This window comes from Miniopterus schreibersii, assembly GCF_964146895.1.
Source record: "Miniopterus schreibersii genome assembly, chromosome: 19".
NCBI classification, from domain to species: Eukaryota; Metazoa; Chordata; class Mammalia; order Chiroptera; family Miniopteridae; genus Miniopterus; species Miniopterus schreibersii.
In genome coordinates, this window is record NC_138119.1 from 22338043 (window position 1) to 22559389 (window position 221347).

General features: G+C 43.6%; 2 protein-coding genes and 1 long non-coding RNA gene across 3 annotated transcripts; 2 read left to right on the forward strand and 1 right to left on the reverse strand.

Annotated features, from left to right (window-relative positions):
* Positions 1 to 6092: 6092 nt before the first annotated feature.
* COLGALT2 (collagen beta(1-O)galactosyltransferase 2) lies at positions 6093 to 81707 on the reverse strand. The gene is made up of 12 exons (XM_081121007.1): positions 81379 to 81707; positions 40886 to 40996; positions 38028 to 38145; positions 35953 to 36087; positions 32340 to 32544; positions 28782 to 28901; positions 20937 to 21013; positions 17246 to 17352; positions 16927 to 17059; positions 15683 to 15810; positions 12240 to 12446; positions 6093 to 8965 (listed from the first exon to the last, which is right to left on the reverse strand). Exons 1-12 carry the CDS (start codon positions 81639 to 81641, stop codon positions 8689 to 8691), a joined length of 1881 nt encoding a protein of 626 aa, XP_080977133.1. The 5' UTR covers positions 81642 to 81707; the 3' UTR covers positions 6093 to 8688.
* A 7068-nt stretch (positions 81708 to 88775) lies between these two features.
* Positions 88776 to 103083, forward strand: TSEN15 (tRNA splicing endonuclease subunit 15). The gene is made up of 5 exons (XM_081120789.1): positions 88776 to 88981; positions 91429 to 91510; positions 91831 to 91966; positions 99774 to 99915; positions 100437 to 103083. The coding sequence occupies exons 1-5, from the start codon at positions 88832 to 88834 to the stop codon at positions 100455 to 100457; spliced, it is 531 nt and encodes a 176-aa protein (XP_080976915.1). The 5' UTR covers positions 88776 to 88831; the 3' UTR covers positions 100458 to 103083.
* A 3050-nt stretch (positions 103084 to 106133) lies between these two features.
* LOC308548745 lies at positions 106134 to 209167 on the forward strand. The gene is made up of 7 exons (XR_013997660.1): positions 106134 to 106238; positions 111025 to 111288; positions 159697 to 159847; positions 178350 to 178433; positions 206353 to 206408; positions 206494 to 206603; positions 207441 to 209167. It is a non-coding gene; the product is annotated as an uncharacterized lncRNA (long non-coding RNA).
* The last annotated feature ends 12180 nt before the right edge of the window (positions 209168 to 221347 follow it).

Sequence of the window (221347 nt, forward strand, 5' to 3'; positions counted from 1 at the left end):
GGGAGCAGAGGGAACAGCAGCAGCAGAGTGAGGAGGGGACCCTCTGCACTGGCAAGTGTCCCAAACCTCGCAAGAAAGAATGACGTCCCCAGTAAATAGCCATCAGGTGGGATGCTTTGCTGCTCGCTTGCTCCTGTTAGGAGGCATGCAGTGGGGGCACTTTATAACACGGAACTTCAGGCTAGGCTCCCAGGCAGTACGTGGCCTACTTCCTGACAGCTGTCCCCCCATCTGCACTTGTGACCCCGAGTAATTCTCGGAACCTGGGGCCTCGAGGGGAAGGTCTTCCCGAAAGGCAGTTGCATCAAGCGAGGCCCCCTTCACTCGCCAGCTGCACGTTATTGCCATCCCATCATACTATTTCCAGGATGTTCCAGAACCATTTTCCAGTGGATTCCTAAATGGCTCCAAGTCATCCAGTTTTCTGGGTCCTTGTGATATTTTGGAGAGAGCCATCCAGGTGTTTTAATCATTGATAATACTGGTGGGGCAGGAAGGAAAAGGGGTGTCTGTTTCTGGCACTAGGGGACTACTTTTTTAAGATCATTCTAGAAAACAGGTTCCCTTGTTTTGCCTCTATCTAGAAACTGGACATGGTGACTTTCTGCCTAAAGGAATCATGTCTCAAATGCCATCCTTTGGAGCCTTTTCAAGTTTGCCGTGCAGCACGGGACCACCCGGAGGCACGCGCTTTGCTCCGTGCCGGGGCCTCCGTGGTGTCGGGAGGGCCTCCTGATGCCGGTTCTCTTTCTGCAGATGCTGCCGTAACCGCTGGCTACAACCTGCACCACAGTTCCACCGGGAGAAGGTGTTTCTGTTGTGGTTAGTATTGCTGGTTTCCCTAGAAACTCTCCTTGAACACTCTGAAGGGAGGTAATAAGCTAGGTTGAAGTACGAGTCCACGGCATCGCAGTGATTTACAACAGTTTTACTTCCCCCCGTCACAGTGTCATGCCAGCCAGGCAGGTCTCCTTAGTCACTTTCCTCTAATGGTTGGTGGTCAAGGATCCAGGCAGCTTCCTTCCTGAAATTCTGCCAGCTCAGGTCTCAGTGACGGCAGAGAGAACTCAGAACTGTCCCCAACTGCCTCAGACCACAGTGACAATGTCACTTCCATCCACAGGGTCAGTCCGCAGTGCGGGGGAGGCGGGGAGATGCAGGAGCACCCAGAGGGTAGTCGGTGAGCATCACTGTCCCCAAGGAGGTACGTCTTCTGAGTCGGGTGCGCGAGCTTCTCTCCCCACAGTCATCAAGAGTGTTTGGAGGAGCTGGCAGTGAGGACTTGAGAGGGGGGCTGCACAGAGCCAAGGGAGGGCTGAAAAAAGACAAGTGCTCAAAGGAGGGGGAAATGCCAGAAAGAGGAATTCAGTCTACAATTAGCCTTACAGTATTTATTATTTTTTAGCATGGAGTCACCACCAGTTCTCATGCTTGTAATGCGGCTCCTACTTTGACTAAACTAGGAGCTACTTGCAGATGTAGTTGTTGGAAACAAACCTGGGAAATTGAAAGTGTTTACACATAACCCGAGAGAACAGATAGAAGCCAGGCAGATGTAATCATTTAGGCTCAGAATCTGAAAAACCCTGCTGGGTGTGGTTTCTCAGCATCTCTACCCAGAAAGCTGCGTGGAAGCAGTTCACCTCACGGCTGGAGAAGCCCAGTGTGGTAACATTTGGTGAAGGCAGAAGGCATCTCACAGGTGACGAAGTGCCCGCTTCATGTTACGAAGATGGACTGAGGCCCAGAGCAGCGAAGTCAGTTGCCTAAGGTTAGGGGCAGAGCTCTGGGTTACCGGCCCCACTTCACGCGCGTCCTATGGGGCTGGGCCCCGGCCCCAGGAGGCCTTCCTGATGGATACTCTGCCTTCACCTGGTGGAGCAGGAGAGCATGCCCCGGTTCTCTCCATCCCCAGCCCTCCAGCCACGTGAATTCACAGCATCCGGGTTAGATGGGCACCTGGTTGGCTCTTTAATGTCTCCAAGGAACATGGAGCTGCTGGTCAGAGCACTGCTACCTGTTGTCCTGAGCATGATCCCATCTCACAGGTGAAACAGGGCTATAAAAATCGGGATCACGCTGTGAGTGAGCTCCCCAGCTAAGATTTGAATCCATTTCTGATCCCTGCACCCACGGGGGTGGGGTGGGTGCAGCGGGAGGGTCTCCCGTGACAGGCACCAACTGCAGGAGGAGTTGAAGGAGGAGTGGATATGACTGGGGCGGGGCTGCTCGGCCTCTCTGTGAGCCAGTTACCGGCCGCCGAGTACTTGATCACAGGTTCCTCTGAAGAAATCTTATCCCCGCCACTGGTTCATCCCAAACCAACATTTTGTGTATAGTTCCAATTTCTTACATAAGGGGAACCAGAAAAACACACACACACGTGTAAAAAGTGGGAGTGAATGATTTAAACTGTTTCTGGATTGCTCCAGGCATAAAAAATATAAGTCAAGGCACCAGTTTCAAAATGGGAGGAGCTTTCTCAGTGAGGCTTAGCTCCCCCCAGACATCGATTTCTGATCCTTGTCTATACATACGACAGCTGGCATCCGAGCCTCCAGAAGTCAGAGAACAAGTCATCACTGACTAGTCAATATATGAGATGTCACAGGTGGGAAGTAGACAGAGGGGTTGGGGGTGCTCTTTTATATGTCAGACTCTCTCCCCCCCCCCCCGGGTGTGTGTGTGACATGTTCAGAGAGAGAGAGAGAGAGAGATGGAAACATCAGATGTTAGTGAGAAATAAGTGAGACAGACCACACCAGAAGCCGCATGGATGGTTTGGTGTGGCTGGGATGGACTCCCAGGCCACTCACTACCTTAGCTAAGTCACTCAGCTCATTGCCTCACCCGAAAAGCAGGGGTTGACAATAGTTCCCACCTGTGGAGGTTCACGCGGGATTGAATGACGCAGCCCACGTGAGTGAAGAAAGGGCTTGGGCGCACGCAGTAAGAGTCGGCTGCTGCGACCACGGGAGGCCTGGCCTGGGGGAGCCGCGTCTTCCCTGAAGCCCTCCGGCCCCTTCCCTGGCCGAGAGGTGGGACTTCGGCTGTGTGCACGGCGCCCTGGGAGAGCGAAGGCTGCTGCAGCTTCGGGAAAGACTGACTCGGGGTTGGGAGGGCAGCCAGGGCTGCTCCAGCCTGTTCCACAGCCGCAGGCCAGAGGCTCCCGGAGAGGGGCCCGGGGCCCCCGGGGCCCTGAGCACAAGCCGGGCGGGCTGCAGGCTGCAGTGTGGACGCACGCTGGCCGGGCTGTGACAGCCCACTGAGCGGGCGTGTCCCTCCCAAAGCCAGAGCGTCGTCACCACATGGAGTCAGCAGTGGTCCCCATGAGGCTCCCACCTTCTTGAATTTCCTCTGTAGTCAGGGAGGGACAATTGTGTTACCAGAAGGCACCCTCCCCTCTCTCGGGTCCTCCCTCCTGTGTCTCTCCCTGCTCAGGGACCATTCAGGTGCATGACCATGAGTCGCTGCAGGTCCACAAGCCCTGGGGTGGGGGGCCCTAGGTGTCCCCCGCATTCCTCTGCAGGTGTCCTGCTGAACCACACGGGGCCTCTCCCACTGTTGCAGGTTCGAAGGGACAAAGCAGCCACTTTAGGGTCCAGGTGTTGCCACTGCCGCCTAAGCCTCCCCAGGTCTGCTGTTCCCCTCTGGCCCTCCCTTCTTTTCTGGCCTCACTCTCTCCGCTGAGGGGCCTGAATCTGTCTCTTCTCTGTCGTCGCATTTCTGTCCCAGGCTCTGTGTTCTGTGCCCTGGAAGCCACTTCCTTCCTCTCTGCGCCTCTCCTCTGTCCCCTGGCACTCAGCACAGGTCCCTCCCTGTGCCATGGGAACAATCACAGCCCCATCAAATCTCCACAATTCGTGCCGCCAGTTTTCAGAGCAGCTAAAACCCTTCAGCCCTGACCATCACCACGTGAGCATCAGCTCCCATCTGGGGTCTTCTCCAAACTGCAGGTTCTCTTTCAGAAAAGGACACTTGTCACATTATTTTCTAAGCTTCTCTGAAGGAGGAGACAGAGGGCCGTCTGCTACATGCTGAAGGTTCCCTCATGAGCAAGAACTCAGCTGTCTGTCCAGCCTCCTGTAGACCTGGAAACACCAAGGGGAGCCCCCCTGGACCCACGGGGGGCTGGGAAGCTTGCGCTCTGCGAGCCCTGGAATTGCTCAGACGTGGAGATTTTATTAAAACGCCCATTCTAGAGGCAGCCAAGCTGAAGAAACCGCAGGGAGGAGCATACAAATAAACTGAGTAAATTAAACATAAAGGGAAACCAATGCTCAGAGGCAATTCTTCATTCTTTCCACCCCTTTCCGGGCAGATGGGAGGATGGCTTTGGGCTGGGAGCAGCCCAGCTGGTGTCACAGGAGCGGCCAGAGCAAGATCATCTCAATATTAACACATCCCGGGGTGGAAGGAAACACACAGGCCGTTTTAGGTCAACTCTCAGAGCAGGAGGAGCCCTGTCCTGCAACAGCACATTCTCACGGAGCCACCGCACCACCTGCCCGGACGCCCATTCAGTGCTGAACACGCCTGGGAAGAAACTTCCTGAAGCTCCCCCAGCCTCTCCGTGCTCTGAGTCAGGCCACATCCTCTTGCTCCGTTCCTGAGGAGGTGCCACTGCCCGCCATCTGTGCACCAGAACCCGCCACCATCTCTCTCTTTTCCAAGCAGGCAGAAAGGACACACGGGCCACCGTGGGCCCGACTCCTCATTCTTGTCTCAGCAGCCCTGCGTGGACTTAGGGCCGCCACCTGCTGTCACAGGGAGGCCACCTCACATGCCACTGCTCTCTCTGCCTGACCCTCCTCCCTCAGCCACATTTAATTAGAACATCCTAGGGAGGAAGGTTCTCTCTGAAATAATAAACATCACCACGAAACATAAAGTCTGGTGCGATGATTTCCAGGGCTGCCTGCTCTTAGGGTTCTGTTACCCAGGCCATGCTCTTATCACATGCCCAGCCTCATTTTAACTCCTCAGTGAATTAATTCCTCCTGGGTCATTCCTCTTCCCGTCTGTTCACCTGGAGAGAACGTCTCAAAAGCACCGGGTAGACCCCTCACCTGTATGTGACAGTTCCTTGTTAGAGAGATTTAATCCTACCATAAGTGAAAAGATTCCCAAGGGTGCAGGTGGCTGGGAACATTCCTTGTTTCAGACACCAGCATTTTACTGGAAATTTCTGCACTGTCATCAGGACGAAACCTAAAATTCACCCAGGAACAATGGCATTCATGACGAGGCAACCTGAAGAGGGAGGGTAGCCGACTTACCTCGCTACCATGATCCAGTCTCAATATTGCTTCTTGTCATCAACCCCAACACGTATCTGACTCTTCTGTCCTACCCAGCTCCCCGTCTCTGCCACAGCCCCACGCCTTCGCAGTGCCCAGTAAGCACCCCCACGCACCTTGCCCAACCCTCCTGCCTCGTTTAGACTCCCATTCGTGCCCCCCAGGCCAACACAACTGTCACCTTCCCCACAAAGCTGCCTCAACAGTCCTCCCCAGCGGAACCAGGTCCTCTGGGGTCCTACGGCCCACTTTGTTCCAGCCTCTGAGATAAAGCCACCTGCTCACATGGCTGCTCCACTCAACCACAGCAGTGGGGACCTTTCCTAGTCCTCTGAGCATCTTAGTGCCCAGCACAGGGCCTAAATAGAGCGGTGCTCAGACCTTGTTTTTGAAGTTTTTAGGCAGCATGATCTGAAACTCGAGTTACTAAGGTGAACATGGATTCAACTTTATTTGCCCAGGATAAAGCTCTTTGACTTTGGAAAAGCATCATAGTACCTTTTGATGGACAGGCTGACCTATAGCACAAAAATGCACATGGACTCTTCCTCAGCACCCTCCCACCGGGGACTCCTGCCTTTCTGTGGCCTAGAATCCTTTTCAGCTGACCCACCTCTACCCAGCCATCTAAAACAACCCCCACCCACAGGAAGGCCACCCTCTCTCATTTGCCAGGGGGATCACGCAGCTGTGATGGTTATCTCTGCCTTCCACACCTTTGTTCCAGAGCAGACCTGGAATCCCAATATTGGCCATTGATCATGTTGGAGGAACCAATGAACAATCATAGCGTTGAGCCCAAAAATTTTTTTTTTAATTTTTCAGAGAGAGCTCTAGAAGGCAAATAGTAGTTTCTCACTTCCTCTCGGGAAATGACACAGCATGACAGACGGGGTAGGGTGCTGGGATGCTGGCTCGCTCTTGCTGTCCAGAGTCCCTGCAGTGGCCCCATGAACCCAAAGCAAGGCCCACATGGTGTGTCCTCTGCCAGCTGTGGACACTCCACCCACACTCAGCAGCACCAGCACTGCTGACATCACGGTTGTCTGTCCAGGAGATTCCACCTCAGATCCCAAGATCCAGATAGGGATCCAGATGGGGAATCCAGGTGGGGGTTTGACTTCCAAAGGCAGAGAACAGGTGCCACGGCTGGAGGCAGAGCCTCTGATGCAGCGAAGGTCAGACGTCTTCACTTGAGACTAGAGGGGAGGCAGGAAGGACAATGAGGTCAAGGAACCCCTGGGCTGCTGGAGAGGCGACTTTGTAAAGGAATGCTGGTGGGCAGCTTGCAGTGCTCACAGCAAGGGGACACTGCTTGGGATTCCAGACCTGAGCAGGGAGAAGCAACGGCTGGGCTAAGAGAGCCAGAACTTTCTTCACAGTAGAACAGCCCTAATCTAAAAAAATTCTAGAATTTAAAACCAATGTCTTTTAAGAATGGGAATTCATAAACCCACCAGACCAGCTGATGGGGGAGAGAAAATGTTCTCTATTAAACAAAACCACACAAAAAAACCTCAGTACCCCTCCACTCCCAACACCCCAGCCACCTCCCGCCCCATTAAAAAAAATACCATGAAGGTCACGCACACTCGCACACACTGAAATACGCAAAGTACGAGATACCCAAGGAAACCTTAGGAATTGCCTAAGGGTTTTTCACGAGCTCTTCCGGTGCTCTTCCTGTTTTTTTTTTCCCTAGAAAAAAAGAGTCAAGCTCTGACTGCTTTGTCTAAGCGGTAAAAATTAAGAGTCAGCCGAGATCCCTCGCCTCAGTTTCCTGGCCTTACTAGTCAACGCAGAGGAATATCAGCGGTAATTCCAGAAGAAAGGCCAAGGCTGGTGTTCTGCGGAAGGCGAGCTGCCTTGTTCTGCAGCCGGGGGCCCTCACCAAGGGAGCACTAAACTGTCACATGCGGCAGCCTCGCCCAAGGCCTCTGCTCCAACACGGGGACACCGAGGGAGGAGCGTGCGGACAGGATGCTGGGAAGGCTACTTCCAGAGGTGAAGCTTTAGTTCCTGAGGGCAGGAGAACGTAAACCTGAAGCATGACGGCCGGTGATGTCAGACGGTGGAGCTGGAAGAGGTGATGTAGCCAAGTCTGCCTTTTACAGGAAATCAACCTACGGAGAAGCACAGAGGTGGCCTGCCCAGGATCCTGACTCCGAGAGCTTCCTGGCGGTTGGCCTCAATCAGTTGATCAGTCCACTGTTTTGGACCAAGGCCTCTCACCTGAAACGGAGAACCATCTGCTTCCAGGTGGTTAGAATCTCCCACTCACCAAGAGTCCTCTCGGGAAATGCAGGAGAACAGATCGCGGAACTGATGTGTCTACACTGACCGCTCACCCCCCAGGGTGCCCTTGTGTTTAGTCTGTAAGCACGATAAAGCCTGAAACATCTGTTTCTCTGCCTTATCGTACAGATATCTCCCCCACGTTTTGTAAAATAAATAATTCCAACGAGAATGAAAACCTCGGGCAAGGGCAGCTGCTGCCTCCTAACAGTGACTCGTGAAACTCACGCCTGCAATTCATTCCCAGGCCGGGGGTGGAGGGGAGCGTCCGACATGCAGATCCCCTGGGACAGAAGTTAGACGCCAACCCTCACCCCTTATATATTAAATTTATCTTCATAAATAGAGCATCCTAACTCAAGTGACCACAGTCAGAAAGGCCAACATTTCAACTCCTTTTCCCTCAAATATCTACACGAACCCCCAAATATCTACTAAACTATACCCACGTGGCAAGCGGGAGCCTCACTCTGAGAGCTTCAGCTGCCACGATAGTCGAAGGCCACGTCGCAGACAGACCCAATACCCACCCCTGTTGGGTAACGAGGACTACGATGGAAAACTCACTTTGTAATGAGGCTCATGACAGAATTCCTTTAAACAAAAAGCCCAATTTGATTTTAAACGATTTGATTCCCTCCCCCCAAACTTGTTACCTACCCTTAGTTTTCAAGGTCACATCTATGATATAAAATGAGCCCTCTAGACCAATAGATGTGACCCAGTTGGCGTGGTTACGTTGCCCACCCGGTCACTGATGTGGCAGTGAAGTGATCGCCTTTCTTTTGGACAAGTCTCTGAGCCACATTTTCAACCTCAATGTGAGAACCAGTCTCAATGGGTGATGAACTAGAGGACTAGGTGTCTACACTAAAGTTTACCTTAATGGGCACCTTAAAGCCTATCTTCTAGCCATTTAGGAAAATTTGAGCTTAATTTTCTTATTTCTCCTTCCTTGTCAGAAACATATTAATTTTGGTCAATTACATTCGACCACTTCGGTTAGATGACTGTGGCCACAAGAAGAAACCAGAGCGAACAGATGAATAGCCCATCAGAGAAACCAGAGGGTGGCGAACCCCAGGGGGGGCCTTCAGAGCTCATCCCTCGAAGGAACAGTGTCCAGGGAGGCTGGCGGGGGCAGGGCCTCGGTGTTCTTGGCATTGCGGTGGATGTGACCTTGCTTCTGGGACTTCCAGGAATGGGTCCTGTCCCAGTCAGTGGCCACTGTCTCGTTGTCCCAGATGGTAGAGGTCTCCGTGTCACTCAGGTACCCCGGCTGGCCCGTGTAGTGTGTGGGGTAGATGAGTAAGGGCTCGGCAGAGAAGGCTTTCAAGTCCCTGGACTTGTAATGCTCCTTGTACTCAGCTCTGAAAACAAGAGGTGCACACGCGTGTGAGGGGGCAGAGCGCTCACGGAGCAGGGGAAAAGAGAGGGGGGCCTTGCCTGTCCCTTCAACGGTCAGGGATTCATCTAATTATCTTTTAAATTGTGTCCTTTGTGGGGAACGTTAGTCTATAAATGCAATCGAGTTTCTTTAGAAGCTTTCAGATGATCTAAGAAAATACGCACAGAAAAAATCAGGATGCTTCTGTTGCATTTGGATAGACTAGTTTAAAATGAATTTCAGCTCTTACTCTGAAAGTTAAGAATTAAGCGCTGTGGAACCATAATAATAAATAAATGTGATCGCTCTGTAGAAAATGCCCCGTTGCTGGATTAATGAATTAGCAGCAGGACCTGGAAGGCGGTGAAGGGGCAGGTGAACTGGCACAGGCTTGGAGGCATGCCAACGTGGCTTTGCATTCCAGCTGCCTGTGAGCGTAAAGTCCAGGGATGACTTGACTTCCCTCCCAGGGCGCAGATTACACGAGGTGACATCTACTCGGCTCCTAGGTCAGTGAGTGCCCCGTAGGTGTTCATTTCCCTTCTGTTAAGGGGTTGATGGCTCACTTCCATGTTTCTCCCAGATACAGAGATAAAGTGAGTCTCTAACAAGTTATATCAAAGAGAGCAGGGAGCTCGACCTCTACTGAGGACAGGAGACAAAATCAGCAAGGTGGGGGGCAGGAGCTCTTAACCACGGAAATGAAGACCATCCGGGTGAGGAGGGAACCCGGCAACCGAGAGAAGGAGCCAAGGTCAGAACCTGCCTCCTGCTCCATTAATGAGTTTATAGGAATCTCTGATAGAGCAGCTCTTATCTGTAGAGCTTGGCCTAGGCTCTAAGGACACAGAGATGGAAGACTCTGCCTACCTCAGGGACTCACAGGTTATCGGGGAGACTGAAAAGTAAACCATCAATGACCAAACCCTCGGAGACGTGCTGGTCAGAGTGAACTCCTGGGCTACAGAAGCCCTGGGCGTCCACTGCCTGCTTCCGTGGGCACCCTCCCCAGAGGCCACCTCCCTTTCCCTGAGCCTCCAGCCCCCACCCATGACCGCAGCCATCACGGTGTACCATCATGGCTGTTCACGGGCCTGGGCTCTCCGCGAGGCCGCCAGCCACTGCCCGGCCAGCAGGACACGCACCGAGAAATCATTTGAAAAATCTGAGGTGCTTAGGAAGCTGACCTTCGCCTTGAGGTGCACGGATTATGGAAGTAAGACGACCAAAGACGAGGAGGGGACTGAGCAGATTATGTCCATTCAAACTACGCGCTGGGTATTAAGGCGGGACCCCTATGCCAGACTCACCGTTTCTGCCTCATCTCCCCATCTGTGACGGGGATAACCACTCGAGTCAACCTCTCTGGGTCATGATTACGGAAAGGTCGTTTAGAAAGTACCAAGTGCTGCCCAGAAACCGAGCAGGGAAGCTCATGACTGCAGTGTGGGCAGGGACAGGCAGGGCACTCAGGGGCGGGCAGGGCGCTCGGGGACAGGGAGGGCGCTTGGGGACAGGGAGGGCGCTCGGGGACAGGCAGGGCGCTCGGGGACAGGGAGGGCGCTCGGGGACAGGCAGGGCGCTCGGGGACAGGCAGGGCGCTCGGGGACAGGGAGGGCGCTCGGGGACAGGGAGGGCGCTCGGGGACACGCAGGGCGCTCGGGGACACGCAGGGCGCTCGGGGACAGGGAGGGCGCTCGGGGACAGGCAGGGCGCTCGGGGACAGGCAGGGCGCTCGGGGACAGGGAGGGCGCTCGGGGACAGGGAGGGCGCTTGGGGACAGGGAGGGCGCTCGGGGACACGCAGGGCGCTCGGGGACAGGGAGGGCGCTCGGGGACACGCAGGGCGCTCGGGGACAGGGAGGGCGCTCGGGGACACGCAGGGCACTCGGGGACAGGGAGGGCGCTCGGGGACACGCAGGGCGCTCGGGGACAGGCAGGGCGCTCGGGGACAGGCAGGGCGCTCGGGGACACGCAGGGCGCTCGGGGACAGGCAGGGCGCTCGGGGACAGGCAGGGCGCTCGGGGACAGGCAGGGCGCTCGGGGACACGCAGGGCGCTCGGGGACAGGGAGGGCGCTCGGGGACAGGGAGGGCGCTCGGGGACAGGCAGGGCGCTCGGGGACACGCAGGGCGCTCGGGGACACGCAGGGCGCTCGGGGACACGCAGGGCGCTTGGGGACAGGGAGGGCGCTCGGGGACAGGCAGGGCGCTCGGGGACACGCAGGGCGCTCGGGGACAGGCAGGGCGCTCGGGGACAGGGAGGGCGCTCGGGGACAGGCAGGGCGCTCGGGGACAGGGAGGGCGCTCGGGGACACGCAGGGCGCTCGGGGACAGGCAGGGCGCTCGGGGACAGGCAGGGCGCTCGGGGACACGCAGGGCGCTCGGGGACAGGCAGGGCGCTCGGGGACAGGCAGGGCGCTCGGGGACAGGGAGGGCGCTCGGGGACAGGGAGGGCGCTCGGGGACACGCAGGGCGCTCGGGGACAGGCAGGGCGCTCGGGGACAGGGAGGGCGCTCGGGGACAGGGAGGGCGCTCGGGGACAGGGAGGGCGCTCGGGGACAGGGAGGGCGCTTGGGGACAGGGAGGGCGCTCGGGGACACGCAGGGCGCTCGGGGACAGGCAGGGCGCTCGGGGACACGCAGGGCGCTCGGGGACACGCAGGGCGCTCAGGGGCGGGCAGGGCGCTCGGGGACAGGCAGGGCGCTCAGGGGCGGGCAGGGCGCTCGGGGACACGCAGGGCGCTCGGGGACAGGGAGGGCGCTCGGGGACACGCAGGGCGCTCGGGGACAGGCAGGGCGCTCGGGGACAGGCAGGGCGCTCGGGGACACGCAGGGCGCTCGGGGACAGGCAGGGCGCTCGGGGACAGGGAGGGCGCTCGGGGACAGGCAGGGCGCTCGGGGACAGGGAGGGCGCTCGGGGACACGCAGGGCGCTCGGGGACAGGCAGGGCGCTCGGGGACAGGGAGGGCGCTCGGGGACAGGCAGGGCGCTCGGGGACAGGGAGGGCGCTCGGGGACAGGGAGGAGGGACAGGCAGGGCGCTCGGGGACAGGCAGGGCGCTCGGGGACACGCAGGGCGCTCGGGGACAGGGAGGGCGCTCGGGGACACGCAGGGCGCTCGGGGACAGGCAGGGCGCTCGGGGACAGGCAGGGCGCTCGGGGACAGGCAGGGCGCTCGGGGACAGGGAGGAGGGACAGGCAGGGCGCTCGGGGACACGCAGGGCGCTCGGGGACACGCAGGGCGCTCGGGGCGACTCACACGGGATGCTTGTTGTACATAATCGGCAGGAACTCGTCCACGGGCAGCATCTTCCCAAAAGGGTCGGCGCCCACCAGCTTGCGCGCGCCCGGCAGGGAGATGGCGTAGCCCAGCGTCCAGTAGGAGTAGTCGGCCTCCACCAGGTTGGCCACCAGGGGCACCGCCCTCTCCGGCTGCTCCACCTGCAGCCGCTTCCTGCCGATGTAGCTGGAAGGGAGCGCAGAGGGCGAGGCCCAGTTTCAACCCCCGCCGGCCGCGAGGACGACGCCGGCGTTGCGGGCGCTGCTGAAAGCTCCCGCCGACCGTGTCCCTGTGTGAAACGCATCGCGCCCCCGGCTCATCGCGCCCGTCACCACCTGCGACTGTCACCTGCCGGCAGTGGGGCCACTTCCCCGGCTCCATTCATCAACATCCACGCTCGCCTGGCAGCCAGTGTTTAAACCAGAAAGTCAAGCCGTAAAGCGAGGAAAGATCTTGCGGATCATTTCCCAAAGGTGGTGTGGGGTTTCCAGCTGTGTTTACAGAGGTCGGCAGGGGACAAAAGGGGCCAGATGTGAGAATCCTGGGCTTGTTACTTTCGGGTCCCCAGAGTCTCAGCCTGCTGTGGTTTCTGCACGGCTCTCCCAATGCCGGTGGCAGACACAGGACGGAGCGGGCTGTGGGAATGAAGCCGTCTGCAGGAAAAGACCCAGGGACCCCGGGTGGCCCCAAGGGGGCTCCTCCCGGTGAGAACGACCCTCACCTAGCTCGGCCCACGCTCCCCCCGGGTGCTCTGCTCTGAGCTCTGAGAAAGGCCCCGGGCCTGCGCTGTTCTGCACGAGCACCTTCCACGCCGGCCTCCCCGCAGGCCTCCCACGGGTCTGCCATCCGTTGCTTTCGTCTGGAGCCCGTCAGCTTTCCACTTCCCTGAGCAAGTGGAGGTGCCTGCCTGGAGGAGGTGCCTGCCTCCCGCCTGCTAAGGAAAGCTGACTTCCTCTGTTTTGCCCTAAAACTCTCTGTTTCAACATCCAAGGGAATATAGTCAATAATATTGTAATAACCATGTCTGGTGCCAGGTGGGGACTGGATGTATCAGGAGGGAGGACACTTTGGAAAGTGTATGATTGTCTAACCACTTCGCTGTACACCTGAAACTAACACAAAATAATACTGAATATAAACTGTAGTTGAAAAAAGAAGTCAAGGAGTTTCCCTTGTCAAAACCTCCCAGGATTTCCAGAATGAGTCTAGGTCCACATTCAGTTCTTTGAGGACATCAAAGGCGTATCCCCTCAGCCATGTGTCTTCAGACTAAAGAGCCTGAGTTTCCCTCCCGCGGTATCATCAAATGGAAAAGAGACTCCTGCTGAGCCCGTGAGATGCGCTCAAGCCACCGAGGCACTGAGTTTGTACTCAGTTTTTTCACTTTACTTAATTTAAATTTTAAAATTGAAGATGTGTAAAATATTTTACACAATAAACACGTCACATTTGTTACCCAAAACTTATTTTAAAGAGAACAATTATTATTATTAAACAAAATGTCTTGTTTGGGTAGGATGACAGTTACTTCAGCAGTCGAAAGCTTAGCGTCGGGATCGAGGTGTGCTGTGGACGTAAAACACTGGATTTTGAAGACGGTATGAAAAAAGGATGTAGGCTATCTCATCAGTAGTTTTCAAATATTGATTATATGTTAAAACAATCTCTGCGTACGCTGGGTTAGGTCAAATGTATGTTAAAGTGAAACGCACCTCATTTGTTTTTACCTTTTCAATGTGATGACTAGGAAATTTAAATGACTTAGGTGGCTGATGCTATGTTCCTGTTGGCACTGCCCCGGATCCCCATGGTCTGTCCTAGTCTTCTCATTGACTAGGTCCTCTGTCTGGAAGAGCTGTAAACCGGCAGCCATGGCCAGCCATGGCCAGCTCGTCAGCTTTAAGTAACGTTTGTTTCTTACTCATTTTAGGAAGCAGAGGTGAAAAATCTGAAACCACTGTGACACTTTCGGATTATAAATAGATTTCAATGGAATATTTTGACTTCAGCAAAATTTGTGAAATTTAGAAAACATCTTGTTTTTTTCCTACGTTCTTACCAGGACAATCATTTTTATCTGTTGGTACTTTGTCCCAAGAAATGCACCAACTAAACTCGGAGTGAGCAGGGGCGTCTGCCAGTTCTGAGGCGCAGGCCCCCCGAGTCCAGCCTCTGTGATCCCCGGCTTAAGTGAAGGCTGTCTGTCCACAGGTCCGTGAGCATGAACTAGCTTCCAGGCTCGCGCCTGTGGGGCCTCCACCGCAGGCCACGGAGCCACAGAGCCACAGACTCGGGAAGGCTGAGGTGTGGTGGCTGCTGCAGGATTATAGGAACGGCAGGGACCTCAAGGGACAGGGCTGGATCTAACCAGGTGACTGCTGTCTGACAGGGGGCCAGCCTCTCTACCACACTGTACTGATTGCTGGGTGTATTTCCCACGGGTCAGCTGAGCCATTACTAGGCTGCTTTTCAGCTCAGAATGGTGTGTTTCCTGAGAAAGAATATTCCGCCTGGGCCCACAGCTGAGCTCCTCTCCAAGGATGGGAGGAGTGGGGACTTGTCTGAAGCAGCTGCTCCAAAGGGACAGGCTGATTTAATGAAATTGCCTTTGACACGCAGCTGGGGAGAGAACGTAGTGCTTGGAAACGTTCTGCCTCATTGGAGAGAAGTAAAAATGTCACATTTTGGTTTAAAAAGTGAGAGAGGAAGGGAAGGGGGGAGAGAGAGAAGGAGGGAGGGAGGGAGGGAGGGAGGGAGGGAGGGAGGGAGGGAGGGAGGGAGGGAGGGAGGGAGGGAGGGAAAGAGAGAATTCAATTCTCAAAAGTGGCAGACAATGGGCATTAACTCATTGTTAACTCATAAATGTCAGTTCAGAGCCACCACTCACTCGGTGAGCCTGGTTTTCCTGCAACAGCCTCTGACCCTCCGTGAAACCCCACTGTCAGTGTTCTCCCCCCGACCCCCATCTGCATAGCTTCCCTTCCCAACAGAGGAGCCCTCCCCATGCTCAGCCTCCCACACTGGCAACGGCTACAGAGGGAACCTGCTCTACTGGGAGCTGAGGCTCCGGTGTGACACAGGACTCTGGCCCTGGAATGAATGCCTCCTCCTCTGTCTTCACACCCCCTCCAAGGCTCAAGGTGCTTCGAGGGCGGGATTTCTGCTGTGCTCCTACGTGAGTGCTCAGTCTGAGGGCCCCTGATCTGCAGGCAGACTCCAGGTCACATAAACAATCTCCCGCAGTTTCTTTCTCACCCTGCAGAGTGCATACATGCAGAAACCAGTGGCTATCCTCTGCTCACTTCTCGTTTCTGGCAATGTTTATGGAGAGAAAACCAGGCAAGTGAAGCTTGAGCTGTTTCTCCTACCACCTGGACCCAATGCCTCTTGGAGCTCCCTGGTAAGTTTGTCTTGTCACTCACATCAGTTCCCAATCCAGCTGAGCCTGTTCAATGTCATCCATCAGCTTCATCAGCTTCTTCTTAAACTGGTGTTCAAAACGCACGTCATCCTCAATAACAAGAGTCTTCTCCAGCTCTCGGTCAATCACCTGCGAAGGTCATCAGTGGGAAGATACCCTATGAAAAGTTTAGGACTTACTTTTTTATTAGACAAATAAATATTAAAACGTCAAGAGTTTAGTAATATGATATGTAAAAGCTCATAACTGGATTCTAAGCCAATGCCCATCAACAGCTGAATGAATCAATAAACTGTAGTATATTAAACTGTGGCAATGAGAATATAAGATCTATAATCAAATACCATGTTCTAGATGAAGCTCACAAAAGTAATGTTGAGAGATTGGACATACCATATGGTTCCATGCATATTTTAAAAAGTACAAAAGAAGCCAAAACTATTCTTGCTGTTGTTAAAAGTCAGGATGGTGATTACCCTTGGGGACAGGTGACTAGAAGGAAACACCGGGGAGTGCATCTGTAGTGCTGGCAGCCTCTTTCTTGATCTGGGTGCTGGTTCACTTGGATGCACTGTTCAGTTTGTGAAATTTCATTGGCCCATAATTTACAATCTACATAGTTTTATACACATCTCTTACATTTCATTTAAAGGTTAAAGAAAAAAAAAGATAGGCCTAGACTGGATCATTCAGAGAGAGAAGGCATTCAAGGGGCCCTTCCTTAGAGCGTTTTCCTTTTGTTGAGAGAACTGAACCTTAATCAAGAACCCCACACTCCAATACCACCCCCATCAATGTCTGATCTGTAAGATCTGGGTTCCAGTCCTGGCTCTGCCACTTCTCACCTGGACAACATATTTATTTCCTCTTGGGTAAAATGAGCCCATCCCTCCCAAGCCAGCTCATACAACTTCTGTGGGACCTTCTTGTGTAAAATCACTTAATAAGTGATGACACGCTAGATACATACAAGGCGCTCCTACCGAGGCCGAGAATGCCTCAACAGGAGTGTGGCCCCAAGAACATGGGTATCTTCCCCTGTCACTGTCTCACGTGGCACTGAGGTTGCCCCTCCTGTCTGTGGCTGGCCTTGTGTCAGAGGGAGACACAAGGCCACAGAAACTTTCAAGCATACCTCCAGGAGAGAGATGGGTTCCCCTCGCACCCAGGCCTCATTTACCCACAAAGTCCCACTCTCCTTCCCCCTCATTACAACACTGCACATCTGAATAAAGCATCACTTACCTCTTTCCAGACAGAGTAGTGGCTAAGAAAGCAGCCGATTTCACCCCTGGTCAGAGGCCTGGAGGAGTAGGGATCTCGATACCCGGGAAGCATTTCAATGTTCAGGGCCTTCAGCTGGCTGGTGTTGAGTGCCCTGTGTGATGGAGAACAGGTCTGAACACTGACAGGTGAGATGTCCCCACCACAGAAGCCAGAGAGTGGCTATAAAAACGTATCTGTATTCCAATGACCACATATTCCCCCCCACCCAGAACTACTCCATCAGATAGGGCATATCCCCGCTCCAACCCCATCAAGGGTGCAAGGAAACTCAACTCACTTCCCATCCACAGCCTCCACGATCTTGACCTCAATCTCCTGCTCATACAGGGTGCGGAGCATCCGGTCCCGCCGGTCCTTCCTGCGTTTGAGATTTATCATGAAAATCTAATCCAGGGAGAAGAAGAGAAGGAAACATGGGTGACTCAAGTCTTCTTTTAGGTTGTTTGAGAGTTTAAATAAATGTAGCACCGATGTTTTCAAGTTTCAGTGAGAACAGGGAGTGGAAACCGGTGAAGATTTGTTTATGTTTCATATCAGGTCAAATGACATGAATCCAAATGGAATTACTTTCAAAACTGGGCCATTTGCAGTGACTTAACCCTCCCTGTTTCTCTGGTGCTCACGGATGAATGCATCTGCCTTGCTTTTGAGACAGGAAAGATGAAAAAGTTGCTCTTCGGGAGGCTAACAGTGACTTAAACCCAAACACAGGCACTAGGGGTAGGAGGCAGCTTGGCAAGTGGTTACAGTTATCAGCAGACCTGAGTCCCCAGCCTGATTGTTATTTACTAGTATTTGCCTTGACCAGTTCCTCTGCCTCAGTTTCCTCACCTGTAAAACTGGAATAATAATAATAATACCTATCTCATGGGTACTAAATATCAGCTATTCTTAGAATGTATATCCTCTAAATTTAAAGTCAATGAATAAGAAATATCTAGTCTTAACACATTCCTTTTATTTCCAAAGGTCCCAAACTGAATGATTAAAAATCTCAATTTTAGTAGCTTTTATGTAAAAATTCAATTCCCTTAGAGACGAGGGAATTTTTCTGAAAGAGTAAAGGGAAGGAGCCGTGGCCTCCGGGGTAGCCCTTTGAGGAAGGGAGAAGGGAAAAATGGAAAGGCTTAAGCGAAGACTTAAATGAAACCCTAAATTTCCAAGTGGATCTGTAGGATCTGAGAGACACGAACTGGTCCCAATGAAGGTACATTCAGATCACCCCCCATGAGGGCTGGGTCCACCTATGCACCCACTTTAGTCCCTACATTCCTGATGGTTGCACTGAACACATATGTATTATGACACCATGACAGGAAGTTACAAATAACAAGGCAGCCCTAACTGTTCCCAGGTTTAAGGGCTACAGAGGGACCTAAAGCCTCATGAATGCTATTACAGGTAAATTAGTATTTTAATAAGGTCTCTTTGCTACAAGCAGTAATAAACTTTGAACTTTAAACTAGTCCTCCAAGTGAGGACTTCAGCTGCCAGCAAAAAATGACGACGCATAGCATTGAAAAGAAGAAACCTACAGGAATAAGTCAGAGGATGCCGGCTGCCTCCTGACTAATCATTGAGATGACATTTCATGTTATAGGGTCCAGACCCTTGTTTGTAAAAAGAGGGAGTTGAACAAGCTCATCTCTCAAGTTCAGGGCAGATGAAAACTTCTATGACCCATGTTTCATAATAGAATTACTTTATGCTATGTCCAGAATAAAGAAACTATATCTTATAACCAGCCTGCATTTCCAACTATATAGAGTAAAACTTTGTTTCACATGGTCATTCTGAGTGTGCTTATCAATATGATTTACTAGAATAAGAAGCTACACTAACTAAAATGTCCGCTCTTCCTTAAAAATATTCTTACCTCCATCCATTTATAAAGGTCTGGCCAAAAAAACTGATGGGGGAGCAAGATGTCCTCTTTAAAAAATCATCCACTTTATTTAGGGCAAAATGAGTCAGGCATGTCGTGATTTCATCTAACTAGGTAATTAGCTGTTTATCTAACCGGGTAATTATTTTTAAAAAAACATAATTTCCATGGTGACCATTTGCCTTGTTACTTGAAATTTTACAACTTTATATGAGTGGTGTTTTTTTATATTTCATTTTCTTCCTGTGTAGAATCACACTCCATCCCCCAATTTTACAGATACGGAAAGGATATTGCTCCTGGGTACACAAGGAGCTACCTGGGGTCACTCCAGGAGAGCAAACCACAAAACAAAAAATGAACAGAAATACAACAAAAAAGTTCCCTCAAACCAGAGACCTCTAGCCTGGGATGACTTTAGGAAATAACAATCCTGTCCCAGTTTCTACCAGGACAAGTGCAATAAAAACTGTAGCCACGAAGGAAAAACACAGACAGCTCGCTCATACTTGGAAAACGGTAAACAGAGAAAGAGCCACACAGCCAAATGCAACCCTGACACCCCCACCAAGGTCATGGAGTACTGGGAGGGTTGGGAAGGCCCAGAAAATCTTTTTTTCCACCATCCTATATCTGTTCAGGACAGAGAAATGATTACTCCGGGCTCAGGAAAGTAGAGTCCCTGAGCCTGTGTCACTTCCTAGAGTGGGCATTTTTCAGAAGGCTTCTATGAGCGATCCGGTCGTCACACCCACATCCAAATGTAAGACCAGAGCTAGAAGATCCTGGTTTCGTCCCATTTATTTGCTTTGGTTTGATCCTCATAGGAATGTGTTTATAGAAGGAAAATGAATGTATATGAAGACACAGGTTCTTTAACCTGGAGAACCAGGAGCTTCAGGGAAGGAAAGCTACAGTAACACACAGAAGCCCATCCAGTGCATGGTGGGGACCAACATTTTCTGCAGCCCTGATGGTTTTTAAAAGCTGTTTATACTTTAATTCCTCTATCCCACATATAAAATCATCTCTTCTCATTCTGCCCCCCGTGGAAATTGCTTAGTAACTACTAACTCTTTTCCACTTCATATTCATGTAGAATGATTTGAACTTCCCGGAATGATCTGAATATTCCCATCCTGGAAGTTCAGCCCCCAAATCAATTTTATAGACAGAATCCCATTTCCCAGTGCTGGTAGCTCTTTAAGATGGCTGTACTTTGGGAAAATGCATTATATGATACAGGGTGATAAATAAGGAATTTTCTTTCAATGGAACAGTGGCAATGAGCAGAGAGCACAAAGCTTGGCCTATAACATAGCCTTATGCTGTGAGAAAACTTCCAGTTTGTGGGTTCCTGATGCACTGCCCCCACTTCTAGACCATCAGGTTCCTGAATATTGTCAGCAGCTACATGACATGAGGAGCCATGAAGGAGTCAGGGACTTGGGAGTCCCGTTTCTGGCCCTGCCAAGTATCATATATGTTGGGCATATTACCAAGAGAGGCATCTTTTTATATTCCTGCTTCATTCTTTATACAACTGAAACTTAATGATAAACATGGCCCTCAGAAAGCCATTATGAAGTTCTTGCCTGAGGAAAGGCAGAATTTTAGAACAGTTTCTTTGTGTTTTTTTTCTTTGTCTTCTCAACCCTGCCCTCCAACCTTTTTCCATGGAGAGAGTGATCCAGCAGTTTCCACCCACTCAGAACCAAGTTCAAGTCCTCCAACACCTAAAACATATATCTTCTTTACCTTGAATCTTGATAAAAAGGTTGATAAAATATGGCAATATTTTAGAAAAAAATATCAAATTCGCTTTCCTTGCTAAACAGTAACTTCTTTCTGACTTGATGATTAATTCACTTTTACCACGACACTCCTTTTTTAAGATACGAAAACTGAGGCACAACAAAAACCGAGTAATTTTTCCCAAGACCTTGGTGTCTTTCCAGCAGCCAAGCCATTCCTGCTGGCTCTCAGACACATGCTCAGGCTGTGCTTCGATATAAACATACAAACATGCTACACACTTGCACACACATGCACACACACACACACACACACACACCTTTCCTACCTCATCAAATCCCATCTTGTCTGGATATTTAGGGACAACTGAGACAAACTGGGAGGGTTCCATTGGTGGACGGTCAACTGGAAGACAAGAAACACGCAGAGGGCTTTGTTAGTGCAAGTCAGAGGACAGAACTGCATCCACACACCTGATCTCCAGGAACACAACTTGCATGTCCAGGGCAGGGTCAGATGCTCAGCACCTGTCCAGGACTGAGCGGCTACAGGAGAACCCTGCCTGCTAGGGCACTCTTGAGAGCACTTGTTTCTATGCAGATTGCAATAATTGTTCCATTGCCTTAAGACTTATTGTCAGAGCATTTTGGAGGCAGTTTAGGGTAGTGGTTAAGGGTGAGGGCTCTGCAGTCAGATGACCTAGGTGAGACTTGGGTCTGTGAAAGTCTGGAACAGTTAGGTGACTTCTCTAAACCCTTTCTTCGTGTGTAAAATTGGGATAATAAAAGTGTATCTTTCAGGATGTTATGAAATTTAAATGATACCGGCATGTCAAGCACACACCACAGTAAATTAACATAATAAATATTCAATATCTCTTAGCCCAAGATAACTCACTGTGATCCATGATGAAAGACTCATATATAGGCCGGACTTTCTCTGAATAACGTTTTTTCTATACAGTTAAAATGGCCAAAGCCTAGGACTATTTTTATCCTAGCCAGGCAGGTTTAGCTACAGGTACACAAAAGTTCCTTTATTTCAATACAAACTCAGCTCTGAGGGCCAGCCCACATGCCAGAACTTGGAACAGGGCTAACAAGGAAGTTTCCAGATGGAAGGGACATCACACCTTGAGTCACAAAAGTTTTATTTGAAACTCCAAAACAAACTATCTTTACAAACTATATATTTTAAAGGTTGATAGCCATGTTGATTGAAAAACCTGAGAAGGTTTTGAAGATTTTTGGCATTGCATAAATTCAAAGTACTCATTTGGTTTTTCTTAAGGAGATAACACAAAGAAAATTTACAATGAAATCTAGTAGGTGGGTTGTTTGAAGAACTATGGGTGATGGTCATTCCCAGTATTCACCAACATCCATTCCCCTCTGTTCCAGGGATATGAGAGGAATACAGTTCCTCATCCTTGAAGTTAGTCAGGACCACGTGAATTCCCACCACTTCAGTGATCACAGTAGCATGTTGATATGGAGAAGCCACAAACTGAAGCAGCCCAGAACGATGTACCAACCTATGGAGGGCAACTGCCCAGGGAAGACATCAGACCATGGCAGACTTTGCACAGCCAGAAATAAGCCATTGCTGTATTGAGCCAAGGAGATTTGGGCACCGTTGGATATACCAGCATAACTTGCCTCATCCTGACTGAGATACTGTCCAAAGGGCATTATTTAACTAACTTACCCTTCACTGGGATGTTAAAGAGGAAGCAAGACACCCAGTTTCACTTATGATCAAATAATATGAAGTTCTAGAAGACAGTGAGACACGTTTCCTAAGCAAACATAAGAGTTGGGCCTCATTACATCAACCCCGAGCCTTACAGTCCCATTTCTGTGTGTACGCAGAGCAATGTTTCTGTTTCCGTTAGCAACCCAGAATGTTTTGGTCCTTTCTGCTCCACCCCACTCCTCACTAGTTGCTTTTAAAATCAACAAATATTTATTGAGGGCCCACCACGTACAGAGTTAGATTTTAAGAGAAAGAAACTTAAGATACAATCTCCTTCTTGTTTATACTATTGTTTGAGGAGCTGTCTAGCTCTCCCTTCTGGGCCTTAGACTTGGGAGGGGGTTATATTTTGAGTTACCCTTTCCACGCTCTCGGTCTCTGTTTGGCACTCACATGGCCTGTGTGGCTTTAACATGTCAGCCAAACAGACTGCTTTTAGCCTCTTTGCTTCCATCAAACATGGGCAGTCATTGCATTCATAGGAGAAGTCTCTCAAAAAAGCTCAAAGTGGCTGGCTCCTGAAAACCACCATTGAGCAAAAATATGAGAAATACACCTGGGTTTTGCCACTGAAGGCAGAGAGCTAAGCCATAGGGAAAAACAGGAAATGATGTGAGTTAGATCTAAGAAACTTCCTTGAAGGTTAGGTATATCCCAGCTTCTGACTCCATCATTCATAATTGATCCAGTCCCCCACTGAATCCCTCCCGATACATATCCCCTCCCTGTACCAACATTTGGTGCAACGTGTTTCACTGGCTCCTGGATAGTTTCAAGATTTAGGAATAATAATAGCTATCATTACAGAGTTCTTATTACGGAACTCTGGGCTACACTCTTGACATATGTAATCACATTTATATAATCTTCACAACATGTACCATGGGACAGATATGAGTGTCCCTATTTTATAGATAAGAAAACAAAGGCTTAAATAACTTGCCCAATGTCACAGTGCTGATAGAACTGATATTTGAACCTAAGCCTGACTCCTGCACCCCCAAGCTCTACTCTGCCACCAAAGCTAGTCCTTGATAGTCACTGGGGTCAAACTGGCCTTAGGCAACTGGTCTGGGTTCACAGTAGCTCTGTTAGCTAAGTCCTTGCTTCTGGAGCACCCACCACCCTGCATACAACGTACCAGCCCAGTCATGCTTGGAAAAGTATTCGAGAAATTATGCTTGGGCCAAATCCTAACCCTTGTCTACAGCTTCCCCTGAACTTCCATTGCTCTAGACACCATCCTTCTCAGGTCTTTACTCACTGTGCTTGGGGTGTTTTAATATTTTTAAACACTCATGTGCTCTTAATCTTGCCTCATTCAAACTCATTGTGCACACTGTTGTCAAAATAATTTTCTTCCACAAAAACAGCTCTGTTCTTGATCATGATGCTCAAGTGCTTTACAATTTAAGTGCTTTCATATTCACGTCATTTTATAGCTTCACTTTTATTGTTGTTTTTTTTGTAGAGATGAAGAAATTGAGACCAACCCAGATGTAGACTTGCCCAAGGTCAAGTAGTGAGTGATGGATGGGTGGAGCTGGAACTCGGTTTTAGACCTTATGACTTCAGATCCAATATTCTTTTTTATATTTTTTTAAGATTTAAAAAATTTATTTTTAAAGAGAGAGGAAGGGAGAGGGAAAGAGGGAAAGAAACATCAATGTGAGAGCAAAACATCGATCGGCTGCCTCCTAGACCGCCCTGTTGGGGATCAAGCCCGCAACCCAGGCACGTGCCCTGACTGGTTGTCAAACAGGCACAGGTTGATGCCCAACCAACTGAGCCACCCCAGCCAGGGCAGATCCAATATTCTTCATAATTTACATGAGATTCTGTTGCCTCAAAATGTCATTGCTGAGAACGGGCACCTAAGGCTTCCATCGTCTCATACTCTGATTTGCAAGAGCAAATTCCTCATGCCTCATACCATTTACTTCTATCACTTTTTATAAGATCTAGCTTCTTGCAATTCATCCCCAAATTTTCTGTACAGGAAGCACATCCACAAATTTCTGTGCAGCTCCTAATGCACCAAATGAGTAAGTACATGTAGAGTGATGGGCACAGTGCAGTTCATAAGCGTTACCCGCTGTTCTTATACCCCATCTCCCACCCACCCACACTCTTCCACTCTGACCTCTGAAACTCCAGTCTGCAGTTCAGAAACTCTCGGATGTGTTCAGCCCCTTCACCATTTCGGAAGGTCTCTTCACTGTTTCATTTTAATTAAAACTTGGCTTTGTTTTGAAGACACTGCCTCCCGTTCAGCTGTCAGAGTGGAAGGTGATTTTCCTCACATCCCGCCACTGGCTCCACACTGTTTCTCCTTCATCCTTCAGAACTCCCAGCCTCTTTGATGCATATTTCTGTACCATCTATATTTGTGTACCATCTATCTCCTCAGGCCCATCAGCCACTGGTGACTATGGCTTCTGGCTCACGGACTCACTGTCATCATTCTTAGAAACCTCAGCATCCACATGGTGACCCATCCAGCAGCCTGTTGGCTTGTAGGTCCTAGGCCTTAGCACCAACAAGCAATCTTTCAGTGACCCACTACCGTGCCTGCGCCCATCACACCGGTCAGGCCCTCGCTTCCATCAGCACCCATCCCAGACCTCACGGTCTAGCACTCTAACCGTTTCTTGTAAACACTCTTGAATTTCTTCCACTGGTCTTGTTTGGTAAAACCCCAATCCTGGTTAAACTCAATTGTCCACTTAATCAGCACCAAGAAAAATACCGCAAGGGAAATTCACAGAGTTGTTTTGACTGAGTCATTTCAAAACTACAACCACAGATGTGAAATTGGCACTCAACACAGCCAAATAGGCAACTATATACTTCCATAGTAAATTTACTTTCTATTGTCTGAGAGAGATATTTTACGCCTTTTTCTCTCTCCTGAAATCTCCAACATCTCTCTAGGGCTGATGATTAGACTACTCATGTCATAGAGAAAATATTCAAGTCAAATTCGACCTGCCTTTTCCTTTGACCTCAAATTTACAAACTCAGATGCATCTGTACCCACACATTCTGACTTCTATACATTGGCTAGAGTGGGGGAGCATCCCTGTTCCTACCTAGGACAACCTCTCCAATGTTGCCCTGGGTCATAATGCCTTCTTTTTTTTTAAGGACTTCAGCCTTAACAATCATCTTCTCTTCTCCATCATCAAGTTCTTCTTATATGTTGGATCCTTCTCAGTAGCACACAAATATGCTAAAATCCTATCTTAAAAAATAATACAAAAACCAAAATGACCTCTGCCTTGATCTCTCACTGTCTTCCAGCCACCATCCTATTCCTCTATTCTCTGTCCCAACAAGATACCAATTTCTCGTCTCCCCATTGTCCTCTCTTCAGCCCACTCCAAAGGGCTCGTGTCCCCATCATTGCACTGAAGTGGCTCTTATCAAGGTCATCACAGATCTCAATCTTGACAGAACAAATGATCAGTTATCTATCCTCAGTTTACTTGACTTCTCAGCAGCATCTGGCTCCTTCTTGAACATTTCTCATTTTTTCCTTCCAGCTTTCTGGCTGTTCACCTCCCCTGGGATGTGTCCTCCCTCTCCTCTTCTCTTTCAATGTTCTGTTACTAAACAAGTTCACTCTGTTCCATGGCTTCAAATATCCTTTTAATACGAATGACCTCAAATGTCTGTCTCCAGCTGGAGTCTCTCCCTGAACTCCAGACTCACAGAGCCAAGTATCTCCTAATCTTTCCATTCAGATGTTCAATAAATATCTTAAACTTACGTCACCAAAACTTCTCTCCCCAAATCTTTTCCCACGAAGCCTTTCCCACTTCATTAAACTACATACCGGGCCAAAATCCTGGAGTCACCTTGGTTCCTTTCTTTCCTCGTGGGCTGCCTCCAGGTCTCTGTAAGTCCTGTTGGCTCTGTCACCAAAACATATCATAAATCTACCTGCTTCTCACATCCCCCCTGCTACAGCTTACGTCCCAAACACCATCAATGCTCACCAAGAGAGATATACTGGACCCCTACACTCTAGTGTCCATACCACAGTCTGAGTGATCTTTCCAAATGCATAAATCACATCACGCCACTCCCCCTCTCCCACTCTGAAGGCAATCCCATTGCTCTTAGATTAAAATCCAAATTCCTCACTGCGGCCACAAGACTCTGCATGACCCCCACACCACTTCCTTATGGCCTCATCTTCTGCTCCACTCCTCACTCTGTATACTCCAACCACACTGGCCTTATGTTCCTGGAGCACCTCAGGCTTTTTCTTAACAGCCTCTGCATGTGCTGTTCTGCTTAAAACGCTCTTCCCCCAAATATTCATGTGGCTGATTCCTGGAAATGTGGTCTATCTCTCTGCGTTGGAATATAAATTCCTTGATGGCAGAGCTTCTGCCGGTTTTGTTCACTGCTGCATCCCCAGCCTCCTGAAGAACCCATGGAACACGGGAAGTGTTTAATAAATTCTTATAGCCCGATTCTCCCTTCTAAAACCTTCCTTGGCTCCTTACTGCTTTTAGGAGAACCATTCTCATTTAGCTGAGCATTCAAGGACCATGAGAGTGGAGCCATCCCAACCCTCAAACTTCATTTTCTTCTATTGTTTAAAGGCTACTCTCTTCCAGGTTGAGAATGCTTTTTTATCAATGTCTTTGCTCAGTTTGCATGCTCTGCCTGCAGTGCCCTTAGCATATCACTCCTTTTGTTTAAACTCCATGCTGCTGTTAAGGCTCAGTTTAAGACCCACCAGGACTTGACATGCTCCTACATCATCCCAGCCCCCAGAAATCTCTCCCTACGCCAAATTATTTTGCTCTTATATCTGTCCCTTTCACAAAGCACTATGCTGTATCACTGGAGTCTTTTTATGTCTGTCTGTCTCCCCAGTTAAACATAAACGCCTGAAACAGAGCACTGGTTAAAAAATGTTCTAACCCGCCAGTGCCTCACAGAGTGGCTCATGCACTGTCAGCAGATACTCAGTGTTGGCACATGAACATAATGCTTATTACGTGCTTCACTTGCTCCAGTCTATTAGCAGCTGTTTGTTTACTGCCCACTGGGTTCCAGAGGTTGTGCAAAGTGCTTTTAACATCGAGTTCATCTTTCCCGAGGAGACCCGACAGGTATGCCTCCATCGTCGGCATGCTTCTATTAATCTGCCATGCACCTCCAGCCTATATTTCTGCCTTTCTACCCTCAAAGGTTTGTTTTCCAATTATTTTCTTATTCTAATTATGTTCTTATCTTTTAAAGTTCAGAATCTGAAATTTTAACAAAACTACAACTAGAAAGAGTAAATACAAGAATTCCATCAAATGCCATGTTTAAAGGGCCTGAAACCAGCCTTCATTGTCCCACCCTGCTCCTGTCATACATACTTCTCTGACCTCGAGAGTGACTGTCCGAAATCCAGATTTCAACCTGACATTTTTCTGCTAACATCCCCTTAAATTCTCCCTTCCCTTCAAGACAAGTCCAAACGCCTTCTTATACAGTAGAGGTCGTTCCGCCTGGGCTCACGTCCCGCCCACTGCCCACCGCCCGCATACACACATCCTATGCTCTAGTGATGGAGAACTGAATTTCTTAGATCCTGCGTGAAAATTCAGCACAAATATCTCCTCCTCTGGGAAGCCATTTCCAGCATCCTTCCCTAGGCGGGGTGGACCTGCAGCTTTCTCCTTAGACACCTGTACATTACACATGATAATTAGTGTAGCTACTGATTACTGAGCACCGACCAATCCTGACATCGTGTAGACCTGGAGGCAAAAACAACACAGTGGGTAAGGACAAGAGTTCTGGAGACAGCAAGGTTGGTTCCAACCCCAATCTGTCATTTGTTTAGTGGAATGATCTGGGGCAAGCTACTTAAACTATGCCTCAATTTCTTCATCTTTACTATGGGAATAATAAAGCCCCTTTCACCGATTTGTTGTAATTAATAAGACAATACATAAAAATTGCTTAGTGTGGTATCTGATACATCACAAGCTATTATTAAGATGAAGTCATAATTATTATTGTTGTTAGACTTTTTATATAGATCATAGAGAATCTTCCCCCAAACTCTACAAGCTTTCATCATCTCCGCTGTACAACCAGAGAGGTTAGATTACTTGCCCAAAGTCATATAATTAGAAAGCAGCAAAGTTAGAGTTGAACTCCTGCCACAAAGCACCGTGACAGCCCTTAGGACATCGTGTGACACGAGTTTACTGTGTACCGAGCTCTCCACCTGGACGGGATGCTCCGAGGGCAAAAGCTTGGCCATATTCATACTTCACATTAGGAAAAGTTAAAGAATAAATGAACAAAAGAATATCCATGTTCCAGTCCTGGGGGAGGGGGATGTGTCTGGTGTCGTGGCAGGGGAACGAGAGCCACCGCAGGCTCCTGGGTCACTCACTCATGGCTTCGATCTGCACATGGACAAGGCTCTCGACATCGTCCTGCAGCGTCTGATGGGGCTTCAGGGGGATGGGCAGGTAGCCGTAGTGCTCCCTGTTGCAGAGGTACATCTGGACGCCTGAGGGGGACAAAGCCGGCCAATCAGAGAACAACACTGGTTAGCTCTAGAGTGACAACTATGGGAGGAGACAGGACTGTGGCTAATGCTGGGTTTGGCACTGAAACTGAACAAGTAACTGTTTCAGGCACTGTCTGCAGACCTCAAAAATGCTCCTTTATTAAGAAAGTATAACAGAGCATTGAGGTCTAATAAAAAAAGCCCGGGCCATTCTTCAACTCAGAGGAAATTGATTTTTTCTCTTTAAAGAAAAAGCATAGTTGTGGTCTGAAATGAACACTAAAGGCATGAAGGGATCAAAAGGGAGGCAAGGACAGAAGGGAACACTGTAATCTACCTTCAGGAAATAAAGAGAATGAAGAATAAAATCCATATTTGATATGAAAGCAAATAGAAAATCCTGTAAGGCTGACAGATTATTAGAACTAAATCTAGGCATACATAGAACCGAAAATAAAAAACAAGAACATTTAAATTCTCTATAACTCTCTCTGGTTTTCTTTTTTTTTTTTTTTTCCTAAATCTTTATTGACTTCAGAGAGAGGAAGGGAGAGGGAGAGAGAGATAGAAACATCAATAATGAGAGAGTCATTGATCGGCTGCCTCCTGTATGCCCTCGACTGGGGATCGAGCCCGCAACCCAGGCATGTGCCCTGACCGGGAATCGAACTGCGATCTCCTGGATCCTAGGTCAATGCTCAACCATTGAGCCACTCCAGCTGGGCTGGTTTTATTTCTTCTCTTAGCAAGCATGGATTTGGAGTCAACCAATGGACATGAAACTTCTATAACAGATTCATAAAGGAACAAAAGAAAATCTGCATCTCAAGTCCTGTTAAGAAGGTGCCAGAAATACACCACAGCCCTCTCGTATTCAGCACTGGTCTTTACAGCCCCTTCTGGCTAATTCCGAGAGTGATATTACACAGCATCTGTGTTCAACCAGATACCTAGGAATGTAGGAATCTAGATGGTCACATAGAGACCCAGCAACAGACACAGTTTTGACTAGTGAGAAGATTGCTTAATTAAAAGAATGAGTCTGCTAGGCTCTGGTCCATGTGTCCAGGCTTCTGACTTGTTAATTGCTAGAACCATCTATCCTTTCCAGAGAGAGAATTACCTGCACAGAGCCTTCTCTATTTTGTGCGGATGCGATTTCCCCCAGTCCGCCGTATCTCCTGCCAAATCAGCTGTCTCAGGGCATTAACAGAGAAGAGCAGGGAAGAAAAGAGCTTCTATCCTCTGCTTTGCTGACTCTGGCTGAAGCAGGGCTGGCCCACCGATCACTGTCGCTTCTCTTGCCTTCACCAAATGAAGTCACTAGCTCTGCTCTTTGCCTCCATGAAGGCTTCTGGGAACCTTCAAACCAAAAACTACCCTCTTGCAAGTCATGATGAATTCAGGAAGGAGAAGGAAAGTGGTTTCATATTTAGGTTGCCTCCATACCCTAATTAGGTCCGTCGTTTTACCATTCAACTTTCCAAAGCTTCCATAAAAAGAGAAGATGAGACCCAGCTGAGTTCACCATCAAGTGAGGGGACAAGAGAGGCATGTTCAGACGTGCAAGGTCATGAATATTTACTTTCCATCATCCTGTCTCATCCAGCGACTGGGTGATGTGGGAGAGGAAGGTGAAGGAAGAGGAGTGGGGCCTTTGCACTCGCTTTCAGACCCTTGGGAAGTCTGACCAATAAGGAACGAAGGCTGAGTAAGGACAAGCAAAGGGCAAAGCTGGAAATTCATTCCCAGCCTGTGTCACTCTCCTAGCCACAAATCCAGTTCTTGGTTTAAAGAATTTATCATAATAATTTAGTGCATGGGTCAGCATAATGCATTGAGCAACGGCAGTAAGGGGGGACTCTGATGGGCAAGGATCATTACTGTAATTGCTCATAGTTCACTTTCTTGGAACAGCCTTACTTGGCGTGCTGGAGCAAATCACCTGGCACAAATCGAAGGACTGAGAAGGCCCTGCGTCTGTTTCTCATCCTGGCGAGGTCAGAGCCAATCATAGCCCAAGCAGAAAGCAGCAGTTTCCATGAACACTGACATAGAACCTTCAGGGAAACTTCCAACCCACAGGGGAACAAGAACCTTGCTTTTGCCCTGACACGGGCCTGAAAATGCCTACACCTGGCCAGAGGGTCTCAATGGCCCTGGCAGCCAAGGGGGAAAATCAGCCTTCCCCACTTCCACCAAATATCCGCATTCCTACCAAGTCTACAACTGATGAGTGGGACACCCCTGGCTTCAAGGATGGCCTGGTGAATGAGTTGTAGCTTAAATTTGTGTTACCAGTCTCACCTGCCAGTAACCTGCCTCAGCTCACTAGGGTCTTGGGGTGATCCCATCCACCCTAATTTATGTGGCCACAGTGAGTTCATTCACCATCTGCCTGGTTTCTAAACTCACTTCTGCTAGTGGTTAAGCGGCACATTTCTGGCTCATTGATAATGGGACCTGGCTTCCGTCCTGAGAATAAAGCTTTGCTTTAGGAATGTTGTGTATCTTCCTACTGAACTGCTTTGGTGAATTACGTACTCCCTGATAGCACATGCAGGTGACACGAGAGAAATAACTTACATTCCTAACTGACTTGTCTTTAAGAAACACACTTGCCACTGGAAATGCTTTCTTAGTAGTTCATGAAAGACTTGTCTGGCTTTGCCTGACCTTCCAGAGGGACCGTGGCAGACACTGCTGGTTGACTCCCCAAATCTACCCTCACCTTCTCCTAGAGCGAGAGAACTAGGGCTCTAGATGACATAGATAAACTTCGGAGCCTCTGTAGGTGTTGTCCTGTGACTAAGTTCTGGCTAATGGGATATGCATAAAAGTGATGTGCTCAAGGTCCCGAGTGTACCCTTCAAAGGGAAGACAGTGCCGTCCGTCTCTGGTTTTCAGTCGATGGCTGGAATGCATCCCTACTAATGAGACATCTTGGATCATACAATTAAGGATGATGCCTGATGGAGGGTGGAGAAGCAATAAAGAAGAAGCCTGGGTCCCTGAAAATTTGTGCATTAGAGCCACTATACCAGTTCAGGCTTTTTTGAAAAGGAATATGAGTCTGGGTTTTTTGCCAGTGTTGTTTTGGGTCTCTGTCACAGTTTCTGATTAATAAAAGGACTCCTATAATGAACAGAGCAATGCAGTAGCACCATAGAGAACCCATGGCTCCCACCACTACCCTCCTCCCACTGCTCAATAAAAAGAGTGGAGTATGGGTAAGGGCTCTTGGTCACTGGTGCTCACAGGGACAGCAATACCGAGGGTGCTGGTGTGGGCACTGCAGGCAATCAATTGCCTCTAACATTACCTGCAGAGGAAGCCCATTTCCATAGATAGCAGTGTTCTTAATAACATGCACAAAACAGAGAGGCTGGTTATTTGCAGTGTTTCCATGGGGGCGGTGCCACCGAATCCCCACAGTACCTGCTTGCCGGCTGGAGAAGGCGAAGACGATGATGTCATCGAAGGTCCAGGCGTAGTCCTGGTGCGGGGGGTAGAACGTCAGCTTGTCCGAGGCTTCCTTCCTGAGGTCAATCAGGAATGTGGAGTGGACCATGGGGACAGGAAAGCAGCCCATTCTCTTCCATTCTCGAATCTGAACGTAGTCTGGGGTCCGTTTATAGAAGCCCTGTAAAAGAGCAAGCAGGCGGGCTATGTTCTCTGATCTGAGCACCGCACTTTTCCCAGTCATCTGCTAGCTGATTCCTTCCAAGGCATCACCAGTTAAGGAGAAGTCCCCAAGAAAAGTCACCTTAACTCTTTATCTTGGTCAAAGAATTTCCAATTCAGCTCAAGAATTGCTATTTACATATTTAACAATACTAAAAAGGCCCTGTTGTCAGAAATAATGTTGGTTTCAGCATATCTCTTGATTTAATAATTTCATGAAAGTATATTTTATGTTGACTTATGATTTAAGCGTGAGCATTTAGAGGTGGTAAAGCCGAGCAATGAAGAGCACAATTTCTGGTGTCTGCCTGCCTGAGTTCAAATCCCCCCTCAGTTACTTATTGTCTGTAGGTATTGGTCAGATTACTCAACCTAGTTCCTTATCAGTAAAACAGAAACGGTGGCCCTGTCCACTCCATGGGGATGCCTTAAACATTCAAAGTGCTTAGAATAGTGTAGCACCAAGAAAGCATCAATCAATACTGGCTCGTGTTAAAATTACTACATTACATTGGTTAATATTTTTAACTCAACATGCAGTACTCAGACATGGAAATAGGGTCTTCTTTCAGTAAAGTTATTTATTCAATAGTCTGCTCCACATTTTGGGGGGATTCCTCTTTTGAAAGCTCTTTTGGACAAGCACACAGGACAACCAACTCCCTTACTTTGTGGTCACATTTTCTGTTGCGATGTCAGTGCCCACACATTAGGCAGTGCAGCCTCTTTCAGGTCTCTGACAATCTCTTTAGTGTCTAGACGAGTGTTCCAGCTGAGCGAACCCTAACCTGGACCACGTGGCAAGGTCGAAGCAGTGAGAATTAAGACTTAGAAGACGCGAGGCTCGGAGTCATTTTAACCGTCTTCTAGCTGTTGGACCTTAGCCCGTGCTTGATCTCTTTGAGCCCGAGTGTCTTCTCACAGGGCTGTAGAATGGATCACATGTAATAAGGTCTATGAAGATACTTTGAAAACTGTGATCCATTATATGATATTATTGGTATAATTTTTATTAGCCTTTAAAGTAAGGATCATTTGATATCCTTAAGTCAGGAGAACATGGGTTCTCTTAACACTTTAACTTGGGAACATTCTTCCAAGGGATTAAGGGAACGCTGGTCTTTAAAGGACAGCCTAAGAACACATACGAAATATAAAGTTCTGGACAACATAACAACAATATTCTCAGAAAGAGAAGCTTGGAAAATTCATGATGATGCTGAATCACTGAATATCCTGGGGGCAGGGAGGAAAGGAGCAGAGAAAGAGAGTTAGCATGCCTCCTGCAGACAGGCAGAGGTGAACATTTTGTCTTTTTTCCCCACATAAATTGAATGTTGTTGGTAATAATTCTTGTTCGCTGGCCAGACACCACCACCAGAGTCATTTTGTTTGGGATTTGTTTAAAGGCTCTGGAGACCAGGGCCTGCCTTAAGCTCATGAAGTCATTGGCCCTAGCAGAAGCCTGACTGGGGATGGCAGACAGCCAAGAACAAAGGGAGAAAAATTAGAGTTGCCCCTAAATTCCTCAGATTTTTACTTTTTTTTTTTTAAATTCTCACCCAAAGATATAGTTATTGATTTTAAAGAGGGAGGGAGAGAGAGATTAACATCAATGTGAGAAACATCGATTAGTTGCCTCCCACATGCACTCTGACCAGGGGATTGAACCTGTAGCCTAGGTGTGTGCCCTGGCTCGGAATCAAGCCCACAACTAGTTTGGCGTATGGGGCGATGCTCTAACCGAGCCATCCCAGCCGGGGCCAGATTTTTACTCTTACTGTGCAAACTAAATGAGCACATTTCTCCTGTTTGCTTTTAATGATGAACACAAATAAGAAGATAATTGAAACCTGGAGGCTGCAGTCACTAGAATAATCCATCCTTGTTGCTGATGTCAAAGCATAACTCATTAAAAACAACCCTCGGGTGATTCTGCCATGCGAAACACTGCAGGTGGTTAACTAAGAACCTAATGTAATGTTTTCACACCGAGAACTGAATGACTTGTACAAATATGAACTTGATGCTTCCCTAAAAGAGATTTGGATAACATGCATTCAAAACCTCTTGGGACTGCGAGAAATACTGTAATGAAGGAGCAATGGCTTGTCCAGTTAGGGTGCTAGAGCCACAGATTGTTACGTTTTCAGGAATTGTGCAAGCCCACTGACAGGTTGGTAGCTATAAAAATAAAAATCAAGTTAATTACCACCATCTAAGAGAACCACAGATGTCAGCTATGCATATTTTTAATAATTATCTCATCAAGTAGCTAGACTGCAATTAACTTAACCTTTCCCTGAGCTTAAACAACATTTAAGTTGTCTGCATGGTGGGAGTACTTACATCATGAAAACTGGCAAATGCTACCAATCAGGATTTTTGCCCCCACAGAGAGCCAGTTATTAAAAATTTATCATTTGGCCCAAAGCCAAACCAAATATAAAAGAGGGACTCACAATTTTAGCCTTTTGGGTGTGAGACTACATTTAACATATATATTTTTTCCTTAAGCACATGATCAGCTTATCTTTTGAATTCATTAACGACAGGATAAAAATATAACCAGCCATAAGCAGTCACTGTAACAGATCTCTAGACTTGAAAGACTTTCCAGTGGAAAAGAGAGGTGATGGAAATAAAAGAATTCTGTTTTTAACATGAATTTTGGGGGGAAAAAGCTACCATAGCAGTTCTAATTATTGGATCTCTTTGAAATGAATTTGGCAACATATATCAAAGGTCATCAAAATATTTATACTCTTTGACTTAGTAATTCCACTTCTAAGAAGCTATCCTAAAGAAATAATATTAAATACAGAAAAAATTATATTAATCATGATGGTCCTTATAATAGTTAAAAGTTGCAAACAACTTAAATGTTTTTAAACTAAGAGAAAGATTAAGTACATTGCATTATAGCCACTTGATATAGTTATTAAAACATGCAAACTGTTATTTACGGTGTTAGAGTGGTGGGGATTAACATTTTTTTTTACTATTTTTCATTTAAAATTTTTTCTATGGTGTTCTTATGATAGTTTTAATGAAAAAAAAAAAAACCTTACATTTTTTAAAAATCTCTGAATCAAAGATAAAAAATAGCACAAATTCCAGCAAGCTTTATCGGTTAATTAAAAGCTTCTAATGCTAAACTCATTTGAATATTTTCTTCATAATTCATTAATACAGAAGAGCTACTGGGTTATGGCATTGGACCTGGATTCACCTCCTTTCCTGGAAATGCTTGCTCTAAAATGACATGCATCTTTCAAGGGAGGAAATGAGAAAAAGGTTAAAGGGCTACTGTTGACACATGGCCGCCTTGTTAAACTCATAGCTAATTCATTAGCCAAAGACTTGCCTGAGGTGTGATTCCGCACCAGAAATTAGAGTACAGGCCCCGAGACTCCAGCATGGGGGCCACAATGGTTTTGTTTTCTGCAATCATTAGATTGAGGGTCTGTGGATTAGTCAGGAAGTTGTCAACATCTATAAACTAGGGAAAGAGAAAGAGAAAGTCAGGTGAGAAGGTACTTGTCCGTAACAGGTTCAAGGGTAACCCAACACTTATGGAGCATCTAGGGAGGCTTGCTCATGATATGGAACCAGTCATCTATGCTCTCCTTCTGGAAACCCATTCCAAATGGATGGCTCTCATTCAAACTAAATACATTTAGTCTAACTTTTCCATGTTCAGCTCTGCAAAAGGCACCAAGTAATGAATTGGTGTTACCACACTCGGCACACACTCAACCAGTACCCAACCTAAAGATGTTCATGGCTCCCAAGCCTTTAAAGTTTTATTCAAAAACACTTATCGAGTGCCTACTCCAGATACAAATGGACAGACCTGTTTAGGTTGTCTATAATAATGCCAAAATGGCCCAAAAAACAGATCCGCCAATGTTATTTTAATGTTACAAGCAGAATTTTTGTTTAAAATACATTATGTCAACCCATGTTAACCAACAAAGCCATGTCCCATTCTTAGCAGAAGTCCATGTTCACACCAATTCATTTACAGGGACAGTAATAACATGTTCTATCATATAAAATAAATAACCACACTGAACTATCCACTTAAAAATTATTAAAGTGACAGATTTTATGTTATGTCTATTTTACAACACACACAAAGTAAATAACCAGAAGCTTTCATTCTTATGATAGTTAACCTGTTTACCAAAAATTTTGTGGTTCAACATTTGTACACTTCTAACGGTATTTAAATAGCTATACAATGTTAAGTATCATCAGGACAAGTTGAAACTTCTATGAAATTATTTGTAGAAGGTGTGTGTGTGTGATCAATCATTGGGCTGATTTTTGTTGCGGTTGAGGGGCTGGGAATGGACACAGATCCAAGGAATTCCCTTTGGGAATTAGTCTAGTGACAGAGAGATGTCAATACATTTGATGAAACAATATTGGCTTTGCTTTATTGGTGTTATTTCCAGTGTTGTGCTGGAAAACGTTTACCCAAAGATATAAATGGTTTTGGGGGGAGGCACCGATGAAGAATCTGGTTCCCATAAACTTGTGGGGGAGAAAAGCCTCTGTCAATATTCAAAAGGGAAATGGGAACTGTAGCTCCTGAGGAAGCGTCCTTTCCAGTTGAGACAGGTTCATGGAAGACAAGGATGGCACATAACACTGGTTCCTGCTCCTCAAGTCCAGCCCACTCTGGGCCACCTCGAAGTGCTAACGGAAGTGATGGAACATCTTCATGGAGAGAAATTCTCCACGAGCGCCCAGCACAACTCGGAGCAAACCGGGAAGCCAAGAAACAGAGACCACTCTCCAGATCACTCGGGAGCAAAAGGGAATGGAGATTCAAAGCCGTCAACTTGAATCTCTTTTTATATAATTAACTTAATTCTTCTAAAAAGTTATTAAGACTATTTATATTGTTTTACCTCCAGCATTCCCCCTGAAACTACAAAGATTCAGGTTTTCACACCTGTTCTGAGAAAGAGATTGACTAAGTCAAGCGCTTATTTGCTTACTGAAAATGCATGTCAGAGGTGGGTCTGAGATGAACCCAGGGGTCCCAGTATGAAGTTCCCAACATTTCCCCCTGTGCCTTTATTAAAAAGTGGGGAAGGCAGAGCCTAAACAAAGATTGTTTGTTTATTTGTTTTAATATATCTTCATTGATTTCAGAGAGAGGAAGGGGGAGGGGAAGAGAGAGGTGAAACATCAATGATAAGAGAGTCGTCATTGATCAGGTGGGTATTGAACCCGCCACCCAGGCATGTGCCCTGACTGGGAATCGGACCACGATCTCCCGGACCCCAGGTCGATGCTCAACCGCTGAGCCATGCCCGGCCGGGCAACAAAGACTGTTTTGATTGATCCCACAGGCCTAGTTTTTGGACAATTGATCTGGACATATTCTAGATAACAGCTGTCAAGAAATCAAACATGTGATTTTACCAGAATGTAGTCTGACCATTTTTCCCTCGCAGTTCGAAGGGCTGCCTGTCGTAGTTTCATCACATGGGCAAACCGGGAGGCAGGCCAGTGCTTTGGACCAATTTCATCAGGATAAGACCTAAAATAATAATAAATAATAATAACAGTAGTCGCTTAAAATTATTGAGCGCTTATATATTCCAGGCACTGTGTAGAAACTCACTTAATCTTCCAATAACCCTAGCTTGAAGCAGACACTATTTTTGTTAGTATCATCCCCATTATACGTAAGGAAACTAGAGCGAGGAGAGATCAAGTAACCTGCTGCTTACTGTACACAAGAATCTTTATATGAAATATTTCACCGAGTCCCTACTAGGTACGTAGAATAGTCCTTCAGTAGCCAAGGGGATTGGTTCCAGGACCCCGGTGGATACTAAAATCTGAGGATGCTCAAGTCCCTTATATAAAATGGTGTAGTATTTCCATACAACCTACACATATCCTCCCATATATTTTTAAATTATCCCTAGATTGCTTTCAATACCTAATACAATATTAATGCTATATAAATAGTTACCCTGTACTGTTTAGGGAATAAAAAGTCTGTACATGTTCAGTATAGATGTAAGCCTAGCCACACAGTATATGCCAGCAAAAAGTAACAGTTTTTCCCCAAATACTTTCGATCCACAGTTGGCTGAATCCCCATTTCACAGATGGGGAAGGGTAGAGCAGTTTAAGTCATTTGCTTAATGCTATGTAGTTATTAAAGGGCACAGTTTGGGTTTGAACCCAGGCATAACCCAAAGCTCTTGTTCCTAGATACTTTATTTTGCCATCAGATACATTCGGAAATTTTGCAGCATAAAAATATGAGTTTCCTAGGAAAAACAAAGGTTTAATTTATTTGGCAAATCTCAGTCAAGGATTCCACAGAACCGAACACATGGATGTATCCCAGGTAAAGGGAGGTCATGGAGCGGATGCACAGTCCCTGGGGTCTCCATCGGCATCCTCAGAAAAGCCAGCCAGGCCTCTCACACGGTCACACAGGCAGACGACTGGTGTACCCTCAAGAACCTTCTGAAAACTCCTAATTGGTAGGGGCACTGGTGCTGTCAGAGTGGCCCAAACTGGCCACCGCTTCAAGTTTTTCTAGCTGTGCTGGTAGCATAGGAGCCTCGGTGAATGAAAAACCACAAAAACTACACAAATAACATGAGTAAAACTATGTACTGCACGGGAATTCTCTGAGATGTCTTCCCCTATTATTGCTTCAATGAAATGCAGTACAATTCCTGTTTCTTTGAATTTATTGCCCCCAAAATGCCTCCCCTAATATTTTTCACACTGACCTTGGCATACAATATATTAAGCCGAAAACTGGCTACAGAGAAAATTACCAGGATGCGAGGCAGGTACAAAAACTCTTTCTGGTCCATTCTAATTAGGCCACATTCCATTATAAGGAACTTCAAATGAGTGTTCAAAATTTTTAATACAGCTCAAATTTTATAGTTAAATTTTGCTTGACATATGGATCACAAGCTAGGATTTGAGATATATATGTGTATATATAATAAAAGAATTATATACAGAGAGACTAGAAGAAGAAAAATTTGCCCTGGAATGGCACTTGCTTTTACAATACAATCTGGCTTTCAATAAATGACTTATCCTGGGCAAAAAAATCAGGCAAATCAATTTGTTTTACTATACAATTCCTTAAGCTGGAACTGTAACAGCCTTGGAAACATTTACAATAGTAATACATTTACTCATGTTCTCATCTGCTCATTTGTTTATCCAACAAGTATTAATTTAGTGCCTGCCAAAAACTGCACTGGGGAAAATATGATTTGTATACTTTAGCCCCTACCAAAAAAACTCAAAAACTTGAAAAAAAAAAGCATAAATTATATAGTTTCTATTCATTAAGTATATTGTTGTCAGAAAGGCTGATGTAGGAAATTAGCAACACAAGTGTTGAGAGGTAGAGCTCTAACTGGAATGGCTAGCAACAGCTTTCGGTGGTAGGTGGGATGTGGGAGAAGAGCTGGTTACAAAGAAAGAAGGAGTCTTCCAGGAGAGCAAACCTGCATGGACAAAAGCTTGGGGTTGAAAGTAAAAGGAACATTCTAGATAAAGCAGGCATTCTTTTGGGAAGAATCGGGAAATATGGATGCATAGATATGGGTGCTAAGTTTACGGAATCTTTTAAAAATATAAGCCTGGGGTACTTGAACTTTGTTCTGTAGGTACTGGAGAGTCACTGGAGTTCTTTTAACAGAAAAATTAAACCACATCATTAGCACTTTAGGTAGATTAACTTGACAATACGTTATGTAGAATGACTTGAAGATGGAAGCAACTAAGAAACTGTTATGGTTAAGATTGGAAGTCACCTACATGTCCATCAGTAAGAGACTGATTATATAATTATGGTATATCCATACAACGGGTGCTCTGCAGTCATAAAAATAATGAAGCAGCTACTTATCTATAGAATGATTACCCAGGTATGGTAAATAAAAAAGCAAGGTGTATGTATATAAAAAGTATGCAAACTTTTCATTATGATCCCTCAAGTAGAAAAGTGGTACACACAAAATATGAATAAACAATATCACTATTTTAAAATATAGGCCGCTGTGGTAATTTCTTTGTAAACTAATGAGAACCTGAACTTGGCTGGTACCTGCGGGAGTAAAGAGGAAGAGAGAAAGATGAAGATCTGTCAAAGGAAGAAACTTATGCAGATGAAAGACAAGGAAAGGCCACATGTGCCTCCAAGACTGGAAGCCTGAATGGCTGGAAAACTGGCTAAGGGAGGAAAGGTCAGTAATGAGCTCGCAGAATGTTCTCCTGCTACTCACTCAGGCACATCCATGGGCCTCCACTCCACGTAGTGATAGAGTCTCTGCACATTTTTCAGCCACTCCCTGAGTATTTCTGTTGTGTTATCCACATTGTGATCGGTGGCTGCCCTGCGTGAGAGAAAGCACAACAGGCCTCAGTCACGTCATCCAAAGGAAGAGGGAGAAATCCAAAAGGCCCCAGATTAAGTGAAAGGAGAGTGACCAGTTCTAAAAACTGTACATGTGAAAACGATCCTCTTGCGGTCCAAACTGAACAATTAAGTGGAGATACTGCTTCCAGTAAGCCTGTGTCATTAGGTCCTTAAAAAAGGCTCGGCCAACAGTAGTATAAGTGGTTATACTTAAACAGTACAGGCATAAAATGAATTTAAACTAGAGTGAGCTCATCAATCTTCTTGGAAATATTCCTATTTCCTTTAATTTTTAGTTATGTAAGATATAAATCCTGCCTTTCAACTTCACTAACAATTACCCTTAATTTCAGCAGTAACTCGGTTGCATTTTCATTTCAAGTTCATTTGCAGGGTCACAATAAAATTTTTAGCCAGTGCTGCTTTAACCACCTGCAGCAGAGCGGAAAGCCACAGCAACAGTTCCCAGTATAAAACTCAAAATCTAAGGGATCTTCACGCATCTATTATGGATTAACTTTCCCATCCCTTATACGGAAAAAAAGTACCATCGAAAGCCTCCAATAAGGTATACAAAACATATTTCTGTTCTACCTTGAAAGTATAACAAAATGATCCACTTATAAAGGAGCTTAACTCACTTATTCACACAAAAATATTTCCGTATTGTATCACAAAGCAAACTCATGCTGTGTATCAGATACACATCTAAAGCCAAGTCAGGACAGGTGAAAACGAAGAGATGCCAGGGAACTGGGAAAGAAAGAAGGAAAGCAGGGGTTATAATCTCGGCATCTAATGAGGTAGAATTCAGGCCAAAAAAATATTAAGCATGAGAAAGAGGTTTTATAAATATAATTCTAAAGGGTGTAATTCAAGTCAAAGATATACTAAATGTGAATATGTCTGTACCTTCATAGAGTACAGGGGTTGGCAAACGTTTTTCTTTACGAGCCACACAGTCAACATTGAGGCTCGCAGGCCATACACCCTGTCCCAGCTGCTTCCCCTGGCATCGCAGCAGCAGAGCAGTTGTGAATGATACATAAAGGAATAAACATTCTCAAATGCGGATAAAACTATTTACAAAAGCAGGCAGCAAGTAGTCTGTGAATCCCTGATATGGTGGGCAGGATAGAAACTGCAAGGAAAAACAGGAACTCCAATAATAAGAGATGCTAACATACTCTCTCCTTGGAAGTCGGTGCAAATGGAGATAAAGTAGACAGACAGAGAGAACCTACAGGACACATTACAGGCACTATATTTTCTTCTCAAGTACACACAGAACGGTCACAAAACTTGGCCAACAATTACATGACAAAGAAAGACTATAATATTGAAATAATATCAACAGCATTCTCTGATCACAATGCAATAAAACTAGAAATTAGCGATAAACTAAAAAACAAAAATATTGCATTAAAAAATTCCCTATTAAACAGCTTTGAGTAAAAGAGGAAATACACATCAACTTCAGAACTGATAAGCATGAATAAGAAAAACGCTATATATCAGAACTTTGAGGTACAATTATAGCAGTGATCAGAGAAAGATGCAGCTTTATGGCCTCAAATCAATCTAGACAGAGAGCTGAATTCCTACTCAAAAGGCTAGAGAAAGAGCATAAAGAAATGAATAAAGATGAAGGTAGAAAGGCATGAGGTAGAAAACAGAAAAAGAGTAGAATAAAAATGCTGAAAAAAATTTTTTGGGGAAAAAAATTAACAAAAGACAACCACTAGTTAACCTAATCAAGACAAAAAAATATAAAAATGAGAAATGACAAAGGTAACGACTGTGATTGATGTGGAAGAAATTTTTTAAATTATAAGCAATTACTTTGTATACACCGATGAAAAATAAATTTAAAAACTAGATGTGATGGGAGATTTCCTGGGAAGATGGACGTAAGCAAAACTGACTCCAGTGGAAATATAAAACTTGAACAGAACAATTTCCATGGAAGAAACAAAGAGAAAAAAACAACACCATGAGGGCCAAATGGTTTCACAAGGGAATTTTACCAGATATCTTAAGAGACGAGGTATTTCCAGTGCTATGTGGCCTGTCCTCCAGAGCACAGGTATAAAAAGCCAAGTTCTTTTCGTAAGTCAGGAACTATTGGTATCTAAACCTAATGAAGACACCCCCCCCCACAAGACCAATATATTTTAATGTCTATGCTGCAAAAATCCTAAATAGTTACAGACTTCAGTATCCTATTAAGAAAATATTATATACATGTCCTAAGATTGTTCAATATAAGAAAAATCCATTAATGTAATTCACTTTATCAACAGACCTGATGAAAAATCATACGACTATCTCTGTAAATGCTAGAAAGATCTTTAACAAAACTGAACACCTATTCCTACTTTTTAAAATCCATACTATACAATTTTTTGAGCAATGTCACCCAATAAATTCAATTAAAAAACACACCATGCTAAATACAATTTAAAATGAAAAAGGGGGAGGGAGGGCAAACAGAAAAGAGTCATGGGAAGAAAGAGATGTCTGAGATCATAAAAGGGACTACAAGTGCTTAGATTTTATTAGCAGTTCAGCAGGTCCTTCTGGGAGAGAAAGTCATGGGCATTAGCAGCAGCAGTGGTTCCCTGCGAGCATGGCCTTGATAAGAGCAAAGGAGGAGCTATGAACAGTGTTTACTGCTTCCATATATGGCAATTCCAGGAAATAGGATTTTGTTAAACCCAATCCATAATGGATTTTGTTCTTTCTACTTGAGCTTTTGGAGATCACTGCAGCTCCAAAAGTAACAAACACAAATCTTTAATAGAGAGAATATTCAGGAATGTTCAAGAGAAAAAAAAATTGTTAAGCAAAGCATAGTGGAACTCAGTGCTCCACAGGAAATACATGTCTGTAAAATACCAAGTAACTTGAAACTATTTCAAGTCACACTTAAGTCATAAAGTATAGACAAATGGGACAGAGGTGTGCAACTATATTTGAAAAATCTTATTTTGTAAGATGGATATTTGAACTAAAACTAGCCTTAATAAAAACCAAGGCTAACTTATCTACTTTCAATTCTCTTCTGGAAATCAGATTAGAACCGGCTCCTCTTTTCAGAACAAGGTCTAGGAGGGTGGGAGACCCACAGGCCCACCTGGACATTCATTCCACCAGCTGGATGGGGGGAGAGGTGATGTGTGCAGCTGAGGGACACCAAGTGAGCATCTTGGACAAAGATCGGGTAATCTGAGGAGGTGGGAAAGTGGGAGAGAAAACTGCGTGGGAGAGGGCCACGGGCTCCAGGTAGCTTTCGACAATGCTGAGAAGTGCATGTCAGCAAGAATCACATCCACCGTGACACGTGGCCACAAGCTACTGATGTCCAGCGAAATAGCATGAAGGGCACTGAGAGAGTTGGGCCACTCGCCCCACAGGATGAAGTCTGCCCAGAGCAATCCTGAAACTGGGAGTTGGCTCCAATACATGCTATCCTTCACTCCAAATATCATGAGTGAGTTAAAACAAAACAGAACCAAAAATATCTTGACTAAAGGGTCAGCCAAAAGTTAGGAGAATTCTATATTATTCCAAAACTGCTATATAAATAGCGTAGGAGAATTTATACAGCATCTACTTCTTTACTTGATTATGGTTTTTCCATTACTCAGGACTTAAATTCTCTTTGCCCTCCCTACACATTGATGCATTTCCTAATCATCTGAACCAAGCTGGCCTTATTGTATGAAATTTATTTTCCCGGTATACAGACTGAACAACTTCAAACTCTAAGTATCCACTACTGACAAACCTCCTTAGATATTAGTTGCTTGGATGTGTCTAATTAAAAACAGAAGCACAGATTTTAAATACTTTTTATTGAGTTGAAAATTTTTCCTATATGGTCACTTCCCCGAATTGTTAAGATTCCCTTTGTTCTCAGGCTTCCGAGGAAAAGAAGAATTAGTCCAGCTGTGGTTGGAGGTCCATCCACACCAGTTTTGGATGTGCAGGGCCAATCACTGTCCCCTGGGAAGGGCAGTGTTGCCCCATACCAGCCCACCGAGGAAGGCTGGCCCACCCCTCAGCACTCACTGCCCTTCCCCTCCACTCCCCCAGCGAAGGCAAATCAACAGAAATCCAGGCAGGCCCTTCTAACTGCTGCCTTTTAATTACCCTGACACAATGTGTTTCTGTTCAAATACATAATCAGGAAAGCACGCAGGCGCTGGTCCATTCAGAGAACTGGAGAGAGAGATAGCAAGACCCAGAGGCAAGCTCCCGGGGGGAAACATGAGGCTCGAGTTAAGGGCTCTATTTGCAGAGCCCGTGGCAGATGCAACAGTGCGGAGCCTGTCCCGCTGTGAGGCTTCACAGGCGCTGGACATAAGAAACTGTGCGGCTGAGATGGATTTTTCCACCAAGCCAGGAAGCTGAGGACACGGAATGTGTGAACCGCTCAGGAGAAGCCCAGGCGCCTCTTCCAACCTGAAAGCTCCTTCCAGTCCCGTAGAAAATGAGGGCTGTCTGGGGTCAGCCACCCTTCTCCCAATCAGACCAGGAAAGGCACCCAGAAAGGGAACAGACATGGCTAAAGGATTCCTTGAAGAAGACAAATGATGTGAAGAGACATCTGCAAAGGTGATCTGCAAGTGATTTCCAATCCTAGTCAAACCGGAAACCCACTGTTTGAGGACATGAGCATGTGCTGGCTGGAAGGCCATGTTCCTGGGAGGCCAAGGCCGGTCAATCTCTACTTCAATTCTGCCAACCCAAGTGGAGTCACACTTAAATCAATAACTACCCTCCCTCTCTCTTCCCTGGGTGTCTCTGGCTCAGGATAAGACAGCAAGGAGAGCTCAGCTCTTGAGTCATGACAGACCTCACATAATTCATTTTCTTGGAAGGCCATGCTGGGACAGTGACTTCCCTCGATCTCTAAGGAACACCAGGACCTGCCACCACTAAAAGGTCTCTCTCCTCTACATCTAAGAGAGCTGTGGCCCCGATACGGCTGTGGTGCTTGCATTCAGTCCCTTCTCTGTGCATCAGTCTTGCTGGCTTCCTTTGGAGCTAGTACCTAAAATGGAAGAGCTGGTAGAAACAGATGCAAAATCCACTTGGCCTCAGAGGGAAGTCTAGGCCATTTCTCATCATAATGCTGCACATCCGCTTTCTCTCTGATTCTGATTCTAGTTTCTGTTTCTGCTTCCTCTTCGTATTCTCTAGCTCTGCATGTCAGCAAAAGTCCGTGAGTCTCAGATTCAAAGTCATATTAGGACAAAGGTAAACACACACCACACGTGCCATCAATAGCATGCGCAGGGATCTCCTTGGCTCATGGAGTTCCTGGGCCAGCAGGTGCATTGTCACTGTTACAGGGAAAAGTGAGAGCCCACAAAGTGGACCAGTGAACAAACACATCTGCAGGGTGAGAGAGCTTTCCTACTTTGGCTGTGCCCACCACCCCAAAAAAGAATAGAGATTTCTCTGGCAATGTCTAAACACGCTGACATTTCTCCCTGTTCCAGGTCAGTTGTCATTCCTCAGTCCTGGCTCTTAAACTAATAGCCAACTTGAAATAATCAGCACTGACTCATTTATTTTTACAAGTCCTACTGAGTTTGTGAGGGCTAACCTCACATTGGTAATTGTGGGACCACAGAAGCCATATAAACATGCAGACCAGGTCTCCCAGCAGGTGGAACACAGATATTGAGGAAACACTACTCTTAATCACATCCATCTGCACTGACCCTCAGGGAATATTCTCAGCTCTCTGCCACTCCAGAAAGTCTAGATTTCTGACACCAGAGCAACAGGACTGCCATCGGTTGGGCAGGATGGAGGCAACACTATGTAGCAGTTGACGTTTACTGTCTTAGAAGCATCAAAATACATCTCCCAGAGGCTCAAGGGAAGAGTGATGGGATGAACAACAAAATTAGTCACCACCTGGACAATTCATACCATGACTAGTGAGTTGGCAAAAATGAATTTTCCAGCTCAAGACTTCAAAGACTGTCCTCTTAACTCTCTTGTTTTCCTTCAGTAAGGAAGGCTCATTGGTGTAGCAAATCAAGAGCTCCACCTTCAAATAAAATTCCAGGAAGCAACTAGTAAAATCCATTTTCAAGAAAGGTCATGTCATCAAGTCCCACCACGTCTGTTTCTGTTCTCAGGGACAGCCTCACCAGCAGCTGTTTGCCAACCGGAAGAGATATGCTTGGCCACTCGACAAAATATGATGATGGATTCTTGCTTCTTGGTACTGGTGTAGAGTTGTTTAAAATCTAGAATCCATCTGCTGGGTGGAAGCTTGATTATGGATATAGTTAAGGATACAGATATGGATTGTGGAGGCTGGAAATTTCTCCCCCAAAAAGCCTTTCCCTAAGTCCTACCAAGTCCCTTGCTAGCAATTCTTCCTAATGAACGAAGAAATCTGAAAAAGCTCGCTTCTCATGAAACCCTCTTCACCAATAAAATAAGTGTTGCTACCCCTTCAACATCCCTCCTCGGTATGTCCTGCTTAATCCCAGAAACAATCACAGGCATTACACACCTGGAGGCTGGGTAACAGTGATGTAAAAAGAAATGATTCTGAAAATGCAATTAAACAACAAATCAATTTTATCCTAAGGGCCAGGAAGAAGAATGGTAAGATCTTCAGATTGATCATGAATAGTTAATTCAACACTGAGATGAACTTTAATTAAACATATTACAAATGAGCTTTTTCTCGATACCTTTGATTCTGAGCTATAGTTTTCCTCTCTTGGTGTTAAGAACCCCTCACCCATATATTATGCATTATCCTATTTTAAGCCTAAGTTAGGCATTATTTTTATCTCCCCATTTTATAGAAGAGAAGGCTGGGGATGGGACGTTATGACTTGTACAAGTCATGCAAATGGTGGGTATTAGAGCTTGGACTTTTCTTTCAGGCCTTTGCTGTTCCATCGCAACCTTATCTCCAACTCCCCCACCACACTCACCCACAAAGAGTGAATGCCCACCTGTCATATTGGAAGAAGTTCTCTGCCTTGCCAAGGACATTAATCAACATGACCAATATGAAAATATCAGAATGAAAGGATGGAAATGTCCCAGTGGAAATAAAAACAAGAAAAACGGGAAGCTTCATCTGTTCACTATAAGCTTTGTTAAGGTTCAATTCAGCCTAATTTTCCTTGGAGTCAAAACCCTTGAAATGAGATCTAAGTATCAGCAGCAGGACAAGGTAAACATGTTTCTCGTTTAAGTCCGCATTTCCGGTTTTTCTTCTCCTTTGTCCTTTATTTTCCTTCCCACTCTTTTTCACCTTCTCTTCATTCCCCGCTTTCTCTTCCTTGCTAGATTTCCAGATTCTATTAAACTCTTTATTTTGTGGATGTGCCTGAAGTAATGGAGTTACTAATAAAACGTTCCTGCATGGTCAACAATGAAAGCATTGATAACTAAAGAGAGGACACACAGGATCCAGGGCCACATTCTGCAGGAGCCCTGAACCCCTCCAGCCCCGGACACCCCAGGCTGGATTGGATGCCCCATATCTGCAATGACACAGTGATTTCCTGCCATACTCCCAGCATTGCACAGTATTATAATTAACTGGTTCTAGGTCTTTCTCCATTACCAGACTCTCTTCTCTGAGGATAGTAGCTAACAGAATTTACTGTGTGAAACACGGACTTACCGTGGGCTTAATGAATGAATGAATGAATGAATGAATGAACAATTTCAGGGGGACCTTTTCCAATCCAACCCAAATGCCTACAAAGGCTGAGCAGAGATAACAAATGTGCTGTGTATGAGCTAACAGTGGGAGAATAATGTTTTCAAGGTTCATCCACGTTGCAGTATGTATCGGGACTTCATTCCTTTTTGTGGCTGCATACTATTCCACTGTATGGATAGACCACATTTGTTTATCCACCCTCCCCCACCTACCCCTCCCTTGGCCTTTACTAAATTATTGTACATGTCCATAGAGTATGCATATATCATGTGTCCAAATTTCTCACTCAAAAACTTTGCCTGGTGTATAGTAAACATTTAGCACATGCTTGTTGAATGACTGAGTAAATGAATGCTGGCATAAATGGATGACAAAATAAAAATATACTCTCCAGATTTACTAAGGGCCTACCGTGTAAGCAAAAGCGGCAAAAATAACAGAATAATGCTAACCCTTCATAAAACATTTTGATTTAAGAAGCCATCAAACTCCTTCCTGCTATACCCCTACTTTCCCCATTGAAAAAGGTGGGCTAGACACATGAGCAAAGAGAGGAGGTATCCAATTTGCAAACTGAATTCAAGGCTGTTTTCCCACAAAGTCACCTACAATGAGAACTTGGCTCCTGCGGACGAAACATTTCAGTCCTGTCCACTGCTGTTGCTCAAACCTGTTGTCTTGGTTCCAGTAATAACAGGCCTGGCCAGCTCAGGAGGGAGACAGAAAATGTTTGCCTTGAATTTACCTGCTTTAAAAGTTTTAAGTCTGGCCTTCCCACATCACTTCATTTGAGATTTTTTCACTTGGGGGCAGCGGGGGGATAGTGTTTGGCAGATGTCGGCTCCATGTTCATAGTCTACGATCACACTCAGATTGCAGAATACTGAGACGTATTTGTGCAGAGGTTCGAATTATTTATTCTTGTTCGTGGTGTCAGGCTATTCTGATGGTATTTTTCCCCATCTCTACCATGGAAAACTACTGTCAGACCGAAGGAGCAGTCTGTGCGCCTAACATTTCCAGGTGCTGCTGGGGAGGGAGCCATGCACAAGTGCACAGCACGGAGATGTTTTCCTCCTCCATCTGTCACCACACCTCTGCAGAGAGGGAAGCAGCAGGCACCGAACTAGAACCCTTGACTCGTAGCCTTTCATTTCATCTTCACAACAACCCCATGATGTGGATTCTCATTAATCCCATTATAAAGATGAGGAAAAGCAGGTCCAGAGAGGTGACACCTCAAGTTCAAACCTCAGAAGCAGTAAGAGCCAGACAGCAGGGCTCAGATGACCTGTGAGTCTTATTTTGAAATTGTACTTTGGAGTGAAGTTTAAAACAGAAAGAAATGTTTTAAAGGAGGTAGAGAGTAAATTGTAGTTTTGTTTTCAAAGTGCTAGATCTATCAAGGGCTTTACGTTCTTAGTAAAATTGCCACAGTCACAGGAAATTTATTTTTGAGCCCCCAAGGGTTGCTGGCCCTCTTCATGCCTCAGGAACAAACATACCCAACCAAGCCCTCATAATTTTGAATAATGCCTTGATCAGCAAATGGCATTTATCAGTAACTGATTGATTTCACTTTGCTGTTTCCCAAACCTTCCACTATCTTGATTATCTCTTCTCCAACAGATGGGTTTATCTATGTCCTTGCTGTGAAAGGAAAAATAGGTTTAGGGAAAAAATGACTGAGACAATAACTTCTCAAAAGCCTGCCACGAATGTCACTGGTGACTTTGGGAGGTAGGACAAGGATCTCGGATCCTAGACTTCCAAGGTGCTGCAGCCTCCCCCAACCCCCTCACGTGGGTCAAATCCCATGGTGATCAGTTCTTTTGGTCCTTTCACAGTTGCAAGCTGATCTTTATTTCTACGGTCTTGCACAATCTACTTCTCCCTCTGGTCTATAAGCTTTGTGAAGGCAGGGATATCGTTGTCTTTGCTCATCCTTGAAGTTTCAAGCCCAGGACAGTGCCCAGCCTGGGCACTGAGTAAAGTGTTGCTGAATGAATAATTGAGTACAAGGTTGGTGTCCTCACCCTTCTCTATAAGCACTAAGTATTTAAAATGTAGACACCATACCAGTAAAAAGAAAACACACAATTAGACAAGTTTGGGGAAATATCTTTTGGCGCACTTCCATTCTGTTTCATAATCCATATCCAAAAAGTGTGAGTCTAAGCAGGCCCTGGAAACAAGCACGGGGTCAGATACTGTTTGGTATCGAGCTGTTGGAAGGCTCTGGTGGAGCCGAATAATCTGTCCGGGAGGAGGTGGGGAACTTGACCAGTTGCTTTGAAGGCAGCATCCAGAAGACATCTGGCCAGGGCAGAGTTCAAGCCAATGCAGTTGTGGTCAGTGGTAAATATGGCAACAGGTGAGTCATTCTTCCCGGCTTTCATTAGGGTGTGTCCTTTGAGCCAAATTAGAAATCCAGCAACTGGGCTTGGCACTCATCATTATAAACAGAGTCTAGGTCCAGCCAACAAAGGGAGAAAGCTGCAACTCCCTTTTCAGACCTAAAATAGGGTGCAATGGCTCCCCAGGACCTAGCAGGATGAAGGCAGCTCTTCCTGCTCTTCCTGCCCCAGTGTCAGGTCAGGCCACGCCTAAGGCATGTTTTAGTGTTTAGCTGCGGCCATGTTCTTCTAGAGGCACCATGGGACAAAGCCAACGCCGTCCAACGTTTCAAGTTCACTTCCCCAGAATCTCCCGACCAATTTTTCAGTTCAAGTTTTTTGTAAAGGTTATCATGGCATGTCACTGGTGAAATTCTCATTCTCACTCCCGCAGAGCTGATGTTTAGAGAGGGCACTGGGCATCACCAGAGCCAGACCAAAGCTCGCCAACCCAAGTCTCTTCAGCAGAGGATCAGAGTGTAGCCTCAGATGAACAGTTTTCATCAGAACAACAGTTTGCAGGAAGACCTGACAGAGCCCTTCGGTACAATGCAGTTAGGACTCAAGATTGAGGATTTGCTCAAATACAATGCCAGGCCCATAAGAGACATTCGATCCCTTTGGGTTAACGGAAGAAAACCTCTATGAGGAAGGGAATGCAGAGAGTTGGAGTAGATAATGTTTAGAACTCACTGGAAGCTAGATAAGTCTGTCTAATGATAAGGTGATATAAAGGTATAGATAGTGATTGGGTTTCAATGCTCAATAAAGAGACCCCAAATCAGGGTGAATGAGATGAGACACATGGAGAGAAAACTCTATGGAGATACAATGAGGAGACCTAGCCCAAAATATTGGACTCTAGAGCTCTGGGAAGGAAAGGATATTTCCTGCCAAGTTATCTTTCGACCAAAATAAATGTTTTGACATTCCTGCAGGCTCAGTGAATTCTCTGCCTTGAGAACAAAGCCTGCCTGCCTAGAGGTGAGGACCTTCGACTGACTTATAACTGTGGAACACTCACATTAGCCTACGGTTGGGCGAAATCATCTCACACAATCGGTACACTGTAGAGTGTGAGTTGTTCACCCTCATGATCAGTGGCTGACCAGGAGCTGGGCTCACTGCTGCTGTCCAGCATCACAAGAGAGTGTTGTACCACATACCACTAGACCAGAAAAACACCCCAAATCAAGATTTGAAGTATGCTTCTACTGAACGTGTATTGCTTTTGCACCATCAAGTAAAAGGAATCACAAGTCGAACCATCATAAGTGGGGGGCCAACTGTACTGTACAGGTAAGAGATGACGTATTAAAAGTAAGGTGTAAGAGTAAATACTCTAAATTTTTGTTCGTCTGAAATGTCTTCATTGACCCTCCTTGTTTAAAGAAGAGTTTTTCTAGGTATAGAATTCCAGGATGTCAGTTTTATTTCAACACTTAAAAGATGTAATTCTGGCTCTTATTTTGCTCTTGAAAAGTCAGCATTAGGATGTTCTCTGTTAGTAATCTATCCCTCCCTTTCTCTATGCCGTTTTTAAGGTTTGATCTTTTTTAGAAATATATTTTGCAGTTTAACTATGATGTATCAAGTTGTGGGTTTCTTTTTATTTATCCTGGTTGGGATTCACTGGAATCTGGATCTGAAGATTGGTGTCTTTTATAGGTTCTGGAAAATTCTCAGCCATATTTCTGTCCAGATACTGACTCTCCCCTATTCTCTTTAAAATTGACTTCTGGAATTCCAACAAGCACATATTAAATCTTATCCTCCTTTCCTCCACATGTCTAAACCTCTCTTTGATATTTTCTATCTCTTTGACTTTCTATATTGAATTCAGGATAATTCTTCAGCTCTATTTTCCAGTTTATTAATTCACTCTTATATTGTACTTAGTCTGCATTTATAACTTAAAGCATTATATTGTTTTCTTTTCTAGGAATGACTGATATATTCCCTACTTCACATTTTCATATATGTAGAGAATCACTTTTCCAAAGTACTTTCATTACAGGCCAATTCAATTTTTTTAAAGTATTATTTACCTTAAACATATGGGTATTTTTGTTATTAGAAAAGGCAGCTGGAATCACATAAAAATATTCTGCCTCATTTATAAAACCCCTTAAAATGCCCTGCTCCGGTGCCTTCTTACCCATAAATCTCAAAGTCACCAACAACCTTTTTAGGTCAAGTCAGAAGTCCAAACCCTTAGAGTTAAGAATATTCCATGGGTCTGCAGGTTTGGGCCTTATGCTTCTGTGGCACAAAATTTCATTTCTTTATAAGACTCTTCCAGTGAGAGATTTTGAATGACAAAATATAAGCCCTCAAGCTATGCTAACCCATGCTTCTTTTTTCTCCTCTCACTCTGTTTTGAAGATGAAGATTTTCCCATCTCACTGCTGCAGAAAGCAAACACCAGTTTCCAGGGAGTTTGTGATGGAAGCCCAGTTCTCACTGTGTGCTGGTCTAGGCTTCACAGGTGGCGCTCCCGAGAGCCTGGGCCGGTCACCAAACAGGGTCCACTCTGCCTGGAGTGGACGGCGGTCGGGTGACTGCTGCCCCAGGCTGAGAGAAGAAACCTGGGTTGGACTCCAGGCCTGCAAATAAACTCGTGGCCATCTACATTCCCTTTCATGACTCAGCCGTTCTTTATGAAAGGATTCACTGTGTGAGGAGCAGGAGGCTAGCAGATCTGAAAGAAGAAACAACAGGGGAAAGCTGCGGAGACGATTAAGTCACTGAAATCAAGGTGCAAAAGCAGCTGTTCTGGGCTGTTGCTGCTTTGTTGTGGCAGGAAGAGAATTTCCACTTAAAGAAGAATCATCTCCGGAAAGTTAATCTTTATGTACACGATGCAAACAGCACAGAAGCAAAACAGGATCAGGTCACCATACTGGGATCTCAGAGAAAAGCCAGATTTCAGGTCAGGTTGCATAGAGGCTGAGTTTGTAACCTCAAGACCTATTCCGGTGTGTGTGGTAGAAAAAGGCCTTAGGTCTGAATTCCTGTTCCACATTTTCTATCTTCGGGACCATGGTCAAGCTTCTTACCATTTCCGAGCTTCAGTTTTCTTATCTGAAAAATGAGGGTGACAGCTACGCCTTTGACAAAATCGAGATGACACATATAAAGAAATGATACAGAAATTTCTGGTTATCTACTGATACCCATTTCCCCTTTCTTTCATGCTAATAACAACTATGATTTTGCCTGGGCACATTGCCACTCAGATAAAAGAATTTACTCCCTAAAATCACATATCTATGTATGTAAAAGTTGGGACTAATGATACATTAAAAAATATTGCACAGATATCCATTAAGTTTAAAGTTTTTTTTTTTCCCCCACACTCAATCCAACTTAATTCTGATGCAAAGAACTAGGCTTAATATCTATCAAAATTTAAATTTCACATTTTTTGGACCCAACAATCCCACTTCTAAAAAGCCTACCTACAGGGATATATGCATAAAAGATACAATAAAAATGTATTGCATCATTGTTTGTGGGAAACACAGAAGATTGGAAAGAAATTAAATGTTCAACAACAGGTGGCTGGTTAAATAAATAATTTGTACTCAAGCAGTAAATTAATATGCAGCTTTTAGCCTCAGAGAGCTACATGGAAGAATCTCCAAGTGGATTAAATTCCCATGGGGGGGATTATATATGCATTTTCCAAAGATAGCTGCAATAAAGATAGGGGCCAGGTCTCTTCCTCTTGAATCTGAGTGGCAGAAGTGACACTGTGTGACTTTCAAGCCTAAGTCTGAAAGGAGAGTCAGCAACTTCTTGCTGATCAAGCCGGAGTCCAACATCACCAAGAGTTGCCACGCTATGAGGAAGCCACACCACGTGGAGAGGCCAAGTGTCAGTGCTCTACTCAGCAGTCTCAGTCTCAAGTGCACCCACTCCAGGGACCAGACATGGGAGTGGATGAACCTTCGAATGATTCCAGCCCTCAGCTTTCAAGTTTTTTGAGTTGAGGATCCAGGTCTTACGGAGCAGAGAACAGTTACCCTGCTATGCCCTTTATGAATCTCTGAATCACAGAATTGATGAGCATAGTAAAATGGTTGTATTTTTCTTTCATGAAGTTTGGGGTGGCTTGTTGCATGGTAATAGCATGTTTTTATATACATACAAAATCTCAATAAGATTATATAATAAAGCCATTAACCTTGATTGTTTATGGACAGTGAGTCCGGAGATGTAGAGAGAGTGTGGAAAAGAGTTTTCACTGTATGCTTTTTCATACAATTTCAATTTTTCTTTTTCCACATACACGTATTATTGCATTTTCAAAGCATGTAAAGAGAAGTACATTTGTTAAGAAGATGTGCGATACCAGAGACAAGCACGTCTGCCAGCTCTCACCAGCAACGTGACTCTAAAAGCCCAAATGCCCAGTGAGCACATGTACCAAAAAGTCCAAAGAAGATGAACAGAATATTCCAGGCTTCCCAGTTTTTAAAATCAGATAAAATGTTACCAACTTTAGCAACGATAGTAGTTCAAACATGACACACCTTCCTCAGTATTTTTTCCCCCAAAATAAGTTATTATTTTAAAAAGAAAATTATCATCCTCTAGCTCGGTGTCCAGGATCTAAAAGAGCATTATTTTAATCATAGATTAAGGTGTATGTTGAACACCACTTTCGATTTACATCTTCTAAACAGCGAGGCAGCCACAGTCTTAAACCCCTGTCCAGTGTAACCAAGGGAGGCACTGGGTGGTCACATGAGAACGGAATTATCTCAAAGTTTGTCAGTCAGTCTCCCCCACCCACTGTGGGAAAGCGTGCATCCTGGGAATTCACAGTGTCCTGAGACCTGGTAATGACAGAAGAAAGATAACCTTGCCTGTCCACCTTGCCAAATTGTAAAGGTAACGAGAAAACAGGATGTAACTAGTAAATCAGGGGATTTATTCCAAACAATACCAGGAAATAAAAACAGAAATTATAAAGCAAAGTCATTTAAGTTCTTAACTGTGTTCTACAACAGCTTTCTTAAGCATTTTAATCTGTTTCCATTTCCTTAATTTACAAAGCCCTTTTAGGAGTAGCTGTAGCAAGAGACAGCCAGTTCTCTATAAAAATCACTTGGTGATTAAATAGCACGTATGATACAGAATTGTCTATTTCCATAACTTTTAAATAGGCACAGTGGGTGATTCACAAACATTCGGAGGGGTAGACTGGCCCTTTCTGGACATTAGAGAGAACACGAGTGTCCTGGGAATTTTTGTAGAAAATGGTTCTACTTTGCTATATTGCCAGTCTCACTACAAAGCAACAGGCAGCCTTCGGGGGGTGGGCATGGGGAGTGGGGGTCATTTCCTGTGTTTGGGATCAGTGGTTGGTCACTGAATATCATTAAAAATTTACACTCAAAGGAAGTTGTTTTCTTTACTAACAAGAAAATAATTTGCACACTGAAGGCAGGAGGCACCTGAAGACAGAAGGCCCAGTGGAGTGCTGGACCCAAGGCCCCGCAGGTGCTCAGCAGTCCCCTCTGCCCTTGGCCGTCCAATAACACGATGAACTGTAGCTCAGAGTGGGGGTTCCAGAACCGTCTGCTGCATGAATGAATAAATAATAAGGAAGCCCCGACTTCTCCAGGAAGTCATGAGCAGAGAGGGATTTGTCGGCATTAAACGTGATTTGTTAAGTGTGAATTAAGAGCAACATAAATTGCCTTCTGTTTTGGCATTCCTAACACTGCATTGTATTAAGAGATTGACATTTTCATCTTCAACGTAATTCCCTCAACTCCTCTTTGGAAATTATGAGGTACAATAAATTAACAGATGTATAATTCTTACCTTGGTCTCTTTCTCATTGCATTTGGCCAGTTATCCCAGAAACTTCATAATGCTGGACTTATGACAACTCTTCAAATCACATCTACTTGTTTTACACTCTGCCCTCCATATGAATCCCCCTTCCTTCCTCTAAACATTAGTCTTTGTGCTTCTTTCAGATTTTAAATGGAGAGTTACGAGTAGATCATCTTGAAGATTATATTCATATTGTTAGCCGAAGATGACACTTTTTTCAAATCACTGAACCACCAGAACACTGGTAGTGACAGCCCAAGAAGTCAACAGAGACAGAGCTAAAAAACAAAAACGATGTTGACTTACACTTAAAATCTGTTATTGACTTACATTTAAAATGACGTTATTTTAAAATATCACTTCTCTCCCTACTTTTTGAACATAACCTGTATTCATTCCAGGCTTGCTCATGTTCTGTAGTCCATAAGAACAGTGGCTATTGTTAGGACAGGAAGGAAAATGACAGAGCAGCTGAAAATCTGAGCCTGGAGTTGCTGACGCCCTGCTTTTGACCGACGCCCGGGGGCAAGAACTTCAAGACTCCTTTGGACTCGGGCTAGTCTTTGCTCCCAAGGTACCTGCTACCTGTCACAGCCGCGCTAACAGAACTCCTGGCCAGGCTCTAGGCAACTGAAACAAATGATCATCAGCTCCCAGGAGACAAATCCCAGCCACTGAGCAAGGAGCCAATGGTGCCCTCCAGCCAAAGGAAGCAGATACAGCAGGCTCATGGGGAGGAAGGTCTGCTTTTAATTTTCGGTGGCACCACATGCAGACTCAGTGAAGAGCTGTGTGTTGGGAGAAGGCCATTACTTGACATATAATCACCAGGAGCAGCAACCTACCAAGGAAGCTAATGAAGACCCAAGGACTGGTGCAGCCTTTTCAAGAAGCAATTTAAAACCCTGTAAAAACAATAACGTCTACAATTCATCTCCCTCCTTAGTGCATCTCCCTCCTCTGTGAACGCTTCTAAGTGGATGTTAGCTATGCAAGTGCCGGCCACATGGTTTGTTTCAGGAGCCTATTTAATGAAAGCTGGAATCTGGACCAGTAAAGCTTTCACTTCAACCCCCCTTCTTCCGCCACCTAGTTCTCTGACAACTTAACTGGGGGAGAGAAACTATTCAGAAAGAGGCGGCAGGCTAGAGAATATTCGGCTATTCACAATCTCCCATCTCTGCCCAACTCCAGGATCATTCCAACCTCGAGTTACCTTCAAAGCTGTGTCTGCGGAAACCCTTTCCCCCTTGTCTGCTGCTGGCTGCTACACAGAAACCCAGGCAGCCTCCACCTTTCCCACCAACCCTTATATCAGGTGCAGCCAGTATGTGCAAAACCAACTTCTTGGTTGCAAACAGCTGTCCTGCTACTTGATGTAAGGTCAAGGGCCATTCTCTCAGCAACCCAAGGTGTCACAGCCTGTGGAGCTACGATCATTATGCAGTTTGTTCCATTGTCTGACTTGTCTCATTTTCAGAGGGTGTAATCTCTACATGGAAAATCTCTATGTGAGGCGCAGGTGGGCAGCAGTCTGACTTATATTGATCAATATGCTCCCAGACTGTTACATGAACCAATAATAAATGGGATCTGACCAGCATGGTTTGGCAGGAAATGTAAATTTTACAAATATTCTGCATTTACACTAGCTCTTGTCATAAAATACTCTACTATAATTTGGAATATTATCATCTCCAAGAAGAATATACAAAAAGGAAAAAAGGCAGCAAAAGGACATTTCTTCGTCCTTCCTGCCTGCTGCAAATATATTTCTCAGACCTGTCTTCCCCCCAAAGAGAGAAAAACAGTAATGATGAAAGGAGAGTAGAGACTCCCCAAGATCTCTCCTGAATCCAGCCCATCACGTGTCCACAGCCCTATGGCATTTCTACTGCCCCCTTCTTTAGGATGTTGAGTGTAAACGATTTTTTTAAATCCAACTATCCTTACCAGCCTTTTTGTGCCAACGTCTTTATAAGTGTTTAAAACCATTGTAAAATATTATCCACTAATACAAACATAGAAAAGAAACTACTTTGAGATTTTGGTAGTCACGGAATTTACATCCAAGTGCGTGTGGGTGGTGTGTGGGGACCCTACAGCGTCTGGGTTACCGAGGAGAAAGCGATTTCCTACCAAACCAAATGAAAACATGATGCTGGGTCACATTTCGAAATCCCTTTTCTTAAGGGAGAGGAAAAAAAAGATTGAATCTAATTTTCATAATGAGTGTGGATCCCCCTTTGAAACAATCACAGTTTGTTTTTATTGAACTTAGCATCATGATAAAGAAACTATATATTTTCAGTGTGGATATGGGATTCTAATAAACATGAAATTCATCCTCACAGTGCACTTCAAAATGTACTTTATTCCATCATCAAACAAGCAAAATAAGAGAAAGGATCCAACAAAAGAGAATTCCAACTCCCCTGCTTCTGGTCCTAACTTTGCAACCGGACAGGTCCCTGAGGAACTGGGAGGAAACCACTAGTTGTCTTTGGGGACCTCAGTTTTATCATAAAAGGTAAATACAGTGGATATTGATGTGGAAAATCTATTGAAATAATTTATTTGCCTTTTCCCAAATATTTATTGAGCCCCTTCCTGCTGGGTGCCTCAGTGCCAGAACCTGGGGTTACAATAAGACAGGCCCTGATCCCAAGGGAAATCTTATGTAGATATAAGGTAAATACGCATCTAATCCTATCACTTTTCTGTTTGACCCTGACAGTGGAGCCATCGGCGATTTTTCCAACCTTGGCAACTTGTTCCTGAACCCAGATCCTTCTGTGATGCTGGGCTTCCAGAGGAGAGAGAGAGAGGCCGTATTTTAGGCACTCTCTCAGAGCCCAATCCTACCACTAGAAAGACTCTTGGTATCTTTGGTGAGAGAATAAATAAAAGAATATCCCTATGCATCTGCATAACTTCCAACTTGGTGAAACAGACTATTTTGCTCACCTTCCCTGCACAGCTACACAGGGAACATCCTTAGTTCTGAGATCCAAACGGCAGATCCTTGGTCCTGGGCCATGAAGCCATTATATTGAAAGTGAGGAAAGAAACGCAGGGGGATGGAACCGTGTGGCTGACATGAAGAACGGATGTTCAGTGGCTGATCACAAGCTGTAGGGTTCGCAGGGCACCCCCTGAGCAGCGTGGAGGGTTCTGTCAATTAAATAAAAGGCCATGCATGTGAAACTAGGGACAGATCTTACTTAAGTGCCAGCTGTGGATTTCACAGATGTGTGTGACATTCAAACACACTGGAAATTCTAACTCATTATGATGTCTTGACAGTCAACATCAACTTTGGTGTCACAGGTGATGTTACGAAAATGAATTCTTACTCCAAGCTTCAAAGTGTCATGGGTGGCTTTATTTATAGGCACGGGGTGGTTTTTGAGGCCATAGGCACTTAATAAAATGTGACAGCATGAGTGTTTTGTGGACTAAAGGACACTCAATTATTAAATTTGTTTCAGAGTCAAAATGATTTAAAATTTTCCACTGTGATAATAAAGTATCTGTCACTGAAATTTTCATCGGTCACTGAATTACACCAACGATCCAGGAGGGAACATACAGCAGGCCTGGAGTGGGGCGCGCTGAGCTGAGAATTGCCCTTCGGAGTGGCAAGGCAGCCACGCAGCATGTTCTCAAAGTGTTTCATTGTGGGAAATGAGTGTGGGTGTTAACATACTATTTCTAAACACAAATTTGAGGATGCTTTTCCCCCCCGTAGTGAGATTTCATTGTGTTAAGTAAGGATAAATGTCATTAGTTCAGAAAGTGCTAACATGGAACCTTAATGGAAAGAACAGCTGGTTTGTGAGACAATCAAAAGTTAAAAACAAGGCTTTAAAAGGGCGGTTTGTGCCGCTCAAGTGCAGAGGATCGCAGAAGGGCAGGAACTGGGTTTGACAGCTAAGAAGGTGGGCAGGATCGAATCAAGGTTTTATGGGGGCTAGAAGCTTATATAACAGGAGAACCCATTCTAAAAAAAACGAAAGACCCCAAATGTAAAATGAGATATGAAAGTGGATATTTATTTAGAATAAGAAAACAGCTATATAAATAGTTATAACCAATTAATAAATTTGTTTTAGAATGAAGTAATTATGAAATAATTATAATAAGTTTTCGAAAGCTGAGAGATGCCACAAACATCCAAAACCCAAGAAAGTATTTTATTAATTTACCACCGGACATACTTCAATAAATTTACTTTCTAGATTTTTGCTTACATACTCCCTGATCACCTCTTCATACGATAATTACTTTACAATGTCTCTCTGTATAGAGAAAATAGAAATATAATTGTCTCTCCTCAACCAAGGTTGACTGAAACTTGTTATTATTAATAGTTTAGAGGGTTTCTGCCATCTCGCTGAGTCGGTACCAGTGCTGTGTGCCACTTCAAGTAGACTGCTAGGCTTTCTCAGGCCCAGAGCCCTTAGATCTGCTAGAACACAAGCTGAGGTGCTGCAAAGCAGAAAGCAGGTATGTGCTCAGACATACAGACCTGCTTTGTGCTCTTCTGACACAGTAATCTGATAAATTCTATCCCATGGGATTCCCACAGAAAAAAGAAAGGCGTCCAATAGGTTTATAATTATATTCAACTGTGTTTACTGCATTATGAAGTATGTTTTGGTGGAAGAGAAGCTTGGCTTTGACCAGGAGTTCATGAGAACTAAATTATTCAGTTAAAATTGTGCACATCAAATGGCTGGAGGTAGTTTCCAGAGACAAGTTGCGACCACGGTTTCTCTTCTATCTCACTTACTTCTGACACCAGCTGCACAACAGGGCCGCTGGTCCTTCACCTGTGTGGCAAGTGGACCGTAAGAGTAATAAGCTACACACAGAAGTGACTATGGACCACGTTACTCAGCTAACCCCAAACTAAATGCATTCCCCAAGTCAGCTTCCCCTGAACCAGGTCCCATATACACCCACGGCCATTCTGCTGCCCAAAATAAGAGGAAATGTGATGAAGGGGGATGGCTAAGTGGTCATTTTCCTTTTGCACATTTCGTCAAAGTAGCTGTGAATACACAGCCATGGGCCCCTAGCAGGGGGACTGAAGCTCAAGCTTCATTAACTTCACAATCAAGCCCCCTCTGGGCCTGGGTCAGGTCACTGCTCTGCCACTAAGCACGTGGCTCTGGAAAAACCTTAATTTGCCTGAACGTCAGTTTCTGCTTTGTCAGATGAGGCTGCTAATAACAATCCGTGTTTCATGGGGTTGTGGTGAGCTCTGAACAAGTTGATTCATAGAAAGTGTTATCGCAATGCTTGGCACCCAGTAAGTGTGCAATGAACATTAGTGTTCATTATTAAGGGAAAGTGTTATGCTGCAGAACACTCGGTAAATAATTCATATACCGACAGTAAAGACATTAAGCAGGACCCAACTGTATATATTAATTAAAATGATTCTCTAAGGATAGCAGTGGCATTGCCTTAAATTATCAGATGTATTTAAAAACAAGAAAACGACTTTTTAAAAGAATACTTGAGATTTAACTCGTACAAACTGAATAACCCCTTCTTCACGTCTCACTACGTTGGAGCTGGGGGATAGGAGGTTTGTTCTACTATAGTGTCACAGAGGAAAGAAGACTGTTTCTCTTCTAGTACTAATTATTCTAAACCCGGTGTGTTATGTTTCCTTTCCTGGGAAGCATATAAAGAATTCCATTCCCAGAAATCGAGGTTTCAAAACATCTTCAGATGCAAAGTAAACAAAGTGGAAAACAAATCCTAACAATGATTTCATTCAGAGGAAACTTTTCATTGCTAATGAAAGCAAGGGCCAGTAGAAACCTTTTTCAGAGACACATTCACACACACCTTCACTGTATCCAGATATTTCATGAGATATACGTAGAATTACTGCACAGGATATCTACGGGAAAGGGCATGAGTTATTTTAGAGCCAACTCTGACACTGAGGCCCCCACAAAGATGAACATGTGATCTTCCTAAGTCATAAATTCATAAGCTGAGAGATGCTCCCGACAGCGGAATCACAATCAACTAAGAAGGAAGAAATATGTTCTGCCAGTAGCGAGCAGTAAGAATGCCAAACGTCAGGGAGTGGGGGAGGCTTTAAATAAATAGAGATCATGGTGGCACCATGCATCTGCTTCAAGCAAATCAGATTACAATTATTATTTTATTAGAGATTCGGTTTCGAAAGGTCTCAAATGTGAGCGCTTGAATTTGAATGGCTGGGGTCCCTTTTCAGTCTCTATAAATATGCCTCTCCTGTCTGAAATAAATGAGTCATTGGGCTCTACTCTGATTTTTCACTTCTCAGTATTAACTCACCTCTTCGTAGCACCACACATGGAAGGCAGAGGAAAAGTTATTGACCTAAGGAACCTAAATCATAACGGGTGAAAAGCAGCTCTTGTGAGGGCTCAGGCAAGAGACAGAAAAGTCCTGGCAGTTCTCTTACTTTTCATGAAGAAACCAGAGCTGAGCTGTGCCAAGCAGACAGCTATGAGCTCACTGGTCTGAAAGAATTACTCATTGAGGCTTTTCCCCAGGACAGAACCATTGGGTTTATGCAAGAAACATAACGCGAATATTGATTTACAAGATTTGTCTTTTTAAATCAATAATCAGTACCCTCTGCCAGAGCTTGGGCCTGACACAGTTCCTGGTTACATTCCCTGACAGAGTAGGAGATTAAAAAGAAAATAAATACTCCACCCAAGCAGTGTTTTTAATTCACATTCGTTATGTTTGGTGGCCTCCTTCCTGTTTCAGGAGATAAAGAAATGAAAGCCTCAAGCAACTGAAAATGATAGAAGAGTTTTTACAGGATATAATGCTCCACAGTTGAAACTCAGAAATTAAGCACAAAGTAAAGCAAGCCAAAAACAATGTGAGCCCAGAGCCAATGCGAAAAATATGCTTTTTAATCAAGAGAGTACAAGTTGTGATGTAAACCGAGAAATGGGGATATCAAAAGTGGACTGTGTTGAAATGGTTTCCGTGGGAAGATGCAGAGCAGGATCTAAAACACTGATATATGTTTTTGCAAATTTTGCTTCATGGCGAAAGAAAACAAAGTAAAGTACAGCAAACAATTCACCTAAAACTCAGTGATTTTTAGCTGCAGGTCCTTTCAATACTGCCAACCTGTGCTTTAAGGGAGAAATATATGCTGCTATGATGTCCAGCACTCGCTCGATTTTTTAGATTCTTTGGATGGATGTGTAGAATGTCTTCTTTACTGTTGGGGCTGTACGTTTTGTCCAGTTTTATTTTGTTATTTTCAACTAAAGCACTTTAATTTATTTATGAGTACTGTCCCCCTGAATCCTGCCAGTGCTGGCATTGCCACTAACGACAATAGAGAAAGAAGTATTTTGAGAACATCCCACTATGAAGTCAGGATGCAGAGGATGCTAATATGGGAAATTTACCTGACATTTCAATTTATTGACCTTCGACAATACTCAAAGGTTACTGGCACAAATAGTATTTATTTCCACTCACTGGTGGGCATTCAGTTATATAGTTACACAGACTGATAAGAATTAAAATATAAATATATCAGCCAGCGTTTTAGCCAGAGTGGTCTAATTGGATAGGACTGCCACTTGTGACTGTTCTGATACTGGAGGAAATGACTTTCCTCTCCCAAGGATAGCTCTGCTGTGTAGGCCCACACCTTCCCCAGAACAAGGGCACATGCCTTCAGTCTTCCTCCACGCTCCAGAGCCATTGGTACACATGCTTTATTGAAGCTAAACACATAATACATAGAATGAGATTGAGAGAACACAGGAGTGGGCATCGTGATCAGACCCCAGTTCCCTGGCTGGTGGAGGCAGCCTCAGGGGGTCAGAAGAAGGCTGGGCACACCCAGCCCAGTGAAGCCAACCCACTGAGGGCATCTCACTCATGATCTCGAGATACAACGCCAAACTTCCTTTGGATTTCTTCAACTGTTAAACAGGTGGCTGAGTGGTCAAAAATTTTTGAAATATTATACTGTGATTGATGTTATTGAAAACTGAGCTTCTTTCCCCAAAGAGGAAGACCAAAGAAGAATGGAGAGCCATTCAGAAGGCAAATCTGACATAAGTCCCGGTGGACTAAGCACACTGGCCTTCTTTGCTTTCTTCCCCCAAGGGAAGCCTTTCCCTGACTCAGGAACCTGACTGGCTCCCTTCTCTCCTCTGTTCCCTCCCTCTCACCACCATGCTGACAAGGCAGCTCCTTCTCATCACTCAGGGCTTGTTCAAGTACCACCTCCCCAAAGAGTGCTTCTCAGACCACCTTATATATTATGAGCTCTCCAGCAAAGCTCTCCCCACCATCCTGCTTTGTTTTCTCCTTGGCACATATCTTTTAAAATCATCTTGTTTATTTATTTACTTGTTTCTAATCGCTCTCTCCTAGAACTGTACAGCATGAGCTCCATGAGAGTCTATGACAACCTCACTTAGAGTCTCTCAGGTTGTACCGAGATGTCATCTGAAAGCCTGACTAGGCTGGAAGACCCACTTCCTAGGGGCCTCACTCCCAGGGCGGCAAGTTGGTGCTGGCTATTGGGTGCAACCTTAGTTCCTCCCCATGTGGGCCTTTCCTTTGGACAGATTCAATGACCCTATGGCATAGGGGTCTCCCAAGGCAGGCAATCCAGGAGGCCATGGCAGAAAATGCAATGCCTTCTATGACCTGGCCTGGGAGGTCACACACTCTCCATTTCATCTGTTCTGCTGTTCATGAGTCAGCAGGGGAGGAGACTAGGGGAGGAGTGAACTCGAGGAGGCTGGCTCGTTGCGGGCCATCGTGGTTATTGGTTACCTCACTGTGGTTACAGTTCACTATTTAAAAAGCAGGCCTTTGAGATGAGAAAATATCCATGCAACCTCATATTTTTACGCATTAGTTCAATACTTATAAACTTTTTAAAGAAATAACGTGTTCTACTCTTCTATGGAGACTGGAAAAAGTATGCATTTCTTCTTAGTGACAGAATTAAATGAAAAGAATCATAAAATGACTACTGTTCTCACTTTCATTTTTTGTTGAACGACAGTTTTACTCTATACTTAATTGGACATGTGCAGCACTCAAGTGCTTTGAAATGTAAAAGTGAGATCAAGGCCAAGGTCAAACTAAGCTGGGAGGACTTTAACAAGTACTTGGAAGCAGGCCCCTAGACAGACTCTGCAGCCCAGGTCTCTTTTGAGACAATGACATATGCAATTCTTCTACCAAAAATGACCTCACTTGTTAACAGCTGATTTTTCAGGGGGTCTGGAAACCATAGTGTATTATTTTGCCACCCAGGATGAAACTGACTACAGACTGAAGCCATGTGTGACCTTGGTCTTCTCGGGAATCAAAGGCCTTGGAAAGCAAATATTTTTGTTAGGGGATTGAAAATAAGAATTACCTATCTGGATTTTTATAAGTCATAATCATTTTTTATAAGGTGATGTGCCAAACAGTTTTTCCTAATTATTTTGGATAAGACACCTGAGTTTCTAGTACTCCCAATCCTATTGGTAATAAAGAGACCAATCCATCAATAAATGAACCAAAAATCTACCTAGAAAAATTCCTCTGAAAAAATAAAAAGGCAAGAGAATGTGGGCCAAATCCATGATGTTAATAAAAGTAGTGAAAGTTTATTAGAATACGAACTCAGAAAAAACTACTAAGGAGCAACGATTTCAGAGAGGAAAACACAGACCGTGGTTTATTTGTCCTCTGCTCCTTTGACATTGAAAGATAAAGTGTTCCATTTAGGGAGACTATTTGCTTTCTAACTCAAAGGAGCAGAGTGCCAGCACAGTTCATTATCTAAAACTCGACAGCTGAGTACAGACCAGGGAGAGCAACAGCAAATCTCAGATACCTTGTTAGAGAGAAGAGAGGAGGCGCTTCAAAGCCCACTTTACTTCATGGCAAAACGGTTTGACCCCGGTCCCTTAAATCACATTTACTGTTATATTCAGAAGAAAAACTCACTGGGGCATTTTACACTCTCATGCATGAGCCCCTGTGTCGCTAAGGCATCCTACGAGAATCTTAGTTCAGAAACTCAGAGCAGTTGGCGCAAGATCCTAGGGTCGTAAGGGAAGGAAGCAGCTGGCTTACAGCTTGAGAGTATCACCTGAGTAGCAAGATCAGAGAGGGAGGCAAAGGGCAGCGAGTTCTCAAGGTAATTCCGATCCAGTGGAAGGGTTTGCTTTTTTATTTACTGGTTACAGCTCAAAAAAGGAAGAGTTCGATTTAAGAGACTGAACCCCAAGAAGGTAAGTCGGAGAGTCACCAGTGGGAACACTCTTTGAAAAAGAAAATTGTTGTCTTCTTAATTTTAGTTTTCTCTGGCCTATAAATTCAAAATCTGGAGACAAGTGATTCTGTCTCCATTTCTCCACCCCCACCCCTGACTTTTCCAGCACAGCTTCATGTTACAGGGACCTTTCGCAGGGATTCATGCTCCTGGCCTCTGAAGGTCAGCACAGACCAAACTTGAGCATCTCTAAGAGATAATGATACCACTGTGAAGTCAAGCCTCTGGGGGGTGTGGAACTATCAGTTGGGTGCAATAATCCATTAGCCTGGTAAAACTTGACCTCTAACTGCCAGGTTCTCCTAACCCCCAAAGTGCGCATGCAAGCTAGTTTCCTCACTCAGTGGACTGAGCAAAATACACGGGCCTGCTAATGGCCAGCAGCTTTTGCAAAGAATAAACATATATTGTTTCCCATTACAACAGCAAGTGTCAAGCTCCTATTGTTGCCTTTTCAAAAAGAGGGGGACCCTCTAGGGAATACTGGCACTTAGTTACTTTGCATGCATGAGAAAAGACCTGCACTATGTATACTCATGCAGCAAAGATTCCTCCCCAGGGGTCAACAGCAATGGTGTCTCCAGTTTTCAGATCTGGAACTCTCTCTCCTGTCATAATTCTCTGAGTTCCTTTTCTTCTCATCACAGCCCTTCTTTCGGTTGCTGTTGTTCATGAAAAAGATGGTCTTTTATTTCATGTTGGAGGTTATATTAATTAGGGTTCGCAAGAGAAATAGAACCAAGAGGATGGAGATATATAAATATATATATGGCTATATAGAGAGGTAATACATAATAATATATCTCTCTATAACATATATATTTACTTCACAGACTAATACAGAGAGAGAGTTTAAGAAACTGGCTCATGCAATTATGGAAGTTGGCAAGTTCGAAGTTTATAGAGTGGGCCAGCAGGCTGGAGACTCAGGGAAGAGGCGATATTGTAGTTCAAGTGCAAAGGCAGTCTGGTGGCACAATTCCTTCTTGCTGAAGGAGGTCAGTCTTTTGTTCTATTCAGCCCTTCAGCTGAGTAGATGAGGCCCATCCACATTATAGATGACAATCAGCTTTACCCAAAGTCCACTGATTTAAATATAAACCTCATCTAAAAACACTTCATAGAAACATCCAGAATAATGTTTAGACACACATCCAGGCACCATGCCCAGCCAAGTTGGCACATAAAATCAGCCATCACAGAGGGCAAAAATTTTTTATTTTATAATTGTATATAGACATGAACCATCAGTCTATTTAGCAAAGGTATGAGACATAGAGAAGTCAATAGTACCAAAGAAGTTAGATCTACATACAAATAGAGACATCAAGGCCCAAATGCCATCTTAAATAGTTCGGCAACAGAGTAGGTTGTTTCACTTTTCATGGTATCAGTGGTGGAACTGCAAATACATAGCATACTGTGGATTAAAGAAAAGTCTTTCAAGATCAGCCTGTCCAGCACTCACTGTGCAGATGGGGAGACCAAGGCAAGGCAGAGACTCAAGGAAATCTGAAAACATGGTGGTACATGGCACAGATAATGCAAAAGAGCAAACAGCTACAAAGCCAAATGTCACTGGCTCCAGAAAGCCCTGTGCGGAATGCTGCTGAGTACCTTCCGGCTTGTTATCTGAGCTGAGATAAAAATTACTCTCCGTTATCTAAACACACAACTATTGGGCAACATAGAGAGAGACACAGCTCACAGCTGTGCTGGATGACTGGACCAAACGGACTGATCAAAAACTGGCATTTCTATACCAAAAATACAGACAACCCAGCTGTGGATAACTGAGAGTTCAATTCCTGCCTTTATTTTGATAAGATACTTGGGGAAAGGAGGGTGTGGCCCCCACCATGCCAGCATCCGCACACACTGACCAATGAGCCTGGGGCTCCCATGCTTCCCAGAGGGACCTTTGGTAATCTCTCTCCTGGGGCAGGGATAGTCCGGTAAGAGCGGGTTACTGTCCTTTCCTCTTCAGAAAAACGCCAGCAGTGCCCATTTCATTCACTGGCATTTGCACAGGCCTTAGAAAAAGCTATTAAGATTCAGGACCATTATGGAAGGGGACATGGCAGAATCTAATCTTTGGGAGACAGAAAACTGGCCCAGAAGTGGAGCTGTAACCTCCAGTCACCTGCTGGCCTCGCTGCAATCTGATGCTTAAGGAATGAGGATCCAGTGTGTCTTTGATGCCCAGTCCAGGCTTTGAAGCCCTGTCGAGACCACAGGACAAAGGCAGCACTGTTTATGCAAATCCAGAAACAAAAGACGCTAACATCCGAAGCCATTAAAAGTAACATCAGAAATGCAATACCCAGAGATGATTAGAGGCCCTGCACCAGTTAGGAAACAGATGCCGAAAAGCAAAACTGGGCAACACACCAAAACACACACCGCAGAAAGGAGTCCTGGGCGCCAGGGCCTGGCTGGATGATGCCCTTAGAAGGCTCGATACACACAGCTCGAGCCCTTAGCCGAGGGGCAGCAGCTGTGCGCTGCAGGAAGCAAGCCTGCGCTCCCACTGCCTCTGCGTCTGGTGCACTGGGCCCCTTCGTGAAGAGCTCCAAAGGCGCCTCTGCAAGGCCAGCCCTCCGGGGGTCACACTGCTTGGCAGTTCAGTCATCACGCACGCGCTTAGGCAAGACCCAACACTCTGAGGACACCCTGAGCACAGTCTATCTACAACGAGCTTCGAGAATACTTAGATTTTATTTTTAGGCCATTCCAAAAAGATCTAAAGTTGGCTTGTGAGTCCAGAAAATGTTAGTCATGCAGAGTTATGATTCATGAAAATTCTTCCGATATGGTCACATCCATGAAGGGGGCACTAATGTCCGATCGGGTAGGGACCCCAGAGTGTCTGATCCAGAGGTTCTCAAGCCTGGCTGTGCATTACCACTGCCTCAGAAGTTTTCAAATGATGTCACTTGCCCTGGCCCTACCCCAGAGATTCAGACTGAAATGGTCTGTGGGTGGGGCCCAGCACTGGCATTTTTTTAAAACCTCATCCAATGATTTTAAACAGCAGCCACACTGAGAAACCGCAACTCTGGCACATCTCTCTTATGTTACAGGAGAGGAAACTGAGGCCCAGAACAAATAAGGGGCTTGTTGGAAGTGACACGGCTCGAACAATGCCTCTCAGTCTTTCACAAGACAACATAAATGGCAAAACGGTGATATCTGCACACCGGGGCCAAGGCTGCTTTTGGCTAGAAGCAGCTGTGCTGGAAACTCCGGCTGCACCAGGCAGGCTTCACCTTCCTCCCCAGATGACTATTAGCTTCTTGATGGGGATGCATTAAGCTATAGGTTGCAGCTTCCTTTTTTTTTTAGAAGAAAAAAGACTAAAGCAGAAAATGGACACAAACTTGGGAAACTTGACTGTGGGGTTTTGGACAGACCTGTCACCAAAAGGACACAACATAACTAGTGTACAAGAACAGTACAAGATTTAGCAACTGATTTGTGATCTGCCCCAGAAAAGGCTGCCTGTAGGTGAGGTGGTAATAATGCTACTCTATCAACTCAGGACATACCTTTGCACAGCAGTGACACATTCAGAACAATCCTTCATGTAGCCGACCAGAAGAGAGAATTTCCAAAAGGTTGTATTTTTATTTCATAACTAGTGAAGACACCAGACATAGGGACTTTGTAATATATAATTAGGGCTGAAAAGCCAACTACTAAATGCAGGCTAATTTAATAGACTGTTTTTTCACAAAAGAGGGGAGGGGCTTTTAATGGCACACCAAAGAGAAAATCAAAAGTAGGCAAGTGAAATACAAGCAGCAAAGGGACCAGATTAGGAAAGATGAAGACCAAAGTGGTTCGAATGACTACTACGTATTTGAAGGAAATGCACGGGTTTGATTTCCCTTCGCTCTATTAAGAGATGTTTATCAATAGCTATCTTTTCTTCTCTAGAACTAAATGCTTAATGAGCTCATGATGTGAGATACACTGAGCAAAGGAAACGGTTTGAGGGAGTGTCATTTTATACCGAGTACTTCATCCAGTGGGCAGTTTGGAGCACTGTCAAAAAATGTATTTTTTAAACAGCCACTGTTGGAAGCAAGAACACATGTGCTTGACTCAGCAAGAAACATAAATGATGCCCACCTGGCACAGCCTCTCCTTTGCAATCCTGTACCTTCCTACTTCACCTGAGAAAACCCTTCTGCTTTGGTTGCTTCAGACCCTGAACCTGGAGTTTAGAAGAGTCCACACTCTGCGAACTTTCCAAGCTCTGAAAATCCCAGGGCCTGTATTTTAGATGCATACGTAGCCTTCGGTCCTCCCATGAGGGTCCCTTGTTCCTCAGGGGGCCTTCTGGGAGCCCATCTCTTGCAGTTACCAAACCCCGAGGTACATCCAAATCATTTGTGTCCACGTTTAAGACCAGCTTCCCAGGCTTCTCCCACAGGCCATCTAATTGGACGTGGCTGAGTCAGGGCCCAGAAATCTATGTAACTAATAAACGTCTTAGGTGTTGTGATACAGATGGCCCCTGAACCAGCATTTAGGAACCACGAGTTGAAGCCCAGTAGTCTTATCCCAAAAGGTGGGCAGAACAGCGATGAGAGCATGCCCATTCATGGCCAATGAACTTGACCAATGGGGGTGAGTGAGTCACTTGTAGGCCACCCTCACAACCAGTTTCAACACGATGACCTGGATTCATTCACAGAGACAATCCGCAGTGGCCAAATGAACAAAGGAATGCGCATAACATTTTTTAGTCCATTGCTTTAAAAATTCATGGTTTATGGTGAGAAAGAGAATTTTCTAGGATAGAAATCAATGTGCCCAGTAAATCATAAAGCTTAACAAGATTGAGGAAAGCCAAAGAGGAGGTATGTAATTTTCTAAAATATTTTAGTATGCTGGCTGTTCCAACAAAACCCATTGGAAACACAAGACACGATCTAAATGCTCTTCGGCCCCAATCTGCTTCCAGCAGATGGAATGCAGCGGTGTGTAAGCTTCATGTACACTTACTGTGCAATGGTGTGGCCATGACATGAAAAACCCTGATTCCACTTGGCAGCAACTTCCCACTATCTTGGCGGGTCTCAACCATAATTGCTGTGGTGTGTGGAGCCTGGACAGATTATGGGGCTGGCTGGAAACCAAGAAACTAAAAAGCAGTCCAGCGGTCCAGCAAGAAACTCCGTGTTGGAAATGCCACGGCCCAATTGTCCACAACCGCATTTCTCACAGATGGCCCAAGAATTCAAGTTCTCCCTTTAGTCTCCAGAAAATTCTACCTTTCTCAAGATCCTGAGAAGCAGCAAGTAGTCATTTGACATGACATTTATGGAGAAAGTCAATGTATCTCCAGGCATTCCCCTTACTCAGAATCATCTCGTCCTGTGAGAATAGGAAGCTAGCTGTAACCCACTGCCCCCTACCCCCCTCCAAAACATATACGATCACTCTGGGAAAAGAAAAGAAAGAGTCCTACTTCCCTATTGTCTCAAACGCAGGCACTTTTAGCTACCTTCATGGTTTTCTTGAGCTTGACAGCTGCCTTAATCTGTTGGGCTGCTAGAACAAACAGCACAGGCTGGGTGGCTTCAAACAACAAAAATTTGTTTCTCACAGTTCCGGACACTGTAATTCCCAGAGCAGGGAGCCAGCATGGCCAGGTCTAGTGAAGGCCCTCTTTGGGCTGCGGAATCCTCACTGTGTCTGCCTCACCTGGTGGAAGGGATGAGGGATCTCTCTGGAGCCTCTTTAAAACATTTATTCCATTCATGAGGGTGGAACCTCCCAGAGACCCCATTTTTGGGGGTGCAGATTTCAACACATTCAGACCACAGCAACAGCCAAAATGTGGGAGATCCATTTAACTCCGCTCTCCAGCCTGACACATCTCTCGATTGACTTTGAAGTGATTCAGCCTAGAAGGTAAAAAACTGTTCCAATACAGCCAAATTATCACTGAAGCCCAGTACGCACGAGAATGCTTCCACAGCAGTGTCCTGGCCCCACCTCAGTCTTCTGCCCTACTCTTAGGAGCACACAGCCCAGGATCATTGCTTATTTATCGTTAATGTTTTGGAAATGCACATCTTCTAAGGGGTCTTGAAACATTAATCAGAAAACACTGGGGGAGGGGGTTTATTTTGCATTATATTTGCAGTGGAACAAAATCTCATCAGCTAAACCATCAAGTCAGGGACAGGCCTCAGCTTGCCAAATTTGATAAAACAACTAAAATAACAATAACAACCTCAATGAAGTGAAACGTGTTACAAAGTCGTAAGTTGGCAGGATGTCTCGAAGCTACTATTGGGAGTCCAAGTCTGAAATGACTTCTGTACGGTGCTCCTGGAGAGGAAAAGAAATGCCCTCCAGCCAAATCTAAGGTTTAATTCATGCAAGAGACTTGGCTCAGGCCACCGACCACAAACACTGTGTTTTCATGGATCTGAATGGCGGCAAGTTCCAGTGAATTAATTACAGCCACTCTGTTTATACTTTGCATGACTTTCCAATTATGACCTATAACGAGATTCCTTTTTACTTTTACGAACATTAACACACAGCTTTCCTACCAGAGAAATGGAGAGCTGAGGGGAAGGAAATAAGATCCTAGTCCCTTCACCTCTAGATCTCGCTGGCCGTGGGCCAAGCCTGCTGGTTGTAGACCAGTTACCACGTGAGCCTTAGGGCTGCACAGGAGCTCAAGGAAGATGCAAGGTTCACCACCCCAATGCCAACAGAGGCCAGATGAGCCACATCAAAGAATCTGTGCACATAGGGTGGTCCCTATGGGGACGTGACTGTCTAGAAACAGTGCAGGGGACTGCAGCTACTTGGCCCCAACAGTCACTGCTGTGTACAAACACAGGCCCGGCGAGGCAGGTGCTGGTCACACGGACATGTTCAGTTTGTGAAAAGTTATCCAGCTATGTATTAATAATATCTGTACTTTTCCAATGCATATTACACTTCATAAAAAAGGTTTTTTTAAATGAGCCTAGGGCCAGGTTTTCTGGGGGCCAGAGACACAGGACAAAAGAGAAGGACAGGTATAATTTAGAATCAGTACCTAGAACAGGTACAAGTGTAGGGGGGCTGGTGGAGTTTAAGAACCTGGGATACAGAGGTTGATTGTTTTTAGATCACTTATGCAGGACAAGCTACATAAAATACTCACATTTGGGCTGACATTTAAAGGATACATGTACATGCACAGAAAGTTTCTAGAAGAATTCACAAGAAACTGATAACACTGGTTGCCTCTGGCAGGTGGTATGAAGTAGAAGAGAGGTTTACTTTCTATCATAGTTCCATTCGTACTATTTGAATATTTATTGTGGGACTATGTTACTGTTTCAATAAAAAAAAAGTCAGGAGAAAAAAATTCTTAAAATACTTAAATTACTATTAAATAAATAAATCTACAAGGACTCTAAGAGATTTAATACTTTTCAAATCAGTACTATGTGGTATTCCAACAACATAAGTTCAATGAAATGAGCAAGCAGTCCTTTGAGAACAGGAACGTCAAGGCATATACAGTATACGTGTTTGTAATTCCTGATAATAACTATGATTTAAACACATGTAGCGAAAGCTCTTCATGATATGACACCTGGAGAATGCAACTAACAACCATACTACAGGATGATCACTTTCTGTGAGACTTTAACTTTACTGTATATTGTTATTTGAAGAAACGTGCAGAAACAAGCCTTATAATAGTCCTACTATAGTCCCTATATGAGCCTTATAATGTCCTACTATACTGTGCCGTTGACTGGAAGACAGTGCTGCACAGTGACAGGACCCATGTGTGCATTTAAGTGCTGGAAAATGGACCGAGGCACAATCAGCAGCCCTTCTGGTTACAGAGCCTTCTTTGTTCATTCCTATGACCACCAGATACAGTCGAGGGAGAGGGCCACAAGAAGCGTGCTTATGTACCTGGGGTCACAAAGAAACTCGGTGGTGGAGTCACCTGGAGAAAGAGCTGAAGACAAGTCTGTAAAACTGAACCCAGCTTGGAATAACTGACATGCTCCTTTAAGCTGAGAGCAACATGTTATAATATAATCAACACTAAAACAGCCACACAGGGTTTAAAATCTAGAGCTCTGGTCTCTCATCCAGATGCTCATTCACTGTACAATAGGTGAGGGTGAAATCCTTTAACTGTGCTTTACTTTCCCCATCCATGGAAGGTAATTAAAGAAGGGAACCTGGACAATTTAGGCATCTTTTCTAACCCTGCAGGCAATCTGTCATAGCTAGAACAAGAGGATTGGTGACATGCATTAGTCACTTCAGTTTCTACCCAAAGGAAATCTATAATTCTGAGAGCCAGTTGTGTTTTGAAATTGGAGGGTGGGGAACGATTGATAATTTTCTGCAATCATTTGAAAGAAAGTTGAATTTAGGGGGTAACCAAATCTAAGACTACTAATTTAAAAGGCTGAAAAACTGGTATTTTCAGTTTTGCCAATATGAACCCAAAATGTTATAGCCACTCATGTGTATGAATAGTGCTGCTTGATTCATTTGCCACTAACAATACTTGGTACATTTCTTTCTATTTCTATGTAGCCGTGATCACAGCAAATGACCTGCATATGTGTATTTATGTACAACCCACATATTTAGCCTCATTCTGTTCCTGTGAAATCTACCATAGAAAGAGGTCAGTAACTAGAAAATGTCTAAGCTAAGTGACAAAATTATCCAGACAGCGGAAACAAACCACTGAGTCGTTTATGTCATTCAGTAGAAGGGGCCATTCTTGTTTGAAAGAAACACTGACACTCTTTATCTTCCTAAATTGGGCCACCTGACAGAAGCAAAAACTAGAACTAATTGGTCCTTTCTTGATCTTAAACAGACCATCTGTACTCAGTCTGTGACATTAGCTGCCTGGGTCACATCCTGGCTCCAACACGTACTAGCCTTGCAACCTAAGGAAAGTCATTTAAATTCTCTGTGCCTCAGTTTCCCCCAGTGTAAAGTGAGGAGAGTGATGGCACCTCTCACCCAGGGCTGTTGTCAGAAGTAAATCTGTTATCAAATGAAAAGTTTACAACAACACCTCCATAAATGTTAGTTTTCTTTTTTTAAAAATATATCTTTATTGATTTCAGAGAGAGGAAGGGAGAGGGAGAGAGAGAGATAGAAACATCAATGATGAGAGTCATTGATCAGCTGCCTCCTGCACACCCCCTACTGGGGATAAAGCCCACAACCCCGGCATGTGCCCTGACAGGGAATCGAACCATGATCTCCAGGACCCTAGGTCGATGCTCAACCGCTGAGCCACGCCTGGCTGGGCAATTTTCTTTTTTTATGTTAGTTTTCATTATGCTGATCATTTGTTGTTGGAAGGAAAAAAAACAGTTCCTTTTGATCATATATTTTTTAAAATCTTCATTTGAGAAGATAAAGGTAAATCTTTGTGGTAGGTGTTATTACTAGTCATTTCCAGATGGGGAAGCTGTGCTCAGAGGTTTGGGGATGAGCCCAGAATCAGACGGGAGACCGGAACCCTAGTCTGTCTGACTCTAAGCTCGCACACTCCAACCTCAGTGCTAAACCACCGGCTGTGAATCATGAAGGTGAGGAAAACAGACTAATGGGGAGAAGGTGACTAAAGTATCATCTACTTTTTCGGCTTTGAGCTGAAACTTCTCTCCATGAGAGTAATGTAAGCATTTAATGTCAAGATGGTAATGATGAAATGTGACATCATTCTCACTGCTGGGGCTGAAAATGATCATGAAAAGTAGTTTTGGAACATTTTATAAATACACGAATATTAGTAAATCTAGTTAAATATTCACCAAAATGCTACTGGTTGAGCATTAAAATGTGGAGATCAATCCAAGATAATCACCAAACACTGCACAGGGTAGGTAGTGTGCAAAATACTGCGATCAGTACCCAGACCAAGTACAGCTCACCGCTGTTTATGTTCACGTCAATAGAAATTCATCTCTTTATTTAGGAAGCGATACAACGGTCCCCAATGGAGTCCATTACTTTACAAACTCTACCAAGTGAAATGCCCAAATTGTTCTGTAATTACAAGGCAGTTACTGCCTTGTGATTGCACAGACTCTGAGAACCCCAACTGTTTCCCACAGGCAATAGCAGGCTCTCCAAGAGACAAACTTAATGTATCTTTTGGGTCAAATGTTTTTCCTTGTGCCCAGCTCCATTTTTCATTATCATGGTACTTGGCACTGCCCCCCTTAATCAGAGGTTTGGAAGGGGGATGAGATCAGCCTTCCCTCCATGGCTAAGGATGCTGTTCATGGCCCCACTGAATTAAAGAGAAGCCACTGAAGTCCACTGCCCGCCGCATGTCCCAGTGCCTCCAGCTCCCTTCATCTCAGCACAGCAATGACCCCCAGGAACTCAGTGCAAGACTGAATTGGAACACAAGGAATACTTAGTTCCATATCACAAACCTGTGCTATTTGAAGGAAAACTAGTTTGGTGGGGTTTTCAGATCAGATAGGTACATGGGCAAATTTTCCTCTTTGCTGGCACAAAGTATCTCTAAAATATAAATGTTCCTTAATTCAACCTAATCTGAATAAACCCGATGCTGAGATAGCTACACTCATCTCTGACAGCAAAAATTTTCAGGTCAACTTGTTGACCCTCACTCCACCCGTGTGTGCAGAGCAGACCTGGTCCAGAACATAGGTGGGGGAAAAATCAGATTGCCGGGAAGTCTGAACGTGGTCAGTGAGCCAGGCCTCTCAATTACCCATACAGGAAATAAGTCTCATCAGGCGCTCCCCCAGCCATGGTTAGAGGTAAACAAATGAACGAGAAGACCGAGTCTTTCAAAGTTATTGAAATAGGATTAACTGGAAGCTGGCGCCAAGACTCCATACTCAACAGGGTTCAGTTTTATAAGGTGCTGGGTAGCTCACAGCCATTTTTGACACTATTTTTGACAGCAGCAGGTGCTGGCTCTGCAAAGTGAATACTAACCAGCTGGCATCTCGGAATGTTGAGTGGAGCTTGGGACAGAGAGACTAGAGGTAATCAATTGGCAGGAGCCCCTCAAAGCTGTAGCACCCTAGACTGAGGTACCACCTTCTCCTAGAGGGTTATATCCCATAACCTTCCCAGCCAGACTGCTACCTTCCCTGAGGGCCAGTTGCAAAGATAGTAGCTCTGGTGGTACAATGCATTGAGTTAGGAGGTTTGCAGTGAGTAGAACTGCCACTCATATGATCTCCCCTGACAGGAAACTCTGGTTAATGTCCCAATGCCGTGTGTGTGTGTGTGTGTGTGTGTTGCTGTTCCCTTTTTGTGAAACCCTCCTTCCCCACTCCAGATTTTAGTAGATTCCTATTTGTACTTCAAAATTGAGTTCAAACAAAGTGTCAACTCCTCAAGAAGCCTTCCATGACCACACAACTGCCCCAATCTGATTCAGAAGTCCTTTGTCACTCCTCTACATCCTGTAAATGCCATTCAGAGGATCTTACACTGCCCAGCAAAAAAAAAAAAAAAAAAAGCCTCTAAGGAGCCACATCTAATTCAACTTTTCTCGGTCCAACTCTGGCATAGTGCTCAATTCTCACAAAATGTCATTAGGAACATGTGCTTGTACTACCTCTCTGTGCCTCAGTTTTCTCATCTGTTAAAGGGTATAATACAGTATATACCTGATAGGGTTTTTATGAACATTAAACCAGAAAGTGAATGTAAAGTGCTTAGAACTATAGGCTCTTAGGATTAAGTGTTTGTGAAATTAACAAATAAGTGTAATTTTAAGTCAGGTACTTCTGACAGAATGTGTTTTTCTAGGAAATGGAGACAATTTTATTTCTTTATAGAATGACAGAAAGGATCAAATAAGAAAACAGTTGATGATGAGAGCTATAAATCAGTATTCAAAACTGCCAATTCTGGTTATTATTATCTAATAAATGATATAAGGTTTCTAAGCCAGAACTCAAAGAAGAGTGTTTAGTGCTAATGCATGGGTTGCCAAAGGCCTTACCCAAGCCTTGGGTTTCTTCGTTAACTTTCCAACACTGGCCATAAAGGACAGTTCCATGGACCATGAATGAGGGTAAGGAACACAAATCCCAAAGATCTACACAGAATTGGGAAACTACCCACCTAAACAGAACACCAGTGTTTATAGAACTTGGAGCATTCAGGGGACCTAGGAAGTACAATCATTGTTGGTCGATTCTGATCACATCATAAAACCTATGTAATTCAAGTGCCAGAAAGAATTTTTGAAATTCTAATTTCAAATTTATTCCCATTTCCTCATTTTACTGATGAGAAAACTGACGTCTATGGCTCCCAAGAAACTGTCCCAAAATCACATATCAAGCTAGTGACAACTCACATCTCCTAATCTGCAGCTTACAGGTTTATATAGGTGTTGCTTATAGTACTTTATTCCCAGTACTACCTTACTAGGGCGGTGTTTAGGGACACAACTGGGTTCAAATTCCAGTTCTACCATTTATTAATTCTGTGGCTTTAAGTGAGCTGTTGAACCGACTCAAGTCTCCGTTTCTTTGTTTGTAAAACGGGGTCACAGTACCTCTTCTAAATAGTAACTATTGTGATGTTCTTTAAAACTAAGCAATGCATAAAGGCCATATTGTAAAACATCTCTTTTGAAAAAGGCATCTAGTAACTGACATCTGTGAAGTTTTCTTCTGGGGTAGACGTGGTGAAAAAATTCCTTCCTTCTGGCTGACACCCTGGCCGCACCAGCGGTCCCACTTGCCACATAAAGGCTCCTCTGCGCGGCCGCGGGCCGTCAGGGGTGCACAGTGAAGCAGTGTGCGGCACAGGGCGGCTCTATCCCTCCTGTTTGCTTTCTCACCTCCGCACCTCTCCCACCAGGTATGCCCAGGCTGCCAGCTCCAGCGGCTGCTTCATCCATCTTTTCCTTCTGCCCAAACGTGGCTTCAACGACGCGTTTTGTCTGCAGACCGCTCCCTTTATCAACACGAGATAGAAGCTGCTCGGGAGTGACCCGGGCTCTGCCTTCCTCGGGGAAGTCCTCTTGTCCTATCTCCCCTGGCCAGCGGCCATCCCCTCGTCTACAGGCCCCTCAGCGGTTCCCCTGGCCACCGACGGCTCGCCCTCTGATACCTGCCTTTACCAAAGGCGTGGGTGGGACTGGACCTATTTCTAAAATTAGGGAGGGGGTGCAGACACCCCCCCAGAGGCCCCGGCCCTCCCCGCAGCAAAACCAGGAACCAGGCCCAGAGCTTTATCCTAAGGTCAACAACGCTTGGCTGTCTGCCTGCTCGAGGGCGGCTGGGTTCCCAGGACGCAGGTCCCCAGGGCGCCCCGCGCGGCTGGCATCTGCGGCGGAACGAGTCCCAGGAGTTCGCACCGGCGGGGACAGCCCGGCGCGCTCAGAGGAGACGGGGCCCGCCCTGCGCGCTGGGCTGAGACGGCAGGGCGGCCCCAGCTCGGCTCAAACTCTGGGTCCAGGTCCCCTCTTTGCCCTCGGACCCCCGAGAACCAGGAGGTAGCAGCAGCCGGGCACCGGGAAGCCAAGGCGGCTCGCTCTTCGCCACCCCAGCCATTCCGCACCCCACCCCCCCCAGTCCCCCGCCAGCCTCAGTTATGTTTCCAGTCGCGTCTGGAGGCGAAGGCGGCGACAGACACCCTAATGCCCTCACTCCAGGGCGAGGGGTACGAGGTGGGGAAAGAGGAAACCTCGAGAGGGGAAAGGGGGAGAAGCGAGCACTCTGGCGGGGGTCTCCCCCAAAACCCTTGACCGGCAGAAGGACGACGAGGCTGCCCGGATCCACACGCCCCACCGCAGCTCCGGGCGCCGTGTTATCCGCGTTAGCACCTCTAGCGCGCAGCGGCCGGCGCGTCCTCTCCAAACCCGCCGCGCGACCCGCGGGCCCCGCGCGGGCAGCGAGGGGGTGTGCGCACCACGTTTCCCGCGGCGGCGCGGCGGCCCCCTCGCCCCCGCCCCGTGCCCGCGGGCCGCCCGGGCTGTGCGCGCCGCCCCCCGCCGCGCCCCGCGCCCCTCGGCTCACCAGATGGCCATCCTGCTCTTGGGGTAGTCCAGCCGCTCCAGGCAGCCCAGGAAGGGAGGCAGCGTGTGCGCCGCGTTGCGGGCCAGGAGGGCCACCAGCACCGTGGGTCTCTGCAGGGCCGACTCGGGGAAAACCCTCGCCTCCTCCTCGTCGTCCTCCGGGTCGGGCTCCGCGGCGAAGCGCGCCCGGCAGCCGCCGCGCAGCAGAGCCCAGGACAGGAGCAGCAGCGAGCAGGCGAGGCTGGCGGCGGGGCGCGCAGCCATGTTCGCGGCGGGGGCGGGCTGCGGGCTGCGGGGGCCCGGCCTCCTGCGCCGAGCCCGGGGGTGCGGCTCGCCGGGCGGGGGGCGTGCGCGCAGCGGCCCCCGCACCGACCTCGGGGGCCCCGGACCCTGCCGCCGCCGCTGCACCGCCCAGGCCCTGACGCGGGGGCGCACCGCGTACCTGCCGCCGCCAGCGCTCGCCCGGGCTCAGGCTCGCAGACAGTCGGGTCTGGGCGCTGTTTGTCCTCCGTCCCGCGGAAAGTTCCTCCAGTCCCGGCTCAGCCTGTACAGCCGAGGTCTGTGGCTTCCCCCGGAGCTATGAGGTGTGGCCTTGTCTGCCAATGGGCGTGTGAGTGTGTGTGAGTGTGTGTGTGTGTGTGTGTGTGTGTGTGTGTGTACATAGCGGTACAACTCCAAGAAAATTTATTCTGCTTTCGCAAACCGCAGTCTAAAGTCCTTCACAGTGATGCAATGTACCCAGTTTTTCATAAGGCACCTATTGACCAAATGGGTAGAGTTCTAACAGGGAAAGTCACCGAACTCTTCGTTACTATGATAAAAAAAAAAAAAATTCTTTAACTTCTACATAGGCTTAATGTTTGCATTTACCTATGCACTCAGTTTCTCCTGAAGTTTGTTCTCGGCTGAGGAGACCGAGTTTGAAGACCTGGAGAATTTTACAGCCAGATGGGACCCCTGAAAGGAAAGGCAAGGCCGCGGGACCCTGTTCTCCCTGCCAACCCCGTGGGTGACCGAGCCAGGAGAGGGGATTCAGTTAGGTGGGTTTCTTCTTCCCTAATGATCTAAAGTAACCAAGAGAGAAAAGCCCGCACACGCTGGAGGACAGGAGCCGGGAGAGAAGACGGAGGGACACCGCCGGCAGGTAAAATGAAACTGTTCGGATGCACTGCGCAGGGCACTTGCTCTTGCGGACAGCACAGCAGCTGGGGATGAAATCTGCAGTCCCCTCTTTGTGGGGCTCGGTGGGCTTTGATCAGTCGTGTGCAGGATGGGTTGGGACCACTGCACGGTCCTAACCCCCATCCCAACTGGCCCTCAGCTCGGCCCCACCCTCTTTTTTTTTTTCTTTTTTTTTTTTAATTCTCACCGGAGGAAATTGTTTCCATTGATTTTTAGAGTGGAAGGGAGGGAGGGAAGGAGGGGGAGGGGGGAGAGAGAGGGAGAGAAACATCGATGTGAGAGACTAGCTGCCTCCAGTGGGCGCCCGACTTGGGGCCTGGGGCAGACGCTCCAGCCACTGAGCCACACCGGCCAGGGCTGTTCCACTTTTTACTAGTTTTATTCATCCCTCTCTGCAAGTATGAGAAGACTTCACCACTCAACTGGGACCCCCCTGGTCCCTTAGAAGAATCCACCTTCTTTATTGAATTTCCTCAACACCCCTCTCTACCATCTAACATCTCCAACAACACACTCCTGCCTTGCAGGTACCTATCATGACACAGCCTTTGATCCCATCCCCTCCCTTCTAGTCCGTGACTTTAAAATTTTTATTTTTATTGTTGACAGTATTAAAGATGCCCCCCCATTCCCCCCCCCCTTTGCCCCACTCCACCCTGCCCCTGCTCCACCCCAGGCCTTCACAGAACTATTGTCTGTGTACATAGGCTATGCATATCTGTGTATAAGTTCTTTGGCTAATCTCTTCCCATCCCTACCCCACCCCACCTTCTGAGATCTGTCAGTCTGTTCCATGCATCCATGTCTCCCAACTGCCTTCAGACTCAAGACAGAAATGTAAACTCTTCCCTGAGCCTCCAGCCTGCCAGCCTGTCCTGCGTATTTTGGATTTGCCAGCCCATACAATTGCATGAGCCAATTCTTTCACATAAATCTATCTTTTCGTTTCTCCTTTCTCTGTCTCGGTCTCTGTCCCTCTCTTTCTCTTTCTCCCCTAGTCTCTCTTTATTAACTTCCCTCTCATGTGTCTATCTTTCTTCCAGCCCCTCCCTCTTTCTCTCTCTTCTACCCCCCCCTCGTGTGTGTGCATGCACATCCTATTGGTTCTGTTTCTCTGGATAACCCTGACTAATACACCTACTAGACATGTGTTAGAGTTGCCTTTATTTGAATTTTTTCACGTTCCATACAATTTGCCTACTTAAAGCATGCAATAGCTTTTAGTATGTTTACAGTTATGCAACCTCACCACAGTCAATTTTATAACATTTTCATTGCTCCCTAAAAGAAATCCCATATTTATCAGTAACCAATCCCCATTTTCTCTCAACTCTAGCCCTAGGAAACCATTAATATATTCTGTCTCTATAGATTTGCCTATTCTGGACATTTCATATAAATGGAATTATATAACATGTGGTCCTTTGTGATTTTTATTCCTTAGCATAATGTTTTCAGTGTTCATCCATGTTGTAGCATGTATCTGCATTTTCCCTTTTTATTGCTGAATAATATTCCATTATTTTGACATACCGCATTTTATTTATTCGTTCATCAAATGATGAACATTGGGTTGTTTCTACTTTTGGCCTACTATCAATAATGCTTCTATGAACATCCATCCCCCCCCTCCCCCAGAGAGTGTTTTATTTCCTAACTGATTTTTAAGAGTCCTGTATACATTCTGGATGTGAAACTTTTCTTTCAATTATGTGTAACATATACCTTCTCCAAGTCCCCTCCCCACTATTTTTATGTCAGCCATTCTTAATTGAAATATAGTTAAATTTATCAAACTATTTTTATTTTTATTTTTTTTTAAAATATTTTTTCATTGATTTCAGAGAGGGAAAGAGAGAAACATCAGTGATGAGAGAGAGTCATTGATTGGCTGTCTCTTGCACACCCCCTACTGGGGATGGAGCCCCAAACCCAGGTATGTGCCCTGACCAGGAATCGAATGAAGAGCTCTTGGATCATAGGTTGATGCTCAGCCACTGTGATATTGTACCAATATCATATACTTTTAATTATAGACCTTTATAATAAGTCCCCTCTGTTTTCTCATCAGAAGAATCTTGGTTATTTTTGGCCTTTTATGCCCACATTTCAGAAACAGGTATTAGGAAAATCCCTGTTGGAATTGCAATTGGAATTGCTAGAATTTATAGATAATTTGGGGGAAAACTGCATCTGTACAAAACCGAATCTTTCTGTTCAGAAATATAGTGTATCTGTCCATTTATGTAAGATCATCTGTAATGATCTTCAATAATATTTATAATGTTTTCCATAAGGAGCTTGCTCATCTTTTCTAGGTACTTTATTTTTGTTGGTTTTTTTTGTTGTTGTTCCAAATGTAAGCAATATTTTTAAAAATATACTAGATCCTGGTTTTGTAAATGGGGAATTTAGAATGCACTCTTAAACGTATGAGAAATTGGAGAAAACATATTTTGAATTCTTTTCTGTATGATAGAAGTCCCTCATACATGCTCATTCATGTGAATAATAGTAAAATATCATAGTATTCTAAATATTTTGCTAAAAGTATAAACATCTCACCTATTCTCCTTGAAACACAGAGAATGGAACATCATATGCTTTGTGTACAAAATAAGGAACAAGATATATATGAACATTCTCACCGCCAATGGATTCAATGCTGGTCCAGAATGCTAGCCTCCGTTTTTCAACTTGAAATCACAGTCTTATACAATACTGTATTTTTCTTTTTAACACACTAAAAATTCACATTACAATTCAAAGTTTGTTTTTCCTCTTGAGACTCTGAGTTAATATATCTCTGCCTAGACATTAGAGAGTTACTTTTTTGTGGGAGTAAAATGGTCTGGCTCAGACATCAGGACTGGAAATCAGCAGAGCAAGTGCCAAATTACATAGGATTTGATTACACCCAATATACTCAGGGGGAATTTTATTGTTGTTACTTACCTAGCGTTTTTCCTAACCACTCTGATTTCCTAATAGAGTGAACCACTGAAGCATTTATAAAAGGAGAAATCCTACAGTCTATCAAAAGCTGAAACTCTAACCTGTTCTTTGTGGATTTCACTCTAGACTGCCACAATAGTCTTTTTTATTTTGTCAATCCTTACCCGAAGATATTTTTCCCATCGATTTTTAGAGAGAATGGAAGGAAGGACAGGAGAGAGAGAGAGAGAAACATTGATGTGAGAAACACACATCGATTGGTTGCCTCCCACATGAGCCCCAACTGAGGCTGGGGATCGAACCTGCAACCCAGGTATATGCCCTTGACTGGAAATCAAACCCGAGACACTTCGGTGCAGGGGCCAGCACTCTAACCACTGAGCCACACCAGCCAGGGCACCACATTAGTCATTCTGATTTTTGTACTTTAAATACTAGATTGTGGTTGTATTCCTAAATCCTTTGTTGTTGGTTGTTTTTTTTTTTTAGCTATTCCCAATCATCAAGACTTATGTATAAATTTCCATTGCTTAATATCAAAGCCAAGAGACTCTATTTTCATTCCTCAACTCTTTTTAATAGACATTAAAAGTCAGAAGCATTTATATGCATGCTGAAATGTATCATGCTTTATTGTAAGCAAAAGAATGTCATCTATTTGCCAAACGATACCATTAGCCTGTTGCATCTTCAGTTTACCATTCTTTCAGCATCCTTCTGGGATTCCCCAAGCCCTTTTTTCCCCTTAAGCTTAAACTTAAGATGAAAATCTTCCCCTGCAGATGACTGAGCCATGTTCACATAGCACCTGATTGCATTGGGTCTCCTACTAATTTATAAAATTTCCCCTCTACTCACATTAGGAATGAAACGCCTTTAATGCTTCTATAAATACCATCATATGAACTGATTGAGATCTTCAGAGGTGAGAAATATTCATTCACTTCTAATTACTTGAATTAATGTCAATGTTCAGTGCTTCAAAAGCCTACTGATTTCAGTGCCATTTCCTTCTTTAGGGTTTAGCAGCTGCTTTGTGGAGGGAGACAAATGCAATATATTCTAGGGAAACGTGGTTTTACATCACACTCAAGAATAGAGGCACTTCTCTCTGTATGTAATACACTGCATTTCTTTTGGTGCATTCAAAATTTCATCTGGCCTTCAACAGTTTTACTTCAGCATAAACTTGGCTGTGTTGATTTTACTTGGTGTTCATTTAGCATTCAGTACCTGCAGATATTGCCCCATTCCCTTTCTTTTCTCCATCTGGTATTCTATTTGTGTGTGTTGGCTTGTTAGATATCCTGTAGTAGATCTCTGAGGCTCTGTTAATTTTTTTAAATATTAAAAAAAATTCTCTCTCTCCCCCACTTCACAAGGGAGTGGGAGAGAGAGAGAGAAACGTCAACGATGAGAGTCATTGATTGGCTGCCTCCTGCACACCCCCTGCTGGGTCTGGAGCCAGAAACCCAGGCCTGGCCCCTGACTAGGAATCGAACTGTAACCTCCTGGTTCATCCTTGGACGCTCAGCCACTGAGCCACTCCACAGGGGTGTTCATATTTTTAGAAATCATTTTTCTCTGTGTTGTTCACCTTGGATGATTATTATTGCTCTACCTTAAAGTTCACTTTTACCTCCTCTGTAATTTGGCTGTTAAATCCACCCAGTAAAATTTTTTATTTCTGAAATTTTAATTTTCAATCCTAGAATTTTTTTCTCTCTCTCTCTGCTGAGTTTTTCTATTTGTCTCCTGAGATTTTCATTCACTGAAAACACATTTTATTTTAGCTCATTGAGGATAGTTATAATAGTTACTTTCAAATCCTCATCTGTCATTTTCGACATCTGATTCATCTTAGGGTTGGATGCTAGAAAATGTGATCTATTTTTTTGATTTTGATATGTCAGTAATTTTGAGTCATATCTTGGACTTTATGCATGATAAGTTGTGGAGGTTTTGGATTCTATTATTTTTCTATGATGAGTGTTATTTCCTATGTATTGATAGGTAATTTTCCCAGCTGGATTTTAACTGCAAACTCTTTATTAGAGGACCGCTCTGGTTGCAGTTCAGATCATCTGTTTTTAACTGAACTGCTATGATTCTGTTTCAGATGGTTCAGGATCTATCAGAGACCTGAGCAGAGCGAGTCTGGGGATAACCTCTCTGGCTTCTTCCCTTCTGGGATTTCCATATATCATATGCATTCAAATTTCCTACCTTCCTTTTCCACGTGAACCCTTGCTGACGCTGAGCCTGCCTCCTGCACTGCACTGAGCCTTAACCTAAATGCCAAGGAAAGGGGAACTTTCTTGTATAGCTCATCTGCCCGCCTCCAAACAAGTTACCCTACCTACCAAAGTCAGCCTGCTCCTGTTTGCATTCCAGTATATTTAGGCAGTTGCTTTTTGTGGGATGTCCAAGTTTTACAGATGTTTCCTACTGGGAGGTAGTCCAGTAGGGTCTTTGTAATATTTGGACTCAGAAGTTCTGTCTCTATCTGGAACCTTCAATCTTGAGAGTCATTTCTGGCAGTAGCTTCCTAACCAGTCCCTGCATCGACCCTTGCCCCCTAAGGTCTATTCTCAACACATGAGCCAGGGGGATGCTATTAAAAGTTAACAGCAGCTTCCAGTGTCTCCCCATTTCACGCACAGTAAATCCATACATGCTTACAATGCCCCACCCTGCCTGTTTGAAACGCCTCAACCTTGGCTTCCCGGCCACATGTTGATGCTGGTTTGCATCCTACTTTTCCGACCACTCATTCAACAAACTCTCGTTTACTCTCGCTCCTCTAATCCCCAAAGGTGAGTCCACGCTAACAATGGGGTCCTTGCGCGCTCTGGTCTTTCTTCTTCCCACTTTTCTTCTCTAGGGATTTCCCCCACGTCCACGCTTCCCAGGCACTGGAGGCCTGGGCCCCATGGTGGAGGCCAAGGGGCCGTGTGCGCTCCCTGCTTTCTCAGGAGCAGCCAACAGCGCCGATGTAAAGCAGCTTCTTCCCTCTGGTATCTGCGCGGGTTTGAATGAACGCGGAGCAAAACCCGAGCGCGGGCGCGCAGGTTCCAGCCACCTTGGTTGGAAGGAGGGGCTGGTCTAACTTGGCTCCCGGGGGAGCCCCTCCCCCCTCCTCCTCCCCCCTCCCCCTTCCGCCCTCCCCCTCCTCCCCCCCTTCCCTGCACCCGCCCCCTCTTCTTGCGGCCCCTGCAGGGGTCGCGAGCGGCGGGGAGGCGGAACCCACGTGCGCGCGTCCCTGCTTCCGGCCGGGCGCGGGCGCGGTGCACAGCGTGCGCGCCGCACTGCCGGGCATGGAAGAGCGCGGCGCCTCCGAGCCGGAGCCCACCCCGGGCTGCAGCGGTCTGGGCCCGGGCGGCGCTCGCGGCGGCGGTGGCGGCGGAGGCGGCGCAGGCGCCCACCCATGGGCCCCGGAGGACGCCTGGATGGGCACCCACCCAAAGGTCAGGAGGCGCGAAAGGAGCGGGGCGCCGGTCCCGGCCCCCAGCCCAGGCCGCGAGCCCGGGCCGCGCTCCCCTCCTCCCCCTCCCCCCTGCTGGGCCGGGTCGCCGGGGTCGCCCGCGACCCTCCCGGGAGGGGACCCGCGCGCAGCCTGCCAGCCGCGGGCAGCGTTGTTGACGTTTGTTCAAATGAGTTGCACAGTTGCCCTGACACTCCCCCCCCCCCCGCCCCATCCTGAACCGACGGTGTGGACACGCCCGGCCCCTCCCGAGGCGGAGGCCAGCAGGAGCCGCTCCGTCGGGGATGGGTTCGTGGAATCCGCACCTGACCACGCGGAACGGTTTGCGGGCCGTGGACAGGATCCGGGCGTCTGTAATGAAGAAGATTTAGGCGCTAGGTCTTGGGTCCGGAGTGTGCGTCTTGATTTTTGCCGCAGTGCAGAGTCCTAGTTTTTCGAATTTTTTTGGAAAGTTTCACTAGGTTCTTCCCCAAAGCAGAACTACTCACCTTGTGGGTGTATTTTTCAGTGTTAGCGGGAAGGGAGAGACAGTTCCTTGCTTGCTTCTCTGCTTGGCCCATTGCTGCCTTGTGCCAATAACAAGCCATGAATGAGTAATGAATGGAAATGAGGGGTTTGTAGGAATCTCAGGGACCGGTCTAGTAACTTTGGTAGAATTGCAGTCTTCCGCTTAAGGGCAGTATTTCATAGGTAATCATCCAAACACAGTGAAGAAAAGGACAATTTTGAAGATATGTAAGTCTGACGGGTTAACCCCTTCTCATTTTATCTTGCTAATTTTATCCTGCTGTTAGTACTACCCCTCAAGGTGAGAAAAACAAACTGTAACATGGAGATGTTATTCAGTGCCCTAAAAAGAAAAAAGCCATAACCTGGAGAGGCAACATAGTGGTTAGGAGCATGAACTCAAAGCCAGCACCGCCAGAATCCGAATTCTGCTTCTGTCACCAGCTTTGTGATTTGGGGGCAAATTGTTTAATCTCATTGTGCTTCAGTTTTCTCATCTGTAAAAAGGGCATAATAAGAGTACTTATCTCATAGGGTTATTACAGGATTAAATCAGTTACTATTTGTAAAGCACTTGGCATATAGTAAGCACTATGTAAGTATTTAAGAAGCGAAACATCAGTAACAAGTTTTAAAAACCTCATCTAGATTTGGGGTGCCAGTCAGTTTTTATATCTGCATATTTTTTTGGTTTTGAAGTTAATGGCTATATAGGCCCTGACCATCAAAGCTTCCCTTTTGATTTTTTCCTCTTGAAAGATCAAACTGATTTTTTAAAAAAGAAAGAAAAGATATTAGGTGTTTGATTTTTCCACGTCTGCCTTTTTGTTATTCAATTTGAAAATTACTTGGGTCCATCTAGTAACATGGTATCAGATTTAACATCCTCAGACACCACTTTCATTATATTCTCATGTGTAGAAATCCTCAGTGTTTCCTTTTGGGTAAAATTCAAACTTTGAGCTTGGCCATCAAGGCCCTGCAACCTGGTCCCTAATTCCTTTTTCAGTGCTATGTTCAAGCACATCTGAGATTTGAGGAGGACAACTAATAACACCCCTGTTCTCCTGCACCTGTGCACTTATGATGAAGCCAGTAGGAGAATGTGGCATCAAATATGAACCCATGCAGGTCTGCTAATCCCTAACCTCTGCGTTAGCCCTGCTTGCCCACCTCCTCACTGCCATAGCTGAACAACCTCAGGCTTCCCCTGCAGGAGTAGACCCCCAAAGAATGTTCCCTCAATGCTCACCAGCAAGTTTGAAAGCAGCAGCACTTGCTTGGGCCTTTCTTTAAAATCTAGCAATTAAATAACTCCCTTCTCGAGTGAAAAGGAGAGAGAGGCCAGGAGTGGTATTCTAACAGGCTTTCTCCACATGCAAATAGGAGACCAGGGGAATAGAGACTCCCATTAACATGCCTCGACAAAAATCTTATTAAAAAATGTCTACTCCTGGCAGATAGGTTTCTTTATGGGTCCTTGAATATGTATGGCTTATTTCCACCTTTGTGTGATTAGTTACACTGTTGCTCTACATTCTCAGTCTATTCAAATCATACATGTCCTTCAGGGCCCAACTTGTATCCCACCTTTACCATAAAACATTCACCAACCAAGCCACTTGAGTATAGCTCCTCTGACCTGCTGTGCCATTTATTTTTAATTCCACTCACTTGGTTTTTAACCACTTTCTGTCATATATTATTATTTGCCTAATAGTTGCAGGTGTACAGTGTGTTTATCCTAATAATTGCAAGTTTTTTAAAGGCAGGGATCAGGTCTTACATTGCTTTGTAACTCCCATTATACCTAGAATTGAGTTTTATACATTATATATATTTAATAAATAGTTGTTGGTTGAGTGAAAGAAAATATTAAGAGATTCTTCCTTCTCTGTTTAACAATTACATTTTGATTTTCAGTATTTAGAAATGATGGAATTAGATATAGGAGATGCTACCCAAGTTTATATAGCATTCTTGGTTTACCTGGACCTCATGGAGAGTAAGTTTTTGTTTATATTGCTTTATTATTGGGGCCGTGGTAGAGGGTTGGGGAGTTGGGTTTGGATGTAGCATTATTGACATTATAATAAGCCATCATTTATGCATTTGTTGTTAATATTGTCAGTTTTGTAATTTATTCATTCATTTACATTGGGAATTTCTGGGTAACAAAATAAGTAAAAAAGAAGATAGATAAAAATGTAAAGAGAAGATAGCGTTATAAGTGATGTTTGTCCAGCTGAATATTAGGTAGAAGTTAAGAATTTTTATCTTTGATTTTTGATAAACATTATTGTCCATTTAATGATGTTCTTTCAGGTAAAAGTTGGCATGAAGTAAACTGTGTGGGATTACCAGATCTCCAGCTCATCTGCCTTGTAGGTACTGAGATAGAAGGAGAAGGGTTACAGACTGTGGTGCCTACATCCATCAATGCTTCTCTCAGCCATAACAGGTGGGCAGGTGATTTTGGTCTTTGTTTAACAGGTTAGTTCATCACATTGTACACCTTAAACTTGCACAGTGTTATATGTCAATTACATCTCAATTTAAAAAAGAAGAAAGCATTGTAGAGTGTGAATGGATGAGAATGGTGATATATTACAGGGAATATTAATTTATATTAATTTTATATTAAAAAGAACATGCCAACTTAGATACTTCATTGTTAGAAACACTATTTTCTATACGCTGCACAACCAGTCTGAGCTCACCAGTTGTAAATGGCTATCCTGGACTGTGCTGCTTAGCTGTCTGAGTATAGTGGAGGTTTTTAAATGTTATTTATTCCTCAAAAACTTTAGATAACATTTTTATGACTAGGGAATCTGGGTGGTATACAAAGCCTGGGAGTCAGAGGACTTGTCATTTTGCCAGAGGTACAGTTTCATGTTAGTTATACAGGGCATGTAGCATATAAGGCATAATAGCTGTTCTTTTTATTGAAGTCCTAAGTTTATAAAACTGGACTAAACTCCATCATTTACATAGCTAACTACAACTTAGTCATAAAATATTTCCCCAGTGATGACAGTAAATAATTTCACTGTATCCTTTAAAACCACTTCAGTAGCTATCTTGACTATTGAGAGGCAGAGTGGCATATATGTATTTGCATGGCTTATTCTTTCCCTTATTTATGTTATGGTGTATATGTATTTGTGGACTCCTTAAAAGGTAACAGTTCTAGGTAACATTTCATGTTATATCTGTCTGAATTTCAAGGATCCCCTACATAGTTTTTGTATCCATTTCCTACTTAGTTTTCCAGGCTTCAGACCTTGCGATCTTATTTACGTAGTTTTGGCGAGAGTGCAGATAGAGTCCATTACAGAGGGAATCTGTATCACAGTGGCAGTAGGTGAATGCACCACTCAGCAAAAGTAGTTTGTGACCGTTATTCTGTAAAGCACTTACACATAACATACATTGATAGTTAAAACACTTTGGCATATTTTCAAAGTCTCAGAAGGTCTTTTAGGTAGACGTTGGCATGAAATAAAATGAGTGGGATTACCAGGCCTGCCTTGTCTGTACTGAGATAGGAGAATGGTGACAGACTGTGGCGCCTGTACCCATCAATGCGCCCCGTGTGAAAATGCTGATGGAATACTCATTGCTGATCTCCAGTAGGAGAATAGAATTGGTAAAGTATGCACATCTGATTATCTAGTGGGAAAATTATGCTGATGGAGTGTGAAGTTGTTTGTGTTTCTCGAAGGACAGGGCACATCTTTTCCTCTCATCTAAAAATACTACTTAATGCTAATATAAAGTAATTTTTAGCTCACATTTTAAAATACTGTATTAAGTTACATATTTGGATTGTATATGCATATGGGAAGTACTCTAGATTGTTTCTTGCTAAAGTGAATCTAAGAATCCATGTAGCACGTTTGGCATGTAGAGGATGTGAATACTCTGGTTTCCCCAGACCCAGCGATGGTATAAAATCATATTATTAATTTCACAGAGGTCAAAGAGATCTGATGAATTTGAAGATGAGACAACCAGAGGAATCCTAATGAAAGCCAGGGGCCTTTTTCAGTGCTAAGGTAGCAAATGAAGCCACATTTATGTCCAGAGAGCTTGATGAGCTTCTTCTGGACCACCTTGCCATTGATATTTGTTGAGTTTCCCTAAATGGGAGAAGTAGATTACAACAAAGTTAGGATAATAGAATTTCAGGTTTATGTAATTAATATTAGTATTGTGGATAGTTATAAATGGGAAAATATCTTAAGTAACTTATACAAGGACCTATGGCAAATTATGGGGGGGGAAAGTATTTCTGTTTTTTATTACTGGTTTGTGTTTTTTTTCTAGTAGAACCTAAGTTGTCTCCTGATTTCAATGTTAGTTAACCTTCCGTAAAATATGAGATGCTGAAAACTAAAACCACAGTTGTTGTATTTTAAGCTTATCTGTATTTATACATGTTATAAGTTCATTTTTAAAAAGCTGAGTGAAGTATTTTGTAAATTATAAAATCCAGACAGTTAAGATACTGTTTTTTGAAATGATCTGTAAATCTCTTTTTTTTGCTTAGTATACCAATGAATCAGTTACCCTGTTAAACCTGCCTGAATCATAAAGGGCTCTTTCATCCTGGTGCCAGCAAAGAATAGTGGGTAGCTTGTGCAAGGGTGGGGCCTCTCCAATGACCCTTTCATCCCTCAGCCCCACAAAGTAGTGTCATTTCTTTTGATTTCTGGTGATAAATGGGTACCCTCAGCCATTTTATCTGAGAGAAAACTTTTCCAAACGTTCTGTTTCTTAGCATCTTCTCATCTGAATATTACTCTAGAAATTTAGAAAAAGGCTTCAATATGCTGTATACCAAATTGTCATCTGCTAATTCAGCAGCCATAAGGCTAAAAGTGTAAGAACTTTTGTCACTTGGTTTGATCAGGACTCTTTTGGCTCTATTATTGCAACTTACTAAGTGGTCCTCCTTTATAACACTTACCACATTTGTTTCTACTTAATATATTATATATTTGGTTTTCTTTTATTGTTTACTGTCTTCCTTTCCCTTTTAGAAAATAAGCTCTATGAAAGCAGGAATTTTGTTCTGCTCATTGCTCTTTCTCTAGTACATAGCCTGGTTCCTGGTACTTGGTATTAAATCAGTGCTTGTTGACTAAGTGAATGAGCTCTCTTAGACTACTAAGTTCCTGCAGTGGAGATTTGCTAAATAAAATCTTTTAAAAAATTGTTTTTGTTTTGTTTTTTATATATTTTTATTGATTTCAGAGAGAGGAAAGGAGAGGGAGAGAGAGAGAGAAACATCAATGGTGAAAGAGTCATTGATTGGCTGCTTCCTGCATGCCCCCTGCTGGGGATTGAGCCCACAACCCAGGCATGTGCCCTGACTGGGAATTGAACCTCGATCTCCTGGATCCTAGGTACATGCTCAACTGCTGAGCCACGCTGGCTGGGTGTTAAATAAAATCTTAAAAAACATAGGATATGCTCAAGCAGCCTTCTAAGAATTTCTAAAAAATTAGAATGTCTGCAAAATCCTTTTGCTTTCGAGATTTTATCACTATTTCCCACACTGCACTGTAACTGTAGCATGTATCTGAGGATAGAGAACAATCGCAATGCCTCCTTACCTTTTAGTGAAACTTTGTCATCATATCCACCCCCTACCTTTAATCCCTTCTTTTTCCTTAGTGTCTTGAAGTGAGTTCCTTCTTTAGAACATTTTTAAAAATTTTTTATTTTTTTTAAACTTAAGTATAATTAACATACAACATATTAGTTGCAGGCATAAGCATAGTGATTCGATATTTGTATCCATTGCAAAATGATCAGCACAGTAAGTCTAGTTAACACCATCATGTTACATAATTACAAAAAATGTTTTTTCTTGTGATAAAAACTTTTAATACCTCTCTGTTAGCAACTTTCAAATATGCAGTACAGTATTATTAACTATATTTATAATCTTTTAAAAGATGTTCTTAATTATGAAATTTAATCCTGAAATGCTACAATATTTTTGAAGGATACTCTATTATTTCCCTGTAATTGAAAAATATCTCTACTCTTCAAAAGTATGTTCTTTATTACAAATGTACTTAATGACCATTATTTTATTTGAGGCCTAAAGTTTAATAAGTAGTAAAATTATTTCTCTCATTTGACTTTCCTGCATATCTGATGCGTGACCTCATGTTACCTCTGTTGAAAATCTGTTGCTGGTGAAACCCCCAATTCTGGCAGCTTTTAACCAACATAGCATATTTTCTCTTACCATCCACCAAAAAAAAAAAGGAAAAAAAGAAAGCCTGCAGTTTATATTAGTAGAATGGCTTCCCACTGGGTTGGATAGTCAACAGGCTCTTAATTGTTCAATAATGTCCCCCCTTGGGATTTCAGCCACCTTGCTTTTTTACTAGGAAGTCCTTGGCATGTTCCCAAGGAGGCCGTCTGTTGTCCTTGGACTTTCCTTCAGGATTGAGCCTATGCATGAATACGGCTTCTTGGGCACCCTGGGCACCAATTTAAATTTGCATTGTGTTTCAGAGTTGGATTATGGAGTGTTGCTTTAAAATATCATAATGAGGCAGATCAAAGAGTTAACGTCTTTAATTGACGAGGCTACAGCATCTGCCAGTTTGGTCCCATTGAAGAGGGCAGGAGGAGATACTGCTTCCTGTGGGTTGAAGTTCATAGTTTTAACCCATGATGCATTCTGTTTCAACAACGTTTGTTTGTTAGTTTAATTCTCACCTGAGGATATTCTTTTTTCCATTGCTTTTCAGAGAGAATGGAAGGGGGGGGGAGAAAGAGAGAGAGAGAGAAAGAGAAACACCGATGAGAGAGAAAGACATGGATTGATTGCCTCCCAACTGGGGCCGGGGGTCGAGCCTGCAACTGAGGTATGCGCCCTTGGCTCAACAACATTTGAAATTAAAAGTAATGTTGCCTTCAACTTTCTTGTCCTCTGTATAAATATCCAGAGATCACTTAGTCTCTGTTGGAGGATTCCTACAGAGAAATGAAGCTAAGATTTAGGGAAGGCAATTACTTAGCTTGGAAGAAGGGCAGCAGCCAAATGGTGTTACCTGTCTGTTTGCCTCTGGCGTGTTTTCAAGTTAGCTTTATTAAACTTTGGAATCACTCTGTTTACAGTATGCTGAGCTCCTCTCTGAACAGTTATGGGAAAGAAAAACCTGTTGCAAACATCAAATTCTGTTACTGTTGATCAACAACTATGATTATTACTGATTTAGCTTTCTTCTGGTGGGATTTTCCCTTGAGAGATAGTGAACTCAAAAATATGAAATTATTCTTATTACATATGTTATGTTTTTCATATGTAGATTTATATCAGATATGAACTATAAACAATTTTATTATCCAAATTATTATTTTAGATTTGTGTGATGAAACATCTCTATAATATTTTTCTAAAGAACTGAGCTTTAAAAAATGTGCATATGAGGAAACTTTGTTCTGTGGCTTTTAAATTGTGATTTCAAACTGTAATTCCACCCTCCTCCCCACCACCAAGCAGGATAAACAGCTTCGACTTCATTTTTAACAGTGATTTCCCTCAGCTCTGAAGACAAACCAGGCTTTAGAACTCTGAGCTAATTTTCAGATGTTAGGGTTTCCCACGTGGGTGTTCTGAGTAAGTCAGAAAATGTTTTGCTGTTTATATCAAAGAACTCTGGAAACAAATATGAATGAGACGGAAATTTCTATCCTAAATTTCAGTATATGGGCTAGAATTTCCCCACAATTTACCTTAGGAAACACACACATACACACGTGCATTATAACTTAAGTATCATATCTGGAGAAATGGAAGATATGTAAAAGTTTTCTTAATTGGTTTTTTCCCTTCCATCTGTGTCCTGTCCTTGTCATACTCTGCCAGTTAGGGATGTTTAAAGAAACTTATTTTTAACTCGTGTGTACTGCAGTGTCTTCAGACTGTCATTTTCCATCAGTGCTGAGTATTGAGGTTGCTGGTTAATTTCTGTGTTTGCTTCATCTGAGTACCTCTAAAGGAAATCCCTGATATGAACAGGAATCTAACTGATTTTCATGCAATTTAACATAGGTAGAAATTATTTTTTAAGGGGAGGGGGTGGGTAAAAACATGATGTCTCAATTTGTAAGGTAGCAAACTGGTATAGGTACTATATAGTAATACTTGTACTTAATGACTATTTGACAGTTTGCAAAGCATTTTCATGTCTGCCACCTCACTGATCTTTACAAAAGCCCTGTGCATAGACATAGAGGTATATTGTCTTCATGTTACAGCACCATTTCTAGAAAAGCTTTGATTCCTCAAATTGAGTACTACCCAGTGGGGCACAAACACTGAGGTAGTGATTACAGTAGGCAGGGCTGCTCAGGGTGCCTCTGTAGGGTAAGACACGTAACTTTGCCTAGAGGTTGGGGAAGGTGACAGGAAAGACTTAAGAGAAGATGATGAAAATATTACAGATGTCCCCTTTTTTCCCCATTGACCCCCTCCACCCACTCCCCACACCAGGCCTCCTCTACACTATTGTCTGTGTCCATGGGTTATGCATATATGCATATAAATTCTTTGGTTAATCTCTCCCCACGCACCCACCACCACCTTCCCTCTGAGATTTGTCAGTCTGTTCCATGCTTCTGTAAATTAAAATAAAAATAAACAAAAACAAACAAAAAAGAAAAAACAAAAAGAGAGACGATGATGGTTTGCTTTGTTGACTTAAAAAGGAATTAAGATTCTGCCAGGTAGACATATTTTATCTATCTGACGAGGGTTGCCTAACAGTTATGCTTAACAACTGAGGTGTTACTGTATTGCTGATTTAACTCATTCAGGGTCATTTTAGACAAGGTTTAAACATGAGGAAACAAACTTAGAAACTCTCTCATCTCACTTCATGCCTTTGTAAACTTAAAGGATAGGTAACAGGTAAGCAGCTTTTTGTGACTAATGTTCTGACAAACCAGTTAGAACTTCAGCTTTTCCAGAAGTTTATTGCTGTTTTAAATCACTTTAAAATCTCCAGCCTTTACTACAGATTTTTAAAAGTATTATAATTATTGTAGTAAGAATATTTGAAAGCAGAGACTTTTTTTTTTTTTTTTTTTTAGATTTTTTTATAGGTTCAGTAACTAATAGGATGGGGGAAGAATGACAATGAGAATTTTTACTTAGGGATCGGAATTGGAACTTAAGGGGACAAATTACACTTTTGCTAAAGACAGTATAGTGTCTAGTTATTTATGTGTTCAGCTGAAGCATGTTAACATGCTAGTAAATCTTTTTCCTGTCTCTGGAGACTTGGTTAGCTTAATGAAAGAAAAACTGATCATTTTTTATTTGCCTTTTAAAGAAAGCTCCTCTGGAGGTTACATTTACTGAATTGTTGAACACAGGCCTTTTTGAGTAGGTAATAAGGATTTTCAGTTGGTAGTAAACAAAAGGTAATAGTGCTTTGAAGACCTAGATATCAGATTTGATAGATTATTTTCCACAGCCAGCAAACTGAAATAATTTATAACTGATTTCTTGATACATAATTTTATCCCCAAAGTTTATTTCTCTATATACTTTTCTCTTAGCTTTTATGAAGTATCGGAATACATATTGAAAACCATAAAAATATCTATATTCAGACCTAATAATTCTGATACTTAGAACGACCCAACAAATATTTTAAAAGAAACAACTACCTTCAGAAAGATGATCTTCACAGCTTATTTTCATTAGCACCTTCACCCCTCAAACCCTGAGAGAACTTTATAGCAATAAGGAAATGATTGGGCAAATTATAAGTCAGTAAAACATTATATAACCATTTAAAAGTAGAATTATGAACACAATGAGGGAAATATTTATTATAGTTTATTTTAAAAAACCTCAATACCAAATTATTTCACTCTAAGATACAGACTTGGAAAATTGGAAAGTGAACACAGATGCACTAAACACTCACTATTGGTGTCCCACTCTATAGGTTCCCAAATACAGTTTTACTCAGGTGTGATGATCGGGAGAGACGGGTGAATGCAAAAGAGGAGGCTTGAGAGTCAGTGGGTGGATAGCCTTTCCCTGCAGGATTGTTGTCTTCTGTGTAAGAAGCCAACTTTAAATGTTTATATGTGAGCTTTCAGACTTTTCCTGAGTCAACATTATAGTTATAATGTTATTGCCTACCTCTTGCCCAAGATTTTACAGTACTTGATCTTATTAATGAGTGACTATCCTAAATGTGCTGTGACTTTCTTTTCAGAATAAGAGAGATCTTGAAGGCGTCTCGAAAATTGCAAGGTGATCCAGATTTGCCGATGTCTTTTACTTTGGCCATAGTGGAGTCCGATTCCACAATAGTCTATTATAAACTTACTGATGGATTCATGCTGCCAGACCCTCAGGTCAGTTTTGAAGCAACTAACAGTAAAAAGTGAAAAAAGAGAAAAATTGTGACATGATTTTAATTGTGAATCAGGCCTTTCACAGAACTACATATTCCTCTGCAGTATGAAAATTCATGAAAAATAATGGCTCTATTTTTATACCTCAGAAAACTGCTGTATTTTGTTCATAGTGACATGCTCTTAGTTTTCGTAAAAATGATTTCCTTTTTCTATGGAGAATTTCATGGTTTCCCAGAGTACTTCACGAAGTTATGATACATTTTATTATTTGACGAGTAACTGAGGTGGAAAATAAAGGCTAATAATAGTTTTAACCAAAGGAACACTTCTTTAGAATATGTTAAATTGGTTGACATTTTGACAGGAATATTTTAATAAAGTAAATGTGTTACCTGTGATGTCTTTATATACTTTGTTGGCATAATTAGAATAATTACATTAAAGATCTTTCTCGTTTTGCTTTTAAATTACATTATTGGGGAAAAGGTCCGTGCTGATCTTTGTTTTTTATGTTGCAGAATATTTCCCTTAGAAGATGACACCTATACTTCCCGGTGCTCACTTTGTTCATACAAGATTGGACTTGAGACCCATCAACCTGCTTAATCTTTTATCTCAGAGACAGTCAGGGTTGACTTAGCTGGTCCCATTCCATAAATTTTTTTCTAAAGTATAAAACTTTCCCAGATAGGAGAAAGTTTTGTTGTTCAAAAATATGGGGTAGTTGCTCTAAAACATTCTTATCTGGAGACAGTTTAATTACAGTTGTGTACAAGTTTATACCTGGGGTGGAATTTGTGTTTTTTCTGTCATACTCCACTCATAGCTGCCGGCTCATCCTCGAGACTGCCACTCTTTCCCTCACTCAGCCCTCTCTGCCTTTGGCCACTGCAGCTAGCTTGGAATGCCTTTCATATGCACCTTGATACCTGGAGAGTTTACTTCAGTCTGCTTTTTCATCCCAATAGAAAGTAAAATATTTATTTTAATTGTTTTTAATGTTGCAATTACTGTTACATTCCTCTTTGGTTTACTTTAAGTCAGAACTATAAATAGGGTCATCCAGAGTGTAAACTTACATGTCTGGATTAATAAGGACCAGAGATGTGCTACCTATGAGAGTATTGAGCCTTTCTTTCCTTCTTATTACCACAACCCTCTGTCATAGCAGACTTTTACAACAGAAGTAGTGGGGGACAGTGTCAGCCTTAAAAACATTGTTAGGAGGTAGACCCAGTTATTCCACTCTTGTTATAATATATTCCAATTAAGTTGCCTAAAGTATAAAAATCATCTGCACAAAGGTGTTCTAAGTAGCATTACTTGTAATTGCCCAAATTATAAACTACTTAAAAGTTTAGGACGGGTTAATAAACTTTTCCATAAAGTAAATATTTTAGGCTTTGCAGGCCATAGAGTCTGTGTTACATCTCAACTCTGCAGTTTGTAGCACAAAAATAATAAACAATAGGTAAACAAATCTGCATGGATGACTGTGTTCTAATAAAACTTTACTTACAAATGCAGGCCCATAGTTTGCCAACCATATATATATCTCCAATGAATGGTATATTATGTACTCATTGAAAATTAGTAAAGAATATAATGAACATGAGAAAATATTAAGTAAAAAAAAGCAAGATATATAAGTGTATGAATGGGCATGATTGTGGCTAGAAATAACACACCCAGCATATAATAAAAAATTGACAAATTACTAACTGTGGTTATATAGGATGGCAGGCAGAAAAAGGGTGAGTTGGTCTTTTTTCAATATTTCAGTTTTTCTTTACTTGTGTTACTTTTATAATAAACATGTTTCTGAAAAGTATCTTGAGACCTGTATTAGTTATCTATCATTGCATAATAATATAACAAATTTTGCAACCTAAAACAGCACCCATTTAAGATCTCAAAGTTGGGTTCTTTATAAGGCTGCAGTCTCATCTGAAGCTTGGCCGGGGAAGGGTCTGCTTCCTCACTCGTTATCAGCAGCTTTCAGTTCCCTGTTGGCTGTTGGACTGAGGGCCTCAGATCTTAGGGGGTTGCTGACAAGAGGCCACTCTCAGCTCTGCCACTTGGGCCTTGCCAGCACAACTGATTGGTTCCTCAAAGCCAGCAAGGAGATTCTCTGCAAGATAGACTCATAATCTTACATAATATGATCTTACACGTCCTCTCACCTTTGCCATATTCTATTGATTAGAACCAAGTCATGGCTAATTATTCTAGAAAAATGAAAACCACAAGAATAGAAAATGGTAAAAAGTAGAAATATTACAAAATGGTATCAAAGCATCATTCTTGGTCTGAGTAGTTTCTTTTTTCCTTTGAATTTCACGTATATTTGATTTTTTTAAAATTTATTGTTGACAGTATTACAGATGTCCCCCATTTTCTCTCCCTTTGCTCCCCTCCACCCAGCCCTACCCCACTCCAGGCCTTCCCCACACTATTGTCTGTGTCCATGGATTATGCTTATATGCATATATGTTCTTTGGTTAATCTCTTGATGGAAGGGCTTGGCAGCTCTTAGACTCCCTCTGCTCCTCTAGAAAGTCTGAAGATGTACCAGTTCAGCACAGTGTGTGTTTCTGTAACTCCAGTCGTCAGTTTTCAGATCTAAGAATTCTAATATAGTTTATGATTAATTAGGATTTCTCCCACATGATTCCTTTTGAGGCTTTTCATCACAGTGCTAGGGAAATGGTGCACCTTCAGAAAGAAATGTAAAGCTCAATGAATGTTAGATTTGTGTGTCCTGTCTAATGACCAGTGGTTCCCAGATTGCTACAAGACCAGAAGTGTCCTTCGGGTTGACTGAAAGCTTTCTCACAGAAACTGTTAAAATTGTATGTCCTGGAATGTTGGCTCTGTTTCAGAATGTTCCCTGTATACTTGACCAAAGTTGTTCTGTCCAAAGCCCGCCAATGTGAATAAAGGTCCAGAACAGTTTGGAAAGGGAGACAACCCAGCTGTGTCTGTCTCATTTTAGTGGAAAACTAGGTAAAGTGATTTTGTGTGTGTAATCAAGTAGTTTTGTAATTGCATTTACATTCGTGTCTTCTTTTAAACATCTGTGTATCCCGTCACCTTTTACAGCAACTGGCATATATACTAAACTCTTAATAAATATTTGGTGACTGGATGAATGCTGCTTGCAGACTTGCTGAATTCTGTAGTGGCTTACTTTTTACCTCAAGGCAAACTAAAATGCGTTTGGACACCAGAGGGCACTGCTAAATAAGCACAGATTTTCAGATTCCTAGGAGCTGATCAGCTTGAGAAGTGGTGCTCTTGAAAATTTATTTTCAATCTGTGGGAAATAGCATAAATAAAAATATAAATAAGCTTTATTATGCTCACACCCCCTTTTTCTTTCTGGCATGCCTCTAAAATTACACTCTCAACTGTCAGTAAGTTTGTGCCTTGATTCATGCTTTCTCAAAATGCAAATCTCTCTCTAAAAATAAAGATTGTTCGGGGCAGGAGTGGGTGGCGTGGGTGTTTTTTTCTAGACTATGGTTTTATTCATAGCTATATGAAATGATGCATTTCATTTATTTTCCTTGCAAAGGCCTAATTTATTAAAGAAATTTCAGGATCAGATGACACAGCAAGAGACCCCAGTCCTGAAACACTCGCTGAGCTGGCCGCATACTGGTGGTGACAGACAGGTTGCTTCTGTACTACACATAAACTTTTCCCTAAACGCCCTCTCTAGATGGGAGCAGGAAAGGGGGAAAGGGCGTGTGGCGGTTTCTCTGTCTTTGCCTTTGTTTTTGGAATCCCTGGTCAGTGTACCCTCTGCTGAGACAGCTCAGTGGAACACTGGGTGATGTAGGTCCAGTGAGTCCAGATTAATGTAGTTTCCTCTCCTGGGCCTCTCTAGAAGAATGTGTTCTTAAACACTATAGATCTCTCATGAGAAACAGGAGGGCAGTGGCACTTCAGAACTATTCTAAGCTATAATTAGGAGAGCAAACTCCAGCAAATTCGTCTAATCTGTGTTTTTTAAATTGAAATGGCTTTATACTTCAATATGTCCAGGACTAAAGCACTTGACCCAAACTGCATGGTGTTTCATCTTCTCTTTCTGAGCAGTTCTGCTCTGAATTCCTCCCTGAGGTCACTTTTTCCATTGCAGCCCCGGCAGGAGGCCTTTCGCTACCACAGCACAGTGGCTCCTGCCAAAGTGTATATTCTATACAGAAGCTCTTTATCCATCTGCTGCATTTTCACCTTGACCGTTTACATGTGCAGAATAACGTTGTAGCCTCTGAACAAGGAATAGTACAACTTTCCCTTCTTTCAGACCAGTAGCTGTTCTGTTCCTTCCCACCCCCTCGCCCACAGCCTAAGCCTCTTAATGATCTCGAAATAAGAACTGCTTGTGCTCAGTAAGGAAAGAGGTTGGGAAAATCACCTCATTTTGTGCGTGGGTGTGCTTTTAAAATGTTTAGATGATTCTGGAAAACTTCCCCCAAACCAATTTAACCAGAATCAAAGATTGGCTTAGGTTTCAGCATACTGAGTGGAGGTAATATTAGGAAGTATTTAATTAAAGTTCACTTCCTTTATTCATTTATCGTTAGACATCAATTAGGCTCCTTCTGTGTGCTTAGATGACTGGTAAGTGCTGGAGATACAAAGATTAGTGGGATGTGACTTCTGCCCTCAGATAGCCAATGACAACTCGCAGCCAAAATCCAAAGCCATGTCAGCGTGAGTGAGGAATACCTGTCCTGTGGCCTATGAAGCTTATGCAGTTTACTTAACTGCAAAGGGGTTCAACAATGTTTGACATATTAAATCGTTTCAGACAATCGTTTTATGTATATTATTTGTCCCAAAAGACTGAACTTGGAATAGGACACAGAAGTATTACACAATGCACCTCTCAAAGACTTACTTTCTGGCTACATAGGAGAAAATCTGTGTATACGAGATAACGGGAGAGCATTCTAAGGCAGCATTATTTATAAATGCTAAACTATAATTCTCTAGCACTTTATTCACTACCAAGTGCTTCAGTACTTCTTATTTTGATTCTCACAAAAGAGCTGATGTTATTTACTTATTATTAACGTATTATCCTTACATTTTACACATGGAGAAAGTAAGGTACCAAGTGGGTAAGCAGTGGCTTTGTATAGTAGCGAGTGAGTGGGTAATGAGGCCCATTGTGCTTTTCAGAATACCATGCTGCCTCTTTTGTTGTATGGTGCACAGAAATATATTAATGTGTGTCAAAGAGACTTTGGGAACAAAAATAACTCTACTTAGTGCTGGAGGCAATTAGGTTGTGATTTAGGGATCAATCGTATTACCCTCTTGTACTCTTGAACAAATGTATCAAAATGTCAAGCTGTGGGTAATCTGGAAAACCATATTCATAGGCAATATACTTAGTTTTATTACAAAGAATAAATACATTAATGTTCATGCGCTTATGTATAGGGAAACCCAAAGCAATATTTAATATTAAATGAGAAAGAGCTCAGAAAGATTCTCTGCTTGTTAGAGTTAAATTTTGTGCTGGCACAAAGAGTAGACTCAGGGAACTTTTAAATGATGATTTCGCCCTCAGTGAGGAAGGGTCTTGCACCCTAAATATTACCCAGATCTGCTTGCTATTGCTTGAAATCCTACTGTAATTCTTCTTAGTCGTGAAACTTTGATCCAAATTAATGACAAGCATTTTTGTAGCATCCCATGGGCAAGGCACAATGCTAAGATTTGGGGGGCACATAAGCCCAAATATTTTAATTCAACAGATAAAGTTAATAATTAGTTAAATTGTTATAAGAATTTCTAAACATTTATTCTCAATTTCTGTACTTGCCTCACTGCAGACTGGTGATGCTTTGTGGACTGACATTCGTGTGCAGACCACACTTTGAATAGTATGTGTTAGAGCTCAGATGACAAGCACTGAGAGCCTGAACCTTAACAGTAGCCCAGCTATGTTAATCAGGATGGGCGAGATCATGATGCAGTAACAACCAGTGAATTAGTTTAACAGATGTTTATTTCTTGCTTACATAGACTTGGGAGTCCTTACTCTGGGAATCAGGTCAACAGAGCCTCCGCCTTCTGGAATGTTGTTGGTGCCAGTGGCAGGAAGAAGAAAGCACTGTATTAAAATGCTGTATTAAAATGCTTCCTTCCACCAGAACCAGCATATGGCACCGCTGCCCGCATTTTATTGGCCAAAGCAGTCACATGGCTGGCCATGATCAGCTTGAGGAAGGAAAGAAAGTGAATTCTACCATGTTCCTCGACAAGGAGAAGGAACAGTCAGAGGACAGCATTTCCAGGTAATGGGAAGGAGAGGAGAGAGAACACAGAGGTAGATTTAACCACTGATTAGCTGTGGGAACAGAGCAGGAGGACAGTTAAACCTCAAACTATACTGAGTCACTTTGAATGAGTTTCAGGTTGCAATGGGAAGATAGAGGACATTGCAAGGACAGGGCACTAAGCCACCAAGGTGAGAAAAGGGCCAACCTAGGGGCTGGGAGGAGAGAGAGTGTGGAAGACAAACTTTTCCCTACCGTTCTGCTCAGGCTATGGATTTAGTATCACAGAAGGGAGCTCTTTTACGTGTCAGGAACCTAGGATCACTGTAGACCTCACACTGCTCCCTCTTCTGCTGCATCTGGGCTATATGCAGAATATGTTGTCCTAGTCTTCCCAAGAATGGGGAAAAGGAAGCATTTGTGCCTACAGTGTAGGGGATTTAGTTGGATCCTGCGAGAATCCTTCTGAAAGAAGCTGGTTAAACATGGGAGCTCAGATGGGGCTGGATTGTGAGGAACCTGGGCCGTCTTTTCTGGGATGGATAGTTATCTAGTGTGATCATGACCTCTAGGGGCTCTCATGGTGCATTAGTATGGGTGAGGAGAGAAGGTGGGGGCAGACACCAGTCCATCCTGGCATCAGCTGACATGAACATCATCCCGCAGTGCCCGTGTTCCACACAAGTCACCACTGTGTTCTCCTAATCCCCAGCCACATGCCCTTTCAGATCTGAATCTCTCAACTATTCCACCTGGAACTTGGAAAATACTTGGTTCTGTGCCTGAACTTCACAGGCATGTGAGGGAACTTTTCGGGCTGGTTCAGGTCCTCTCCATCTAAATGCACTTTCCCTGTTGTCTCCACAAAACGCTACATGGATGACTGTCAGAGGCGTTACCTGAGCCTGGAGGCAGCAGCAGAAGTTTGGCGTGGGTGCTGGCCACAAAAGCCCGCATGTGACTGAGGGGATCCCCCAGTATCCTGTTGTCTCTCCTCTGCTCAGGAACTCAGATGGGGTCAGGGCAAAGGGGACGGAACTGGGCCTCTGCTCTGTGACCTGTTGAAGTTTGGGTCTAATTCTGTGTTTGCTCTCACCTATCCCTGCCATGTCCCCCCACCCCTAGTTTTATCTTAGTGCTAGAAAAAAAAACTGTGACCATTTCCAGATCTAGTTTTCTTCCAAACATACTGTTTTTGCCAAGATTTCAGGTTTTGAAATTCAGAAGGCAAGAATTTGCCTCTTTTGTTCTGTAGTATAATCCCATCCCAAGGCACTGTGCCAAGAAAGCCTGTATGGGAAAAGGTTCTCTTGTAACAAGAATTACTGAGAGGGGAAAACAGTTCATATATCAAAATATTATCCTGCCACACTCACAAACAGGTGTTAATTATCATTAACATGCATATTTGTACTCATAAGAATTAATTTTCTTAGACGTATCAGGCGACTTCTGACCTATTGGTGATACAGTACTTGGCACAGTAAGAGCTCCATAAGCATTTTATTTGATTGCATTCAAATGCTCACAAGTGGACTACTTATCACCCAGCTCTCTCTGCCATTCTGAGGGCAGGGCAAGAATCAGCTGCCCCTGCTCTGTCACCCCTGCAGCAAAGGGGGGGGGGCAGGTTTCTTGAACCATGAGAGAGAGCTCATCCCAGGCTAAATGCTCCTTTAAACAGGCTTCTGCCACAAAATCCATTATACTTTGCTTCTTTGCCTTAGTAGTTTTAAGAATCGACAGATTTCTAAACAAAATGTATCTGTCTGAAAAACTTCCTTAATATTTTATTACACATCCTTTCCTATGTTAAACCTGTGTGTGTTTGTTTATCCAACAGTTATTGAAGGGGAATGTAGACATGTTAACACTACTAAATTTGGAAACTCTATGTAGAAATGGTAATTCCCTACTCATAATAATCAAACTGTAGCCACTATACTTCTGTTGATGACTATAGATGGGGACACTGTGGTCTTATAAATGGGTGGAAAATTGGTCACCTCTTCTCTCACCCCATGTAAGACCATTAGGAAGTTTGGTTCCTAAGAATATAACGTAGGTGTGGTTTTCCTGGAACATATGTTCTCAGTCCTTTAGGTTTAAATGAGTATAATTCACCCACTTTGGGCCTTACTGCTTCACTTCTGCAGAATGAAGTAGTTGGTGCCCATGTTATCTGAGAGCTATTCTGTCCCTAAATTCTGGAAGCTGTTACTTGAAGGACCTTGCTGCACAGGTCCTTTCTCTGCATCAGCACCCTTTATACATCCTCCGTTCTGTTTACTCTCACCTCTGTCTCTTCCTACCTTCACACCTGTTTAAAAAAACAGTCCTTCCAATCATCCACTTGGATAAGCTATCATTAGAAATATGCTCCTTGGAATTTTTGAGGCTCAGAAAATTTGAAGGGCAAAGCCTGACTTCAGACCATCCTGAGCAATGGGGGAGAGTTTTGTCATCCCTGGGGAGCCTCAGTTCCTTCTCTGTGAAATGAGGGGCACAATACGTCCTTCTCGGTTGTGTTGTCCTCACATAATGACACGATTGTGTGGGGGTAAATGATAACTGGCACTTAATAAGCTATCAGCATTCCCTTCCCCTGGCAGTCCCCAAGCTTTTCCCATTGATGCAGAAGCTGCCACCTTAGGAGGGAATTCGTGACAACTAGGTGAGAGCCAGGCCTCCAAGGAACGGAGCCTGGAAGTGCAGCGGGGTAGGAAGAAGTGCCAGAAGAAGTGGGAGCACACCGAAGACCAACTGTGCCCCTTGAAAACTACCAGGGCCTCACTTTGCTGCTGCTGCTGAAACTATACCTTTGAATTCAGATAAATTGTACAACAATAAGACAACTACCAGCTATGTAGTTGGAGGCTTACACCAAGTAAGGGAAATTTCCACTGCAGGGAAGCGGGGTTGAGACAATTCACTGGGATTGAAAACAACTGAGTTAAACTTAGCTCAGCATAGCACAAACGCTCATTGAAAAATTCCCTCTAAATAGAAGCTGGACTGTTCAGGGTGGGTTAAGTCCTGGGACCTGGCATGGAGCCTTCTGTGACAGTGGGGATGCCTATTCTCTTCTTGAAGAAATTAATAAGTAAAGAAACATGAAACAATAACAACTTGGATTTGGATAGCATGCTTACATTAGAGTTCAAAATGTAAAAAAAAATCTCTAAAATTTTAAAAATTCTATAGACATGTGAATTGGCTGGGCTTTGTGAGGAAAGGCTTCATAGAGGGGATGATTTGGAAGCAAATCTGGGTTATCTGAGTAGGTGGAACCTAAACTTGAGCCCTTAGCAACTTCTCTCTTCCTGTCCTCAGGTGAAAATGGGGGAGGGATGTAGGGCAGGACAGGTGTATTTGTTATCTATTGCTGTGTAACAAATCCCAAAACTCAGCTGATTAAAATAACAGACATTTATTATCTCACATTTTCTGTGGTTTAGCAATTTGGGAGAGGCTTAGCTGGGTGATTCTGGCTCAGATCTTCTCATGAAGTTACATTGAGCAGGGTACAACATGACATAACCTCAGGCAAAAATTGGCTTGTATGAGGGCAGAAATTAGAGGGACTGGATAGAGTCCAGAAATGTGATGCTTCACAGGATTGGAAAAGAAACCATCTTATTGACCCCAACCAGGAGGAGATAGGACTGAACAAGGCTTTGAGCAAGAGGTGCATTTAAAAATGTCAGTTTAGTAGATGCCATGCTAGCTAGTTTCCATAGACCAGCAATTTTCAACTGGTGTGCCACAAGAATTTTTTAAGACATGCAGTACCTAACTATTTAGTCAGAGGCACTGACCTATTTTCCCTTAGATTGTCAAATTGAAAAAATGACAACAGCCAACACAACAATAGCTGTCTGGTGTGAAATAATTTACCCTTTTTTTTTTTTTGGTCAGATTGGCAAAAGATATGTTTTTTGGTGTGCCACAGAATTTTAGTAATTAGTTTATGTGTGCCATGGGATGGGAAAGGTTGAAAAATCTCTGCCATAAAGGTTGTAAAATAACTGGGGACTGTTCTCTGCCCTTAAACAGTTTATAAGCTCCTTAAAAATGGAAAACAACTGTACAAACAACTGTAGTGGAGGACAGTGATTGAAACGCATTGCTATAAATTTTGGAGGAATTACAACCTTCTGGGGAAGCCCAGAGTATGGGTTCTCGGGGAGACTGGGAATCTTGAACCATGGCTACCATCAAGCCTTTAGACTCATGACTGAATGAACTTCAGTCCTTTAAACTCACTTGCATCTTTTTGAGATAGCAGGGTTTAAATTTGGTCTGAAGTGGTAGCTGATACCTGGCACATGGAGGGGACCCCTGCACCCAGCCCATGACTTCACCATCAGCATTCTTCCCTGACTTTACAGTAATTCTGGCTGAGACCCCTGGGTTCCAATTAGAGCCTCATTTCTGTAAAGGCAGAAGGGGACCCTGCTATGCTATCCTGGTCTTCAATGGCCTGGAGATTATGCAATGCCCCGGACCCGAAAACACTGTTTGCAGACATGGCTTGTCGTGGTTTTTTAAAATTATCTTTTGTTGTTTTTTTAATAGTCATTCTTTGGGCAAAGAATGAGAATATGCAGCTTCTTCTTGTTTCCTGGCATGAACCTAGTACCTTTCTAACTTGTTTTTGTGTGTTTTTTTCCTCTTTGGCTGCACGGAACATTTCTCTAAATATAGAATGGTGCAACACTATGGACAGGGCTGGGATAAGATAAAATTTTCAATCAATTCCCTTGCATCTTCTAGTGAACACTAGGTACTGTTCTTTTCTCAGAGTGGCAAGAGTGGGCGGCAAAAGGAAATAATATCGAGTTGTGGAGCTTTCCAAAGCAGAAGTGCATCACTGCCAGGCCTTCTGAGGAGGCGGCGAGGGCAAGGTAGCCGGTGGCCTGGGCTGGCTCTCCCGTGACCTCGGGTGAACCACGCGGCACGGTCAGCAGCACACCTGCCCTCCGGAGGCCGCGCAGTGTAGTGGAAGGGGCGCAGGCGTCACCAGCTCGCAGGATCTGCTCTGCCACGTGCGTGAGGGCGACCTTGGGTGAGTTATTTAACCTCATCTATAAAATGGGTGGTACTCATAAAACCTATCTCTTAGGGCTCTTATGGGGGTTAAATGAGATGAATAGATGTAAATGATTTGGCACATTTTCAAGAAATGATAACTATTCTTTTTTGTAGCTGATATTTGATAGCATTAATGTTTCAGATGTGACCATATTTTTAGTTTTGTTTCTGGGGGAAATTATGTGAATTCATTTATGATATTAACAAAAAGCAGCTCTCACCTACCTTATGAATCAGATACAAGTCCCCTATTACCTTCGCTTATTCTGGTAGGAGAGTTTTATTGTTGGAGGCAGTGCTGACTAGTGGTTAGAGCAGAGCTGTGGCACTGGTTTTTCCAGCTCAAATCTTGGCGTGTGATCTTGAGCAAGTTGATTAACTTCCCTGAGACACAATCCTTTATCTGCAATTCCAAAATAAGACTTTACATTGTCTTTACCTCAATTTAAATCTTCCTATTTTTGGTATTGAAATATTGTGATTGAGTCTAGGAGACTCCCCCAGACCCTGGGGGTTTTGCAATATATGTTACCTGTACCCTGTTATCTTAATTAAATCTGAATTCTGAATTTCAAAACTCATCTGGCTCCAAGGGTTTGGGTATGGGATCTGTGATGCACCCTCGTAGGATTACTTTGAGTAACATTAACTTCATGTGAGCCACTTGGAACCTTATTAGCTATTATTGTCACCCTTGGAACAATCCTTTGAGGCAGAAGTTATGACCCCATTTTACAGATGAAGAAAATAAAGCTCAGAGAAGTTAAATCGCCACATAGTTCATATGTGGTGTAGCTAGAACCCAAACAGGCATTTCTGACTCCAAACCCCATGCATTCTATTGAAACAAATTAATTTCCAGGGCCCTGCACATGCTCACCCCCAATTAAGATTCCATTTAGAGAGGTTAGAGTCTACAGTTAAGGAAACACAGCAGCGAGGGCTGTTTCCTCCAGACATCTCCACAGGCAGACCCGCTCTGGGGTGGGCTCCCCACCCTCTTTCCATGGCCATGCAGAAGAGGGACCAGTGGGTGCTGTAAGGCTCCCCACAGGGATTGCCAACTACGTGGCATGAAGGGAAATCTGCACAGTGTCTGGCTTCACGCCTCAGCCCTTGTCCTTGGTGGCCACCCTGTAGTGCAAGTAGTCCATTTGTGAGTCATGGGTAACACTGTTTGCCATTTGGTGATGGGGAAGGGACCAGGGAAGGGAGGCAGCCAGTGATGGGGGTATGTTATGCTGTTTTCCACAGTGAGTGGCTGAAACTCCACGGGGAAGCACGAGATCATGTGTGAAGCTCATGCCTCATAATGATGCTACTCAAGGGAGGAGGGACTGGGGTATTTGTGACACATCTCTAGAGAGTCATTGGTTGAGAGCCACTCCCATGGATGTCCTGGGCAGGCAACCAGAAGCAGCATGACCTTCCTCATTCTGAAATGTGAGGTCTGCAGAAATGAGTGAGGCATTGGCAGGGTCTGTCACATGCCCTTTAGCACAGTTCTGACAGCAGCAGGAAGCAGCCTTATTTGTGAAAAGCCCAGGATAGATGATGCCTCACTGCCTGTGAGTTTAATGTTCACTGACAGACCCGCCTACCCTCAAAAAATTCCCACTGTACCGCCTGCCGTGGTGTCTGAAATTTGTGCCATAAGTCACCAGTCTCCAGAGGCCACCAATAAAATGTCAGTACATTACCCTGGAGAAGCAACAAATGAGTATGACTTTTCCTTTCCTAGCCGAGAGACTTGCCTCAAGGGAACGGGACTTGGAAAAAGATGTTTTAGTGGAAGAAATATCAAGAAAGTTCTGGATGGGGTAAGGGTAAGGAAGAATAACATGGGGTGAAGACCCTCGGTAATCTGGAGTGCTGGCTGCCAGGTTGGAGGTGGACATGAAGGAAGAGGCCTCAGAGGACTGTGGCAGGGCCCAAAGAGACATTTTTCTATTTCTCAGTTTTACCCAGAGCAAGGCCCATGGAGGAAATAGAAAGAGCTCCCTCACCGCTGCTGAGACTATGAGCTCCTGGAAGATGGTGACCAGTATTCTTGTCTACGTGTCCCCAGAACTGGGCACAATGACCAGTGACTCGCCTGACTGAGCAGAACTGCCATGAATTCAGTGCTCTGCTCTCATTTTTCACCTGCCAGTTCTTCCAAACCTTTCTGTGAGCAACCCCATATTCATACCAAGGAGCTGCCATAGCTCCACTTCTAGGAACAAGCAATATCACCAGCAACTTACCTACTGGCAGTGAGACTTTGGGCAACTTACTTAACCCTCAGTTTACTCAATGATAAAAAGTAGAGAAGGCCCCTGACTTCCTGAGCTTGTAGTGAGGACTTAGTGGGGTCACTGTGAACTGAATTGTCTCCCCAAATTCATATGTCTAAATTCTAACCCCACACTGTTACTGAGTTTGGAGTTAGGACCTATAAGGAGGTAATCAAGCGAACATGAGGCCTTAGGGTGGGGCCTTAATACGATAGGACTGGTGTCCTCATAAGAAGAGGGAGAGACACTGGGGTCTCTCTCCTCCTGTGCACAGAAGACAGGGCATGTGAGGACACGGTGAGAAGGTGCCATCTACAAGCCAGGAAGAAAGACCTCACCAAAAACCAAATTGTCTGGCATCTTGGTCTTAAACTCCCAGCTTCCAGAACTGTGAGAAGATAAATACCTGTTGTCAAGCCCCCCAGGCTGTGGGTTTTGTTATGAGAGCCCTAGCAGCCCAGACAGAGCTAACTCCCCGAGGGCTTTGCTGCAGCACCGTGACACGAAGCAGAGTGTCGTTACATGTAGCTATTGCCAGTATTAATGTCCTCCTTTCCAGGAGACAAAGAGAAGTCTGGAAATCCCGATACTAACCAGTCCTCAGAGCTGTGCTAAGCTTCTCATAAGAAATTAGGACGTCAGAAAGATAGCAAACTGTACTCCCTGAAACTTTCCAGTCCTATTTCTGTATATAAGGCATAATGATTGGTGTCAAATACTATGACTGCAGCTTTCCTCTGAGGAATTAAGGTGCTTATGCCAACCACTCGTCCATTAGGCAAATGTTTGCATCCTGAGGATGAGCTAAGGGAGCGTCTCAGCCAGCCAGGTGCCTGAGGCCAGGACTGTGTGCAGAGGGGCACTAATAAAATATGAGCATCATGTTTGTCCCGCCCTCTGTGGCATAGGCTCTACAGTCTGAAAGCAGGCCAGGCTGGTGGCTTTAGGAATTGCAGTGTTGAGCTTACAGCACAAGAGAGATTTTACTTCAGGTTGGCCTTGAGAAACAGCTGCTCCATCTCTTGAGAAGTACAGTTAACTGACTCATGAGCACATCCAGGGAGAGGACCTTCCAAACTCTGTTCTTGTTTCATAATGATGTACATATTCCCCAGGACACCTCCCTCAGGCCCCTCCAAGTGAACTTCTGGGCTGCAGACCTCTGACAGACAGATGGGGAAGGGGGCGGAAGAGGCGAGTTTCTCTGGGCTTCATTTTCAATCCAAATGAATGCATTAGAGTTGGTACTAAAATCTCTTTGGAAAAACAGAACCATCTGTGATCATTGGTCAGAGTTCTAAATGGTGTAAAAGAGGAAAGAATGTGCTGACTCCTGGTCAATGGAAAGGGGGTTACATTGGCTTAATTGCAACCAGTTGAAGGGGTTCTTTTGTCTCTTTCTTTTTCCTCAAGTTTTTCTTTAAATCACTGTTGTTCACCTGTCCCCAGAGACCACATAAGGCACAGCTGAAATGTCTGTTGTCCTTTCCTGTTACTTCCTCCCCACCGATCCTAGCCTCACAGGGCTGGGTGGGGTAGCCTGTAGGATCTCACGCCCATTGTTCCTCTGTCTCAGATGGATGCAGTGCTCGAATATGAATCATTAAACCCACTTCTTTTTCTCTTTCCCAGTTGCTAACTGTTTGTTCTCAATTCAACGTTGATTCAATGTGTTCATTAAATCCAAACATTTACTCAGCGCTCACCATGTGCCAGGCCCTCTTGAAGGCACTGGGGATGCTAAAGCAAAGGAGACACAGATCCTGCCTTCAAAGAGCTGCAGTTTAGTGGGAGGGCAGAGAAATCGTTACTAACACATGGCCACAGAGGACAGAGCATGGAGAAAGGCTTTGAAGAGGCTACTGCAGGATGTGGAGGTGACCTTCCAGGAGGGAAAAAAAAGGAGCATTAGTGGGAGGGAAACTATAATGGGGGGAAAATAGTCAGCCAGAGTCAACCTTTTTGATATACTCACCCGCTGAAAGCAGCTGGTGATGTCAGTGCAGACTGCAGACAACTTTAGCTTGGGTACCAAGAGTAGCCTCAGTAGGTGAGAGCCTGAATGGAAGAGCCATTCTCATCTTGAGCTGCACTACACAATCATTTGGTATAGGAAGGGAGAGAGGGAGGGAGTCACCTTGTATGCTTGAGAAATATCATATATGAATCCATCTGCCTCTGTTCCATCATCCCAAACCCTCTTCCCAGGAAAGACTTGAGAGATTGGTCCAGCAGAGTTTAGCTTTCATAAAGTACAACTAATAAACACTAAATTCGGTACTTCCCTTGTTTCTCAGAAGATGAGGAATAGACTGACCTTGCACCAAACCCTTGAGAAGTGCATTGATTTTGGAAAAGCAATGACAATATAATGTCTTTTATTGAGTAAACTGATATTAAGATGGATGAAATTACATCTATATTATTAATCTGGTTTAAACATTACAATCAATTAGCCTGTGGTTTTAAATTTGTTATGTTGGTGGCCAAATCTGTTATACACAAGTCAGAATGCTATCCTGATTGTGTCATTCTAAAAAGGGGGTTTCCAGAAAGGTGTCCTTGCATCTATCTTCACAAATATAGTGCTGCTCACAGGGAGCAGGAGGTGAGATGCAGGAGAAAGGCCAACTAGCTACTGAGTTAAAGCTCCATTTAAGGATTTCTGTAGGCTTTTCACATGAATTGGGGCTAGTTGTAAAGCTTGTGTGATGGCCATTTGGGGGGAAGAAGGGGCAATGGGAGCACCTGCAACCCTCCAGAGATGTAGTCCCTGATGTTCTCCTTCCCTCTCATTAACTTGTGGGGCTTAACTAATGGGTGTTGGCTTTGATTTTACCTGCATAGTTATTTTGTACATATCTAGAGACCCCAATAGTGTGGTAAAGAAGTTAACTCAGACTCCTAGGTCCAGAGATCAGATGACTAAAATTATGTCTTACCCATCTTGGCACCCTGAGTACCTGGAGTAGGTGGTCAGTATGTTCCTTGTAAAAATTAATGGGCTTCCTTGGTCCACCGGGTTTTACCACTAGAAAACCAATTTCTTCCACAAATATTTATTAATTACCTACTCTTTGCCGGGTGCTGTGTCAGGCTGGGGGTATGCGAGGGAGCAGGAGAGATGGGATGCTATGTTCCTGGAGCTCACTGCCCATAGAGACAACAGTTAAACCAGGAGTTATAAGAAACTGAGATAACATCACAGTATGATAAATGGTGTGGCTGATGGCTGTCAATACTGGGGGGACCACATCTGTTAGGGAGGTGGATCCAGGGAAGCTTCCTGGTCTAAGTGACTCCTAAAGTAGGAGCGCTCAGCTCTAATGGGATTAATAATGTTTGGAGAAAGAACACTGTCACACAAAAGTAAGCCTTAGTATGATGTAAGTACTCTGGGTTCAGTGTTCAATCATGGATTATAGATGGTAGAAAGGGTGAAATCAGAGGGCAGCATTAGGCATGGAAGTTTTCTGGAGGAAGGACACTGGACTGTCCTGGAAAGATGGCTAGAACAGTGGAATTTAACAGGCGGAGAAAAACCAGAGATGAGAATCACGCACAGTTGGGACAGTGAGGCCTAGATTTAACAGACAGGATAGTTATGCGGGACCCGAAAGTTAGGCCGAAATAGATTGTAAGCATCATCATGTTAGAGTTACTATTTTTAATAATGTGATAAAAGCTACTATTTGTCAAGTCCCCATCTGGGTTAGGTGCTGGGCAAGGAATGTTTAGCAATAGTCCTGCAGTCCACCCTCTCTCTTTACACTGGGAAGCCCATTGGAAGGCAGTAAGGACCGCAACTCAATCAAACCTTCATGTAAACATGTTAACCATAGACGTCCAAGTAGACACACAAGTGATATTTGCTGGTGCAGCACCCTTACCCATGACATGCTTTGGAAGGCGGTACCTGGTCTGCCTGGATTGCTTCTTAGTAACAAATGTGGAATCTATGGATTACTGAGCATGGGTCCTGGGGGAAAAGGTAAATTATGTGATGTAACTGTCTGAGTGTGACATGAAGATACTTCATGTTGGCTCTTTTCTATGGAGGTGAGGAGGCCACGTACACAGCTCACAGATTTTCTGTGTTAATCTGAACAAGAGAATACTGTATCTTGATGTGTTGTGGAAGCACCTGGGAGGGTGCATTAGTCCTGGACCACCCGCTGCTTTACCTGGCCTTGCGATTACTTGTTCCATTGATGTTATTAGTATGATCTGAATCTATTCTTGTACATCTGCTTTAACAATCTGATCCTCTGTGTTTTCTTAGGTACTTCACATATGTTATCTCACATCAACCCTCTTAGGTAGATGCTCAGAGAAATCAGTTAATTTGTCCAATATCACAGTGAGGAAGCAGCAGACTCCAAATTTAATCTCAGATCTGACTCCATAGCCCATGCTCCTTCCACTGCTTCACATTGTTCCCCTTTTTAAACTTGAACAAAACAGAACAGGTCACAGGGCCCCAGAAGGCCCTAGAGGACCATCAGGAAGCCCCACAAGCCCTTTGAGAGCCATGTCCCCAAAGTACAGTTTTAATGAGAAAACTCTTTCTAGTATAAAACCTGATTCATTTGAAACTCAAAAGGTAGTGTTTGTGTCACATTTTCCATGGGAATTCATCTTCACCTAAGGCAAAACACTTACACCTCCACTGTGACCCCAACCCATAAAGAGCTTGTGTGCTATCTGGGGAATAATACCACATTCTTTCAATGTTAAGAGAATAGCCCAAAGACTCTGCCCTTGATTGGAATCAGATGATATGAAATGGAATTTCTAATTCCATTTTTAGCCCTAAAGCAAGCTGGGCCTTGTGGGAAGTCTCGCTAATCCCTAATGAGTTGGATTAGCCATATTTCCCATAGGCTTCAGTTTATGAGGACATCTGTATGCATTCATTCACAGGGCTGGGGGTGGGGCTTTGTTTGTTTTGTTTTAACATGTGTTTTTTGTAAAGCATTAGGATCAACTTCCTAAGGTAGTAATATGGTCCATGTAAGTTGGGATAGGATAAATTCATAAATTCCAATCCCTTGGGTTGTAAGATTTTTATAGCAGTGTTCAGCATTTAGATACCGACATATAAATTAATTTTGATGCTGTTGTGACTTTCCACCTCATACTGCTCTATTTAAACATTTCTATGTGTTTTTCCTCCATTACCTGTTACTTTTAGTAGCTGTGTAGTATTCCATCATGGTTTCCATCAAGGTAATTTTGGCCCTTCTACACACTGGTGTGATTTTAGTTTATAGTTTTTTACTTAAAATTGTGCTTCTGGGAATATTTTTGATTTCCTATGAGTTATTTCTTGGGTTACATTCCCCTAATCACAGCTATTCCCTGTGTCAAACATAATAACATATAATAATCTAAAGTTCTTGAAAACTAGGTAGTAAGTTCTAAAAGTTTTCTCTATTTTATCAAAGCAAAAAATTACAAAAGTGTTCTCTTACCCAAAAAGAGTATGCAAGAGGGGAGACAAGGCCCCAGATTGAATCTTAGCCATTTTGGTCAGAACCACCGCCACCGACTGTCAGTCATTATTGTCTGTAGTTAATACTAATGGCAAGGATATTAACATGCAACACCCATGGAGTGTTCCTTGTTGACAAGCACAGTGCTGCACATTATTTTCCCATCTCACCACTGTGAGGTGGGTTTTCTCAAGGTCACACAGCTAGTGAGGGACAGACTTAAGATTCAAAGTGTTTTTCCAAGCTAGTGCCCCGCACTCCTCTCCACTCCCAGGCACGTGGCTGGGGGCAGTGCGGGGTGGCATGAGAAGCCCACACCCGGGGTCTGTACCTGGGGAATCACCCATCCTGTTAGCCTCTCATCTGTCGGGTGAATTTGGGTAGGTCACCTCAACTCCTCAAGGTTTTGCTTCCTATGAAGCAGAAGAGAGTCCTGTTTTCCCCAGCTCCCATTGTGAGGGCATGCTGGATGGTAGCTGTGAACGCTCTTAGACAAACATCCATGAAGTCCTATAGAAGTAGAAGGACTTGTTGTTTTGTGTTGTGATTGCTCTGATGATTTTGCAAGTTCTCATACTTAAAATAGGAGACATGCAATAGCTGTTCTAGGGTAAGGTTGCTCAGAGGGGTTAAATTTGAATGTCACATCCTGGGGGAGTTGTAGTTCAAAATGAATCACCTGATACACTGACATGCCAGGGAATCAGATAATTCACAACCAGAAGACAGCAGGAATCATGTATATTGTGTATGTGACTTGATTGATGCGGTGACAGTTGTATTCAAAGCGTCACTAGGCTCCCTAAACAGATCTCCTTCCAGGAAAGCTGAAGGCTGTGGGACCCTCCCTTCAGAGACTGCTAACCTGCAGTTAATCATGACAGATGCTGAGATAGATTTCTAGAGCAAGACTGAGGGCTGGAGCAGGAACCAGGTGTTTTTCAGAGTGATCTTATTGACATTATCCCGACCCAGGTTCCCCCAGGCCTTAAGCACATCTCGGGTCCTGGGTTTCTAGGAGCCAAGGTAGAAATTTTATCCATACTTCATATAAACCCAGTCAACTAGTGGTTCTCAAATTCCAGGGAGACTAAAGTCTCTTAGAAAATTTGCCCAAAGGCAGATTCCTGGGCTCCCTTCCCAGAGAACACTATTCCATTGGTCTAGTTTGAGACCCAGTACTCTGCATTCAAACAAACTCTTTAAGTGACTTTAATGCAGATAATGTACAATTTCTATTTCAGGGGAAAAATGTAGTAGCTCTGAATGAGAGCTACTATGATAAAAATTGAAAAGCTAACATTTATTGAGCACGTCTATGAACCAGGCACTCTTCCATATATAATTTAAGTCATTTAATTCTCACCACAATGCCATGAGATATACAATGATGCTTCCTCCATGTTACAAATAGGAAAAAGGGGGCACATATTGCTGAAGAAGACACTGGCATCTGTGATATCACATCCTGGCTTCTCAGTAAGATGTGAAAATGTTAACGCCTAAGAACTTCCTGGGAAGAGAGATTATTCAAATACCACTCAGCGGGAGAGCCATTATTCCTGTTGCTCTAACAATATAGCTTGATGCTAATATTCAGAATTCATGTCAACCTGGTTACTTAGGGGAGGATTGGAGCCTGGGGAAAACCGCCCAGCCTAGAATCTGGTTCACTGGACACAAATACTGAGGATGGGGACCGCAAGTTCTAACAGTTATTAGAGACTTTAGATGCTATCAGGGATGGACAAGTAAGCAAACGTATCAACAGAGTGATCATAAACTATAATACATGTATGGATTTAAAAGAGGGGAGCTGAGAGAAATAACACTGGCAGGAAAGAGTTGTACTTGTAGACACGGTGGTCAGAGAAGTCCTATTTTTTGAGACGGTCACATGGAGCCTCCGAGTTGGAGGAGGAGGAGCTAGTCCTGCAGAGAGAAGCGGGAAGAGCATCCCACAGACCCTCTTGGTGGGACTTGGGAGTCTGCTGTTGCCCTGTTTTCTGGGTGCTTTTAATGAAGGAGCCCCAAGCTTTAAAACCTGTTAGCCATGTTAGGTACCTGTCTCTCCTGCCTCGTCCATTAAATAAAATAGCTGCATCCAAGCCACAGTAATCTGTACCAGGCATGGTGCATGGCCTTTACATACAGTATGTTATTTAATCTTCACAGGAGATAGGTGTTACTATCATCCCATTCCACAGGTGAAAAAACGGAGTCACCAAAAGTAACTTGACGACGCTAATACAGCAAAACCAGGGTTCTCTACCCTAACCATTGTACCGCACTGCCTCTGCTGCCATCCAGCCAGTTTTTGTTCATGGGAGACATGTCTTGGGAGAGTAGCTGATCCTTCAGAAGGGTCAATAAATGAAATCCGGTGCATGAGAACTTCATGTCTGCACTGATTTTTTCTTTCCAGCACTTGTGGAATTCGGGAGCTCCTTACTATGATGTTCACTCTCCGAGGTACCTCCCTTCCCCAGATCTTAGCAGCTCCCTGGCATGGTGAGTTGCTGCCACAGTCTTCCCGGCAACGAGAAGCCTCTTGGCTCCTGCACATTCTTAACGCTCCAGAGAAGAGCTGTGCCGACGCTGATCTGTCACTGCTGCTATATTTAGCACCATCTGCCAGGAATATTTCTAACTGCCTATTTTCGTACATGCTGCTTTGTGCAAATGCGACTGCTCCACCACTGGTTCGTGGGAAACCAAGGGCATTAAGTGGATTTTCTGGTTGTTATGTTAAGTGCTACGAGCTGGCCCTTCAGCCAACCTTCAAATGAGATGGTAGAGAGCAAGGAGTCAGGGTTTTCCCAGGGTGCTAATCCCAGCGGCCCACACTTTTAGTGGCTCAAAAACAATCCAGGGGTGGCAGTTGCTGAGGAGGAGAGGAGGTTCTGGGGATGGGGGAGGAGGAATATGAAAGGCCCAAGATGCTTACACAGCACCCCTGAGGCAACGTGATGCCTTGCCCATTTCACAGCTGCCTCACTCCAGCTCCATCAGTCACTGTGTAGACACTTCCAGCCTTAACCAGGCCCCTGCATGTCCTTCTTGCCTTGAAACACAGTGAGTGGCATCAGAGGCAGGGTTTTGACTCAGGTCTTCTGACCACAGATCCCACAGTCTCATTTCTCACTGTGTCTCCAGGGTATTAAAAAGTGCAAGGCACATATTAGATGCTCAAGAAGTATCTTTAGAATAATACAAGGACTGTGAACTGTCTCCATTGTGCTAGTCTGCCTCTACCCACAGCCTGGTCTCCCCTACAGACCCTATATAGACCCTATATAGTGCTCCCTTATAGATGGCAAGGCACCGGAGAATACAACGGAAGGGTCCTCACCTAGGAATCCCCTTCGCGCCTCACACATAGTAGGTGCCCAAACATGTATTTGTCTGAAATGACCTGATTCTTAGGTAGTCATGGCCCAGGCTGAAAACTATTTTCACAGCTAATTTGGAATTATAAAAGAGACCACAGGGAAGGGAGGGTGTTTCTGACAGTACATGCCACCAGCCAGCCTTGGTGAGGGAGTGGGAAGCTCTGGCAACCTCCTTCTGAGGCCAGACTCCAAGCCCGCTACGTAATGCAGGCCCAAGCCTGTGATTCAGAGAGCAGCAAACCCATGGAGCCCCATGCCAAATTCAGAGTCATTGAAGCAAATGGTGTAAATGATGAAATTGAAAAGACAGAGACATTTTCAGAAAAAGCCAGGGTATGAAGAAGGTACTGCACTGAAAGCTGGGTTTGGGTGGAAATGACACATTTCCCCCATTCCCTTCGCGGGAGGGCCTTGGCAAGTGGCTTTTCAGTGCCCCCTTTAAGGCGCTGAAGGAGCTGCCTGCTGGCCGGCTCAGGCTGGGAAGATGCTCGTGATCATTGGTGGCATAATTGAGGCTCCCACGTTCTTTCTGCAAGGCTGTTCCTGAATCAGACGAAATGCACCCGGGGCTCCACATTCATTTGTGTTTGCATTTCCCCCTCCTTGTCCTTGTTCTCTCACTCTTCCAAAACTGCCAGGCTCTTGCTCACCCCTCATTGGAGGGGAAACTTTCTTTCTTTTGTCCCAGACTGTGTACAGCTCCCTCTCAGTGCCCTTTTCCAGCCAGTGAAGGGGCTGGCCCATTACTGGTTTGCTGCAGGCCCTGAGCCACAGGCAGCCTGACATGCCCATGTCTTCTCCTCGCCCACTTGCCTGAGAGAGAAGGGACAGGCCTCCTCGTGCTTCTGAAGGTGTCCTCAGGCATCTGGGCATCTTTTATACATCCCTGAGATGGGGCGGGGTGCGAGTGGGGGAGAACTAGTGTGGACACACACCCACCGGCCAGATATTGGACTAGGTGCCCATGGGCGTTAGCTGGGGTTCTCACAGCTGCCTGGCGGGCTCAGCACTGAACTGTGCAGATCAGGGAACCCAGCTTTGCCTGATTCGCAGCCAGGACTTGAAGAGCGAGGGCTCCATTTCGGGTCCCTGGCCCCAGCGTCAAAGTCCTTGTCACTTCAGTTGCTGTAGGGACTATAGCTTCTCCCCACCCCCACCCCCCCGAGGGAACATGTTCTGTCCCTCTGCCGCCGCCCACTGATTCATGAAGTAACTAGTAAGTTCATGATGGGAAAGGGTTTTGTTCCTCCGCCCTTCTCAGATATGCTTTAGTTCAAAACACAGTGTTCGCTCATGTTGGGTTTTCCAGGACACTTCCAATCTCATGCCACACTCAGATCTTTAATAAATTCATTCTGTTATATTTATGACTAAGCATGATTTCATTTTACACCATTTTAAGCTGTTTCATGTACATGAATTCACAAACCAGAATTTTTTTTTTTTGGGTCAGATGCCATACTCTGATTTTTAAATCAGAAAATATGTCCCCCCTCTGATGTGCACACCAAGTCTGTAACGGGATCGTGGGAGTCATGGTGCCTCCATTCTTCATCAGCATCTATTTTTAGGGAGAAAGTTCTCTCTGCTCCAGCCACTGGAAGGACCACTGTGTAACCCTCATTGCAGGCATAGCCCCAAATATTCCAGCACTTTTGCCAAACAGATTCTTGACCATGTAGTCTCAGCACACCCTCCCATACTGAGAGTCCAGAGGCCTTTCTCAATCCCCTCCCCAAATCCCACCTGGTCCAGGGAAATGTGAAGGATTAGGCCGGTTGCTAAGTCCAGGCACCAAAGAGACAGTCCTGCCCCTCCCCAGTGGGCCCCTCGAGCTGGCTCCCCTCCCTCTCTAAGGATGAGGCCCTGCTGGAGCCCAGTCTTTCCAAACCACTGAGTCATTTCCCCTCGGGGACTTTCTCATTCAATCTTCCTGTTTGCTTTAGCTCTAGAGCTTCGTTCTGAGTTAGTGTTTCCTTCCCCATCTCCACTGCGCTGTAATGAATGGCCCAGCCCCTTCCAGCCCCCACCACTGCACTGCACCTTCCTACTCTCATTTCTTGGCTGCACTCTCCACATTTCGTACACATTTGTGCAAAGGCCCAGAGTTCCTAAAGCTGTGCAGGAAATCAGGATACCGCTCCTCCCCAGCAAGGTATTGCTTGAAGCATAAATTGGGTAGATGAGTGTCTACAAACAGGCACCAGGAAGAAAACCCCCCAGCCAGGAGCTAGTCCCAGATCGCCCGACCGAGCAAGCTGAGCAGTTGGAAATAATAACCTTTGACTAATGCACTCTGAGCCGCTCGACCCGGAGCAGCTGCTGACTCCCCCGGAAGACAGCTGTGGTCTCCTCGAAGCCCTGGTTTGGAGTGCTGCGTGCACATCTGAGACCTGCTGACCCAGGACGCTTTGCTGTGTGGTCAGTAGGACTGACCACAGGCAGGACTCCGTGGGGCAAAAGAGGCCAGAAGACAGTGGGGCTTTCAGATTCATTGATGGGGTGAAGGAAAGAGAGTACAGAAAGAGAAAAGAAATGACCGTGGTCAGCCCCGGACCACAGTTCTATCAGACTTGTTTGGTTAGGGAGGCAGGTCTCTTCCAGGCACGTGGAGAACTGTCGTCTAATTCTCACTGCTGGCACAGCCCTGGAATATCCAGCCCTTCTCCAAGCACGTTCTTGGTCAGATGAAGGTCATGGGCTGTGCTGAGGACAGTGGCCTTTTTGCCATGAGGGCATTTGGTATATGTTCATTGAAGCAAGTCACACTGAAGTTCAAAAACTGTACGTGACCAAAAGGATGGCCTGTAAAGTCGTCTGCTGTCTCAAAACCTTGCATTGCCTGTTCACCTTATCACACTGTCTGTCCTTATGAAAGGACTTTCAGAGATATTCCTGGGGTGACCGCCTTTGGCCACCCCTCAAATCCCATCATGTCGGCAGCCCCTGCACCAATAATGTGAGGCCCGCATGATCCAGTGACTGCTCGTGTGGTTTTACAGAACTCTAAAACCAATTCACTGCCCCTTGGAAAACCTGCTTTCAAAGTACACTTACAGTTGCTAATCATCACCAGTTTGGTGACTTCAGCAGAAGGTGAGAATTGCATGGCGTTGAGCTTGGCTCCTTCCCTTCTGATTCGGAGGAACCCTGCCTCATTCCTCCGGCAAGGCTCATCGGCCCCCTCTGCCCTCCACCTTGGTCCCTCCCCTGTGAGCTTCTGCATCCTGTGCATTGGGTGCCATAAGCGATCCTTCCTTCCTCTCTTAGATTTTCAATCTCTCCATTCCCGCTGGACTTTTCCAATCAGTCTATGAATTAACTCTCTATTTGGAAATGACGGTTTCCTCTGCCTGCTTCCTAGAGCCATTCCTTTATGCCCTCCAGGGGGCGCCACACATACCGTATTCTGGGTAAAGGAGTCATTTCATTTACCTAGAATACAACCTGAACGGCTACTCCTCACCCTTCTCCTTGTGCAAGGATGGGCACCGCTGCTTCTCTCTACACCAGCTTCTTACACGCACCATCTCTCTTCCTTACACTCCACGTGCAGAAGTTTCCATGGACTTGCTGCTGCAGCATCAGTGGCCTCCTTTCAGCCCTCACCCCGCTTGTCCACTGTAGTATTTGCTGTACCCGGCTCCCCCTCCTCCTGGAAGCACCCTCCTCCCCGGCCTTCCCACTCCTGTTCTCTCGCGGCTCCTCCTCAGTCCCTGGCCAGCTCTCCTTCCTCAGTAAATTGTGTTTTCTTTTCAAGTTAATGTCTGAAACTTTCCATCTTATCTAGCACCCAGTCCATATATTTGATTACCTAACTCATCCCCCACGTGTCCTTTCAAGCTGGTTTATCCAATTAGGGACCAATTCAGGCACGTGTAGCGTATGGATATTTCCTAAGCTCTTTTGCCAAGCATAGGCATCCTGTCGTGCTTGTTAAATGCATTTGGCCAGTTATCTAGAGGACATTTCTTCTGGAATTGACTGGTTGCTTCTTTGCAGTATCATTTAGCTTGTTTCGCTAACCCACTTATTTCTTATAAACTGGAAGTAAAATGCAAAGGCACGATGAACTTAAGTTAACCCTTGTTAGCTATAGGATAGGAGATGAGGACTTTATGTTGCATTTTGTCCTAAGATACCCTAAGATACATAGATAGATAGATAGATAGATAGATAGATAGATAGATATAGATATAGATATAGATATAGATATGGATATATGGGTTGACCCACCAGTAGAGATCCTAGTATTGACCAATTAGTTAAAGCAAATAGTAGTCGTATCCTTCTGTTGCAGCCTTATGTTTTTCCCCCTTGTGGCTGGAAAGTAAACTGTGTGGTGTTATTTTTGGCAATATACAAATGTCCACTGTCCATCAACTATATGCCTAATGCTTTTAACACCAGTTTATACTCATTGTTGAGGTCACTAATTCCATTAAGAGTTTAAAGTGATTAGCAGCCAGGGCTCTTGGTAGGATATGGATGGTGCATTTTAATTAATTAAAGGGTAACAACATTTTTATGAAGGAACTATTTACTGAGGTATGGGCAGGGCTGCAGGAATCATCAAGGGATGGTGCAGAACCCAGGGACCAGTAGTGGTGGGAGCTGCTACCACCCCCAGCCCTGAAGTGTCAGGAGGAAGGAGTGGGCCCCTGGTGCCTGGTTCAGCAGCACCTGTGGCTGACCTCGGTTAGAGCTGTGGCTGCTAACAGAGGAACACAATGACAGCCCAAATCTTGACCTGGCAGGGCACTGCCATGAACTGAAACTCTTCTAATAGCTTTGTTTTCTGTTTCTTGCCTGAAGCACAGTTGTTGGACAGAGGGGCTAGACTTGAGCTTTGGAGACAACTATGCCCTTTTTAATGGCTGTTTCTGCACCAACTTAACCAACATCGAGAACCGTCAAGAAAAAGGAGGATACCACTCTCTGGTTGCCAAAGCACAAGGTGGGGGTGCTGTGATGATATTTACAAGGCATCATTTCATTTGTTCATAGGTCCAGGCCAACGCCGTGTTGTCTCCTGGTAAGAAAAAGTGAAAAAAATAATGTTAGTCCTTGCTGGATCCGTTTCTGTTCCTAGTTGCTGTTGCTGAGGCAAGGCTTGATTGCATGAATCATGACAATGCAAGAATGAAAAGGGAGCTTTTATTCAACTCAGCCTTCTTAGACTGTGCATATCATCTCTGTCTTCTGCTGATGGGCTGGTGGTGGTCACCGGGAGGAGTGGTTTATAGACCTTTGAGCTCATCTGAACCTGAGGCCAAACTTAGCCCAATGACCTGTTGAATAATTTTAGGTCCTTACTGAACTTGCTGTATGTTGGGAAAGGCAACCATTTACACGAACATAGGATTATAAACTCCACTGTGTGCCTTCAAGAAAAAGCATTGAATATCAGAGAACCCTGAGTCTGAGGACTTAGGGGAGGCTTTCCTGAGAAAGTGATCCTTGCCATGAGATCGGGAGGAAGCATAGGAGTTGACGAGGCCAAGAGATGATAGAGGTGCCCTTTATCATAGGGGACAGCTTTAGAAAGACTAAGAAATATTACTGGAACTGAGTCTTTCCTGGAAGACTCAACTCATTATGCAAAAGCCCTTTTCCTCAGGGGTTCCCATCTGATGCCGCAAGTCTCTCAACCACAAAGAGCTCATCTGAACCTGAGGCCAAACTTAGCCCAATGACCTGTTGAATAATTTTAGGTCCTTACTGAACTTGCTGTATGTTGGGAAAGGCAACCATTTACACGAACATAGGATTATAAACTCCACTGTGTGCCTTCAAGAAAAAGCATTGAATATCAGAGAACCCTGAGTCTGAGGACTTAGGGGAGGCTTTCCTGAGAAAGTGATCCTTGCCATGAGATCGGGAGGAAGCATAGGAGTTGACGAGGCCAAGAGATGATAGAGGTGCCCTTTATCATAGGGGACAGCTTGTGACAGGCTCCAAGTCAGGAAGGGTCATAGCCATTTCAGAAAAGTGCAAGACTGGGGGGCTAGCAGAGAGAAGGAGGAGAGCACGTGGGAGCCACCGATGGGGAGACAGGAGGGAGACAGACCCTGCAGGTCCCATGAGAATGTGCTACCAGTTTGGGGCTCAATCAGGTTTTCCTTTTTTTAAAAAAATTATTTTTTATTTTTCCATTACAGTTTTTCTTTAATATTATTTTGTATTGGTTTCAGGTATACAGCATGGTAGTCAGACAATCATATACTTTACAAAGTGTTCCCCCCCCCCCCGATAATTCCAGTATATACCTGGCACCATATGTAGTTAATGCAATATTATTGACTATATTTCTTATGCTGTACTTGACATCCCCGTGACTAACTTGTAACTACCAATCTGTACTTCTTAATCCAGAGGTGAGGGTGGGTGGGGGACTGGGTGAAAAAGGTTTTCCTTTTTGAAAGGCCACCCTAGCTGTGATGGAGAAAAGGGATTGTGAGGATCTGGGACAGGTGCAGAAATACTAGTTAGGAGGCAACTGCAGCCATCCAGACAGGAGCTCAGGGTGGCTATGACAAGGATTCTGGTGGTGGGAAGGAGAGGAGTTAGATAAAATAAATATAACTTGGGGAGTTCTAACTTTGCCCTTTAAAATATGAAGGAAGGATTTTCCCATCAGCTCTACTATTCTTGAAGAATTTACATTCATTCACTTACTTATTTGATAAATATGTATTGTGCTACTTTTATGTGCCTGTCACTTTTCTTGGCGTGAGGATATACTAGGGAATAAAACAGGCAAAACCCCTTCTCCCACGGAGCTTGCAAGGGAGTTAGACAGTAAGAAGATAAAAATATATAAAATAATTAGAAGCAGCAAGTGCTAAGGAGAAAGTTAAAGTTGCAAAGGGGGAATAGGGAATGTTAGAAGATTGTATTATATATGTCCAGATGGGATCTCACTAAGACGGTGACATTTGAGAGAGGATCTGAAGGAGCTCGGAGATCGACGCACTGCAGCTATTGGGAGAAGGGTGGGTTAGGGAAGAGCATTCTAATCGGAGGGAACAGCAAGGACAAAGGCTCTGCGGTGGGGGGTGACTGGCTTCCCGGAAGGCTGGAGAAGAGAGGGCAAGGGGACGTATCAGTTATCTATTCCACAATAATGCGGCCTGTTTTCGAGTGTGTGTGTGTGGTTTTGGGGCTAGGACTGGAAAAAGAGGAAACTTGACTGACAAAACAAGACGAATCTACTATAATCATTTAATGACTCCCCACTTCTCTCCCCTCCAAAGTTTTCAATACATGGGGAAACCAGGCAAAAAAAAATTTAAAACATCTACATTAAGAGTGAAACCAATTAAGTAAAATAATGCCAGAGCAAACATTTTTTCTTCTTTCCACCCATGCCAGTAGTCTGAATTAATACTAGAGGCATATGGCAGAATGGTCAGAATTACTTATCAAGCTAATTAACTCTATATGGTTTCCAAAGTGGCCACAACGTGGCAGAAACCTTTACCTACACAGTGAGACTTAAAAATCCATTGTGGTTGTTACAATAATTGAGATTTTAAAAAATCTTTGCAGGCACAGCTCCTTGAAATAATATATATTCCTATCAGGTGTTTCAGAGAAGTGCTGGCCTTTTTCTTGACAAGCGATGTGCCTTTTGGCACCAGATTATTGGATGGAAAACTGCAGGCGTTTTTCCAAGCCCTGAACACAGAGTGTGCCATCTATTCGTTTGGATTTTTTCCGTAACTATCATCCTACCAATATGTGGTGGTTTTCTAAGAAGAAAGCAATCCAAATGTGTCTCTGGACTCAGAATCCAGGCAGCCTGGGTTTCATCCCTGGCTTGGTCACAGATGCACTAAAAATGGGCAAGTCCCTTCCGTCTTTGTCTGAATTTCTCCATCTGGCGAATGTGGATTCTGACACTCACCATCAGACGATGTTTGCAAAACGTTTGACGGTCCTTGCTGGTAGACAGTATGTAATTGCAAACTGTCGGATTACTTTCCTTTTCTGTCCTAAAAACTCTGCTCTTTTCTAGAAACTAATTTTTTTAATTAAAAATACCACTTCTAAAATAAAGGCAATAAAAATTCAGATGGTAACAGAGAGTAATTAGAAAAAAAATGCAAAGGTCTTTCTCCATGGCATTCCCTAGAAGTAATAGCTTAAAATTGTTCTGTGTTTAATCTTTCTGAGGCCAACCTTCACAATAATAATTTATTATCCCTTCATTTTTGATGTACCAACTCCAACTTGTATGTGATGGGCCCCTTATGAAAGCTGAAGTTCTTTTGACAACCACTGCCAGATATATTTTATTTTTATTATTCTGTTAGATACTTCTGTACCTTTACACAATATATTCAACCTGCCACTACTAGACCCATCAATTTTAGACCATATCTCTTGACTTCCCTCTAAGACAGTAAGAGATTTAATAACCATACCTTCCTTCATGGCCACCCCCAATGTCACAGCTTCAGTTTATTAAAGAGTTCATTTTACATTGTCAAAGCTTATAGAACTTACGTTTTCTTATACAACTAATTTTCTGTGTCTTGGCTATGGATTAAGTCTAAAATACCCAGAATTTATAACATTTTAATTAAATGAATAGTATTCATTATGTAATCAATTTCAACTCAAATAAAAAATATTTATTGATTACATATTCCATGCCAGTATTGTTCTAAGTGCTGGAAATGCATAGTGAACACAACAGATAAAATATCCCTGCCTTCATAGAGCTTACTTTTTTTTAAAATCCTCACCTGAGGATATTTTTTCCATTGTTTTTTCAGAAAGAGTGGAAGGAAGAGGGGGGAGAGAGAGAGAGAGTGAGAAAGAGAGAGAGAGATGTGGGAGACACATCAGTTGGTTGCACACCACACATACCCACTCCAAATACAAATACAACAGTCCTGAGTCCGAGTGCCATGGAGACCAGCTGCACACAGGCCTCATGCCAGATGAACAGAAGGTTAAAGGAAGGAATCTGCTGAAGAGGCCGAGAGTTTGGTTTGCTTACGGACTGTTTTGTTAACCTTTGCCCATTCAGCAACTGTTTGGAACTATTGTGTCTGTCTCCTCACCCCACAGTACTGTACAGGGTCAGGCTTCCGTAGTGAGCGCCTGACCTATATTTCCCTTCTTCTTTTTTGATGTTTGGACTTGATTAGGGTAAACAGAGAAGGAGATTTGAATGAGTCCCTGTATCCAAGGAAAGGGGAATCCTGTTGATGCCCTACCCATATCCCCTCCACCTGCCCTGGAGGTCACCCGCTAGCGGTTCCCACACATTTTGATGGATTCCTGTGACTGTGCCTGAGGGCGTCGTCTAGCTATAGGACTAAGCCCGGCTGCTCCCTGTGCTCTAAGGAGTAGAGCAGGCCAACCATGCTGGGAGCCAGTGCTCTAGGAGCAGCCCTCAACCAATGAGGGGTAGGAGTATTGAATAAAAAATTCAACTTCCTGCCCGGCCAGTGTGGCTCAATGGATTGAGCGTTGTCCCATGCACTAAGAGATCACCTGTTCAATTCCTGATCAGGGCATATGCCCCAGTTGCAGGCTTGATCCCCAGTGGGGGTCATGCAGGAAACAGCCGATCGATGTTTCTCAGCGATGTTTCTCTCTCTCTCCTTCTCTCTTCTTCTCTCTCTAAAAAAATCAATTATATGTATAAATTCCACTTTCTGTTTCCTCAGAGGGACAGTTCTCAGGTGTGTTCCATCCATTTTCTTAAAATGCCCCAGAAGTATTAAGTCTTATTAACCCACAATTCATTAACTTACAATTTATTGGCTTTACCCATTTTCTGTCTTATTTTCTGATTCATTCAGTGTCCTTCCTAGCGTCTCAATGTAATAATGACTGCTATTCACTTATGCTCTCTTACAATTCCTCTTCATGAAAAAACAGATATAGTTAGGATACATTTTCCTGGTGTAGTCCAATTGAGGTATCTTTTTTATTATCATGCATCATTTATTGAATAGACCATCTATTCCTGTGCCAACACCATATAGTCTTAACTAATGTAGCTTTATAATAAGTGTTATACCTAGTAGTGCAATGTCCCTTTCCGGTAGAAACAAACAAGTCCTCTCTGAAGGAGCAAACTTTACAGCCAACCCTCAAAGAAATCTCAGAGTCAAAATTCCAAGTTCCATTCACCCAACAAAATACCACTGCAAACACAAGAAACACACAACCATGAATGAGATTCAATGAAAACAACAAACCACAGAATCACACCTTTAAAGACTTATAATATTAGAATTATCAGATACCAATATATAATAAAAAAGATAAATATTTAGGAATTTATATTTAAAAGGAATAGAATTTGGAAGAATCTCCAGAAATGAAAATTATAATAATTGAAAGTAGAATCTAGATGGATGGATTTAACATTATATTAGACATGGTTAAAGAAACAATTAGTGCTTTGGAAGGTAAACCTGAAGAAGTTTGTGGGACAGAGATGAAACAAAGGGAAAATGAAAACAAGATTAAGAAACATGAAGGGAAGAGTTAGCAGGTCCAGCATACATGTAATCTGAGTTCTAAAAAGAAATAATAATGGGGCAAACACAATATTAAAAGACATAATGACTGAATGTTTTCCAGAGGGATTAAGAACACCATAAGTAGATAAAAACATATGTACAACAGAGTGACACATTCAGAACATAAAAACATAGAGAAGATAACAGAAGCAGCCAAACAGAAAAAAAAAGAAGGGGTGACATCTGCAAGACTGGTAGCTGACCTCTTAGAAACAACAGTAGAACCCAAAAGAATTCAAAATAAAATTTCAAAGTAATGTAAGAATGTAACTTTCAACTAGAATTCTATATTTAGTAATAACAATCTTTCAAAAATAAAAGCAAAATAAAGACCTTTTCTGATAAAAACACAAGAAAGTTACTACCAGCACATCTTCACAAAAAGAACTTCAAATGAAGGAAGATTTGTGGTGCCTGAAAATGGGAGGCATAAATATTGACTATATAATGGTAAAGTTAATGTCTAATGTGTGAGGCTGCATATCAAGAGGGAACAGTATGTAACTTAGGGAGGGTGATGATCAGCATGGCAGCATTCTAAGAGTCTTACATGATTCAGAAAAGAGTAAAACTGTTAAGATTTCTGGGATGATCGGTAAAGGAATAGAACTATTATTGTTAGCTTTTATCATTATTATTAGTTATTATTATGATTATAATTATTACGTTCCAGGGATCTTATAGAAAGAAAGAAGGAGAGAGAGAGAAGGAAAGGGTTCTGCAGTGAAGTCAGTTTTGCTTAACCAAATTAAACATTTTTCCTACTTGATTTCTCTGAGTTTTTCCCCTCGTCTTAATATGTTATAAATCCCTAAATGGAGACTGTAGAAGGTTTGAAGCATTTCCTTTGTTTATTTGAAATCAAAATCTTTATCTCATTAGATATCTAGTAACATCTTGAGAAATTTGGGGGACACCTTTTAAGTTGAATCTGAATCTACTAGAGTTTGATTTGCCTGTTTAAGGGAATAAATATAACCACGTGGGCTTGAAAAGAATAACAGAGTCGAATAATAAGATCAGTCTTAGAAAGACCTCAACTTTGGGAAAATAAGACATTAAGGGAGAGTTTAAAATATTATTGTCAAAGGATACCAGGAAGAATGGGACAAACATACTGCAAGCTGTTTGAACGGGAAGAAAACCATAAAAGAGTCACCTAGCAAGTAGGTTGGAAAGCTTCCGCCACAAAGCTACTGGAACAACTGGGAGCACGGCCAAGCAATTCTGGGGAGCAGAGTTGGCGCTGATCATGGCCTTGTGTTCTTTTTGAAAGAAAAAAGATTAATTTCTTTTATAAGTCATAAAACACTACCTAGAAGCCAAATTGCCAGTTAAAATTCTATTTGCAAGCAGGTGTAGGGTTTCAATAAAGCTTTCACTTAACATCACAAAACGCTGTCTCTTTATAATCAAGTATGATACAAACTATCTTCTCAAGTACATTTTCAGCGTTTCAGATATTCAGAAAAATGGCAGGTGAGGAATGGCTGTGATTCTAATGGAATCTCTGGATCTGCTGTAAATGCAGCTATTCTGTTTATACGCACAGAGGAAATAAATCACCACCTATAGAAAGAAGGTTTTGTTCTTATCAACCCAATGAATTATATCCCTAGTGTATCCAAGCAAACAGAAGATGGAAGGTATTTGGCGGTTAGTTTTCTAATTTCATGCTGTTTAGAATATAGGTGGTTATCTTTTTTAATAGTCCATAGTATTTTTTTTTTAATTCTCACCTGAGGCTATGTTTATTGATTTGAGAAAGAGAGAGACATCCATGTGATAGAGAAACATCAATCAGTTGCCTTCTGTACGCTCCCTGACCAGGGATCGAACCCGCAACCTAGATATGTGCCCTGACTGGGAATCGAACCCGCAACCTTTTGGTGTACGGGACAACCAACTGAGCCACCTGGGTAGGGTAAAGTCCATAATATTTTAATTGCAATTGATATAAAGTAGACTCATTGACGCTTTATGTAACTGTGCATATAGCAGGCTTGTTTTCTCTGAAGACTCAAAGAAACCTGCAGGCATTCATCTCCATAGGCCTCATGGTGGAAGCTGAGAGGCCAGCCAGGTCTGAGCTGGCCCGAAAAGATTTTAGTAAGGAAAGGAGAGATGCCTCTCACCACCTTCTCCGCTGCTGGGATGCCCTCGGCACTTTTTTCTCTTGCTCTCCAAATCCTAGTAAGTTTAAAGCCTACCTCCTCCACAATGCTTCCCCTGATACCTGGTCCCCCTTAATTTTTTTTTGTTTTCTGAAGGAAAACCCATCTCTCTAGTTCTCAAGGTAGCACTCGCACTATCCTCAAACCATTCATCTGACCTCCTCCTCTAAACGGTGAGCTTAAAGGCCCATTCAGGTCTTGGATTTCTGACGCTTGCTCAATTCAGTGATGGGTTTACAAGTGGTAGCCCATAAATACTTGTTAATAAAGTGACTAATGGAAGAACCAGAGAGTTCAACTGCTCAGGAGCCCATTATTCAGGCTGCTCCCTGACAGTGGGGAGGTTTGAGGTTACCTGTGGTTTGGGGATTACTGGTATGTCATCAATCTTCAAAGAGCTTCAGGAAACATACTTAGTGCTGCAGAGAACACTTGTTTCTTATCTGTGTTTATGATCAGATTAGACCAACCCCAAAATAAAGGCCTTTCCAGGGATCCAAAGCAAGGAACTGTTGTGAAGGGCTGGAGGGGGGAGGGCAGTGAGGGGGCTGGAAACACCTAGATGCTCCCCCAGCCCTCAACTGCCGCCTTCTGCTACACTGTTTGTTTTTCCATTCCCCACCACAGGCCCCTGTACGTTTCTACCTTTTTTAAATAGATTTTTAAAATTTTCAAATTATAGTTTTGACATATGATAATAGTTTCTGGTGTACAGTATAATGGTTACACATTTATATAATTTACTGGGTGATCCCCCAATAAGTCCAGTGCCCATCTGACACCACATATAGTTAGGACAATATGATTGACTATATTCCCTGTGCTGTATTTTACATCCCCTGACTGTTTATATAACTGACAATTTGTACTTGTTAATCCCTTTCCGGTTTTTCACCCAGCCCCCCGGTCTCCCTCCCATCTGGCAACCTTCAAAATGTTCTCTGTATCTATGAGTTTGTTTCTGTTTTGTTTGTTTTTTTTCTTTTGTTTTTTAGTATCTTAAAGGACTGCCTCGAAGATGAGCACTTGGAAATGTGTGTTTAGCCTTTGTAAACAGCTCCTCCAAAGCTCTGCAAAGTCCACAGGGGGCATTTTGATTATAGCTATTTGCTCTCAACACATGAGTTTGCAGAAAACTAGAGGTCAGACCCCTCCTCTTCTTGCTGCTCGGAGGGACCGGAGCAGCCAGGTCAGATGGAGTGGGCCAGGCTACTAAATGGGCGCCGGAATGGGGACCTGGGGACCGGACAGGGCCTGGGGGGTCAGAGCCCGAGCCCTGAGCCCTGATGGCGTTGGGACCGTGACACCTGGGTGAGTGGCCTTGTCTGCAGCATGGATGCGGCAGGGGCTGTGCTGAAGAAAGACCAAGCAGGCTTCTTGAGTGTGGCATTGATTAAGGCGGAGGACTGTCACAGCGCCAACAGCTGTCTGATTTATTTCAGGGGCAGCGTTGCCACGGGAATGGGAAATTATTTAGTCTCAGATCCTTAGCTGGTTTCCTTTTACACCATTCCTGTGCCTTTTCATTATTTGTACATTTGGGAAGCTCTAGGGTCCTCCTAGAACATACAGGTGTGTAATTTTAATAAAGCACAATTAAAATCTGAGCTCACAAAATTAGGAAATTATGAGGATGGATTATCTTTACCACAGAGAGATTTTGTGATCAAATTCAGCGTCAGTTTTATTAGGCCTTAATTCTTCTAGTGTATATAACCATTTATGGATTTCCTCATTCTGACTTCAGAAGTAATTTGCGTTCCTCACCACAGTGCACCAGGGTGGCTAAAACCATGTTCTTTGACTTCACCAAGTCCTAGATTTGAGACCTAGTGGTTCTGCCGCTTACCTGCTGTGTGTCTGGATAAGTTTCTTACCCTCTCCAAAATACAAACTGAAAAGTTGGCAATGATTAAATGAGAGAGCATCCCTCAGGCACTTAGCGCACTGTAAGGGCTCAGTATGTTAGTAAGCAATTCTTGGTCTTATTATTGGAGTATTTATATATAAAGGTTGGTCTACTGCATTTGATTTAAATGCAGTGTGTATCTTTCTGTTTAAGCGTGAGATCTACCTTTATTGCTGTGACCATTCCTATCTCTTCGCCCCTCCTGCCCAGTGGCTTTGGTTTTAGGGCTGCAGGGACTCCCTCAAGGGCCAAAGTCCTTCCCTGGCCTACCCATCGCAGAATGGGGTAGAAAAAAGGCTACTCCCGCATCCTACTAGCTGTAGGCAGAGAATCTGAAGCTATTTTCTCTCTAAAATAATGTTTCTTACAGTGTAGCGACCATGGGCCCCTCTCTCAGAATCACTTAGCATTGATGAAGTTGAAGATTTCTAGCGTTGTGCCTCAGGGTTTTTGAAGTAGAATCTTTTGTGGGGTTTGGGGGTAGGAATCTGCATTGTAATCAGCACCCAGGTTATTCGGATGCTAATAAATGAAGTTCTAGAACCGCTCCAGTGCTGTCCTCAAGCTTGTCCAACTGTACACTGGCCTGGGATTCTTAATAAAAATAGAGGTTCCTGGGCCCTGTCCCAGAATTTCCAGTGGGGGACCCTGAGGATGTGTATTTGTAATAAGTATCCCCAGGTGACTCTGAGGATCTGGCGGGTGCAGGAAATGCCCCTCGAGAATGGCTGGCCAGTGCTGCGGCCGGGGGTGTGGTGATGGGGTGGCAGTATGACTGGGGGGACGGGGGTGTGGATGATCTAGAGAGGCACTTGGTCAGAGCTGAACCCCCACCGTGAGTGCTCCTCTGTGTCTGCTCACTGTCCTCTTCAGGTGCAGGAGTCCTCGCGCGGCCACTCCCACACCTGGCCACGGGAAACGACTGCCCGATTCTGTCCAGACCCCATCGCCTCCCATCCCGGGGTGCTCATCCACTCATGTTTTTCATTTGACCAGCATTTCTTTTGTTTCTATTCCCGGACGAAAGCTACAAAGACGAATGTGCTGTGGTCACTCTTGCGGTCTTCTCCTTGCTCTCCTGCCTTGTCACACAATGTCCCTTTGGTCTTGAACACCTTTCCTCACCTTGTCCTATCTCCTGCTCTTCCTTCAAGATTCTGCTCGAGAGTTAACTCTCTAAATCTTTCTTACTCCCACCCCCCATCGGAGTGTGACGTAACAAACTGCGTTAGCATTTATTCTTCTGTATTGTAACTGTTCATGGGTATGTCTTTCCCACAAGACTGGGAGTGCCATGAGGCAGGGGTTGTCTTGTATATTTTGGATTCCTAGAACCAAGCAGGGATGTGGGCAGAGTAAAGGACTTCAGCAAACATTTATCAAATGGGTACATATTTTCTTATTTTGACCTCTCTGTGGTCCTGTAAGGTGGCAGAAGTTGAGTTCTTATTTCTCTTAGGTAAAAAGAAACATTACCCGAGGTCACACAGCCAGGAAGATAATTCAGAATAGTCAACAGAAGTGCAGTTCCCCAAAGTAAGTTGAAATCATAGATCTAGGGACAAGGTTGAGAAGGCTGAGAAAAAGCCCCAGAATGAATGGACTTGGTTGTTTAGCAGAAATTACCTCTGAGGTTACCCACTTATTCTTGTCTCCTGGGGGAATGCAGTGAGCTTCTGTCCACTGCCAAGAAACTGAAAACACCAAAAGATGAAAGATGGTCTGATAGAGCCTCTTAAAAAGCGGAGTAGACAATGTACAGTGTGCAAATAGGAAAGGTGGATCTGTAGATACTCGAAATACAGGAAGAGTGAGATTCTGCTCGTAATTCACAAGTGACTCTTCAGAGCAGAGAGAGACAGCTATTATCAGAAAGAGAGGCTGTGCCTGGAGGTCCTAGTGGTAGGGTCAATTGGATAATTCATTGGAGTTAAAACATCAGCTCAGATAAAACATCGCTCAAGGACATCTGACTTTCTGTGCCCTGATTTCATGCTTGACACGTCCCTTCTGTTCACTAATTTGGTTTCTTACATTTTTTTTTTATTAGGAAAATACTCTCTTGAGAGTGGATCTGGGTATTCCAGTCACTAGAAAGGAACCTTCCTCCTTGTAAATTCATACACTGGTATTGCAGCTTTTAAGCCAGTTTCTTTTACAATTGGTTAGTTGGAAAAAATTCTTTGTATATAGTCAAATGGATTTGAGTTTTGATTGCGAAGCTTTTTAAGATCATCACACAAATAATTCATACATAATTCCTCATTGTAAGAGAATAAAATGATTGAAATAGAGTAAAAATAAAAGCTCCTTTCACCACCAGACCCCCATCCCACTCCCAGTCTCAGGGATAATAATTGTTATGAGTCCAATAGGCAGCCTTCAGTCCCTTTTCTATACATTTATAGAGAGAGGTGCCTATTATGTGTGTTGAAAATATTTCCTCCCAATCCATCACAACTGTATTAACACCAGTTATGGTATCTTTTGTCACATAGACAAATGTTTCCCTCATAACTATAAAGTTAGCATCTTGTTTAGGAAGAAAAGATTAATATATTAACTAGAAAAACTGCACACACCTGTCTGACCCTAGTAATAACTGGCTTAAGTGACCTTGAGTAAGCCCAACACTCCTTTAAGCATTAGTTTTCCTATCAAAGTAATGAATTTATTCATTCACAATTCGTTTTCTGTGAACCACCGTATGCCATGCCTAGATGCTGGGCAGAGCTATGTGAACGTGCCGTTCAAGGGATATACTCTCGAATGGAAGGTATGGGTGATGAAACAGCCATAACAGTAATAGCAGAGGGAGAGACGGGCTATCCTAGACTTTTGTGCAGAATCTCATGGGAACGAGTGGGAGGAACCCCACATCCAGACCAGGAGGCACAGTAAGGCTTGTCCAGGTGGGGTCGGAGAATAGGAAGGGCACACTGGGCAGAGGGAGCTGCAGGTACAGAGGCCTGGGGGAAGAGCGAGGAACCTGGGGGTGAGGGTGGTGGTGACTTGTGGGTATGGCAAGGTAGGCAGGGACTGTTGTGGCCCATATCATTAAGTTTAGCCTTCCTCGTGAGGACACTCGAGAACGCTTGGAGTTTGAAGCAGGGGAGTGACATGGGGACTAGCCTTTAATAGAGACCACTTGGCTGTTCTGTGGGAAAGGGTCTAGAATATGGCACGATCAGAGGCAGGGGGTCATCGTATGAACGTAGGAAGGAGATGGCAAGAGTGGGACTAAAGAAGTGGCAGAGGAAATGGACACCTGGCGGATCTGAGCAATGTGTGCCCACCTTCTCCACAACTCAAATTTGTTGTGAGTCAAAAACAATATGTATTGTTTTTCCAAGTGGAGCTTGTTTATAAACTAAAACATTCCACTTCACAGTGGAATTGTAGGCACTGTGACAAGCCAGTAGAAATATTTCTGAATAGAGAAGACTTTCCAGGAGAGGTAAAAGTCACTATATCGAAAGTACAAAATTATATATTCAGACCATGCTTATTCCATCCTTCATATTTTGATTTCCTTTATATGACTATGAATGTGTCACTCAAGCATCAGCCTGCCTTCCATCCCTTTTTTTCCTACCAACCTCTTGTTCCTTGTGTTGGTTATCTCCCCGTGTGTGTTAGGACACAGAGGGCTTACTGGCCATCTTGCCTCCCACTCTCAGCCCTGGTATTGGCCAATGTTCATCTCAAGATCATTCACTAGCTGAAAATCCTGGACCAGTGGATAAGTGTCAGGGTCCTCAACCAAGGAGCCAGCGAAGGTGTGAATGGGAAAGAAGAAAACTCTCTGATGTTTTTTCATGCCTTGATTCTACATGACACCATTTCTCAGAGTGCTATAGAGATTTCACACTTCACTAAAGTGTTACACTGAGCCAAAGGGAATTATAGAAAAGCAAATGATTAAAGTGTAAACTAAAATTTTTACCTTGCTCCAAGGAATAAATGCTTCCCTCTGCTCCACCCACATCTCCAGCTCTGCTTCTGCTTCCTGTTTCCAAGCGAGTGACCAAACAGCACAGGGAGGGGACATGCCCTTTGCCAGGAGAAAAGCTTTCTTATCGCGGTATTAATCTTCAGCTCTCTCACTCAGAAATGGAGATGCTATTGGGCAGCATTTCCCAGACCTACTGCTGGCTAATAGCACCAACTGCTAATGTTTTATGAATCCATCCCAGACAATGTGATACATTACGTAGAACCCACTGGGTTAATGTTTTCTCCCTTTCCTGCTCTCTCAACGATATTGGGTCTGTCCTGCTATGCAAAAAGGCTCTGTGGATCCAAAGCTCTGTGTATGCCTGGCCACAGTGACAGGAAATGAATGTTATCTTGATGCTGCCAATTGCCCTTTGGGGCTGACGTTTGGTGGGTCTTCCAAAGAAAGTTATGCTTGTTGACATTCTCTTCTTTTAATTTTTATTTATTGATTTGAGAGAGAGAGATTGCTTTGTTGTTCCACCTATCCATGCATTTATTGGTTGTTTCTTGCATGTGCCGTGACCGAGTATCAATCCCACAATCTTGGTGCATCGGGCAACACTGAAACCAACTGAGCTAGCCAGCCAGGGCCTCGGTTTGTTCACATTTTGAGTTTGGTTATCAAAGGCCCTAGGTAGCTTCTATACTATTTGGCTGATGTTGATTTCATCTATTTCTATTCCTCATGGTTAAAAACAGAAGCTGAGTCATTAGTGCTTTGGCATAAAGATGCCCAATCTCACCCATGTGACATGTGGTCTTAAATGGCAACATGCAGGGGACAGGTGGGTGGGAAAGGAGACAACTGGAAATCTGTTCAGAAAGTTGTAAAAATAATCCTAGAATATTTACATGTGCTGTCTTATTTGATCCTGAAATGGGGTGGGCACTTTAATCTTTGTTTTGAAAGTGAGAAAACTAAAGGTTCAAAGATTCAGAAACTTGCCCAACTCGTGCATGTTGGTAGAAGAAGGCATATGGATTTATGTGATTCAAGGCCCAAGTGTTCCAATATCTTAGGCGGGATCCCATTATGTTTATCTGCCCTTGGACAAAGGGTGCCGTCGTCTGGGGAAGTCAGTGACCAGAACCAGGTGAGTTTTGAGTTTGGTTTTGAAGAAGGGTAGTAATGAGATCTGGCAAACAGAGAGGAGCGACATTTGTTTTAGGGTGGGGGTGGGTATTTATTAAATCCTGGGCACTAAATTCATCTGATTGGAAGGCAGCATTAACACAGGGAATTTCCGTGTTTGACCTGTGATCAGCTTAGCATTAGCCTCTGGGTCTGTACATGGTCACAGTGCTCAGTACAATGGTCTCTGTTCCATTAGGAATTGGGAGCTGGGGAAAGTCAGAACTGAAATGGGCTGGACGGTGGAAACCTGACCCTTTCTCATTCGAGCCCATGTCACAACCAGGAGCATCAGCTGGGCACCATGGGGCTATTTGCAGCTTGACAGCATCTGCTGAATTATTGATGTTCCTCTCTACCGCAGGACCTCCCCCTTGTTAACAAATCGCACTCCACATTAAAATTTAAAGAGGCAGATGAGTGCAATCTCTCTCCCTATTATTCCTCTCTTCTTTTGCCATCTGAGCTCTAATTTTTAAGTCAATCAGCTGAAAGGTTTCTCCTGGGAGCTGGCACAGCTCAGAAAGCCAAGCTCAGCACAGGAAAACTAAAGGCCATGAGTGAGACCGTGACTTGAGTCCTGAGTCAACTAAAGGAGTCTGAGTGAGCTTGGGAAGTGAACCTGACTTTCTCTGAGTCACTGAAACACATGAGAAAAGATGGTGAGCATGTTTTTTCTACGTGCCTGCTTGAGTCTGTTAGGACTGCCCGCAGTGCCACAGTGAATCTGATCAGCGGTGGGAGACAGAATTGCAGTTTGAAATTGCTCGCCTCCTGTCCCCTATGAGAAGACTCTCCACTTCTGACCATTGCTGTGACACAGTGGGTGGATCACTTGAGCAGAAGCCTTCAGAGGTATTGTGGTTATCGCCAGCTCTCGGGCTCCTTCCCTCTGCCTGGGGTGCAGCACACCCATGATCCTCCAGCCGGGAGCCCTGAAGAAAAAGGACACGTGGTGCAGGCCCGAGCTGAGCCACCAGCTAGAACAGAGCAGCCAACCCCCCGCCTTCAGTGATGCGAGGGAACAACAAAGGTCACCGTAGGCCACTGAGAACTGGGGGTTGTTTGTAATAGTAAGAGGAGTTTGTAAAATATTTGTCACATAAAGGGTGTCCAGCATCTGATGGAGCCTTCACTACTGCTCTCTTGTGAGGCTCAAATGGCCTAAGTGTTCAAAAAATGCTTTGCCAGCATTAAGTGATGACAAATTCTACTTTATACCAGCTTGCAGTCCCTGACTCCTCTCCACTCAGGCCCAGAGCACTTGGTTTATGCTCTGGTTACTTTTAGGGTGTCTGGTTACTTTCATGCATGCGCGTGTGTGTGTGTGTGTGTGTGTGTGTGTGTGTGTATGTGTGAGATCTCCACTACCAGTGAGAAAAGTCCTCGAGGGAAGGGATCCCACCTTGTACATCCTATGTCTTGCCTTGCGCTGCTCCTTGCATAGAGCTAATGCTGAGTAATCCCTGGCTGGGTGAGTATCTCATATTCATGACCTTGGCTCTGGCTGTTTCTTCGTTGGCAGCCTGTCGTGTGGCCACAGCTCCCACGATGTGCAGAGCTGAAAGAACACCAGTGCGGTGCCGAGTGCCCCAGGAGGACTCCCCATCTGCCTCTGGCTGTGGTGCTGGTTACAGAGTCCACAGGGCCGGCTGGTCTCATTGGCTCCTAGATTATCCGGAAGAGTATGTGCATGTGAGAATAGTTTAAAACTTCATCTGAAGATCATCTGAGATCTCAGTAGGTGTTCTGGAAGTATAGGAAATAGCAGCGACTATTGTGGTCCAGAGATAAAGTCAGAAGTTAAAGCCAAAAATTAAAGAAAGGAAAACCTTTTTCTTTCCGCCCCCTTCCTTTATATCCCTGCCTGCTGGAGAAAGGAAAGGGCAGGGGAGCCACGCTGCTGTAGGAAGGAGTGCAGAGGCCGAGACCAGGCGCAGGTGCTTAAGCACGCAGGGTAATGAGCTCACTAATAGCAAGACCAGTAGGACACAGGCTCATTCCAGAGCGCAGGGCCCGGCAGGCTCCTTCCTGAGCCCCCAGGCAGCACGGCAATTCCTGCGAGGTGCAGGGCTCGCTAGCAATCTTTCCCCAGCCCCGGCAGCTGTGCTGGAGGCCCCAGGCCACAGGACTCATCCCACCTCCAGTCCTCGCCTTCCTCTAATTGCTTTAGGTGCCAGCTTAATAGTATCTCATGTTAACCTTCAATCTGTTGCCCCATTTTAGGGCTGGCAGTACTATAATCTCACTTTAGAGCTGAAGGACTGACATGGGAGACAGTTTTGTGAGTTGCCAGTGCTTTTTTCAGCAGGAGACAGTGAAAGGAAAAAGTGGTTTGACAACATGGATGGACCTTGAGGGCATTATGCTAAGTGAACTAAGTCAGACAGAGAAAGACAAATGCCATATGATCTCTAGTATAAGTGGAATCGAAAATATATATACATTAATATCACAGGCTCATAGATACAGAGAGCAGATCGGTGGTTGCCAGGGGTGGGGTGGATTCTGGTTCAATAGATACAGTTGGCCCTTCAAATCTGTGGGTTGGGTTTCACATCTGGGGATTCAACCCACCTGGATTGAAAACAGCATTTTCTTACCCCCAACCGCAGTTTCCCAACCAGATGGGAAGGACCATTTTCCATCTGCAGTTGGTTGAATCTGAAGGTGTGAAGGGCCAAGGGCAGAGTGGAAAGTGAAAGGCGGATTTTTGACTGCGGGTGTGTGTGTGTGTGTGTGTGTGTGTGTGTGTGTGTGTGTGTGTCCGCGCCCATTGGGCAAGTGCTGCCACAGGGTAAGAGAGACCTTTGTTGTGTCTGTCTCCACTCCCATTACCAGCTTCTCAAACTGAAAGTGTTACTAACCATCCTGGAACCACAGGCTGAAGAAGCCATCTCATCTTTGGAGCTGATTTCCACATGCTCGGGGGGCGTGGCTTTCAGTGCAGACTAGGACGGCACTGTGGCCTCTGGGCTGTGCATGCCACTTGTCTGACCCGGGACGGCACAGTGGCAAGAGCCCATGGGCAGGATTAGGGGTGGAAGAAGGGGCTTTCATAAGGAGAAGGTCAAGGATGTAAGTTCTTTGTGCAATGGACATTGTCTAGGCTGTTCCACAAATCGTGTACCTTGTCTGTGCTTTAGTTTCTTCTTTGGTCCAATGAAGATGATACTCATTTTGATTTTCTTGCTTTGTCAGTAAGTGAAATTTTTTTAAAGTTGTTGAAGGTGCAGCTAAGCCCTGGCATATGATTAGAATGGGTTTATTCAGGTGTGCTCTGGCTAGCCTCATAGTGACCCAGGGACCTTGGCCAAATCACTTAACCTCATCAATCCCCAGGCCCTTTGAATACAAGGTAATAATAATTAGTAACAACCCTTAGGGTTGTTGTGAGGTTTAAATGTGTCGATGTATACAAAGCACTAAGCCCATGTCTGGTGTTTCCTTAGTGCTCAGTACAGTCAGAGCCGTCAGCAAAGATGAACTAGCTCAGGTTTTTAGAGTTTAGGGCCTACTCTATTCATTGCCTCCTGGCATTTGGCAAGCTTAAAATTTAAATGGAAGAGCAAAGGACAGAGGATAGCAAGAGGAGGCTGGGAAAAGAACAAAGTAGGAAACTGCCCTCACCAAATATCAAGATTTCTTATAATGTTTCAGCAATTAAGAGAGATGATACTGGCGCAGGAATAGAGAAAAAAGACCAGTAGACTAAACAACAACAAACCGCATACGTAAGTAAAAATTTGATATGATAAAGCAGAAAAATGGTGGACAATTAGTCCACCACATGGAGAAAAATAAAAGTATATCATACAAAAAAAATCAATTGCAAGTGCATGAAAAAACTCTAATTGAAAGCAAAAAATGTAATACTTTTACAAGAAAATATAGGAAAGCATCTTTGATTTAAGGGCTGGGGGAGGGGGAGTGATTCCTTAGACAATACATAAAAAAGAAAAACCGTAAGGGAAAATAGTGATAAGTTTGACTACACTATCATTAAACTTAAAACTTCTTCTTACTGAATGGTGCCACAAGCAAAGATTACACGTAAGCCTGAGAATTTAAAAAGCACTACAACTCTCTAAGAAAGAAAAAAAAAAAAAAGAAACCAGGCAAAACACAAGATGATAGTCATCAGTTGCCAATAAACACATGGAAAGATGCTTAGGCTCCCCAATAACTAATAAAACACAGATTAAAGCAACCATAAGATACCATTACTCACTTATTATGTCAATTGAAAGTTTTTAAGTCTCATCATAACAAGCATAAGCTAAGCTATGGGTAGACTAAAATTCTCTCATGCTACTTTGTACCTGTTTACAATCACTTTGAGGAAGAGATTCTAGTTTTAGGCATATAATCTAGTGAAGCCATCGCACTGCATGGGAGAGTTAGAGAAGGGCGCTGATTGCAGCTCTGTCAGTCTTGAAACAGGAAAAAAGGGACACTGCCTAACTGACCATCAAGAGTGGTTAAGTAATAGATTAGTCAGACAGTGGAATATTATGCAGGGATTAAAATGAATGAACTAGAATGATATGGATTAAAATGGATACATCTTAGAAACGTCATGTTGAATGACAGTAAGCAAGTTGTGGAAGAACAGGCATAACAGAATGTCATTTCTAGAAAGTTAAAAAGCACATAAAGCAGTCTTACTTCTTAGGACTGTGTTATATGTGGATTCCCACAAAAACATATGGAAGAATAGTATAAAATGTGAATTGGAATGATAAACATCAGATTTAGGATGATGGCTACCTGTAGGGAGGCTTAGAGGAGGTGTGGATAGGAGACTTCAATTATAGTTGTAATATTTTATTATCTCAAAAAATCTAAAGCAAATAGGTCAAAATGTTAAGATTTGATAAAGTTAGATGGTGGGTAAAAAGGGTACATTATGTTATTTTCTCTCACTTTGCATATCTTTACAGAATTTTGTAATCCATTTTAAAAGATTTTAAGTTGGCTTTTATTTCCAACACCAAGGAAGGTGAAAGTATAATTGTTTGCTGTTAAATTGCTGATGTATGACCTGCCAGCTCCTTCCAACAGCCCAGGACAACTATCCCTGGTATCTAGCACAGCGCCTGGCTCTAGAAGAGCAGGTAATAAATGAGGGTGGAAAGAAAGAATGAAAGAATGAGTAGGCCTGTCATTGGAAATAGAGGCCAGTCGTAGGTACGCTATGCCCTTTCTTAGATTAAAGCACAGTTTGGGAGTCATTTCCTTCCCATCCATCTCCCTCAGCCCAAGTCGCCATCTAGTATAATAATTCAGAGGCATTGCATGTAGGAACCGTTGCTTGCAGGACAGCACGGAGCTGCAGTTCAGCCTCAGCTGTGCTCTGAATTCATTAGTGTCTTTCCAGCATCCTGTGTTGCTCAGAAGAATGATCTCTCAGAGCAGTGCACTGCTGTCTTCCTCATATTATCGTCATAATAACAACCAAAAACAGACCCAAGGAAGCAAAAGCACCTGGGAGGCCTTCCTCTTTAATTGGGGAGTGCGAGTGAGCCACACGGTCCCACCATGCACGGGACTCGGTCTTCCTTTGGAAACGGGGGGTTGTGAACGCGGGGTGTGTTGCTGTTTTGCACCCCCGCTGTGTTTCTGTTCCGCTTCCCTCTCCTGATGCCGCTGCCTCTCTTTGTACATGCAGGTGCACACATGTGAAACACGTGACGTAGAGGACCCAAAGCTCTTTATTCACTAGCCAGCTTGGCGTGCTAAGATTCCTTGGATGTCATTCAAGGAAATGTAGTATGGACATGTAATGTGGAGAGGCGTAATGGGTGGGAAATGGTGCTAATGAAGGTAAAGTCTTAGGTTCCACTCCCCAAAAGGCAGAAGGATTTCCTCTGTTCAACAGATACAGAGTGTTGCGAATTTTGGCAAATGCATCCTTGTTTATATGGGGGACAGACAAGACAGGGTGGCCTGAATCATGTCAAATGCACCAGCACCATGGGAACTCAGAATTGTCCCCAGGCTGGCTCTGGCTGGGTAGCTCAGTAGGTTGGAGCGTCGTCCTGTGCACCAAAAGGTTGTGGGTTCGATTCTGGGTCAGGGCGCATGCCTAGATTGCAGGTCCGATCCGCAGTCGGGGGCAGTACGGGAGCAACCAGTCAGTGATCGGTGTCTCTCTCACACGTGGATGTGTCTCTCTCTCCCTCTCCCCCCCCTTTCCCTCTCTTTAAAAATCAATAAAAACACATCCTTGTGTGAGGATTAAAAAAATGGTCCCCAGGCTGGTGAGTCTGTGGATTTCTTGTATGAGAAAAGGAGAGCATCTTACATGGGTGGGAAGGTTTAGGCCCGGCCGGGCGTGGCTCAGCGGTTGAGCGTCGACCTAGGACCCAGGAGATCGGAGTTTGATTCCCAGTCAGGGCACATGCCCGGGTTGCGGGCTGCAGCCGATCAATGACTCTCTCATCATTGATGTTTCTTTCTCTCCCTCTCCCTCTCCCTTCCTCTTTCTGAAATCAATAAAGATATATTTTGAAGGAAGGAAGGAAGGAGGGAGGGAGGGAGGGAGGGAGGGAGGGAGGGAGGGAGGGAGGGAGGGAGGGAGGGAGGGAGGGAGGGAGGGAGGGAGGGAGGAGGGAAGGAAGGAAGGAAGGAAGGAAGGAGAGAAAGGAGAGAAAGGAGAGAAAGGAAGAAAGAAGGAAGGAAGGAAGGAAGGAAGGAAGGAAGGAAGGAAGGAAGGAAGGAAGGAAGAAAGAAAGAAAGAAAGAAAGAAAGAAAGAAAGAAAGAAAGAAAGAAAGAAAGAAAGAAAGAAAGAAAGAAAGAAAGAAAGAAAGAAAGAAAAGGTTTAGTAATGTACCAGCTCGGCTATAAATGTGAAATTGAGAAAGTGGTCTGGGCCAAGATTCCCATCTTTATTGTGAAAGAATAGAAAATAGAGACTTGGTCATTCCCACTGTCGTTTTTGAGATTTTTCTGAATCTGAGGGTACAAAATGTGGAAAAATGTGACAAACTCAAGGAAAGAGAATTTGGGGCTAAATCTCTAGGGAAAAAAATAATCATGGTGAAATCCATTAGACTGTGTAATAGTTTCCCAAGGGGAATGACATAAACCTCATAGTGGCAGTCATTTAAATTTAGACTGAACCATGCATTTGTAAGCAGACCCCAGGGAACAATTCTGCACTGAAGAGGGGATATGGAAGGTGATAGACTAGGTGACCTAATAGATCTTTTCCATCTTAATTGTGAGATCCTAATTAAAATGAGTGATATTGCTTATTATGAACCCATTACATTAATATTCTGTAAGGTCTCCAGGCAAGCCAAGGGGGTTTTGGCTTTTTCTTATTTCTATAGAGTCAAGAGTCCATGAGCCACCTTAGCCACAGAGCTGCCACCCCTGTACTGACATCTTCATCAGTGATGCTTGGCTTAAGTCTCTGAAAGAAATTAGAGCACATATTATGAACTAACTTTTCATTCAGAGTAACCAGTGGAATGAGAAACATGCTTTCATATGGGCTGCGACCATAAATATTGTTCTGACTAATGACACAATGGTGAGCTGGCTTTGCAATGGTGGCAATTGTCCCCATAGAGCACCCAGGACTAAAATCTTCTTTCTCACATGTAGCTTCTGATGTTTGAACAGGAATGTTGATAACTGGAGAAATCTCAGGAGAGACCCTATCATCATGGAACTAGCTGCCCAGTTTACTGATGTTAGCTTCTCTTCCTTGACTGTCCTTTAGAGATGGACTCCAACGAGGAGGCACAGACATGGCCACTGGTGGGCTGCTCAGGGCTGCTCTGAGAACCACCGGCCAAGGGGAGAGTTTAGGGCAGGTAGAAGAGATGGTGGCTCAGTTGCCGCGTGTGGTGTTTCAGTTGAATGTACCTGCTGTGTAAGAAGAGTGGCGGCATCCAGCTGGTCAGGTGTTTTATCTGTCTTGTCCCATCTTGAGGATCCCCAAAAGGTTCTTGATGCACCACAGAACTCTACCAGCAGGAAGTAGACACAAGCATGCCTCAGAGAATATCAAGCTCTACCTATTTAAAATTTATAAACTGGACTTTAATTAGCCTGCAGGGAGTTTCCATGGAAATTGGAGATACCACTTTGCAGCAGTATAGGAGTACAGTATCAGGCAGGCAGAAGGACTGGAAAATCCTGATTCCTAGTGTCACCTCACTATGACATGGCCCCTGACTTCTTCGGGCAGATCCCAGGAGCTCCCACCCCCATTCTAGTATTTCTAGTGTGTAATTGTCAGTGTACATACCTATGTCCTTACAGATGGGAGAGGCTGCCATTCCATCTATTTCCCCCAGAGTACAGCTCAGTTCCTGATGTAGAAAGCACTTAATAAAAACGTGTTGGGTTATACTCTGATGCCTTCGAACCTTGGTTTCTTCATCTGTAGAGTAGCATAATGATCCTTACTCAATGGCTGTTCTGAGGATTAAATGCTGGAACAAATAAAGCACTTAGCACAGTCCCCAGCCCTTAAATTGCATGTACTTCCATTCCCCACTTTTTTGGCCTGAGAGGCTTATTTATTTCTGGTTCTGGTAGATATCAGGCAAAAAGTGCCTTTTAAAACAGCCAATAAGTCAGAATGTGCACACTTGAATTTTGTGTATCCATTTTATTGGGTGTGCAGGGTACGTCAGCCTTTTGTCCCCTATAAGCATGGTCGAGGATATACCAGCTCCAGCCCAAATTCCCGGGCCCTCCACCCTCTCCTCATCACCCCTTGGCTAGACACCTGTAAAGAGGCGACATTTCTGAGGCATGCAGACTTGGTTCTGTTTTGTGCTTCCATGGAATAAACTGGAGAATGAGTGAGTAACAATCATCAGTGATGATACAAATGAATATTGGAAGGTGGCCCTGTTTGCTTGGTGATGGTCAGAATTTTACTATTGTTGTCCAGGATACCTCCAGACCTTTCCTGAAAACTCCCTGGGGAGGAATCTTAACTTATATTCGTTGCTTTATTTCCACAAAGCAAAAAGTACCTATTGAGTGACTTGTAAAGGAGGTTTGTGCAGCTGAAACACACCGGCGTGCAGTGCTGGTGTGCAGGCCCCTTCTGGGACTGGTTGGCAGGAGCCACACGTGGAATAGCCTGCTTCCACTGAAAGCCACGTTTCCACCTTCCCACCAGCCCAAGTCTACCTCTTCCAGATGCATACACGTCACTGCATGCCCTGCAGGTCAGTCCTTTCGGCTGTCCTCTGATTGCCACACAGCGGGGCCTGTAAGAAGCAATGTAGAGGCCAATCAGAAGAGGAAGTGAACGCCACCAGCATCCAGGTGCCACCCGGTGGCATTTCAGAGGCTTATTCCCTGTCGCTCTGTGGTGAGCCTGGTTCCTGGCAATGGCGCAGGCTCTCCCACCGCAAGCCCCTTGTCCGCCCTGGCTGGTCATCCCTGGTCCCCTGTTCTTCCATGGTCTCATCTCTCAGCCATGTGAAAGCTGCACTGTCCTGGAGTCAGTGAGCAGATGCCTTCCTTGTTTCCTGCTTTTAATTCCAGTTGAACTCTTGACTTCTGATCTTGAATTCTCATTAAAATTGCCCCCTTGGAGGGCAGAAATTCCCTGACTTGGGCTCTGTTGCCCCAGCTGCCCTCTGCTGGCCGTCAAGGGTACTGTGGTCAACCCTTTGTCACCCATAGCCTGTAACGGGAGCCGTTTTCTTTGCTCTGTCCTAATTCTCATGCTTTCTTTTCCTTCTTTTTAAAAAAATTTGGTTGTACTGCCTCAGAGTTTTGCAGGCAACATTGAAACACCCCGTCTTCCCGTGCTCCCATTGACCGTGTCATGGATCTGCCATAAAGCATCTTGCACAGCTACGCGCTGGCCAGGCACTTGGTCAGTCGATTCTTGGTGACTAAAGTAGGACATTGCTGACATGGTTGTGGAGCATCATTTGGGGCTTGTGGGAGTGGGGTTGATCACCTGGAGGGCTTTGTTACAGCAGGGTTTCTCAGACTCAGCACTGTTGGCATTTTGAGCCAGAGAACTGTTTGTTGTGTGGGTCTTTCCTATGCATTGTTGGATGTTCAGCAGCATCTTTGGCCTCTACCCTCCACATGCCAGTAGGGGGTTGTCTCCCAGATGACCCAAAATGCCCCCTACACACACTGCCACCACAGTAGGTGACAGAAGAAAGCCTTGCTTTTCTCAGGACTTCTAAACGCTAGAAGGTGCAGGTCTGTTCTCTGGGGCCATTCAGTGCCTTGAGGGGCACCCTAATTTATTCTGGAGACTGACATCAGCTGCCCACTATGTTGGGAGTGAGGTGGTCTCAGAAACTGCTCTCTCATAAAGGCTCCCAGTGAATCCTCCTGTTTTCTGCTGCCTGTCACACTCTGGTGCTCAAGCCTGCTCCTGCCGCATTGAGATGCCCCTGCTCTGTCTCCCGTGGCACCTGGACTTACCTCTCCACAGCACATGCCGCTCTGTGCTGAGCTGTCTGTCTCTGCCCAGTCCTCCTGATTGGACGGTAAGCTCCTTGAATTTAGGCCTCATGTCTTTTTCATGCTCAGCATCTCCAGGGCTGAGGAGAGAAGTGCTCACAGTGCATGCGACACACGCTCAATAAAACATTATTGAATGCATGACTAGCTTCAGCCTTGGAAAGAATTCCTTCATGTAAATGCAGCAGCAATAGACTGCCTTGAACTTTAAAAAACTGAGCACAAAATGCTTTGAACATGTCTCTCCTCAAGGAACATAGCTCTGCCTTAATTTGTCCGAATCTGACCTTCAGCCCCTGGGGTTCACTAGACCCACTTACTGGGGAGCTCCCAGTCTGCTTCATGCTCTGCTGCACCCCACTCCTCTGGTGCCCCAGGCTGAGGCCATGCTGGTATTGCCTTAACACTGATACCACAGGTTAACGGCATAGGGACACCTCTGTCCCCGTCATGACGAATGGGATGCTGGCGGCGTCCCCTTAGACAGCCATCTAAATATAAATAAAGCAGGATGAGCTAATAAGACAATCAGCTGCAAATACCGGTCTCTTTGTGTCACAGTTTCATAGTATCATCTGGGCACCAGCCCAGCTTATGGAAATCACTCGGAAGAGCGGGACAAGCTTTTCTTCCTAGGTCACTTTTATATTTGCAAAACCATCATCATTGTCAGCTTTGATTAATATTTATTGATGTGTATCACGATTTATTGACTATTAACAAACCCCAGAACTATTATCTTACAACCCAGAGAGCAGAGGTATAGAGAGGTTTAGCGATTTACTTCAGGCCACAGGGTGAATTCAGTGTCAAGCTGAGACCAGGATCGTTAATATCCAGTTGCCTGGAGGAAAACTGCTGCCTTGGGGTCAGTTTGGGGGGATTTGCCTAAGCTTTGCACACCCATCAGACAAAGTGAGCCCCCCTGGTAGCTATCCCAGATACTAGGCAAGAAGCAAGCTTTTGACACGAAGAGGGAGCTAGCTCCTTTTCCTGACACATGTCACATCTCTCACTGAAGGAGAGACCCACTGACGCCTGGCTTGTCCATTGGGCATATCACGGTCTAGATGGCGTATGAAAGACAAAAGCTCTCTTGTCATCTGCCTTTTACTCTGCAAAGAGACAGCCCCCAAAGTGCTGCTGTCGTAGCTGTGAGACGACGCGTCACATATCAATTAGGGGGAGCATATGTGGCATTTCTAAGCCAGGGGCCATGTGTGGCTGTGGCAGCCACACGGGAGGGAGCGAAGTCAGTAGCTAAAAGGAGGTTTGGTTGGGATTTAGGAGGCCGACTGAATCAATAAGATCATCCTGCCCGCCCCCATCCAGCCCTCCTGGTGGCTCTGGCCAGAGCACACCTCTCACCCTCTGTTCTGTAGCCCTTGAGACCAGCGGGGGGCACTACCTGGAGAGCAAGGACACGTGTGCAGAGCAGCCTGAGATCAATGTCCACACCTGCTGTGCCTGGTTTTCTCTGAATTCTTTCTTTATTTGGATATTTACATTTATATTCTACTTTCTAAATGTAAGATGGTTTGCAATAAAAGAAACAGATACAAATTTATTAACATAGAAAAGATTATGTATATATCAGATACATTAAATTTTCAATATTAAAGTGAAAATAAATATATCAGACAGAGAAAGAGAGAGATTCTAAACGATAACCTAGGCCAACACCACTATTAAGCTTCCAAGCAACCAGAGCAAAACAGGAGAGCACAGAATTCTTCAGTCCTCAGTGATACTTTGAGAAAGACGTTTTTTCTGGTACTAAATTCTGAAAGGAATTTCTCAAATTGGGCCTTATTCATGGTGCTGACATCAACACCACCTCCCTGTCTCACTCGGATCCGTCCTCAAACGCCTCCTCTGAGTCCCTGTCCGGCTGTTGCAGCTGAAACTGTGCCCGGTACCCCGGCACCGAGGAAGTTCAAGCTCTGATTCTGCCCTGTGCCTGGACCTGCGTAGTCACCTTTCAGGATTAGATCCCCCGTTGCCGTCAGTCATGGGCATGAGCAACGGCATGTGAAGACTCTTTCTGTGTTTGTGGAGACACTGGTACTGAAGACATTGTCCATTGGTCATTCAACCAGTACTCACTAGAACCCTCTCTGAGCGGAACACTGTTTTAGGCAAAGGGAAGGAAGGAAATACATAAAGTTTTGGTCCTTTGGAGCCTATGTTTTTCTGGGACAGACAACACATAAATGAATAAATGTTATATTCTCAGGTAGTGATGGACACAGGGAAGGAATACAAGACACAAAGCAGGGTAAACTGATCCTGTGTGCTCTCTTAGTGGCTGGTGCTAGTGGCATTACGTGGCTCCATTTTTATCTCGCACCTTTTTATCTGGCGACATCACCTTTTCCTTAGCAACACGGAAGAAACATTACAGACCCAAATACCTTTCACCAAGTTGTCCACAAAGGATGGCAGGAAAATGTTCTGCTGCTATTTAAGGCAGAGGCTTTTGCCAAATTGTTCATCCCAAAAATAACAGTTGGACCAGCCAGGTCATTTCAGTGGTAAATCTAATCTGAACCCACGCTACTGAATCCAAGCTCCTTCTGAATTTCTTTCCCAGGTGCCAGAATCGCTCCGTGTATGCAGCACTTAGATGGGCCACACCCTCAACATATATTAGCTCATTGAGTGAGGTTTCTGGGAATCAGGAAAGGAAAAAGGCAATGGAACAGATGGTTAGGAAGCTGGGCCCTGGAGGCAGACTGCCTGGCTCTCCAGCTGGACCCCAAGAACTCCTAGCTGGTGATCTCAGACAAGCTGTTTAACCTCTCTGAGACTGGTCTCCTTGCCTCTAAAAGGGGGTAATAATAGTGAATACCTAACAGGGTTCTTATGAGGATTGAATTAGTTAATATATGTACAACACTCAGAACATATCTGGCCTATCACACTTAATACGTGTTTGCTGGTATTATTATAACTCCACTTTACAGATGAGCATGTTGAGGCTCTGAGAGGTGAGGTAACTTCCCCAAGGTCATACAAGTAGTGGGTGGCAGATTCAAAATTTATACCTAGGTTTTTCTGACTCCAAACTCATGTTCTTCCTGCTATGACTGCCTCTGTCACTAACTCATAGAAATTAAAATAATGTTTCCTATAAGAGACCTAGATCCAAGTAATGAGAGCCAAACAGGCAGGGCACTCACGAGAAACTAGGGTTATAAAGTATACTGGTGAGTGATCAGCAGTGTTTATCAAGTGCTGTTGTGCTCAGGCCCCCACTCAATGAACAGTGATAACTCAGAGCAAATGGATTTTCCTTTTCCCTGATTATACACTTAATTCCTTCATTTTTTATTTGCGTACCATTTGCTGAGCCTGGAGGGTTCTCAGGAACAGATGAAATGGTCCTGTTCTCAGGTGGTGGTGGTGGTGGGGCTGGCAGAAGACATATGCAAATGACAGATCAACAGAAAACAGTGACTGGGTGCTCAGGATGGTGGGCCCAGTCACTAGGGAACTGGAGTGAGGAGCAAGACAATGGTTGGTTTGGGCTGGGACTAGTCACAAAGGGTTTGTTTAGGGCCCTGTAGGAGGTAACCGACAATGATTAGCCAGGAGTTCTGCAAAACGATGTTGCATTGAAGATCTAGAGTAAAGGTGTACTGAATAAAGTTACCTGCAAAAAACATTACGGATTCAGTGGATGTTTTGGAGGTAACCTTTTTGCAGTGGATTCTTGTTTGTAAAATACTTTTTAATCCCTCAGTATTTTTATGGGAAGAGATCTGAATTAGACTCCCACCTGTTAAAGGATTTCTTTGGTTCTGCATTGGTCAGGGTGCGGTCAGAAAATGAAAAACACACCAGTTATTTGCACAGAGTAAATTTAATCTGAAGACTTGTTAACCAGATGTGGTTGTTAACTAGGTAACTAAAAGTGTAAAAAGAGAACTCTCGAGCATCTTGAGGTACAACTGCAGGAAGCAGCTCCCACCTCTATGTGGGAACAAAGAAAGAGGTTGGAGTTACAGAAACTTAGATGCTTGAGGCTGGGATCCAGGCCTTGGGGGAGGGGGCGGCTGGCCCATGCTGTAGTCTCTTTGTGGGGCACAAGGAGGCTGGTTCTGCAAGGGCCAGAGAAACTGCAAACTGGATTTAGCTGCTACTGCAGGAGGGTAAAGACTTGCTGGAGTTCTGCGCACAGGACCAGGAAGCAGACAGGAAGAGGCTAGTCCCCTCCGCCTCCAGTCTTGCAGCTTCTTTCTAGCACTCCCTTTGGCAGAGCCTAACGTGGGACCAGTTGGCAATACAAATATGAGTGCACACAGGGATGACTGTGGCATCTTCATCTCCGTCTTCAGCCTGAGAGGGAAGAGAGGCATGGAAACCAGAAAGCACAGTAGGTGTGTGTCAGACCAGAGGACCGTCCAGCTTTCAAGGGAAATTTGAATAGGAAATGGTTCTTCTTAAGGGCATGGACAGAAAAGACTTTGTAGATAATTCCTGAGCTGAGCCTTCAAAGGTGAGCTTCGTGGGCCAGGTAGAACTGGTCACTAAGAGAACATTCCAGACAAGGAAGCCTGGGAAGACAAGAACGCAGGAAGGAGTGGGGTGCGTTCAGAGACCATGAAAATAGCTCAGCCTGGCCGGGCTGTGGGATGAGACATGGGGGTGCGGTCAGAGATAAGGTTCATGCGGTAGGCGGGGGTCGGATCTTCAAGACTTGCCTGTGCCAGCTGAATTGTTCGAACCCCATCCTGGAAGCAGGGAAAGATTTAAGCTGGGGGAGTAACATGAGCAGAATTGTTTTTGAATGATAACTCCTGACTCATTGTGGAGAATAGGTTTAGGAGAGCAACGGAGGCCAGCGAGGAGACCTGTGACATTCCAGCTGCGCGATGGTGCAAACCTCATCAGTGACAGAAGCGACAGGAACGGGGCGGAAGGGACAGGCAGGAAAAATACTGAGAGTAGTAACGAGACGAACAGGAATTGCAGTGAGGAAAAAACAGAGGCGTCTGTGTTGTTGACTTAGGTCACAGCATAGATAGATGGGAGGGCTTTTCTCCAGGGTGGCAGGCAGCAGAGGTTGCCCTATGGGTAAGGAGGGAAATAAACAGGATAGGAGCATGACTTAAGCCTTGTACCCATGGCTTGAGCATTTCAAGTGATGAGGAGATTATTACCCTAAAAGGCAGCTGAGTTGATGTGGAGCTCATGTTTAACAGGTCTCTGCCATCCAGATGACATCACTACTGCCTTCCCAAGAGGCGTTGCTCATTAAGAAGATGGAAACCATTCAGCGCTTCCAGGAAAGATCTCCGGGATCACTGACACTTACAGCAGATGTGGTCATCATTTCCCATATTTTCATTTTTTCCCCTCTGTCCACATGATGGCCTTGAGGCCGGTGTTGGCATTAGGGCAGATGACCGCAGAGGTCGAGCCGCGGATGGATTTGCCCTCGTGCTTAATGACTAATTTCTTAATTTAACTCCTGACCTGAAATCTCCTCCTAAGTGGATGTCCAGAAAACTTTTAAAAAATATTTTATACTGTGCCTGAAGTGAGTTCTGATCTCACATGATGTTCCTACTGCTCCTAAGTTCTGGAGAAGGGCTGCTGTTGCTTTTTAGTTTTCTAAGGGTTACTATCACGATCAGAGCCCACAGTTTCCTTTCTTTCATATCTTCTACGCCGAGAAAGCGATTACCCACAAAGAAGTAATAGGAAGCCAGCACTACAATAGTGTTGTTGTATTTAAGAATATCGGGAAGGCCTCCTTGGCACTTTGTCTTACTCATTCAAATCATCTTCCTTTACATACAACACTGTTGCTTGAAAAAGAGGTGAGGGAATAATCTGTGGGCATGCAGGGGGTCAGCGGATTTCCTGGAATCTGTCTTACCCTTCTATCTCTCTGACTTCCCTTTACACGTTTTCTCCCACCCAACCATTCAGCACCACTCTCTCTGCAAAGTCCAGCTCAAAACCACCCCTCACTCCGCAACTACCCAAGCTCACTGCAATCCTCTGAGCTCCTGCAACATCAGGGCTGTAACTCCTTCAGCCCCTAGCTGTCCGTGTTGGGCATGCTGTCCCACCTTTTTTGTACATGATCTGTCTTCCTGAATGGAGCGTAGATCTCAGGAGAGCAGAGACTGTCTCCTTGACCTCTTTATGTACTTGGTACATAAATGACTTCAATGATAGCCTTGACCCGTGTTCTCCTGGGGTAAGCCCCAGAAGCCACTGGGTATTTACTTGGAGGCTAACCCCTGACCTTTCTGTTGCTTACACTCATGCCTCTGAGTAGCTCTAGGATCTGGCCACAGGACACAGGCATTAAGGAAGCTGCTCCCTTTCTGCAGTCGCCCTGTGCCTCTCATTTAGCCCTCCCCAAAGGTGAGCCCCTCTTTTTAAAATTTGCACCATGCTTATTAACTCTCTGTCTCCCAGTAACACACAACACACAGTCTTGATAAATGAGAAACACCGCTGCTCTCAGAAGAAAGTCAGCTGTCATAAAAGTTAATGTGTTCAGTTCATAAAGAAAAAAAAATCTCCCCCCATGCAATGGTTGCTTGGAAACCGTTGTGTTCACTTTATGACCCCGTTTATTAGCCAGAATGATGCCTTGTTTGATCTCCGAAATTTGTTTAGGATCCTTAGGAAAGGGCTCCTGGGTTTCACTCACAGTGTATACACTAACCTGGGCATACAACCCTGGAAATAAATACTAAGGAAATGACAACTCTTATTTCTTGTGGTTGTAATTTCTTCTCTCCTCCCAGCTAGTACCTGAGTATTTCTCAAGTAGTTTATATTAGCAGATTTTCTGAGCATCTCAGTAAGACTGTGCTGGTTTATTATCCCCGCGTTGGAAAAGAGAGCAGTTATTTACCAATAATAGAAAGAAACTATTTGGGGATACATTGGTTCCTTAGAAAAGTCAGTATGAGAACAGAGTTCTAACATTATACTACTGGATATGATTTTCTCTTTTAGGTAGCTCTCTGCCTTGAAAAGTCAGAAGAAAAGTGTAGCATCTTCCCCAACTTGTGAGCTACTAGATGTTAGAAACACAGAAAGAATTTGAAAGAGCAACTGAGAAAATGTGAAGAAACCTGTTTGCTGATCACTGTTCCTGCCTGCTCAGGTATTTTATCTCTGTCATAGAGGGCAAATGGGAGAGATATATGCCATATAATAGTTTACTTCAACTTCAACTCCTCCTCACCTCTCATGGTCACAACTGTACCACCACCATTACCGCCACCACCACCACCATCACCACCACCATCACCATCACCACTTCCACCACCACCATCACCACTACCACCATCACCATCACCACCACCATCGCCAGCACCATAATCACCACTATCACTACCACCACCACCATCACCATCACCACTACCACCATACCATCACCACCACCATCACCAGCACCATAATCACCACTATCACTACCACCACCACCATCACCATCACCACCATCATCACCACCATCATCACCACCACCACTCTGCTAATACAAACATGGTATCTTACTTTTGCTTCTAACCTTGGTTTTCAGCAATAATATGTGTTGCGTGAAGTGAGATTTGTTTTCTCCCTCCTTTATTAGAATTGGGTATTGTCTATGTGCCAGAGGATGTGATAAAATATTATTTTCTAATAAGGGGGTAAAATTTACACTACTAGCTAGGCTAGTGATGCCTTCTGGGCTACAACAACACCATTATCAATTTGTAGCTATTTAATAATGAGGTCAAATTTATTAAGTACAAGGGTCATTTAAATTTCAGAGGGGGTTGATCCAGTGGTTCAATGTTGTCCTCAAGGACCTGATTTTTCTGCCTTCCATGGGTAAGGCTGTCTTTTCTCATGGTGTCAACGTGGCTGCAGCAGTTCCAAGTTTTGCATCCATAGAGCACACCATCCAGGACAGAGCACTTTTCTCTCCAAGACCACAGGCCAATTCTGTGGCTAAGGTGATAAGTTGTGCTAAGTAGCTTAAGCTAATGAGGGTCCATCCTTGGAGCTGTGGGTCAAATCAGCTTCTCTGAGGGTATTTTACCAGTCCCAACTACTCATCTCATTTTTATTATATCCTATCACCCAGAACAGACCTGATCACATCGTGCCTGGTTACTCAAGAATTTCCTAGCTGAAGTCAGGGATGCCTGTTCGCCATTCAGTCTATATTAACTTACTTAGGTGTTGCTCACACTTCTCTCCTACACTGTTACCTACTTTTCATCTTTACTTTCTCTTCTTTGACATGTCCTGGGATTCTGTTTATGTTCCCAATACTCTTTGCACATAAGGCCTTTTCTCCCTTCCTGGCAAGATTTTTCCTCAGTCTCCTATTTTTCAACAAGTTTTCTCCAACCACTTACTACTTTCACCTTCCCTAGTACTCCCCAAAGACACTCTTCTGTCCCTACTCACCCATCAAGATGTAATGCACAAATGAAAATCTTATGCCAGGGTACAGACAAATGACACCAAGAATAGATGCTCCCTATTTTAGAGTTGGATGTAAACTACTTGTGTTTACACTTCAAAAATGGCTATGTTGGGTTGCTTCTGCTTTATTACCTTTGCACCTAAAATTTGACCAGCACTAGCTCAGCATCACCTTTCAACAACTAAACAAATTAACAAAAACCCAGATGTGTGGGTCTTGAATCCAGGAACTAGAACCAGAAACACAAATCTCAGAGTGAGATCTAGTCAATAAGAAGGGAATGCAACTCGGGCATGTAAATTATCCTGGTATTCAGATAGTCCTCAGGGGCTGAGATGTTTATCTGAGTCTCAGGATTGGAAATCTCCCTCTCAGGGTTTTAGACTCTTAGACTCCTCCAGGATTTGGCGATGTAATGTGAAAATCTTTGTGGTATTGCGAAACAGCTTTTGGATATTTTTCAAAACCTATTGTTGTTGTTATTATTATCATCATCACCTAGGAAGTGCTCCATCCACATACTCCTCTGGTTTTGGGTCACATCAGTCAGTGAATTTTTCCTAAGGACACTTCCCCATTGTTCCAAAAGCAATTCTCTGAAAAATCTATTTTAGAGACATAGTTAGAAATGATAGGAGTCAAAGAACCCATCAGAAAGAACAGATGGTTACTTTCTGTGAGAAACAAATGCTTTATTTAAAAACTTCTTCTATTCAAAGCTTTAACCAAGAGAGACTGGTCCAACCCCTTGTTGTTGTTGTTGAGATCTGTCAGTCTGCTCCTTGCTAACATGGATATAAAAGATTTGGATTTACTGTAAAAAATCTTTATTAGTCCATTAAGATGCAAGGCTGTCAAACAGGGGCTTGAGCAGACAGATGGATGGGTACGCCATAAAGCAAATCACCTAAAATATCAATAGTAGAATCTAGGTAGTCATGTGATCATGGGTGTTCACTGTCTAAATCTTCCCATTTTTCTACATGCTTGAAGCCGTTTCCCTAACCAAGCTGGCTATTGACCCAGAGGTGAGATTCAAACTGTACATTTTTTGTTTCTGAGCCCTGAAAAACCTGCAAAGAAAAAACCAGGGAAAGAACAGGCTTGAGCCCTGGATGGTGTCCAGATCAGTGGTTACAGAACACTCTCCTAATTGTTATGTCACCACAAATTTAATGCTCACAATATGCCAGTGTCTGCACAGTTTTATTTTGGGCATGAAATAATAATGTAATTATGACAGGCAATTAAAAATGGTGACTACTATATTTGTGTCTCCTTAAGAAATGTGCCAATTTCCTTATTCATTCTGGCATAGTGTGTGCATGTGTGCGTGTGTGTGTGTGTGTGTGTGTGTGTGTGTGTGTGTCTTAGAGAGAGAGTTTGGGGCGGGAGAGGGAGGAGGGGGCAGCAGAGGAGGAATTGAAGCAATGAGTCACACAATCTTCTGCTTCACTGAAGGGACAAAGAATATAAAAGAATTTAAAATCTACTCCTCTAGGATGCATGTGCTATAAAATTGTAGCTAAAGTGGCAACCCCTGTTGCCTTAGACAATGCAAGATTTAAGGGTTCTTTTGTTTTTAATTTTAATTTTTATCAAAACAATAATTGTACTTGGTAAAAATCAAATAATACCGAACAACTTGGGAACACTGGTATTTTCCCAGCCAGCTCTTGATTTATTTTCAGGTCTTTTCATTGTTCCTGTATTTAGTTCTTTGGCTAGTTGTTTCCACAAGTACAGTTACTATAATTATAACTCTATATACTAATTATAATTTATAGTCATTATCAATTAGCTCATGAGAAATGAAAATTTATTCACATTAACCTCTTCTTTCCCATCCTTTTCCCAATATTTAGTATTTATATTGTTTTTAATTCTTCCATTACTTACTTTTGTGACATTAAATAATATGATTAAGTTATTTGTTTCCACCAACTTCCTTCTGTATTATTCCATTTTGAAAAATGGCCTTACCCTTTCTCTGCCTATCTCCCCCTACCCCACATTCCATCTGTCAGCTATGCATTATTTTACATTGTCAAATATTTATTAACAATTGAAATTTGTCCTGAAATTTCACCAATATTTCTGCTTTGTCCGTGGATTGACTCTGAAACTTTAAAATGAATTAATATTGTCTACATTCACATAACAATGTAAACGGAATTTACTGCTTGGCCAAGTAGAATGTTAGGACTACTTTCCATTTTTTATAGGTTAGTACCAGGGGTCTTGAGCCACTTTAAAGAGACTGTTCCCAGCATCAAAGCCAAATAGATTTTCCTTTTTGCCACAGTGTCATTTGCTAAATCAACATCACATTTGGGTTTGCTTCTTATTGCACCCCATTTTTCTTTTTTTTTTTTCTTTCTTTTTTTTTTTTTTTTTTAAAGACAAACAATTTGGTCACAAGGAGTATAAACGGAATTCATAATTCCTTTTCTCTCTTTTCTGGGGACTGAACTGTGATGGTCAAATGGACAGTAACATACAAGTGTTACCGGTGGGGAGTCCTCTGTGTCCCCACCTGTTGCTGGTGGAAGTGGGATTCTTTGGAAATAACAATTTCCTGAGGTCCCCACAGGAGGATGAGGTATCATGGGAAGCTTTATTTTCGTGGAATTAAACCCGAGTTTCCAAGGTCCCATCTCCCTCCATCCCGCCATGGAAAAAGTCCCATTTTGTCTTCTTTGGGGCTAAGATCAAAGCCAGTGCCCAGAGTTTCTGCTGCATATTTGCACAGTCCATTCCAGCATCAGGCTGGGTTAGCTTGTGTCCCCAGCTGCAGTCTGGTGCGTGTAGGGTCCACTCGGCTATGGAGGGAGCACGGGCACGTGCAAGGAAGTAGAAGCAAAGCAAGTGGAACAAAAGAAAGAGAAGTTCTTTGTCTCGGGATTATGTATTCCCAAATTTTTTGGCTCCACTCCTCTGGTCAATTATCTTTTTCCCAGGTTAGACTGACAACCAAGCACCTTCCCTATATCACATCACCCCCAGCTTCACTGCACATCCACCCATCTTCCCCTTATTGGACCCCTTCCCCCAGTGATTTCTAGGGAATGGACCATTGGTTCCCTGGGGAGTGTAAAGTTACAGCTTCCTGGAGAAGCTGCCCAGATGACCGTGCTTATAATGTCTGGCCTCCTCTTTGCTTCTTTCCTATTACTAATATTAATAAACTAGGTAGTTATGACAGTAACACAAGGACTCCCTTGGAGTCCTTGATCTTTTGCAGAAGTGCAAAGATGCCTGAGTTATGTGACTTGCAATTATTATTTTCTGGACAGAAGTGTGCTTTCCAATGTATGCTTTCAGAGTTTGCTTTCCAGTGTATCAACAGTTGCTACATTTTTCTTCTCATGTTTGGGTTTCATGACAAGAAACAGGAGGACTTTGTTGATGTGATTGGAGTCTGTGAGAAACATGGTGACTCAGTCCGTTGATTCTCATGCCCCAGCCAGCTGCAGGGGGCAGCCCGTAGTCCCGAGCAGTGCAGAAGTTTTCATCTATGAACGTGGCCTCATCATTACCAGTGGCCTTGGCCTTGGCCTATTCTTTGAAAAGCTGCCACTGCCACATGGGGTGATTCAGCTCGGTGTAGGCATTGCATATGTCCTTCTTCATGACAAATAGCTCAAAGCGCTTAGTCAGAGCCTCTTTAGAGTGGTGGTATTTGTCCAAAGGGCTCATTATCTGTGAATGTAGGATTGATGCATGTCACTTCCAGAAATTTCCCAACAGGCTTATCAAGGAGCCTGGCTGTGACCCGAGATGGAGAACACTCAACAGCTTTTTTATAAAGTTTGTTTCTGTCAGCTTCTCCCCCAGGGCTTTCTCAAACTCCTGTACGGTGCTGATTCTCCCGAGGGTGGGGTGAAGTCAACCTCGTAGTCTTGGCCCTCCGGGCCAGCTGAATGGTACGTGACCTTTGTAACTGTCTGTTATGTGCTTCATTATCCCTAAGATCATCTCCGCGATTTCCTTGAGATCGTCACAGTCTGCGTAGGCCACATAGAACTCAGGTGGTGAACTCGGGACTATGAGTCAAATCATTTCCTTCGTGCCAGTCCTGGCCCCCAGTTTCATAAACCCAGCCAATGCCAGCAACCACTAGCACTTTCTGGTGGAGTTCTGGAGCAAATCTCATGTATAAATTCAGATCCAGCTCATTGCGATAGGTGATAAAAGGCGTGGCCACAGTGCCCTGGAGAAAATAATTTTCTTTGATGTCTATAAAACGCTCCACCTTTTGTTTTTTAGCATCCAGCATAATTCTTTACAAGCCTGATGGCAGTCTGATTCTCCTTCCTTTGCAGGCGAACTGTGGTGCCTCTCTGAAAGCTTTGGGGATCTCTTCTTTTTAATGTTGGGTGATTTTATGAGATTGCATCCAGGTGTAGGTCTTTTTAAAATTCATTATGCTGAGCATAATTTTCAGTTCCAGGAATTTTTCTTGTCTTTGTAATATAATTTTTTCTTATCTCTTTAATTTTCCCTGAGATTCCTATTAATAGGATAATGGCTTTCTTGGATTACTCTTCTAATGTCTCATTTTTAAAATTGTACATATTTCTATCTCTTTGACTCATTCTCTGTTTTGAGAAATTTCCTAAACTTTAATTTCAATCCTTCAGTTGAATGTCTAGCTTCAGTAATAGATCTTTTACTCTCTGAGAGCTCTTTGCTCTTCTCTGATTGCCCCATTTTGTAGACCATCTGTGGCCACCATGGAGGTGTACTCCTCAGATCTTCCTTCAAGCAGAACCTGCTGGAAGGAATTCAGGTAACTGGCAAACTCCAGGTGACAACCTTTGAAATCCACTGCAACATTCAGCCCAAGCCCTTGCGCAGTGGAGGCTCCCTGGCAGTGACTGAGCGTGGTCAGGCTCGAGACCGGTCATTCTGCCAGGTGGGGATACCCCAGTGGGCTGGCTGAGACTTCCTCTGACTTCACTGCAGTCTGAAGTGCTCATTGCCTTCTTTCCTTCCCCCTCTCCTTTCAAAGCAGTTAGACCTGCATCACAAACTGAAGGCTCTCCCTGCCTACTCCTGTTCCCTCTGCCCTTTGTCTTTCATAGGGGTTACCCCCCATCTCCTAAGCTTCTTACTTTATCTTGGCCTCTGCTTCCCAGAGACTAGAAATGACAGAGCATTTCATTTTTGCTTTATAAATTTACTACCTTCTCATACTGGTAACTCTAGAACATATTTTACGTATTCTCATAATGCCCAATACATCTAACAAATGGCATTTTAGCCATTATAGTGACCTAGTAGATTTAAGTCACATTGCAGTAAACTGAAATTAACTAGAAAAAAAGATGTCACCAACACATCAAAAATAAAAGAGTCAGGAAGGAGACTAGGTGTACCCCAGCCTTAAGTATCCAGAGAAGGCAAAATTTTTAATAATTCTAAAAGATGAAATAAAATAATGAAAGTGTGATTCTGTTCCACCTGTTACTGCATAAAATTTTCAGAATTCTGGCTAGATAGACAACTACCTCATTCAAATAATCTGCATCAGGTGTCATGAAGTGCTTGGCACTTTCAGCTATCTTGGTACTTGCCCAAGTCTTGTCTTGCTGCTGAGCTTTAGGATTGTTGAAGGCAGGGACCATGGCTTCAGTGCCTGATAAGACTGACAATAATAATAGCTGCTGTTTCATGTATGGTAACTATGCACCAGGTAAGGTGGTAAAGACTTTATCTCCATTGTTTCATTTAAATCAAATGATCCAACTTTACAGATGGAAACATGAAATCTCAGAAAGGTTATGTAAGTGGCACAAATTCCCAGTTAGGAGGAGATGCTTTCCCCAAGATCTGTGCTCTCAGTCACATCCACACATATTCTGTGCCTGACACAGAGAAGACACCAATGGCTTAAGCTACTGTATAAAAGTAGGATAATAAAAACCTATTAATGTCATGTCATATATATTCTATAGACTTGTGATGGGGAAGGAGTGAATGTGCAGGTCTAACGAAGCTGCAGAGATATTGAACCGATCTTTCTGGAAGGAAGCACACTGTTTATCAGTATCAAATCTTATTTCATTTGAAATTTCCTGGCCCTGTGGAGCTCTAATAATAAGCTACTTTTTAATCTTTGAAATACAAATGCTGATTAGGAAGCAAAACACAATAAGTCTTTTATTTTCCTTCTCTAGGGCCTCTGTGGGAAAGGAGGCGCTGTGTTAACATAACGCTTGCTTGCTCTCTTATGGAAAACCATCTATTTATCAGAGCTTCTGCCACTCATGCCCTGGAGAAGCAATTAAACCAAATCATTGACCTCTCCTGCAACAGCTCAAGAGTCTGTTTTCTTTCTATGAAAAACAAGAGTTTGGGGAAAAGAAAATGCCATTGACCCAGAATCAGAATAAATAAGTTTAAACAAACAATATGTACAAGAGATTGGTTGCATCTTCTGTGACCTCTTTTTTCCCAGTATTCAGAAACATGAGAACTCTTATAACAACAAATGTCATTTTCTTTACCATTCCACTTACGTTGTTTCCTCATGTTGGCTGTTGTGGATAATGATGCAGTGAATATGGGAGTGCAATATCTCTTCAAGATCCTGATCTCAATTCTTTTAGATAAGTACTCAAAAATGGGATTGCTGGATCACATGGTATTTCTATTCTAATTTTTTAGGGACCGCCATATTGATTTTTGAAATGACTTCACCATTTCTCATTCCCATAATATGCAGTGGTTCCCTTTCTCCCAGTCCTCATCAACACTTGTTTTTTTGTTTTCTTATCTTGTGTTGTTGGATAATAGCCATCCTGATAAGCATGGGGTGACATCTCATTGTGGTTTTGTGCATTTTTCTGCTGACTCGTGATGTTGGAACATCTTTTCATATACCTGTTGGTCATTTGTATGCCTTCTTTGGAAAAACAACCCGTACAAGTCCTTTGCTCATTTTTAAATCAGGTTTTGTTCTATGCTTTTGAATTGAAGGAGTTCTTTATATATTTTAGATATAAACCCCTTATCAAATATATGGTTTGCAAATATTTTTTTCCATTCCAAAGGTTGCCTGTTCACTCTGTTAATTGTTTCCTTTGCTGTACAGAAACTTTTTAGTTTGATGTAGTCACACTTATCTATTTTTACTTTTGTTTTCTATGTTCTTGGTGTTACATCCAAGAAATCATGGCCAAGACCAATGTCTTGAAGTTTTTCCCTGTGATTTATAGTTTCATGTCTTACATTTAAGTCTTTAATTCATTTTGTAAGGTGGTGTTCAATAAATTCCTTTTTCAAAAATAACCTAAAAACTGTCCATTCTCAGTCTTAAACACTGTCCAGTGGGTTTGGCCTTCACCTCTTCCCTGCTTCTGGCCCTTTGACAAAGCCTGACCCAGCCACTCACTAGCTTTTGCATTCTCTAGCTTTTGAGATAATTACTCCTGCGGAACCAACACACTTTTTCCTTGGTTCCTTGTTTGCTGTTGTTTTGTTTTCTTTATTTAATGTTGTTGTTGTTTTATTGCTACTGCAATTTTTGTTTACATAATAAATCATAATCTAAGATGTGGAAAAATAACACATTTGCCCTATGTACCATTCCCTGAGGCCATGCCTACGCAGTGACTGATAAAGTAATTTGTGTTGTAGTATTAATGGTCTGTAATGGATTAATAATTTAGCCCCCAAGATAGTATATCGGCATTTTAAACAGGCACCTTATGCTGAAAGACTGCCTGATGAAGAATTAGCAGAGCCTTGGTACAGACTGGTATGAGGAAGTGGGTTGTGTTCTTTAAAATTTATTGAATTTATTGTGGTGACATTGGTTAATAAAATTATATAGGTTTCATTATATACAGTTCTATAACACATCTTCTGTATATTGTACTGTGTGTGCACCACCCCAAGTCAAGTCTCCTTTCGTCACCATTTACCCCCCATCCCCTCTTCTACACCCCCACTCCCCTTTCCTTCTGATAATCACCACACTGTTGTCAGTATCCATAAGTTTTTGGGGTCTTTTTCACCAAGCCCCTACCCCCCCCTTGCCTCTGACGGCTGTCAGTCTGTTCTCTGCATCTATGAGTCTCTTTCTATTTTGTTTGTTAGTTTATTTTGTTCATTAGATTCCACATACACGTGAAATCATATGGTATTTTTCTTTCTCTGACTAGCTTATTTCGTTTAACATAATACTGTCCAGGTCCATCCAGGCTGTTGCAAAAGGTAAGATTTCCTTCTTTTTTACAGCTGAGTAGTATTCCATCGTGTAAATGTTCCATGGTTCCTTGTTGTTTCACATAAGTCCCACTCCTGGCTTTGGGATCCTAACTGCAGCCCTGCTTCTGACCTTCAGGGCTACTGTGTGCATTTGCTTACCATTTGAACCTTGACTGTACTTAAACTTGAGTGTGACTCACACCCTAGCTTTGTCTCCAGGAAACCACCCTGGACAAAACACACTTGGCTGTCCCATGGGTACACCAACTCTGACTATCCCCTAAATTGGGAGAGGGAGGGGGTGGCGAGTAGAAAGTTAAGATAATTCACATTTTATGCAGAAGATATATTTATTGGCATGGTAAAAGGGTTGGCATCTGGGCATGATCGCCAATCAAAGGAGTATAGAATTTATAAAAGAGCCATTTGACTTTCTAATGTGACATGAGAAGCATGCCTCCTTGTAAAAGCATTTTACAGAAAAACCAAATGGCACACCATCAGGCTAACAGTAAAGACAATTCCATCAGCAGCTGCTGGAGCTGCTCCGTGCGGCATTCCAGGATTGCTTGATCTGGAAAAAGAAATGATAAGAAATAGCTTTCTGACAGAGGAGGGATGAACAAGCCATACAGCAATGCTTGGCGTTCTAAAGAAAGGGGGGCAATGCGGGTACATTTCCAGCCTAAGGGCTCTGTGGATGTGACAGCCAGAGGGGACTTGTCATGGTGGTCGGTCCTATCCAGAACCTTTGCATTCTGTGCATTCTCTGCATTTCCAAGAGGTGGAAGGCATGAATCAATACTGCGTTTTATGGAAACTGTCCACAGGCAGAATTTGTGTACCGGCACACGCTTAACATTTGAAATAATTCCCTTTACACTGATATAAGAGAGAGAAGAGAAAAGGCAAAACAAAAAGTTAATATTTCTTCTGGCTTGAAAACACCTCTAGTCTATTTCCGGCCACTAATGTGGAAATATCTACCTTCGAATTCTTCAGTATCATTTTTATGCTTAAATCATTTTCTAGAGAACGCTCCACTTTAAACTGGTAATGTAATTAGTAAACTAACTAATGTAATTTTCCTTCTCTGTAGGTATGTTTCCCCTTGGTATATATGTAAAGCCCCGTATTATGAAAGCTAAAATGTATGGTTTCATTTCTTCTCCACCTGACCCTTCTTCCTGAGTTGTAGAAAAAGTAGCAGAAAGTGTGCTTAATACAGGGAATCATGATCAAAAGAATATAAAGTCACATAAACTCAATTTCGATGCTCAGCTAGTAATAGGAGCAATAGCTAATCAGCAGTTCTAGAGTGCTCTGTAAATGGCCCACCTGGCACTTACACATGCACTGGGTCGTTGATTTTGCTTTACAACTATGTCCTGAAGGTCCTCCATAAGAAAAGGAGTAACATAAAAAACCGCAAAAGAGGTGAAAAAAGAAAATATTTATTGTGTAATATATACCAACCCTGTGCTAGATGCGTCATATACCTTAGCTCTTTTATTCTCCTCAAGGCTCTATAAGAGGGGCATCACTGTCCCGATGATGATCATGATCATGGTCATGATCATAATCATGACAATGACAATAACCATGGCAGTGGTGGTACTGATGGCTACAATTATCAAGACTTTAAGTGCCAGGCACTTACTACCTTCACTCAACCTTTAGTCATTCAAAAATCATTTATTGAGTGCCCACACTGTGTGCCAGGCACTGTTCTAGGCACTTAAGATACATCAATATATAAAACACACAAAAACTCTGGCTCTTGGGAAAGATTTGCTGGTGAGATTAGCACAGGAGACTCCCAGGCAATGCACATATATATAGGGAACGGTAGAGAATATGTTAGAAGGGGATTCGTGCTTTGGAAAAATAATAGATCAGAGTATAATGAATCAGGATTGTGGTTTGGGTTGCAATTTTTAATCAGGTAGTAGTACAACTTACTGAGAAGGTGGCATTTGAACCACATAGGTGTCTTGGAGAAGAGAGCTCAGTGCAGAGGGAACAGCCAATGGAAAGGCCCTAAGGCAGCAGGTACTTGAGTGTTCACGTAAGCAGGCCCGCATGGCTGGGCAGAGGAGAGCTCTACGTGGGGGCCAGATCCTGTAGGGCCTTGCCGGCCAATGGAAGGAGTTTGACTTTTACTCCGAATGAAATGATAAATCACTGGAGAGATTTGATCAGAGGCATGACATGGTCTAACATATATTTTTTTTTAAATCACTATGGTGGTAGTGTTGAGACTAATACTCCACCTTGCAATGGTTCTCTGAGTTTCCTAGACTTCGAATTTTACAAATGAGAACCTGGGGCAAAAAATCAAGTAACCTTTAAGTAAGTGGCAGAGCCAGGAATCAAACCCAAGCTAGGCATCGCCTCCCTTCCAAGCTTGAACTCTTTTTATGGCTGCCTTGGAGGAAGAGCTTCTAGGTTCACATCAGTTCAAGTGCATGAAAACTGAAATACAGACTTCAAGTTTAGGAGGAAGCAGTATGTTCTATTGGGCTTGGTATTTGGAAGGCAAAAATATATATATAAGTCATGGATTAATTTAGCAAATGGCTACTGAGTTCCTGTGTTTGTAGTCACCATGTGAAGGATTAAAGGTACAAATCCACCCTTGGGTAGCTTACAGTCTAAAAGGGGACAGGTGGATATTAAACATGTGCAATAAAGTATTATAGGAATCATTTTTAAAGGATCTATAAGCTGCAGTGGGAGCCAAGGAGAAGTGGTCAGTTCTAGGGTGGAGGGGGTAAGTTGTGGTGTGTGGCCCTTTGCAGTTGGCCAAATCCTTTCTCACATCTAATGTTTTATATTGTCTAGTTGTTCACTGGCTTTGAATTTGGTTCAAATGGCTTGAAAAGAAAGATTTTTTTTTTTTCTCTTATGGTACTCTCCAGGAAAAAAGCAAAGATTTTCTCTTCTGAAGCTTCCACTCTGGGTCTTGCCACTGATTTTAGTTTTACAAATTCAGGCTGTTAAATCCTTCTGTCTGGGATGCATTGCAGAAATCCAGAAAACAGAGGGGAACAAAAGGCTGTCTGTGCCTTTGATGTCAGTGATCTGTTTCGTGGTGTGTGTGTGTGTGTGTGTGTGTGTGTGCACGCGTGCATCTCAGATCCCTACCGGGGCTGTGCTCCCCATCCGTGGGCCTCCCCCACCCCCACATTTTTTGTTTGAGAAGCTTGATCAGCATGGCGCTGCTGTTGGAGGTGGTGCCGCCGTTGGATAAAGCAGCCACGTTACCTCTCCAGTTTCCTCCATCTGCTCCTGCTCCATCCTGCTGCCTTTTCCCGACCCCCTGGCCTGGTCCCCCCGAGGACCCAGCCGTCAGAGAGGCAGGATTGTGAAATGGAAACAGAGTGGTCCATGGGCACCTGGTCTGTGCTGCGTTAGAATTTCCGGTTCTGCAATGGGCTAAACTGTGTGACCCTGAGAAATCCATGTACCCTGCTCATCTGTAACTCAGACATCGAAGTCCCTACTTTATACGGTTGTATTAAATGAGGTAGCCCATGCGATGAGCTTGCCTCATCTCTACTGCTCGATGAATGTAGCAAGTCATAGGGGTATTGCAGAGACGTTATCTTTTCACATGTGAATTTGCGGCTGTCCTGAGCGCTGGATCATAGCTTTGGCCAACAATAACTGCATCGGTCCCTTTGAGAAGGAAATCCAGAGGGCTGGCCACTCGCTTTACTTGTGTCCCTGCTGGAAGGGTGGGGACAGAGGCTGGGGAATCACAAGCCCCTGCTGAGATTTCACCTCTGTGGCTTCCAGGCAGTAGCTTCACCCCAGGAATTAAGGAAATATTTGTGTTCCCAAAATCTTGCTCTGGGCACCATCCCAAGGGAGCTCGGTGTTTAGAGTATTGTGTCCTCAGCTGTCCGGTGTCAGACTCTATGAAGCAAGAGAAACTGCAGCAGACAGGAGCCTTCCTTGGAGTGTTTCTAGGGAGGTCCTGAGGACATCATGGTCAAATCACCAATGAATGTGTCCTTTCTCCAGGGCAGTGTGCTGGGGGCAGAAACCATTCAGTCCTTGGAGACAGCTTAATATCTGCTTACTTTACTCCACTCTGTGCCGTCAATGGCGTGAGACTGGGACAGGCATCAGCCCTAAATGTTGGAGACAGCTGTCCCTGAAAGAGTCAGCCACTGATTAATGGGCTTGAGGATGAAGCCGCATCCACACTCCTCAGCAGAACCCATAAGCGACGCACAGGAAGTGCTTCTGTTTCGTGGGACACATTCAGGGTGGTGGCACCCAGAGGTGGGGGTGGGGGCCTGCAGGGGGGCTTTCTTGGAGCGCACATCCGTTCCACAGACACGCTTGGACCGTCCCTGCATGCAGGTCCTGCAGGCGATGGAGCTCCTGGCCTGGAGCCCGGGGTGGGGAGGAGGGCAGCCTGGGACAGCTAAGTCAGTACCAGACAACAGGATGCATGCGGTGACAGAAAATAAAACGCTCAGGGGGCACGGTGGAGGGGGCAGTCCATCCTGACCCCACCTAAAACGAAGGTTGTAAAATCCCTATTTATAGGAATGTAGCTTGGTGAGGTCTGGAAAACAGACAGATCCCCTGATGATTTAAAAATTGCTGAATTGCGAAGTCCTGCAAGGGCAAGGATTAAGCCCCTCTGATTTGCTTCACCCATCTGCCATGAAGTTGAAAGCACGTGGACACTGAATGTGGTGGAACTATGGCAATAATCAAGAAGGAAGCATTTGCTGGTAGTTGTGGGCAGGGTGGGGGAGGTGTCCTAAGTTTGGACTAATTGGCTCAGTGCTGACTCTGGATAAAGTCACTTCTCTATCTTCCAGAATAATTTTCATCCGTCTTCATAGGTGATTCAGGCTATATCAGTTTAACTTTGGACTTTAATCTATCCACAAAGTTGGAATTTGGCAGCCTGCCCTCCCTACTGAAGCATCCAGGAGTCTGGGAGTCTTAGAAAGGTGCTTTGTGTTTCCAGAAAGAAAGATGCTGTGAACATCTGAGGTTTTATCATTTGCAGGGTGTTACTCAATAAGGACATCATTACCCTTGGGGAAGAAAACCAGGCCCAAGACACCTGAGCCGGGCAAATGTCTTCAGGCATGTCAGGACGGGCCAGAGGGTCATCGTCAGAAATAACCCCGGAGCAAGCCTGCCGCTGGAATGCAACCTAGAACGCAGGGACACTGGAACAGTCTTCTCTATACGCAGATAAAATCAGACCCTTGGGGTCATGTGTCCCATTCCCGGAGCTTCAGCTGAGAGGGCTTTGGACAGGCTTCAAAGGAGACCTGTCAAGATGATTGAAAGTCTGGAAAATAATACCTGCAAGAGGAAGTTAAAGGACACAGGTCTGGCACCAACTAGCTGCGCGATTTTAGACGAGTCGCTTCGTCTCTTAGGAGCCCTGGTCCCTCTCCTGTGAAATGAGGGCAGTGGCCTGGCTGAGCACTCGGGTCCTCCCAGGCCTCCCGGCATTTCTAGAATCAAGGAGAGGAGGCTCGGCGGGTGCTGTGTCACTCCTTTTAATTACGGGCCTACCTGTTGCCTGTCTGTCTTCCTCACGGGAGCGGAAGAAGAGAGCAGACGGAGACCGTCGATGAACATATTTTGCTGAAGCAAAACCAATGCAGTAGAGGGACAGCAGAATTCAGAAAAATAAATAAAGCTCACCTTGAAAGCTTTTGTTTAAAATATTTCAGTGCCCATGTCTTCGGAAATTATAAGCTGACTTTCCCACCTAGAGCCCTTGTCCCTTGCCCCATCCATGCAGTCATGAGAGCCTCCTGGCCCCTCCACTGGGGTCAGGTGAGATGGGAGTGATAAGGTTTCTGTTCCCAAGATGATGCCAGTAATTGGCACCCGCGTGCACCGACTACAAGTCACCCTAGGGCACGAACTCCATGTACAAATGGGAGGGGGGCATCCACAGGAAAGCCTTGCCCTTGCTGCCTGAGTCAGAGGCTGCCTGCCAGCTGCTGGTGGCATGTGGCCATGAAGTCCCAAAGGGTGACCTGGCCCTGAAGGTACTAGCCTCAGAGCTCTACCCCAACCTCTTCATCATATTCCTCCTCCCTGGAGGAGCCACGACTTGGGAGCAAGAGTAGGAGACATGTGAACAATCTGAGACCCAATTTGCAAAGCAGAACTCCAGAGCCTCTGGCTCCCAGTCTTTGTTCCCTCGGTGTGAGTGACTCAGCCTGGTTCAAAGGCACCGGGCCGTGTGCATGCAGCGTGGGAGCCCAGGATCACAGCCATGCTGACGGGCTGACACCCGAGGCCCCCACATCCACCTTCCAGAAGTGCCCTTGGTCAGGACTGATTCTCAACCTTGGCTGCACTTTGCAATTAGCTGGGGCATGTTTTTAAAAAATACTAATGCCCAGGTCTCATCTGAGCTGAATGAAATCAGGATCTCTGGGATTTCAGGAGGAATTTCCTTATACTATAAACTGTACCATGAACCACTATGAGCTCCCAGTGGCAAATGAACTTAAAACTCACACAGCATCAGAAGAATCACAACGGAGTAGAAACCCCAGCTTATAATCCCGTGTCCCTGACATGCATAAACCTCTTTTAAAAACCCTCTCCTTGCAGAGCTGCTATGCTTGTCTGTGCCTATGCTACGCATGCAATAGATCTTCCACCTTTGATTATCTGATGTATCTGGAGAACATCTGCTCTCATGAGTCTGCAAAAAATATTGGTTGTAGGTCAGTTTGTTTCTTTTAAATTGTCACCCAAGGATATGTTTTACTGACCTGAGAAAGAGAGAGAGACAGAGAGAAGCATTAGTGTATGAGGGACACATCAATGGGTTGCCTCCCTTATGTGCCCCCACTGGGGATTGAACTCACAATCTGGGTATGTGCCCTGACCAGGAATTGAACCAGCAACCTTTCAGTGCTCCAACCAAATAAGCCACCCGGCCACGGCTAGGTCAGTTTTGACATCCACTTACTCTATTGCCATTTCTCCCAACCACTGTGATTGCGTCATAGAGCTGGGCACTTAGTAGGAGCTCAGTATGTTTTCGATAACTAATTGGCAATCCTCAACCTTGCCCCGGAAGATTTCAGCCCACTAGGTGCTTAGACAGAATTAGGGTGATTTATTCAGAACTTAGAATGGCAGTAGCACTAAATCAGTATTTTACATCAACAGGGGCTACTGGCTGTGATGCAGATTTACAGAATTTTATTTTCCATCTACAGTTTTCCTGCCCTGCCTCGTCTGTCAGGCGAACAGAGGGCTAGCATTTGTGTCACCGTTGCAGGATGTTTTCACCTTGTTTGTATATGCACCGTTACATAGTTGAAGATCAATTGCAAAAGAGATAAATAGCAATCTTTTCACTGTTTAGGGCCACTTTCAGAGCTGGCTTCTTTGATTCCACTTACACCTGGGCTTTTATTGATGTTATTTAATATTCCTCTGCAGATCTATAGGTGCTGGGTGATGGATGGGGCAGGAGTGCAATCGATCAAAGCACAGCGCTGGCACACAGATTGCAAAACCCATTACGCCAGTCATCACGCCCGCTTAGACCTCCCGTTTCCCAGCCCTGTTCCTCCTCGTCCAGGCTTCTCCTTCTACCTGAAGGGCTTCATTCCCAGCTGCCCTCTTCGCCTCGCCACCTCCAGATCATCCTTCAAGGCACCTCCTTCGAAAGCCTTCCTTAGAACCTTGGTGCCCTAGCGCTGTCTGCTGTTCCCCCATGGCCACCCCTTGAGGACAGAAATTGCGCTTATTCATGTCTGAATTCACAGCACTTAGCAGATTATAAACCCTTGAGAAATCTTCGATCAGGATATACACTCGATATACAATTGTCTGGCCATCATCCGAAAGCATGTTCTGAGAAAAAGCATTTTCTCCCTATGCCCTAGAGAAAACAACAAGTCACTACTCTTTGCTCCTAAAGTTCCCAGGCTGGAACGGCGGTTCCTCTTCGACCCCCGCCCCCCCTCCTACAGGGGGTGCTCTCTCCCTTCTGACTACCTGGCAGCAGCTCTCAGGTCACGCATTCCCTACCCTGCTGGCCCTGACCTCCTCCCTTCCTCTTACAGCAAACGCGGCATCGGCCTCCTCACTTGCCTCCCCTGTTGTTACTCCCTCTCACCTCCAGCCAATTTTGCAGTCAGTTTCCACACTAATCTTTTGTAAAGAAAAAGTCTTGCTTTTGCCTTGAGCTTGCTCAAGAACCCATCATGGCTCCCTGTTAGTATTTATTTTTCCCTTTCAGTCATTGCCAAGCTTCTTACCCTAAATCTGTTCCCTACTCTTCCCCTTGCTCCACCCACCCGAGACAGACTGTCCACTGCAGGGCAGCGGGTTGTTTCCCTGCCCATCGGGTCAGAGGCTCCCCTCTCCCCCCTCGCTCACTCCCCACATCTGCTGGGCTCTCTGTTCGTTCCTCCCTCCGTGGGCAAGGCCCTCACCTCCACGGGCTGCCTGACACCCTCCCACCTCTCCTCCAGGCCGTTCCAGCCCCTCCCCTCCAGCCCCACTCACCTCTTCTCTCCTGGCTTCCTTTTACATTAGCAGCTGGCACCATCGCTGCTCACTGTTCCCTAAGTATTACATATGTTCTCGTATCTTTTCCCCAACTTGACTGTAAGCTTCTGAGACAATCGCAATATTTCTTTTGTATTTTTCACTTTGCCTGTCACGGTGGATCTGGCCACTTTGCTGATGGTTGTCATCTCTCAAGAAGGAAAATCTTCTGTGACTGTAAGAATGCCATGAGAGGCCGCAGTGCAAGGGCCTGAACCACCAAGACAAGCTCTGGATTCACTCGGGGGAAAGAAAGTTGGTCCATGTAGAAGGGTCGGCATATGATGATTTTTTATATATAATTAAGATACTTGTTAGACCAATTATTTCGATGATGATAGTAATAATAGTAATCATAATGACAGTAACTGTGACCCTCGTTTCTCTCCAGCACACATGAGAACATTTAACGGCGATACACCACGTGCCTGCCTTGGGGTGCGCTAGAGCCAGCGGAACCCAAAGTGAATACACTGTGAGTAGATGGTAATAATACCACGCAGGCTGTAGATAACCTTGTAATAGTTGAGAAAACTTTAAATGCATTTTGGTCTATGGTTTATGGAAGGGCTCGTTGAATCAGGGCCTTGACACAGGATACAAGATTTTTAAAGGGAGAGGTAGAACCTTGCAGAGTATTGGTGGTGAGGGGAAGGGTGGAGTAAAGTGTGAAGAGCAGTAAATTGCGTGGAATTTGAAAGTACAGGATGTTTCCAGAGAACAGTCAGTTATAAATAGATTAGTTGGAACATAAGGTATTGGTAAATGGGAGGGTGTCACAGAAAATATGGAAGGGTAGAAAAGTTCATGGGTACCAGGCCTCAAGGGTTTGGACTTTTTGTTAAGAAAAAAAAGAAGCCATTGAAAGTTTCTGAGCAAAGTTCTGATGGCAGATTTTTGCAGGAATCTGTGGCATAATTCCCTTTAGGACATCGGAGAAGTAAAAATTGGCTTAAGGCAACCAATTTCCTTTTTGCTTGAAATGCCAGACTTGAGAGAAATATGTCGAATAAAAGTGAAAACTGTCGAGCATCTCAGACAGCCAGCAGTTTGCTCTCTGATGTGTGGATTTTGCTCAACGTATAATATTTGCATGTTTCCAGCGTTGTCATAGAAGCAAGTGGCATGTTTTTGAGAATGCAGATGTCTGCTGTTTTCTGGCTAGGACAGGATGTACTTTTATTTGTGGAGTTGTGTGTCTGGAGCCCTCCCTGGGTGCACATGCACCTTCCAGAGCTGAGATGATGGAATGGTTCTCTCCACCTTTGGCAAGGGTGCCCTCTGAAGTAAAAGTAAATCAGGCTGAAATCAAAAGCAATTCATTGTTACCAACAATCGCATTTGCATTTATTTGTTCAGAATTAGTATTTACTGGACATGGCAACTTGCGTTCATTTTCTTTGGATCATTAAAATGTGTTCATCTGAGCCATAAACAGAGGCAGCCGTGCCCAGATATCAACTAGAACAACTTGATCAGCGATAATTGCATCCCGGCTCCCCTGCAGCATTTCACAGAGGCTCATCTGATCACCGTTACTGAAGGCGATCTTGGCAGGAGGGTATCAGTCAGGTGGTTCTTTGTGGTTTCCACCCAAAGACAGACTTAGGGGGGGAGGGTGCTGCTGTATAGCTGCTCTCCCTCAAAGGCACTTCAACACCTCGGTTAAATTGGTGGGGGGAGTCATGTTATAATGTTATAAAGTACTAAACACTTTTAACATTTATTTTGGCTACAGTTTTTGGAAGTATTCATGGAATCAGGGCCTTGATACAGAATACAGAATTTTGACAGGAAGAAGTAGGACCTTGGTGGAGTAGAGTAATAATGCTGAAAGGAACAAATTGCATGGGATTTGAAAGCATAGCATAAAATAAGCTATTATTATATGTTGAGAAAATGTATTGTTATTATTTGATGTTAAGCATGAGTGTTTTAAATTTTAAGGAACTGGTCTTACTGAATCCCATGGATTATATTTTGAGAGCCACTTCTCAGATAATTAATAAATTGAAACAGAATTGAGGGGCTCTAATACGGCAAGGAGAGGTGAAGGAATGGGTGAGAGATGGCTTACGTGTGTGTTTTGGAAAGTACCAGCCCAAAGAGTCTGGGTGCACAGTTCTTCTGGTAAAAGAGCAGAATGGTCTTTCAGAGTCTTGGTTGGAAATGCTTCATCTTAGAGCCTCTCAAGTTCAAATCTGACCTGAGACACCTACATGCTTTTTCTCTGCAGTCACTGAACCCTGCACTGTTGTGTACGTGGTAGGTGCTCAAAGAGTGTTTACTGAGCAGATCTTCACAGATATGTCAACTTCCCACATTTAAGTGAATCTGAACCTGAATGAAGAGATGCCTGGGCCTGCATAGGGTACCAGCCTTGTTTCCAAAAGAAGCAAACACCAAATGCTGACAGATATTCTCTCTTTGTTGATTTGTTCATAGTTATCTATTTTTTGAATGTTAGTTAAACAAACTAAGCATCCCTTGTTTTGATAAAGCTGAATTGATTGCAAAGGTAAAATAAGAACTTCCTTTCCCCAAGGCTATCCTCCATTCTTCCAAATTGAACTAGAAAACACTATTATTAGTTTTAGTGATGCTTGAAAGAACTCCTCCCTAATGTATTGCTTCTAGGGGATACTGGGTAACCAATATAAAAGATCCAGAAAGAATCAAGTATAATGACAATGTCTGAAAAAATTTGTTTTCTTGAGCAAACTGGCCCATCAAAGGACTAATAGGCATATTTTGAATAACCATCTTGAAGGAGTTATTTTATCTGTCAGTGCCTGAGTTTCCTTATCTGTAAAACAAGAATGATAAAGAGTGTTGTGAGGACTGCGATGAGATTTAACATGTGAATGCTTAAATGAGAGAGAGCCTAACGTATAATAAGTTCTCAATTAATTCTAGCTTTCTTTATTTTTATTAACATTATTTTTTCTAAACTTGGGAAAATAAATTTGTACAAGAGCAATCTCCTCTCCTCGGGCATTTAGAAATAATCCCCACCATTTATTGAGCATGTATTGTGCTCTGGTTATTTGGCACTTATCTGATTGGATCCTCACAATAATCCTATGAAAAAAGTACTGGAAAGTGAAGATCAAAGAATTAAATAACCCGGCCACACCTAAGAAGGGACAGAGCAGGGATTTGCGCACAGGGCAGAATGACTCGAAAGCCCATTTTCCACTGCTTTGTATCCCAACATGAAACTGAACTGGGTTAAAAATAAGCACATGGCTAAAGACGTATCTCTCACAGAGTAGATTGTGTGGTGCCTCTCAGAGTATTTCAGCTTAACACCCCGAGGTTAGTCAGCTTTGCGTCTCTGATCTGTGGACATCTGTTTCATTCCGGTCACATGCGGGCATTTTTGCTCCAATTATAACGTCAGTTCTAAATCTGTTGGTATGTCACTAAGGCACAAGTTAAAATCCAGAAAGGAACTGGAGCTGCCGCTGTTCTCAAGCAGAAACATCCTTGGAAGCTTTTCTGAACAGAAGGCCCATCTGAAACCTTGGAGGGTTGCCCGGCCCCGGTTTCCTGTCTAACTGAAAGCAGAGAGGCCCAGACACGGAGCCAAGAGGTTCACACTTGTGGGATCAGCAACCTAAATTTGAAGGTTTGGACCAGCGAGGCCAAATGCAGCCTGCAGCCAGGGCCCTGCCAGCGTCACTGCTGGGCCTGGTCCAGCAGTGCAGGAAAGAGCTTAGGAGAGGGTAAGTGTTATAAATGAAACAATGCAGGGAGACAGACCAACCTCCCGCGTGGCAGAGAAGAGGAGACAGATCCCCCGGGTCATTTTTATAGATCATTCTACCCTGGGCATCCAGAAAGGACCCTTTGCTCTCTGCCATAATGCTGGTAGCTAACACAGGCTAAGCGCTTGCCACGTTGGTGATACTGTTCTAAGCGCCTTACACATTATGTCAGTGCGAGCGGTTCCAGCGGAGATGGCTGCGAGGCTAGAGCGCAGCTTCAGGGTTTCCACAGAGAGTGTCATTTGGGCAGATTCTTTGCTGAAAAGGAGCCACCTCCATTTTTAGAGCTGCGCCACCTCACCTGGGTGCACTGTTTTCTATACCCCAGCGTGAAGTCACCTTGAGTCAAGACGAGTTGTTGTCACCGTGCCATGGCCCTGACTGCAGGAGTAACCCCATCACCTATTTTGGGAAGTAGAACTCCTGACGCAGATATTCTGCCACCTCCCTGTGATGCCTCCTGCTCTGGCTGCACTTGAACCCACAATCAAACCGTATCTCCCCCTTGCTGAGAACTCGCCCCTCGCTTAGAGGAGACAGGACAACATCTGGGGGGGGGAAAGGGGAACCCTCTCTTGATGTGTTGTTTTCTCAGGAGGGAGGAAGCCTTGCTAGACACCCCACGGAGATTTCACATTTCATTGGCCAGAATTTTTTTCCTTTTTATTTTAGAGAGAGAGGAAAGGAAAGGGGGAGAGAGAGCAAAACATCAATGTGAGAGAGAAACATTGATCGGTTGCCTCCTGTATGCACCCCGACTGGGGATCAAACCCGCAACATGGGTATGCGCCCTGGGAATTGAGCCCGTGGCCTTTCAGTGTATGGGATGACATTCCAACCGACCGAGCCACGCCAGCCAGGGCCAGAATTTTTTGATGTCCACATTTCTAAACCCAGCCTTCACAGGAATGTGACTGCCGTGGTTATCGTAGCCTCTCTGGGATCTGCCCCTAGAGCTGGGGATGGGGTGGACTTCCCGGAATCGAGTGGGCAGAGGTCGACACCTGAATAAGTGGAGCCGAGGCAGAGAGAGCTGGGGGGCTGCACAGTGGGTCACAGCCAGCAGTGTCCTCTACAGGCCTCCATATTTCATGATGTGACTGTCCTTCCCACCTCTGCCTCAGGCAAAGTCTGACTTTCCTTCAATTATCACCACTCCAGGGCTGAGTCCTGCTATTCTCAAGGGGAAAAAAATCCATCCCTCCTTAGGTTTCCATGCCGCTCTACCTACCTCTGTTATAGCACTTACACCTATTTTTTTATAAATATCTTTTTTTGCACACATCTCTTCCACCTCAGACTGTGAGTTCTCTGATCACAGAGGCCATGCATTATTCAATTTTATATTTCCAACACCTAGCATAATTCCTGGAATAAAATAGGTGCTCAGTAAACATGAAATTATTTCTGAATTTCTTTTATGAAAGTCTATTTCATCATTACCTAGAATGGGGGTGGGGTGCAGATTTGGTTTAAAAAGTGGGAGAGAAAGGAGGGTGACTGTTGTTGGTTTGTTTTACTACAATTAATATTGAACCTGCCTGATTAAAAAAGGGGATTAGGGGTGCCGGGGTGCTGGGTGTGATGTGCCGTGCTTGATGTCACTGCCCCCATAGCTCACAGGACAGGGTGGGATGCACGATCCTGACCTCATCCATCTGTGCTCAAGTTCAAGCACAAACATATTTCCCAACTTGCCCCAGGCTCTGGCAGGGAAAGCTCAGATCCCCAAACTCAGGTCATTCTGGTGCAGCAGTAACCAGCTGGGTTTTCAGCAACTTGGATGGAGCCATCTGTTTTCCCAGCCCACACAAAAATATGCAAAAGAAGGGTGCGAATCAGCAAATCTACAGCTTCCAGGGGACCCAGCTGGGATGCGCCCTCCCTTTGGGGACCACTAAAAGGTAAATCCAGTGCCGGAAAACAGAGGGCCAGCAGGAAGGCTGGGAGCTAAGCAAATCCTGACTCTGTCGTCCCTGCCTGCCTTTGCCGACAATAAAGCCCATCTGGCTCCCCAGCCACATGGGCACTGTGCTTGAGCGACACCGCGGCGCAACTGAGCGCCCGGAAAATTACCAGCAGCCTCGCAGTTGCCACCGGCCCGGAGCCGCTGGCCGCCTGGGTCCCCTGGCCGCCTGGTCAGCTCCCGCCTTCTCACGTAACGAGCCTGGTGGGCCCAGGCGGTCGGGAACAGAGGGGCTTTTTGTGTCCCGGCCTAGAGAAGGGAGCCCCTAGCCTTTCCCACGCCCCCTTCCGTGGCCTGGCCTTGCCTTTCCGAGTGCGCCACGTCGCGGCCGGGGCTTAGCCACCTGGGCTCTCCAGCGACGACGGGCGACACTGGATTCCACAGGAAGAGAGGAGTAAAGTGGGGGTGCTGTTAGCCAGCCACCCAGGTGCAGATGGCTTTTGGCAGCCCCAGAACCCGGCTGTGATTTAGAAGGGCCTGTTCCGAAGCCATTACAGTTAATTGTCACAGTTACAGACTCATGGGCGGGCAGGGAGCCAGCCCTCAGCCCCCCGGGAGTTTCAGGGAGATTAACAAACGAAGTGGCCGGCGGGGCAGGCAGCTGATTCCCTCTAAAGAAGTGATTCCATTCTTCCTTCAGCCCTCTCTCCCGGATCCGGTGCCTGTTATTCACCTCGTGGAAGGCTCTGGGTCGGGGGGAATTACTGTCTCTTGTTTTTAATGTGGCAGCGCAAACCCTTTCACCCGTGCGTCCCTTCCACGACTCCTGAGTCATGCGGGAAAGAGGCGCTGCGTGCTGGTCATCCTCTTGACTCAGGGGCACGAGACATTGAGCCAAAACTCTGCACAGAGAGGCTGATGCAGCCTCAACAGCAGCAGCATGAATGGCATCGCCACCCTCCCGAGCACGGCAGGGAGCCGGAGCGGCGCTAGATTGACAGGCGCAGAGCCTGGGACGCGATCCTCAGAGCTGGTGCCGGGCCCAGGAAAGGCAGGCGCTCCCTCTTCCACTTTCTTTTCCTCTGACTTGTGCTAAGGTCTCTGATTACTCCTGGGAAGCAGGGACTGTCGCAGGAAGTGTCCTGCTCTCTGGCGCAGGCCCTGCAGGCTCGCTCCACCCCCGCCCCCCCAAGCCCAAGCCCGCTGGTCCGTATAGGCGCAGTGAGCTGTGCGTCCTAAGCCCCCTCCATCACCAACGACCTGTGCCGGGCTCCTCCTTTCCTTGCTGCCAGTGAATTTCTGTCTCCTCTAAGCTCTTGGTACTTTACACAGCCCGGAGAAATACAGGTTAATGAAAGATCCAAGGGCTTGACTTTATTAATAAAGAGGAAAATGCATTCTGTACAAAAGCAGAAACTAGGTGAACGAACACCTGTGCTAGAAAAGGAAAAGTTTTTCTGGGTTGTTTCAGAGTGATAATTTAAAGACCATGCTGCTCCTTGAAAATACTCTTATTTTGCTCTTTAGTGCTGTTCCCTGCTTACGTTTCTCAGCGTGACTAACGAGTCTATCAGACCGAGTACACGCTTTCGGGATGGAAAACCTCATGGAAATAATTGGGCAGCACTGACTTGCTCCCAGCACGCAGACTGGTCAGGCAAGACTCCTGAGGAGTAACCCCCATAGCAGGGGTCGGCAGACTCCTTCTGTAGGGGACCAGAGAGTAAATGCTGGATGTTTTGTGGGCCATGCGGGCTCTGTCTCAACATTCAACTCTGTCCTTGTAAGGCAACGGCAGCCATAGCCAATATGTAAACACATGAATGTGTCTATGTTACAATAAAACTTTATTTTAAAAGCAGGCTCCAGAAAAGACTTGTTTCTCAGGTCATAGCTTGCCGGCCTCTGCGAAGTCCTAGTAAGTTTTCTTCTTTGACTAAATACTGGGTGGGAGCTTATAGACCCAAGTCATTCTGAGGGGATGATGCATCCCACGTGAGATAGTAACCACCCAAAAACTGGGCTTCTTTCTACTTTCTAGCAATAATAAAAACTGACAGTTTAACAGCTATTTAACCCTCCAGACATCTTTCAGAAGCAGATATAAATCCTCTCTGGAAGAAGGTACATGTGATTAATCCTGGGCCTCAAATTGCTCCTACAAGTGATTTCCCAAACACAAGGACCTAGCATATAGTCAGGAAAATCGGATAACAATAAAGTCACCACGATGTCAACTAAAACCCATTTGCAAATACGTTAACTATTAGAATGACCAGATACAGGTTATAGAGCAAGACTGTTTATTACTCTAAGAGAAAAAAAGGGCAGACTTGATAGCAAAATACCATTTAAATATGACAGTGTAAATTTTTCTTTATAGAACCAATAGAATTTCTAAAAAGGAAAAATGAAACAAACAAAAATTAAAAACTCACTAGAATTTTTAAAGAGTGGATTAGAAACACCAGAAGGCTGAAATATATATTAGTAACCCCATTTGGGGAGAAGAGGTATCCAATATTCCACAATTAGCAAGTGTCCCCTAAATAAAGTCCTACATAAGTTTCAAAATGTGGCCAACTTTGTGGGAATATGTGTTTATATTGCGAAGGGAGAAAAGAAGACTTGTCTTCTTTTTCCCACATTAAACTGATAATTTTCAATCCAGTTTTGGAGCCACGTGCTGCCTCCTAACGATAAACTCCTCAGCAGATCACCAGGACATTGATGCTTCTGTCCTATCTAGAAATGTTGGTCTTAGGACCAAATTCACTTGATCTGCTACAATGGAATTCAAGCTCTTACCTTTAGTTTCAGTTTGTTCTAGATAATGAAATGAAAAGAGAACAGCCTGCTACTGATCAAAGGGCCCTTGTCTTTAATAACCAAGCATGAACAAAATTGAGAACAGGAAATAAAACAGTGAAAGAAGTGTTCCTAAAAATATTTCTTCATCTAATAGTATTTAGAAGTCTATACATGAGAATAATGTTAGTTCCACTGGTAGTCCCACTGCTCAGAGAAAAGACTATGTAATCAAATTCCTCCAACAGCCCTGGACACTGCCCTTCGCCTGCTCTTCTTTGTAGCCTCCGTGGTCCCCTCACCCCCTTTTTTAACTAACTTTACTGTGACTGAGCTCTGCCCAGATGCCTTCACAAGGACCCTGAGGGCTTAACCAATTCAACTGGATTTTTTGATTTCCTATAATATAGTCCAATTGACGTCTCCATCCTAATTTTGTGTTGTGGTTTTCATGAATTTTAATCCCCACAAAACTATCATTATGCATTAGATTTACCATCTATTCTTTCCATTTCTCTTCATTCCTTCTTGGATCTCTGAGATAATGTTCCTCTTGTCTGAAGAATCCCCTTAGCATTTCTCTTAGTGCAGGTCTCCTGGTGATGAATTCTCTGTTCTTATCTAAAAAATGTTTATTTCACTTTCACGTTTGAAGGACAATTTCAAGTTGGCATTTTTGTTTTTTGTTTTGGCATTGTCTTGCCTTCTGGCTTTTGTTTTTGTTTCCAGAAAATAGCTGCCAGTCTGATTGATGCTCCTTTTAAGGTAATGTGTCCATTTTTTTTTTTTTTTGGATGTGTTTAAGATTTGGGTTTGCAGACATTTCTCATCAGTTTTGATATTTTTCATCAGTTTTGGGGGGGGGGAAATCTCAGCTATTATCTTTTCAAATATTGGTTCTGCACTGTTATCTGTGGCTCCAATTAAATGTATGTTGGATCTTTCTTCCATGTCCCATGTATCATTTACATGACTTTTTGCATTCTTCATCCCTTTGGCTCTCTGTACGTCAATCTGACCTAACATCTAGTTACACTTCCTTTTTTTTATGTCCAATATGTAGTTAAACCCTCTATTGAGATCTTAATATCAGTTATTGCACTCTTCTATTATAGGAGTTTCATTCCATGCTTTTATAGACTTCAGTGTTCTGATGAAATGTTCCCTTTTGACATTTGTTTTTCTTGAACACATTAATCAGTTTTTTAAAAAATTCATTTCGCACAATCCTAATATCTAAGTTAACTATGGATCTGTTCCTGTTGCCAATTCTTGTTTTTAGTTCTGTTTCTTGGTATGCCTAGTAATATTTTATTGAATGCACATTGTTTATGAAAAATTATAGATTTTCAGGATGATGTGATCATTTTCCAGTGTGAATTTATCTTATCCTCTGACAAACAACTGTAGTAAACCAAAAACTGGGCTGATTCAGGCAACTTGTCATTTTTGTAAGGTTTTGTACACCTTTATAATATCAACCGAGAGCCGAGGATGTTTATTAGAGCCCCTCCTTAGCAGATTCTCAGCTCCAATTTTTGTCTCTTCACCCTCATGAGACTGCCCCAAACTCCTTTTTGCTTGTTACCTGCTTTCTGCTGGACTTTTTAGCCTCTTGTCTGCATTACTTAAAAATGTGACAAATGCCTCTAGATGAAAACCAGAGTATCCTCTACACCTCTCTTCTCTCAGACATCTTGGCTCCTCAGGTTTTGTCTCCCTCAACAATCCTGAACTCGTTTTTGTCTCCCTAGCTGCGTGAGACTGTTCAAAGCTCTGCTGGGTTCTCTGCCTCTTAGCATCCACCTTCTGCCCAATTCTCAGCCTTTTCTTCCTTCCCAAAATTGGCAAATTCCCTGAATGTAGCACAGAGAATATTGGAGTCACCTTAATGAGGTTCTTGCCCTCTGGGATTTGACTCCTCAAGTCCTGGATATTTTGGCTCCTCTTTGATGTCTTATAAACATGTGTACTTTGTGTTTTATACTTATGGATGTTCCAGATGTTTTTAACAGGAGACTTGGTCTGCTGTGAGATACTCCATTATAACCAGAAGTAGGACAAGGCTCCTATAATAGAAACATAAAATTTTCATCTCTCTGCTTCCATCTTTCTTCTTTTGTCAGGTACAAGAAAAATTGGCTCTCGATCCCTTCTCAGATATGAGAATCTTCTTCTAATACCACTTAAATGTCTTATGTCTTCATTATTTTAGGGCTAAACCTACCTAGTTCATACTTCTGAATATGCCCAGACCTTCAAGTAGAAAAATGTAGCTGTCACATCTTTTCTGATGTGTGTGTTAGTCCAACGCCTGGGAAGATACATTTCCTTAAACTGTGTTTTCAAGCTTCAGGTTAACCTCTGCTAATTTCGTCATTTCTCTAATTTAGTGAGGTTCTCTCTGTTGTTTAAGATGGAGTTTCCTTACTTATTCTGCAAACATTTATCTGGCTCCAGTCATTTCTTGGTCCTTTACTTTTTGAGCCTGCAGGTGTGTTACAAAATGTCTCAAAATGAGGAAAATGTGAGACAATTCTATATAAATTTGTTCACATGCCCAATTGCTATCCTCCTTCTTTTGTGACTCCTTTAAAAAATATCTTTAACTATATTAAGAATCCATCCCATGAGGTCCATTTATTAAAATCCCATTAGGCATTATTAAATCAATTAAAATATATCATTCATAGACACTGTGTTGAGCCTGATTTAAAATGCATATGTTGGAGCCATAATGGATCACTGTGTTGTCAGATACGGTGGCTCTTCATCTGTCGCTGGTAAAGATGAAACTGGTTTTTGAGAAGTAAAAGCCATCTGCAGCTGCTTTGAAAGTCAACTGACATTTTGTTAATTAGCATTTATTTACAGTAGTTGAATAACAATATCAAACTACAATAAGGAATGAGCAGTTAACATTAAAAAAAAAAAAAAAGTCGGTGACATTAAGTTTTACCATTTGGCATCTAGTTAAAAAACACAAATTCAGGGCTGTAGAAGGGGATTCATTGAAGTCTGTTTGAATGTAAAATAAACTAGAGAAGGGAATGAGAGATCTCAGAGAGGTGGGTGACCATGTGACCCTTGGATCTCTGAAGGAACAGATGAGCGAGCCACTAGTTGAGTGGCAGTTAATCAAAAGGGGAGGGTAGGAAGCAGTGGGTGAAATTGATTCCTTATTTAGCAGCTTTTTAACACATGTCAGGTCTTCTGGATGCTGGCCGCCAGCAGATTCCAAGTGACTTGCATGATCCAATTAAGATGCTGCATTCAGCTCAGGTCCTGAACTGTTATCGTCAACCGCTGGCCAGGAAGCAGGCAGGGAGCGAGGGGGAAGGGAGGGACCCGGTTTTATCAGGAACATTTTGCCATATTAAAATTGGGCATCAGGAAAAAGATTACACACCGTTGTGATTTCTTGCTTGCTTTCTCATCTCCCTATGACGCCCAGGAAGTAAGAATGTCACAACTGAAAGTGACTAAGATCCTTTCGTAAAAAATCGCCGGTGATATGTTACCAGAATTCCAGTTAATCTCAAGTGCTGTTATCAGTAAATAAAGAAATCACAATTTCACCATAATCCATAGAGAAGCACATTTGCCACCTCTGTATTTGTCGCTATAATTGGCACCAATGCTAAACGTCTGTTGACAAAGGAGAAAAAAATAAATTCTGCTGTTTCGTCTTTCAGGAATGGTAATGTGCTTTCTACCACAGAGGTCCAATGTGTCTCCACTTCAGGTGGATGAGCAGGGCCCAGCGTCTTTCTTAAAGATGCTGGCAGGCCTGCTTCACCACACACTAAACAATACTCTATAGCATTATTTTCTTCCAGAGGGGCGATAAAACAAACATATTGCCAGGAAACAGCGGATGATTTCCGTGATGGTAAGCTTGCAAACAGCTGTGCCTTTATGGGCCTAGATACCCATTTTGGCGTGACTTTCCTCCCCGGCCAGAATTCCCGGTCCGTGACGGAAGGGGGTACTCAGTGATGTGGAAGGCTGCCTCTCTCACAATGCTCATGGACAAATTAGGAATAAAGATACAGAACATTTTAACAACAACAAGAAATATGCATCAACGTTTCCATTCGCCAGCTCACTCTGGCCAAGTGACACTGACCAGCAAGGACCAGGAGTTCACAACTAGTTTTTTAAACCACCCTCATGTGCTGAAAAGCAATTGATGAGAGACTTTAAGGGCCAGTTGCTCGAAGAATTTTCACTCCACTGAAGCCAGTAATTGTAGCTCAAGATGAAGTGGTGGCTTTGTGTTTTAATTATTCATCTCACTTTTAACAGATGTGTTCAGAATCTGCCCACTCCGCATTGGATCCAGTCAAATGAACTATTTCCCTGGCTATGCATGGGGAATGCTAGGAAGTAAAATACATATACTATAAAGCATTTCTCTTATAATTAGCTAATACCCACTAGCTTTCCTAAAGATTTTAGATGGGGAGATTTTTTTAAAATAACCAACCTCAAGTTGGCTGAGCACCATTTCATTTTATTTATTGGATCTCCATATGGTGCTAAAATTCTTCCAGTTACCCTTTTGCCTCAAAGCATGGAAAAGTTTCCGTTTTTTATTAAACATTTCCCTTCTTTACCAGTAACTTTTATTTGAGATCTACTCTGAACTTGCCTGCCCTTGTTCTGGTACCCAGGAGACCAGTTACTTGAAAAACAAATTACCTTTTTCACGCTGAATGATCAGCCATTTCGTATTTAATCAAAGCGTGCCAAGCACTGTAACAAATAGCATCTCCTTTAATGTAATTCAATCCTCAACAACCTTGTAAATTAGGCATTCTTATTGCCAGCTTATGTATCAGGATCTGGGGCTCACAGAGGTTAAGGGAGGAGTTCAAAGTGTCACAATTAGGAAGCAGCTAATGAAAACAAACCTTGTCCTGTGATTCCCGGGACATGCCTGTCACAGGACAATTTGCTCATTTCAGCGAGACAATCAGGAACATAGTTGATGTTGTTAAGGTGAGGGATAAGGGGATGCTTTTATATCTAAGTTTTTAATTCAATTTGAGCTATGCCATCTTATCTGAATTGGTTTTCTTTTCTCTCTTAAAAATTAAAAGTAATGCCAAACCCTCCATTATGACATTCAGAAAAGACTCCTATTAGTCTCCTGTCTCACCAGCTTAGGAATAAAGTAGGCATATTCGCCACTGAGCTTTCAGATTCAGAAGTCACAGGGGGCAAGGAAGTCAAATGGTCTCTAGAAATTAACAGGAACTCTCTCATCCTGCCGTAGATGATCCCTCTCTCCCCTTTTGTTCAGGATCCTCTCTTCCTGCTTTCTCTTCCCACAGTCAGGGCACTGTTTGCATTTTTCTTAAATGTTCCTGTAAAACAGACGGAGTTATGATCTTCAGTATTTCAAACTCAGTGAAAACTAGCCCTTTAAAGAAAGTGCAGCTTTGTCCCAGACAGGCCTGGCCTCAAATTCCTCCTGTGAGCACCCCCACGCCGTAAGAATGGGCGCCAGTAACCTCGGAGCCTCCCTTTCCTGATGATATTTGCCCTACAGACTTTTTGCTGAACAAGATAACATTAGCATAATATTTGAGACAGCAGGAACTGTTTACAGTAAAAGTTATTCCCCTTCTGTCCCCTTTTTTCTTAGTTCCTCTAGAGGCAGCTTATTTTCTATAAGCAGTTTTCTCCATTGCTGCTCTTTCTGGCCTGAACAGGTAATTTATTATTATTATTATTATTATTATTATTATTACTATTATTACTTTGGTGAAGTACACATAACATAAAATTTACTATTTTCACAATATTTAAGTGTGCAGTTCGTTGGTATTAGGTTCATTCCCATTTTTAAACAATCTTCACCACCATCCATCTCCAAAATTTTCTCATCTCCCCCAACTGAAACTCTGTCCTCGTTAAACAGTTAACTTCCCCTTTCCTCCTCCCCACCAGCCCCTTCTACTTTCTGAGTCTGAGAACTCAGGGTACCTTATAGAAGTGGAATCACACAGTATTTGTCCTTTGTGATGGGCTTTTTTCACTTAGCACAGTGTCCTCAATTCATCCATGTTGTAGCACGTGTCTGAATGTCCTTCTTTTTTAAAGCTGAATAACATTCTATTGTATGTACAGACCACATTTTGCTTATGAATTCATCTGGGCTGATCATTCTCATTGTACGGATGCTTGGGCAAAAATGTCACCGAGACCACTTTCCTTCAAAGAGGACTTCTGTCATTCATTCAGGTGGTCGGGGAGGTGGAGGGACAGAGGGGAGAATGGTGCTGGGTGGACAAAGATTTGTCACCCTCAGCCCCGCCCCTGACATCCTTTCTGTGATCCAGCATGATTTGCATACTGTCATTTCCTTCTCCCTTGAGCCTGTCATTTAAATAACAATGGCCAAACCCTACACATAAGCTTCCAGTCTGACCTTAAGTTAGGCAGGTCACCCAGTGTGAGGGGAAGGTAAATAATATTTACTATGAGTTCAGAAATCTTTCCTAAGCTTCGATTTTGATGGTTCTGGACTTTTATGTCTGTGAGACTAGGAAAGACTACGCTGTCAGTCACCTGCTTCTCCTGTCTGTCCCTCTTTCTCTCTCCTCTGCCCCTCTTGGTTTTTCCACACTCGAGATACTTCTTTCGCCGGCATGATATATTGAGTCTATGTTCTTTCCCTGAAATGGGTGCAAAGAAGCATAGTATTAACCTAACTAAATAATTTTCTATTTTGTATCTCCAGGTCTCCAAATCTCAGCAGCAAAAGAATAGTGGCGCACTGTGTACCACAGTGTGGTATTGTGTAGTTTAGTGGGAATGGGAAAGAATGGGAAATTTGGTGCAAATACAATCCACTTACACCAAACAAGACATCTCTCTTTTTGAAGAATTGTTTTAACCTCAAACCCTGTAGGTAAAAAGGAGCACATGAAAACATCCATCCTTCTCTTTGGAAAATGGAGAAATAGAAATCAATCTTAGTTTCTTGCCACCAGAGCAGTATGAAAAATCACCATTGGAAATGTATGTTCTTCCCAACCTGGGCAGCTTCATGGGACTGAGTGATTTGGAACGGAAGCTGTTTAAAGCCCAAGTCCCAAAGCCAAACTTTTTATAACCAAGCTGTCCCTAGAGGCGCTTCAACCACAAAGACTGGATGACTTGGTGCCATAAAAAAGAATTGTAGAATTTTAAAGGTAGAAGGATCTTGGTCCAAACCTCCAAACAATGCTTCTGGCCTAGTTCACGAAATGGAAGATGTAAGTGAAAAAGAGTAGGCACCGTGGCTTGTGTGGCCGTGGCCATCGTAGGTGCTAGAAATAGGACCAATGTACTTGGGCGGCATGAAGGTGGAGGAAAGAAAGGGAGAGGAAGGAAGAAAGGGGAAAAGCAAAGGGCACAAGGGAGGGAGGGGGGAGTAGGAAAGACGGAACAGGAAAGTAAGTAATATTTATGTCATTTGTTCCCATTAGATAGTACCATTCAGATTCACTAATTAAATGATCTCAACAAACCATTAACAAAGATAGTAAGATCCTGAATTTAGAGTTGAAAAAACTGAAGTCCAAAGAATGTAAGTCACATATTCTTAGCATTTACTTGGAGAAAGGAGGGACGGATAGGAGGGACAGAATTCCTCCTGAAGGGGACACAGGTGAGGAAAAGGCAAAAAGGATGCGGGTGACCCATTCGCACTCATCAAACGCTCTGACTGCTGTACTGTAGTGAAGAGATCGCACTATGCCCGTGAGTCACAGAGACCCTGGATTCATACGGACTTCAGTTAATTTCTTCCTTATTTGTCAGGTAGGGCAAAAGGAAGGTGATGGTAGGATTTATAGTGTTTTCTTTCTACAAGTTCTGTTATACCACTAATGTCTCCTTTGGCCCCTCACCAAATGTGGAACATAGTCGATTCTAGAAACACAGTAGGAAATGGCCTAACACCAGGATGCAATGCTAGGAAAGACCCAGGGGCTGTGTCTACCCCACGATGTGAGTTTTGATTATTCTGATTTTAGCATCTAGAACAATTGGTGTTAGGACTGATTGGGCTAATAACTGATTTCAGGAGAAAAGACTCCTGAAGTGCATTGTATGTGTAATTTGTAAACAGGAATTTGCTGACACGTTATTTAAATAATTTAGAAAAAGTGAAAGGCTCTCACATTTCTCCAGCATCCTTTGCCTCAAAACACACCGGTCTCTTTGGGGGGTTTCAAATGTAATGTTCTGAGGCTTCATACAGACTTCTCTGGCAAATCATTTAACTTCTATATGTGTCTGTTTCCTCTGCAATAAAGTGAAGAAGCTGGGCTGGTCTCTAAGACCCATGCCAGCTCCAGCCTCCTGGCTGCTTGATTCCCTGGAAGGTCTGCATACAGAGTGCTGGGTTCCCTGTTGACTTTTCTGCCCCAGTGCAAAGATTTAAACACAAATTTTCATCCACATCATCATCACAGGAACTTTCACAGAGTATCTGTTATATGCTAAGAACTGTATATGTATTATTTCTAATTCACACTATAATCCTTAGGGTAGGAATTACTATAATATACTGATGAAGACATTGCACTAGCTCAAGAATTACTCAATATTTGGGATTAATTTGGAGATAAATGCTGCAGGATTTTTCAAAGTTAATTCACCAAAAAAGGTTTTTGTTTGGCTGGTTGGGTTTTGTTTGTTTGTTCAATTCTTTTTCTTTAAGATTGCGTCCTTAGCCTTGATTCACAGGAGAATAAATGTATTTTTCAAACCTATGAAGGTGAACTCCTTTTCAAGGCAGCACCACTCTCACTGCGTTTATCAGGCAGTTCCCGAATTTATCTTCCCACGAACAGAAGGGACCACTCCTTTCCTGGTGTCCACTGTGGACCCCGAGCAAACTTCTGTCGCAGCACCTGCAACACTTTATCAAACCGAATCATTCCATGCCTATCTCCCCTTACCAGAGCCTGCCTGTGAATCCCTAAAATAATGCCTTTTGTCTTTATTGGGAGAGAATCTTTTATCTTTACTGTTCCATCAGTTCAGTAGCGCCTGATATATAGTAGGCACACAAAAAATATCATGAATGAATGAATAGAATGTTGATAAATTAGCCTCCACAGAATTGTGTGGATTTCAACTACCAGTAAAAACAATCTGCGAGTGTGTTTTATCTTTTCTACATTTGCATCAGCATGGTGGGCTGGCAGAGAAGTTCCCCTCGGTGATTTTTTTCTTTCCTGGGCGCCACACTCTCTATAAGAGGCTTTTGTAAGCACTCTCCCCTTTCGTTCAGGACATTCCCTCGGTTCTACTTAGCATCATCCAGGCCTGATGAGATCCCAGAGCCTCTGCTTCATCTGTGTCCTGGGTGCTCCTTCACCTCCCCCGTCACTGCTGGCAGCCAGGCTCGGCAGTTTCCACCGGCGAGGCAGTAAACCCTGGAGGCGACGGTGGCCATCCTCTCCCAGCTCACACCATTGTTTCTTGCCTGATCAGCATTAGCATTAGATTAGTTACCGGCTTTCCGCCAAAGTAGGCCTATAATTTATCTCTTGTCCCTCCTTTGGCCCTAAGTACGTGTGTTGGGTAAATTTATGTGTCAAATTGACTGGCCCCTGGGATATTCAGACCTCTGGTTTCAAAGCTATTTCTGGGTGTGCTCTGTGCGGTGTATCTGGAAGAGATTAGCATTTGAATGGGTACGTTGAATAAGCAGATGGCCCTCTGCAGTGTGGATGGGCATCATCCAGTCCATCCGGGGCCTGAACAGGAAGAAAAGGTAGAGGAAGGTTGGATTTGCCCTCCCTCTGCCTGGCTTGACGTGGGACTTCTGTCTTCTCCTTCTCAGACTATGCCCCTGGTGCTCCTGGGTCTCCAGCTTGCGGACCACAGATGGTGGGCCTTCTCGGCATCCGTAACTGCACGAGCCAACCCCTCACACTGAATCTGTTTCAAGATGTATCCTATCAGTTCTGTTTCTCTGGAGAACCTAATTCAATGCTTATTTTTAGTTACTCCATTGAATAGACCTGAACGTATTTCTCCATTAGTACTCTCTCTTAGTTTATACCCTCAATAAGTTGAGAAGCACATCTTCAAGTACTTCCTGAGAAGGTGTGGGAGACGCTGAGTTTTAACATATGGGCGTATTTGAATGTATTTTATTATTGGGGTGATCGTTTTGTTGAGCAGTATATTCTAGATTGAAAAGATTTTTCTCATACTTCAAAGGCATTGATCCATTTTCTTTTAGCACTCACTGTTCTGTTCCAAAAATCGGATGCCAATCTGGATCTCACCCATTTGTGCATCACCTCTCCCTCCCGTCTCCAGTCCTCTCTCATTGCTGGAAACTATGATCCCACATCCAGAACTTCACACAGGTACCTCTAAGTGTGTATGACCATTCACTAACACATCTTGGCACCCAGTAGGATCTTTTTTTAATAAGAATCTTTTGATTCTCTAGTATCTTTGCCCAAATGTTACTGAGTGAGGCCTTCCGTGAACCACCCAGTTAAAGTGGCAGCCCTGCCCCAGCAGTCAGTCTCCTTCTTCCCTGCCTTATTTTTATCCACAGCACATAGCAATCTCTAACATACCGAATAATTTGCTCCCCCCTCCCCCCAGCCCTTCCATCACAGGAATGAGAGCTCCAAGAGGGCAGGATTTGGGCCTGTTCTGTTTACTCTGTTATGCACAGAACTCTGTCCAGTATCTAGTGGGTATTTAATAAATATTTGTTAAATAAACCTTTGTTTCATATTTAAGAAAGAGGAAATAACAGCTCCATCTGCATGTGTAGGGCTTGACAACTGTCAGACTTCACTTTAGGCTGAGCCTGGAGCCAGCTGTCCATGCGGAGAGCTGGCCGCCGCACCGCGATTCTCGGATGAGAGATTGGCGAAGAATTCACACTAGGGAGCAAACACCCACATTCCTTCTAGAGTCCATTCTGAAAAACAATTGAGAACAAAATTTTATTTACAGTTACGAATAATTAGCTTTAAAAATAACGTGTGTGGGGTGGGGATGTAGAGAGAGAATAGAAATCAGAAGTAACTCCACTGAAATAGATGGTAGAATGAATGGTGATTATTTTTTCCTGTGTCTTTTGAATTTTTATATTTATTATAGAAATTTACAAAGATTAAAAAATTAACAAAACCTGTTTTCAAGATGCTCCAGTGAGTATTCCCCCAGTGTTAGCTCATCCCGTGGCCTGCTCGGGTGAACAACTAAGCAGCCCTTCCTCTTCATTCCAAATCGCCACCTGGGTCCCCTTCTCCGCTGTCACCATGGACTTTTAGCTCCTTCACCAATTGGAAATTCCACGTCAACTTAGGCACGGGTTTCTTTAGAAATCTTATTTTTGATAGAGTTAGCATTTCTGCTACCTAGGCAACAAAGTATGGTCCTGTCACTAACATCCTTTCATTTTTAGCAAAGTGGAGTCTTCAAATCTTTTAATAAACACAAACTTTAAAATATTCTTTCTCTTAAAAAAAAAAAAAAAAACCCGGCCAGCATGGCTCAGTGGTTGAGCATCGACCTGGGAACAGTTTGATTCCCGGTCAGGGCACATGCCCGGGTTTTGGACTCAATCCCCAGTGGGGAGCTTGCAGGAGGCAGCCGATCAATGACTCTCTCATCATTGATGTTTCTACCTCTCCCTTCCTCTCTCTGAAATCAATTTTAAAAAAACTTATTAAAAAAAAAGAGGGAAAGTAATAAGTATAACCGGCTGCATATTTGACTGTGTTTTTTGGAGAAACCAGAACAAGTTTGGAAAGAGAAAGAAGGGTGAATATTTTAAAACAACACAAAAACATCCTGAGGCACCGATAAAATCCAGTTCTAGTTTTTAAAGTTGGACTGATTCCTTGAAGAGCATACTGACTGACTCCACAAAGTGCATCTTAAATACACATAGGCCTATATACGTTATTATTTTAGACTATGGAAGCAATGCTTCTTAATAGCTAAAACATGAAACTATTAAAAATGCAAATAAAGATTCCAACTAAAATACCATGCCATAAAATCGAGAGATAAGTTCTCTAGCATGCTGTTTTGAATTCTACATTTTACTTAAAAATTATGTTGTGAACATTCACCATATCATGAAAAGTCCTTCAAAATCAGAATTTTTCAGAAGCATCGATGTACCATAGTCTAACCATCCCAATACATTTTTTTCATTTAATTTCTTTCCAGTGTTTGCTATATATATAGAATGTAAAGAGCACCTCTGTGTAAAAGGCATTGTCTATATTTCCTTTTCAATTCTTCTAGAATTCTAGAAGAAACCCTGGGTCAATGACCAGAGGTTTTAGGCTCCCAAAACATACTGTAAATACCTCCCTAGGTGATGCTGGACACTCCCCCCAGGGTTACCTGACAGAATTCGCCACCTGACCCTCTCCAGCCCTGAGCTGACAATTAAATAGATTAAAGGTGATGTTTAGATTTGTGAGATTAGTAGGAAAGTTGGGCTTCCTTCATCTTTGTAGTTCTCCATAAATTACCCATTTTTTTAATCCATTTTTTTCCTATAGAACTGTTAGTGTTTTTTAATACAGATTTATAAAAACTTTGAAAGGAAATGTTACCAGCTCTTTGCCTGTCACTAGTGGCAAACATTTTTCCAAGTCTTTCATTTTAATGCTTTGCATATTTTTTTTAGTTTAAGAGATGAGTGTTTTGATATTCAGAGTTTGAAGCTTTATGTCACCCAATCTATTGATGTTTTCCTTGCTCGAAGGGTCATTCTCCTGACAGTCACCGTATTTTCTCCTAATAATTGTGTTGTGTTATGTGCTTACAGACATTGTACTGTTTGGACATCACTGGACTTGGTCACCGTGTGTGACATATGGGTAAGGTAAGGCTCTAACCTGGTATTTTCCATATTCCCTTTATCGAGTGATCCAGCTCTCCCCTTGTTTTGTGATGTCACCTTTTTGTGATGTCAACTCTCAAGCGAATGCACATAATAGGGGGTGCTCTTTTTCAGGGGTATTCTCTGTTATTAATCCATGCCTGTGCCAGCACCCCTCTTTGCTGTAGCTTCACGATATATCTTCTATCTGATAGAGCAAGTTCACTCCTCCTCATTAGCTTTCCTTTCAAAATATGTTTATTATTCTCATGTATTTAATCTTCCAGCAAAACTCCCAACGAAAAATCTCATTGAGAGACTATTGGATCGCATGAAACCTAAAAATTAAATGTTGGTAAAACTGATATATTTTTAATAGTCGACACAGGCACACTGTATGTCCTTCCATTTATTTAAGCCTTATTTCATGTTTCTTGGTTTAATTCTGTGGCATTTTTCTCAAGGCCCGACACATTCCTTATTAAGCTTACATTTCTTGGTGGGTGAGATTTCCGTTCCTCTTGTGAAAGGGATATTGTCCTCATTATATTTTCTGATTGTGGCTGGGATGTTTGAAATCCACTGATACTTGTGTTCATTCATCTTGCTGAACTCGCTTCGAATCGTTTTTTAGCTGATTCTCCAGGGTTCTTCTAGGTACATGATCATATCATCTGCAAATAATGATAACTTTGTTTCCTCTTTTCCAGTAATCGCACTTCCTATTTCTGTTTTCTGCTGTGACTAAAATTTATAAAATATTAGTTGACAATAGGGAGACTAGCAGACATACTTGTTTTGTTCCTGATGTTAGTGGAAATGTCTCTAATGGTATTTTTGCAATAAATAATGATATAAGTTGTCAGTATAAAATATTCTTTAGTGTGTTTTATGAATTTATTCTTCTATTCATAGGTAACAAAAAGATTTTTCCCCCTAGAAATGATTGTAATCCTTTATCAATGCCTTTCAAAAGTGAATGAGCATATAGTTTTTCTTGGTTGATCCATCAATGTAATATGATGACAATACATTTTCATAGCTATTTTTTTCCATCACCATTTATCCCCCTTATTCCCTCCTCCGCCTCCACCCACTCCCCTCCCCCTGCGATCACCACACTGCTGTCCATGTCCCTGAGTTCTTTCTCTCTTTTTTTCTTTTTTGCTCAAACCCTGCACCCCCCCAACCCCCCTCCCCGACCACTGTCAGCCTGCCCTCTATTGATCTATCGATAGGATATGATGACAGTCAATTTTCTAATATTAAACCAAACTGATAGATTCTACTTCATTGTACTCAATTATTCTTTTTAAATACTTTTAGTTCAGTTGGCTGTTAAATTATTTAAAATTTAAAAAATATATTAGCTATTGCCTTTTTATCCTATCTTTGTTAGGTTTTATTATTGAAAACAATAATGGCAGTTGCGATTATTTTAAAAGCTCATACCATGTTCCAGACACTGCATTTTCTCATGTAATTCTTACAACAGTTACAAATGAGATGTAGCATTATCTGTATTTTGCAAAGAAGGAACTGAGGCCTAGAGAGGGGAGACTGTCTCCACCTCCTATGCTACGCAGTTTTGGAGAGTTAAATATGAGTTGAGTAGCTTTTCATGCTCTGGAATAGAACATATAAAATAGGGAATGGAAGAAAAAAGTTTCTTGAAAAATGAAAAGACTGATTCAGGCATGTACAGGAGACAAAGGGAGGCTGTGAACATACACGGACTTTGACACCAGATGCTTGCTGGTTTGATTTCCAGCTCTGTCCATTGCTTAGTAGCACCTAATAAATAGAAACCATGGGCTTTGACAACATTTTCCATCCGTGCCTGGGTCTTTGGGTATTTTTTTTATAACACTCTATTGTCCAGGTGTTATGGGACAATGAAATGTATGGTTTCATAGTCACATGTGTATTCTCTTATAGTCTTAATATATCTATATCTATTGTTATATTCCCCTTGGTTCTTGGTATTTAACTGTGTGCTCCCCTTTTTTCTTAACTAGATTTTCTCAATATTTTTCTGTTGTTTTTTAAAATAAACTTTTCATTTTAGAATACTGTAGTAAGCTGAATAATGCACCACCCCCCACCCCCAAAGATTTCCATGTCCTAATCTCCAGAACCTGTGAATGGTATCTTAATATGGCAATAGGTACTTTGTAGATGTGATTAAATTAAGGATTTTATGATGGGGAGAGTATTCCGGATTTTCCCAGTGGGCCCTGTGTGATCACAGGCCCTCATAAGAGGGACACGGGAAGGTCAGACAGAGGAGAAGGCAATATGATTGGAGTGATGTGGCCACAGGTAAAGAAATGCTAGCAGCCTCTAGAAGCTGGACACGGAAGGAATCTCCTCAGGAGCCTCAGAAGGAACCAGCTCTGCCAGCACCTTGATTTTAGCCCTCAAAGACTGATTTTGGACTTCTGACCTCCAGAGTTCTAAAAGAATGAATTTGTGTTGTTTTAAGCCGTTAAATCTGTGATCATTTGTTACAGCAGCAATAGGAAATGAACACAAATAGTTTCAGATAAACAGAAAAGTTGCAGGGTAGTAGAGAATTTCCTTATACCCCATACCCCATTCTCCTTGATGTCACTCTCTTGCATTAATATGGTACATTTATCCCAATTAATAAACTGACATTGGGACATTATTATTAACTAAAGTCCATACTTGACTCAGATTTTCTTAGTTTTTACATAATGGCCCTTTTGTGTTTCAGGATCCCACCCAGGACACCACGTTACATTTAGTTGCCATGTCTCCTTTGGCTCCTCTTGGCTGTGACAGTTTCTCAGGCCATCCATGTTTCTGAGGATCTTGACAAGTTGAACAGTACTGGTCAGGTATTATTTAGAATGTCCTCAGTTGGAATTTGGCTAATGTTTTTCTCATAACTAGACTGGGATTATGGGTTTTGGGGGATGAAGACCACGGAAATTAAGTGCCATTCTCATCACTTCATATCAAGGATACAAGTCAACATGACTCATCTCCGTTGATGTTGACCTTGATTGCCTGGCTGAAGTACTGTTTGTCAGCTTCTCCCAGGAAAGTTACTCTCTTCCCTTCCTTTGTTTAGTGTTTTTCAAATAAGGAGCTTTAAAATTTTGTTCATCATTTCCAGCTTTTTTTTATATAAGTAATTAATGTCTGCTTTTATGTTGATTAATTCTTCTGTCATGCTTGTAGATCATTTTTTATTCTTTTTCTAATGTATCAAGTTAAATCATAGGTTTATTTATTTTTATTCTTTTAAAAAAATGCATAAAACATTTAAGGACACATGATCTCCAGTTGGTAAGGGGTTGTTTGTTTGTTTAAACATTTCATTACTAATTTCCATGTTTATACCATAGTGGCAAAAGAGTGTATTTCATATAACTTCTACCTTTTGGAATTTTGTCAGTTTTTGTTTGGTCTTTTATGTAATTACTTTCTGTGCTTTTTATATTTCCATGAATACATTTAAAGAAGTTCTGTTTTCTGTTTGCAAGGTATAAACGAGACTCTAAATTTTACCGTGGATAGGAGCACGTTTATGTTGATTATACTGAATATTCAGATCCTCAAATGGCTGGATACACAATAGACTTCACTAAACAATTACTGAGTGAACGACTACAAAATTTTTCCACCGCCATTTGTGACAACCAAAAATGTTTTCAGGCATGCCCAACTGTCCCCTCGTGAACAAAATCAGTCCCAGAAGTGACCTTCTACTCTAAGACAATATGATTGTCTACATAAGAAATCCAAGAGACCTGCTCAACAAGTACCAGAATTAATATCTGACTTCAGCAAAATCAGTTGATAGATATAAAATCAATATTAAATGCAATTCCATTCCTATACAGCAGTAATACACATTTAGAAAAATGTAGTTTTAAAATAAATAACATCGACAATAGCAGTAAAAACTAGAAAGACTAAATCAAAGATGCTATGAAGAAAGTGATCAAAATGTAATGAAAGATATTTAAAAAGACTTAAGAGCAGAGACGTTTTCCATAATAATGTATGAGAAGCCTCATTGTTGAGGCGTCGTTTCTCCCCAGAGCCTTCCCCTGGCTGGCTGGGGGGCCAGCATCCCAGGCTCGGTGCCCCTGCTCTGGCTCCTCTCGGCCTGGGAGCCCCTCCCTGTCCCCTGTGCCCGCCCAAGTCCCGCCTTCCTGCCCGAGTGGAGGCTGGCGACCCCACCTAGACAGCCCGCCTGGGGCTGGCCTTTGCTGCCTGGCTACAGGCACGAGAGTGAATGTCCAGCCAGGGAAGAAAGCTCTTCATTACAGAGACTAGGAAACCAACACACAGAAGGACTGAGTGACCTGTTCAAAGAAACAAAGTGGGGCACCAGCAACAGGAGGGGGTTGGGGACAGTGAAAACCACTTGGTTAAAGGTAGAAACACCTGAATGTGAATTATGCTTGAGCAGCTTTCCAGCTCACTGACGTCAGGCCCGTGACGTCACCTTCCTGAACCACTTTGCCCTTACAAATTGGGAAGGAGCATATCGTCTTTGTGAGGTCGTGTGACGATCAGAGAAAGGATATAAAAGCCTGACATGTACTAAATTTTACTGTAGGTTTCCAGGTCTTTCTTTATTTTATTACACGGCCCCTTTCTGCAGGACTCATTTCCTCTGTGTTGTATCAGTCCCCTGTAACACCCAATCCAGGTCCAAGCATTCGGTGGGAGCCTCAGAAATACATCTTTAAAGAAAAAAGTTGTTTTCCCAAAGAACAACATTTGCATAAGTGAATGTTCTTTTAAAGAACATTCGCTTAAATGAACAATGAATTTAATTCTGCTCTCTTGGTTTTTACCATTCTTATTGCTCTATTATGCCCTTATTTTTATATACATTCCCATATGTGACAAAATACTGCGTAAACAAATAAAATGTTAGTAACAAATGAAATTTCTAGCCTATGAGAGAGCAGTGTTCCTGAGCAAGCTTTGGGGGCATGTAAAGTTTTAATCTATGAAAAATAATTAAGCTCTTCCCAATGTTTATTCGTATTTTAGTATTAAAGCTCCAGATAGCAGAACTGAAAAGATTTCCAGACTCAGGCCAGAAGGAAGCTTCTAAGTTTACTCTGGCACAAGGCCACCTACAGGGTGAGAAAAAGTTCATGACTTCCCATTGTGTGAAGTCACATGTACGAAGTCCTTTTGTCCAAGTGGCCTTGTCATGTGACACCGAGAAATGTTTTTCACTTGGCCTTCCAATCACGTCCTAAGTGTCATACCCCTAGGAGCAAGTTGATGTATGAATAGCGGGAATTTGAGGTGAAGCTCAGAGGGGTCACCAGTTGCTAAGAATTGTACTGTGACTAGTGAACCAAATGCAGACATCTCCAAGTCTCCTTAGGACATGTACAAGGTGAGAAAAATCCAAATTAAGAGCCAAAGCCATTTCAGGACTAAGAGGTAAAAATAGAGCCCTGGTCGGGTTATTGGAAGACAAAGAGTGGATGAGTGTCTTTTGTTTGAAAACAGAGTTCGGATCTGTTTGGATGGATTTCATAGCATTTGAGGATTTGTGCATTGGACCAAACAGAAGCAAAGGCAAACTGAAAATTTCTTAGAGAGTAGAAGGCAAAAGAATTGGAATTTAATTTCTCACATGGCATGAATAAATACATGCAATGTTTTTCTTGTTTTAAAAAATAGCCAAAAGATTGTTTGGCAGGAATATTATTTTTAAATTCCTGCTTTAAGCTACTCACTTTCACCTTCTTAAGCAGCCTTGGTCTCTTATACCAGACCCCACTCCCCTGTAGCCGTTTAATCACAGGGGCCCACAAAGGCCCGCGTCTGCTTGTTTCATTCTGCAGATTCTCAATCAGCCCTCATGAATGCTTGTTTTGACACTGGCTCGTTAGCAATTCTGCGTGTGCTACCAGGCTCCTCTTTTCCTGCTATAACAGATCTTCATTAGACTTCAGTTTTTCAGCCGTTTAAATCCTGACTACACATTTTAGAATATTATCTGGCTCATCTATTTGCCAAACGCGACAGCAATTTTCTCAATCGAAGATACAATTGTTGTGATTTATTTCCACCGTTTATGTGTTAAAACAATATTCTTATAAGGACAATAATATTACTGTCCATTTATATAGTTGTCAGGCAGGGGGAGCGTTATTTCCCTTAAGGATTTTTTGAGAAGGGGCTATGTTCCAAGTCCTTATGACACTCTCATAGAAATAAATGAGATGAAAAGAAATTGTATGGAGATGGGATATTCCTTCAGTGGTGTTAATTATGAAATGATTCCTGGGGCCCCTGATGAAACCTGCTCCTGGCTGGTGGGCTGAATAATTCTAAGGCCACTTGTAAGTTGAGTGAGAGCACACAACACAGGTCTTCCCCACATCTCTAGGAGGGCTTCCAACATTTCTGATCATCTAGTTTTTAGCCATTGCCCGGGATGTTTAGGGAACCCCAGTCTCCTTCCGTGGTGCCCTTAGGAGTATTGGTCATATTGATTTAAAAATGATGGTGCGGGAATTTCTAAAGAGAGAGTGGTGATTGGGATGGGGAAACTGATGCATTTTGATGCTGCACAACTTTTGAAAGAGCGAGAAGACAGCAGTTGGCCATCTCAAGGGATGATGGTTGAGAAACTGACAAGGATTATGGGAGCACTAAGGACCCCAGTATCTCTCACATTCACATAACGCTGGCTTTTATTCCCCTTTATGTATTTCTCCTTGATAATAAACCTCCCTGACAATCAGTCAAACTGAAAAAGCCTCCTGCACCACAGTTTGAAAAACAGGTCATATTGTATTGATAAAAGGTAAAACACAAGAGTCATATATTTTTGTAGAATTCTGCTTTGCTTAACTCTTTTAATATGCTGTTTTCTCTCCGTAGAGTCACCACATGGTGCTAAGGCCAATGTGCTATTTTCAATATTTGATATTTGAATTGAATAATATGAGTTTTCATTGCCCATTATGGTTTATAACATGCTTTCTTTTGTATAATGTTTCTCAAACAGAGATCATCGGAGGTGTGACACGGGTACACAACATCCAAGAATTATTGTTCCTGCTGGTAAGACATTTAAAATGTTATTTCGTATTAAAACAAACACACACCTATTATTAAATATAATGCATAATTCACTTGATTTTCTCAGGTAAAACCTGAGACTTCAAAGCAATTCCATGCCTGAAATGTGCAGCTATGAACTTTGCCTGCAGTCTGCTAAAAGCATGAAGGGTGCTTGGTGGAATTTGAGTAGCATAGGTAAGCATTTTTCTTATTTTATTTTCCCAACAAGATGTACAATAGCAAACATGTTTATCCATTTACCGAACAGAAAACTGGAAACTAAGGCTTGGGAGGTTCAGAACTGCTCCAAGTCTCTATGCCGCTTTCTGCTTGGCAGTCCTATTCTAGAGTTATGTTCTCACCACTGGAAAATGCTGCCTTTCAGTCCTATGTGGTCACTGCAACAACCCAAATAATTGCCCCTAATTGTGTGGGTTAAAATTCTTTCACGCTCCTTCCATCCATCAAGAGGTGGAGTCTAGCTCTCCTTCCGATGAATCTGGGCTGACCTGTGAGCACTTTGAGCAACAGAGTAAAGCAGGAATGGCACTGTCTCACCTCTGGGATAGCCTTTAAGAAACTGGCAGCTTCTACATTGGTCCACTGAAGCCCTGGGAAGCCTTACAAGGAGTCAAACTACCCTGCTTGAGAGACCACATGGAGAGGCCCTGAGGCTTCAGAGAGTAGGAGGAGTTTCCAGCCCAGCTTCCTGCCATTCTCCCAAAGACACCAAGTAGGTGAGTGAAAGTATCTTAGACCCTCCAGACCAGGCAATCCAGGAAGAATAATAGTCAATGGCTCCACCCAGCATCACATTGTCCAGTAGAACTGCCCAGCTGGGCCCTGCCTGAATTCCTGACCCACAAAATCACGAGATATAATTTAAAAGGCAGTTGTCTTAAACGCTAAGTTTTGGGGTATTTTGTATGCAGTAATAGCTAACTGGGAAGAACTGCTCAAAGGGCATCCCCACTTCTGTCACCTCTGAGATTTTTCAATGCTTCATGGAAATCTTTCTCTGTACTGTTCCAGATGTGATACGGTAATTGTCCCACTCGTGGGCTTAATAAAGGATGAACAACTGAAAGAATTATGAAGACCCATCATCACTTGTTACATCAAGCCTATAAATAAGGATAAGTGTGAAATCAGAGCCACCAGGGTCTCCTGCTCAGCTTCTACATCTGGGCAGCTGATGGTTCTTCGCTGCATTCAAAGTGAGGTTTAGGTGGCCCGCAGCCCACTTACTCCAGAAGTTAAACCACCTTGAGTTTTTGTGTCGTGACTAGGTATTTATATAGTTCTTCTATGAAAATGAGCTTTCCTGCAACACTGAATCATCCATCTACTGGATACAGACAGGCTATGGGATGCATCGGAATGGAGATGTTTTCTGAGGTGCTGGGTAACGTCTGAGCTCAGCGTCTGTGTTAATGCCGGATGGTAAATAGAAAGCACTGATGCTTCCTTTTATGCGCCTGGAACTCTGCTTACCTACAAAATGCCAGCTGTCCCCAAGGTCCAATTGCTTACTACTCAAGAACAGTTGATGCACAAATAGAGCTCTGCACACACTGGCAGAGAAGCCCTTGACAATAGTGCAGGTTCAAGAACAGTCAGGACTAATGCTTCTCAGATAAAAACGCTTCCCTTTGTTATAATTTCTACGCATTTTCTCATAGAATCAAAGTTTTGCTTTTTGTTTGTTTTTGTTGTATGTGTGTTGTTTTTTAAAGAAGACTCTTTTTTCTTTTTAAATCCTCACTTGAGGATTTTTTTTTTTTTTTTAATTCATTTGAGAGAGAGAGAGAGAAAGAGAGAAACATTGATCAGTTGCCTCCCAGGACCTGAAACTCGGGTATGTGCCCTCACCAGAAATCAAACCCACAACCCTTCAGTGCACGAGACGACTCTCCAACCAACTACGCCACACTGGCCAGGGCTAGAATAAAAAAAAATTTTTAATTTGTTTCTTTGTTTGCTTGTTTTGGTGTTTATGACAGCCCAGACTGTTTATCTGCAGTCTGATAAAGCAGTATTGAATGCTGCTATTTAAAAGATCTGCCACTACTATTAGTAATGCCAGGTCAGGTCACTCCCAGTATAAAAGCCCCTATTTTATATGGATTAAAAACTATTTACTGTGGATTAAAAACTTGGATATTGCCTCTCCTACTGCCAACCTCTTTCATCTAATGTCTTTCCCTTCACTCTTCTCCAGTCACTGGCGCCTTTATTAAGGACTTAATATATGCCAGCCTCTGTGCCAACTTCTTTAGAGGCATTATCTGATTTAATATTCATAACTGCCCTAGGTAGAGATAATATTATTGCCATTTTATAAATAAGTTAAAACAAAGAAATGAAATAAGTTGGCCAAGGTTACATAAATACTGAGTATTTAAGCCAGATATTTAACTCTTTATATACTGATTCAACTCCTAAATGTATATATAAGTGAGATTATGTACCTCCTTTAAAAAGTTTTGGTATTAAATTTTCTTGGCTTTGTAAAATGAATCAGGAGCTTCTGTGTTTTTTAGTATGACCTAGAATCATTTAAATGATGTAGAAGTAGCTGTTTTTTAAAGGTTAGATAGATTTCAGCTTTGAAACCAGTGGGTAACATTTTTAGTAAAAGATCTTGACCTTTCCAATGTCTTCTATGGTAATTGGTCTACTCAAAATTTTTCATGTCTTCTTCTTGGATTAATTTTTGTCATTTATGTTTTACCAAGGAATTATTCATTTCTTTTAGATTTTCAAGTTGTTCCCATGAGTTGCATGTAATTCCCTATTATAATATTTTTTAAAACTCTCCTACATTGTAGTTTGTCTCTTTTCTCATCCCTATTTTTAAAAAATATTTTTGCTTTCTTATTTCTTTATCAAGTTGACAATAGTTTATGCATTTGGTTGGTTCTTTTGAAATACCAGCATTTAGATTCATTTATTATTCTACTAAATTTTGTTTCTCATTTGGTTAGGTTTGATTTTTCATCTTTATAAATTCTCTCTTTCTAAATTTCAAAAAAAGTTTTCTTATTCTTTTTCTAATTTACTAGATAGATAACAAGTTTACTATTTTCTTATTAAAATAGTAAAGGCATTTTGATCATGTATTATTATATTTTAGCTCTGAGTACATCTCTGGCAGTGTCGCATAAGTTCATGTACGAAATGTGCTTCTTTTGCATGCTTTCCATAGAACTTAGAATTTTATCATTAAGATTTTTTTGACCTAATGGCTATTTAGAAATATGTTTCTTAATTTCTGGGTAGTTAATGTTTTCTATTTTTGGTCAACATTTTATTATATATTCTTAAAGCAAATGGTCTCCAGCAGTGTAACTGAAGACTAGAAGAATGTGAATAATTAGGAATTATTCAAGGAGTGCAAAGGTGGTTGTACATTAGCAAGTCTATCAAAGTAATTCATTAGAGCAACAAGGGGGAAATGGCATTTAGTAAATTCAACAATCATTCCTCTAACACTTCAGATAGGGGATGGGACTTCCAGAAAGGCTGATTGAGGAGCTCAGCAAATACTGTCCCCACAAAAGCAATAAAACTAGGTAAACCTGTAAAAAACAATCATTTCAAACTCTAGAAATTGATCAAAGCATGTAAATTGAAAAGTATTATTTATTCCTGTTACCTTCCTTGTGGTGAAGTCTCTTTTGTCTGATATTTCTGTAGTCACTTGAGCATTCTTTAGATCAGTGTTTTTATCTTTTCCGCTTTTAGCCTACTTCTGTCTTTATATGCAGGTGAATTTCTTGTAGAAACATTATATGTCATTTACATGTAATGTAATGCAGTTGTAAATATGGTTAGGTTTACATACACCCTGCTGCTATTTACTTTCTATTTGTCCCATCTATTCTTTGCTCCTTTTTTCTCATTTCTCCTGCTTTAAAATAATTTTTTAAAATATCTTTTTCCATTATTGGCTTGTTAGATACATCTGTTTCTTTTGTTTCTTTATCTTATCACGGTCTACCTTCAAATAAATTTACAACACTTCCCATATATTTTAAGAGCCTTACAACAGTGTACCCCACCTTCTCCCCTCAAATAAATATTGTTGTGATACACTTTAGTTTTATATATGTTAGAAGCCTCATAATACATGCGAGTTGGGAAAACCCAGTTCTCCACCTGTGTTTCTCTTTACTCTCACACTTCTACCACACTGATACTTCTGACACCGGATGCATGGAGATTTCCCTCAGAAGAAGCAATTCTATGACACCAGCTGGGTGTCCTACAATTTAACTCAATTCTGACTCTATCTACCTGGAGATAGCATCAGATCCCACAGGTTAAGGGCTCAGTCCTACAAAGTTGCGCCCCCACTTCAGATACCAATCACAAGTCTAGGTTGTCACCCGGCTTCTAACAGATTGGCTATAACTCAGAAGTTCCTATTCTTTCCTCCTTGGGTTCAATTCATTTGCTAGAGCAGATCACAGAACTCAAGAAAACAGTTTACTTACTGTTTACCACCTTATTATAAAAGGACATGATAAAGGAAGCAAACGCACATTCAGATGGAGAAGATGCGTGGGAAGGGGTGCAGAACCTCCATACCCTCCCCATGTATGCTGCTCTCCCAGCACCTGTACATGTTCACCAACCTGGAAGCTTTTCAAACCCCATGATTTTAGGATTTTCACAGAGACTTCATCACATAGGCGCAATTTATGGATTATCAATTCCATTTCTAGCCCCCTCTCTGAAGACTAGCAGGGGAGGGGGGCTAAAAATATGAAGGTTCTAATCTTGATTTGGTCTTTCTTGTGACCAACGCCTATCCAGGGGCCCACCAAGAGTCACCTCATTTAGAACAAAAGACATTGCTATCACTCTGGAAATTCCAAGGGATTTAAAAACTGTATGTCAGGAACTGAGGTCAAAGACCAAATTCTAAAACAAAAGATGCCCCTACTGCTCTTATCATTTAGGAAATTACAACAGTTTTAGGAGCTCTGTGCCAGGAACCGGGAACAGAGACCAACATATATATTTTCCTATTATCTCACAATATGCTTATTACTTTTCTTTAAACAGTCACTTGCCCTTTAAAGAGACTTTCAAAGTGATAAAAAAAAAAAAAAGCATCTTATGTTTAACCACATATTTACCATTTTCAGTGCTCTTTATTCTTTTGTGTTGATCCAGATTTCTTCTAGTATCATATTCTTCTGCCTGAAGAATTTTTTTTTTAACCCTCACCAGATGTGAGAGAGACACACAGATTGGTTGCCTCCCTCATGCACCCCAACCAGGACCCCGGATCGAGCCTGTCACCAAGGTACGTGCCCTTGGCCGGAATGGAGCCCAGGATGCTTCAGTCCGCGGGCCGACGCTCTAACCACTGGGCCAAAGCGGCTCCGGCTTGAAGAACTTCTTTTAACACTATTTGTAGCATAGGCCCCTCCGTTTTTATTCGCCTTCTTAAAAAGTCTATATTTAACTTTCATTTCTGAAAGGGATTTTTGTCCATTATAGAAGTCCAGGTTGATGCATTTTTCTTTCAGTACCTGAAAGGCACCACTTCATTATCTTTTGGCTCTGACAAGAAGTCTGCTCCCTTCCTGATTTCTCTTCTTTTCTATATATTGTGTTCCCCCCTACCTTTATCTGCTTTTAAGATTTTTACTTATCACTATTTTCAATAATTTGAACATAATGTGTCTTGGCATGATTTTCTCTGTATTTCATTTGTGGTTCATTGAGCTTATATTTGCAAGTTTAGAGTATTTATCAAATTTAGACATTTTTCAGCCAGTATGTATTCAAATATTTTTTTCTGTCTCCTCCCTTCTAGGGTTCCAATTACACATGTAAAATGGCTTGATATTGTCTCACAAGGCCGATGGTCTGTTTATTTTCTCCCTAGATTTTCCCCCTTCTGTGTTTCACTTTAGACAAGCTTCTAATGCTATGTCTTCAGAGATCATGGGTACTTTTTCTGTGTTATCTAAGATGTTGTTAACCCCACTCAGTGCAATTTTCATTTTAAGTATTACAATGAGAAAAATAAAGTAGGGAAAGCAGATCAACCCCAGGCAGAGACTTTCAATACGGCCAGCAGGGAAAACCTTACTAATTGGGTGAAATTCGAGCAAAGACCCAAAGAAGGTAAGGTCAGGAGATTCATGTCTTCATCACCCTCCAAAGTATTTTCTGTTATACTTTTAGCACTTTCTCTTTTCTATTTAATCTGTTCTTTTCTTCTAGCCTAGCAAGGATAGCTTTCCATTGTCTTCTGTGTGTTCCTTTTTGTCTCAGTCATCTTATGTTCGTTTTCATTGTTTTCCCATTTATCTCTCTCCTGTCTTCCTTTCCCTTACTATTGATTCCTTTTTCTGCCTCTCTTGCAGCTTCTGTATCGATAATGGTTTTATTTTTCTCTTCTGTTCTTTCCAAAGCTTTGACTGCTCACTCTTTATCAACTTGTACCTTATATTTAAACACTTTTATCTCCTCCTTAACTTCTTATTTCTAGAGACCACATCTTCTTTAATTTAGTCGATATCTAGAGGAAACATTCTATGACATGTCTTCATCTGGGGAATATTTTTTATCTGATTTTTGCTTGAATTTTCTTTGTGGCTGCTTTGTGATTATTACTCAACTTTGAATGGGACCAATTCTTTCTGAACCAATTACTTACGAAAGATTGCCTGGGACGGGTTCATGAACCAAGTAGAGACAGAAGGTGGCTTGGGGTTAGGACTTTCTTTCTTTCCTACCTACCACATACATGTCTACATTGCATGTTCTAAGGTTCTGAAGCCACTTTTGAGGTAAGCAGAAAGTTCACTAGTCTCTTGTATGCCATGGTTTTTTAAATGATGACTTAGTGATTTTTGTTCCTGATTATTTCCTTTGTCTATGATCAGCAGTAGCTGAGCTGATTGTCACTTACCTCTGCTTCTTGTAGAAATGGCAGGACCATGCAGATTATCGGTCAGCCCCTCATCTCCTGTCTGTCTGTGGTTTTAAGCTGGGTTTGGGATATGCCCAGAACCTACCTCCACCCTGCCAGACCTACTGCTACAAGAAAATCAATAATGGTGTGGCCCTCAGCGTGGCCAAGTGCTCTGAAAAAATCCCTGTGCTCCTCCAGCTCTGCCAGGGTATGAGCCCCTTCTTGCTGTGCTCCCTGTGTTTGATCCACATGTGACCATACTTGAAGATAAGTGCTGTTCTTAGCATTCGGAAGAGTGAAAGACGGAGGGAGAAGATCACAGCAAGTACTTGAAGAACACAAGTAGCCCCATTCCACTGGAGCACAAGGAAAGAAATCCCCACCCATCAATATAGCGGCAATAGGATTGTTGTTTCAGCAGAAAAGTCTTTGCAATTTTGCCTTAAGTGAAATAGTCCTATTCATGTTCTGAGAGCCCTCAGGACTATCCTAATAATAGCAGTGCTTGGAAGTATTAATAAATGATGCTGAACCATCCAAATAATTATGGTAACTAATATTCAGCAAATTCTTTGGTAGGTACTTTCGCCCAGAACCATGTGGGCCACCTAACAAAATAGAATTTTATTTAAAAAAAAAAGACCTAATGTAGGATAAGCAGTCCTCTGGAGTGGCTCCTTGCCTGACTGGCTGTGCCCTACAGACTTAAAGTAATTGTTCTGTGGTAATAAGCCAAAAAAAAAAAAAAAGTCTCTTTAAGAGGCCAGGCAAAAACCAAAAATGAGTGGGATCAAGGGCTATGGGGGCCCTGATGTTGCTTCAGACAAAGAAGCGGATTTGATTAGAACTCAGAGCCAGAGGTGGTGGCCACTCTTCATTCCCCTTAAGTCTGGGGAAAATGTAACCAAAAATCAAACCACAAGATTTCATTGCTTAAATTGCTTCTCTTGTCTGCCCCAAACCCTAACAAAAAGTTTCCTCCTCAAAGAGACAGTAACGACTCTCGAAGTATCTGCTCATTCGCCGCTCACCTCTCTGTCCATCCCCTTTTCTCCGACTCTCTTGTATTCCCCGAAGAACCAAATTTTGCTAAACCCCTGGGTTCTGAGAAGAAGCCAGTGGAACTCTGAGCTGCTATTGGCAAACTAGAGATTACAAGGTGAACAGTGGGCTTCTTTTCTCTTTCTGAATTGTGTGGAATGTCCCACAGATGGACTCGCTATGGGAGCCCTAGAACTGGGGAGAGTCCGGGGGAGAAAAAGTTTAAGCACTGCTGGCCTAAGATCAAGCCTGGGCCCTCAAAAATGTTAGTAGATGCTCATGTCAAATTAGTGACGATGATTCTGGATTGGACAGAACTACATATAGGAAGATTCTAGAAAATATATTTTAGTACATTAGCAATAATAATCAGATGGATTTTCTTGAGAGAGACAGAAGAAAGAATTATAGAGCTCAGACCTCTGAGGCAATGGTTCTCTGAAATGGGATCCCCAGACCAACAGCATTAGCGCGACCTGGGAATCTGTTAGAAATGTAAATTCTCAGGCCTCTGCTCAGACCTATCAAATCAGAAATTTTGTGGGTGGGAGCCAATAATCTGTGTGTGTTTTTTTTAATTTTTTTCTTTTGTTAAAGACAGAAATGGAATTTAGTTTCAATGATGTGTAGGAAACATAGCTAAAGTACAGTGCCTCATTCAGTAAGGTAACTGAAATGGCCACCTCAGTTACCTTACCCAAGGGACTGACCTGAGGGCCTAAAACAGAAATTAAGTTGAACTATAACATTTAATGACCAGTTACGAGGAAACAACTGGTAAAACTCAAATCGAGGGACATTCTACCAAACCACTGGCCCATACATTCAAATATGTTCCGCATATTAGATTATGGGATTGTAGCAATAGTTTCCTAAATTTGAACCTGACTTTGTGGATTGAGGTTTGTACCTGCTACACCCATACCCATATCCTCATGCTCTGTGCTTTCTCCAGAGTAGTAATGACCAGAACAGCGAAGTTCATGATCAGCACAAAGAACTTACCAAGACCCAGCCAGTGTGGCTCAGTGGTTGAGCGCTGACCCATGCACCAGGAGGTCACCAGCTGGATTCCTGGTCAGGGTGCACTCCCAGGTTGGGGGCTCGATCCCCAGTAGGGGGCGTGCAGGAGGCAGCCGATAGATGTTTCTCTCCCATCGATGTTTTTGTCTCTTCTCTCTGCCTTCCTCTCTCTCTAAAATATACATCTATATATAAATATATATATATATAGAAGACAATTATATATATATATATATATATATACATATATATATATAAAATTATTTTTTAAAAAGAAAACTTACCAAGACTAGGGATTGCTTGCTTTTTTGATTTTGAATTATTTCCAGACCTCCCAGAGTCCATGGTTGATTTCCTTCTCTGGGTGTGGCTGGGCTGCTCTCAGAGTGGGCTGTGCGGAATATCACAGTCTTGTTTCAGCCTGTCCCAGGGTGACAGGAACCGCAGAGCTGACGGGACTGCTGACCCCGAGGCAGGAAGGGTGGCGTCTTGCGATCTCCTTCAAAGTGGCTGCTCTTTGATTTCTCTCCTGTGTGATCTCCTTTGCTTCTTTCCTTCTGCGGTGCTTGCCATCGGAACCGGACACCCAAACGCTTGATTTTTCCCAGCCGCATGTTTCTCCCCCGTTGTCTCATGTACGTATAACTCATCTCCCAACCCAGATGAAACCTCCTCAGAGGCAGGAGCTGTGACTCCCTCTGCGTTTACATCCCGGGTAGCGTGGCACTGTGCTAGGCCTGTAAGCACAGGAAGGCGTGCGCTAATTTATTCACAGAATGCAGTGAGTGAATGAATGAATGAATGAATGAATGAATGAGTGGCAATTCCCATTTTTCCTACTATGCTGGTTGAAAGAACAAACTCCTCTCAGAAACATATTTCTAAAAACTGCGAGCATTCTCCATCTGCATATGATAAGTTGTTATTTGTGTCATTAATGGCTATCCATATATTCCTTTCAACTCCCTGTTAGATAATTGCTGCCCCTCTCATTATTTAGGCCCTATAATGATGCATCTATAAGCTTACTCATTGGTTTTCTCAAGTGAGCTGTTGGACTAAGCCAAACAAGACTGTAAAATAAGCAAAATCTAGCTCCGCCGTCCCTCCTCCTAATGGCTATTCATATCCTATCCCCCAGCCCCACTCTCCCATCTCCTCCTTAACTAGCAATTAATTAGCTCATAAGAGCTGAAGTAGTACCCCTCTAAAGAACTATTTGTCTTTTAGTAAAAGAGTAATTAAGAGCTAACTTTTAGAGCCTAAAGAAACTAATCTCTAATTACAAATTTTCATATATTGAAAAGCCAGTGGGAGAGAGATTTAGGGAACAGGTTTCTTAAATATCCCCTTCTAGGAAGAAGCCCATTTTAACTGCTCATTAAGCCAGTGCTGGTAAGATATATGAAAAAGACCCCATTTCTAAGTAAAGTTTAGAAACTTGATTTTTTATTTTATTTTACAGAGATTTATTCATGCTTTGGAGAATAAATTTAGACTGATGAAACTCATAAATCACTGTTTTATAAATCAGAAAGTAATTTATTAACTTGCTTATGCTTTCTCGTTACTATAATATTCATGTATTCTGTTTAAGGCATAGAAGTCAAATACCTGGTAGAAGTGCCAACAATTTCTCCTACTGTGCTCAGAGCAGACATTGCTAATCGAGCACTGCACTCCTTTCCTCCTTCACACAGCTCCAGGCAACCACTGCTTTCACAAAGAATATCCATTGTCCAGCAAAGGATAAAACCTTGGCTGCCGTTGCTGTTCTTCTTGATCTCGAGGTACCTAGGAAGTAATCATTTATTAGAATGTTATTTGGTAAAAGTGGAATCAGAACAAATGACTTAGAACCAAAAACAATACAACCGAGAAAGAAAATAACACAAGTGAAAATAAATTAGAACTAAGGAATTACAAAAAGGCGTAGGAAGTCAAGATAGCCAAGGTGCATGGCTCTGTGGAGTTAATGTCATTAGAACTTGATATAAATTAACTGGATTCAGAAGTTCAAAAGAGAAAGAAAATGAAAGAAAGGAGGTAGGGAGGCAGGGAAGGAGGAAGGGAGGGAGGAAAATGTGTGTCTGGAATATCACATGAGGGTGATTGATTTGTTAGACAGTATCCTTATTTCTATGACAAATGTAGCCGTGAACTTCATAAGGCTGTCCTGCACTCAGTAAGAAGCCCGAGGCATAATTCAATGAAGTCAGCTCCACAGTGGGTCAAGATAATGTGTTCTAATTTGATACCAGAAAAGGAACCTAGACGACTGAGATACGTAGGTGGATAATCCCAAGGGAAATTTGATAGTTTTGCAAAGTATTTTCTACATTTGGGATATTACTGCCAACCTACAACATAGTATAACTTTCTAATACTGTAATACCAAAAAATTAGTATCATTCTTGGGTAAGCCCCGATAAAACATGGCTCTTCCTCTCTCCCTTTGAAGTTCACCAGAGACTTGTGTCATTGCATTCCCTCGTAACATTGCAATGTCCTGTAATGAGGCGTGGCTGAATTAGTTGTTTTAGAAGAATTGCTTCTTGCAAATGTACGAAACATATTAAATGGACAATCTTTTTCTGCTCCACAGTGTTGCACATAGTGGTGCCCTTTCCTCAAACATTGTCATTGTAATTCCAGACGCTTTCTGATCTGGTTCAGTTTCTGGTGCACCTACATGCTCAACAATATGCATTGAATAAATGAGTATCTAGGACATTCATATTATTTTTTTCCCACCTGCTCCAGGTTTTGAAAGAATTTGTCTAATACACAATTTGCATTTGGATAATAATGAATTTGCATTTTCAGATCAGTACGATAGAAGGTTGGCCCTCTTAATTCTGATTTTTTTGTGCTATTGGATTCTTACTGAATTTCACCTACAGAGAATGAAAGACACTTCCTGGCGCTGGAATGTTGCCTTCGATGGGGATCTTCTCTCAATGATGCCTGCATGGCCTTTACTGCATTCCAAAAGCCAAACTAAATTCCAGAAGTTTAAGAGGTAAATGTAGAAAGTGAAATAATGATATTCAAAAAACTAAAAGAAAATTTAGATAAATATTTATCTCCCCCACATTTAAGAAAGGAATCTAACATAAAACATTAAAAAAATGTAAATTTTATTACATAGAAGTTAAACTCCTCTGCATATAAAAATGTCTAAAGGCAAATATAAAGTAAGAACATATTTTCATTCCTATGTAAAGACTGACTAGCTTTCATTTATAAGGCATTGATACAATCAAAAAGAAAAGTAATTTCTCAATAGAAAGAGTGGCAAAGGACACTGACAATTTTAAGAAGAAAACATAAAAATAGGCATTAAAAACATTTTTAAATAGCACTAATAGTAATAAATGGAAATTTAAAAGAGATACTCTGATCTATGACTTTAGTACGCATTTCAAAGGTAATGATACTTAATACTGGCAAAGGTATAGATTTTCTGGAAGGCATTTTGACAACATGTGCCAAAAGCCTTTGAAGTTCCCAGGCAAATTAGGCCAAGGTTGTATGTATCACATTATTTTTATCACATTATTTCTAATGGCCAAAAACTGGAGGAAAAAAAATAGATGTCTAAAGAGAATGATTAAATAATTAAACCATGAAATGGGAAAAAAAAAAAAGATGAAATTATGAAATCATGAGAAAATTCATATGAAATAATATTAACTGACAAAAAAAAACCCACCACCTGTGCGTGTAGCTGTATACAGTGTAATTCTAGTTACCTGAAACCTGTATGTCTGTATATGCATAGAAAATAGCTTATAAGAGAAGATACCAAAATATTAACTCTGTGTTGGACTTACTGAAATGATTATTTTCTTCTTTGTACTTTTTCTTTAGTTCCCCAAGTTTTTTACAACGACCATATATTATTTTCCCAAGTTTTAAAAAGTAGCATATGAAATAAAAATTGAGTGCTTGATCTAAATGGAGAATTCTAGAATGCTTCCATATAAACATTCAGCTTTTCCTAGAAGAGTTATCCCCCATTACATTCTCCGGGCTCCTGCCCTTAAGATGCTCTCAACTTACCTTCCCGGGGGAGGTGCACTTTGATGAATAATACAGTTTCTCTAAGATGGCACCTAAATTACTAAGAGCCGGGTCAAGCCCCATGTGTGGTTTGTAGTAAGCAAAAAAGACAGACTGTCACAAAGAAATAGTCAAAGGGATGCCCATCGGGCTTCAGAAGCAAACTTTGTGCGCAGGACAGTCTCCCAGGAGCCGTCCTTGGATCCTGGGAAGGTTAGGTGTTCTTCTGGCCTCTTGGGCTGTGCTATCCTGACTTGACCTCAGCACTTACTGCATAGTTCTGAAATAATCTGTCCACATGCCTTTCTCCCCTCAAGCCCTAGGAATCCCTTGTGCACAAGTCTGTGTTTTACTTACCTCTGAAGCTCAGCTTTCATCTGTACCTTGACCATTAAAAAAATGAGTTCAAATGAGAAGAGAAAATATCAGTCTCTTGAAAAAAAGATCAGGGAATGATGGTGAATCCCGCCTACTTCTTCATCTCAACACGGCAAATCATATATACATAAAATCGGTGCTTTGAGATTGCTCCGGCCAAAAGTGGCTGCATGAAACCCAACCCTCGTGTCATCATCACATGTTCGCTTACAACTCCCCCCGTCCATCAGCAGACTAATCATTACCTTAAATGAGCCCTTCTTTTAATAACTTTGCTTAGAAATGACTGCATAAAACCATGAAATAGAATAGTTTCTCATTTCCCTGAAACTGGACCCACATTTACTGTCACAAACTGCTGTGGTCACTGGCTGTTCCTAGCCAGGGGCTTTCTATCAGCTGCCTCGTTGTCTCATTTGTACAGCCAGCAACCGAGGTGACAGCGAGCTCTACAGTCTGCAGAATCCTGGGAGATTCTGCAAGCTAGAAAAATCCTTCCATCTGAGACTTGCCTATATAGTAGCCCCCCCTTATCCACAAGGGACCCCCAGTGGATGCTTAAAACCCCAGATAGTACCGGACCCTACATATGTTATACATACATATGATAAAGTTTAATTTATAAATTAGGCACAGTAAGAGATTAACAATAACTACTAATAAAATAGAACAAGTATAACAATATACTGTAATAAAAATTATGAGAATGTGGTCTGTCTTTGTCTCTCTCAGAAGATACCATTGTTCTGTGGATAAAGGAATAATTCACTTCCCTGTAGGATGGAGCAGCATAGCAAGAATTTCATCACGTTATTCAGAATGGTGTGAAATTTAAAACCTATAAATTGTTAATTTCTGGAATTTTCCATTTAATATTTCGGACTGCAGTTGACCACGGGTAACTGAGACCTCAGAAAGCAAAACCACAAGTAATTGGGACTACGGTATTGATGTGTCAGTGCTGTTTGCTGTGCTAGGAAGCCTCCTCTGGCCGTAGCCTCCCGGAAACTGGCATCCTTACAGGCCTCTCTGTGAGGCCCGCCCGACCACTCTGGTTTTCATTTAAGCCCCCATCAGATTTTGTATGTGTTTCATCCTATGTCTGTTTCTCTCCTTAGACAGTAACCTCCTTGAGGGCAGGGATAATATTTCATGTATTTTTGTAGCACAGTGCCTGAAACAGTCAATACAAATTGAATTGAACCACTGGGGGGGGGGGGGGGAAATAAATGCTTTTAGTGCTTATATTCTTTTTAGACTCTCCTCTGGGAGTTCCAGCCATTTCCAAACAAAATTCTAAGCTTTTTCCAGGACATAGTGTAGTTGGTAGAAATCTTCGGATCATAGTTCTATCGCTTACTAGCTTTATGTCCTGGTAAGTTAATGTCCCTTGAGCCTCAGTGTCCTGATCTGTAGAATGGGGCTGATAATTGTAGCACTGTCGTCAGGATGAAGGAACTTGCATCACTCTCCTGGCACACAGCCGAGGATT

Bases quoted from the DNA above. Each gene is read 5' to 3' on its own strand.
- COLGALT2 (XM_081121007.1), bottom strand. From the start codon at position 81,641: ATGGCTGCGCGCCCCGCCGCCAGCCTCGCCTGCTCGCTGCTGCTCCTG. The intron at 28,902-32,339 runs GTACTGTGGGGA...TGTCCCCCTCAG, and splicing joins CTTCTCCAGCCGGCAAGCAG to GCGTCCAGATGTACCTCTGC. The intron at 15,811-16,926 runs GTAAGTGATGCT...TGACCTTCGCAG, and splicing joins ACTACTCTGTCTGGAAAGAG to GTGATTGACCGAGAGCTGGA.
- TSEN15 (XM_081120789.1), top strand. From the start codon at position 88,832: ATGGAAGAGCGCGGCGCCTCCGAGCCGGAGCCCACCCCGGGCTGCAGC. The intron at 91,967-99,773 runs GTGGGCAGGTGA...CTTTCTTTTCAG, and splicing joins GCTTCTCTCAGCCATAACAG to AATAAGAGAGATCTTGAAGG. The intron at 99,916-100,436 runs GTCAGTTTTGAA...TTTATGTTGCAG, and splicing joins TCATGCTGCCAGACCCTCAG to AATATTTCCCTTAGAAGATG.